The sequence below is a fragment of the Rhinolophus sinicus genome, chromosome 11 (genome assembly GCF_057876585.1).
Source record: "Rhinolophus sinicus isolate RSI-liver-muscle chromosome 11, RSI-T2T, whole genome shotgun sequence".
Taxonomy (NCBI): domain Eukaryota; kingdom Metazoa; phylum Chordata; class Mammalia; order Chiroptera; family Rhinolophidae; genus Rhinolophus; species Rhinolophus sinicus.
In genome coordinates, this window is record NC_142511.1 from 20,542,541 (window position 1) to 20,830,898 (window position 288,358).

A 288,358-nucleotide genomic window follows, 5' to 3' on the forward strand; every position below is an offset into this window, starting at 1 on the left:
TTTTTGTTGTTGTCTATTATTTCTGTGTGGTGGTATTCTATGATGTTTCCCTCTGTTTCTTCTTTTATTACAGTACATATTTGAGTTCTGGATTTTTTTTTGAGTGGTTACCCTTAAGTTTATGTAAAAGGAAGTTTGATATTTAGAGTATTCCATTTTCTTCAGCATGCCTACTTTCTCCATTCCCATATTCCGGTTCAGGCCTTTACTCTCCCCCCTTTTATGTTTTGGTTGCCACAAATTGTCCCTGTTGATGGTGGTCGAATAGCCTCCGTTAGTATTTCTTATAGTGCAGGTCATGTATTAGAAAATTCCCTCAGCTTCTGTATGTCTGGAAAGGTCTTTATTCCTCCTTCATATCTAAAGGATATCTTTGCTGGATATATTATTCTTGGCTCACAATTTCTCTCTTTCAATAGTTTGAATATTTGGTTCCACTGCCTCCTGGCTTGTAGAGTTTCTGCCGAAAAATCTGATGATAATCTAATGGGCTTTCCTTTGTAGGTTTCCGTCTTCTTTTCCCTGGCTGCCTTGAGGATTCTTTCTTTGTCGTTGATTTTAGACAGCTTCAATACAATGTGCCTTGGAGAAGGCCTGTTGGGATTGAGGTAATTAGGTGTTCTATTTGCTTCTTGGATTGCAGGATCCCGTTCTGTCCACAAGTTTGGGAAGTTCTCATCGACAATTTGTTTGAATATACTCTCTGTTCCCTTCTCTCTTTCTTCTCCTTCTTGTATGCCCATTATTTTTATATTGCTCTTTCTGATGGAGTCAGAAAGTTCTTGTAGAGTTCTTTCATTTCTTTTAAGTCTCAAGTCTCTTTCTTCTTCCATACGTGTAATTTCCAGATTTCTATCTTTGATGTCACTGATTCTTTCCTCCATCTGGTCAACTCTACTACCTAAGCTGGCTATTTCATTCTTAATTTCTTCTATTGAGTTCTTAATCTCCAGAAATTCCATTTGGTTCTTTTTTAAAATTTCAATCTCTTTCATAAAATGCTCATGTTGTTCTTTGATTGTGTTTCTGAGTTCATTTAACTGCCTTTCTGTGTTTTCTTGCATCTTACTAAGTTTTTTCAGAACTGCAATCTTGAATTCTCTATCATTTAAATCACATATTTCCATATCTTTAAGTTTCTTTTCTAGAGACTTTTCACTTCCTTTCTGAGCTGTCTTGTTGCCTTGGTTATTCATGGCAATTACTGATTTATTATTTCTCTTCCTAGACGTCTACAGGAGTGGCTTCTGCAACAGGTTGATAGGAAGAAGTCTTTCTTTTGTTTTCCAGTACTTGGTAGAATATTTTATTTTCTCTCCGACTGCAGCCTTTTTTTCTCTCTCACACGGTAGTGCTATGTTTTCTCTGCACTATTCCAGCTTTTCACACAATGGGGGGATTCCCTGGGAGACAGGCTTCTCCTCTGTTAATAGTTCTCCTGGGTTACAGGGCACAGTGTCCGTGTGGGTATGCGGAGAGCTTTTGAAGTTCCAAAGCTCTTCTTTCACCAGATTCGGAGCCCGTATGTTTTAGGAGTTCTGCTTACTCCTGCAGGGATCCACCCAGATAGGTGGGACCAGGGGTGGGGTGAGTTGTGAGAGGTGGCCCAGAGCAATGGCAGTGACCACCACCACAGCCGGTCCTGTTTCCACAGCTCCCTGCCCTTTGCTGGAACCAGTTGGGCTGCAAATCTGTGTCTGCAGACCACAGTTCTCAGAACTGCAAATATTCTTTTCTTTTGATCTGATACCGCCACTGTTCCGCTTCTAGCACCAGGCGAGTGCTGGGAGGGTAGGGAGGGGGCAGCTAGTCTCAGTGCCTAAGGCTTCCATTCTCTGCTCGGCAGTGAGGGCTTAAACCACCGTTTTCAGCCATTTCCCTCATTCTTTTTTCCAAGGTCTCTGCCATGAGCGTTGGGTTCAGCTGTGTTATATGCTGTCCCCTCAGCCCTGTGGGCCAGAAACGGAGCCGTAGCAGTCCAAGTTCTTCTCTCTCCCGCAGCTGTGGTAGTTCCGGGATGCAGCGAGCTCGGAGCACTGAGCTAGTCTGCATCCTGTGGCTCCGTCTCCACACTTCTCCTTTCCCTCCTCCCCCCTCACACAATTCGCCCACCTTTAGGTGAATTCAGTAGCAGGCCTCTTCGTCTTGCCTGTCTGCTGTGCAGGGAGTCCTTTGTGGAGTTATAGTTGTTCAATTAGTTGTAAATTCCACAGGAGATTTACAGAGGATCACCTCACACCACCATTTTGATGACATCAAATCAGACATTTCTTCAAGAAATCTTGTTTCCTTTTAAGAGAAAATGGTATTTAGAAAACATAATCTGGGAGCTAGGGGTGCTCTGTGCTACTAAACTTTTCATCAGTTTTAGGTTTTTTTTCCAATAGATAGAGCCAGTAAGCATGTATTTTTAAAAAGATAATGAGTTCATAATGATATTTCTAATACAAATGCAGAATTACAGGTTTTTCTTCACCTCATCGATCTCACATCTGTGTCTCTTTTCTACCATAATAAAAATCCCTGCTCTCAGTGGCATTGATATAATTACTCACATATAATACATACATATTACAAATCCTCAAATTACAAATGTCCTCAAATTACATCATTTCGTTGAACATCATTTTGTTATAACATTGATGAGATGTCATAAGAACTTAACTCTTGTTTATATCTATTAACCTACGGTAGAAATGGTTTCACTTTATGTCATGTCGCTTAAAGTTGCAGAACCTATCAATGACGTTAAGTGGGAGCTTACTGTACACTACAACTTCAGAATAACAATACCGAACTCCCATCAACAACATGATTGCTAAAAAATAGCTTAAGGTTTTGTTGCATTTTGCATTTCTTTTTGCTCTTTGATGTATCCCATTAGGAATATGAAAAATATATATTTATTTTTAAAATTACTTGAAATACTTTCTTGGTGTTGTTTTGCTCCAGCTGGATACTTCCTAATTTTTTAGGAATTGCTTTGTTGTATTTTGTTTTAAAATTACATAAAAATATTTACATAGTTCCAATGATAAATCTATAAAATGTGGTATATTCAAAGATGTCTGGTGTCTACACTAGTGTCTTCCACTCTATTCCCTCTCTCCTTTTGAAAGTAAACATGGTGTTTTTGTGATTTATCCTTCATTGGGTTATCCTTCTATAATTACAAAAATGTACCTGTACCCTCCTCATTCTTCAAGACTCAACTCCAGTATTACTCCTCTGAGTCCTCACCACCAAAAAAGAGTACTCACCAAATTACTGTATTGCCCCAAAAATAAGACCTAGCCAGACAATCAGCTCTAATGCATCTTTTGGAGCAAAAAATAATATCAGGCCTGGTATTATGTTGTATTGTATTACATTATATTACATTATATTATATAAGACCCAGTCTTATATTATAATAAAATAAGACTGGGTCTTATATTAATTTTTGCTTCAAAAGATGCATTAGAGCTGATGGTCTGGGTACGTCTTATTTTCGGGGAAATGGTACTTCCAGCCAGAAGTACATCCTTCTTGACAATGGTATACTGGTATGGTCACAGGAATTGTTTACAGCTAGCCTCCATTCTGATTATTCCTTCTCTGTTCTAATTGGTTGATGCTTAAGTTTTATGAGGTGTGATCAAACAATACTGTGAATGTTTAAATTTAAAAAAATTATTACAATACAAGACACATTGCCATTAATCCCCCTCAAAATACTCCTCCTCACTTTGAACACACTTATCCCATTGTTCTTGCCACGTCCTGAAGCAGTTCTGGAAGTCCTCTTTCATGACTATCTTTGGTTGCGCTATTGTGGCTGCCTCAGTGTCCTGAATCATTTTGACTTTGGGGAAGAGCCAGGAGTCACACGATGCCTGATCTGGTGAATAAGGTGAATGAGGACACACTGTAGTAATGTTTTTATTTGACAGAAATCGCCATATACCAGAAGAGATGTGTGACACGGAGCATTGTCATGATGGAAGATGATTTATGACATACTTTAAAACACACCTTCTCTCAACCGTAGCTCACACCTGACTGACTGCACTGAACAAGTTGAAACTTGTCACACACTGTTACTAAGGTTTGATGTGCCACTTCCCGTATTGAAGATCCCTGCCTTTCATTTGGATGGCACACGGCAGCAGCATTCACTGTATGTTTTGATCTTAACAGAAAGGCTCTGTGTCACACATCACTTCTGGTACGGCAATTTCTGTCAAATAAAAATATTATGGTGTGTCCTCATCACCTTATTCACCAGATCTGGCACCATGTGGCTTCTGGCTCTTCCCTGAAATCAAAATGACCATGAAAGGTAAATATTTTGAACTGATTCAGGACATCGAGGCAGCCACAACAGCACAACTAAAGACAGTCATGAAAGAAGACTTCCAGAACTGCTTCAGAAAGTGGCAAGAACAATGGGATAAGTGTGTACGAAGCGAGGGGACAGTATTTTGAGGGGGATTAATGGCAATGTGTTTTTTACTGTAATAAATTTTTTTTACTTAAACATTCACTATAACTTTTTATCACACCTCGTATCTGACTACAGTTCATTGCATTCCCATCTGACTCCCTCGGTAGCAAAAGTTGCTAGGATTTCCTAGAAAGCCAAGACCTGACTGGCCCTTACATGTTTTTATATTTCATACAGCTACAGCCTCAATGAAAATTTGCTGAATTGAGTGCCTCTTAGCCCTGGATAAGCATCCAAATTACCCATCCAAGCTTTCAGCTTTTTTGAACGTATAGGTTGCCAAATTCTAACCCAAAACCCACTGAATCAGAATCTCCAAAAGTGATCGCCAAGAAACTGAATTAAATAGTGAAGCATGATTCTCCTCTACAGTTTGAGAGCCACTGACCAACAGCCACTCTGTACAAAAGCCTAGGCAGAGTACAGACAACACTGCAATGGATGTTCCCCTCTGCCCTTTGGGACAGTGCAATTCTGTGCTGGCAAAGCCAAAAGGAAAACTTAGCTGGTCATATCATTTACCCTGATGGTTTTCTTCAGAGAAAACTTAAAGAACTGAGGAGGGGAGTTTAGGGCTTTGACAGAGAATTCGTTGCATATAAAGGTTAATTACTTTTTAAGGTCACACAGTTCGTCAACAACTAGGATGACACTGGCTTTGTGATCTTCTGGCCCAGAGTCTGTCACCACTAGCAAAACAGCTGTTTCCCTTTACCCTCCTGAAATTACCCAAAGGCAGAGATGACACAAATCTTTCCAACCCTCCAAGGGCACTTTCATCCCCAGGCAGGTAGGACTTGAGAGATAGAGGAGATCTTGGGGCTCTAATTCAATCCCTAAAGTGAGAAAACGTTTTGGTCTGGGTCAGAGAGGCAGGTAAAGTCAGTGCTAGGACTGGCATCCGAGGTTCATTCCCGGTGGATGAGGCTGTTTACTTCCCTTGCTGTACGTCTCACCTACGCTTGTGGCCATCACAACTAACGGTCAGTGCATGGAGCCTGGTGGTGTGAATGAAGCTCAGTTAGAGCTGTTGCCATCTAGTCTTGGCCTAATATCACATTTCTGCGACTGTGGTGAAGGCAAGAATCAGACCCTATTCCACTTACCTAAGCTTTAGTGACAAATGCCATTACCAGACCCTGAGTCCAGGAAGTTATACCCAATGTGAGCTGAGAGGAAGAGTGGGGAGGGGACTGAAAAAGGATTATCTCCTCCTCCTACAGTAACTTTAAATGAGCTCTCTCATTTGGTTTTCCTTGATCATCTAGCAGTGAAAAGAGACAATGGGACGGCTGGAGGTGGGGGGCCCACAGAACGAGCAGCACAATTGGTTTCCTCCAAGTCTGCTGTTTCATTTTTATCCCCAGAGCTCTACAGGCCAGAGATAGTCTAATTGGTGTCCTGGTGGAAAGAGATGGGGCTGAGCTCTATAGAAATTAGGCTTAGGTTTTTCTTCCATTATGCCAATCTATATAATCCCCGTTCCCCGCCCGCAGTTTGAACCAAAGGCGGAAACTGGAGGTGGTCCTCTTGATACATCTGGCTATTTTTGGAAAGCTCCAGCGCGGGAGCCATCATGGTAATCGAATGCATCAGTTAAACCCATCAGATCCTTTTCAGTCACAGGTAGCATGCACACACACACACACACACACACACACACACACACACACATCTAATTGCCTGTCTCAGTGTACTCTTCAGGGCTCACTCTGGCCTCCCTGGCTTTCATGGTGTGAGCCAAGGCCAAAAAAAAAAAAAAAAAAATCTATTCAGGCCTCAAGGCTGAGGTTATGGGGGGTGAAGGAAACCAGAGGGGGCGGGCAAGTATGCCATTGAACTTGAATGTGTTCCAGAGAAGGGGGGCAAAGGGCTTTGAAGGCAAAAATCCCAGAGGGATGCTAATCGTGAGTATTTTATTGTGTTAATTCTGGGTCTCTTTGTCTCACTAGGATGCACACAAAACTATGACATAGGATGGGAGTCTCCCAGATGCTCACAATATTGCCACTGACAAAGTTGTTAGTGGTAAAGCCTTCTGCTCAAGGCTTTCAGAGAAATCATTGCTTTCACTGGATTAAGGTTCAAAAGGAAAATTTAGGCTAGAAATAAAATCTTTCAGCCTAAAAGTGCTGTAAAACAGTAACAGATAGCAGGCGTATTCGTATTAGGTTGGTGCAAAGGTAATTGCAGTTTTTGCAATTATTTTCAACCTTTTAAACCGCAATTACTTTTGCTCCAATGTAATAACATATTCTAGGCCTCTTAAAAGTCATAAGGTGGTAAATGCCTTATCATTGGATGGATCCAAAGAGATAAAGAATAATGACTTACTGAATGAATATAAGAGATATTTTTATAGAGGGGGTAGTGGGGTTGAATTGTGTCCCCCAAAAAGATATGTTCAAGCTGTAACCTCTAGTGCATCTGAATGTGAGCTTATCTGGAAATAGGGTCTTTTCCAAAGTAATCAAGTTAACATGAGGTCATCTGGAATAGGGTAGGCCCAAATCCAATAACTGGCTTATAAGAAGGCCATGTGAACACACACACACACACACACACACACACACACACAGAGGGGAACAGAGGCCCACATGGAGGGATGCAATTACCAACAAAGAACGCCAAGGATTGTGGGTAACCAGAAGCTGGAAGAGGCAAGGAAGGATTCTTCCCTAGAGACTTCAGGGGGAGCATGATGACACCTTGACTTCTGACTTGTAGCCTCCAGCACTATGAGAGCATAAACTGTTGTTTTAAATCACCCAGTTCAGTGGTCCTTTGTTATGGAGAAACTAATACAGAGTAAGATTAAATGACCTGGAGAGTTTCTTCAAAGTGCAATAGGCTATAGTCCTAAATTTGCGGGGGTTTCTTTGTTGGGAGTTTATACAGAAAATCTTTCTGGACTGATTTTTACACAATCCTGTAACGAGAAGGAGGCATGGCTGTCAGTGAGACCCAGGGACTGTAAAAGCCATTGTAGGTCCTATAGAGAGAGCCACAACTGGGCTTTCCTGAGGAAGGGGTTGAATTTTGCCTCACTGCAATGTCCTCTCACACATGAGCTCCCTTCCTCCTCCTGCCATGAAAACCTACTGCATACTTTATATTCAATCCAGGGGACAGGAACCAGACCCCGGTCTCCGGGGATGTCAAGTGGGATTCCTGACTCTGGAGCGCCATTCAATCCCAAACAATTAATATAATCCAATCAACATTGCAGACAGCACACACTAATGCCATTAGATTCAAAATCTCCCAGGGCCGTGAGGGGAGGTGAAGGGGAGACAAAGCGCAGTGGGCTCAGTCTCAAGGTCACTGTGTTCTCTAGACTGGGTTACTTGAGACAGATGGTTCTGAAGTGATGCCAGCATTCTCAGGCGCAGACACCAGTGTCATCCTTCTAGGAAACTATGGCCAAAAGTAAAGATGGCATATGTCAAAAGACAAGAACTCATGCTTGTAGGAGCGCCCATGCACCTCCATGAACAGTGCATTGGGGCCAGACTCAGGAGCCCTTGTTTGGATCCCAGTTCTCCATTTCTCAGCTGCACCCCTTGGGCAGAGCTGTTACTCCCCTAAACCTCAGTCTCCTGGTTTGAAAACAGACACAACTACCCAAATTTCTATCTTTCTGTGTTGTTCTGAAGACCAAAATGTGTCAGGATCCAATGCTTCTCACTTTACAGAGGAGGAAAATGAGGTGACCTGACTTCCTCAAGGCCACACCACCAGTTAGTGACCAACAAGGGCTATCAGAGTAACTGCCCTGTAAGTAGCAGTTTTTCTTGTGCCAGCCACTGTGGTTTACGAGACTCTCATTTAATTCTCATAACAACTCTATGATGTCTGTGTTCTTTTCCTGTTCACCCACTGAAGAGACCGAAGTTTGTAAGAAGTTGAATAACTTTGCTAAGATCACGGAAGAATCAGTAACAGAGTCAGGAACCAAACCCACTCTGAAATCTATGGTCTTAGCAACTGCAATGAACCCAGCAATTTTCTTAATCTATATCTATCTGCTTCGAATGTACATGAAAACTTTGCCAATGGTAACCGGCCATACATGTTATTACATTAATTATTAATATCAACCGTTAAATGCTATTGCGTTAAAGAGTAGTGAGCGTTAGTTTAACTTTGAAGCTCATAAAAAACACAAAGGTGATTCATAGGTCCTGGGATGAGGTGGATATAAAAATTGCAAGCAATTTGGCACATTCTTGTGTCAAAGGGTCTTTTCTGAGCTCGTCAGTCAACAGAAAATAGAGGATGGTATTTTGTTTCAACAAGTACCAACAAGTAGATGTGCTGCTGGCTATCCCTGATGGTAGAACTGGTAGCAGTAAAATTGAAGGCGGCATCTCTAATGTCTCAAAGGAAGAGATGTGTGACCTCCTGACATTCCTTGTGTCATCATGCTCCTGTCTGAAAGAGAGTCAGGGCAGTGGAGCAGAGCTGGGCGGCTCCTGGTGTCACCGTTAGAGAGGCGCGTAGATCATGAGTGTTTGCCAATCCGGGTCCACAGGAGACCCCAGCATCAGCGCCCAGACCTTCCAAAGTTTGGCTCCATAATGTTTAGCCACTTTTACAGACTGGAGAAAAGTTGGGGTGAAGTGGTTACAAGACATTGATAAACAACTTTCACTTCCAGTGTAAGGTACAAGAGAAACATAAGGCACGGCCCCTGCCCATGAGGAATTCGCAATATAAACAATGAGTTGCTGAAGTTGGGCACCCTACTTTGGTAATAGGAGAGGTTAGAGGGGCTTGAAGTACACATATAGCACAGCGGAATGGAAAGGGCCCCGGACTTGGCGTTAACCTACCTGAGTTCCAGTATCTTCTCTGCTGCTTACTGGACCTGTGATCTACAAATTACTGAACTTCTCTGAATATCCTTTCCTTTATCATCTCTGAAATGGGTAAAAATTGGCAGATGCCACTAGTGAGAGTAATTCAGCAAAGATTTCTGAAGTGACATCTCGATGCCAAGCTTACCACGGACATGGACAGGAACAAGTTTACAAATTCTTAAACGCGGTGTGACTATCAAGTGCCCTTAGCACAGGTTGGAAAAGATATCGTAAAAGAGATGGCCCTTGAAAAGTTCCTAAAGGTGGTTCAGGCTGTGGGAAGTGAAGAAGGGGGATGACATGTTCCAGGAATGACATGGGGAGAAGTGCAGGCGGTACTGAGCTTAGCAATTTCAAAGGGCTGAGAGGGAACCTATGGCAGGGTTGGCGGGTAGGGGTTGTTAGATAGAAGACTGAGCACAGAGCGTGAGGCAAATGATGGAAAATCCTGAAAGATGGCCTTTAAGTCCTCTGACATTATAGTTATGTGATGTTATTTTTATTCAATGGAAGAAGAAAAGAAAAGCATGCTTCTCACCCAAACATCAGGACATTCTGTTCCTCTGATTGTGTTTCGTGAAAATGCTCGCCAGCAAAAAAGAAAAAGAATGATTAAGGGAAAAAAAAAATAACTGGAGCCACATTCATTTCAGCTCTACTGAAAGCACAGCAGGAGGAAGTAGCTGTGTTTGCCAAACTCCAGAAAGAGACACAATTGATGGGGGGTGGGAGAGGGGGAGGGCGGGGCTGGGGGGAGGAGGTGTCCAGTGTTGTTTTATTCTCCCAAGGAGATACTGTAAATAATGGCAAGACATAGCGTACAGAAGGGGAAATTACTCTGACAGGGCCCTTTTAGGGAGGAAAATGGAACTAAATACACGTTCCATTATTTCTGATCTTTCATTCAACTCTCCATTTACATGGGGGCTCCCCGGAGCTGATGTTTCCCCTTTGCTGTCATAAGTAGTCATTGACTGGAGCCGGTCATTTCAAAATAACGGCCTGCAACTCTTCCATTGTCGTGATTAACACAAGGTAATAATTATTAGCCACACTGAAAACTGCGGCGGAGAGGTACTGCTGCCAGGCAGCCCTGCTTTTCTGAAGTCAGGAAAGTTCCCCGTCATTCCACCAGGGGGGGTGATGTCCCCAAGAGACAACAGAAGCCTTTCTGCTCTTCACTTCTCCAGGAGGCCAGGAGCTAGAGCTCCCACACCCCGGCCAGTAGCCAGGGCCGGGACCTGCCATCATCCCAGGACCTTGTGGAATAAGACAAAATAGGAATTCCACCAGAAAGAGAGGAGGCTGGAGAGCGTGGTGGGTGGGGAAAGAACAGAAAAGGTAAATACACGGTATGCAATCATCCCAGACCCTTGGCCTTTGAAACATCAGGAAATATTGTCAGCTGAATGGATCGAAAGGGCTGGAGTCACCATGACTCAGAAAGATTCGTAACACTAGACCCCTGAACAGAAGAGTTTATCAGAGGCAGGCAGAGAGAGAAATCATCCAACTCGAGACAATTCAAAGGCAAAATCCTATTTCTCAGCTCTGTCCCTGAATTGCATTCCCGCGTCGATTTTTTAAAGCTCTTTTGTGTCCAGTGTCCTTCCTCAGTCTCCAAGGAGAGACTTGGAGTGATGACATTTCCACAGTGCTAGGGGAGGGGAGGATGCAGCCTAATTTCTACTTTTTACAGACGGGGACACCAGGGCTAAAAGAGGTGAGGGTGACTTTTGCCCGGCCAGGGAATAGCAGAGGCAAGATTAGAACCCAGTTCTCCTGACACCCAAGCTGGGGATAGGGGGTTCCAATCTCTGTGTTTTGATGAAAATAGCCGTTTTTTCATTCAAATGATTCCCAGTGAATAGAAGGCATTCCAGAAAAACCATGCTGTGTCCCCAATGAGAAAGAGGAGGAAAGAAAATCAGAAGAATAGAAACATAATTACTCTTGCTGATCTTTCCTTCCCATTTCATACACTACCCAGAACATCCATCAAGAGTGTAGTTCACAAGAGGAATAATAATGAACTTAACATTAAACTGACTATGAAGGGAAAGTGTGGACTTTTCTTTCTAGAGCTTTAAAATTTAGAATACAGAAACAACATGAAAGTGTGTGTGTGTGTGTGTGTGTGTGTGTGTGTGTGTGTGTGTAGGTTTTTTTGCCATCGCTATTAATGATGTTGGTGACAATGCAATTGATTTCTGCCAAGAGTTTGTGCCATTTCTGGGTTTTTCTTTTTAGACCTTAGTGGTTCATACCCTGCCCTAAATTACAGCACTGACACAGGCACTGAGGTTTGCACCTGGATGTCAGGGTATTTGATTTACTTAAAGCCTTGTGGTGTGCTTATTTGTTTTTGCATGGGGGGATGGACTCTACTTTCTGCCAGACTCCTCTCAAGACAAAGCCCCACCCATCCCTACCCCCACCCCCTAGGGCTGTGGACCAGCCACCAACTAGCTGACTTGAGGCCTCCAAGACTCCCCCCAGCCACTGCTCTGCACTGCCTCACAGCAGACTGGAGACAGGCCCCTGGGGCTGGTCTTGCTTTCCCAACCAGCCCCGCGTTCATCACTCTCATCTCACATCGGCTTGGGGCCCAGGGAGGGCCTGGCATTGCGGTAGGGACTCTAAACATCAGTCAGGAAAGAGGAGTCAGAGCTGGGAGCAGACAGAGGGGCTGCTTAATGTTCTGTCCCTGAAGAGCCTGCCCTCAGAGGCAGGGAGAAATTCTCCTGCTATCATCCTGTCTTCCTTTCTCCCCTAATTAGGAGGAGATGTAAGTTCAATTCTGTTGGGGTTTGTAGGGCACAGATGCAATCAAGAAGAAGGCAGACACTGGCGTTTTGCTCACCCTGCTCCCCATGGGCCCCCACAAAGACCAGCTGGCATGCTCTCTCTAAGGGGTGAGGGCAAGACACGTTGCACCCAATTATCCCATTATTTTGAAAGGCAGGTGTGGCCATGTATGTGGTCATGTGCAGGGCAGAGGTGACATAAGCTAGTGAGGATTTGCATGTGTTGGCAACTTCTTTCCAACTCTGGAAAGAACTCTGTTAAACACACACACCCCGCAAAATAGGGGAGAATTGAGCTCATTAGTATAATTGTTTACAATAATCATGACAACAATTGCAACATGCTCTCCTTTGTAAGAGAAAATGACACTCCGGACCCTCAGTAGAACAGAAGCTCAGGGAAGCTTTGCTGGACTCTGATGGATCTGGAGGAGCCCTCCTGCTGCAGGAGTCTGGGTCACCAGCTGGTTCCGTGCTAAGAAGAGGGATGAGACCCAGTGCCTCCCATTTCCTGGCATTTGAAGTACAGACTCCCCTCTTTTATCACTTTCTCCTCTTTAGTAGAGGACAAAACTGAAAAAAAGAAAAAAAATGGATGTTAGATAAACTTAAGTTCAAATTCCAACCATACCACATCCTACCAGGGTGACCTTAGACCCAATCACTTGACTTTCTGCTCATCAGTTTCTGCATCTGTAAAATGGGGTGATAATACTTGCTCTGTAAGATTAGACTGGTGAGGACCAGGCGTCGTATCAGTCTACCACCAAACCCTATGACTGAAACAGAGTGGACACCTAATTTTAGCACTTACCATTATATTATGATAATTATAAGCAAGTGAAGGGAAGATATCATTTTGTCTAAACGAAGAAACCTGGACAAAATGACCGCTTCCTATCAGTTCTGATCTGAAAGGAACAAACTTCTGGTTTTGTCCTGTTTTACTCCCATCCTACTAGGCCTTGGGTGGGCCTGCCCATGAGACACTGAATCCCGAGAAAGCCAGCAGCCCATCTCCAACTGAAGCTCTGAGCGCAACTGTCATCCAAACCTCGTCGAGCCATCGAAGCCAGGAACGTGCATATGAGGCTTCCTGGCTGGTGAGGGCTGCAGACAGGGAAGGATCCCAAAAGTGCATCTTTAAAACACATCTCAGGCAATGAGGGTCCATGCCATTCCAACTCCTGTCCAACTAAGCGTGTTCTCCGAGGCATCTCAGTCACTCTCCCTCTTCTCTGCCTGACTGGGAGGGTATGGGCGTGTGTGTGGATCGCCTCACAACGAATGCCAACTCCAGCATTGATGTGCTTTGTGATGCCATGTGGGAAGGTAACACACAGAATCTCTTGGGTCTGTAGCATTTTCCAGTGGAGGCATAGGAGAGAAACAGGGACCCCCAAGTGATGGGAAGATGATGCAGCCACCCCTTAAGCAAAGGGGTATTTCTAATGAGCCCAGAGATTTTTCTTTGAAAACTGAACTGGAGAATGAACTGAAGTTATAGCAGTCAAGAAGTGGGTCTGGCACTGGAAGGAACTTCTAGATTTTAAGACAACCTCTCCACGCATTTGTATAATGCTTTCCAATTCACAGCCGGTATCTTATTTGATTCTTGTGAAGCAGAGTCTGCAGGGCAAAGCATGTTATTTCCACTTTATAGATGAGGAAATTGAGGCACTGGGAGTCTTAACCAGGGATTACATGACCAAATGAGTAGTGTCTTCATTTTTGGAATCTTCTAGAAAAAGAAAATGAGGGAAGAAGGCCCTTTCCTATACCCTCAGTGCCAGGCCCAGAGCAGCAACAAAAGTCACCAGCCTTCACCAGCCCTCACTTTCCAGACCTGAAGCCCAGTTGCATCCAGGCTCCCTCCTTCCCCCCTGCAGTCTTCTCACCTTGCGCCTGCAGGATTCTTCCAAGTGTTCCAGGGGCCCATTTAAGTAGGTTTAGGGTTGTGGTTAGCTGAGCCTCACAGAGGATATTCTCCCTCCAGAGCAACGTTCTCGATTGATGAAGGGGTGGGGGGGCAGGGAAAGAGGGTGAAGTATACAAGGATATAAGCTCCACTTGTGGGAGGTTCAGTGAGATAGGAGTAAAATCCCGCCTTGTTTGATTTGGAGCCTTAACAGGCTTGCTACTGTTTCAAGTACACAGGAAAGTGGGATTTGTTAAGGGATGAGAAGGGAGGAGAGGGGAGGCACATCTTTATGAATGGCGCTGAGAACCCCGTAGCAGGTGCCCTGTGCTGTGCATGTCCTGGGCCCCTGGCCTCCTTGCCCAGGCTGATGCCCTCTACTCTGGCAGCCTCTCGCTTCCATTCATGGGACTTGGCCCACACACTCCTGTCTGGCCCATCAGACCCTCCCTTTGTTCCCAACAATGTGGGGGGTAGAGAAGACTGCCACTTCTGCACTGAGGTTGCCTAACAGTGTCTGCTGGGAGAAGGTGAGGTACAGAGTGAGAGAGAGACGGGCCCAGCCCCAAGGGAAACCCCAGGGTGAGGGCAAGTGAAAGATGACATGCATTTTAGGGCAGAGATAGATCAAGTTGGTGGCAGCATCTGTGGTCTCAGCTTTGAGAGCCAGATGTAAGCCCGCTGACAGAGCCTGCACTCCCCAAAGATCACGCACTGATGCTGGCCAGCCCACCTGCCTCCAGACCACAGGCCCAGGACATAGCCTCCCAAGCCCAGCCCCCATCCTGCTCCAGGCAGCTTAAATATATGCGTATACACACTCTCAGGCAGCATTCCCAAGCTAAGCACTGATGGCTTGCCACCCCCCACCTCTGAAAGCAAGCAAACTTAATGCTGAAAGCCTGCCAAAGTGTGGCTGGCTTCCAGCACCAAAAATACCTCCTGTGATTCTAGGGGCTACCATACTGGCATCTATTTGTGGCACTAGAGCTCTTGCTATAACAGAGAGAGGACTCCCCCTGGGGATCGGCTGGTTGCCCATTTGGGCCTATTCTCCCCAAAGTCTAAGCTCGCTTCCAAGGGCCTGAGGAGGCCTACTCAGCCAGACTTGCCTCTGCAGGAGAAATCTGTACTCATTTCTCCCAGGAAAAATTCAGCTCCATCCTAGAAGGCGTTTGCTGTCCTCGCATACTTCTCTTATCCTCTTCCCCACGTCGTCCATCTAGTGACAAGCAAAGGCCTGGGCCCCAAGATAACAATGCAACAGACACAGATGACTTTGCAAGGGTGAGGTTCCATGGGTACCATAACTGGTGGGGGTGGGGGTGGGGGGGAGAAGAACCCTGTTGAGTTTGTGAGGACTTTCCAAAGATGATGATTTAGTATAAGACAAACATGTCTCCATCCATCCATCCATCCATCCATCCATCCATCCATCCATTTAATATTTATTAAATACCCACTACTCACCCAGCACTGGACTGGGCTGTTTCCATCAGACCAGCCCTCCTGATGGAAATGAGGATGGACTGCAAAGTACTGGGATAGGTTTGGTGAGTCCCCAGGGGCTGTGGGTTTGACATCAGCTGGACAGGATGAATAAGAGGATATCAAAGGCCAGATAGATACCAGAAAAGTGGAGTCCCAGAAAGACATAGACAGGCCTATAGGTAGGGGACCTGTTGGATTATTAGCATGATTTCTTAAAATATGTGTGGAAGAGATAATTATGTACTATATATAATTCAATTCAAGTACAAAATTAGACTCTTTTAATAAATAATATTTGTGAAATAATTGAATGAATGAGTGAATACCCAATGATCAAAGGGATGAGGTTATCTGAACATCTTTAAAGACCAAAGCTCATGTATATATATAGTCATTGCCTTGGAGGATGTTATATCTAAATGCAAACCATGAACCTGAGTTGTTCTCTTTTTATTCCCAAGATACATTTGTAATGATGTGCTTAACTAAGAAGATCCATATTTTCTCTAGCCTATTAGGATTAAAAACATGAACAAATCTTTCCATTTAATGATATCATTAACTTTTCTAACATTTTAAATTATATCTATTTTAATTCCCTGTCGGAAGATTAAAGGTAGAAATTCCCATCTTACAGATGAACAAACTGAGGCCCAGAGATGTTAAGGCAATCATCCAGGGTAACTCCCAGTAAACCAGGTTAGTGTTCTTCCCTTATTATGCTGACTGCAGACACTCCCATAGTCTCACCAGACTCAAATCTCAGACACTGTTCAGTGGCAACGTGGAAACTGGGTGACATTGTGTCACACTGCCTGCAGTGTGTTCACCTGCCTGTCTTCTCTCTCTCTCTCTTTCTTCCTCTCTCTTTCTCTTCCTTTATTTAGGAAGTGAAGGGAAAGCTGGTGGTGAAAGATAGGGGGAATGGAGGAATCTGTCCCTCCTTGCTCGTCATTTAGGGTTTATTTCTGAGCCATGTGGGAAGGTGGTATTAGAAAATAATTTCAATTGTATTATAATCTTCCTAAGATGTGATTGAATTGAGGTGTGGGGAAGAGCTGTGACCTATACCAGGGTCACATAGCACTTGATTTAGAACCAAAAGCCCTAATTTTCAGCTTCCAGCTTTATCAATTAGAATTTCCAACCCTGCCACTGGCTGTCTTAGTTGTAGCTGGCTAGGCTGATGCTCTATGTATCAAACGAATGGGGGAGATGTTCCAAAATCTTCTAGTACCTTCTTCAAATCATCTTCCTTAATAAATTGTGGTTTCGATGTGGTCTACCCAGAGATAAGAGGGTAGACTAGACTGTCTGGATGGGGAGACAAGATCTACTTATAAAGAGAAATTAATAATAATATAGGATAACATGATAATTGCATGGAAGGGTGCCAACAATAAATGCCAAACCAGTTCAAAGAAAAGAACAAGTATGGATCAGAGAGTCAGCTTAGGCTCTTTGTGGCTGACACAACCAGGAATAACAGTGAAAGTCACAGGGAGACAAATTTCAGCTAATTACAACGAAGAAAGAATTTTTGAAGAATTTAGCTAACTTCTGTAGAGAAAGTAAAGACTAAATTTCCCCCACAAAATTTTCCACATCTTTTGCAAGATGATCAGTGGGTCTAAATTTCTTTTTCTAAGGCCCCTGCTGCTCTGAGAATTTCATGCAACTCCCATCAGGGTAAAAAAAAAAAAGAAAAGAAAAATTCTATTTTTACCACTGAAGACTGTGGCCACCAGAGGGCAGTCGAGGGAGCTTATCAGAATACTTGGACGTGTACAGTAAACTCGGGAGTGCTCTCTAATCGCCGGCAGGGACTACGCAGATCCTGCCAACTCGCTGGGGTCTGGCTTGCAGGCCCCTTTCGAGAAGCGGCGTTCAGGGGCTGCGGAGATACGAAGAACTCTTTAGGACGCGTAATCAATGGCGTCAGGGCACGGAGACGTGATCATCAGGAATCCAGAAATCTCTCACTTTAGGTTATTAAAATAAGTTATCTTACCGCCGCCTCTCTGATTCCCCCGCCAGGCAGCCTCCCTGGGTCTAGACATAGGAGGCTCCTCTCTAGTCTCCACCGCTTGCTAGAGGCCCAGGATCTCCAACAGAACTGGAAGCGTGAGATTCCGAGCAAGGCTCATCTCTGCATTATAAAAATAATAATTAATAAAACAACTTCAAACCTCATTTGACAGCTTGTTGGCTTTCTGAAATGCACCAGCAGAAGACATCTGCTCGCACCGGTTCTGAGACCCCCGTGTCGACCTCATCAGGCAAGGCGGTTTCATCCCCCACTCGCCTCACACTCAAATTAAAGATGAAGAGGGAGGTTGCAGGATGTACGCGGTGGCAGGTGATGCTAAGGGTGGGCGAGCCCACGTCCCCCCGCTGCCCTCGTCCCCCTCTGCGTGGGTCCTGAGCTCCCCGCCCCAGGTCTAAGCCCGCTGGGTGCCCAGGCCTCCACCTGAGTCCCGGCAAGGTTTTCGTAGCCCCCTTGCCACTTAAGGTGGCTGGTGGGACCGGGCTGAGCTGGGCGCAGGGTGGGCAGAGGGGCGGCCTCCGGATGCCAAACGTGCTTCTCCTTTGTTGACAGCTGAAGAAGGAGGAAGTCGGGGCGGGAGGGGGAGGGGTGGGGGCCCGGCGGCGGCGGGCGGTGCCAGCGGCGGGCGCGGCCCCAGCGCGGCGGGTGCGGCTGGCAGGGAGGGGGTTAAAGCGCGCGGCCTCTATGATAATGAGCTGCCTGATAATATAGGGAGGGAGGCCAGCGCCGAGAGCTTCGCCGCCGCCGCCGCCGCCGCGGGAGCCGAGCTGCGGGCTGAGGGCGTCCGCGCCGGGCTGGAGCGGCAGGGCGGCTGGGCGCAGTTGCTGGGGATTCTTCAGCCCGGAGGGCGAGCGATCACAAGGGAGCCCCTGAGAGCTGGGGAGCAGTGGGGAGCGCGAGCGCAGCAGACCTCCCAAGAGATCGCGAAAGCCGGTTCCCGGAGGAAATGGGACTGTGAGCAAACCCGGAGCGAGAAGGGAAGGAAACGCCGGGATTGCTGATGTCAGAGGAGCCCGGAAAGTCGAGCTGGAAAAATCTGAAGACAGCCAGGGCTCTGCTGCTTCCCCAGGAGAGACACCGCCAGCCACCCCCACACGCCCCCTCGGTGCCTCTCGGATCCCCCCCGTGACCCGGCGACAGCGCCCGGCGGGGCTGCTGCGGGGCGACAGGGGACGGAGGAACGCGCGGACCGGAGACCGAGTGGCCACTTCAGGAATACAGATAAGTAGCTGGTGGCTTGACGTGGATTTTAATGAATTTGGACTCCATGTGGATGTGGTCGTCCCCGTGATTTCGAGCTGCGGGCTACGAGCGAGGCAGCGCGCCGCCCTCGGCAGCCGGCGGCCGAGGCGGACCGACCAGGGACACAAGGACAGACGGACGTCGCCGAGCTGGGTAAGCGGCACTCGAGTCTCAGGCGCCCTCAGTCCCCTCCCCAGACGCGCGCACTCCCCGCGGCGGCTCCTCCCGCGCCCGCCTCTCCCGGGTCCAAACCCTTAGCTCCCGGGCTCGGCTGCGGCGGGCGAGTCCCCGCTCGGGCTCGGCCACTTTCGCGGCGGAACTCGGAGCCGCTGCCCGCCGGGGCTTCCCAGCCAGCCCCCGGCTTCGCATCCAGAGGCTGCTGGCTGCAGCGGCGCTCCGCGGCGCGCCTCCTCCAGGCACCTGCCGGCGCTCTGCGGCTTTGGGGAGCACCGGGGCGGCGGGCTGTCCGGAGAGCTGGAGCCCATCGCGGGCCTAGGTGGCACGAGCAAGAGAGCCCAAGGCCACTGTGACCAGCGCTCCATTTGGGGGCGTTCCCTTCGGTGCTGGAGTCCCCGGCGGCCTCTGGCAGTTCCTTCGGATCAGGGGACTTGGGAATGCTGCACGGGTTCCACAGGCTCTGGGAGCCAGTCCAAGGCGCTGAATGGGGAGAAGTGCTGCCATGCCCCCTCTGTGCGCCCTCGTGGTCCACCACCATCAGCACCTTCCCCTGCTTTAAGCAGCACGAGAGGGTTGGGTGCTGAAGTGAGAGCTTGCCCAGGGTCCCAGAGGTTTCTTCTGACCGTTTGAGAATACTTCGTCCATGGGCGCCTTCTTGACCCACCCCACAAGTGATGTAAGGAACTTAGAAAATTCTAGCCCTTTTGATCTATCTCACAGGCAGTCTCTATAAATGTTAATCGTGGGCTGGATGGCCAAAGAGTCGCCAGAAACTGTCCAGGTCCCAGAAAAATGTCCACTTGTTTGGCATGACCCTCGAGCTAGGAGGATACCTACTCAAAGTCAGGTCCAGAGAGATAGAAATAAGGGGGTGGGGCAGAGTTGGGTAAAAGACTTGGGGTTCTAGGTCAGTTAAACATCTAGAAATGAGAGCCCCCTGAAGTGGGCAATAAAAATATGGCCAGGTCTCAGTAGGGATCTGAGATCCTGGAATAACGGTGACACCAGCAGTGGGTAGGCAAGGGACCTAAGACAAGACCAGTCTGAGGGAGTGGAACTGCCAGCTGGAGCTGGAGGCAGTGGCTTAGCAGCTTGGAGGAACCTGCAGGAATTTGAAGACACGTTCTCTTCCTTCTGTTCTTGAGCACAGTGGGTGCGGTTTATGGAGTATCGGGGCTGGGCTGGACATTTTGGGAATAGAGTCGGTTTCAGCTCTTCCCCTCCCATAGCAGGCCTCTTTCTCAGATCTTGAAACTTCATGCTTCCCTCAGAGCCAGCTGTGTATTCTGGGGCCTTCAACAGAGCCACAGAGCCTGGGGAAGAGATGGCGCTGGCTGGAGGAATTCAGCTATTCCTAATTGAAATGCACAAGTTTCGTATACTCACCCCAGAAAGCTCCCGAAGTTGCTAGCACCAGCCTTCTTCTCTTCTGACCTCCTGGCTAGAAAAGAGAAGAATTCATTAACTTCCCCCCTCACCTCACAAAGAGACATTTGAACTAATTACCTGTGATCTCTCCTCCTTGGCCTGGGGGTTGTGCGTGGGGGGAGAGGAGACAGGGGAGAGTAGGAAAGAAATGGAGAAAGCATCTGTCATGATAATCTAGTGAGGTTGTTTTTCTTTTCCCTTCTTCCACCTGGCACCTCCGCCTGTCACCCTAACCCTAACCCTTCCTCATCCTGGAACTTACCCTCACTTGCTAGCATTACCTAAAAGAGTCCCTCCCCTCCATCCCTGAGCCAACCCTGTTCAGGGTCCCGCTGATAAAGGGAGGGCAGTACAGCCTGCCCTTTCTGCTCCCTCACTGTCCTCAGCAAATTGCATTTGTATGGGGCAGATTGGCTCGCAAAACAGCTAAATAGAAATGACATTTGGAGCCATGTGCGGTGGACAAGGTGCTGAGGAGCATAAGAGCCAACATGGTAAAGTACCGAAAGGTCTCCTCTGCCCAGGGACCCCAAGTCTGGCAAAGGAAAACCACTTGGCCCTTTCTTTGACTGGACATAAGGACCTGGGTCCCTTATAGCCTGGAGCAGGGTAGGGGGGCTGGTTGGCATTTCAGCCCAAGTGTGAGTGAAGAGTAAAAGGTGGTATCACATGTCCATCACCTGAAAGAGACCATGTCATTACAAGGTTGGTGGCCCCCTTTCAGAGCTGGCCTGAATACCTACCCCTGTCCCCAGAGCACCAGGGAACATTCACCCTCCAACCCTCTTGACCATCATGAGTTGCAGGTGTGGGAAATGTAAAAGTTCACCATCAGTTTTACCGGAGTCTGCACTTAAAATAAGGTTAAAAAGGAAAACCCTCAAAGAACAGCTACTTCTCTGTTAGGTCCATTTCCCATTTACAGACACTTCTGATCATTCTGTTAATCTTTATTTCAAGGGCATGTTACAAGAAAACACACATGAGCGGGAGGGAAACCAGTGACACAGTTAAATATATACTGGGCAGCAGCTGGCAGCAGCCAAACTCACCAGTTCAGGTAGTATGAAATATTTATGGTGCTGGAGTTGTCACTGTTTAGGGTTTTATAGTCTCTCTCACGACTCGTTTTCTAAGGCTGCCTCTCCAAGATATGGGGTTTGGTGTGGGGGAAAGCAATTCCTGTCTCCAGCAGCAGAACCCTCCCCGCCAGCTGTCTCTCTGCGTTGCCACACAGCTGTCTCCACACACACAGATTGGGGCCCAATATACTTCTGTCCATCAAGGCAAACCAGGGAGGCTATGAGGCCCCCATCCACCCCCATTCTGATCATAAAGAGACTGGAGCATTGTGTTATAGTCTGTTAACTACAAATAATTCAGGACTGTCCACAGGGAAACTGGCAGAAACAGGCTTTGAGGTGCTGTAGTTTTACAGCTCAAGTGCACACCCCCATTGCTACCACCTTTGCCCAGGGGCAGTCTGTAATCAATTCATTATATGGGAATATTCTGTTTCTCCCCTGCACATATGCTCAGTTCAAGCAATGATGAATGGAACCAATTCCCCTCTGGGAAGCAGTTTTTTTACTTAGTTACAAAGATTTCATGCCCAGTTAGAGTAAATAAGGGTGGGTATGTATCCACTTCTTTTTTGGTCATTTCTAAAGGTGAGCCCCGTGGAGACAGAGAAAGAGAGTTCTTCCAGGGGTCAGACAGCTGGTCCCAAGGGCCCAAGAGGGATGGAGGGTCAGAACAGCCCCCTCCCCCGTGGCTTAGCCCTCAGGCACTCAAGGGCCCCTTCCCTGGCATGGGGCATATGGAACTTCTTTATCTAGCTCCACACTGCTCCATCTGGAACTGAGGGCAGAAATAGAGGCGAGAAAGTTCTTTGTTGGGGAGCAGGGTGCCTACTGGGTAAGAGTGTAAAGCGAAGAGAGGAAGGGAGGGTGAGAGCTGAGAAAAAAGGCTTAAGCCTGAGCAGTGCACAACTCCCCTGCTCTCACAGTTGGTTAACCATTAACCCCTCGCCCTGCCCTGGCTGTGTCTCTCACTGGGTGAAAGGATTTATCTCAGTAACTCCAAGGACCAGCAGAATGTCCTCCTGTCGCCCCAGCAGACTTTTCTCTGTTTCCCCTCCCCTGCTTCTGCCCCAGGCTTAGTCCTGGCCCCCACTCACCCTTTTCTCTCCCTCTTCCCTGGCACCAGCACTCTCTTCCCACCTCCTGCCAGCTGTCCCTTCACCCTGGCTGTGCCCGTTGTTCGCATGGCAGGATGCGTGTCAGAGGCCGGGAAACAGGCAGGACGGTGGGGAGAATTGATTGAGGCAAAGGAGCTGCTTTCACACTGGACTCCAAAGCAAGAGCTCCAAGCTCAGGTTCTCAACCTCTTCAACCATCCATACAACCAGGGAGGCCCAGGTTTGCTTGGGGAATGAAGGTAGGGAAGGTAGTTGTTGCCAAAGTTCCATTCTCCTCCAGGAACACTCAGTTTTCCTAGTGCTTCTCACTGTGGGTGTGGCGTGTGGGTCCCTGTTTTAGCCCTCTGAGATGAAGCCATTTGATCCAAAGCCTTGTTGAAGCCTTTCCAGCTCATCAGATCCAGCATCCTGAACCTCAGAAAAAAACAGCAGATGGGCCAAAGATGCAAGATAGTAGAGCCCCACGCACATAGAAAGACCCAGGTCACCATGTAGAAACAGTCACAGATAAACAGAGAAAGGCAGGGTGACAGAAGAGGAAGATAAAGACAGAGAGACTAGAATGACAGTGTGCATGGGGCAGACATTGCTGAGAGCTAAAAGGAAAGCAAGTGGAAAAGACCCTTCCAGGCAGAGGGGGCATCTTCTCAGTCTTAAGACCCAGGCAAGAAGAGGTTCCTCTGGGCTGAACTAGCAGGTTATCTCCACTAGAGGGGGCTCTTGAAAGCCAAGCTAGGCCCTAAACAGTGGCTTTTGTGCTTTTTTTTTTAAGAGAAGAAAAAAATAGATGAGATATATTAGAAACTCTCAGCTGTCATTACGCAGAGACCACAACTGGTAGGGTCCTATTGCCAGTGGGACGTTTAGGCTCTGTCTGGTCACGGGGGAGCGGAAAGACGCCTGCAGCATTAAGCAGAAGGTGCCCCAGGGCTGTCGGTGAGCCGCTCAGGGAGAGGCCAGCCCACAGGATGCTTCTGGGGTGGGAGGCAGGGAGGGGGATGCCTTCTCAAGTTAGCAGGCAGTTATGTCGCCTGGCTGGCGGTCCAACAGGCTCTTGCCTTTATCAGCAGAAGTTTTTGGCCCATCCCCAAGGCGTTTTCACATGCCTTCCCTTCTTCCAGCTCCCTAAGTGTGGACTTTCGAAACACTGTCAGGTGGTGGCAAGACTGGTCGTGAGGAGGCTTTTGAAAAAAGACCTTTCAGGAACTGAAGGCATGTCAAGGTTGTATCTCTGATGTAATCTTTGTCTTCATTTTTTTCTGTGGGAGCCTGTCTCTGAATTATAATCCCCCCTTTCATTTCAGCAGAGGACAATATGGAGAGAAAGCAGAGTCCAGAGGCTTTTCTCATGTAAGGAGATAATAACTGTCTAAGAGGGGTATGGAAAATATTGAAGTTTTGAGATGGGCAGAGGGCCAAAAAGTAGCATCTCTTCAGATCTGATACCAACCCTTGATAGTTAATCTTGGCTTCCCTTTGGCTCAAATGTACCTGGGGTCAAGGGGGAAGGGAAAGGAGGAAAGAGAGAAGAAAAAAGAAAAAACAAGATAAATGTATCGTTATGAAAGTTTAATCCTGCTTTCCCTTGGCTAAAATTACTTTTGGTATGAGAGATAAAAGGCAGTCGCGTTGCCCTTGGAAAGTTCAACTTGTCTTTGAGAAGCAAGGGGGAGGGATCCTAGGGCTCAGAGTGAGTAGCCGGTGAGTGACCCTCTCTGGTCTGTGCCCCCCACTCTCCCTCCAACACACACTGTTCTCGCTGAAGCTCTGGGAGAGGAGGACAGAGGTTTCTGACAGAGGCACCTTCAGTGCTTCTGTGCACTGTCTGGGGAATTAAATTCCTAGGCGTTCTCTCTTTGTATTTCAACAGCATCCCTTCCTACCTTAGTTTCTTGTTTGGGGATGGAGGGTTAGAAGAACCAGGGGCAAGTAGGACAGTTGGGCATCCCCTCCAACTTGAATCTTCACATTTGAATTGTCACACCACACTTCTTGCCTTAGCAATGAACCAAATAAGAAGATGCTGAAAGCAGGAATCAGAATCCATTTCAGTTTAAACAAATAGAAATTGATCATTTATGTAGTGCTAGGAATGTAGTAGCACCTAGTACAAAGGTGGAAAAGTAATAAATCCTACCTTCAAGAAATTCACAGTCTCCTCGGGGGAGGGAGAACTTACAAGCCAAGTACCCTACCTAGAACTTTAGTATAGGTTTAGAATGGAGTTCACAGTGCACTGGGGAATCAGCAAGTGAGGTACAGAAGCTATTGGAAGATTTTGCTCTAGTCCAAGGAATGTGCCCTGAGGATGGGCCAGAAACTTCTGTGGCTAGTGAAGAAAGGCCAGGAGAGAGACTCAGTTGCGTGAGAATGTCACAGTTTCCTGTCAAGAATAACTATGTAATGCTCTCTCCTTCCTCGGCCTCTGAAAACTGCCCCTAAGCATTTTTTTTCTCTCTCATTCTGCTCCACGGATTTTAAACTGACAACACTTGGGTTGTTTTCTATTAGTCAACATCCTAGAGCAAGATCTCCAGCCCCCCACTCCCAGGGGTTTCACATTGTATTCTATGTAAATTGCATCCCTTTCCGGTCCCCTGGAGCTGGCAGTGTGGTTCATCAGGAAATGTTATTACTCATCTGTATTCAAATCTCAGTGTCCAGAATCCTGCTGTTAAGTCACCCTCTCTTATCTGAATGAACTCATTAAATGGACGAGACTGAGATTTTTTGGATTTTACCCCTACCCCTTAGCTGAGCCAGAGAGCTCACTCCAACAGCCATTTCTGCCGTAGTACTGTTTGCTACCTGGAGAAGGAACCAGCCTCTTAAAGTTTCTGTGCAGAAAAAAGGCAGAACAGGATCAATGGAGGGAGGTTAGGAGGAGGCAGACTTCAACTTTATTTTAAAATGGTCTGTAATCCTGCGATGTGATACAGATGAACAAATGGAAAGCAGTGTTCTTGCACCTTGAGAATCAAGTGTGGGGTGGGGGCGGCCCCTGTACTGGAATGGACAGAACTACGGGACATGCTTGGGTTTTACGAGGCCTTTCAAACCCTTGAAAGTTTGCTTTCAGGAAATATGTGGAGGTGACAGATAGATGAAAGATGATTGATAGATAGATAAATAGATAGACATCTGAAGAGAAGTTTATGTCCCCCCACCCCCACCCCCCAATGTTAAGAACCACTGCACTCTAGTCTCTAGGGCCTTTTCCTACCCTCAGTTTTTGCTTCCTACTCTGGTGGTGGAATGGGGGCTTTGGGTGAGGAACTCTAAACCCCAGAGCTTCTCCATAGCTACAGGGGTAGATGACACACTCTCCGAGTAAACTAGAAAAATCCAGGGCAGACTCAGAATGTCAGGGACACCCCGGGGTTGTCATTACTCTGCAACCATGGCCAAATTGTTGACCCTGTCTGAGCAGAAGGCAGGGCGGAGGGGGCACCTTCCTATAAGGGAGAGAGGCTGGAAGGTTCAGGAGGAGAGGAAGGGGTGGGTGAAACAGCCTGCCCTGCAAATGCAGGAGGGCAGGGCAGACAGAAGTGGCCAGAGGGGATGTTGCTGCTTTGAAGTGCTTTCCTGCTTTATGAAAGCGAAAGGCCTCTCTGGGCTGGATAAATATTACGTTGGCCTCTGACCTCCATCTCCCCTGACTGCTCCCCCAGCTTCCCGTTCTTTCTCCTGAGTAACAAAGACACCCCGAGGGAGCAGAGCCTGTTTTCTGAACTTGGGGATCCTGAGTGGGAGCCCAGTCCAAAGCCAGACAGGAAGACCACACTCCTTCCCTGTCCTCACATAGGAGAGCCCTGTTCTGGGTCAGCAAGCTCTGCCCGGTGGTCCCCTGGTCCACATTAGTGGGTGGTGGTGTTTGCAGGAGCGAGGCGGTTAGGATTTCACAGTCCCCTGACGAGACTGGCCCCCCACCCTCGCTCAGCTGCCTAGACCATCCTGACAAGTCCCTTGACTCTCTGGAATTAAAACCACACCACTAGGGTTTCTGTTAGGCAAACACCCCCCCTGAGGTTTACCCGGAAATTAAGAAAATTCGAGTCTGCCGCCCCACTCTGAGCTGTGAAACCAAGAAACCACACCCTCACCCTGGTACAGGAGGTTTGGGTCCTACTGAGAGGGCAGAACAGATGGTCAGGAAGAGTGTGGTGTCAGAATAGGGTCCTGACACAGGAGAACAAGAGGGCCTCCTTTCACACCTGAGCTCTTCTTCTTCCTAAAAGATTTCTCACCTGTCCACCCAGTGCTCAGCCTCCATTTGCTCCCTGGTCCCAGGAGGGGGACAAATGGCGCCACAAGACACCTGGGAGACCTGCGTCCTGCCCCTTCCCCAGCACCTCAGTTGCTTCATTTGCACAGTGGGAATGAATGTTTTTCAGGACTCCCCAAGTGCTCTCGCTTGCCTTTGTTCCTGGAGCCAGGCATGGCAAGATGGTTAGAGGATCTGGAAAAATGACAGTTTTTGCAAACGTGCAAAACTATTCTAAAATTTAGAGCAGGAATAAAGCCAAGCTAGGGATATTTTTCTTCTCTCTCTCTGAATTTGTTTGGAACTTTCTGAGAAAAACAGGATTTTATTTAAAGAAGAGCTGTGTGCTAAAGGTTTATATATAAAACTACATGAAGGTTGAGGACGCAGTGGAGACTGGAAACAGAGGGACGCCAGTGGTGATCTGGCAATGGGGCCCTGTGCTTGGCTCAAGGTTAGCATTTAACCAGTGGGGCTGGGATTGGAATTCTGAGTTTGCTACCCTTGTGGTTTTGGTGCCTTCAGGTTTCAGAGTAGAGATGAATGATACTGTCACAGAACTGGTAAAGTGGCATTTTTCTGGGAGTTAGCCTCCTGTGGCAGGGAAAGGGGCAGATTTCATGGGCCTCTGCCTGCCTGCCTGCAATGGGCTTACATCTCAGTGCACATGGGGCTCCTAGGAGCATGGATATGGATGGGGCAGACACAGAATGAAAGCGGAAGCTCGGTCCCAGAGCCCAGGCTGGGTCCCGAGGCTAAGGGATTAGATCCTCAGCCAATGCAGAACATAGCAGGCAGTCTGGGGAGACATTTCAGCTGTCTTCTCCTAACCCAAGAAGCTCCTCCATGGCCCTCCCAGCTGAAGCACAAGAGCTTTATCTCTTGTTGGAAGTACAGAGTGTGGGGAGGTGGCTCTCAGAGGAGAGAGTCCCGTGCACTCGAGAGCCAGCTGTGGAAAATGAGTGTGACAAGGGGCCTTCATTTTCTTTTCGGAAATATTCTTAAGAAAGCAGTTTGAATTACAAAGGAAATAGGTGTTCTATGTCCAGTATCTGGGGAAAATGTTTGAGTATTTGACAGTAGCTTTTCGCTAGGCCCACCTAATGTGAAACCCGAGTTCAAACTGGGGGAGGGATTTTCTGGAGTCACACAGCGAGTGGCCAGTCATTGCTCTCATTTGGAGGACGTTGGTTTGCTCCAGCCTTGGCGAGCACGCCCTCTTGATCTGACCATTGAGCCACCTCCTCTTCCTCTTCCCAGTCTCTCCTTCCCTGACCTTGTGCCCAGAGACATGTCCTGGGTTGGAGCAGTGAGCAGTGCTCTCCCCCAAAGCTGACCGATCCCTTTCTCTGCCTGTCTGTGGCCATTAGGACACACGGACTGCCGCTCTATGGCAAGGGGCAGTGTGGTGTGAGAAGCCCCCTCCCCCTATTAAATAGCTTCAACCAGCTTCCCTCCATCCACAAGGAGCCTCGCTGCTTGCACAGTGAATGATTCTGGCAAAGCCAAGCCTCCCCGCCCGCCCTGAGAGGCACTGTGGGCACTGTTTGTGTTTCTGTCTCTATAGACTCAGCATTCACAACTTGAAGTGGGTGAGACAATGACCCCGGCAGCTGCCGGCAGACTGCTGGCTGGGAGGCTGCCGGGGAGTGTCGGGCCACCAGGGTTTGCCTACCATGCACCTGGGAGCGTTCTCAGGCAGCCATGACCGACCCACAGGGAATGAGGGGGGAATTGGGATCCAGAGGACTGATTGGCTTCTGCCCACATTTCCCAGCTTCCTCGGCCAAACTTGCCACCAGCTGTGTTATCCCTGGGGGCCTGGGGGAAAGAGGAGGATTCTGGCTCCTGAGGAAGTGGCCATTTCTCCCTGAAGACAGGAAAAGACCGAACACTTGTCCAGGTAGAGAAAAACAGGAAGCTTCCACGAGGAGGCTGCCCAGGTAGAAGAAAGGCACAGTACTTGCAAGGAGATTGAACATCATTGTATGTGACTGAACAAATGTTTATTGAATATATTCTATGTGCCGAGTATCATGGGAGGGAGGCAAGTCACTCTGCTGGCTCTTGAGCTTACAATACGCCTTGGGAGGAAGGGCATGCACACAAATAATTGTGACACAAGTTAAATGTAAGTATTGCAAGACAGAAGAGAGAGATTAACCAGGTCCATCCAGCCATAGAGAGGGCCATCCAGGGAAGGAATGAGCTGCACATAATTTGGGAATTCAAGCAGAGGTTGGAAGATGTCCACCGGGTCTCAAGAAGGGCTTCTGTGTGGAGCAGAAAGGTTTAATAAGGGATGGCTGAGATCCCTGCCCACTTCCAAATCTTCTAAACTTGAGTCTCCCTGTTTGCTGCTCAGTAAATTCAATGGAGGAAAAGCTGAGAAGTGAAGTGAAATGAAGTGTCAGGTCCGCAGCTCCTGGCCTTAATTCCTTAGTAAATAGAGCTGGTTCTCACACTTTCACCCCCCACTCCAGATTCCCCTCAGTGCAGGGTGCCAGGAAGCCTAGGCTGGGGTAAGCCCCCATTTCCCCAGGAGCCAGAATGCTCCTCAACATGTTGAAATGATACTCCCTCTACAAGCAGGGGCACACCCCTCTGAACTGAGACTTGGTCAGCTCTCTTCACCGCTCTAACTTCTAATCATTGTCATAAACGGGTGGAAGCAGCTGCTCACTCCAGTCTATTATCAGCTTGGTTGGAGACAGAGAAATTTAAATGACAGTAAGATGCTTAGCAAAGAAACGAAAGTCGGTGTTAAAAATAAAGAAAACAAGACAGCTTGTTTCATCGAAATAGAAGGGTTATTAAACAGCCCTGAATTAATCAGTGATCTGTCAGGGTTGGAAATTGAAGAGCAGCATGGCCAGAGTAGCTGGGAGAAGCGTGGCGAGGGAAAGGTGGCAGCAGGTAGGAGCTGCTTGTGTTCTGGGGCTGGCTGCAGAGACTGTGGAAGAGTCATGGTCTTCAGAGGGCCAGTGGGCAGCTAGTTGTCTACCCTACACATATAAGCAGGTTAGGTAGGGAGGGGACTTTGACACCCCAGCCTCTCCCTGCAAAAGCCTTCTTCTGGACCCTTTCCATCTGCTACCACCTGCGCCACCGCTGGGGCCAACGTCAGTCCTCAGCCCCTCCCCTGCCCTCCTTCCCACCAGCCAGGGCTGGACGGGAGCCAGATGGTGTTCGGTGGATGGCCAGAAGCTCCCAGCCCCAGGCCTTACCTTCTTTCACAGGGGGTCCCCAAGAACTCAACCGAGTTGAGCTCCTTATACCCCACCCCCATTCCGAAAGAGTGGTAACAGTATATCCCTGAGCACGGCCAGCATCTCGCCTACCTGGAGGCAGAGAGTGATCACTGGAGTAAGTGAGCTCTCCTTGCAGGTGTCACGTCCTGGCACCTACAACTCCAGGCCGCAGAGAAGCAGGGTGACAAGTTTAACTCCAGAAGCTTCCACATCTGGTACCTTCACCAAAATATTTCACATCAAATATACCTGCATTTTTCACCCATAAAATGGTGATGCTGATGCTATTTTCTCCCTCACAGGCTTGCAGAGAGGGGTACGTGAATGGGGTAGTGTGGGAGAAATTCTTAGTAAACTGTAAAATCACTGCACAAATGCTAGTTTCTATTACAGTGAGGTCCCTGACCTCAGAACAAACCATCAGAAGAAAAATGTTGCAGAGGGCATAGAATGGGTCTGGGAGGAAGGGAGACTTGCTCCCCGACCTTGGCAGGGCTGGGGGAGGGGGCCAACACATCTGCGAGCACGTGAGCACCCATTTCACTGGGGTGTGCGACATGCTGGATCTTGAATCAATCATTCCAGGAGCATTTTCTTTGCTCTTTGACCTCAGCATTCTTTCTCCTCAGCCCTCCCTCCCTCCTGAGTCCCTCCTGGCTGTTTACCCTTTTCCAGACTCCTCTCTCACACCCCATTCATCATGGGGGCCAGATTCTCATTCAGGGAGTTCTTTTCATCTCACTGCCCCAGGTCCCCCCATGCTGCACTGGCCTGACTGCCTTCGCCTGGCTTTCCCTCCAGCACATTCTTCTTCCTTTGTCATCCACTCCGATAATTGCTCCCTTCACTTTCCCTAGCAGTGGGGCTGGGGTCCCCAACTGATAGGGCCTCAAGGGCCTGAAAAGTCTCTTCTCCCCTGCAGTCTCACCCAGGGGCTGATGCCACGCCAGGAGTTGAGGGTCTCCTGGCCAAGTGCACATGCATCTTGGCACAGAAAAGCGCCTTAAGTGGACAGACCTCTGCCAAGAATGCCAGCCACCCCACAGTTTCCACACGTCCTTTTTATCCAGCTCCACAGCACTTTCCCTACCCACATGTGTGACTGTGAGCTCTCCTGTTACTTAAGAGAGGCTGCCTGACAGCTCAGGATCTTTTCTGCAAGAGCTCAGAGTCTCAGACAAAGAGAAAAATAATAGAAACTGAAGGTGGGAAGGTACAGGGTGGGGACACAGCCTGCTTAAGAAGCTTCCTCATAAAAAGGAGTTACAGCGTTTTATTCAAAGGCTGGATGTTGGTTCAGAAAAGCACCAGAGAGAAGGAGAGGAGGGAGGGAAAGATGAGGGAAAGGAATGGCATTGACATGCTGGCCAAACCCAGTACTGGAAGAGCCGAAAGGAAGTGGAGCTCTAGCTTGCTGTTCTAGCATCTCCTCCCCCTCATACGGGGCAGCTTTGCTCTTCTGTCCTTTCCTCCCTCTTTCCTGCCAAGGATACCAGGATGAATCACCAAGAGCAGCAGAAGTGGCCCTTAAATCACCCTCAAGGCCGTGAGAGAAGCTGAGGGGGTGCGTAATCTGGACAGTGTGGGGCCGAGGGGTCTGGGGAGAATGGCTACTAGAGACCAGCAGCATCCAGTTCCTTCCAAGAAACCAGGGTTTGGGGAGCTGGGTGCTGGGTCACCACACTCTCCTGCACAAGAATCACCCCTCTCCTGGCTGAAACAGCCTTCAGCCTTCATTGCCATCATACAGGGCAGCCATCACTGCCAAGGAGATGATGCCCTGTTCAGCGTTTCTCCAAAAACAGAAATGAGAGTAACTGGTATTTATTCAGAGCTGTAGAGTTTACTAAAACACTTTCATATCCATTGTCTTATTGATTCACACCACAGCCCTGTAAAGTATTCTTTTACAGCTGAGGAAACTGAGGCTCTGAAAGGTTAAATACTATGTTCAAGTTCACCGAACAAGGAAGTGATAGAGCAAGACTTGAACCCAGGTCTGTATCGAACGCCATAGTCTTCTTTCTGCACCCGCTGCCTGGCTACGTGCACTACAGTGAGTCTGGCCTCCTTATGGAAGAGCCCTGTCCTGAAACTTTCCTAGGGACTCTCGCCCCACCCCACTCTGCTCTTGATCACTTCATGTTGTCAACTGACCATTTATTACTATATGCTTTTCATGTGGTCTATGATGTTATACGATCTGTGGCTTTGGAGCTGTCCTTCCAAGACCTCGCCTGCACAAGCCCTGTCTGCGTTTGAGCCCTTTTCAGAGGCAGAGCTGGTATCTTCCCGTTCCTCTTCATCCTCCTCCCCACCTCATCCACGAGCCAATGACATTTGTTCTTCACCGAGTGGGTTTCAAGATGAACAGTTGCCAGGATCCTTCCCAAACGCTTTACTCCCTTCTTCACTGCCGCCAAAAGATCAGTTATTGAGCCAAGTGTGGTAGTTCAAACCACTGTCTTAGGGCAGCTTAGCAGCTGAGTATCCCAGCTCCCCTCCTCTGCGTGCATGGTTCAGACTAAGCACAGACTGAATGTGAGGCCTTGGGCTAGCCCTGCAGGCCGTGCTGAAGAGCAGGAGGTATTGTCCCCGCCCTCCAAGAGCCCTGATACAATGGAGGGATAGGACATAGTCATATAACATAGGAGAGCCAGCACTGCAATGCAGTATGTGCTAAAAACAGCAGTTTCTAATTGACTTTGGAGGAGAAACGTGTGATTGGGGGCGGGGAAGTTCTAGAGGCTTCACGACGTTTGGAAAGACGGACAGGGTTTGGATAGGCAAAGAAGAAAGTGGAGATGGGCATTCGGGGGAGAGGGGACCACAGAGGTGAAACTGAGAAAGGTTTTCTGGGGCTCAACAGTTTGTTGGGAGTGGAGTCACTCGGGGAGAGATGGGAATGACGATGGAAGAGCCATGTTGGAAAGGACTTGAACCAGGGTCCTTAGCAGACAGGCTTTGAGTCTGTCTGGGCAACAGAAGGGGTTTCCACAGGTGGATGTCACACTCTGGCCATGTGCCTGGCAAAGTTAGACAAGGAATCTGAGGCACAAGACATGAAGCAGGCACAGCTACAGCTGAATCTTAGCTTCCAGGGACTTTTATTCAGGTCTGTCTCAGCCAGTAGTCTCTGTAACAGTCGTACATGCACCATTTTCAGGGAGGCAGCACCAGGTTTGCTGGTAAAGAGACCCACTCTTTTGAACTTTGGGGAAACCTGACTTCTAGAAATGAACAGTGTTAAAATATGCACCTTGATCTAGCACTAATGGCCACTTTTCCTGACGAGAGGATGAAGCAACAAGGATGGGGCATACTCCTTGTTTCTAGAGTGCTTCAGTGGGCGGTCCTGGGAGCCACTGGGGGCAGAAAGACAAGAGGGTGTGAAAAGAAAAAGGAAGTGCTCTCACCAGGGGACTTCTGGGGGATATTGAAAATTGTCTTCAAGAGAAGAAAGACGCATACAGCTTCCCAAAAAGTAAGTGGGGTTTGGGGCCAGTCCATTGCCTGAGCGCTGAGATGAACGCCTGGTGTTTTGTTTGAATTACCCCCACCTCATTTTTTCTCCCTTTCCCTCCCACTGCTGTGAATTGGAACTGTGTCATTATTCTTTGAAAACATTACGTGGTTAATGGCAGCATGATATGCCATTATGTGGAGTAACTGTAATTTATTTAACCATTTGCTTGGGCACTTTCTATCCTATGTCCTGCTTGCCTGCTATTTCTGCCTCAGAGTCTCTGGCTCTGCTGAGGATAATAAGGAGGGATGAGAAGGCAGGACGTACATTTCCAGTCTCCCTGGAAGGGTTGTTTGGAATTTCTCTGAAAGGTGACTGCCAGCTAGCGACCCTCCTGCCACAAAACACCCCTGGATTCCACCTTGTCACACATAACTCCACCTACACCAGCTCCACCCCCAGCCCTGTTCCATTACCAAAATGGGAGCCTCAAGTTTTGACCTTTAAAATAAAGTACTTGCCAAATCTAATTTAACATTCTGGTGAGTCTTTCCAGACCAGAGATAAGAGGGTTTGGTTGAAAAATAAATGCTCAATAGCTAAGGCAAGGTGGAACAGTAAGCACGGGCATCAGAAAGCTCTGCTTCCTAGTGGAAGCAGAACTAGTCTAGTTACAGACTAGTTGATACCTAGTCCAGTTATCGACCTTCCTGAGATTCTGTTTTCCATCTGTGAAATGGGGAGAATAATACTCATTTTGCAAGATAATCAAAAAATGTTTCATTGCATATGCACAGAATCTAGTACAGCATGCCGTGTAGCAGGTGGATGATTAATAATAATAGCTGCTCCTCTTTATTATTTTTGTTATAGAAACAAATGGGAGTTGCTCTTACCCTGTTTCCCCGAAAATAAGACCTAGCCAGACAATCAGCTATCATGTGTCTTTTGGAGCAAAAATTAATATAAGACCAGTCTTATTTTACTATAAGACCAAGTCTTTGATATGATATATGATATGATATGATATGATATGATATGATATGATATGATATGATACGATATGATATAATTTTTGCTCCAAAAGACATCTTAGAGCTGATTGTCCGGCTAGGTCTTATTTTCGGGGAAACACAATATTATGCTACTCATTGTCCTTAGGGTATGAAGTCTCCGAACATGAATTTAGACTCGACTTAGCAAAGCTGTATCCCCACTTTTATTCCTTTGCCTGCTTTTGGAAGGAACCTGAGAAATCATTTTCCTGTCCTTGAATTGCTTAATGCCTACCAGAACAGCAACCTCCCTGCTAGGATGGTTTAAGCAGGGTCCACTTAGACTCAGAGGAGAACTGGGGTGACTTTTCTGAGCCCCCATAGTGCCTAGGGCAGGCTCACTCCCAGGGTCTGCTGCTCCTAGCCTCAGAGCCCTGCTAACCCGCAAAAATTCTTTCTACCCCAGGGGTGAGGTGGCCAGGGCAAGGTGGCCTCCTCCCTGGCTGTCCCCAGAGGGGGTTGAAGAGGGCAGAGCCCACATGGGTGGGTGGGGGAAACAGAGTATGCGGGGAGGCAGCTTCTTGAAATTGATTGCTCTTGTACTTTAGTTTATACCATGGGCTTTCTCAGCATTGCCCGGGTAGCGACCTTTAGATAATAAAGGGAATTCTGGGAGATTTCTGACAGGGCCATGACATATGGGGCAGGTCTGCAGGGTCAGGCGTGTATCTCCCTGCTCCTGGCCCCAGGGTAATGAATCGTGTTTTGACTTTGCAAAGCCAGCCCAGACAGTGCCCCCTCCCCTTCGCAACCCCTCAAGTGAGTAAGTGTCTTTGGAACCCTTCATAATTCAGGGAGACAACTCCAAACTTTTACGGCCTGTGAGAGCAGAGGACAAACACTGGATGTTTTGCTAAGGCCCTGGGAGAGCTGATAGGGTTTCCAGGGTTCGATCAGAGCCCCCTGGGAGACCTGGGGGGAAAGCAGCAGAGAATCATCCCTAGTCTGAAAAGGCAGGGCTTCCCGGGACAGACAGGATTGGAGGCAGGTCACTCCCTGGGAGTCACAAAATATCCCATAAGGTTCTTCTTCGGGTGTGACAAGTGACACACTGACTCTTCTGGGCAGGAGCAGAAGAACTGGGTGGAGGGGGACAAAAGGAACCACTCTGCAGGAAAAGCCCAACATTAATCCCCTTGGGGATAAAGCTGGGCGAGACAGCAAGTGGATTCTCTGGGCTGAGGTGTGCTGCCTTCAGTCCTCACAGAGATATTAGAAGATCTACCTCTTCAAGCATGTTGGCCCCGGGATGGCTCATACCCACCCACCCCCTCGATACAAGCATGCGTGCTTGCACATGCAACACCCCTTTTCTCTAAGAGAACAATCCCTGAGCCAAGATGCTAGAGTACATTACTCCTCCCTGCTAGGTTAGTCTGCGAGGGCTGCTTGAACAAAGTACCACAGACTGAGTAGCTTAAATAACAGAAATGTATTGTCTCACAGTTCTGGAGGCTAGAAGTCAAGGTGTCGGCAGGTTGGTTCCTTCTGAGGGCCATGAAGGAAGGATCTGTCCCAGGTCTCTTTCCTTGGCTTGTAGATGCCCTCTTCTCCCTGTGTCTCTTCACATCATCTTCCATCTGTGCCTGTCTATCTCTGTGTCTAAATTTCCTAATGCAACATTCAGTTGCATTAGGGTTTTTCCTAATGACTTCATTTTAAGTTGATTACCTCTTTAAGACCCTATCTCCAAATACAGCCACATTCTGAGGTACTGGGGGTTAGGACTTCAACATATAAATTTTGGGGGACAATTCAATCCATAACACCTGCCATCCTTCCTTTCTTGCCAACATCTAGCCCCTGCACTTCACCCTGTCACCCTGTCTGCCTGCCATGCCATTTGGGAGGTAGAGTCCATGACTGTCATGCACTCACGTGAAATGCAAGGGCCTATTGCCAGACCACAGAGCCACACACAGCTCTGGTCACACAGCCTCTTACTGCCTCACCACCTGGAATATGGGTTCTTCCCTCACTGCTGAGTGGACTGTTAGAAACTTCCTGAGTTTTCTTCGCTTACTCGTTGGTCACTGGAGAGTGGATCTGGTTTATCCACTTGTGTGAAAGGAATTACATAGAAAGACAAGCGGGGGAGCTCTCTTCTCATGATGAGAGAAAGTGACTGGATAGAAATTGTCACCAAAAGTTCTGTTGACACACACTGGGGGCGAAATTGTCACCAAAAGTTCTGTTGACACACACTGGGGGCGGGGGACAGGGGAGCACAGTATCATCTGTTTCACCTTCTCAGGGAAGGATGCCAAGAGGGCATGTAGACAGATGCCTGTTTGTTTTCTTTCTCTGTCTCCCCTCACCTTCCTTCAATCTCGCTCTGGGGCGAGGTGTAGCCACTTAGCTTCACATAACAGCACAGAGTCTGGGGAAAAAATGACATTCGATTAATGAAGCAAATGCAGCTGGTATAGCAGTGACATCTAAATTGTTCCTTTGGTCCCGTTATTTTCTGTAAGAAATTCCCCCTCTCCCCACCCCACCCCCTTTTCCTTTTAAATCATGTGCATAAAATACGCTAATAACAATCTTTGGTGTCTGTGCATGAGTGACAGCTGAAATAAGAAAAAGACTAATCGTACCTCCCGCAGCCCTGTCACATGGAGATTAAATGAGTCTCTCTCCTCCTCCCTGCTCACCACCCCTCTCCCCTACTCTCTCCTCTCTCTCATGGTCTCTTCTCAATGAGAATCATGGGCATTTGAATAATAATATTATAGACACCATCAGGGTGACAGTGGGAAAAAATTCAGCTCAAACCCATGATTATTCCTTCAATCTAATAATTATTTAAATACCAGATAACTCCTTTCACTCTAATTGAGGCCTTTCAGCTGCCAGCATTCCCCAAGGCCTTTGCTTTCGCCCTCTCGCTCACCTTGTGCTACCAACGTGCCTGGACTACCTCTGAGGTCGGTGTTAGACAGTGACGCTTGGAATGTTTGCATGTACGACCGCGCAAATGACATTAAGTTGGCTCCTTCAGGGTCACTCCACCCACAGGGAACACGCTGGGCCCCACAATATCACATTTAGACATTTTATCCTCGTAGACTTTAAGTCATAGAAATCTTATGCCAAAAGGAGCCCTCTGAGGTCATTGGGACCAATCCCCTGCCTCTGGGTAAACTTTTTCCTGGACAGCTGTCAGGAAAATTCACTGTCAGAAATCGTCATAATCTCCTTGGCAGTATGCCCCAGGGATCATCTCTGGATAGGATGCCCCCCCCTCCACTTTAACATCTAACTTTGTCTATAACACCATGGCCCCAAGTCACAACGTAAGTGCCATACTTGTGTGTGACAACTACCTGGGCCTGCCTTGGGCCTGGAGAATGTCAGAGGTCATTCTCCCTAACACAGATGGAAGCCATTCTGAGCGTGCCTTTCTGCCTCCTGGAGTCTGCCTTGCAGACCACCTGTTTGTCCAGGCCCAGAGCCAGGCTCAGTTCTGCCCACCATGGGGCCACCTCCATCAAAACACCTTCTTTCCCAAAACAGGGCAACCTCAAGGCAGAACATAACTGACGCCCAGGACCTTTTCACCTACGACAGAGGAAACACTAGACTTTTTGCAGAGCTCTGATTGCAGCCTGTCCCTGACTCGTTTTGGGTGACCTTGGACAATTCATTTCCTTTCCACGGGTTTTGGTTTCTTCACCTAAATATAAGTCATAGATTGCAGTAATCGTATAGTCTTCATCGTTGGCCCTGAATTGCTGCTTTAAAGGTGCTGCTTATTGGAAAGGAGAGCTGGGGGAGAGGACGAACCTCCCTCCCTCCGCCATGCGGGAGGATGGAGGTGGGGTGAATTCCAAATGCGGCTGCTCACTCCTTCTCTGACTTCATAGCCCTTGTCGCCATGTTTCCTTTTTCTCTGTCACCATCTGGCTCCTTGGGATCCTGGCTGTGTAAGCCACCTAGTAGGTGCAGTGATAACAATAGGTACCTTCTACTGCTGTTATGAAAAATGTCATAGCCAGGATGGTGCTGGTGGCAGTACTGGTGATGACAGCGCAGGTGGTAATGAGGAAGGTGGTGACAGTGCTGACAGAAAGGGACAATGCTGATGGTGGAGCTATAGATGGGCCCAAGGCTGTTAGATCTACTATCATGAACTTTGAATCAATTTGGCAAAATCATATCCTGACTTGAATTCCTCTTCCTACCGGCTCCTTATGCAATAAGGGAGACGTAGTGGAAGCATAGAGGCTTGTGCACCCAGATCTCCTGGAAAAGGCAACAAAGCAGGTCAGCAGGGTGGAGAGAATCCTGCACTGAGCTGAACTGAATGTCATTTCTTCCCTGCTTTGCCACTGAGACTGCAGCAGCTGATCAGGAAGGTATCCATGCCTCCACTGGCTGTCACCAACACCTGCCTCCTGAATCCTGATCAGGGAGGCAGTGTCATCAGGTCCTCCAAATAAAATATTTATTGACACTTGCTTCCCAAAGAGGCAAGCATGGCCTCTGCTTGGCAGCAGGAGCACTCGGAGTAAGATGTCCTGGGAGGCTCCGCCAGTAGGGTGAGCGTCCCAGAGCCACGTGTCCTGGTTGGAGACTTGGGGTCGGGGACAGGGAAACTGGTAGGAGAACAAAGACTAGGCAAGTTTTGGCTCTTGAGAAGGCATGTGACAAAGTGACTTCATGAACTGAGACAGATAGTGGAAAAGTGACAGAAAGAAGATAGCATCATTAAGAGGAAACTCCTGAGGTTGACATTAGAAGAAAATTGGGGTGAGGAGGAAATGCTCTCTGTACAAAATCATAGGCATACGTTCTCTGGCTTCTACCAGAATGAGAATGGACAATCCATTCTAAAGTAAATCATGGAATGGATGGAGATAAAAAGTCGGAAATATTAAATAAATTACTACTACTAAAGATTAATGTATAATGAGCACTTAAAGTGGGCTGGGCATTGTTCTAAGTGCTTTATATGTATTAACCGACTTCATAATAATAATTTTATGAGGCAGAGGCTGGTAGTAATCCGTTTTATGTAGCTAGTGAGATAGTATCACAGAATGCCTAAGGACCTTGACCAAATTGACACAGCTATCAGCTCTGTTTGACTCCAAGCATCTAAGTTCAGAGTTCATGCATTTAACCATTGCACCACACAGCTTCTCACCAGAGATTAAAATGGGGTGTCCATCCCCCTTCTGAGCTCAAGTAGGAGACTTGATGCTTGCCAGCTGGGCCCTGCTTTGCAACAGCTACCTGGTTACATCAGCCTTGACGTGGAAAGACAGAAGCCCTCAACTTGCTCTTGAAGTCAGTTTTCCCTGTGAAACCACACTCCTAACGTAGAGTGTGAACCTTCCCTGCCACCCCTGCACTGCAGGAAACCAGGCTGCCTCTCGACTCCAGTCCTCCAGTTGCTGCTACTCCTAGATGGGTGATTCTTGTGCCCCATGGGATGAGTCCACTTGGCTCATCACCAGGAACAGTCTGACCCAGAATAGACGAGATTGAGGAGTAAGAGAAAAACAGCCCAACTATAGTGGTCTGCTGAGAAGTCCTGGCCTAACCAGCATTACCAGGTAGGATGGAAGGACCTCAGCTGCTCTCTCAATCGCAGATTCTAGAAACTGAAAGAAGCAAGCCTCAAGGTATTATTTCACCTGAAAGAAGAAATCTTACAAACTGGCTAATTTAAATACCCTTTATTTTAAGATCAAGAAATAGGCTCAAAGAGATGCTAGACCAATCTAAAGCCATGCAACTTATGGGTGACACTGGCAGGATTTGAGTCCAGGGGTCCCACGGCCCCCACTCTTCCTCTTGCTCCATGACTTCATGCTTTCTAACCTCCAGGCCAATTTTCCCATTTATAGTTCAACTCTTAGGATCCTGCACCTCCGCCAGCTTCCCTGGAGGCTGCAGAAAGGTTATGCTGGGACTTGTGCAGTAGTATGATAGAGACGGTCGCCTCTTTCCTGTGACACATTGAACCCCTTCTCCAGGTCGGGGAGAGCTGGCCATGAAAGGCCTACCCACAATGCTCATTCCCATGGGAAGAAAGAACATGAGCAAAGAGAGAAATTGGGAGCTTTGGCAGGATTCCTGAAGAGCTGCCTCTTGTGGAGGCTTCAGTGAAAATAACTAGAAGTTGAGCATTCACTGTGTGCCAGCCACCAGGCTAACAGGTGTCCCTGCGTTATCTCATTTACTCTCATGACAACTGAGAGGTAGGTACTGTAATTATCCCCATTCCACCAGTAAGAGAGATGAGACTTGAATTTGTCGCAAATTTGTCCCCAAACTCTGCGTAACAACAAATCCACTCATGATTCAAACTGTGTCTCAGGGGGATGCTGGGAAGGGAGGTGAGACGGTTGATCTTAATCTCACACTGTGCCCTTTGATGTTATCTCTGCTACCAGGACCTCCAGCCACAGGCTAAACATATATGTACATGTATGTTGTGGAGAAGGCAGGAGTGTGCTGTACACAAACTGAGTGCCAGATTATCTCAGAGAGCACTTGTAAAAAGGCAAAACGCTAAGCGCAGCATGGTGACAATTATAACCCTCCGTAGAGCTCCCGGTGGAAAGCACGGCCCCCAACCTGAGGCCAAAGGAGCTTTCTGACTCAGAGACAGGGGCAGGCCTCTTGCAGTTCCGTCTCCAGCTGGGGAATGTGAAATTCTGTTATTTCCTTTCCGCAGCTCCTCTTGAGGAATTCACGTCCTGCTACCGGCCCCAGGACATAGCTAAAAATAAACTCTGGTTTTCAAACTGAAAGCTGTCTGTCGGAGGCTTTGCTCTGTGCGCTTGGGGCCGGAAGGGCTGTGTCGGAGTCCCCTGAGGTCAGCCTGAGCCTCACGCTGCTGTTGCCTTCCTCTTTCCAAGGAAGCCTGGGGCCTCATGAGTCACCCCAGAGCCCCCGGTGGAGCCTGGTTGGAAGACAGCAGTCAGGTGGGGCCTGCCTCTGGCACCATGATGGCTATCAGGCCCAGGAGGCAGAGTTGAGGTGGAGGAAGGAGAGTTTCTAAAGACACAGAGCAAAAATGGTTCAAATTCCCAAGGTGGCATCTGTTCTGATTTTTTTTTATGCTTTTTTTTTAATTTATTGGGGTGACAATTGTTAGTGAAATTACATAGATTTCAGGTGTACAATTCTGTATTACATCATCTATAAATCCCCTTGTGTGTTCACCACCCAGAGTCAGTTCTCCTTCCATCACCATATATTTGATCCCCCTTACCCTCCTCTCCCACCCCCCACCCCCCTGACCCTCTGGGAACCACTGTTCTAATTTTAATCCAGTCCAGCCAGACGGGGGAATGGAAAGAGATGGGACTCCTAAGCCGCCTTGGAGCCAATTCTCCATCCTTGGTCTGGGTGTGTCCACTCGTGCTGCCTCACACACCCAGCGTTCTGTCTGGACTTGTCTGAGAAGGGTGCCGGGCAATCTGTCCATCGGGAGAAAAGGTTTCTCTGCTAGACGGGTCACTGCCTCCTCCTGCTGCCACTGTCCCTCTCCACACTAGTCAGGAGCAGTGCTTGTAGAGTGAAGGGACAGCTCCTCTCTCCCACCCCCCTGCCCAAAAGTCTCCAGAGGTTCACAGCACGAGCCCCACTTTGCCCATCGGAGCAGTTTCCTTGGAAAACAGAAAAGCTTTAGAGCCTGGTGGTCCAGAGGGAGGGGAAGGAGCAAAGGAGTCAGGGCGGGACCCTGACTAGGCTCTGGCAGGGCAGGCTGAGGCCCGGGGGTGACTCCTGGATCCGGAAACAGTCACAAGGCCCCAGCAGCACTGGAATGAGACTGACCCTCAACGTGACTCCCTTTGCTCCTCTCCACATTTTCCAAACCCAGAACTCTTGTCCGTGGGGCTAAAGCAGGACTCAGATGGCCAGTCCCCGTTAACAAAGAGGCTGACGTGTCCTGTGTCCTGCCTGCAGAGAAGCAGAAGTTGAAGTATTGTCCCCAGGACCTGGGAGGCAGTAGCTGGCATCTTCCTGTCCCAAAGAAGAGTGTGTGTGCGGTGGGGGGAGGGGGGGTGCAGTGTCTACTCAACTCCCTGGGGCTGTTCAGGCTTCTGAATGGCACACGTGGGAATCCCAGGCCTATTGGCCACAGCGCATTTTACTTTTCTAACAAATCTTAACAGCTAACATCAGGGGTTCTTCTTTCTAGAGAGGACAAGTCTGAGGGGCAGCGAGAAGCACAGTTTCCCTTGGAGGACAGAGCATGAGAAAGTCAGGAAACAGCCATGTGAGGGACTGGAAGTCTGAAATCAGGAATTTTATTTGTGATATCAGACTCTGGGAGTAGTTGGCCAGGAGAGGACCTCCCTAACAAGCATTTAAAAAAAAAAAAAAAAAAAGGGGAGATTTCCACCCACTGGGAGAGGTCAGACATGACACCTGGGTGGGGAAGACTGGCTTTTAGTCCCAACACGGGAATCGACTGGCTCAGTGAACTTAAACAGTCTTTTAATCTCTCGGAGAGATAAAAACGGTGTCTTAAGAGCACAGAAATAGAGATGCTTTGTAAAGTAAAAGAAAGGATTTTACAGCGTAAAGGCTGGAGACCAAAATAGATAATAGGATTCCCTGAACAACTCAAAGAGGGAGACAGTATGTTAAAAATAGAAAAACCGACATGCAGAAGGAAGAGACTCTCCGAGCTAGCCAGGGCTGGGACCCTGGGTCAAGCCATACGGGTCACTCGTCTCAGGACTTATTTTCCGTCTGACCACCCTGCCTTGTGTTTTCCAGAACCATGTGAGGGCCAACCCAGGAAGGTGGCGTTGAGCGCGCAGAAGATCTGCCTCCTCATCCTCGCCCCTCTCAGCATGGAACAGAGGAGGCACTGGCCACGGGCCACTGAGGTTGATAGCTGGTCTGTGGTCCTGCTCTCAGTGGTCTGGGTGCTGCTGGCACCCCCAGTAACCGGCATGCCTCAGTTCAGCACCTTCCACTCTGAAAACCGTGACTGGACCTTCAACCACTTGACCGTCCACCGAGGGACAGGGGCGGTGTACGTGGGGGCCATCAATCGAGTGTACAAGCTGACGGGCAACCTGACTATCCAAGTGGCTCACAAGACAGGCCCGGAAGAGGACAACAAGTCTTGTTACCCGCCCCTCATCGTGCAGCCCTGCAGCGAGGTGCTCACCCTCACCAACAACGTGAACAAGCTGCTCATCATTGACTATCCCGAGAACCGCCTGCTGGCCTGCGGGAGCCTCTACCAGGGGGTCTGCAAGCTGCTGCGGCTGGATGACCTCTTCATCCTAGTGGAACCGTCCCACAAGAAGGAACATTACCTGTCCAGTGTCAACAAGACAGGGACGATGTATGGGGTGATTGTGCGCTCCGAGGGGCAGGATGGCAAGCTCTTCATTGGCACCGCCGTGGATGGAAAGCAAGATTACTTCCCGACTCTGTCCAGTAGGAAGCTGCCCCGGGACCCTGAGTCTTCAGCCATGCTCGACTACGAGCTACACAGTGACTTTGTCTCTTCCCTCATCAAGATCCCCTCTGACACGCTGGCCCTGGTCTCCCACTTTGATATCTTCTACATTTATGGTTTCGCCAGTGGAGGCTTCGTCTACTTCCTCACCGTCCAACCTGAGACCCCGGAGGGTGTGGCCATCAACTCAGCTGGAGACCTCTTCTACACCTCCCGCATCGTGCGTCTCTGCAAGGACGACCCCAAGTTTCACTCGTATGTGTCCCTGCCCTTCGGCTGCACTCGCGCTGGGGTGGAATACCGTCTCCTGCAGGCTGCTTACCTGGCCAAGCCCGGAGACTCCCTGGCCCAGGCTTTCAATATCAGCAGCCAGGATGACGTGCTCTTTGCCATCTTCTCCAAAGGGCAGAAGCAGTATCACCATCCGCCCGATGACTCTGCACTCTGTGCCTTCCCCATCCGAGCCATCAACTTGCAGATAAAGGAGCGTCTGCAGTCCTGCTACCAGGGCGAAGGCAACCTGGAGCTCAACTGGCTGCTGGGGAAGGACGTCCAGTGCACCAAGGCGGTAAGGAGGGCTCACCCCACTCAACTCCTGATCCGGAGTCCAAGCTCCGGCTGTCCTCCCTGGGCCCCGGTGCACACCCTGCTCCTGGACCACCCGGGCTTGAAATGAGAGAGGTTTGCAGGTTCACCTTACCAGGTGGTGGCCAGTAACCAGAGTCTGACGTGTACCAGACACGCAGAGCATGTTTGCTGATGCAACCATTGAGCCATTCCGAATCCAGTGACCCTTGAACAACACGCATTAGGCGCGATGACAACCAGCACAGTCAAAAATCGGTGCATAACTTTTGACCCCCCCCAAATCTTAATTAATAGCCTACTGTTGACTGGAAGCCTTCTGATAACATAAACAGTCAATTAACATGTATTTTGTACGTTATATGTAGCATATACTGTATTCTTACAAGAAAGTAAGCTAGAGGAAAACAAATGTTATTAAGAAAATCATAAGGAAGAGAAAACATATTTACAGCATTTATTAAAATATATATATATGAGTAAGTATACCTGTGCAGTTCAAATCCATGTTGTTCCAGGGTCAACTGGTTAACTGTGTGTGTGTGTGTGTGCGCGTGTGTGTGTGTGTGTGTGTGTGTGTGTACCTCGAGTGCCTATCACACCAGGCACTGTTGTAGGCACTGTTTGCTTCAACGGTGAACCATACAGCAAAGCTCCCTGCACTCATGGAGCTTTCATTAGTGAGGCAAGACAAATAAATACATGAAACATGGAGTCTGTCAAATGGTGATAACTGCTCTAGGGAAAAATAAAGCAGGAAAAGGGAAGAGGCAGGACCCAACGGGATTGACTCATTGAAAAAGTCGTCTTTGAGCAAAGATTGAGGAAAGGAAGGAAGTGAGCCGTATGAGTATCTGGAGAAAAAATTCCAGAAAGAGGGAGCAGCAAGTGTAAAGAATTCAGAGCATGCCTGGAGTGTGTGAGGAATAGCAAGGAGACCACTGCTGCTGGATCAGCACATGTGGGAGAGAGAGTGGCCGGAGATTTGGCTGGTCAGAGGTCACAGAGACCAGACCATGCCCACGTAGGGCCTTGTGAAGCCAAGTGAAGGGGTTGAGTGGGCAGGGGGATCTGTGTCAGAGGCAAGGAAAGGAAGTTGAGCTCGACCGGTAGATTGAAAACTGGGGAAATATATCAGGTGTCTGGGCACAGGAAGAGCTCAGGATCCAGACTAGAGGACACCAGAGACAAGGAAGTCAGGACTGTCCTTTCAGAGGGTCAAGTTCCTACCATCTAAGTGGTCACCATGATCCACTCCTCCATCAATCCATCCATCCATCCATCCATCCATCCATCCATCCATCCATCCAGCCTTCCTTCCATCCATCCATCCATCCATCCTTCCATCCATTTACACTTCCCTCAATCCATCCATCACACATCCTTCCATCCATTTAAAAAAAGGGGAATTGAAGATATTCCAAGTGCCCAGCACTGTACCAGGCTCTAGGGATACAAACGTAAAAAGACACAATTATCCCTCTCACATATCTCATAAGGAGAAGCAGAGGGAGAGAGCAAGCGCGAGAGAGAGAGAGAAATAGCCAGCAATGTAATAAAATGGCTCGGAGTTTGGGGTGCAGAGCAAAGCCCACAGTTCAAATTCTATCTGTGCTGATTCTTGGCTTCAGAAGCAACTTAACATCCCTCTCTACGTTATCATCTGCTATCATCTGAGAAACGAGAATCATAATGCCTACGTCATGGGATGACCAGATGAAATAATACATGTCAAGACTAGCACCATGCCTAGCATGTTGGGCTTACCATTATTAGTTAACTGTTATGCCATGTGACAAGTGCTAAGATAGATTTCTGTGCAAAGTGCTGTGGACTCTGGATCTGCAGCTTGGGGGAAAATCTGAGACCAAAGGGCCCATATGGCTGCCTTCCAAGGACCCTAAATTGAAGGTGCCTGCCATTGGGACCAAAACCACTTCTTAAAGCAAGAAAACAGATTATTCCTGGTCTATACTTCTGTTCCCACCATCATTTGCTTGGTATGATAGGAGAGTGGTTAAAGTTAAGACAATAGGCTTTGAAGTCCAACAGATTTATATTTAAAAATCAGTTCTACCACTTAAAACTGTGTGACTTTGGACCTGCTCTGAGCTGTAATTTTTTCATCTTTAAATAGAGATAATAGTACCCTCTTTTATGGTTATTATGAAGATCAAATAGAAAATGTGTGTAAAATGCTTAGCACAATACCCGACACATAATAAGCATTCAATAAATGGCAGCTATAATTATTAATATTAGTCATAACAATAAAGAACCAGCTATTTGCTGTTATTTCACTTTTGTAATATTAGGAGGTTGAACTAATTATTTGGCGATAATCTTCAAATCTTTATGGCACTAAAATTCTATAACCTATGGCCCTAACCAGTCAGGAGAAGTGGCGAGGAAATGAAAGGGTTAACCCTCTTGCAGAGTCCTGCCTGGTTGCCCAGAGGGGGCCTTGTCAGGAGGAAACTGCTGATTCCTGCCTGCTCTGAACCAGGGAAGAGGAAGCCTACACCCTTCTCTGGCTCCAGTGGCTCGCAGAGAGACAAGCCTGGGCTAGTGACCAAAGAGCAGCAAAGGCACTGGGAGAGAGGTTACAGCAGGCAGGACCAGGGCCTCAGAGAAAGCGCCCCTCACCATCATCCCCCACCTTTATCCCAGGCTTCCAGCATCACTCTTCTGATGCAGCCTTTACAGCAGTAAGGACGGAGGCTGTAATAGGAGGGGCACGTTATAATCCAAGGAGCCCCAGACTTAGGGACCCAGAAACACTTGGTGGCTTTAGAGGGGGTTAGGATTAATGAGAGAAGCTGTAGTCCCAGGGCTTAATTTTAACATGATCTCTGGACTAACATGGAACTCTCAGATGAAGGGTAGAAGGTCTGTCCCCAGAAAAGGGAGGAGGAAGGGGACTATCATTCATTGAAAAGCAGCTCTGTATTAAAGGCTGTTCTGGGTAATTTAAGTTTTATCTCACTTAACCCTCAAAATGACCCTATGAAACAAGGATTATCATCCCCATTTGACAGATGGAAAAACAAAGTCTCACAAAGACTAAATTGTTTAAATCCACACAACTATTAAGGATAAAGCAAGGATTTGAATTCATTTCAGCCCATGTAACTTTTCCGTCCAAGGTATTTCTGTCTAGTCATGTCCGCTTTAAGGAAAGCCTTATTTCAAGATCTCACCATTTGAGCAAAAGAAAAAGAGCATCAGGTGTTTCGGAATTACGACAACTTAGGAAACAGAGAAATGCCAGCAATCCCAGGGGCTTGGGCTCAGAATAAACCATTTTCCGTATAGTCTAGAGTCTATAGTCAGGAGGGATGTTGAGAAATTCACAATCACCAGCAGATTCTGCTTCTGTCATTATTTCTCAGAAGCTTGCTTGGGTTATGCCTGTGCCTTTGTCTACAACCTTACCAGCCCCAGGAGAAAGTGGGAAAGTAACTGAAGCTGTGAAATCAAGGACTTTCAGAGCCGAAAGAGAGTTTAATGATTACCTGGCCCAGTCCTTTCACTTGAAAGATGAGAAAACAGAGGCTCAGTGAAGGTACATGAGCCATCAAGGTCACAGGGCTGGATAGTCATAAAGACAGAAGTAGATCTCTCCTGTGTCTTACCAGGGCACCTACTGCCTAAGGAGTAGGGATGAGAAAGACGAGCAGAAAATGCAACAAGTTGTAGCTGATTCCTCTGACCTGCCTTTCTAGGGAGCAAGAAATTTCCACATTGGCTTTAGGGATGAGCTGGTATGTATTAAACAACTGACTCTATGCAGGCAGTAGGGGTGGTGGGAGCCTTTATTAGAAGTGTTTGCCAATTCCCATGGTGTAAATACTCCCACCATAACTGATTTCAAGCTACCAATGTGATGTCACTGAGTGCAGAAGTGTATAGTCATTCCTCATGTCCTGACTTTACTCCCTTCCTAAGAAGCTTATCCCTTCTGCTAGGTGGGGCTCCATTTATTTATTCCAGAGTTTAAGGTCATCCTTAGCCTAAGAGTTAGTCCCCTTTCTTAAAATAGACACACACACACACACACACACACACACACACGGGCAGTACCACCATTTCTGCCGGTAGCAAGAGCATACAAAACACCAAGGAATCCCAAGATATGAGTCTCTGTTTCCTTTGGACCTTAGAAGGGAATGGAAGGGAAGTCCCTTATTTAACAACCACATGCCCTAGCTTATAAACCAATTGTTCCAAGAAAATGCGTCTGTCAGTGAGTGATGATCCAGGCTGTTCATCTCTGGTCAGGGTGAGAGGAGGAAGTGAAGGGAACAGGTTGTGAGTTCTCCCCAATGCTTCCCATGATAGTCATTTCCTTCCTCCTCTGGGATGCCTTCCCAGACCCAGAAGGAATAGTTTCCACAGGACTCAGGGCTCTTTCTGGCTCAAAGTCAGTCTGCAGCCTTTGCCCACCATCTTCCATGTCATGCAGTCAACTAGGGCATTTCAGAGGACCCTTCATGGGCCAGCCCCAGGATAGAAACTGTACAGAGAACACCAACCCTGTGGCAGCCCCTGTCCTCAGGAAGCATACAGTCTTTTCAATGTTTTTTTGTTGTTGTTTTGTTTTGTTTTGCTTTGTTTGGTTTTAAAGATTTTATTGGGGAAGGGGAACAGGACTTTATTGGGGAATAGTGTGTACTTCCAGGACTTATTTTTTTCCAAGTCAAGTTGTTGTCCTTTCAGTCTTAGTTCTGGAGGGCAGAGCTCAGCTCCAGGTCCAGTTGCCGTTGTTAGTTGCAGGGGGTGCAGCCCACCATTCCTTGCAGGAGTTGAACCGGCAACCTTGTGGTTGAGAGGACACGCTCCAACCAACTGAGCCATCTGGGAGGCAGCTCAGCTCGAGGTGCCGTGTTCAATCTTAGTTGCAGGAGGCGCTGCCCACCATCCCTTGTGGGACTCGAGGAATTGAACTGGCAACCTTGTGGTTGAGAGCCCACTGGCCCATGTGGGAATCAAACCAGCAGCCTTCAGAGTTAGGAGCATGGAGCTCCAACCACCTAAGCCACTGGGCCGGCCCTTTTTTTTTTCTTTTTTTTTTTTTTTTGACTGGATGAGATCTTAGAAATAATCAATTTAGCATTCTCTTTTAACATCTCCAAAGAGGATGTCATTGGCCCAAGTTTATACAACCACTTAGGTGTAGGGCAGAGGCTAAAATTCAGGTCTTCCTACTTTCTGTCCAGCTATTTTTTCATTTGTTTAAGGTGATCTTTCGAAGTTTCCCCAGTCTCTCCTGAAAGATCCCGCTTTACAGAGGTACATCACTACTCCTTTCAAAAATCTAGTAACAGGAAGGACATCACCTCCAGAATTTTCCTTCATTTATTTCTTCCTGAACATGTACAATAGTGGAAATCATTGCGCAACTTAAAACTCTTTTGCCTGCGTTGTTTCATTTGCTCCTCAATAATCCTTGCAGAAAGGTACCCAGGTAGTGGGACACATGGAGGTGTATGGAGGTTAAGTAACGGTTCTGTTCAATATTAGGATGAACCTTATCCTAATATTGAACAGAACCTTATATTTTGGGGGGATCAATTTATCCCCAGTATAGGATGTGGTGACTAGTTGACTGGCTTAAAATTCTTGAGGCCCCAAGGGAGGCCCAAAGGGAGTCCTTGCAGCCTAAGAAACAAATAAGAAACCTTCTCCAGGCCACTAGAAATCCTGGGATGTTACCTCTAGACTAATTCTCCACCGTCTAAATAGAAAGACCTACACAGAATGGCATGGTCCACAGGGACATTAAAATGACCAGAAAATTAGTTTAAGCAATCAGCTTTACAAATTACCCCTGGGCCTCTTGGCAAAGCAGCGAATAGGTGACCACAGGTGAATGAAACAGGCTGTGTGTTCCTCTCTCTGGTTTCACAGGAGTCATGGGATTCGTGGGTCAGTTGGTGAGGTATTGTTGTTGATAGCATGTGTAAAGACCTGGCTCCGCATAACTGTACCTCTCTGAAGCCTGCTGTTCTGGGGCTGGTGCTTGGGGGCGGGCTAGTGTAGAGTGACTGCCGTGTCTCTGCTGCTATTCACCCTCATTCCCTCCCTTTCCTTCAGCCGGTCCCCATAGATGACGACTTCTGCGGCCTGGACATCAACCAACCTCTTGGAGGCTCCACTCCAGTGGAGGGCCTGACCCTGTACACCACCAGCCGGGACCGCATGACCTCAGTGGCCTCGTACGTGTACAATGGCTACAGTGTGGTTTTTGTGGGGACTAAGAGTGGCAAGCTGAAAAAGGTAAGAGTCTGTGAGCCCACACAACCCAGTGCCATTCAGCTCCTCAGCGAGGAGCCCCTTCTGGAAGGTAGCTGTTTTGGGACATTTAACTACCGGCAACTCTTAGTTTTCTTGATGGAAGATGTCGGATAGGGGAGTAGATAAGGGTTCATATGTGCTTATCTTCTAGCAGCTTCCCCTAGCCGTTAGTTGACAAGTGTCTAGGGAATGCAAACATGTTTCAATGTTGCCCAAACTTCAAGGAATTAGGAAGGTGCATCTTCCTAAGGAAGAAGAATACTTCACTCTTCATCTCCAAGTCAAGTAGAACTGACAAATTCCTCCCCACGGCTTGGGGAGTTGATTATACTGGTCAAAGCCTTCGTTGAGTTGAAAGCAGCTGGATGAAACAGATTATGGGTCTCCATTCTAAGAACACAGGCAAATGGTGGGGCTGCTCTCTCATGGCACATGGTGCCTGGGTGAGATGCCATTCTCCTCTCTTTCCTTTTCCTGCAATCACAGACTCTTCCCTACCTCTCTACTCCCACCCTCCAAGACCTGAGCTGCCAGGAGGAAATAGACTACTTATCCTGTGCCTGCCCTGGGCACCTCTGCCCGCTGGATGGCACGGGCTGTGTAGGGCAGGCAGCACGGGCAGCCTCTTGTGTGGCAGGCTGAAGCCAGCAGCTTGTATCTGCTTGTCTAGTGCTTACAGTGTGGAGACGAGCACAGTCTGCTTCATTATGTGGGATTACAGCAGGCCACATTCTTTCCGGTCCCAGCTCATCCCCTTTTCCCAAGCTTACCCTCCTGCCACCTTCCCCCAGTCCCTCCATCTGTAGCTCAATGTACATGCACGGTCTTACCGCATCTCACCCCTGATGCTGACATCACCCCTGTAGCTCTTTCCTCCTAATCCACTTACAGCCTGGGAGAGATGTTGTTTGGGATGTGGACGGAGGGTGGCAGGGAGGGAGGCTGAGGAAGAATTTCCGTGTTCTGCTTGTTCTGAGCTGCTGCCAGGGGAGGTGAGAAAAACTGGTCTGGGTTTATGTGGAAGTGCTGTACCATCCAGATCTCTTCTGGTTCTCAGGAGACTAAGGCCCTTTAACCCTGTTCTCACTCTCTGGAGAGGTGCCTACCTGTTTCTGTCCTGTGCCCTCTACGCTGTCTGGGACTGGACCATGGCTGGGCTTGTACCCACTTGGCAGAAAGCATGAGTGTGGTCCCTGCATTTGCTTTCCCTAAATGGGGGAGGAAAGGAGCTGCCGTATGAGGTTCCACTAACATTTAAACGTGGCGTATTCCACCAGGACAGGGTTCAACTTGGAACCCTGAGGCTGGCTACTTCCCTGCTCAGCTGGCTTACCTGTACAGTTGGGTAGACTGTACCTGGCACAGAGACAATGGGCCAAGGGGCCTGTCGACGTTGAAATCTAGCCTCAGCTTTTCCTGTCAAGCCATGTACCCTCGGGTATACACATCCGCACAGAGGGGCTCCTCTTACGAACCTGTCTGCCCATAGAAACCACCTTTTTCTAAATCGCTCAAAGGCTTTCTAGGGCCAGTGGTATGATCTGGATCATTCATTTGACTCTGTCTCCCTTATTCTCTTGAAAGTTTTATTAAAGGCAGAGGTCATACTTATACTTTTTCCTTCTTCCTACCTAATCCTTTTACTGTGTGATCACACATGGGATGGGCCCCTATCGTGTTTTGAAAAATAAGACTATTCTCTAAGGAAACGTAGAGATCATCTGCCCAATACTCTAATTATTCAGCAGGGAAACTGAGGCCCAGGGAAGAAAAGTGACTTGTCCAAGCATAGACACTAGGACAAGTTGCTTCTTGCCCTGACACCCAACTTAGCACCATTTTTACTTAATGAAGCAGCCACAGAGCCCAGAAATGGAGGCTGAGAACAATTTTCGGGTCCAGGCATGCTGCAGAGTTCAGCCAGGGGCCGGTGCCTCAACTGTCTTTGGTCCCAGATCTGAGTTACGGCATTAATCTTTGCTAAATGGGTGGATGAGGACGGATTAAAGGAAGAACAGCCCAGCCAGATTCAAAGGGACCCTTGTCCTGACCGTCCCCATATCTCTGTGCATCTTGCACAGCACAGGGGGCTGCTTAGGGCATCTTTCCAAGCAAAGCTAAGTTCTCTGAACCCTGGCAGACAAGTCGCTGTGGAGGCAAGTCAGTGGGTTCAAGGTCAAGACCGGGGGCGAGCCTGTCTGCAGCTTGTTCCATCCTGCAAGTTGGCTATTCCTTCTCACTATTTGCTCCACCTTTTTTTGACCGTTTCTATGAGCTCATAGTACCCCTCCTTCTCCTCCATGCAACTCGCCCTTCCTTTCTGCCCACACTCTTCTGAGGCACCTGGTACTCACACCCCAGCTCCTTCTGGCCTCTTATTTATCCACCCATCACTATCCAGAGAAACGCCCATGAGGAATTTATGGAATGTCCCTAGGAAACCCTACCATGGTCCAGATCCCATAGCTCTTTCAACACAGGAAGGAAAATAAAGAAAAAAACAACAACTAAGAGTTGGGAGAGGGGAGGGAAGCAGGCTGTCAGAAGTCCCCACTTTTTCCCTGCCTGACCAGGCGTCTGTCAGACTGTCCAGCCCTCATCCACTGCAGCCCATCGGAACAGGATGTCCCTGAGTGGGACACTTAGAGGAAGCAGAGACTCATGAGTAGTGCTTGACCATGACGTGTGATTATGCTCTGTGTCACATACTTGCTCCTATACTCTTCCCAGCTAGACACGGGGAGAATATCACAGGTGAAGCCACTGCCTCTGAACCACAGACATGCAGAGGAACAGGCAGAGAGGGGCAGGACCTCAAAACCAAGATGTGAGATGTGTAATATTGGCATCGGCTAAGGGTCGGTGCATGACCAGTGATAAGAATACAGGCAAAGATTCACCATAGGGATGGAACAATCCCAGAGAAACCAGCTGCAGTAGAGCAATGCATCTGGAAGTCTTTATCAGGGAGGACGGTTACCAGGTACTGCTTAAAGGCTGAACGAGTCAGATAAATGGATGAGCTGAGGTGTGAGAGAAGGGCATTCTAGACCTTGGGTGCCACCCTGAGTAGATGTGAAGCATGTGCAAAGAGGTTCTAGAGTGCATGGAGGGGCCCGGAGGACCGGGTGCGGTAGAAGGTGGGGACAAAGTGCCATAAGGATCGAACGCTAAGAGGAGCAAGTGAGCAGGAGCTTGGGGGTTTCGCTCACTACAAGATTGTGTGATACAGCTCTAGCGAAGTTAGTTAGTCTTCACCACACTAACAGAAGGACAATTTCCAGGACGTGACAAGTGGCTCCCCATTGGAGACATTGTAAGAGGGCGTTAAGCCAAAACATGACATAAACAAGACCTGGAAGGATGTGGGAATCATGCTGCATGAAGAGTGTATTTAAAAGGCTGTTAAGCCAAGGTTAAAAGAGCAAAGGAGGAGACAAAACCGCTTTCTTCAGATAACTGTAATTTACCAAGCACTGTGTCAGGTGTTATTCTAAGAGTTTTATGTCTATTAACTCACTTAATCTTTATATAACTCCATGAGGTAGGTTCTATTATCACCTCCATTCTACAGGGGAAGGAAATAGAGGCCAAGAAAGATAGAGAAATGTGTCCAAGGCCACATGGCAGAGTCAGGATTTGAACCTTGACCGTCTGGTTTCACAATCTGCATGTTTAGCCTCTAAGCTGTGAAAGATGAATTAGATTTATTCAGTGTAGCCCCAGAGGGCTGAATAAAACCCATGGGTAGGAGTGACAGTAGATTAGCTTTCCACTTAATATAAGGAAGAAGTTTCTTGCAGTCAAACTGTCCCGTAATGGAAAGCCTTGACTCAAGAGGGAGTGAGCTCTCAGTCACTGGAAATACTCAAGCAGGGACAGGATGACCACAGGTCAGGGACGCTGTCGATGGGGCTGCTGCACTGACCACATGACATGTTCAGTTTTGCCGTTGTTCTTTCTCTGACTCCTTTGGTAGGAATGGGTGGTAAGGGAGGGCAGGCTGTGGCAGAGTGGAGAAGGGACAGGGAAGCCAGGGCACCCTGGGTATGGGCTTTGAGGGCATGCCTGCATTCCAGCTTGCCCTCAGAGTGTGGCGGAAGCCCCTCAGGGTCAAGGAGGAGGTGCGTGGCTCAGACAGGGCCAGGCTTGGCCAAGGTGATGAAGGCAGGCAAGCCTGGGGCAGGAGCTCGGGGAGGGACAGCAGGGTGTTCTGGGGCTGGGTTGACATGATGACATGCCTCCTGGCTCAGAGCAGCCTGTGGGAGTCCAGAGAAGAGATACCAAAGCAGATGGAGGAAGAGTAGTGGCAACAAGAACTGCAAACTCATTTATTTAATTCAACTTCCCATGTTGAAGGGAGGAGTTCAGGAGGCCATTCAAGTATAAGCCTCCTGGGGGCACAGGAGGGACAGGGCCAAGCTGAGAAGCCAGAAGCCACCAGGACATGAGAGGAAGGACTGTCTCAAGATTTTGGGCAACATCCCTCAGTTTCCTTCTCTCCATGTGCAGCTGCCAAAATTGCTGCCTCAGTCCTGGCTCCACGTCCCTGCGGCCTCCTCTGACCCCTCGGCTCTGGGGCCTTACACAGCAGCAGGAAGTGTTGGCTCTTCTTTCTCTGTCCCCATTGGAAACCTTGCCTGCTGCTCAAGGGCTGGTGACGTGTCCTTCACCCTGTGCCTTCAAGCACTGTGAGTAGTGCCTTCCTAAGACCCCTCATGGCATGTAGTTTTGCTGCTGACAAGGGAGCAGCTGCAAATGTGTCCACTTATCTTTAGATTGACAGATCCTGGAGGACAGGGACCCCCTTTTTCGTATTTATGTCACACATTAGGTGCTCATTAAAATGATCTCAAATGTGTTGGGTACCTTCTCTATGCCAGACACCCATTTGCACTGATTGGAATAGATCAGGCACCAAGAGTAACCCCTGTTGATGTGGCTGGTTTGCAAAGGAAGGAAGTTACGATGTGTTAGACAGGTTGGAGGGGGAGGAGGAGACAGGAGGGCTTGGGTGGTGGTGGGATGAGGCGTCAAGGAAACAAGAAAACTGCTGATAGGTGATGGGAAAAGAGTTTGTCTTCTGGTTAGCAACGTTTGGAAGCGGGTGGGTGGTAGTCTCAGAAATGCTGAATGGGGTGGGAGAGGGGGACTGCATTCACGCTGTTGCTTGGAGATCTAGAATGGCCTGGACAACTGTCTGCCTCACTGGGATCAGAGGCAGGCTTGTGTTCAGCAGGGAGGCAGGTACAAAGCCCAGGTAACCACTGCTCCCCTCTGTGCTGCCAGCCCTCTGTTTATGACTCCTGGACGTTTTTGCAAATGCACAGAGACAGCCCTTTTCATGTTCTGGGGACGGCCCTGGCCTCTTTTGGCACCACCTTTTTCCCCATTATTTAGTAGCCAGCCGCTGAAATACTTGTAAAGTTTCTGAGGAAAATTCTTTCTGCCTTTCCCGAAGGACATACGAACCCAAGGTCTCCAGTCCGCAACCCACAGGAAGCTCTGACATCCCAATTCTATTCTCTTTGCAATCTCACCAAGAGTTTACTAAGCAAAGCCAGGAAAGCTGGGAGCTTCTTGCAGTTGCAGCTTAGGCCCTGAAAAGAATCCCCGGAGAGCACAGCAGTAGTAAGTCTCCCAGGCCCCGGGGTTACTGCTCAGTTATTTGATAACACTGATTACTTACAAGACACCTTTCCATGGTCCTTTCCATCTTCCACAAATACTTCAACGAAGTGTGGTGATCACCTCTTGTGTCTCTGCCCTATTTTACAGATATGCAAAATTGAGCTACAGACATACTAAGTATCTTGCCCAAGGTTATATGACCCCTCCATTGGCAATGTTGGCATTGGCGATTATACTTCCTCCCAAAACACACACAGAAGTTCCTAACCTGTGACTTGTCTCCCTCATGGGGTGGAGTTGTCTTGGCGGACAGAAGGCTAAGTTGGATGAAATGCTGGGAAACATGCCTTTCTCTCTGTGCCAACCCTTCCAAACAATAGCCACTCATTTCTCTGAGTGGAAATGATTCACTGGTCTCAGTGTGAACCCTGGATTGAGTAAACAGCCAGGGCAGGGGGTCCAAGTCTAGGAGACCTCATGGCTCTTCTGGGAGCTGTGACTACTGATCCGATGCCCTGACTCCCCAGGCATCTCAGCAGTGCTGGGGCTGGGGGAGCAGGGAGCAGACACCCTCTTCCCCTTCCCTGGAGAGGATGGTGGTAGCTCAGAGCTCACCACTATCGCCCTAGGAATGAGTCTGGCTCCGCGCCCAGGTTCCTGCCGCCAAACTCACTATTTGTTTTGTTGTTTTATAGGCCTCTTGGGTCTGGAGAACTGGTCTTCTGAAAGCTGGGAAAGGCAGCATTTGGTTGGCACAGGGAAGGAGTCATATTTACAAAATGTCCCCAAGCTCAGGGCTTTCTCACAGGACGGGTAAAACATAGGGAACTGTGTTTCGGGGATGGGGTCGGAGAGAGGGGTAGAGCTCATAGAATCCAGGTTACCCAAATAGGCTGTGCAGAATTTCCAGGAGGCCAAGGTAGCCATGTTACAGATCTCCCATCTTTAGGAAAACACCAACCGTGTAGATGCATAGCATTTAGGCCTTTGAGCCTTGCCTGCCTGTGGATATGGAGCAGGGACATAGATCTCAGTGTTGGACAGGACCTCCAAAGACCAGCTGGTCTAGTCCTTTGCCTTCCGGTAGGAACAGATTTGTTTAATGAATAGTATATAAGCTTATGGGATGCCCTCCGGACTCCAGCCTACTCGCTGCGTGACCTCTGAGCCGCAGTTTCCTCAGGTGAAAATGAGGACCATGATCATACCTGCCGCATGAGATTGTAATGAGGATTAAATGAAATCATCCATTATCAAACAAAAATGTATTGAATACCTCCGATGGGCCATTTGCTGGGTATATTGTAGTGACCAAAACTGTCAAAATTGCCTGCCCTAATGAAGATTATATCTTAATGTGGGAAGACAGACAAAAACAAACAGACAGAATAAGTAAGCGCAATATGGTATATGTAGAATTAATTAGTGCTAATGGAAAAAGTAGCGCATACTGAAATAATTCAGGTAAAGCGTGGTACCAAGCTTTACATGAACTTAAATTTTACTATTTAAACATATATGCACTTAAATATTACTATTGCTACTTGACTTGTGAGCCTCAACGTTTTTCTTCTGTAGAGTGGGTAGTAATGAATACTTTGTGTGGAATTATAAGGACTAAGTGAAATCTAGCACTAAGTCTAGTGCTTGGCACAAAAGTGCTTCCATGATTATCACTAACATTTTTGAGGCTTCTCCCCCAAGCCCACTCCACTCTGGCTCTCTGGGGGAGGGGAACTGTCGCATCAGCCTCCTTTTTAGTGACATGTTTGCAAGGTCCGATGGAGGAAGAGAATCCTGCCCCCAGCCCTGAGTCATGGGACAAAATACTTAGAAGCCTAGACCAGCTGAGCTGAACTAATCTAATCCCGCTGGACATTGGCACCAGCTGCATTAGTCACCAGTGAGAGCTTTCCATGTCCCATATCACCAAACAATGTGTACTCACCCCTCCCCAGGGCGAGGCCGGGGAAGTGGTGGTTTGCTCTTGGAGCTTTGCAGAACTAAGTAAAACAAGGCCATCCTGTGCCCTGTGCATCCTCTGAAGTCAACGGTAATGTCTCAGTGCTGCACGCTCTGTGGCAGGTTAACTGTGTGACCTTGGGAGGACCTCAGTTTCCTCAACTGGTACACTAATGCTACCTTGAGAGATTGCTATGCGTGTAAGACACGGGGGATGTAAGGTACCTGATACAGAGCCTGATACATACTGTGTTTCCCCGAAAATAAGACCTGGCCGGACAATCAGCTCTCATGCGTCTTTTGGAGCAAAAATTAATTTAAGACCCGGTCTTATTTTACTGTAAGACCGGATCTTATATAATATGCTATGCTATGCTATGCTATGCTATGCTATGCTATGCTATGCTATGACATGACATGACATGACATGACATGACATGACATGACATAACACTGGGTCTTATATTAATTTTTGCTCCAAAAGACGCATGAGAGCTGATTGTCCGGCTAGGTCTTGTTTTCGGGGAAACATGGTAGTAGGTGCTTCATAAAAGGCAGCCATTGCTGTTATTACCCCTCTCACTACCACTGTGACTCTCACTAGTATTATCACTGGCCTTCCTGTGCTATTACCGTGCTTTTCTTCACGGGCCCAGAGTCCCTTGGTTTCTATTAGCTCATTAGTCCCATAACATTTCGAATCAACAGGAAGGGTTGGGGTAGTTCTGTGCTCTGTTGCATATGGTGATACTGAAATGCAGAGAGATTATAGACTTGCTCAGGGTCAGAGGGTACATCAAGGGAAGACGTGGGAATTGGAATTAGAGCTACAAATGTTTCAGGTGGAGACGGCTCAGCATGCACCTGGGTCGCTTGCATGGTCCCGAGGTGACGAAGCTAAAAGCCAGCAGCTGCTTGAACTCATCTTTCCTTCTCGTTATCCTGTGTTCTTGTCTCTAGGGGAGCAGGAGATAAATGGAATACAAGTGACGAAGGTCAACCGTGAGGTTTTGTCCTTCGGAGTCTCTTCCTGGGGTTCTATCCCTCTCCTGCTCTCAGCCTCCAGAAAGCTTTCTAGGCTCCAAGGTGGGGCAGAAGTTTCGGAGCGGGTGCCTCTGGGGTTGTCCCAGTCGGCCATCACTCTTTGATACCACAGTCTGGTTTTCTGTGTCAAAGGCTACTGCTACCAGCTGGATGCCCACCCCCACCCTCCCCCACCCTCAACCTGGAAAGGACCGTGGCATCAACAGACTTTAGTAACAAATCAGGAATTCTCATGCTTTACGGTTCAAGGTGGGTGAGAGAGCAGTCAAGCAACGCGGGGAGGCTGTGGAGTTGGGACTCTGCAGCGGGGCCAGGGCCCCTCAGAGAAAGGGTGGACTCCATCATGCAAGGTCAGGAATCTTCTCCTGATTTTATAGCTAGAAAGGACTTTAGAAAACTGGTCCAACCTACAGTCTTTGGGCAGTGGAGTTGTTTATTACTCTGTTTTATGTATAAGACAGCTGAAGCCTAGAAAGGTGACCTACACAAGATCACCCAGATTCTTAGCAACAGAGGCAAGACTAAAATCCAAGTTTTTAGATTCCATTTTGGGGGCCTTTCTCTCTGTATCAAATGGAAGAACAGTCCTTCTGCACAAAACATCAGACTAACCTCCACCTCTCCCCAGCATGCAAGCATTCCCTAAGCAAAATCTAAAATTGGTCTGGGGATCACTCTCCCTAGGGCAAGAGCCTACCTGAGCAAAAGACTGCTATCCCAGGCCAGACCATGCAGCCTTGTTCTGGGGTGACCAGCACCCCTGAGCCTTCACTCCACATGTCTTGGGGATCTTACTAGAAGGCTTATTTAAGCACAAAATTCTTGCCTTGGGGCTAAGAAGTTCTGACAAATTAGAATACTGAACTGAGAATCTTGAGTCTTAATGTAGTCCATTCTCTAGGTATGCCACTTTTGGGGGGTTGGAGGGCCATTATAAATTAAGTCCTCACTTTGTGCTAAGCCCTGAGCTAAGTGTTTTTTCAGTTAAGCCTCACAATATTCTTGTAAGCTAAGAATTAGTATTATGTTTGTTTTTTAGATGAGCAAACTGAGCTCAAAGTTAAGTAACTTGCCAGAGTCATATTACTAAGTGGAGAGCTGGGGTTTGAATCCCCATCTTTCTGACTCCAGACCTGTGCGTTGTTAACCATCGGCTTTCTCTAACTCGACTGGTCTTCTCTAACATTCTGTTTGTCCACCCATAACCCACCACCTGCCCTACAGAGAGCTACGAGAAAATGCATGAGAGGAGAGTGGAAGGGCTAATACTTTGCACTCTTTTGAGCAAAGATGCTCTGTGGACCCAGGACCTGGCAGCTGTCACCTCAGCACACGCTGCCTTGTGTCACTCACCTCAGGCCTCCTTCTCTTCGCAGGCCTCCTCCTCCCCCTCCCTGCCCATCTCAGCCCAGGCCAGAATGGATAGGATGGCAGCCTTTTGTGCTACACACAGTCCCCAGCTGACTCCTCTTTCTCTAGGCACCATTGTTTGCCTGAGCTTTCTGAAGGGGAGACAAAGGAGTGTTGCTGACGAGGCCAAGAGCTGCTATGTAAAGCGTGGGGCCTGGGCCCGTCACCCGTGCATCCCTTGGAGCCCCAGGGCTCTTCTTCAAAGACACTGTCTGGGATCTTTTGTGTGCCAGCCATACCCATTCAGAATAAAGGTTTCAAGGGGAGGAGGACACTGAGAAATGGAGTCATTTCCATCTGGCAAAATTGGAAGAGACATTAATGCAATAGTTAACAGCAAACCACGTCTGGGGGGAAGGGCCGGAATGCTTGTGCTCTGTTTATGGGGCTTATGCAATTCCATCAATATTGATGCCTGATGTCTTTGATTCTGACACTAATCATTGCTATGAATTAAATTTGCAGCCATATAATTAGGATCGCTATTAATAGGGCCCTGAGCTAAGCACTATGATGCGGCGTGTCTTTTTCTTGATAGAAAATGGCATCCTTGGAACTCTGCTAATGGGGCGCACCTGGGATTTGCCAAGAATGATGTGAAAATTATACATTCTATATTTGTATTGGGCCTTTACTGAAATACCAGCAAGCAAAGGTGAGGCTGGAGGGAAGGCTCTCTCCTGCCCAGTGCTGTGAGCCGCAATTAGGTGTCTCACGCTCTTTAAAGTCTTTGGAAAGAGTTTGCCAGAGCCAGAGTTGGTCACCCGTGGTCAAGCCTCAGACAGTTCACAGTCAGGAGGTCTTCCTATGTCTAACTTCATGCTTAGCCTAAGAAACTAGATACTATGGTGATTTCGTTTCTGAGACTTGAAGATGGCTACGAGCCAGCAAAGGGAAGCAGAATGTCTCATTATGCCCTAAACTGGGTTGAAAAGGTCTTAGCCAAACCTCTATTGATAGGCCCAGTGGGCCTCATGTCTGGGTAGATGACTGGGAAAGGCCCCCACTCACCACTGATTCCAAAGGCCCCCACCCAGAGAACTCACTGGACCACAGAGCGTTGGTTAACCTCACACATAGAAGAGCCCACTGCTGCACATGGTGGGAAAGGATGAGCTCCCTCTCACGACGGGATGCTTTTCCAGGTAAACTTGCAGCATATTTATTTACTGAGGAGCCCAGTCTTTTATTAGCATCTTTTATCATCACCAGTTCATTGTTGGAGACGGCCGATGCACCATTCACCCCAGTCTAGGTCCTCACGTGTCACTGCACACGAGGGTTCGCTAACCCTTTTCCAACAACAGCACGGGTAGTGATCCCCCCCCCCACTTTATCACTTGGAATAATAACATGTACCAGTTGGCGTAAGAGATGCCTTAGTCCCTGCTCTTTTGACCTTCAGACTAGAAATAAATTTTCCTCCAAATCATCATTAACTGATTTTTTTCTTTCACATTTTGAAGTCATTGTGAGAAGACAATGGTTTGAGTTCAAGTCCTAACTCTACCATTTGTTAGGAGTGGGACCCTGGCTAACTTACTTAACCTCTTGGAAACTTGGCGTTGAGAGTTCTCATCTTTAAAACACGGATAATAATATCTACTTCACAAGGCTTAGAATAAGGTTAAAGAAGTATCTGAATTGCTTATCGCAGGTCTTCTATACCTAATAAAACGCCCACCCTTCTTCTCTTTCTCCTCTCACATATACCCAGATACAGAAGACAAAGGCCTAGCTCTTGGGACCATATTTATTTTCCACCCATTCTCAGGGACAGCAACACCAAAAAATTAACTCCTTCAGAACAACTGGTAAATAGGCACATGAATTCCAAATGCCTTCAGGACTTATCTCACCATACACTGAGAGACTAGACAAGGGCTTCTTGATGGACAGTAGGCACCATAGTTCCTGCTGTTTCTCCTTATTTTCAAGTAGTCTTAGTGGACGGCATTCATACTTGTGTCCAGGGCCCACAACTGTTAGGCTCTGAGTGCTTCAGGGGGATGGAGACAGGGTCGAGAGCATCCTGGCATCATCCAGAACGGAGGCTCTTCTTATCCAGGGTTTTGATCCACTCTGCCTTCTGCCCTCACATACACTGTGCATTTACCCGTTCTTAAGGCAAACACCTGGGGAGGTAGCAGGTGGCCAATGGCCACCATTAACCAGCACATGCAGGTGCTTTGCTACATAAAACCCTAGAGAACAATGTGTGTGGTCGAGTCCTCAAGTGTGTGAATTTTTCATTAATCACCAAAAATTTTACTCTTGGACCCTGAAGTTGAGTGAGGTGCAGAGTCTTGTTGGGTCACTGTTAGTGATACTGCTGCTTTCATTTCCACTAAGCAGAGAACATAAATCCGTCCTTTCAGTGTTGGAAGTCAGCCTGACGCTGAGCAGGTACATAGGTACTGATACATGCATCCAAGCACACATGCATTCAGCACAATCCTCGCCCCGTTCTGGTCTCTTGTTCTTTGCAAGATCTTGTATAATACAAACAAAACCCCCAAACTGGCTCACTCTATGAGGCAATGTGATGCACCCACAAGCCCTCCAGTACCTTCAGTCTTTCCAAGAGTCTCACTGCTGTGGAAGCCATAAAACATTGAGTAACTTCAGTCTCAAGACAGATTGGTGGTATCCCCAGAGGCATGGCCATAGTCAGAGAAATAGAGGAAATAATATGCCCAACCTCCCCCCACCATCAAATTAAAGAAATAAAAAACCTGTCTCCTTGGTGTCTCCCCAGTATTTATGTCTGAGCTCAGCAGACACCCCTGGGCTGCAGTCAGTCTGTGTATTAGCATTAGTCCATTATGTTTTTTATGATGCATGTTACCCACCCTCCATCCCCCCTCCCAATGTAACATTTTATGACTGTCCTTTTCATTTCTGAAAAGAGCTTCACAGAATGGCAGATGCCTGCGTTTCCCCACTCTTTGGGGAGCTATTTGTAGGCAGCCTGTCCCAGGCCATAAACAAAGGGAGATAAACCACCACCACTGGCAATAAATACATCCACAGCCAAGGAGGTGCAAAGAGTACGGGGGGCTGGTGTAAGCATGGTGGTTTCCATATAAGCCCAGCGGCCGGTGGGTATGGGGTAGATGCTACTACCTACAGAAGGAGAGTCAAGGGGCTAGTACAGAAATGGATGCCACCCTCCCGGATTTCCCTGAAAGCTAGAGGAAAATTCTATCACTGTCTCATGCCCGGCTCCCCCACGGAAGCCACTTGTCCCTTAACTGCAATCAGAACAGGGGAACTTTCCAGTAAGGAGAGGATGGCTCCCTCTGACATTCCTTCCTCCTGCCAGCTCATGTGGCTACATCCAACACTGTGTACCACTCATTTCCCATTGATGCTTCAGGCCTTGGAAGAACTTCCTGAATGTTTCTTTGCCTTCTTGCACCCTGTCTCCCTGTGACACCCACCCCTACCTCTGTGACACCCACCCCAACCACCCACCCATTGATGCTTCAGGCCTTGGAAGAACTTCCTGAATGTTTCTTTGCCTTCTTGCACCATCTCCCTGTGACACCCACCCCAACCTCTGACTCCTCTCTCTCCAATACTGTTCCCCTCTGTCATGCCAAAGACCAAGCCTTCCCAATCAATCACCACTGCTTCTGGCTCATTAAAACTTTGGCCAGGGCTTTGGTGACCATGGCATTGATGTTTATTTATTTCTGCTTTTAAGCTGCACCCACAAGCAAGTCACTTGTGACACTGCAGGAGATGGCACCTGGAGCCAGCTTTGTTCCAAAAAGACACCCCTGGGAGAAGCAACCCAAATTCCGAATGAATATCGGTCTATTGGATATTTCAAATTCTTCCTACACATACAAACAGCAACTGAGAGTGGAGAAGAGAGCAAAAATCGGGGGTTGGGGGTGGGGTGGGAGGTGCAGGACAGCCAACAAGGCCCTGAATAATTAGTGCATTGAAGAATTTTCTTTCTCATCAATGCCATCTTGGTGATGGACATAGTCAGAGGGGAAGGTGAAGTGTTTTTTTTTTTCTCCTCCTTACTGGTTTCAGACTACATCAAAGGGAAACATGTAAGTGAAAGTGATGTGTATTTAAAATGTCTGTACACATCAGACTGCTGGAGATAGTAGTTATTATCCTGTGTGTATTTTTTTTTTTTTTTTTTTTTTTTTTTTTTTTTTCAGTAAGCTGCTAAATTATTTATTGGGCACTGGACTTTAATCTCATAAACCTGCCTGCAGGCCCGAGGCACCGGCAGCCTGAATGCTGCATAAAACACAAATGTAAGGTGGGCAGCATGGAACACTCTGGAGACTTTGGCAGTGATTGGTCATTTCCACTCGGTCTTTCCTCCAGATCAGCTCTTTAGACCCAATGAAGGACCTTCTTGTTTTCCCATCACTTCGAACTTGGAAGTTGATTGGCACTTTCATAGACAAGGGCCCTCATTTGAGTACAAAGGACCAAGGGAGCAGAGTGTGGCAAGAGGCTGCTCCCAGAGTCTCTTTCCTTGTCTGAGGGATGGAACGGAGCCTTAGACAGGGCAGCAGATGACTCAGGGCCACCGGATGTTGCTGGGGTTTTCCAGAGCTAAGTACCCTAAGCTATGAGGTCCCCACCATGCCCAGGATTTATCAATGGATGGCCCTGAACAAATCATTCTGTATCTTAGGCCTCAACTTGACCTTTGTAAGTAAAAGTGATCTCCATTCCCCTCCCTGGTTCCCAGTCCTGAAGGCAATTTCCTTGGTATAAATCTCCCAGCCACTCTCAGAATGCAGTGATCCCCTGCCTACTTTAGTGACCCCCCGCCATGATAATAACAACACTCTTAAACTTGTTTAGTGGTTTGAAGTATATGAGGAGCTTTCAGGTATACATTCCTCATGTGGAGCTCATCTAGTAATTCTAACAATGCCTTGGGCAGACCTTAGGGATGAGGACACTGACCCAGAGAGGCCAAGTGATTTGCCCCGTGTCACCCAAGAATGACACTGAGATTTGAACCTGGATGCCCATCCTCTGTCCATTCTAATCCTAGCCTAGATATGTGAGCATTAAGTTAGTGTGGAAACTGAGGCATAAATTATCTCTGCCACCCAAGCCCCCTAGGGCTGGCTGTGTGGGAGTAATGTTATACTAATGCCCTCGTCATGGAAATTTGAGCACAGGAAGGTTGAGCGTTCCAAACCCCAAGCCTCTGCTCTCTTTGCATAAACGACGTGATGCCAGGACTGTCTGGGTAGCTCCAGCCCTGAGCTGCAGCCATTAACGTCTTATATCTCTCCCTGCAAAGTCGGAGGGCAGGGAGATCCAGTAGGAGGAGATGGCAGGAGTTGAGGGCACAGGACTTTTAACCTGTGTTCCAGGACTCGGGGGAAGTCCACGATCTACCAAAGAAACCAGTTATGCAAACATTCTCATGGGTATAATTTTTTTGTAGAGAGCCCATTGCTTACGTCACATGCTCAAAGCTGTCTATGACCTTAAAATATTAAGACCCTTTTTCTAATGGTTTGTAGACAGGTTTTTAGACAGTGTTCTTTTGAGCTCCAATTCCTATTTGTGTGTGTTTACATATATATATCACGGTTATGAGTATGATTTTTTTGTTGTTTAAAAAGAAAGGGTCAAATGACTGCCTGCCTGACCATCACATGGTATGTTCCCCTTGGAGCAGGCATAAATACACCATCATCACCACCCGCTCCCCCTTCCCACACACACACAAACTCCCACCCCCAGCCCTGGTGTCAGCAGAACAATGCGAGGCTGAAAGAACCCAGATCAGGGCCAAGAGGTGAACCGAAGGGCTGTGGCCGAGAGAACGGATCATGCACGTGGGAGGAGGTCACATAGGTTGTCCAAGTCTGCACCTGTGGGAGACAGAGTGTAGGTCCCAGCCTTGGCTGTAAAGCCACACCAGACAGCACGGCTGGGAGAGGAGGCCACACTGGTTGAGTGAGTGCCCAGAGAAGCACACCAGGCTAGAAGGTAGGAGCTCTGTCAGCTGGCTGAGCCCTCACCAGCCTGGGTGAGGCGGTCCACCCGGAAAGCGTGAGAATTGCTCCCATGAACCTAAATGTGTCTCCATGCTCCTCACCTCAGGAGCATTGTTCTCTCAGACGAAGAACACTTCTTCCTCCCCCTCGCATAGCTATCACCTCATCTTCAAGATACTGTGGCATCACCTCCAAGAAGCCCCCTTTATTTGCTTCGTGGTGCCCGGTCACATGGCTCCGAGCAGAAGAGCATAATGGTTCAGAAGAGTCCAGGCCTAAGAGCCAAGGGCTCCACTCCTAAGCCTGCCCTTAAATCTGCGTGATGTAGTAAGAATCACTTCCTCTCTCTGTGCCTGTTTTCTCATCTGCAAACTGGAAATGATAGTTTCTGCCTCATGGGTTTGTTGTGAGCGACATGTAAAATGAGTTAGTACCTGTAAAGCACATAGGTCAATTTCCCAAATAGAATAAGAGCTCAGTAAAAGTTACCTGTGGTCATTGTACGTATTACAATTTCCCTTTTTCTGTGCCTCAGTACACTCAGCACGTTTAGGATAGGATGTTTGTGCCTATCATACCAACAGTTGTAGCAGACATTCAGTAAATGTTTAAGAAGAAAGAAAGGAGAGAGGGAAAGATGCAGTGGGAGGGGGAAGACATCCTAGGACAGGAGCCGCCAGCTTCTGGACGTGAGTCAAAGGGGCTTGCAGGTACGTGCTATGTCAAGTGAGGCAGGACTTCAGGGTTCCACACAGTGTCTCTGTCTGTCCGTGGACAACGTAGGAGGTTCTCTGGGGGAATGCACGTGGTTCTAGCAATCACATCTCATGCACTGAGATTCAAGCCATCAGTGCTGCAGGCAAATCCTTTGGGAGTGCCCTTTCCCAGAGGGAAGAATTTCTTCAGCCTCAGTTAACCCCCAGCCTCACTTATCAGTCAATGCTCTATCTACAGTTCCCAGCAGATGCCAGGTCTGCACCAAAAGGCAGCTGGCAGCAGAAACACCAACATGAGCCTGGTGCCCTTCCCAGTCCCCTCTGGTTCCATCAACCTTCTGGAGTCCACAGCATAGGAGACTGTACTCTTCCCACCACCAAGGGTTTGAAGAAGCAGAACTACACCTGTTATTACTTAGTCTATTCATTCAAACATTCACTCACTCATTCAAAAAAATGAATATTGCTATTAGTGCCTTCTATGTGCTTTCAAATAAATATATTACTTCTTGCCAATATCACCATTAATTACATTAATCCAGTATTTTGTAACGGCGGCAATTCTGTGGACATTTGGCAATGTCTGGAGACATTGTTGATTGTTAAGTCTGGGACAGGAGGTGCTACTGGCATCTAGTGGATAGAGACCAGGGATGCTATGAAACATCCTACAATATACAGAACAGCCCCCAACAACATAAAATTACCGTGTCCAAAATGGCAATAGTACTGAGGTTGAGAAACTGATCAAAGCCAGAAACATTTACTGAGCGTCAACTCAGTGCCCACCACCGTGCTAAGCACTTTACTTCATTTAATCCTCATAACAGCCCCGCAGCACAGGCGTTATGACTGTTTATCTTTCCAGATGAGGAAACTAAGGCTTAGAGGGGTTAAATCATTTCCCCATTCATTCATGTCACGTGTATTTATTGGACAACCCAGTAGGTGGTAAATATGGAGAGCAAATGAGATCTGCTGGCCGCAAAGTCTGAGCTCATCCACTAAACCATGCTAGTTCTCTGCACAGGTCAGGAAAGAGAAAACATGAAATAGGTAAGTGGGGGAGAAGCATATGTTTGGGGAGGAGAGCGTAGTTGATAAATGCCACTGGGTATGAAGAAAGATATTACTTTCCTGCCTCCTTTCCCTCTCCCCCACACATGCTCACATACTCACAGACACACATACATGGCAATTGAACAAAATCCTTGAGGCCCCTGTTTGCCTTTAGTTTATTTTGGTGTGGGTGGTGATTATAGTTTGAGATTGTACCTCCTTTCCCTCCCCCCAGAATGTTTCTCATCTACAAACACAGCCAACCCTTTGGCTGGGAGGAGGGTGGAGATATTTCTCCCACTCCTGAAATGTCTTGATAAAGATCTGCTCTCTGCCAGCCTCCAGCTTTTCCTTGTGCTGATTTAGTGCATGCTGTAGGTGTGGTATTTCATTTGTAGCTCCTGGCCGGTGGGCTGTTTGGACGGGGGCCACGTATGTCATGGGAAGAATATGGACTTTGAAATCAGACCATCCTAGTACAAATCCTATCTTTGCCACCTACTAGGTAGATGGCACTGGGGAAATTAGTTAACCTTATTGGGCTTTGGTCTCTTCATCTGTGAAATGAGAATGATGACACCTACCTTGTAGGGTGCGCTGAAAATTAAATGAGGTCAGGTATGTTCATCTTTGAGCACAGTTGCTTGGCAAAGAGTCAGTACTCAAGAAATGCTAGCCAGGATGTGCATGCTCCTGCCTCAGCCCCGGGTTGGCTCTTTCCCCGGGCTCAAGCACACAGGGAAACGTAGTCAGTCCACCCTTCTGGTGGGTCTGCTAAGCCTTGCTTTCCCACCTGCTCTGGGCCTCCTCTGGGGTCCTCGTGTACAGTCAGCCCAGGTTCCTGAATCAACCACCAGACAGCCATTTGCCCTGCCTCTGCCGTGAGTCAGGTGACTTAGACCACAGCCACCACATGTCCCCTGGCATCATCATGTGAGCAAGCGTCATCATATTCCCCCTCAACCCAGCAGAGACCCAAAGAATGGTACGGAAGAGCTAAGCTGTGGTACCAGTTGACTTTTAAAAGACGTATCCTGAAATCGTTTAAGACCCCGAGGCTTGGAGGGATCCTCAGGATGTCCTAATGATTGTCCTCACCACTGTCCTTTTGCCCTTCTCATGCTTCCCACAATAGAGGCGTTTTCTTAGAATGGATGGACATGGAGGTGAAGCCCATTCACTGAGAGACTGCCATGCACTAGAGCCTTTGTCACCCTGACGTAGCCCACCATCCCCTCCTGGGCACACTACACTCAACCCACCTGGAGCAGGAGCTCATGAACGTTCTCTAAGAACCTTCTGGAGAGGAGCTTCCTTATCTCTCTGCTGTCTTATCTTTTGTGACCTTCTGAACCCTCAGGGTCAGGAAGATCTAACTTTATGAATTACAGTTTGCAGTGTTTACATTTCTCATCTCATTTACTTCTGATAGCAGCTCTAGAGGTGGGTATTCTTATCTCCGTTTTGAAGATGGGGTAAACAGAAACCCCAATAGATTATTCAGTCAGTAAGCCCTGGAGCCTAGACATAAACCCTAGTTTTGTGGCTCAAAGTTCACAACCACCATGATGCCTGGCACTCTTGTGGCCTTCCTTATATTCTACCTCAAGTAGCCATTCAAACAATATTCTTGGAACCCCTATTACGTGTAAACACTAGGTTATAGGTCATGGGACATGTAAAGGACAATAAAAGGCCCCTTTCCTTGGGAACCTATAACGGATATATTTTCCTTCTTCTCATTTCTCCTGAAGACAGGACATATGCACCCTTTCACAGAGGTTCTGACTATGCAGCTGGAAAAGAAGCCCAGAATTCAAGTGGCCTGGGCTCCAGCCCTGACTCTACAGCCACTGACCTTGAGGTAGTCAGGCTTTTCCCTTATCTCTAAATGTGGTTCCTACTTTACAGGATGAAGGGCATATTTGGTGAAATAATATGAGAGAAAGCATTTGGAAAGCAAATGAAAGGGTCAGTGCTCTCCTTCTGTCCCCTCCCTCTCCCCATCTTGTTAGCAGCCTCAGACCATCAGTAGACATTTCTGTTGCTAATCACCATTGTCCCCTGACCATATGTCCTATGACCTGGACAATGACAGATTCATGCTTTAACTGCTGCCCGAATCTTATACCCTTCTCCCGTCAATTACAGATGTTACATGTGTGATGGTACGTTAAAATACAACCCTCCTCCAATTGAAAAAATAAGCACAGAATGAGCAGGAGCTGAGACAGAGGACCTAATATCTGCAGGTTACATCCCTGGTAGTGCCCTGCAGGTGGAGGAAACATATTCCAGGAACTTTCATAAGCTCTTGGTCATTGTCCCAACAGGAAGGGCAATAACAACAGTTCAGGGAGAGCAGGGTACCCTGAGAACGTCTTCCTGCAGCTCTGGCTTCCTTGGTCTCCCCAAGGAAGATTTTTGACTTGAGACATTTTCCGGTTTGCCTACATGGGGTCAGTTGTAGGGAACTAAGCCGTAAACGCAGAGCAGAAAAGAATTTCGGGTTCCTGGTGCTCCCAAGGGCTGCATTGTTGTGAAGGCTCTGTCACTGCTGCTCTACTCCCTTCCAAACCCAGCTTCCCTCAGCCTCCCTCACACACTGTAGAACTGAGATCAGCTAGGTAACAAAAAACATCTTTCTCTTGCTGGCCTGTGACATGCCCCTGCCAGTCTGGGAGCCATTACCTTTTCCAGATGTGGAATAATTACAGGGCTAATCACCCCTGGGTCTGCTGGCATCCCTCTGCAAGGGACTGCAAGGGACCGCAGGTCTTTTTATTTAATCCTCATGACAGTCACTAACAATAAAGGAAAAGTGGAGATGCTGAGTAGACAAGCTAAGATATTTGCCCAAAGACACAGTGAGCTGCTCTTAATTCCAGCTCAACATTCTTAGGTCTGCAAAACACTGAAATATGTCTCTGATCCCTCCCCCTTATTTCCTGCCGGAAAAATTTTGTACAAAATAACATTGCAATTCCCAGAGCAACGCTCCATTCCTTAGCTACCTCTCTGCAGATGTAGGGCCATCTACTCCTCCCCCCAGCCCATTTTCTCCATCACCACCTCCTGCCTCCAAGCCCACCTTCCTGAAAGACATTCTTGACACTGTCATTAAACAGCTGCCAGCAACACCTGCTGGCATTTCTCCGTTGTAAGGATAACAACCCAACTTTAAAAAGAAAGAATACTAAACAAAAAGCCCTATGGGAGGTATAGTTCTGGGGTTGAGACTTGTTTATTTTTGTTTTGTTTTGTTTTGTGCATTTTCTGCATTTCTCTGTTGATTCTCCTATTCCTTTGCATTTCCCACTCTCTGCTTATGAATCCCCTCTTCCAACCCCTACTTTGAAAATCAAGGAAAGAAAACCTGTTTGGGGATTCAATGTGGTATCTGTCAACATGGGGCTAGGATCTCAATAGCGCAGACCAAAGTAACAGGGGCTATCCCCACCCACCCAAGCCTTTAACAGTGGAGGGAAAAAACAAAAAGTGAACTAGCCAGTCTTTCCTTCCTGCCTTCCTGGGCCTCCTTCCAAGAAATGCTGATGCAGGGTGATGGAGATAGACTTCTCAGAACCTGTGCCTAATGATAATTCCCTCAGAAAGTCATTACCTGGGTGGCTTTTCCAGCTCTTGCTGGTACCCTGGGGTTTCTCCTGTTTATCCAAGGAACCATCATAAGCAGCCAAGCCACATCTTTGCTTATGGCCCAAGTGATTGCCAAACCTTGACAGATGCCTACTCAGCAGGCCCTCCATCCTGCCCACAGAGTTCTAACCCACTCAAAACCCATCAGCACCCCACCCTTACTCACACTGCCCCGAAGTGCCGTGGGACGCCTCTGCCGGCTCAGCTCCTCCTGCTGCCAGCTGAAGCTCAGACGCAAAGCCTATTTTTTAAAAAAATGATAGGTCAACAGCAATGGCTGTTTTTACTTACAGACAGAGGCCAATGAGGACATCTTTGGAAACTGAGCTGTATTTTGTGGTTGCCAGGGGGTTGGGGGCTGGTGAGGTCTGGAGGGGCTGAGTTACTGGAAGCAGGGTTCAAGGGAGCTTTGCAAAGGTCAACCCAAAGCTGCCTTTGTGGGAACGACCAAACTGATGACTCTGCTGCTTTTCTATTGTGTCATGGAAAAGGCTTCTAGGGAATCCGTGCCAAGTCTTTAGAAGAAAAGATATATATAGCTAAAGATGTGTATATTTATAGAGAGATATATGGGTATATCTCTGCCAGTCATGCCAGTTAGCTCTGCAGGGAGGAGGAGGGGTCTCTGGAAGGAGAGTGGAGCACCAGGATCTCCCTGCGGCTCCTTCAGGCCCTTGGGAGAAGGGAGTAGCATCTCGGAAGGTACCAGTGTCTTTGGCCTTAATCCTCCTAGGCCCCACCTCCTGGATTGAGAGAGGCTCCCAAGTGGAAGCCATGTCTCTCAGCCCAGAGTTTTCCTTTGAACTATTCAGGCGGGTCTCTGCGGTTTAGAGGACATCTTAGAAGGAAATCTTTCTGGGGGTCTGTGATCCCTGAGTAACCTAATCTTCAGAGCAGAGTGTGAGAGGCAAGTCCTCCATATGGGAAAGTGCAGGGGTGCTGAGGGGCAGGAGGGAGGCCTGCGGGCTTGAGGCCCCAAAGAAGGGAAGGAACGTGGTCTCCGAATGCGTGAATTCATTTGCTTTCCACCTGTGGGAACAAAGCTTGATTGGACTATTGGGCTTGGAGAGGCCCTGATGTTAGAGGTATTGGGAGGCTTGCCTGCTTAGCTGGGACCATCTGCTGGCCCCCTTGGAGCCGAAAGGAACAGCTGAGGCTTACTGAGAAACTGGGCAAAAGAGTCTTTCCAGAAATCTCCCTGGAACTACGTGGTGTAAAGGGTGCGTGTGTAGGTGGTTTGTATGTGCTGCATGCATGTGTGGTTTTGAGGGTGTACATGTGTGGGGGGTGGTATGTGTGTAGATATGTGTTTGAGTGGTGTGCGCGCGCATGTCTGTGTGTGTGTGTGTGTGTGTGTGTGTGTGTGTGTGCTCCTGCTGACGTCTCTCCACCCAGGGACCTCCCAGAGTGGGTCGAGCAGCCAGGCCTGTGAATTAGTTGAGTGGGAGGCGTAGCTGGGCACACTCAGTATCTAGCTCATCACCTCTCGTTCCAGCTCCATCATGTCAACAATTTTTAAAATTGACTGAAGCATAACAGCTTGCCTCATCCCCAGCCAGTGTCCCTGTCCCCATTCTTGCCTACGCCCGCCCCAATGGAGGCCAGGGGGTATGATGAGTAAGTCAGCTAATGACACTACACCCACCTTATCTAGGATTGCCCTGGTATACCTTCCTTGACATTTCTGAAGCATGGGGTGGGGAAGGGAGTTAGGATATTATTGCAAAACCCGTTTGGCTGTAGCTGCCGCCTGAATGCCTCCTCTGCTACAGACAGCCACCCTGTCTTCCCCAGGCAAATTGAATAGCTTAGGACTAACAAAGAGACTCCAGGTCAAAAGAAAGCATACAGGGTGCCAAAATGAACATAATTGTAGTGACATTCTTGCATCTCCCTTCCCTCCTCCCCAACTCACCCCACCCCATGCCCATCCTCAGGGCCAGTCATTCACCCTGAAGAAATTGAGAGTGAACATTAGGCTTAAGTAAGAACTTTCTAGAACAGTACCGTGCAAAATAACTTTCTGTGATGATGAAGACTTTTTATATATGTTTTGTCTAATACAGTAGCCACTAGTGGCTACTGAGAGATTGAAATATGTCATGGTACCCGAAGAACGGAATTTCTGAGTTTACTTCATTTTAATTAGTTTAAATTGAAATAGCTACATGTGACCAGTGGCTACTGTACTAGATGGTGCAGTTCTAGAATACAAAGTACAAACAACTTGGAAATTTAGGACAGCGTTGAAGTCTAAGGGAGCGCCCTGCATCTCTCAGTCTCAGTTGAAAAGGGACAGTTTCCTAAGATGCCCAAATAGAGCTGATTTTCAATCTGCCCCAAAGTGGACCAAATTCCCCCCTAAAGCTCCAGACAGCCCTCTTTCTATGGTCTGTTCCCCAGACAAAGCAGCTGAGGGATGGAGTAAGCCGGATGGGGCCCAGCCCTCCCCCCAGAACCATGCTGGCCTTCCACTGCACCTGGCTGCTCCCCATCCACAGCCCGGGACCCCAGGAGGGAGCAGGGGGTGGGGCATCATGCAGAGTGGTGCTGCAGCTGCACACATCTGCTCTCCCTCCGTCTCTGCCCCTTCATTTCTTTTCTGTCAGCAGCAGCTCTTGGCCCCTGATGGTCAGCAGAGTCAGAGAGGCCCTGCAGACCTCTTTTCCAGCTCCCTCAGCTCCCCATCCCCTGCTGAGGAAGGTTAAGGGGGAAAAGAGGAAGAGAGACAGGAAGGCAGAGTGAGGGTGAAATGAAATGTTAGTGACATTCAAGAAAGTGACATCATGGGCCTCTCACTGCCTTCCCTCTGGATTCAGGATGAACCTTGTCTGGTTTAGAAGCCATCGGTGACTTCGCCCGTCTGAGTCGTCAACCCCCGGTGCCCCCACCACAGCCCTCCCGTGCACACAAGAGCACATGTGCCTCTCCCACACCATGGCAGGTCCATCTGTGACCTTTATCCTTCTGACCTTACTCCTGGAGGGTGAGGGAGCCCCAGAAGAGCTTTCACTCCTGATCCCAGACTGAATAAATTCCACCGTCCTCCCTGACTTCAGCCTTCCCTGTTCCTCTGGGTACACAGGGGGACGAGAGGAAAACTCTCCTTCTGGGCCAGGAGGTTGCTGTGAAATCGGTAGCTATGGAATCACAGTGCAATCCTCTTGAGGTTTTTGGGTTCCAATTTCTCAGGGAAAAGAGGTGAGCTAGAGCCTCATCTCTGACCAAGTCTGACTCACTCACTGCCTCTCACGTTCTGTGCTTTGGAGCTGAGCTGCATGCTGAGCTAGACTGAACAGGCCATGGTGGAGAGGGAGGGCAGATATTAAGTAAATTAGCCCTTGTTTGTGGAGCAGCTGGAGCAGGGAGGAATTGAAGTGAGATCATAGAAAGAACTTCCTAAAGCAATGGAGTTCTCAGGGAAATGGAGCGTTTCCTTTCCTAGCAAAAGTTCCCAGTAAGAAAATTAGAGGGGTACATTTGCATCTTGAAAGGTATTTTTCAGAGCATGTTGAAGAATATCCATTCCCTGTCTATCTGTACACCACCACTTCCCACCCCCAGACCCACTCCCTCCCTTCCCAGGCCCACAGGGGTCTGGTCTACAGATGGTGGGAAGTCACGGGCTCTAGGAGGAGGGGTCCTGCCAGAGAGCAGGGGTGAAACCCCCCCCCAGACCCTCACTGACTTCTGACCTCTGCACCTTTCTTGCTAGTGATCCCTAAATTATTGAGCTGTCTGACCCTCTGTAGGGGGGAGGGAAGCAGTCAGGGCTGACAGGAGGGGGAGCAGAGAAAGGATGAGGTGGAGGTCAGGGGTCTTTTCACAGTATGTTTTGGCAAAGGAGGCCTGTGGAGCAGCCAGTGGGGGGATCTGACTTTCATCCTTCCAGAACTTCCCTAACTCAGAAAGCTGTCACTTGAGCCTAGATATGGAGCATGTGCTCTGGGGAACAGGGACTCCCCCCTCACGGTTCGGCTCCCTGGGGGAAGAATTAGATTACAGCCCCCACTCCTTGAGATGTCTGGCTGGGCTGCGTGAGCATGCAGGTGGATGGGAGGGTCCTCAGAGCCTCAGCCAGGCTGGGTACGCCTCAACATTGCCATGTTGCTCCAGAGAAATACACGTGCAAAGCCGTCTCCTGTGCAGGCAAATTAAGGTCAAAAGGAAGGGAGAGGTTGCAGGCTCAGGGCATGGAGGCTAGAGCTTTCCTGCTGAATGAATGCTGGGAAGCCTTGGAAGGCTGGGAGTTTGGGGCTCCAGAGGAGCCCCCATCATCCCTTCTCACACCTGGGCAGAAAGGGAGACACCAAAAGCTTGACCTGACCAAAGAATAGTTATTCTTTCCCCCGATGTCCCCGCTCCCCTCCCCACACCCCACAGCCCACGTGTCTTCTGCCCAGCTCCCCTTGGCTGCTTCGGGGTGTGGTCAGGAAACCATAAAGTGAGCTGGTCTTAGCTGGAGAAAAGTCTTCAAAGACCCAGGCCATGGTGTCACATAGCCTGTGTTTCCATGCTTTGTCCACCACTTGCTAGCTGTGTGACCCGGGGCAAGGTACGTAAGCACCGATTCTCAGTGTCCTCTTCTTTAGAATGGGGATGATAACAGTGCCTCCCGCGTGCCTGTGGATTCGCTGTGAAAGTGGTTGCAGAGTGCACAGCGCAGTGTGTGACACTTCGGAAGTGCTCTGTCAGTGCTAGTCGCTCTTTCTTGTTGCCCCGCTCTCTTCTCTTTAACACACCTGGGCACAGTCCATTCCCAGGCAGCTACAGCCAGTGTCATGGCCAAGTCCTGATGGCCAAGGGAGATGAACTTTTCTCTGCCTTCTCACCCTGTCCCAGCCATCCAGGCACAGAGGTGCCCGCTCAGGCCCCCGAGCCAGGCCCTCTCTCTCTCTGCCTGATGCAGAGGCGTTTCCTCAGTTGACAGCCTGAAGACAGGTCATTTTTCTTCTCTTCCCATATAATGAAATGGCCTTTACTCCCCTGCCCGCCACCCCCTTTTCAAGTCTTAATGACTTTAACATACACACAGTTCTTTAAAAAAAAAAAAAAAATACAAGCCCCCAGTGAGCTGCCCCAAACCTCTTATAGTAGAGGAGAAACACCCCAAACATATGTTCACAAGTCACTGCGTGCGATGACAGGGGGCCTTGTGCTAATTTCCTCCTGTGTTTGAAGCCCTAGTGAGCGTGGGGGTGGGGTGGCAGGCAGCAAGAAGCAAGAGATGGAGGGCTGGGTATTTGATTGCTCCCTTTGATCCTTGTAGAAACACTATAGCATTTAGGGAAATATTTCATCCTGGGAAATCTTGAAGAATGAGAAAGATGAGGTGGGTGGGTGGCGGGGGCTATTGTGAAAGGAGAATGCTACCGGCTGACCTTTTCTCTCCTTGAAATTCTGAATCTCTGCTCTGTCTTGTTTCTCTGGATAAGAGCAGGGAGGAGACAATCTCTAAGGGGAGACTCTAGCTCTAAGTATTGTGGGTTTGCCGAAGCCCCTTACCCCAGCATGCATGGTTTCTGCTTCCAGTGTCTCTTCGTGGCTTGTCTGAGAGACATGGAGGCCTGCAGAGCCCAGGGCCCTCGTCTTCTGAATGCAGGCAGCATCCAGGGTGAGCCTCTCCCATGCCTTCCCCTCCAGGGCTGGCGTCTAGTCTGCAAACTGAATATCCATGGGACCGTGCAGTGGGGGTGGAAGGCACTTACTGCCTATGTCTTGGCTGTCTCCCCAGCCCCTCACCTGCCCAGACAGGGCAGACCCCTGTGCCTAGAGGAGGAAGCTGACTGACTAGAGGGTGGTTCCAGCAGCAGGGAGGGAGGACAAAGGGCTGGAGTGCCTGCTGCACCCCCTGACATGGAAATGGAGCTGGCTGGGATTCAGGTTTTCTTCCAAATCAGAAGCAAATGCACGAAAACTCCAACTTCACCCCTTGACCAAAGACGGGAAAATGCCCGTCTGACCTCACGTTATTGATGCTATTATCATCATTACTGGTAATATCACCATCATCATCCTGTAATTTACCAGTTTCAATACTGAGGAGGCTCAGGTCTCCTCTGGGCTTTCATGTGAAGAAAAAATGAGTTGTGGCAGCCGCCCCGCCTCTCTTCTCCTCACTACCACCCACCGGGGCCTCTCCTGTCCTTTCACCAGGGACTCTCCCTGGCCCAGGCCCAACATGCCTTCATCCTGGGAGGGGGTGGCACTGTGTGACAGGGCTAGATGCCTGGACAAGGGGGAGGAGGCCCCTTTGCTGTGGGGTATCACATGTCCCTCTTCCAAACAAGAAAAAGACTTGAATCCATGCCCTACACCAGTGGGTCTCAAACCGGGGCATGCATCAGAATCTCCTGGAGAGCTTGTTAGAATTCAGATCACTGGGCCCCACCTCAGAAGTTTGGATTTAATGGAGATCACCTGGGGCCTGAGACTGTGCATTTCCAAGATGCTGATTTTGCAGGTTCCCAGATAAGGCTGGTGCTCTTGGTCTGGGGACAACACTTTGCAAACCACTGCTGTGAATCATGCTATATTGGGTTTACTTAGGGGTGACTCACTTGGACTCTCTTCCTCCTCCCATCTTCGTGGATACAGGTGTTAATATCGTGCCTCATTCAGTGCCCTCTAAAGGGGGTTTCCAGCCAGGGGGCCGAGGACCCAGGTGCAGTGTGAGGTAAGGGAGTGCTGCTAGCTCTCACACATATGGACCCCTTGGAGAGCAGGCAGAGGCAGGCATCCCCACCCCCTGAAGATTTATTCCTTCATTTGGCATTTCAGGCCTTCCTCAGGGGGAGGCTGCGACCAGCCTGACTCACTGTGTAAACTTTTGTGGGGAACGCTGGGCCCCAGCCAAGCTCTCCTCTCTCATTCTTCCCCACCTGCTCCTCTAGCTGAGCTTCAGGCTTAGCAGAGAATGACACGTCCCTGTGCACCCTGTCCCCACACCCATGAAAGAACGGGCACCCAGGGTGCACATTGTGAGCACTAATGCTCAAAGCAAGGCTCCCATAATTCTGTGCGGTAGCAGCCCCCTCCCCTCTGCTACATAGAGCTCAGGGACTCTACTCCAAAAGCAGTGCCCTGGGAGCATGGCTTTTTCTCTTTCATTCCTCTGCTACCACTTCTCTGCAGGAAAACGAGGAAAGAGCATAGGAATTGACACTTGGCAGAGACCACGCTAGAGTCACTGCACATCACCTCCTATCAGGAGCGTGTTTTCTCCCCAATATCTGCTCCAGTCATCAGGGCAGGCTCCAAACTTGTTTTGCAACAGCAGGTTTGAAATCTCACTATATATACCCAGGTAATGAGACATGGGCAAAGTCTTGCCCCGTGGTTCCCAAACTTGAGCATGCATCAGAGTCAGCTGAGAGCTTCTCAAAACACACACTGCTGGGCCCAGCCCCAGGGTTTCTGATTCAGGTTCCTGGGCTGGGGGAGGGACTGGGAATTTGCATTTCTAAGAAGTTCCCAGGTGGAGTTGATGCTGATGTCCAGGGACAACACTTTGAGAACCTACAGCCCATTGACCAGGCTTTGGCTGGCTGTAATTCCAGGTTGCACTTCATAGGAACTGTATCTCTACCCCTGCACCAGGTTACACTCTTTCTGAGTTCTTCTGAGGTCACTTAGGAAAAATGTGACCCAGCTTGCTAATTCCATGCTGCTTCTTCATTCGTTCATAAGATAATAATCATTACAGTAAACACGTATGTAGTTCTTACTAAGTGCTGTTGTCCTAGAGCTTTCATTTAGTAACCCTTTTAATCCTCAGTGACGCTGAGGTATCTGTAATTATTATCCCCATTTTATAAATGAGGCAACTAAGGCACAGAGAAGTGAAGGTAAATCAGAGGCAGAGCAGGGATTCAAGCGAGGCAGTCGGGTTCTGGAATCTGTACTGGTAACCAATCCCCAACTTGCTGAGTATCTGTGGTAAGTCAGGCATTATGTCGGACTCTGAATGGCAGGAGGAACACACAAGTGAGGAAGTCACATCTTGTCTTGTATTAACACATGGAAGTCACAGGGTAGTATCAGGATAGAAATATGTGCCCAGCGCTGACAGCCTGAAGCTGAGAGAATGAATGACTCAGCCTGGAGAAGAGATCAAAGAAGAGCGGGCATTGGCGCTCAGCTTACAAGCATAAGGCGTTTCCAGCTGGAGGAAAGGCTGAAGGCCACTCCTAGCAGCAGCCAGAACAGTGAGCAAAGACCCTCCGTGGGAGCACAGGACTGTAAGGGGCTCAGTGCTCAGGGCCAGGCTCCTGGAGGAAGGCAGTAGGCGGGGAGGGCGGCCAGCCCCGCTGCACAGGCAGGCTCAGGCCAGGTGTGCAGCCCAGCCGTCCTGAATGGCATGCTCAAGGTTTGGACTTTGGCAACCAAGGGGGAGCCATATAAGGCCTGTGAGTAAGTCAGGGACGTAATGTGTGACTGTGAAAGATAACTCCAGGTTTTAGCCTTTGATCCAGCGTGGGCTACATGCCAGACATACCTAGAGCTACACTGCCCCCGCTTCCTCAGTGACTTACATCCATCCCCCTGGATAAAAAAGCACTCTTTCCCTGGCACTTTCTATCTACCTGGACAACATCCCTTGACTGTCTCTTTCCCACTTTGGGCCTCTTTCTGGTTTATCTTTCCTAGTCTTCTCAAGGCTTTTAAGGGACCTGTATCCAGCTGCGACCTTGTCACTCATCATCTTGAGTCTTATTGTCCATGACCCCAAGTCATGCTGTCGGATAGCCTACCAGCCATGATCGGGTTGACCAAGGCGCCTGCCTGGCAGGGAGGGGGTGTGCTTGGATATTCATACCTGCAGGATATGAGAACTACAGGAGTCACAGCCCCCCTCCTACCCACACCTATGGAAATGGGTGGGTCCCAGAGTTAACTGCAGCTCATTAGGACCCCGTCTGCAGTACTCACCTCCACTGCATTTAACAGGCTTTGCCTGGTCTATCTAACTGGGTTCTCATCATCAACATCCTTCCCTCCCTTCCCTCACCTGTGAAATGGCAGTAAGTTCTCACCATTTATTCAACGGAGTTTGTGTAACCTTAAATCAACCTGACTTTGAAAGCGTTTTGTAAACTGTAAAGCACCAGACAAATATGAAATAGAGGAGGGTCCACAAGGCTGGTTATTCAGTCAGGAAGGGAATTAAGCCGTACATCAGTGTACTTCAAACAAAACCCCAAGATACCACGAAATGGGAGGCCGACCCATATCCAACCCTATAACCGCCCCAATGAGTCCCTAGGCACCTTTTAACTATCTTTTGAACTGTAGTCTTCCTTTTCCAGCTGTCAGGTTTTCTTAGGCACTCTCTTTGGAAGACTGTCTTTCTTATTCCCTTTCTCCAGCCTGATCTCTGCTCCACAACCACCACCCTGCCCCCAGGGCCTCAAGTTGCAGCTCCCAGGCCCCGTTGGGGCTGGGGATAACCGTCCCAGATTTCCAGCCCATTCCCCAGGGGAGCAGTTATTACTGGTATGGAGCCAGCTGGCCCCAGACCTCCCAGTAGAGGATAAAACAAAGCAGGACGATACAAGCCTCACAAGGCTGCCGAGAATTTTAAGGGATACGAGAAAGTTAGGCCTTGTCCACCATAATAGGATCTTTCAGACGCTATTTTTCTCTCACTGCCTTCAGGCCAGGTACCCTTATCCTTTCCTACTTGAATGCCGGAGCTCTTGTGTCTCCCGAATGGGAGGACCCCGGGGTAGCAGACGCGACAGCCCCTAGTGGATCCAGTGGAGGAGAAAAGAGGTAGCTCCTCTTGGAAGAAATGGTTCCACTTGCCCATCGATTGGCTATATCCCCTCTTGAATCCACACTGCACTGTCAGATGCTGAGCTAAGATGAGTGGGCCTGGGGGGCAGGTGCACACTTTGTTCCTGGCCGAGCACTCGCCCATCCTCCCCCACACTCACCCCTTAGCCTTCTTTCTCATCCTTCCTCAGTCTAATTCCTGAGTTCTCTTCAGGTACAGGGTCTCCAGGTGTTCTACTTCCTTAATATGCATGTCTTCCCAAAGATTTTTGCAGGACCAGCCAGTCTGCTCGCTGCTGGAAGGCCGGTGCATGTGCTGTTGAGTTCTATTTTCTAAAGGCCTGGGAGCTCCCACAGTGTTGCCAGTGTACAAAGTTCCAACCACAGCTGGCTCACAGCTGACCCAGTTCCCCCAAATATAGCAATTGGCTGGCCAGAGAGTCCTAGCACCAGGGAGGGGTCAGATCAGCAGGGACCAAATCTAATTTCCCTTGCTTCCCAGAGACACTGACGGAGACCAGGAAACACCAACTCATTTCCTCGAGGGGATTTCTCCCATGTCCACCACTGCTGCCTTGAGAATGTTGTCACTTTGAGGTAGTGAACTTGAGGTTTAAAGGAGGAGAGCAGGTGTAGGCTTAGTGCAGAGCAGGGATTGTACTGTGGAGCTCCAGTCGTGGTGGAAACATAAAGCAGAGGAACTAGGCAGAGCCACAGCAGGAGTGCCCGGCAGTCTCTGTGGTCCCCACGTAGTAACCAGCTTCCCAGGAGGCATGGGAATACCTCCCACTTCTCACTCAGATGGCATTGCTGCACCGGCTTATTTAGGTGAGCTGCCTTCTTTACCTGTCTCTGATGCCCTTCCCAGCCGTCTTCCCCTCGTTTTGTTCTCTTCTCCTCTCCCCCACTCCAGCCCATCTCCTCCATATGGTCTGCACATCTGGCTGATGACCATCCAGAGATGTTGACAATGCCTTCGTCCCTCCCTCAGCAGCCCTTACCTCCTCCCACCCCCACCCGCTGAGTCGCCTTATGACTCTACCTTCTGTGTTCCTCCCTCCCTCCCCCAGGTGCCCTGCAAGAATAGAACAAGGAAACAAGCTCTCTGAAGAACTATCCCTTCCCTCCCCATCCCCCAGCCCCACACAAAACCTTATCAAATCCCCACTCCCCTCCTTCCTACATTCAGAAGCCCCTCTGATGGACAGGAGCTGAGGCCATTCAGTGGGCAGGGTTCCTCCATCACCAGGCTGGCCCTAGACACATTTGCAGAGACCAGCCTCTGACCCTAATCCCCTCCTCAGCGCGGGCTTGGCATACGGGAGAAGACCCACACTTTCCACTAACATCTCTTCTTTCCAAGGCTCGGCAATGCCGGGCCCCTCATTCTGTCCCTGGTGTGAGTATGAGCCTGCATGTGTGTGAGGGTGTGTGGTCACACATCACGTCTTGGCCTCCTGGTGCTCAGGCAGCATTCCCAGGCAGGACAGAGGAAATGAAAGCGGACAGACTGTGGCAGCAGATGTTGCTGTGAGTTGTTCTTTGTGGCTCAGTGCTACCCATCCCTCTGTAGGTCAAGCCTGTAATGAAAGGATTAATTTTTAGCTCCCCTCAGTCTCAACCCCAATATGGCTGGCTAATGCTGGTTCAGCTGGTAGCATTTCCATTGGCAAATCCCCTACCCTCCCAGAGATGGGCTCAGCATATACATTTAGGCTCAAAAGTGGGACTGCCTGGAACCAGGGCATTGGCCCCAAATCTTGGCCAGATGTGACAGCTTGGTAACAAAGGACCAACGCTTTGTCCCAATGCAGACAGATCAGAGTGGAAAGAGGACTGGGCAGGGGCCGTGTGGGAATCCTGGCGTTGCCATGTGCCAGCTGTGTGACCTTGAGAACTTCATTCAAATGCCCTGAGCTTTGATTTTTCTCATTTCTTAATGAGTATAATAACACAGGACTCACAGGACTTGTTTAAGGATTAAATATGATAATATATTCACATGTAGTAAGCGCTCAGCTAATGCTAGTTAAGTCTGAATCTCAACGGTGCTCACAGGGCAGGGAACTAGAGCCATAGCCTTTTTAGAGCCCTTAAGAAGACTCACGAATCCAACCCCCTTAGTGCAGGAGCAGTGATGGCAGCACTACCAGTAAACACATCTAATGTTTCCTATGCCAGGTCATGTTCTCAGAGCTGTATATGTATTGCTCCATAATCCCGCACCAACCCATTTTTCAAATGAGGAAATTCTGCTCCTGGAGGCTAGTACCTCACCCAGGTCACGCGGCTCACCCGTGGTACAGCCAGGAGTCAAACCTAAGGAGAAGGGCTCCAGGCTCCCCTCTCAACACTGCCCTTGGCTGCCTTCAGATATGCTGGTGAGGCAGCTCCCGCCCACAGAGGGCGGGGACTTGCTCAGGGTCACCCAGATGTGAATCTCTCCCTCCTCAGCCAGGCCTCCTTCCGTGGCATGAGGCTGACTGTCCTCATTCTTTAGGAAAGGCTGGAGGGACCCATCTTCTGCATCCAGCCAGCCCCAGAGCGACTCAGTTACCCCTTTCTCCTCCACGGCTCAAGAAGTGTCCCCAGAACACAAAGGGCAGCTTTGTGCAGGCTCCTAAGGGGACTTGAGGTAAAGCTACGGGGGCCCGCCCAGCCCTCCCTTCTGCACAGACAGGCAGTGGGCTCCGTACTTTCTGAGGACAAGATGAGATCAGCTCAGTTTACCCTCCAGGATCTTTCAGAAACAGAAGACACTTCTCTGGGACACCTGCCACCCAAGAAGCCCTCAGAAGCCCAGCTCCCCAGTGGTGAGATAAGAGTCAGACCATGTGTTCTGCTCAACCCGCCCAGGCTGAGCTCAGACCCTGTGAGCCCCGGGTGTCACCGCAGCTGCAGGCAGTACTGCAGACATATCTAGCAGGCAGAAGCATCTGAAGTGGGAGAAAAGGGGGCACCAAGAAGTTCCAGGTTCTTAGGAGGTGTTTTGAAGGCAGTGGCGAAACAATGAGCTGGAAATAGAGGAAGCATAGAATATACCCTTTCACAAGGCAAAATCCAGGCATCTCAGGCCTTTTTCATAATATGATCCCACGTACCTTTCCAATTATACGTCCCTCAGCCAAAAATGTTACTCCGTGAGTTAACAGAGACCCCAAACACTGGCATTCATATAGGTCTCCAAACATAATGTGCATCTCTCCCCTCAGGATACTAATGCTACTATTTATTGAGCACCTACTATATGCCAGGCACTGTGCTAGTCTTACCGTGTGCTTTCTTGTTTAATCCTCACAACATGATCCTGTTAGGAGCTGTTACTATTATCATCTAATAGTTTAAGAATCAGAAGTTTATCGAGTAGATTAGGTAATTTAGATAAGTTTATTCAACTCAGTGCCTCAGTTTTCTCACCTCTAAAATGGGGAACTACATCATGATCTTGTTTTGAAGATTAAATGAGGTTGTACATACAAAACATTTAGAATAATGTTTGGCTCTAGTAAGCTTTCAGTAACAGCTATGATTACAATTGTAATTACCATTAAGTCTGCCTGAAGGCGCCCCACCCCATTCCCCCGGATGCTTAAATCTGACTAGTCCTTTAGGCTCAAGCAGTGGCAGTGACAATGCATGGAGACCTCCCCACTTCCACTGCCACCACCACTCTTCTTTGATATGGACAATTTGCCTTTTCCAAGTTTGTCAAGTGCTAAGCAAATTTACCTATCTACCTTTCATCTGTGTCCCCTTGTTTCATTTTGCAGTCAGGTTGCAGCCCTTCGTGAGATGATTCCACTCACCATATTCCCCTCCATGCAGGAAGCTTTTCCCCTTCAGCCCCAGCCGATCCCTGAATTCTTGGCACAACCATCATTATTATCAGGCATTTGCTCACTGGCCTTGTTCCCTGTCATTTTTCTTTCCCTGTTATGTCCTCTTCATTAGATCCTGGGATTCTTGAGAGCAAGGAGTACATGCTGCCAGGGTATTTATCACTCAGAAGGAGTTTAAGAACTTGGTTGGTGGATCGCCCAATCATGGTGAATTGTTCATTAAAAACAATACAGCTTATAGGGTAAAAGGCAATTTTCATTAGCATTAGGCCTATTCCAAAGGCCAAAATAAATTTGGGGTCACCAAATCCTGTCATGAAGCCTATTTGATTTTGTTCAATCTTCTCATGCTTAGCTGAACTATCCTCTTTAAGAGCACCCCCACAGATAGCTCTTGCCTACTAGCCAGTCCCTGACCCCTTCCTGGCAGGCATCCAACCTCACGGGCCTCCTGCTCCCCTGCCTCTGTGGGTGGCTGTGCCTCTCTTCCTGGCTGTGGTTCAGCTCACACCCACCACACTTCCCCTCAGCCTGTCAATCACTAGTCTCTGGAGATGGTCCCCCAAGGCCCATGGCAGTTCTCCCCAGCCTCTAATCATGAAATGACTGCTCCAAGGCAGGCTGGTCTTTGTTTAAGTTCCTTTCATTTGACTTTGGGCTAAAGAGGAAGGTAAATGACACTCTGTCTCTTTAAGGTAAGTAAGAAAGAGGCATTTAAAAGAAGACCTCTACTTTTTTGCCTTTTAAGAGAAAAAAAAATGTCTCCAAGTTATTAGGGAAAAGAAAATCATATGACTTAAGCTGCCTCTGGCAGTCTGGTGATGCTGAGACAATATACCTGTCAGCATCTATCAGGATTGGAAAACAAAGCCATCTGCATATGAGGAAATGAAGGGGGGCTGGGGAGTGAGAAGAGGTGGTGAATATCTAATGAGGGATGCACAGGGCACCCCACACCCAGCTGGAAAAGGCCTTGGAGATCCTGGTTTCCATGCTTGGCTGTGACCAGGAAAGTCCAGACATTTCGGTAGGGAGTAATAAGTCTGGAATTTTAGAATTTTTTAAAATAGTAAAGATTTTAGAGTTCATCTAGCTGAAGCCCTTCATTTTGGGGGGTAAAGAAACTCAAGACCATAAAAGGGAAGTGACTTGCTCAAAGCCACACTTGATTTGTGCCCAAACCAGGGCGAGAATCCAGTTTTCTTGGCATTGTGGGTGCTGTTCTGTCCTCTGCTGAGCGAAGTCCTCTTCCTACCTGTGGCTGATGCTCCTTCTGCTCTTCCTCCTCGCCCATCCCCCAGCCTGCCCCCCATCTGTCTCCCCTTGCTCTGGGCGTCTCTGCACTCTGCCCCTGCACACCCCAGTGTAACCTCCAAGTCCAAGTGTCTCCCATGCCTCTGTGCGCCAAGCCCCTTGCCCACTTGCCCACAAGGCTGGCGTCACTGGAGAGCACATTTTCTAGGAGAGGGGCTCTGGCTTATTTCCAGACAGGACCAGATGCACCCAAAATATACTTTTGCATGCAGCACCAATCTGCCCTGGGGCTGGGCTCTGCTGCATCCAGTCCCGTGGGAGGCAGAGCAATATTCATGATGAGTTCCACTAGCGTGCAAGGCTGGTGGTCCAAGCCTTGGCCCATCACGTGTAACCCTCTGAACTCTCCCTGTGTCTTGTCATCACTCCATTAATCTGCACTTGTTTATCAGTTTTTTTGTATGTGTCATGTCTGGATCTGGAGCGTGTGGCCTGTCACCCCAGTCTGCCCATGACTCCCAAAGGTCAGCCTCTTCTTTCCTCCGCCTCTCTCGGCAGCAAAAGAGGGAGCACAGTGCAGGGGCGTGGCGGCCTCCGTTCCAGCCAGGGCCGTTCCACGCCCAGTGACTTGGTCTGGGAGCATCTGCAGGCCTGAGTGAGGACAGCAGGACACTCTCTAGGGAGTTCACTCTAAAAGTGCAAGACGGGCTGATGACCAGCTCAGCGGAATAGAAAACCGCCGAAGGGGCATGGTATCTTTTGAAATGAATACGGAGGTGGAGTCTAGAGTCCACAATCCTGGAGGAGTTCAGGCTTCTGTTTCTCAGAAGTCCTGCCTCTTGTGCCTGCTGAGAACCCCTTTTTCCGTGGCCTCATCTCCTGGTTGACACTGGGACTTACTGGGATGCTGTAACCTGGCCACAGATGGGCAGTGAAGAACAGTGTCGGGGCTTATTAGCCTCGCAGAAGCAGTGTCTGCATTCTTAAAAACCACACATGCTTTATCTTTCCTCTGATCTTTTTGTCCCTTTTTCATAACATTCGAAACTCCTCATGCATTTAGAGCCTGCTGGAGGCACCAGAAAGGGCACTTGAGTCAGACACCTGAGTTTTTATCCCAGGCTAGCTATTGTGCCTTGGGCAAGGCATTCAACCTCTCTGAGCCTGTTTATTCTTCTGTGCAATGGCTCTCCCTCATGAGGTTATTATGAGGATTAAATAAGAGAAAATCATTCATTTATTTATTCCATAAGGATTTCCTGAGCACCGACTATGTGTTGGTCACTATTCTAGGGGGAATACATCCATGAACAAAACAGATACGAGCCTGTTGCATTCTAATGATGTTTTAACTTGAAAGGAGTGTGCTGTAAACTGAAATCTGAGTGTAAGGTATTGTTACACCCCTGTAGTCCCTTCCCTCTTGGACACTTACCTCCATTTGCCATCCAGACACAGCTATGTATGAAGAAGGGAAAGAGGAAAACAGAAGCACTAACATTTCTCATAAATTACCCCTTTTAATCCTCACCTGTCATGTAGGTGTTACTGTGCCCACTTTCCATGTAAGAAACCAAAGCCCCAAAGGTTTGGGTCACTTGCCCAGGGTTTCACAGCTGGCAAGCAGCAACACCAAAATTTGAACCCAGGCCTTGTGACTCTAAAGCTCTGCCCTTTCGGTTCCATCAAACTGAATTCATATAGCAAGTTCACTTTGTCACCTGTCTTACTATTAATAAAGCTGGGTCCCCAAAGCCAGAGAGTAATTCAGTGAGGGATGGAGGGGGCAAGTGGAGGAAGGGCAACACGCACGCGCTGCATTTGTGTCTGCCGAGTCTGTGTATGTGTGTGGGGTTTCAACGACGACGGGGATCACAGTAGGGAATTGGTATTTGGGCTGCTAAATAACGACAATTTGTATTAAGTAGAAACATAGTCATTATGCACCATGGGCAGGCTGCTGTGCCTGACTCGCCTTAGACCAACAGGAAGCCAATGGCACTTTGGCCTGTGGTCTGGTGAGAAGCTTCTGGGGGCAGGATGTGGGGAACAGGTGGTGGAGGAACCAGAAGAGAGGGGGATGGAGGTGGGGTGTGCACCTCCACTTTGAGGGGCGTGTGCTTCAGCCCTCCTGCCTCCACGGGCCTCTCATCAGTAGAGCCATTCCAGTTCTCATTAACACAAGTAAATACGCGTCCCAGCACAGGGCAGGGGACACATGTGTTGATATTTAATTATATAGTGTGCGCTGAGTATATTATGGCCCCTCCAGGGAATGGCAGCTGCAGACAATGAAGTGCAATAGAGCACATTCAAAACGCTACTTAATTAATGCACTAGTGGCTCACTTTTCTGTCGGGGGTGTGGGAGAGGAGGACACCAGATATTTTCCTGGTGTCCTTCTCTTTCCTTCCTGTTCTTCCTTTCCTCTGAGCCCTTTTCTTCCAAAAGCTCTATGAAATTCTCAGCAGTCAGGGCAGCCTCCATTAGGAGTTCTGGTCAAAGATTTAGTGAGCAAAGGGAGTTAAAACTCGGAGCCTACATAAGTAAGTGAAGCTTGGAAGTTACGAGTGGGTTTCCTTTGTCTTGTTGTTGCCAGTTCCCCAGGGACCTAGAGACTCAGGGAATCAGTGGAGTGACATTCCATCATAGCCCCAAGCTCTGTTCTCTATTTTAGGAACTCGCTCTCCTGTTGGTAGCCCCAGGTACAGACTCAGGTGCTGAGTTGCACAGAATCCCATTGGGCTGGGAACTGAGGGGCTTGGGGTGAGGAGGAAGGCGAGCTGTGAGTGAGCCAGGATAGGTGCCAGGAGCTGAAGCCAGACGTTACAAATTCATCCTCTCAGAAACAGAACCCGGAGAGCCCCTTTCTAAGTTTCTGCCCACATGTGCCCACCCCTCCCCTCCCAACACCAAGCCCCCTCCAGACTTGGGTGAATTATTATGTTCAGTGCATGAAGCCCCCACTTTGTGTTCTTTGCAAATCTCATTACTGGACTGCTTTGCACATGAGTTGATTTTCCTTTCCTCACCCCCTACCCTCTGAGAAACTTTCTCTCTCCTTATGTTGAACTTCCAGAGCGTTTTCCAAATCCCTGCATGAGCATTGTAACTAAGCCCGGAAGTAATCTGTGTCACTCCTTCCCAGTACAAGTGTCTCGGGGCAAGGTCCCGATCACAGCCAACTTTCTGTGCCGAGCATCGTGCTTTGCACAGTAGACATTCGAGTGATATTTGAAGTGATGCATTCTATCCTTCTTAGATCTTCAGGAAGCCCCCGCAGGTCAGGTCGGGATCACATCTTTGTCCTTTGGAGTCCCTGCTCCCACCTCAGTGGGCAGAGCTTGTCGACTGCTTGGCTTGCAACAGCCTAACATCAGCTCTTAGGGCACCTACCTAAGCCGACACCTTACCGAGGGACGGGCACTGGGAGTGGGACTCGGGTGACAACTGCTGGTGTTTCTGTGGGAGTTCCCAATCAGTTGATACTGCTTTCCTTTCTCTTCCAAAATCTTGCTATTCCAAAATACTGATTTCTTTCCACACCATGTGTTAAATGTGAGAAATGTAATGTGCCCTTACATGGGGTTGTGCGAATGGGTCCCTTTTCAGGGTCTTCTCTCCTTGGACCACTGGGGATGGGTCCTGCCCTCTCGTGGGAAATAATCCTCAGTTTACCTGCACAGAATACGTAGCTGCAACAGGAAATAACCCTTAGGGGGAAACTGAGCAGCAGGGAGGAGTATAGTAAGCATGGAATCACTTTGTCACTGAGAATTATAGAACATTTGTGCACTTAGGTCAAAAAATGAAAACTGCACCCCTGGCCCACACAGAGGATGGAGTGTCTCCCAGAAGCTTGGGGCTCCTCTCAGTGCAGCTCTGAGCTGAGGAAGGGACACCACAGCTGCAAGCTTCCCTCTGGGTCCTCAAGGAGAGACACAAATGGCCCCAAGACCAACCTAGGGCTAGGCCAGCCCTGGGCCTGGTAGAGGCAGCTGGGCCTGTGGGCTTTGAAGACAAATGAAATTAAATGAGGTTTGCCCTGGACCATTGGAGAGAACCCCATGGGTTTCACTCTAATAGGAACATTAAGGGAAGCAAAATAGAGGATGAATAGAATAGAGGGTGCAAGATGAGCCTGGGACAGGACATCAGAAAACCCTCATTCAAGTCCATGCTCTGCCACTTCCTAGATACGTGATCTTGGGCAAGTCTCATAAACTCTCAGAGCCTTGTTTCCCCATATATAAAATTGGGATAATAATTCTCACCTTATAGGCACGTTGTGATCCTGTAATGAGGTATTGAATGTGGAAATGCGTCAGAAGCAATAAAAACATTCTATAAATGTAGGGTATTATTATTCCCTCCCATCCAGGATCTGTTTCCTTATCCTGGGTACGAGAATGTTCCCTACAAAATGAATCAGAGCTTGGGTATCCATCACCCCAAGCAGAGAGGGCCAGGTGACTGCAGGTAATTCCACCCAATAAGTAGCTGTCCAGACCTTATAAGAGAAGCTAAATGAATCCTTCCATCTCCATGCTCCTTTGCAAATTCAAATTCAACATTGTGGCAAGTTCAAACTGGAGGCAAAAAAGGAGTCAAGCCAGCCAAAGGTCCAGCAGCTTGGGTCCCACTCCTGACTTCTTGTCCCAGAGGCCTCTCATCACTGCAATTCCCATAGCATGGCCCACACCTAAGCCTCTTTGCTAACAGAGAATTTTTAACCTGCCACCTCCTTCCGCTTTGCCGATCTGCAGACAAGGCTCTCCTTGAGATAACAGAATCCATTAGTGCCGCTAGCAGCAAGCAGTGCCTGCTAAGTACGTCCTGAGGAGGTCCCTCCCAGCACTCCCAGCAGAGCTGCTGCTGCATGGAGACACACTGAGGGTGAAGCAGGCCAGCTCTGGGGCCCGGTGAAGGAAGCTCCAGTGCAGCCCCCAAAGGAGTGTGCATTCCCTTCTTACGAGTTTTCAAGGATGGTCCCTGCCCGTGCTTGTTGAGGAACCATATCATCCCACTTCTGAGAGTGAGGATCAGATGTGCTGTCTTCCCTTTTCCTTCAAAATCCCACAGGGATTTGGGAAGAAAGCATTTCTTAGAAAGGGTCTGGAACTGGCCCTCAAAGGAAGACATCACGAATAAGAAACTGGTGGTGAACCCATCGGAGGGTGGGGAAGCCAACCCACTTGCACTCTGTTACCTTTTGAATGAGGGTGGGCAGGGGGATCAGGAACTCCAGAGTCCAAAAAGGATTCTGGGGAGTGGGAACAGACCTCTTGGCTCCTCCCTCTCACCCGTCCTCAGGTAGCTGCTGGTAGAAGGGTTTGGGGGAACAGAAGTTTGGGGGAGCACAGAAGGGGCAGAGGTGGGTCCTGGAAGGATAGTCAGAGATCTCTTCACCTGGAGCTTGCAGGGCTGAAGGTGTCCCCTCGCCACATGCTCTCTAATCGCTCATGCACCAGCCCCCCTCCGGCTACAGCCAATTTTAATGCTAAACTGTTCATTATTGCCACCCAGCAACACTGCACGGAAGTGTCAGAACCCATCAGTGTGGGGAGAATGGACAGGTGAACACATGAATACATCTCCTGCCCTGTGGTCTGCAGGGAGCCGCAGACTCTGGAAAATGGTGATGAGAAGCCACAATGCGGACGCCCAAGGATGGGAGAACGGCATCCAGCCTAGAGGCAGGGCTCAGTTCATTGAGCAAGTATTGAGTGAGCATTGGTGTGCCTGGTGCGGTGTTTGGCACTGGGGCACAGGACTGAACAAAGTGCAGGGCTAATGGGGAAAAGGACACCAGCGAGTACCTGCAGGAGTAACTGCTTGTCACAGTGGTGACCAGTGTTAAAGAAACATACAAGGTCCCACAAGCAAGTAAGAACCTGTAACCAGAGAACCAGAACTGTTGGGGGTAGGGGTGGGGGTTACTCAGAAAAGCTTCCCTGGATAAGTGATGTATAGGCTGAATTGTAAATGCCTCCTCAGCCTCTCTGTGCACCCCACCCCACACCCCTTAGGGTCACTGTCCACATTCCTCACCAGCCATTCCAGGCACATACACAGCTGTGCTCCCCTCAGCCTCCTTCCTGCCTCTTCCTCATGCCCCATGTTTTCTCCAGGTGTTCCCACCTGCCCTCCTTTCCCCCAGCTCTACTGAGACTTTTATCATATGTTCCTGTGTTGGCTCTTCCTCCCAGCCTCCACCCCCAAGTTAGCAGGGACATTCTTTAACCCTTTCATTGGCTCCCACAGCTTTTAGGATCTATCTCAGACTCCTGAGCAAGATGCAGGCATCCTGCCACCAGGAACACTTCTCTTCTTCCTGCATCCCTTCCCCACGCCACCTCTGCCACACTCATGCCCCTTTGTTCTAGTTTTGCTGGTCCCTCTCTCTTCCCTAAGTGTCCCTTCTAGTCCATGCTTTGGTTCAAGCTTTTGCCACCATGCCTCCCCACCCTTGACTCAGAGCTCACCTCCTCGGTGAAGCCTTCCCGGATTTGCCCATTCAGACTCAGTTGTTCCTTCTGTAAGTCCATGGTCCTTATCACTGGGACAGCGCTTAGCAGACTCTGCCTTGTACATGAGTTATTTACATTCCTTTCCCCCAAGGCGGTGTGCATACTTGTGAGTGTCACCGACTCTGGAATGGGACAATCTGGGTTCAAAACATGATCTGTCCATGTGCTAGCAGTGTGACTTTGGACAAGTTACTTAACCTCTTTGTGCCTTACTTTTCTCCTCAGCAATACGGGGATAATAATAGAACCTATTGCATCAGGCTGTTGAGGGCTTTAATCTTCTGGATAAAGCACACAGAATGGTGTCAGCTTGCTATGATTTTTATTTCATATGTTATTATTACCTGCTTTCTTTACTTGACTATAAACTCTTGGCGGTCAACAAGCTCACAGAATTCATCTTTGTATTCCCCCAAAGAGATTCTGCTTCTTCCCATAATCTCTCTTACTTTCTCCCAGAAGGAAGCACAAAAGCCTCAAGCTAGGAAGGCCCTCAGAGGTCATCTTGAGTGAACGATAGTTTTACAGATCAGTAACCTACAGCCCAGATGAGCTAAAGGAAGGCCTCGTTCAATTCACAGAGCTAGTCTGCACTCAAAACCTAGCAGTCAGGAACGGATACCTGGGTCTAACGCCCATCTTTCCTGCTCCAACACACATGCTATTTCTATCTCCTCCTTGGAGGACAGATGGTCGTTGTCATGTCCAGCCTTCTCCTGGCATATCACTGAGCCACACTTTCAAATCGCCTCTGTCTTCCACCCTCTCTTCCAATGATCTCAGTTGTCCTAAACCCTCTGGCCCTTCCTAATGAGGCAGGTTTTCCTACCTTCCAGTCGGGGTGCTGTGTGTTCTTTAAATAGGGAGGTGAGAGCCAGATTGAGGCTCGGCCTTAACTGAGACCCCAGGGGCAGAGAAAAGGGGGGACTAAGTCAACGCAGACACTGACTGGCCCTTGGTCCCCACCCCTTCTCAGTACCCACCCTGCCAGGCACCCAGACCACATTCAGACGCCTCCCTCCCTTCACTGTGGATTTGATACAATCTGGAAAACGCATTAAACATTACACAGAGTAGTTGACGCGTAATTAATAAAGTACAGATTTTGGCTGGAAGCCTCAACTTAAAATAGCACCATGACTGTGGGGAGAGGAAGGGGAGGGGCAGGAGACTCAGAAGCTGGCATGTGACAAGAACCAAGTCCGTTATCTCTGAGAATAGCAGGGCCACTTCTCTGAAATTAGGGAGAGGGGCGAAAGGTAACAATTTTCTTTTTTTATTAATAAGGGTGAAACTGGGGTTCAGAGAGGCTAAATGTCTTGTTCAAGGATGCTCTTGCACCACAGGACAGAGCCAGGGACCCTGTGCCTGGGCCAGTGCATTTGACACTTGTCAACACTCTCAGGTAGTGGAAGACCACCATTCATGTATCACTAAACCTCTCTCTCGAGAGGCTGCATATTCCAGGACTGTTTTTAATTTGAGAGATGTTTTAATGGCATTTTGAGACAGGCTGTTCCTTCACAGATTCTCCAGAGAGGCCAGAGGGAACTTCACATCTTCTTTGAAGCAAAAAAAAAGGTTGTTTTCGTCTGTAGGCATGTTCAGAGAGCCTTTGCAGTTAACCAGCCTTCTGGAGTGAGGGTAGAGGTGAGGAAGGGGCTTGAGGAAGTGCAAGGAAGGGAAGGAAAAGGCTTCCGTGGTTATTTCAGATGCTTGGCCTCAGGGGCATTCTCTACAGAAACGGGAGCCCTGCTGCATTTGGATCCCAAACTGGTTTTCTGAAGCAAAATGCAAATTTCAGCCCAACTAATCAACGTTGACAGGGCAGCATCAGCTCAAGCCTGCCAGTCACTAACAAACGACCCAGGGCAGACCTGAGAGAGGAGGAGTGCCAGCCCTGGGTGGAGGAGGCCTAGATGGAAGTTTCTAGAAACTTCAAAATCCAGTCATCGTTGAGCAAAACGTTGACGCCAAAAGGGAAACTGAGGCATGTTTCACCAGACAAAAAATTCTGATTGTGACCCCCTCACACCACTTGCAATACTTTCTTTTCTCTGTACAAGTCAGAAATGAACTTGCTCTTGTTGAGCCAGCAGTGAATGGCTGAGGATGTGTGAAAATTTATTGCATTATGAGACACGCAGGCCCTCCATGAGAAAAATTAATCTATTAATTATGTAGCGTAAGGAAAACAGCACTGGCTTCTATGGCATGATCCGTGTTGCATTTCTGTCTGTATCCCCAAAGCAAAAGCACTATCCTTAGCACGCAGTAGGTCTTTGAAAATGTTTGTGGCCAGACTCAGGAGACCAAAATCAAACCTTTGCTCTAATATCCCATCCTCCCACCACCCACTGTCAGAACCTCAGTATATTCATCTGTAGGATGACGTTAAAGAGAGCTGCCCTTCTCTCCCCGTCGGGTGGATTGAACGACCGCTGCTCCTAGTCTGGAAGCCACGCAGCGGTGCATCGCTGCAGTGAGGTCAGTATCTGGCTGCCTGGCTCTGCCGAGTCCTTGGTTTTTCTTTCTCTCCTCCCACGCCTGGGCCAAAGCCAGCTGGACAGACCTGGCAGTCAGAGGGACACATAGAGTTTCTGCCTTCCACCCCCACACTTCAGAACTTGAACCCAGAACCTTATACAGCTACTTGTCCCCAGGGGAAAATAGAGAGCCAAACCTGGGACCCGAGCCATCAGCCAAATCCCGGCTCTAACCCTTTCTACCTCGGGAAAGCGGGTGGAGGGGGTACCAATGAAGTACAGAGAAGAAATGCACTGTCTCCTGTGCAGAGGGAGTGAGGGGGAGGCTGGTGGCAGAGCCGGTGGGTATCACTGGCATTCCATAGTGGGCTTTGGCCAAGTGGCTGAATCAGAGCTGAGGGAGCTGCCGAGACCAGAGGAGCCTTGCAGTCCACTGTGGGCAAACCTGATAGCCCATTTGGAAAACATCCACAGCCTGCCTCCCTCCCCCATGCTCCGAGCTCATTGGAGGAGCCTCAGTAGGGAAGCAGGGCCAGGTGCCTCCACAGGCAGGCTGGGCAAATCCCCCAGGTGCCAGCCCACAGGCCCCTGCTGCTCCCTTCAGGATCTGATAGCACAGGTCCCCCACATACCAGCCCCTGGCTTCAGTCCCTACCCCTTCCCCTCAGAACTAGAGTGAGCTGATCTATGGCTCCAAGAACTGCAAGAGACAGGGGAAGGGGTCTCAGAGATCTGACCATCCCAAAATTATCCAGGGGGCCTGAGAAACCAGCCCCATTCCATGTCAGGAAGAGGCCCAGATGGACATTAAGGTAGCATTGGTACCAAAGTCTCACAACAGAAGGCTCTCAGGGCTGGAAGACATGAGACCGACCATGCACAGAGCAGGGTTGACCAGCTGCCTGGGGCCTTGCGCTATCCTCAGTTCTGCTTCAGGGTTTGCTTTGTGACTTTGAGGATGTCATTTGCTCTCTTAAGGACTCAGTTTCCTCCTCTATAACAGGATTCCTGCCCCTCGGGATGGTCATGAGGCCTATGCCAGAAAAAATTAGATGATAGAAACAAAAATCAGAATTACTACCAGAGCACACGCTCTGCAGAGCAGATGGCAATGCAATGCCAGTTACATCAACAGGTGCCAGCCTCGTCTCGAAGACCCTCAGTGTTACTCTACCACACTGAGGAGTCCTCCCCGAAGCCAGTAGGAAAGGGTTTTATTTTTCCATTTTCCTGGCATGTTTCCAACTCCGTGGGTCAGTAGGAGTCATGGGTTTTATTAACCCTTGACCAGCATCCATCCAGCATGTGAGGTGGACGTCTATGAGACACTCCCTCCCTCTTGTATGCAGACACCCACACTTTCCTCTCTGAGCAAGACAGAATACCGTCCCTGCAAGCCCCTCCGCCTGGTGCACTGGAGAGAGCGCCCACCACAGGGAGAGCCAGGGAGCCAGGGAGAGCCTGAGAGCCAGCTGAGAAAATTTACCCATTTGTTGGAGAACCTGACAGGGTCAGAGGCAGCTCAGACCACCTGGAGGGGGCCAGGCCCTTTGCCCACCACAAATCTCTTCTAACAACAAACTTTGAGAACAGCCTGTTTTCCCAGTGCAGCTTCCTGCATAGTGTTTGCCTAATCTGCCTGCCCCAAATCCCCTCCAAACATGAGGTTTCCTGCCCGGCACTGGCAATCAGAGAGCTCATTATCTGGGATTAGAGCTGGAATGGGGGTGTCCTTTTTAATTACAGGAAAAAAATTAGCCCAACTCATGTCAGCAAAGCCACTGGGATTAGAACGCAGTCAGGTCTGGACACAGGTCAGTGGGGAGGCGGGAGTGCCCCACGTTCTGGGCTGAGGTCTTCTGCTGTTGACTGTCTCTGGAGTCTGTGGGGTGAGGGTGGAAGGAAGGTTCTCAGAGCTTTTCTCTTGGGGATGGGGGAGAAGGGTGTGTGTGTGTGTGTGTGTGTGTGTGTGTGTGTGTGTGTGTGGTTAGAGAGAGAAGCAGAGAGACAGCACAGAGAGAGACAAAGAAAGATGTAAAAATGTCACAAACAGGACTTGACAGGAGAAGGACATGAAAGGAAGGAAGGAAGAAACTGGCAAATGGGAGTGAAAAGGAGATTGCTTGTGAAAACAGAGACAGACAAATGTTCAGAGACCTGCATTTCTGCATTTCTCTCCCCACAGTTCGTATCGGCCAGCATTTCTGTCGTTTTCCATTTCAAGGAGGGGACAACAGAAAGGCAGCAGAAGCAGGCCTCCCTCCTGCCTTCCTCCTTTCCCTCTTTCTACTCTTCTTCTAGTGTCACACACTGACCCAGTTTTGCCACACACAGTGCAGATGACCAAGGCTTTCAGTCTGGCGGGGGGACAGGGTGGGTGGGGAGCTTGGTCTCCACGGGGCTCTCAGTCATGTCAAGTCTCCTCTTTGGCCTGAAGATAGGGCTTTCTGCCAAGCAGTCCTTGCCTTCTCTTCTATGAGAAGAATGTCTTGGCTCAGAGAAGCGTTTATTCATTCATCCTTCCATTTCACAAATAGGTAGGGAGCATTATTATGGGCCAAACCCATAATTGGTCTACTGATTTTTATTAGCCCAATGGAAGGCAAATTGACCACTGGCTTTAAGTTTTGAGTGGTATCTCCTCACCCTTCCCCTCTCTTCTGACATATTGCATATCTACATATATCTATATCTATCTATCTATCTATCTATCTATCTATCTATCTATCTATCTATCTATCTATCTATCTATATACTTAAACCATCATGAGAGTAGCCAAGTCCTTCAGAAACACCCACTGGCTAACTCCTACCCACAGAGGCAAAGGATATGAGCACACAGTTCAAAGACCTGAGAATACGTCAAGGCAACATACAACAGAGTTCAAATACATTGGTACAAACAGAATATATTAGTGCATGAGTATAATTATTTGTATGTATTTCTATCTCACTTATTTCCAAATAAAGAAGTAGGTGACTTATAATACAAGATTCGGCAAACATATGTAATGAAAACTAGCATGGAACTAGGAAAATCCAAGCCACAAAAGGGAAGTGAAAGTATATATGCGAACAATAAAACCAATATAGGAACCATCATTAGCATCAGATTTGGCCTGAGCATCCTGGCAGCCAAATCAAAAAGGGAAATGGGATAAACTAGAAATCCTTCCTCGCCGATAGAAGTGTATCTTTTTTTCAGGATAGACAATTCCCAGACATTATATTCTATAAGTGATTTATCATGTAAGACCTTGTACAGAAACCAGGACAAAAGTTGAACATGAAAATCAGAAGCATCTTTTATATGGCAATTTCTTGTAATAACTCCTGCCAAAGTGCTAAGGCTGTGACATCTATGTAACAAAAAACATTCAATAATTACTCGCATGGAGGAACCAACAACAAAAAGCAAGTCGATGAGGCTGTTAAGCAAAGTGAAGTTTGGTGATTAAGCTTATGGTCCAAGTTTGTGATTTTCTGGAGCTCTAACTTGATTCAAGGATAGAATGAAACTTTTTAAACACCCCCTTTGTGCTTGGTACTCTGCTAAAAGTTGAATTCAATGAACCATGTAGATCCAGCTTCTCCATCTGGAATTTATAATTTTTGTTGGCACTTCCATAGGGGCTCACAAGAGCATTAAAATAATAGTAAGATGTTAACATCATACACAAGACAAAGGTTCAGGAGTCACGTGGCTTAAAATAAGATTGTGTAATCAAACTGACACAGGTTCAAATCTCTCTCTACCACTTACTACTGGCTATGTGACCTCAGGCAAGTTACCTAACCTCTCTGAGCCCGTTTCTCCATCAATGAAATGGTTTTTGGGAATTCAATATTTGGAATAAGGTGTGTGGTACCCTGTCCAACATATAATATGTGCTCAATTAGTGGTAACTATATGCCATTCCAGGATTGCTGAATAAGGCTAGATTCCTGGTATGGGGAGAGGAGCTGCGAGGAAGGGAAGGAGAAGCAGCTCTCTGATCCTTGCCAGGGTGGCTGGACACCCATTGCACCGTCGGAGAAATCCCCTCAAAGCCGTCAGCTTCCTAATGGTTGGGACTGTCCAGACAGAGCCAATTCTGCAGATGTTCCGACCTAGGTTGTCTCTCAGGAGGCCCCAGGATTCTCTCCCTCTTTGCTCTGTTTCTGCCACAGTTTGCCTGGGAAGTCCCTGTGCCTGCTTTCTCTCAGCTGTGTTCTTTCCTTTCCGGAAATGCCCAGGAGTTAGGTTTGGCTGCCCTGTAAGGTCATTGTTTAGGTCCCTCTGTCCTCGCCCAGCCCCCTAGTCTTCCCGTACTCAACCCTCAGGTGTCCCTCCTCTGCTTGTTGTGGGTAGGCTCAGGTGTCAGGTAGGGTGACAGGTATTCACTCCTGCTTCTCCTTAAGGCATCCTGTGTCCAGATTGGATGTCAGCCAGCCCCAGGCAACCTCCAGGCGACAGCAAAAGGGGGTGAGGACAGGAAGCCGGGTCATGTTCCCTGCCCATCCCACCACACCTCCCTGACAGCTGGGGACCCAAAACTCCCTTGAGCCACAGAGCTGGGCAGGAAGAGAGAGGCAGATCCAGAGCACCCAGGTGTTGGGCCAGGGGCCAGGCACACACCAGGCTGCTTCTTCAAACGCATCCCTTTTGCCCACCTTCTCACCCTCTCCTGCTTTGCAGTTTTTCTGGTACTTTCCAGCTTACTGCCAGATTGTCAAAAGCTATGAGAGGCAAAGTGCTGTTCAGTTAATGATTCTAGTCCCTGGAGAGGTGAAGCACTCTTTTAAAAGAAAAAAAATAGAGAGCGAGGAGAGGGGTGTGGGAGCGGCATAAGAGGGGGTGCTTTAGTACTTTACACAAAAGCTAAGCTGTAGCTCCTTCTAGCTCTTTTTAAGGAGCATATTAGAAGTGGATAGGTTTGCCCGGAGCAGCCTTCTCTCTGTGGGTAATAGGCTGGAGCCTCCCCCTCACTTTCTCTTTTGCACAAATTAAAAGGGTCTGAATCAGAACATTGCCATTCTTTTGGCCCCAGTGGCCTCAGCCCTCTGTGTCCCCAGCACAGGTCCAACAGAGACCCTCACCAAACTATTCCTTCTCACTCAGAGAGACAGTCTTCAAAAGCAGGCTGCGACTCCCACAATGCAAAGGGCTCCTGCTCCAAACTCTTGCTGCTGCTGCTCCTCCGCTCCCTTCTCTTCCTCCTCCCTCCCCTCTCAACCCCTCCCTGCCCTCCCCCTCCTCCCAACTCCCCTCCCCCTCCTCCTTCTCCGTCAGCGTGCCCCCTTGGAATGGACAGAAAGCAGGGGTGACCAACTGCCCCTATGGGCCCCTGAAGAATTGCCTCCCTGCCCAATTTTCCTCCTCAGTCTGGTCCCACCCAACTCTCTGGATTGACTGCAAATCAATCAAAAATGTTTTCCCTCCATGCAGCCCTTTCCAGTGTCCCAAATGCTTTCACATTCCTTATCTAATGTGTTCCTGCCGAAGCCTTGTCATAGGCAGTATTGTTTTTACCAGTTTTGCAGACGAGGAAAGTGAGAATTCACTCCCTTGGCTGCGTGGCCCTGGGTGGCCTCCGCCCCAGTGAGCTAAGACTGCGGCCCTGACTGGACAGCCAACACCTATCAGAAGGGAAGATTGAAGTGTGGGGTGTGGAACATCTAGAAAGGAAACTGAAAACCTTTGAAGAGGCTGCCGAGGCAGGCCTGTGTGCTCTTTAATTTCCATCGTCTCCAAGTGTGACCCGGCTTAATGGGGCATTTTTCTAGATTATTTTGTTCCACGTTGTCTTTAGACGAGTCCCCTGTGGCTTTGGTCATTGTCATCTGTTCATATCCTCATGCAGAGAATTGCATCGGCCGCAGAAATGCAGCCACTCCATGCGTGGCTGCCCAAGATCCAGGAGCACATGTGTCCTAGATAGTGGAAGCCCCTCAGGGGTCTGGAAGATGCGGGGGGGGCGGGGAGAACGGAGGCTGCACTTTGCCGACCTTTCAGCATACTGGCTATTCTACGAATACTCAGAGAAAAGGCAGTACAAAGTTTGTTCCTCACAAGGGTCCTGCTCCCTTCCTTCACCTTCCCCAATGAGATCCTGGCACCTGCTGTACTGTTGTACCCAGCCACCAGCAGGGTCTGCATGCTGGCATTATGCCCAGCAGCTGTGGACATCAGTGCAAGGAGAGGTGGGCATTGAGGAGAAGCAGATGTCCAGCCAAGAGAACAAGGTGACCAGGAAGGGTCTCGGAGCAGTGATGCCAGAAAGCAGTGGAGCTAGAGTCAATGGCACATCAAGCAGAGCCACAGTCCTTGCTCGCCACCCTTACCCCAGCTCACCTTGCTTAGAATGATCTGGCCCCAGAAGAATAGCAATGAATTAATTAGGGGTCTGTTGTCACGATGCAGCTCATTACTAAAGTCCTTCTCCAAGGAGGGGAGATGGGGAAAGGTGTGAAGAGGGCAGCTATTCAAACAGAATCTTTTAAAAGAACTAGACCCTCCGCAGTTGTCTGTCCTGCCCTTGGGCTCTGCCAGGAAGACAGACAGAGCAGAGGACACTGGCACCCTGAGCAGCCTGTGCTGGCTGCCAAGATCTCAGGATGTAAACTTTCTGACCTCACCTCTTTTCTCCTCCTCTGACACTGTCTGAGACCCCAGCTCTGACCCCAGCATCATGACCCTAGCCCATGCTTTCCACCTGCCTTTGAGCCAACACAGCTCCAGCTTAGTGGCTCTGGAGTTCTTCTCATAGCAGCTCCTTGAGTGTTGATAGCACTTTCCTCCTAAGAGCTCTTACTGGTCCAATGGGGAGGCAAAAAGATCATTTCAACAGAAGCAAATGTGTATAGCGTGTTTATGTGCCAGTTCCTGAAGGTTTGGTTGGAGAGACAGGGAAATGTGCAGAGCAAGATTCCCTCTTTCTCTACCCGTTCTTTCCCAGAGATGAGAAAACAGAGGCCCAGAAATGTAAAGGCCTAATGAAGCTGAGATTCTGGCTCTTGTGCCTACCAGCTGTGTGACCTTTCGGAATTACCTCACCCCATTGTGCCTCAGTTTCCGCATCTATAACATGAGAATGATAGAGCGCTTAGCACGATTTCTAACAGTAACAGGGGTTAAATAAATGTGAGCTGTGGCTAATGTTCTACTCCTGCAGTTTCAGCAGCAGGATTCATTCATTCCATCAGCATGTATTACTGAGGTCCTACTGTGTGCACAGTAGTACCACATGCAGTAGGGCATGCGAAGCTGTACAAATCATAGTGTCTGTTTTCTGGGAACTTACCGTCTTAGGAAAGATAACTGCATGTGTTCACAAGTAACTGTGCCAAGAGACACGCTAGGCACTATGGGAGTTCACAGAAAGGATCAGGACCGTCTTCATGCAGGAGGTGTCACTGAAGGATGGTTAGGATCTAGGAGTTAAAATAAATTGTCAAGCAAAGGCATAAAGACCCAAAACCTGGAGACATCGTTGGAAAATGGCTAGACCCCTGAATGACAAAGGAGGAACATGATCTTCTCTAAATTATCTTTGGGGGCAATTAAAGGTGTTTTGTGTGTGTGTGCGTGCCACAACTTACCTTTTTTCATATTCCAAAAGGAGTGTATGCTCATTATTTTTAAAAAATTAGGAGACTGAGATAAGCAAGAGAAAGAAAATTACAGACACCTGAAATTTAAGGATTTTGCATACAGAAAAGGCAGGATCAAATAAGTGTTTTAAGAAGATTAATCTGGCAGTGTTTGGGAGAACAGATTAGAGGAAGAATATGCTGGAGGCAGGGAGGTTTCTCAGGTTATTGCAGTAGCACAGATAAGAGGCAATAAAGACTCAGACCCAGCCTGTGAGCAATGGGGAGAGAAATACAGCGGCATGGATGCGGTTTCTGGTGGTTTTTTCAGTTACCTCGCATTTCCTGCACCGTGGTATACACATGTCTCATGTGTTTTTTAAATGACTTTTCCTTTGAAAATCTCAGGGAGTCCCCTGCATTCAGGCAGAAGCCCCGTGTCAGATGGCTGCGCACAAATCTCGACCCCCTTTCCCATCCTTATAGTCCCAAATGCCATCCTCAGTGTTAATGAAAGCAAGAGATGACTGTTCCAGATTATAAAATGCAGGGCAATTTTAGGCCATTGAAAAGAATGACTTAATTAAAGAGGCTAATAACCCTCTTAAACACCCACTCTTTGCTCTTTTTCCAGGCTGCAGGTGGCTGTCTTTGTCACACTGGAGGAGACAGCTATATGATCTATTTTGTTCCCCAGGACTTATCTCCAGGGGCTCCCAGCACTTTGGGGATGTAATTTTGAGTCCCAGTGCAGGCATTGTCCTCTTGTTTGACTTAGGGAAAACCGGGAAAACCGAGGCCCCAGAGGGAGGCAGGATGAAAGGGGCGGAGCCGGGCTTTGGAATCAGGGTGCCCAGCTTTGAGGTTGGCTGGGTCACTCACTAGCTGTGTGATTCTGCTCTGGACACTTAACGTTTCTCATTCTATGAACTGCGGAGGCCTAGCACATAAAGTTTTCAAGATTATTTATGTTGGTATCACCCATCTTTGGCACACTGGTGCCCATGCTCAATCGATGTTCAATAAAAATATTGAACTAAGTTGATAAAGGAAAATAAGCACTTTGAAAGCCTGTGTGGATCCAGTCCCAGGAAGGGCTGGGATCCTTTGCCTGCTCCCTCCCTGGGAGTGTGGTAGGGCCTTTCCGAGGTAGTTAACTTACATGTCAACATGCCTAATTCTCAGCATCCCAGCGCTTGGTAAGGAAAGCCTCACCGCCCTCTGCGTGAACCCTAAAGTGTGGTTCTAAATGGTTAGTTCAATCCTGAAACAGCCAGGGCATCCCCAGACAGGGAACCTGTGTGCAGTGCTTTCAATGGAGATTTCCAGAGCCCACATTGCCAGAGCTTTGAGTAAACAGAGATTCCAATTTGGCAGAAGTCGCTCATTATTCTTTGTGAATTCTTCCTCCCACCTTTCTATGCTCCCCCTCTCCCCAACGCGGTGGGCGCTCCCTGTGAATTATTGCTTTGCCGCTGCGTGATTTGATTTCATCTGAGGCTGCTTAATGCTTCGGCTGTCCCTCGCTGTGTTTATCTTATTGTTTCCCAGAACAATCAAGTGCTTCCTCTGCCCCTGGCAGCTTCATCCTGTTCCCAGCGCCTCCTGACCTGCCCAAGTCTTGAGCTAGAGTAACTCTGAAAGGTGGGGCTGGGCTGAGGCCAGAGCCCTGTGCTCTGTAATGGTCCCACGTAAGTCGCCTCCCTGTACACGCGCTTGCCCTTCCCTGGGCCTTGGAGCTTAAGCCTCTCCGACAGCGATAAACCCACAGATTGGATTCTTTTGCTTCTCGGTCTGGACGTCACTCTCCCCTGAATGCTAAAGGGAAAAGCCCCTGGGATAGGGGTGTTGGCGCTCTTGTGACGTGCTGTCACTAACCACAGGAAGGGGGGAAGCCAAGGCCGCTCCAATGGGCCCAAGAGACCAGTGATTCCTTGGCCATCCACCCCTGGCTGAGGAGGAGCAAAGAAGCCACGATTTACAGAACAAAACAAAACAAAACTTCCTACTCCAGCCAACGTCTCCAACCTAACTTCTGAACACTTCCTTTACTCATAGTAGATGCTCAATAAATATTCATGACATCTGCTACCCCCCATCTCTAGGAGCCAGGCTCTTAAATCTCCGACTAGCCCAAGATGCAGAAATCCAGAGAACCAGTGCTTCCTCTTTGGGAGCCCCTCCCCAAGTTCATGGAGAAAGCCCTCCATGGCCGGGCCTCCTGAATCCAGGAGCCTCTAGCCCCGTACACCCCTCTGCTAACCCATCACCCTTAGTTTAATATCTAGGGCAGATTCCGAGCATGGATAGAAATAGAAGTAATTGTACATGGAAATGTCAATCTCCGGTGTCAAAGCCCCAGTGATTGACCGACAACTCATTAGGGATCAGTGCTGGAAGCATCGGCCTGTGTAGGGAAGGGTGTGTGAGTATGTATGTGTGTCTGTGTGTGTGTGTTTGTGAGTGCTCACAAGGGTGGGGACAGCCAGAATTCTCCAAGTTTAGCACATTGTCGTGACCTCCTTCCTTTTCATGGACAGGCAGATCCTTGACCTTGTCTCCCCTCCTCCTCTTCTCTCTTGGGTAAGTGCAACACACAGGCCACGTTTTCCAGGGCCAGGCCTTTAGGGCCAGGCTTCCAGTGTCCTCTGGGGGAGCCTAGGCTGATGGGCTGTGATGCTGCATGGTTAGTAAAGTTTGCACAGCTCCGGGGGGTGGGGTTGAGCTAGAGGCACCCTGAAAGTCGCTGTGGCTGCTTCTGTGTATGTGTGCACGTGTTTGTGCAGGATAGAGGGAGGAAGAATCTCAGAGACTGAATTTACTAAAGGCCTCAATCTATAAATAATTCGGGTCATGAAGCTGTACAAAAATAAACTTCAGCGTGAAGCTTTTCTCTCACAGCACTGAACGCACTGCTGCAGACACACTCGCTCATTAACTTACTTCCGAGTTCAGTCTGAGCAGCACCAGGCCTCCTCCACCTTCCCCTCTTTAAAGGTCTGACTGTGCAAACACACATACACACACACACACACGTGCACACACATTCATATACCATATAAGCCCAGAGGCAGAAATAAAGTCAAGTCATAAAGGCCTCTTACAAAGTGAATTTTAGGACATCAGGTGACAAGACCTGCTGAAATTGTTGCCGAACCCTCATGTTAAAAACCTCATACTCTCCAAATGCTCAAGTCTGTGACACCAAGTTTCCAAGAAATCTGGGCTCAGACATAACAGTAACTCTTTCATATTTACATCACGTTTCAAATTTTCCAAAGAACGCACATTTCCATTCCTGCTTTTCAGTTTAGGTGTCACCTCTTCCAGGAAGCCTCCCCCTCAGGGCTCCCTCAGTGTAGGTGGGGTGCTGTCCTGCCCCCCTTGCCGGCCTCCCTGGGCTCCCCAGCAAACCTCCTCTCACAAGGGGTGGCCCATGTGTTTGGGTTGGATTGTCCATTTCCCTATTCCTTGGGCTTCCTAAGTAGACCCTTTGTCACAGTGTCCCCAGCTCAGCACAGGCCTGGCTCGCGGTAACCATGGACTAAATGCATATGGGACAATACTGAAATTCATAGCTAATAACTCATTCCCATCCTTCTGGAGCTAGGAAGGACAGGAGTTACCACCCTTGTGTGGCAGCTATGGAAACTATTACACAAACAAGTGAAGTGACTTGCCTGAAGTCACATAGTCAATTAATGAGAAAGTTGGGATTAGATCCCAGCCCTCCAGACACAAACCAGTGCCTCCTTCTGTGGGGATGCCTCTCAGACCAATCTATTTCCTACTGAGAGGCCCAAGAAGAGTCCCAATAAAAGGGCAATAAAAATTGCTCTTCAGCAGATCTTGCAAAAAAGAAAATACTCACTGCTGCTGCTATTACTACTACTACTACTAATAATAATAATAATAATAAAGTGATATTAGAGGGCCAAATACCAAGCAAGAGCACCATAATTTAGGACTGAATAGAGAAGAAATTCATGCACAAGAAAAAGAGTTTGGAGGGGCCTGCAGGTAAGCTAGTTAATTGGATATGCTGATTTGAGTTGCATGTTCAAGTAAAGAGGCTGTCATTAATTTCTACACAGCCCTATCTGTCATTTAAAAGAAAGTTACTAATAGGATTACTCTTCATTCTCATTTCAAAGAGACCCCTCCCTTCTGGAGGACCAGACAGTAAATCTCCCCTGGATTTCACCTGCCCTAAAGCCAGTCCTGAGAATCTGACCTTTAGCCCCCAATCAAGGTCCCCCTAAATTAGGTTCTGAGTTTATCACTGCCTCCAGGAAACAGATGGTTGTCCCACTTTGGCCTTGGGGTCTGAAGGAGAGAGTAGATAAGGAGAGAATTTGGACTTTCAATCTGCTTTGTTCTCAGCTGCAGTGAACAACTATATTCGCCCATTATCATCCTCTCTTAAGAGAGTCACAGAGTGGCTGAGAAATCAGGCTCTGTGTGGAAATCCCAGTTCTGCCGCCCTTTGGTTGTGTGATCTTGGGAAAGTCACCTAACTCTCCCATGCCTCAAATTTCCTCTCTGTAAAATGGGAATAATATTAGCATTTACCTCAGTGGTTCTTGTAAGGATTAAAGAGTTAATTTTTGCTAAGTTCTTTCAATAGCGCCTAGCATATTGTAAAAGTGATAGAAGTGGTAGCTCTTATAAAATAATTCAGGCAAATAGGGAGCTTTGAAAATTAAAGCTCCCTATTTGCCTGAATAGGGAAAACCAAGTCCATCCTACCACCTTCAGGCAGGGCCACATTTATCCATGAAGCCAAAGACAATATCCTGGGTTCTAAACCCTCCTGAGAAGGTGGTTCCAGCCTCCTGGGTCCCTTGTTCTATAGTCAGGGCTCCCCACAACAGGAATTCCTACCAGAGCTTGCCAAAATCTCTTTGTACAACAGTTTAGGCACATTTCATCTTTTTCTGGTCTCAGGAAAGACTGTCACCCTCCACTGTAGCACACTGTCCTTTTTATCCCACCTTCTGAGCTCTGTCTAAGCAAAATGGTGCAGGTGTCTTCTGCATGTCCACTGTGGCCCGGCACTCCCAGGAGAGGAGGAGGAATCCAACTGGAAAGACATGCTCAAGTGAGTCCCTTCCACTGTGTGTGTCACACCCCTCCTCTGCCCACCCCCTTGCTCCTCCCCTGCCTGGTTGGACCTGGAGGTCTGTGTAGTTTGGTCTGATAATGCCCTTATCTTGGACTGGATTCATGGCCCATTTCAGTTTATTGTTGTCCTTGTGGTCATTGAAACCTGGCTCTGGGGCCACAAGCTTAGAAGCTGAATAGAACTGTCACTTTGTCAGGCACCACAGAATAGACTCAATCAGTGGGATTTTAAAATCCCATTTTTGTTTGGGACTCCCTGATAGTCCCCTCACCACTGCCATTCTGTATCTGGCAAGAATAGGGGACAACTTTGAAACTCAAACCTTGCTTGCAAGACAGAACAATCTGGGGAATCGTGTGCTTCTCCCCAAGAGGACCTTCCTCCCTAGTCCCTGGTCTCCATCAGACATGCGCTTCCTTTGGACCACACCAGCTGGGAGCCAGTTTGAGCCAGTTCTACCACTGCCAGCCGTGTACCTGGAACCAAAGAGCTCAGATGAGATGAGCTCCAAAGCCCTTGCAGCTCCAGCAGTGTTTACAAGTCTGTGATTCTCCGTTGATAGGCACTGAGCACATTGCCTCTTCCTGTTGTTCAGATGGGAAAAGTGAGGCTCAGAGAGATAAAGGAACTGACCTCAAAGTGTGCCATTAGGCAGAAATCAAGCCAGGCAAGCACAGAGTCAGACCGGAAACCGGGGAACCCTGAATCCCAGACCAATAATCTACCCACTTTGGAGGGCCTATAGCCAGAGTGAACAAAAGGGAATTAGGGAGGGGAAAGAGCTCTGCTGCTCAGTTGGCCTCCCCTTGCCCTCTGCCTGCCAGCCCCTGTCCCCACCTCACTTTCTTTGACCTGCCCCTGCCCCGGCCTCCTGGCCCCATTTTCCATCTTCTCTGCCCTCCTATAGATTTCTTGGAGAGCTACACGAGCTGGATGCAGACAGCAGGGAGTAAGTGGACAGGCTCAGACTTCCTGGGCAGTACTGCTCTTCCCTCTGGGGACTTAGACTGAATGAAATAGGACAGCTTCGTTCAGGTTCAGTTCCAAGAAAATTTTCTGTTCTGGTTTAGTTTTATCTCTGACATTTGAGAGTTATGTAGATTTGATTCTGGCTTCAACCAGTTTATTAGAAGATTGGGGTTGCAGATGGAACAACAACAACAAAAACCTGCCTACGTCTCTGAGTCAGTAAAAAGGGAATGGCTGGGATGCACCAGAGGATGTGATGATGAGTTGTCTTTGGTCAGATTCCAGCTCCAACCTGGCCGTGGGTACCATCTAATCCCAGGGATCACAGCGGGACGGGCAGACTGTGGCATTCTGCCTTCTAACTTTGTGTCCAGGCTTTGCTGGGGATCCAGGCAAGTGCCCAGGCTCTTGGGGAGGAACGCTGCTCTGCCTGGCAGAGTTCACTGGCCAGCCCAGGCAGACACATCCTGGGCCAGGCCTGAAAGACGGGGCTGGTGCTATAACTCCTGGGGCTGAGCCAGCACCTTGAGGACACTAAAGTCTCACTAGAGATGAGCAGTTGTCACAGGGAGGGTGGTGAGAAGCACTGGGATATTGCACCCTCAGAGGAAGAAATGGTCCTGGACTTCCCATTTTATGGAGACAAAAAACTGAGGTTAAGCCAACCAGGAGTCATGACTGTCACATCTTCCCTGTATCTCCTGCAAAAGCACAAGAACTTTTGTGACTAAAAGCTACTACATTTCTGGAAGGAGCTCACGGGAATTTGGGATCTGTCCGTCTAAGAAAGACTGCTGCTTGGAATGTTAAGGGGAACCATCTTAATGGTGGGGGCGTTTTCCCAGATAAAGACTCTTGCTCTTCACTCTGCTTGAATCCATAATCAGAAGGTAGTAGCCTCACCCCATTGCATCATCACTGACCCCAGAGTCTTCCTCCGCCCTCTGAGAAAGAATTAAATGGCATCCTGACCCCTCCCCTGGAAGGAGGGGCTTTAGTGACAGTTGCCAAGGCAACAGCTTTGAACAACTGGAAGCTACTAGCTAGGCAGAAAAAAGGCAAAAGAGGAGCTTAGTGGAAGAAGAGAGTCCAAACCACAGAGGGAGTTACTGGGGTAGAAATGGCTGAAAGCAGAATTTCTTTGGTTCCATTGAGGTCACCTCCTCATTTTCAAGCTCAGAGCCCCCAAGTCAGCCTTCAAAGCAAAGGGAAAACAAGATCCCTGATTCCAGGCCTGCCCCACTCTTCTCACCCTCAGGGCTGGACACAGGGCTTCAGGCAGGAATGTGCTGTTTTTGCCACTAGGAGCCCTTGGGACACAGTTCCCCACCCACAATGGGCTGTGTCTGCCTCCCACCCACTCCGTTCCAGCCCAAGCCAACAGGTACAGACCATGCCCCAACTCAATCCCCTCAAGTATGAGCTAGGTAGAGAAAAAGGGATGGAAGCGTTAGTCCTGCCACCCCCACTCTGCTGTAAATAATGCTCTGGACACTTCTTACTCTGCTAATACAAACTGATAATGCTCCACTCATCAATTCTTACATGTTTACTGTGGCATCAGGCACCAGGCTTGGCCCTTGGGATGGATAAGCCAAGGTCATTGTGCTCAGGAGCTCTCCTCAGGGTGGGAGAAATGGGCAGAGGAAAGGAGATGGTTAGAAGCACAAGAAAGGAATCAAAGAGACTAGGACGGAGAAGCCTTAATCTTAAAATCTTCTAGAGAAAATGTCGTTTGACTTCATTTTGGACTAAACGGTCCAGAATAATTTATCAGTTGGTTCATAGTTCATGTCCTTTCAACAGGCATTTCTCAAGCATTCCCTTGTGTCCATCACCAACTGTGTTCCAAGCCCCATTCTGGTCCTCAGAGGTTATAAAGGAAATAGAAAATGCATTCCTGCCTTCAAAATGTTGACGGATGAACACACAAGGGAAGCAATTAGAGAACAATGTAAATAGGTGGTCAATACACGTTAGCTAGTACATATGCAATGAACAAATCAATTGATTATTATCCTACAGCAGAACATCTGGTAGGAAAAAAAGGCATCAGGGTGAGGTGCAATTAGTGTGGTGGACAGATTGGGGAAGGAGATTGGAAAAGGCTTCCTGGAGGAAGTGGGGCTTGAGCTAGAGGGGTTTCTATGCGTAGAAGACAAAGAAATGAGCCACCAGATACGGAATATTGGTCAACAGTCAGCCACTCTGGGGGAGGAGGGGGATAGGTCTCAGTCAAATCAAGGACTCTTAGCCACCAAGTTTTGGATGGCCTTAGGGACTTCTCCCACTGAATCTTAATATTCTGTACATATAGTGCTTAGACTAAATTAATGCTTTTCAAGCCCCAAGACCAGCAAAATGCACATAACCTTGGAGTTTGTTAGAAATGAAAATTCTTAGGACTCATTCCCACTGAATCAAATACTCTAGGGGTGGGCCCAGCAATACATTTTACCAAGCCGTCCCCACCCCCCGACCCCCAGTGATTCTCAGGGCGTGCTAGTTTGAGAATCACTGTATTACATCAGAGCTTCTAGACTCTGGCCACTCATTAGATTCACTTAGGGAGCTTTGAAACCCAAAAAAGATGCCTAGGCCCCACCCACAGAGATTCTGATGAATGGACCCAGCCCTGACATCCATATTTTATAAAACTCCCCAGATAATTCTAATGTGCAGCCCGGGTCAAGAAGCACTCGATTAGATGACAATATGCAAGCCCTTTCTGGCCTTGGATGGACTTACCCAGGATGGACTCTGAGAGACTGAGCTGGGATTCTCAGCTCACGGGATCTCACCAGGTGGATTTGCAGACGTTCAGGGAATATGTTTGGGGCCAGAGAGACATTCCTGAAATCCTAAAATCTTGAATCTCTGGATGACCAGCGTTTCGATGGTTTGTGTGATTGTCTTACCATCTCCCTTACCTACCTGAGACAGAAACACTCTATGCAGATGTTGATTTTTTCACTCCAAACACAAATGTGCACAAGCACACACTCACTTGCAGACACACCCATCACACAGTGCAATGAATATATGTAGACACACACAGAAGAAGAACCATGTAGCAATATTCAAAACCACACCTACGGGCATATAAATGCACACGCAAATAAACCCACTATCAGGAATCCCAGACTCAGCACTCAGACCACCTGAAAAATTCTTCTTCTTTTTTGGTGGGACGGGGCTGTTTGAATTAAGGTGCACCTCTGTCTTCTCTGCTGCCAGCGTGGTGCAGGGTAGCAATGGGTGGTGGGGTGGAACGATAATTTTCTATCAAGCTGTGTGCTCTAGGCTGAGGCAGGTAAACCACAGAGGCTTGCTGAGCACAGATACTGAGGAAGCTCTTGTTTCTTTCACAGATTCGAGCCGATGGTCCCCCCCATGGCGGGGTCCAGTATGAGATGATCTCTGTGCTCAAGGATGGGAGCCCCATCCTCCGGGACATGGCCTTCTCCATCGATCAGCGCTACCTGTACATCATGTCGGAGAGACAGGTAAGTTCCAGCACCGATCCTGGCTTTCCAAAGCCCAGGAGGAGCTGATAACCTGTGACTTCTGTTCAGGAGCTGTTCCATCTAACAAGGGACAGCCCTGGGCTTGCTGCTCAGGAGTCCTGGGAGAGGTAGAGACCATGGAGGCTCTTGCAGGGAGCCAGAGAAAAGCAATGGGGGGCAGCCACTTCCCGCAGGCTTCTCTCTAGTCTACAGCCCCTGTCTCAGCGCGTGATGAACAGCCCCGCAAGGATGGGCCAGACTTCACAGAGCAGCTTGGTGTGATTAGGAGGTAGATTTACTGCTCCCAGGCCCACAGAGTCTGCTGCTCAAGGGAGCCAAAGAGGTGTAAATAATCCAGGTCTCCAGGCTGGGCCCAATCCTGGGAGAGACAGACCCAAGAGAGTGCCCCTGAAGGAGATAAAAATCTTGGTCTGCATCTTAGACTGAGCAGGGTAGAAGCTGGCAGCTCTAGGATGCTGAAACTCTTTCTGCAGAGCTGGGGAGCTCTGAGAAATACTTATACCCTCTGCTTGGTAACAACTGACCAGGTTCCCCACCCTCTTGGATGGAGTGTTATCTCCCCAGATTGCATTTGTTCTGGCTATGTAAGGGTGCAGAGAGAAGGCAAATACAGGGAGAGCCATGGTGAAGGGCAAGACAAGCAGGGAAGACGGGGGATTCACCAAATCAATGGAGTTGCAGAAAGCAAAGCAAAGACCTTAGGAAAGTCTGGTTTTTTCCATTCATTCAGTAAGTGGGTCAGCAGTTGTTCAGCAGAAGTGGTGATCTTGGCATTGACCTCCAAACGGTAAGCCAGATAAAAGCCAAAGATGGAGAAAAAGGACTATCAGTCTCTCTTGGTACTGAGGGCAATGAGTTAGGCTAGGCAAGGAGGCTGGGCTGGAGGACCAGGGAGCTTTCACAAGGTGCCGCCCAGGTCATGTGTCCTTCTCAAAAAACTCTGCCGAGATTCCAGGTGACCTTGATCAGCGTCACCCTGCCCAGGGTTCTCTTTTCCTCCTTTCTTGTTGAATGTAAGAATTCTGAATTCAGGGATGATGGATGAGTGGAGGGAGGAAGGAAGAGGCGAATGGGCACATGACAGCATAAGGGAAGCAGTGATGCAGGTCTAACTTGAAAATTACTTCTTGAGAATAGATGACACAAATCATATGCTAATTGTATGCAAATTACATCCAGATCCTCTTGAACCCACCTGTCTTCTTACCTCCTTTCCTGTGGCCCCTGCAGTTGAGGCATAAACAGGTCCAGATGGGATCTTGATAAACCTGGAGGGGGCTTTGCCTAACCTAGCGTGGGAAAGACAGTCTTGGAAGTGAATACTGACCTATCATTCCAATAAAACAGTTGGTGCCTCCCCCCATCCCCAAAAAGCATTACTGGGAATATATTGGGAACAATGTACTGGGAAAACATCAAAATGAATGGGACTTGGTTGCTGCCCTGAAGTTGAAGTCTAGAAATACTCTGTCTTTTCTTCCTATTCTTTCTTATAGACAAAAGGTTATTTTTTAAATAAAAATGGTAGATGGCCACTATACAGATTCAACCAGTACATACGGAAAAGAAAATAACAACAAGTCCCCAAACCCTACTGCCCAAAATGTAACACGTTGTTAACGTTCAGTGAACACCATTCCAGACACGTCTGCAGGAATATGCAGGTAGAGGGATGGATAGATAGATGGCAACCTGGACAGGTGGGTAAAAGGATGGTCAGACGGATCAAACAGACCCACGTTATACATGACATTTTCAAAAGACATTGTATATGGCTGAGGACCAGGTGGCTAGAGCTCTTTCTTGGGTTCCTTGAGCCCAGCGAAGTGGAAAAACAGAAACAGCACACAGAAGGGACCGATGAGGCCTTAGTGAAACCAAGATGTCAAGACACGTATTTTTCGGTTGCTTGTCTTTTTCTCAAATGGGATGTTTTCTGAAATTGCGTTCAAAATGTGATCTAAAGGAGAGGGCCCGGGCCAGTGCTGGAGGCTGATGGGTGGACTTCGGGGACTGTAATGGCCTCTTGGGACCATAGCTGGCATCACCTCTGATATCATGAGCCCTGGCTAAACCAAGTGTCCACACAGCTTATTTCTAAACATCCTCTCCTTCATCCTCACCTTCTGCCTCAGCTGCCAATTCCTGTAACAACCTGCGCCAGACCGAGGGGTTCCACAGTAGCCGGTCACCCTGAGTAGATGTAGGAAGAGTTTGGCTTGAAAACTCTGGGGCCGTCTCTAGTCAGGAGAGATATTAATCCAGGGAGCTCCCTATGCAGGTGGAGCTGTGACAGTAGGCAAAGTCTAAGGGGCATGTGTGGTGGCGCTCTGAGGCCTGTCACCTGGAACTGTAAATCATGTAGCAATAGGTAGGCAGGTGACCAGCAGGGGCTCGGGCCAGGGATGAGGACCATGAATAGCTCAGGAGGCCCATCTGTCTGAATCTGAACAGGTCGGAATAGAGTGTCCGCAGACAGCTCCGAAGGGGAACTGTTTAATGTGTGAACAGAACAGTCCGTGAACGTGAAGTCAGATGCCTTGGGTTCCAGTGTGGTTTTCGCTATAACCAGAAGTGTGACACTCTCACGGCTCCAGTTTCCTCCCTTAGAAAATGAAGGAGTCTCTGAAGTCCAAAGCTTCGTATTGAGATCCACCTCAACGTTTTACAGCCAGGTGGCCTTAGACAAGTCACTGCACCTCAGTGTGTTTGACAAGGGTCAGGGTGGCCCGGCAGAGACGACAAATGGGAATTTGTTTTACACTGCCCCACGTGCCACACAAATAGCCGTGGTGAATGTTTTATATGGCTCCTTCCAGCTCTCGGGCTTTCCGATTCCATTACTCAGGAGAGTAGTGGCTGTGAGTGGAGAACGAAGTCAAGTGGCAGGTTGGTGCTTCCGGGAGGCCTCAGGCTGAGCCAGAAGGTTTATGTTCCAGGCCTGGTCCCACCTCTAACAAGCTGGGTGACCTGGACCTTTAACTACTCAGGGACTCAGTTTTCTCTCCTGAAAGATAGAATAAATCTCTCTCTCCAGTCTCTTTCAGATCTTAAAGAGGCTGTCTAAGGTCTTGGCATTGGGAAGACAACACCAGTAGGGAGGCTTGAGGTTAGACCACAAGAAGAACTTTTAGAATGAGAGTTTATGAGGCCATGTGTATTTATATGGATTTTTCCCCCAAAGGGTGAGCACTGCAGAGAGGGCAGAAATGCTGACTGGTTATGGATAAGTGTCCTGTTTGGAGGCAGTGACTTAAGACTTTGGAGTTGTCTAAAAGACCTAAGACTTTATAAGACATCACGGGAATGAGGCTTCTCGTCACTTCACTTTGTAATAATAAGTCTCAGGGCTGCCAACTCTAATTCCTACTTTCACCTGGTCCCCAACTCTTATCTCTCTGTTTCCCTTCCTCACCCCCCAAACATGGTACCTATTGTATTCGTGATGTCACCCATCATTTGAGAGTAAAACCAAGTCTCTGGTCTCAAGTTCTGCCTGGAGAAGTTTTCATCTTCCCACAGAGCTAGAACAATCCAGTCTAGCTCATGGACTACCCCCGCCTCTCTCTGTTAATTAAATGTAATTAAGAAATAGAATAGGATTAGCAAGAAGTGTTGGGTTGTTAGTGCCACTGCCTAACAAGTTGAGTTAATGGACTGTTAATAGAGCTAAGGTCATCCAGTCCCAGGGGAAAATTTGGGAACCGGTTCCCCTATGCTGTTAATCGTCCAGGTGCTCCACTGATAGGGTGCCCGCCTGCTCTTCCCTAGAAAGTCCACCCAGCTTCCTCAGCAGTGAATTGACAGATGTTACGGGAGTGAGTACAAGCCACTCCAGTGTCTGATGGAAGTCAGACAGCGAGTCCAGGGAAAGTCAGGCAGCGAGCCAAGTGAAAAACTGAGCGAGATGAAAAGAAACTCAATAGCCCCAGTTTCCACCCAACTTGTCAGGCTGGCCACTCCCAGAAAGGGAATCTAACTCCATACTCAGGGTGGATAGGAAAAGAGTACAGGGATGGAAGCAATTATTCTATTTTATACTTTAATTAGTTTGAATTAGCAGAGGGAATAGAGGCATAAAATGATCCAGCGAAGGGTGAAATGGAAAAAGGGAGTCACAGTGGAGAATGGATGTGTGCAGGCTAGAAAGGGCCTTGGGAACAGCAAAAGGCTGGTGGTGGGTGTGTGGGGGGTGGGTGGGGGCTTGGGAGCTGCTGTCTATTTCAAGGTCTGGAGAGGCAATATAGCACAATGGTTAAGATCTGGAGCATAGGAGTCAGACTGCTCTCCATTCAATCCATGATCACTTCCTAGGCGTGTGGCTTTGAGAAAGTTATTTCACGTCACTAAACCTCAGTTTCTTCATCTGTATAATGGGCCTACTAACGGAAAGTGTTGTGAGGATTGAAAGAACATACATAAATGACCTAACACCGTGTCTGACACACAGTCAGTGCTTTCAAATAGTCATAGTGGATTTCATCATCGTTGTTAATAGTAGTATTATTAGAAGTTCTCTGGAACCCCAAAGAGGGCAAGAAGCATTTCCACTTAAATTATGGCTGGGACAGAGTTCTCAGTCTTAGTCAAACACCTCCAACCTGCCGTTCCTGCAGCTGCCTCCCAAGGGACACCTCAGAAGCCTCTGGCCTGGCCGAATGACAGCATCAGGCCGAGTCGCTCATAATCTGCTATTTATTTTTAAAATCCAGGAATGTGCCCAGCAGACTAAACAGTCTCGCTCCCCTTGATACAAGCAGAGGCAGCCCTGGGCCCACATGTGAGGCTCAGGAGGCCAGCACTGCAGCATCTGTGGAGAGAAGGGAGGGGACCCTGAATCCTGGTCATCCCCCCACCCTCAGGGCCCTGTCTGGCTCTGTGTGTAGACACTAGGCCAGAAAGGGGCTGTCTACTCGGCTTTCCATTTTTGTCCTCTCCAGGTAAGCAAACCAGTCTCAAACTCATTGCAAAAGATGGTCTCCCATTCTCCAAGTAGTGGATACTGAGACCCCCATTCTGAAGGCCCTGAATTTGTCTGTAGTTGGCACACTCTTCTGGGCATTTATTGCTACATAACCAAACACTTCAAAATGTAGGGGCATAAAACAACCATTTATGAAGCTCACAGACAGGTCAGGAATTCAGATGCAGTGCACCAAAGAGCTTTCCTCTTCTCTACAACATGAGTAGCACGGGGTGCCTAGAATGAGTAGGGGCTAGAATCGTCTGGAAGCTACTCCTCTCACATGTCGGACAGCTGGGAACTTAGGTAAGGCCTCTCCCCGTGTCTTGGACTTCCTCTTGGTGGCCTCAAGATAGTCAGCTTTTGGGAGCATGGCAGCTCATGGCATACATGGCACCTCAGGGCTATAAGAGTTAGGTAGCAACTTTATTGCCTTTTTTATGACTTAGCCTTAGAAGTCACAGTTCTCTCTTCCACCCACCTCTTTACCTCTCTGCGGCCAGTCACCCCAGGTGATTGTGAGGCGTGAGGCCCACGGGCACACTTTGAGAAAGAAGGCTCGAGGCAGATAAATCCACGGTTTCCTGTGTTTCTCAGAGCTCCTGTGGCAGTTTTGCATCAGCCTACCCAGAAGGAGTCCTCCTGGGTGGTCCACCTTTGGTACGCAGGGCAGTGGACAATAGGAAACTTACCTGCGTGGATTACAGGAGACTGACTTTCTAACCACCCCACTTTAAGTCATTTAAGGGGCATGAAGAACTTTGGGCATTATTAGAAACAAAAATTATTTGAAAAGATTGTGAAGTTACCCTTCTCTGAAGGTCTCAAGTGCAGGACAGACTCCCCTCCCCTAGTTCCATGCGTTGGGTGAGGACCCTGTGCAGGGTGGGGAAGAATACACCAGACCCCTCCACGTGCCGTACCAGCAGTGTCCAGCCAGCTTCACCAGAGAATCGATTTTGGTTTCCTTGGTTTGGGGGTGGGCCTGTCAACTATAAACTTGGACCTAGGGTAAAAAATAAGAAGCATTTTCAAAGGGACTATTGTGATATGATAGTAGTAAGTCTCCTACCTGTGGCCAAAGCCACTGAATGGCCAAGCCCTAAAGACATGTGAAGACTTGAGGAAGGAGAGAAAAAATATGGGAACGATGCTTCCAGATGTCCCCTGCTCATTTATTTTGACAGCTCAGACTATTATTTTGATTGTGCACATTTGTTTAGTCCAGGCGATAAAGCTTCCCAGGGCGCAGGCCGAGTGTGCCAAGGTATATTTTTACAAGGCGGTGGAAGTCTCAGTAACAGGAGCCCTGCCTGCTGCCTGGGCTGGGAGGCCTGGGCTGAGCCACAGGGAGGAGAGAATGTGAGGGGGCAGGGGCTGGAGTGGAGCCTGAGGGACTTTGGGGAGAATTACAGAGTTTGCAGATTAGGAAAGTGAGGATAAGCGAATTTCTGCTGCACTTTTGTTTTCAAATGTGTCACTTTCAATCCAAGCCTTTGATGCACATGTGTTTCTGGTTAAGGACGCAGGACCCCAACGTGGGCCAGGAGCTGAGTGCACATCTCAGTGCCTTTCCCAAAAGAAGGGCGGAATCCTCCCTCCTGGGGGAGGGGGAACAGGGAACAGTGGCCACTCCAAGTCGGGGGTTTGGATTTTCCCTCTGTCTTTCCCCAGTTTCAAAGAGGCTGACAGGGAGCTGATTCCTTGGCTATTAATATTCTTATTGGAGCCTTTTTGATAAATATTTTCACACGAGGGAAAGGAAATGCAAACCCACCCTATTAATCAGACATTTGGCTTGTTGTATTTAAGAAAGAAAACTCCAGCTTCTTATTTTAAAATCCTTTGGTTTGGAAAGAAATGATTGAACACAATGCCCAGGCTGGGAGAACTGGTGCCAAAAACACTCATTTCTCTAAATGAGCAGGGGGGCTGGAGACTCTCTAAGCCTTGGCAAGGGATTTCATTTCTCTTTCTAGGTAGGTATTTCTGAATGCTGACACTCTGACTGCCCAGAATGATGTTCCCACGACTGAGAGATAGGAAATCATAGTGCCTCAATATCAGAAGGAACCCCAACACCCCCACACTTGTTTTATATTTATGTATTTCTATATTATTTATTTATGTATTTATTTATGTATTTATTTATTTTTCCTCCCACTATTTGAAGATGAGAAAACTGATGACCAGAGAGGGAAGGCCCTTGCCTAGGGCATCCTCTTAATTACCAGAAGAACCAGAATTAATCCTAAATAATGTCCAGCCCAGCATTTTTCCCCAATTTAACAATAGCTTCACTCAACACAGGCCAGAAAGAAAACTGGTTGTGTTAAAAGACTTTCAATTAAAAAATTAAAACAACCTGGGCTCCAGAGAGTCCCTGAAGATTGTCCCAAGGGTCAAATTAAAATAAGGAAAGATTTGCATACATTTGCATACATAGACTCATTCATTCAATAGACCTTTAAGTGTCTACCATGTATAATGCATAGAGCTGTCCACTGACAAGTCATTTGCATATGCAGATATAGGTTGGACAATCTTTCTAAGTAATAGGCTAGCAAATACCATTAAATAGGGATGCCCTGAAGATACCGTGTATCCCCAACAATAAGACTGGGTCTTATATTAATTTTTGCTCCAAAAGACGCATTAGGGCTTATGTTCAGGGGATGTCATCCTGAAAAATCATGCTAGGGCTTATTTTCCAGTTAGATTTTATTCTTGGGGAAACACGGTAGGTACCTTGTTGATTTCTTTCTGCTCTTTTCAATACAACACCCCATACTGGTAATTGTGCTTTTGTGTAGGGATAAATAAAATAGAATCCCTGCCTTCAGAGAGGTCACATTCAGGCAGGAAGAATGGTGTGTAGATATATTACAATATAAAGTCAGCACTGCCATAGCAGAGGTGTACCATGTGCTCAACGATTGAAGTGAGTCATACCAGACAGGAAGGTACCTGTCCTTGTCCCTCCTTTGGGGGTTCCCTCAGACAGAGGACTCACCTTTTCTTGGACTATAGCAATCCAGAGCTGGTTAAGCGTCAGAGATGATCTCATGAAGAGTAGCCCTTTATTGTATAGATGAAGACAGGAGACCTGAGGGAGAAGTGACTCTTGAGAAGGGAGGGTCTACCAAGCTAGACTATGAAGAAGCAGACAGTGATTGATGATGGGCAGCTTCCTGACCCCACGAGGAGCAGGGGCGCTAGACTCTGCCTGTCGGCCTGGGTTCAGTCCTGGCTCTAACATTGCTCTGACTGCTGTGTGACCTTGGGCAAGTTTCTTTATCTCTCTCTGTGCTTCGGTGTCCTCATCTGCAAAATAGGCATAATTATGAGATCTGCTTTAGGATTAAGTTAAATGAATAAGTACATAACAAGCACTCTGAAAAAGACCTGGCCCATGTTACCTGCATAATAAATGTTAGTTGTAGTAATTATATTTCTATGGCTGTGCCCCTACACATAATCACCAGGCCAAGCCCTACAGATCATGTTCTGCATATAGCTATACCTAAAAAAGAAAAATATTTTAACTATCCTGCCTTGCCTCTCAGCTCTACCTTCTTTAAGATGTGTTGAAATCAGCTAACTAACATTTAGGTCATGTTTCTCTTATTGTAGTTTACAAACATGGCCTCAGCTACTACAACAATCCTTAGGTTGAGATAAGTGGTATTGTCCTTGCTTTTTTTACGGATAAGAACACTGAAATTCAATCTGATTAAGTAATTTGCCCAGGGCCACCAAGCTGGCAAACGTCAGAGCTTGGACTCTACCCCACACTTCTGAAGCCAAATCCACACCTCGGTTTCCTGATAGGTGCCGTCTGGCGGCCTCATGGGAGCAGAGGGCACCTCTCCTCCTGCTCCCTCTCCACCCAGCTCCAAATTAAGAAGGGTCCAGAGGCGGCCTTCAAGGCTCCAGGAGACCAGCACTCACAACTCCTCACTTAACACCGGCACGGAAACTGGAGCAGTGCACTGTTTTGTTTAAATAACCAATAAAGGAAAGTGAACACTGCCCTGGGCCTTACATGAACAGTCACAGGAACTGTTTCTGATGGCCCGAGTGGAGTAGGAGAGAGAGCCGTGGCTGAAGTTGCTGCTGCTGTTTGTCCTATGCAGCAAGCCAGGCACTTCACGAGCATTATCTTGACTCAATACAACAACCTTGAAAGATAGGTATCATCACCCCCATTTGATACAAGAGGAAGACTCAGCAAGGTTAGGTGTCCTGAGTAAGGCCGCTCATATAACTCATAAGAGGCAGAGCCAGGTTGAGGTGCAAGTCTGTTTGATTGCAAAGCTCCTGCCCTGCCTGCCTTCCCCCAACACCAAGGAGACCCACTCAGGAACTTCAGTGGGTGCCGTCATGACGCCCCTGCACATCTCTACCCTTATGCACAGCTCAGCCTATCTGGCAAAGGCAAGCCTTTGCGAGGAGAGCAGATCAGAACACATGAGAGGCATTGCACCCAAGGCCCAATTCAGCCACTTGGGGGCAACTCCAGGTGTGAACCAGACAAACTGGGATTGGCTCAGAGGCTGGCGCCAACCACGGGTTCTTGGGTTCCAAAAAGCTTCTGTGCTTGCCGTCTTGAGTCTTACTTATCCAGTCCCAGGGCCCCATGGCGACACCCCAGAAGTTCTCAGCCTGGTTTTTAGCTCCAGAGTTCTCCCTCATGCTCCCTGTGTTGAGTTTCTGTAATTGAATGTGTTTTATTTAGCCCATAACATTTAGTGCCACTTTGGATTTCCAATTAGCCTTCAATCAGACATGAGTGTCTGATGCGTTTTGTTGTTTTGATCCACACAAAAGATGGCAACATCAGAGGAGCCGTCATGAAAAGTTATTTCCATCTGCTGATGACTAGGACGGTTACTGTGATGTGAAGACACAGCTTCAGAGGTGCCAAGACAGGCACCAGGCGTCAGGGGAGGGGGAGGGAGGAAAGAGGAAGTCAGTGAACCTTTGGAAAGAAGCAAGCACAGTGTGAAGTTTGAGGTGCATGGCCCAGCCCGTACTGCATGGTCCCCTCCAGAGAAAGAGGGAGTGTGGGTGGGTGTTAGGCATTAGATGACTTGAGGATCCTTTCTATGTGGGGCGGGGTCCTGGGTGCCCGGGTGGGAGGGGAAAGGAGTTGGTCTCTACTCCAGCTGGTTTCTCACACAAATGGCCTGGGTCTTTTATCCAGAAGAGGTTCCATGCACACAGGGTTCTGTGAGGTGGGAAGCTGAACATCGGTCAGTTTCTCCAGAGAAAAGCTTCTGAGCTCCTCAGCCAGAAGTGACCAGCTGTGCTGGTTTACAGAAATATTGGGGGGCTTTTCCTCACTGCCTGTGAGTTCTGGCCAGCCGCCCACATATGCTGTCTGTCGGACAAGGTTTCTCTCTGGGGCTGGTCCTAGAGATGAAATTTAGAATGTGACTGAGCTGTCAGGGAGTTGGCGGAGGGATGGCATAGGGGTGATGGGAGAGTGACAAGGGAGTGATCAGTTAGGATTCTGCCTTCGACTAATCATCAATGCGTCTCAACCACTGCAGCTGTGTTAATGCCAACTGGAACCTCAGTTTCCCCATCTATAAATTGTATTTGAATGCCCCCTGCAGCCAAGACACCTGGGACATTCTTTCTAGCCCTGAGTATGTTTCAAACAGTAGCTGTATGCACAACACTCAGAAGGTGACCCGGGTGCAGTGTGCATGCACTTGTGAGAGCAGGGGCGTGTGGGGATGAGTGAGATGGGGCAAGCTTGTGTGTTCGGGGGTGTCTCCACTAATATGGCTCTTTCCTACTAAAAGGCAGGGCTGTAGTCACTGGAGGAAAGCAGGTCCGTGTTCCTTCTCCTCAGGGCTTGCTCTGTTTTCAGAGCCCCACTTGGCTGCATTTTTCCAGCTGGCCCTTTGATGTTTCTGTAGCCCACTCAGCTCAGGGACCCAACGCCTCAGTCAGTCTTCATGTCATAGTTTGCATGCTACACAGATAAATTCTCCAAACTTTTGCCTCTTTGCACGAAGTAACCTTCCTCACTCCCCTCCTGTTATTCCCTCTCCTCATCTCTGCAAAGGTTAGGGTTTGAAATTTGCACCAGGTCAGAGGAGAACTGGCTGTGTCCTCAGCTGTCAGTGGCTTAGCAAGCACTCTGGGTTCAGCCGCTGTTCCTCAAGTAATGTTTAATGATGAGAAGAGAGAGATGGGAAGAGATGAGAGTCAGGCAGAAGGAAGATTGGAAAGAGAAAAATGGACAGAGCTGAGAACAATGTCTACTTAACCACTCAGCCACCGGAGTAATTCATCAAACAACCTTTGAGGACCTATTGGGCGCACAGAGCTTGTCTTCACAAAATCAGACGTACATGAGGAAAACAGAAAAGTCAGCCGTGAATGACAATACAGTATGCAGGGCGCAGGAAATGCATGAGAGGGTGCCACCCAACAGCTTGTTAGTCGAGGAAGGTGAATCATGAAAGAAATGTATTTCACCAAGTGGAATAAAACTCAAAGGAGCATTTCTCCAGTGAAGGGCAGCATGGAGGCACGAAAGAGTTCAGCATATTCAGAGCATATTCCCCAAATGTTGTCACTGTTGGAGCTAAAGGCAAGCATTAGGAGGCGTCAACCCTCACAGAATATTCGTAGCACACAGGCAAGCAGGCTTCAGGTGGACTTAACCCACTGACCCTTACTGAAATGAAAGCAGCCTCAGCCCAAAGATAGGGTGCGTCAGGGTCCTCATCCCCTGCTGTTGCAACATAGGACTTGGGAGAAAACAAGTACCCACCCAGCTCTCGGTGTTTCTCCTTCCCTGGCAGCGAGCCCACCAGCAGGCCCCCAGGACAGGCAATGGGTCTAAGGAAAAAGATGGCAGGGCTGGGGCCCTTTGTGGTCAGGCCAGTCCAGTCCCCCTCAGGACAGCCACGTCTCTGACTGCATGAAATCCTCTGCCCATCTCAGGTTCGTGGGATGAGGGAAAGAGAGTATGTACCATTTCTTACATTCGGTCATTTCAACAGCATTTATTGACGGCAGAAACCTTGCCTGTCTGGACTGCTTCTGTCTCCCCAGGAGACAGCACAATGTTTGGCCTCAATAGACACTTGTTGAAGGGTAATAAGAGAGGGAGGGGAAGAAGGGAAACAAGAAAAGAGAGAACTATGACAGGGTAGGGTAAAGCAGAGAGCTCATCTTTGGAGGCAGTTAGGTCTGTATTCAAATCTTGGCTCAGCCACTCTTTAGTAGGGCCTGGAGTATGCTCTCTCGGCCTCAGTTTTTTCTTCTGGAAAGTGGGGATAACGATAATACCTGCCCTCTAGGGTTGCAGAGAAGATTCAGTAGCTAATCCCTTGGACAGAGGAAGCGCCAAACCCGGAACCGGCCCCAGCTAAGCCCTGTTCCTTCCCCCTGGTTGACTCGTGAGCTCCCCATCTCACTGCCACTGAGCCCCTAACATGCTGCCCATTTTTCATCCTTCTGTCATCTGCCAGTTGCATCTGTTTCTAGCCTCTGTCTTATGAGACAAGAGTAAGGAAGGGAAACAGATAACTGAAGAGGCTCATTTGCCAATTGTCAGATCCTGCCGTCAGCAGAGCTCACTGTCTGCTTCTCCCTGGGAGCCTGGAAACATCACTGTGACCTTTTATTTACCGGTTGATCCAGTCAGCTCTTGGCTCCAGGTCTCTCTGCCCACCCCCCTCCAGCCCACACCCTCATCAGAGCAGCGTTGGCTTCCTGCCTCCCGTGCCCCATCAGCTACGCTGCTCCCTCTGGGCCGCCCTGTCTTCAGGATCATTTTCTTAAAAACCTGTGGGCACAAAGCGGAGGCGGAACCAGAATTATTGATCTTTCCTACGTGGTGCTCCCACCAGGGAGGATTTCTGCTCCTGATCCTCGTCCACAGACTCCTCCCATTCCTATTTCACTAGGGAGGTAAACTGCAGCCGGCAAGCGACCTGCCCCAGAGTTACTCAGCAAGTCAGCAGCATTGCCCTGAAGAGCAGACGTTTCTCCCAGCCCCTCATCCCAGATTTTGCCCTTGGAGCTTTTACCCCGTGTCTCCTCTTTTTCATCCATTTCCCCTCAACCTCTACCAGTCCTGCATCACCTCCTGGCTGGTTGGCCTGCTGCTTTTCTTTCTCCTTCCTCCCTGGGCCCAGCCAGCATCCACCTATGGCCCCTCAGCCCCAGGGGATGTGGGGTGGCAGTTGGGGGTGGTGACAAGGAGACACAGATGGTTAAAAAAATGGGTACTGACAGGAAGACATGCCACACAGGTCCCAGGAGGCCAGGAATGAGCCAGGCAAAGCGAAACTATCCGTGTCTTCATTGGCGGTAGGAGGGGTGTGCGTGTATGTGCATATATATGCATTGCCCCCAAATCAGCTCCTGATAAAAATGACCCCAGGTAGAGTGTGGCTTCTTCCTCCATCACCTTCAGGCCATCTGCCTTGGACTTCCCAAAGCCTTCATGGCCCGTCTCAGACTGGACCAGACTTGCAGTTCCCTCGAATATGGGGAAAGGAATTTTAAAAGCCTCTTGTGCCAGTCAGCCCTGCTTTCCAAGCTCTCTTCCTGGCCCACACTGTCAGCACCAATTTTCTGCAGGGAGTGATTTAACGTTCATTTATTCATTAATTCTTTGTTCCCCTTAACTTCATTAGGTAAGATTTATAAAGGTGCTGAGTTGGAAAGGTCACCTGTCCCCAGGCCCAGGACACAGTGTGCCTGCCTCTCTTCTCATAAGCTTCCTTCCAGGAGTGCTCTGGAGGTGGGGAGGGGAGGGAAGTAGCAGGGAGAGACCAAAAGCAGAGCGTCTGGCTCCCCAGGAAGGCAGGGCAGGCAAGGGGGAGCCACAGCCTTTGAACATGCTCCTGCTCTGCTCCTGCTCCACGTTACCTGCTGGCTGTTGGGAGGCCTACTTGCAAGGACAGGCTCTGTGATGAGCACGTCCAGAATCCTGGCTCTACCTCTTACTAAATTGACCTCCATTATATTATCTCATCTCGTCAGGCCCTCAGTCTCCTTCTAGAAAAACTGTTGATAATGATACACTCGATTTCATCAGGTTGTTGCAGGGGTTAAACAAGACGTTCTATGTAGAGCCCTGAGCCCAGTGCTGGGCACACAGCAAAAATTCAACAGCAGCAACTTTTTTGACAAGATCTGAAATTGTCCTGGCACGGACCTAGCCATGTCAGGCAGTGGTTAGCTCACTAACCACTAGAAACTGGTACACAGGAAGTCGGTTTTATTTCCCCAAGAAAAGGAAGCCCACATATTCCATATTCCATGATGGATCCCATCTCCAGAACCACAGGTAAAGCCTCAGCTCATGGAGGAGCCAGAAAGAGCCAAGCCACCACTTGGCGTCAAGATTGCTTCCCAAGGCCTAGCAGATTTCGGCAGGAAGTCAGGCTAAACTGGCATCCTGCTCTCTGCCTTGGGCTGGCCACACTCATGGTTTCAGGCCCACCCAGCAAATTACCCATAGTCCTGGGCTTTTCTCAAGTCTCTGAGGCCTGCTGGGCTCAGCCTTCAGCCATCTCATCTCAAGGAGCTCTGTCTTCCATTAACAACCTCCCTAGAAGGAGCGGGAACAGATTGTAGGCTAGAGAACCACGCAGGTATTTTGAACGAGTAGAAAGTCAAGAGTGTCTGCTTGCTACCGCCTCCGTGTGTCCTTGCCTCTTATACCCCAAAAGAACTCAGAACCATCTCACTTCACCCCAATCAGAATGAATTGTGCTCTCTGAGCTTCTTTAACTTAGGATAGAAACTACGTATCTGCCGAGGACGCCTTTGGTATCTCCCCTATTAGGCTCTAAGCTACTAGGAGATTCAGATGCTGTTTGGAAATACCTGTCCCCTCCTAACACTGATTGTATGGACAGAACTCAGTGCTTGAGAAAATAATTTTAATAGGAAAGCACAGAGGAAAGAGGGCAGGCAAACCTAGTCTGTGTGCCAAGCTGAGAATATTGGGTTTGAATATCATCACAGAGGATTATAAGAATTAATTTTATTTTATCTAATATTCTTCGAGTTCCAGCCTCTAGAACTCAACATGCAAATTTATGCTCATAGTGCAAATTGGAGCATGCCAGATTAATGGAGAAAATTCTAGTCACCGCACTTTTTCCAGAATCCTATTTCCCTCACCTGGGATCATCTATTTATTTGCCAAAGATACACTAAGGAGTAAATTGCAACAGAGAGAGGAACTGTAGGGCTGCGTGAATGTGCCCAACGCCTCCTCTGTGCTAGATGGAATGAGAGAAATGCTGAGCAGTGGACAGCAGCCCTCTGCAGAGCATGGGACTTCCGGGCAGTAGCCACAGGACACCTACACTGCTCCTCCGGTCCCAGGGCAGTCCTCACTGGTGGGCAAAGCACTTCACATGTTATGATAGTAGTTGATACTGTCCTCATGTGTCCAAATTCAATGAGATTCTTTGGGCATTGTTAAAAAACAATGCTTGGCCTTTTAAGTGTGGCAACATTATATCACTTTATTTCACGAAAGAGGGCCCTATAGGACAGGCTGTTTGGTATTGTTATTGTTCCATTTTCACATAGATTTAGCTCTAAAAATAAATTTGGTTCTGTGACTCTCACAGTATTCATTGAAATGACCAGAGAGATACTGGTCACTGGATGGGAAGTGACCAGCAATCATACCTGAACTTCATGGTCACTCCGCATTATCTGCATTCTTCCCTGGGTCTCTAGAATGGTTGCTACCACTGCCACCATGCCTGCATCTTAGGACGCTGGCGTTTTTAGTACTATCTTGGCCTGACTGTGGACAATTTTCTCTCCCTGTAATTCAAGCTAAATCCGTATTGCAACTTATAGGACATAAGGAAGACCTCACATAACCCTCTTCAGTCAGTTTTGCCTGAAGCATAAGTATTAGTCAGTGGTATGTGTGGTTCCATTTTGCACAAAGTTCAATTTCTTTACCTGTGGCCCTAGACTAACATCTAGCAGTCACAGGGTAGTGATGGTGGGCATTAATACAGAGAGTGCAGCTGCGCACACAGTTTAGTCTTTAAGAATTTTCTGTCTCTGGGGTCAACTGGATGGAATAGATGCCCGGTCGTTCCTGAAACTCTCATAATAGCTGCCCTAAGAGACACACCTCACGTCAGTTATAAAGCAAAGGTGACTGATACAAAGCCTAGTCCTTTTCAATCCAGATTATAAGCCATTCCTACTTCAGGAACTGCCTTTGGCCCAGGGGTGTTGCTTTCCTGCTTCATAATGCTACAGTCTTAACATAAAAAATTACTTTAAACATAAACAATGACAGATAACCATTAGAGGAGAGTCATCCTTTTATGTTGTAAAAGTAGAGTTGGGAATTGTCACTTTTAAGAGGTAAGAGAGAGACATATGGACAGAATACCGAGAGACTCTCATTTGTCTCTTAACATTAAATCTAAATCATAAAACCATAGACAAGAGACTCTTACACTTGGAGCCTATTTTGTTTTTCTTTCTTTGTGAGAAGCACATGGAGGGTACAAAAAGCACACAGTCGAAAAACATGTCATTTCACTGCGTTTTGGTTTCCCAGTGGCAAAAATGAAGACTCCAACAGCCTGGTCTCTAAGTCGATAACTTAGTGCCTGACCCGATTCAGTGAGATTTCTTATGGAGAACAATTGGACGGTTTCCATGATTTATGACATTGCTGATGTGTGAGTTTAATAAGCTCTGCTCCTTCACCTTCTTGGCTTTGAATTAAGAAATTTAAGAAGTCACTAACATATGCGACAACATCAGGAACATTGAAAACATAATATTAAGTGGAAGAAACCAGCCGCAAAAGATCACTTAGTGTATGATTCCGTTTACATGAAATGTCCAGAATAGGCAAATTCATAGCTGATTGGTGGTTGTCTAGGGCTGAAGCAGTTGGGGAGGGGAGTCGAGGGAGTGACTGCTAATGGATATGGAGTTTCTTTTGGGGGATGATAAAAATGTTCTAAAATTGATTGTGGTAATGGTTGCACAACTCTGTGAATATACTGAAAACCATTGACTCATACACTTTAAGGGGGTGAATTCTGTGGTATGTGAATTGAATTATGTCTCCATAAAGCTATTATTTAAAAAATCTTAGGAAGGCTGAGCCATAATTGTGTGGCTGCTCCAAAACCTTTCCTTCCTCCAGTAGCCCCCACCCAAGAAGGCATGGGCACTCAGGCCAGATGATGCCAGTCTATGACGGCCAAGGGCTCTGCCGCCCTCCTCATTTTCTCTGCCTTTCCCTTCTCCTGCCTCAGTCTCCTGCTTTCGACTGTGCCTTACATCTCCCTCCTCCTTTTCCTTCTCTCCCTAGTGATTGCACCAGCCAATGGGCTTTCCTTGACCCCAAAAAGCTGAAAGGGGAGGGGACAAGAGATAGTGAAAATTAATCATAACTGTGATAGCAAATTATTAGTATTACATATTATTATTAGAGTTGTCCAGGACTTAATTTAATCTTCATGGGGACATCCATTAGTGTGTATTTAGGGAATGATTATCCACATTTTATAGATGATGGAACTGAGACGCAAACAAGCCGCACAACATGCCCAAGTTTATCAGGGCAAAACCGGAGTCCACACCCAGGTCTGTCTGGCCTCACAGCCTATTCTGCGAAGCACGAAAGGACCTTAAATATGAGGCTGGATTTGGTTATTTACTGATAAATTATAACAGAAGTAATTCGATGGGGTTCAAAATTGCAGTATCTAAGATCTCATCGGTTGGTCTGATATTTATGGCCATTTATGGATGATATCTGTATGGCTGTTCTATTCATTATGGTTTTCATTAAGACTCTCTAATCCTGTTTAGAAGTCTGTTTGTCATTTTTGACTCCTCTGTTTAATCTTGGACAGCCCTAATCCTTCTTCACTACCAGGCAGAGGGAGACAGCTACCCATGGCTGTTTTCTTCTCACAATTGCGTGCAGGCTCTGGTGGGGAGGGGGGAGGGGCGATGAGTGTGGCAGGAACATGTGTGTGTTATGAGTGTATGTGACATGAATATGTGTGTGGGATATCAGTGTAAGCATGTGATGTGAGCACGTGTGAAGTGTGTGGTGGTGTCCGTGTGTTGCTGTGGCATGTGAGTGTACGGTATGAATGTGTGTTTGTGTTCATGAGTGTGTTTGTACAAGAGTGAGTGTGTGGAGTGGTGGTGAGTGTGTGTGTCAGGGGGCTATCATTCATAGATTCTTTTCTCAGAAGCCCAAGAATTTTTGAGTTGAGGCCTAACTAATTGTTTCCAAAGCACAGGGGCTGTTGCCCACCCCTGCGTTCCAGGCCCTCTCCCCAAGATGACCCTGGAGTTGGGGGGGGTGGCGCCTCTTGAGTTCACCTTCTCACTCATGGTGGATATTAGTCTTTGCTTAGAGTTCCCAGTGATGGAACGCTGCCTCCCTCCCGGAGTGGTCGGTTCATAGAAAATTTCTTCCATTGGGCTAGTTTTCCCTGAGGGTGGCCTAGAGTTGTTTTACTTTTAAAATTCTTGGTTAAAATGTCTACTCACAAGGAAGAAACAAAATCTAAATGGGGACATCCATTATTGTGTCCTTTGCTGTCCCCAGAGCACACTCCAAATCTCATTGTCTCTGTTTTGGCTTATGATGTTTCGCTGCCCAGGACACTTCACCCTGCCCCTCCTCAAGCCCCACCTCCTCCCTGGAGCCTTCCCTCTTCCTCAGCCCACCCTCGATTCCCACCTTATCTGAAATCCACATCCCCAAAAGAGCTTCTAAGAGTCACAATTTTTAACGCAAAAATTTTCTGTCTCTGGGTCAGCTAGAACTCTGGTCGGCCCACACCACACATTTTAACTCCTTATTTCCCTAAAGACTTGGGGCATCAGTGTTGCCAGATACGGCGGTTCAGGTTGTGGACTGCACAAAGGCGTATCTGGTTAAGGGGCAAGTGGGGGCGGAAACCAAGTGCTCACTCATCTTACCAAGCCATGCACTAGAGGAAGTGCCTGTTTCAAATTGCACAGAAGTGCTGTGTTGGTTGGAGGTGGCCAAGAAAGGGAGCCTCAGAGAGTCCAGTCCCATTGCTGGAAGGCCTCCAGTAGCAGCCAGAAGAATGCTTAATGAGAGACACAGCATGTGCTGCCTGCCTCCGGTTCCCTACACCTCAGCAGATGAAGTCTGGCCCCACAGTCCTCCTTCGGAAGGCCTTTACCCCGTCTCTGATTAATCCCATCAAACTCTGATCACCACTTAACTCCACATGCCCTTGTCTGGCTCCAGCTTAATTTTCGCTTCCCAATATCTGCCTTTTAAGTGCCCTAAATCTCTTTTTCACATCTTTGTTTTGTCCTTCCAACTAGTTAGCCAGCCCTAGGAGGTCAGACAGCATGTTTCCATTTACTTTGCTTTCGGCCACCCCTGTGAATCTATCCAAGGACTCTACCGCCACCCCGACCCCCACCCCCACGCCCAGGGGGGCCAAATCAGTGCTGCTGACACTGTGCCACCAACTGAAGGAGCAGAGAAATCACAGTCTGTGCTCATATCCAGGAACTGGGTGATGACACCCCCACCACCACCACCACCTAAATACCAGCTCACAGACATCTCAGGGGACACCCACATGTCCACTTGGCCTCCCTCCAGCTCTGGACCTAGCTGTGTCCCTAAGGATTAGAAAATTCTGGAAAAACGCAGCCTATCTCATGGTCTCTCTTTAGGGTAACACAAAGTACAGGACAGGAAAATTAAGAAGTGGCCTCAGCCCTTCACCAGATTAACCTTTAGTTATCACGTAGTGCCTGATCGATCCGATTTCTGATGTACAGTGACTTGGCAGGGACTAACACTGTCCCCTCCTAGATGTGTGTTTGGTTTGGATGAGGAGCGGGCCCAAGTGAAGGCAGAGCACCCTGACGCAGGGCCTTTGGCTGGCTCTGTGACATCATGGCTTTGTTGTTCCTCTGCAGAACAATGCATCTAGCAGGTCTAGCCTGCAGCAGCTGGACAAGTGTCTCCTGCCTTTTCTTCCTGAAGACGTCCCACCCCAGGGCCCCTGGCCGATTCCCTCCACTTCCAGCTCCCCTTTTCAGCATCCGTGCCCCTATGCCCCTCACCAGTCTCTCACACTCCAAAATGAAACATCTGGGCCGTCACCAAATAGCAGTATAGATGCCCCATCCCCGCAGGCCCTGCGATGGTAATGCATCACCCACGGTGCGTAGCCAGATTACGCTCAGGTGGTTAAAAGTCCAGGTCTAATTAGAGTTCCAGGGAATCGAGCCATTGTATTATTAATGATTCGCCGGCAATGTTCTGATTAAAACAGTAATTTTAATAAGCACAGCTCGATGCTAAGTGTTCACTGAGCACCTAATTACATCAGTTATAACTCCAAAATTATTTAAAATTCCCCTTTTTTTCCCACCAGACCCGGCATGCACCAAATAGAATAGGAATTCAGACAACTCGGTGATCATTTGCTCTAATTAATTTCCTAAGCACCTGTTTAAAAAAAAAAAAAAGGAAAAATCTTTTGTCCCTCTTCCATCTCTGTATGTCCCCCTCCACCCCTTTCTATCCCCTAGAGGCTCTGTGACATCAGGTACCTTGGAGTCCACCACTGAAGGAGGCCATGCATAGAAAGCAGTGAGGAAGGTAAAGATTTGAACAGTTCTTGTCACCGACCTCCAGGCCAGAAGAGGCTGCAAAGCTCTAGTCCCCGCTGAATGCTCAGGCAGGGCCACAATGAGCTAGGGGTGGCAGGAGCATCCCAGGGCTTCTGACCAAGAGCCAGCTCCTCACAGCACCCTGTTTTCATCAGACCAGCTTCGGATGTTGTTTCCGATGACTGTGCTTGCATCTCCTGGAAGGCAGAGGCAAATGAGCCAGCAGGCTCCCCAGTGGAGCAGTTCTCACCTTCTTTTGACCCATGAGCCACCTGGGTTGAAAAGAGACTTCATTCCCTGAAAGAACCCCAGGACTTTTTTTTTTTTTTTATAAGGCTGGCACAGCTCACGGTGGCCCATGCAGGGATCGAACCAGCAACCTTGGTGTTATTAGCACCATGCTCTAACCAACTGAACTAACCGGCCACCTGACCCCAGGATTTTAGAAAGAATGGTCTGCTGAACCATGTATCTGAGAGTTGACGCCCAGATTTTGTTGTTGTTGTTGTTTGTTTGTTTGTTTTTTAATTATGTGATCAAGAAGTTATCATTCGGTCCCCAGAAGCAACAACCATAACCCCCCCAGATCTGTGTGATAAGCCCGATCCTGAACCATGCAGAGTCATGGCCCTCACTTCATGTGACAACATGTGCATGTAAGAACAGCAGTCCTCAGCCTGGTCTGGCCCAACCAGTGTGCTGGGAGATAGAATCAAGGCGCCGCATTTTTTTTTTTGTCTGTCACTATGCTTTTTGCCTACGACGTCTCAGGCAGGCTGCATAGCTCAACAGCTCACGGTTGGATAATACAGAGACCCTTGAGTCTCAAACACAGTCTCAGTTCAGATGATAGTGCCCAGTTCCCAACCAGAAGTCAAACTCTGAACGTGGCTGAAGCACAGATCATTCTCCTTCCTCAGCCTGGGCGGGCTGCACACCCCACTTGCAGCAATGAGGGGTGGGAGGTGTGTTTCTTTTTCTCACTTCTCTTCCCCCACTCCATCCATCGTTGTTACTGACCCCTTCAGAGGAAGGGGAGACGAGGGGAAGGGTCAGAGACGTCCTTTCTCACCTGAACTGGAATTGTCACAAGATAGCCTCATGCTCTCTGAACTGGTTGATGATTCTGCTTTGTTTGAGGCTGGGTCCTTAGGAGCTACTTCCTGCCACTCTCCCCTCAGCCCTGATTTTCCAGCACTTCCCTCCTCATAGATGTTCACAGTAAGTCCCAATCCTACCTCCAGGGGGTCCTGTTGGACAGGTCTTAAATGATTCCAGGCCAGCTCAGCCTCTTGAGGTCCACATCTGGATCTGGTGCAAGGAAGCACTTCACATCCTCAGCCGACCCCCACCACGGTGAGGGGGAAGGGGGCGTTTCAGTGACTTCCCAAGGTCCTGCCTTCACTCTGCCTCCTAAGAACTCACCCACCACCCTCCGGATTTCCTGTCTTCTGGATTTTCCAGTCTACTCTGTCCCCTGCAGTCCAGGGCATGCATCTCAAGCTTTCCAAGTGGCCCTACTGAAAGGTGGCTTAGTTACAGCACTCCAGGAGCCTCCTTCAAACATCTCACGACATCCCCTCTTTGTTATTCCTGGACCCTTTTATTTCTTTGATCTGGCTCCGGAGACCCAGGATGAAGGGTAGAAGAATCATGAACCTGGATCTTGAGAATCTATTCTGAAAAATTGCCCGACAGTCTGCCACCTTACTTTAAGATGCAGCATTCATTTTCTCTCAGTACATTGGTGGATGCTTTAATTTTGAAATCCAATAGTAATTACAAATGTGGAAACTGAGGTTCAGCGCGGTTAAGTGTATTACCCAACACCCAAGTTGAGTACATGGTGAGGCTGAGCCAAGTTCTCTCTGACTTTAATAGTTGTGTCCTTTCCATGACACGATACACCTCTGCTGAGTTATAAAAACATTAAGTCCATTAAAAAAATAATAAAAGGCTTCGTGTCACCTAATGGATCCCAGCAGAATGCCGGGGCCTCAGCCACACCTAGAGAACCTTCATGTACTTCTTAGTACATTTACTTAAGGAGCTTAAAATAAAACCTGGATCACTGGGCAAGTGTGATTAGCTTCTCAGCAGGTATTTATAGACCTGTTTTATGTAAGAAACTGAAGTTGGAGCATACGGGGATATCTCATTTGAAGAAATAAAAAGCAGAGCTCTATGAGTAACCTAAGAAGACTTTAAAAGTGCATTTGAGTCCTGTCAACTGGGCAGGGAGTCAGATTCTAAATTCAGAGACAGAGAAGTTGCAGAGGTTGGTCATGGAAGGCTGCATGGAGGAGGGGGAGCCCAGGGTGATGGGCAGGAGAGGGGAGGACATTCTGACTGGCAGGGCTGTGTGAGCAAAGGAGGCAGGACTGTGCAGAGCATGAGAGGAGGCCAGCCTGCCAGGAGTTGGGGGTTGATGCTGACAGAAGGAGCCTCGAGTGGAATTGTCAGCCTGGGTGGGTTCAGAGGTTAAAAGGCTGAAATATCAGGCTAGAGTGTTTGGACTGGAAGCAATTTTTCTTGTTGTTTTTTATTTTTGTGTGTGGGGGGGCTGGGGGGTTATTATTGTGGTTTTCTTTTTTTTAGCTGAGGCCATTATTATAAAACACTGCCTCTTGGAAGGCTTCCCTGATTTGCCCTTGCTCTTTGCTCTTGTAGCTGTACCACATCTCAATTATAGTGCTAATATTTTATTACAATTTGGGGGTTTGTCTTCCTGACAAACTTTGTGTGCTTCAGGATCAGGGCCATGTCTGGTCATCTTTTGAACTTCCTACCTGCACGGAATATATAGCAGGTGCTTAATATGGATTTATCAATAATAACTAACAGCTATGTGCCAGACACTGGGCTAAGTGTTTTCTAACCTGTGCCTTTCTTCATGCTCAGAGGCAGTTTTGTGTAGAAGTTCAGAGCATGAGCTTTGCAGCCAGCCTGTGTAAGCTTGAACCCCAGCACTACAACTTACTAGCTACGTGACTTTAAATGAATTCACTGAGACCCCTTGTGTCTCTGTTTCTTTTTCATCCACAGACAGTAAGTCTTATGTAAGTATGTACTATTATTGTCATCATTTCACCAACCAACAAATGAGGCTGAAAGCTAAGTCACGGGCCCAAGGTCACACAGCTAATGAACAAAGGGACTGGGATGTGGACCCAGAGAGTCTGACTCTAGGACCCATGCTTTCACACATTACACATTTTTGAAGAAAAGGAAAAAATGAGGGTGTGCAGAACACAACTCATATGGATAGAATAGAAGGGAGACCAGTGAGGTCATCAGCCACCATCCCGCTGTGAGTATGGGGACCTGCAGCTGGGGCAGGGGGATGGAGGCTGCAGGAACACAACAGCAGGGACAGATATGGGACGCAGCATAGAAGAAGACACGCAAAACCTCTGGTTTTCTTCCTTTCTGTTTTGTTTCCATGCTCTACCCTCAGATTCCTTTTCTTAGCAGCAGCCATGCCCTAATACCTGCCCATTCCTGGAATTCTCCCCACATCTTCTCATAGGTGTTCTTTGCTGATGCCCTCCTCTCCTCATGGAATGTCTTTCCTCCTTTCCTGTTTATCAAAAGATCACCAAGTTTTCAAAACTGCCACAAACGATGACACCTCCCTAGTCCCTTCAGCCAAAAGTGCTCACTCCCAGCTTGGAAGCTCCTGTGTGACATCTTTTATGACGTCTTTTACTTCCTAACATACCCACCAGAGGCTGTGCTTCCTGAAGGCACTGTAAGCCCATGGCTAACTTTTATTTGTACCATCATAGTACGAGACTTGATACCTGGTCTGTTGAGTAAATGAATAGGTAAATAATGAAGGATTCACACCGCGATGGACTAATGAACGAGCGAGTGAGCGATAAGCAAATGGACAAGTTATACGTGCCAGGTGTATTTCAGCCACGTGTGGGTCTAGTCAGTTATAAAGCAAGTCGACATGAATGGAGATCCACAAGGCAGGCCAAGCAGCCCGTACTGACTGGTCCCCAAGTACAGAGCTCTGTGGCCCTGTGGTCGTTGCTGCCTCAGTGGAATGCTCTTCATCCAATTGACCAGCCTATACGGGTTCCCAAAGCAGCCCAGTGCCACAGGATCCAGCAAAGGATGGGATCCTGCCTGCCTTGCACATTACCTCCTTGCCAAGTTTTCATGAATGAGTGAATGGCATGAATGCATACATGAGCTCTAGACAGAAAGGAAATAAATTTTTTTAATGTAAATGTAGATTTTATTTTCCTTAGGCAGAGATTTATCCTGTACTCTTCTCTCTCTCGCTCTCTCTCTCTCTCGCTCTCTCGCTCTGACACACACACACACACACACACACACACACACACACACTCACCCACTCACCCACTCACCCACTCATCCATTCACCTACTTACTTGTCCTAGGAAGTTGTGACAGGAAACTGCTCTGTTCTTCCCAAGGGAGCTGGCCCCTTAGCATACTAAGAATGAGAGAGAATATTTTCAGGTCTGATGTGAAGCAGGACAAGAGGGCCATGTCTCAGATGGTTAGGAAGGAAAGTTGAGAGATGATTGAGAAGACGTGCTCCATGGGTCCACTGGAGAGCAGAATTCTGAATTACAACATGAGGCTCCAGTGACTGCTTGTCTACTCAGAATTATACAGCAGACAGCTTCGGAAGAGGGGTGTAGGCCTGCCTCAGAGCCAGGGCCTATGGATAGAGCTGAGCCGGCTGAGTTCTTTCTCATGTACACAGCTGTTGACTGGGGTGTACTAAAGAAGGGCCTGGGCAGTTGGGCTTGACCAAGTCCAATTCCATCACATATGCCATTTGGTAGGATTTTTCTCCCTACATCAAGATGACCTGAGAATTTCAACATGGAGTTCCTTCAGAATCTCAGAAGCAAATTCCAGGGAGGGTATCAAGCATGGAAACTTAGCACACAAAGAGTCTCTTAAGAACCTGCCAGCTTGTATCAATAACTGTGAGTGCCAACATCAGAGCCGGCAGTGCCGTTGAGCACCCAGAGGCAGAAACTGGAGCTTGGTTGGGAGGAACTCTGCCAAAGGGAGAGTTATGATCCCCTTCAAGAGTAGTGATGCCCTAACGCCCCACTTTGCCTCTTAGAGAAGGATTTCCTGAGTCCTCAACTCAAAGAACACAGAAGTTAGCCCCCGCCTGCTACCCAGGCCACAGCAAATGTGTTCTTACCCCAGATCTCTGACCAGCCTCTTCTTGGGCTCAATGATTTCCACTGCAAACCTCACCTTTCTAAGCATGTGGGCCCTAGATGTTTCACAGAGAATTTGGGATCAACTGGCACTCCAAACCCTCTTGTCTTGCTCTCCTGGTGACTGGAACGTGAGGGGTGGGGCCCAGAGGCCAGAGCCTATAAGACAGATGTTTAGCTCTTAGATAAAGTCAAGCTCTATGTGGTAAGGCTAGACTTGGGTTCTGTGCATCCAGGAGCCTCCCTGGAGTTGCCTGAGCAAATAGAAGTGTGGAATGAGTGAATGAGAATGGAGGGTAAAGGGACAGCACTGTCTTGTCACTTTGCCATCGTCACTTTTCCCCTCCTGGGGCAGATGAGTCGAAGTTGGCCTGTAGGGAGCTTTGTGGGACCTGGCTAATCCCAGACATGTGGTTTCCAGGTGAGAGATCTATTTCGGTTATTTCTTAGGCCCTATTTCCCAAATCCTTCTCATCTCCCATTTCCTACTCCACTTGCTCTCCCTAACTGAATAAATCCACTGTTGTCATGGAGACAACATAGTATCAGCATCTCTGCTTCTTCGTACATCCTTCCGAAACCAGAGCTAGAAAGAGTCCTACTCCTACCTCCCCAGTACTTCCGGCACAGGAGTCCTGCCTGAGAAAATACTGTATGATATTTAGAATATCTGCTTTGCCTGCTCAGTTTCCTCCCTCTTTGTACTTTTTCCTTGTCCGAGTTTTACCTTTTTTTCTTAGGAAAATAAGCTTCATTTGACTTCTTTCAGCCGGGGACCCTGAGTTTCAGTGCACTTTGGCCTCCTGTGGGAATTATGTCATCACTAAGGACAAGTTTGAGGGGCTGTGCTGCTCTTCATGCAAAGGGCAGATGTAATTCTCCAATAGATCAGCAGTTCCAGCCCGAAGCGCCTAGGTGGCTTGCTCAAGGTCACCCCACGCATGAGTGCAGAGCCTGGGTGGGGGCCCTCTGCAGCTTTCCTGTGCAAACACTGCCACCTTCAGTGGGGTCTGCATATAGAGACTGAGCATAACTACCACTGTTGAGCACCAACTGTGTGCAAGGTTCTTAGTGTACAGATATCACTTAAGCCTCAAAACAACATTGCAAAGTTGATATTGTTATTGTTACCACTTTAGAAAGGAGGAAACTGAGGCTCAGGAGGAAACTGAGGCTCAGGAGGTCATACAGCCGATAAGCATAGGAGCTGGATTTGAAACTGAACACTTGTCTCCTTCAAAGCCCATCTTCTCAACCAAAATGAAATTTGGCTTCCACCTAAAAAAAAAAAAAAAAAAAAATTTCAGGGGAGACCATTCCCTTAGCACTCATCAAAAGGATGAATTCCACGCTTTATCTTCTCCCCTTTGACTCCTGCATGGCCCTCTGCTATGTTTTGTGAATGAGGAGGGGAAAAATGCCATTGAAAAGTTCAGCCAACTTTGGATTCCACTCTCTGAGTGATAGCTTTAATTACTCCGAATTACTCAGCCACTCCACTCTTCTCCCCAAGTCATTAAAAATAGATTTTCTCTTTGAACTCTACTCTGCCTTCAGGTCTCCAGATAGTCCCGTGTTCTTAGGAGACAGCCCCAGGGTCAGCTTCTAGCCAGAGGTTGCATGTTGCTTTAGCTGCAGTCACAGGCTCCAGAACCTCCAGTTGGTTTTCTCAGGCAGGGCCTCCTTGTTCTTAATGATATTGGTCATGTGACTGTCACATCTCAGAGGACAGAAGGGGACTGGATTGGTGTTTACTTGATGGGGACTTAAGGGGATCTCACACATGACTATTGATTTTTAAAGAACTGGCTCTAACACTGGGAACACATAATAGTGAGTTCTTCACATTAATCACCGAGAGTTGATTTGTAAGAAAGACCAAAGCTGAACATGTGAGTTCAGAGGTGCTTTCTGCTCCCTGATGAGCAGCGGAGATGGGTGAGACGGGTATTGCTGTCTCCATTTTACATATGAGGAAAAGAAAGCCTGAAGAGAGTAACCAGCTCTCCCAAAGTCACACAGATAACAACTGGCAAACCAAGGCGGAAAGCCCCGCTACCTCCACTACCCCAGCTGTGCTCACTGTTTCTGTAACATCCCTACAAGGTTCAGGGCAAAAATGTACAGCCTGCTCAGAGCTGCCTCCTTTATTGTCCTGGTTCTGGCTGGCTTAAAAAAATATCTAGCAGGGGACCCTTCCATCCTTACCCACCTACCTCCCTCTTCCCCCTCTGGTATGACCCTTTCTGTTTTCTGGCTCAGGATCCAGCAGCTGAATCGTTGTGAGTAAAATGAGCTAAGAGGTATGCTGTGGTCGGGAGTGAACGTAGTTGCAGTGTCCAACAGCCTAGCACCCGATGTCTAGGAGGGAGAAAGGTGACCTGACAGCCAGCCCTCGGGGCAGCTCTGGTAGAGGGGCCTCCATCTCACTCCTCAGCCAGGGAGTCAGACATACCTGGACTCGAATTCTGTTTCTGCCACCCCCGAGGCACATGACCTTGGACAGGTTACTTAACCCAAGACTCAGATTGTTAGTAAGTCAAATGGGCCTAAGACTGCTTTCACTGCAAGGTTGGTATAAAGATGAAATGAGATAATACAGGTAAAGTGTGTGGCATGCAGCAGATGCTGGGTCAATGGCCACTATTAGTATTGTTCCTGCAGCTCCATTCTACTCAACAGCCTCAGTCAACTGCCCTGCTCAGAGCAAGGTGACACTCCAGCCAGGACCCTGCCAGCCATCAGCAGGAGACCTCAGTCCCCATCCCTTCCTGTCCCCCAGTCCCTGAAAGCAGATCCCAAGAGGGGATCTCATTGCTGCTCCAATGTCCCCCACCCCCCATTCCCAGCAGGGGAGATTCAGATTAAGATGCCACTTCAGGCACCCAGTAGGCAGCCTGCTCTTCCCCTGTAAAGGACCGGAAAGAAAACACGGGTATTTTTTCCGTGAAGTCTTGCTGAACCAAAGAGGATGTAGTACAAAGCATGTCGGGGAGCCTGACCTGTCCGCACAGGCTCCCCTTTGGCTTTGGTACCCAAGAGAATCCGGCAGGGGCCGGGGGCCAGGCTAGGCCTCCCTGACTGACCATCCGCCCATGTTCATTGCTGCCTCATCCGGTGTAAAGGGAAGGACAGAGCGCTAAGCTCTGGGCCTCTCACGCTGATTACCCCTATTCCCTTGGGGCTAACAAGATTTGGGGCAAGCCTCTCAAGAGAGACTCCACTCACCCATCCAATCCATCAAGTAACAACTGCTGGTGTCAGCAAGCTCAAAGCTGTGGAGTCAGAGAAGTGAAAGAAAGCCTCACCTGCCCTCGAATTGCTTCCCACCTCCGGTTCCCTCTCTGGCCTCCGCTTCTGTCTCCTGGAACTGACCCCTGAGCCTCCTCTTCCGCCTCACCCTCAAAAAGATCCCCTACTGTGTGTCACCTTCATGGGTATTGGAGGGCTGTCCCTTAGCTGGCAACTGTGCCATTCACTGTGAGACTGAGCCCTTTGCAGGCTGTTTCCTGGTGGCTCAAATGCAACATAACAATACCTAGCCTCTCTTCCTCCCTGGGGAGCTGTGCAGATCAAATGAGATAATATGTGTGAACGCGATTGGAAAACGCTAAACCCATCTGCTGGTACTGTTGTGATTGTGCTATGGCTCTCAGTCCACACACCAGCCCTGGTGGGCCTCTCTTCAGTCTGCCTTCAGCTGTGTATGTAAATGAGCCTCAGATCGTTTCTTAAAAACAGGTTGGATTGGGGAGAAGAGGGGAAAGTGGGTCTGAGACCCTACAAACTCAGAGAGAGGGTGGGCTGACAGAGAGAGACTGCCAAGAGAAGATACAAAGGAAAGGAAAGAACCAGTTGTGTTTCAGCTGCTGTGCGCTTTGCCCCAGGCTCTGGGGACCAGGAGGCTGTGGATCAGGCCAACTGCATGTTCCAACCAGGCTGTGTGTGTCACCTCCCACCCCTGCCACCTGGCTCTCGGCCACTGAGAAGGCCTCTGTTGCTTTCCTGTGTCAGGAGGCAGGGGACACGTGTGGGGACAGGTGTACCATCTGGCAGTGGGGGACCAGATTCCGGGGAAGCAGGGGGATTAAATGCTCAGTCCCCAAGGGGCCCCTCAGCCTAGGGAACAGCTTTCCCTTATTTCTTCCCCCTCTCCCCTTCTCTCTTCTGCATTGTTACAAAGGAATCGTGCAGGCCTGTTGAACACCAAGTGCTGTGCCAAAGCCCCCTGAGGCAAACCTGCACTCGCTGTCTTTTGATCCCCAACTGTGTCTTGATTATACCTCTGTTGTGGCATCTATCCCACTATACTGAGATGCCCTGTTTCCTTGGTTTTGTCCTCAACCAAACCATGGCTCCAAGGAGGGCAGAGAAGGTAGCACCATTGCCTAACAGAGAGCTTAACACACCATAAATGCTGAGTAAATGTTGAAGGACCGGATGGGACTCAGGCACAACCCATTGTCAGAATCTTATGTGTGGTTGTGCGTTTAACCCAAATGTTTTCCCATAGAGCCCCCCCAAGTTCTCAGATCTTCATAGCTCCTCATAGGCATCCACATAGGGGGGCCGAGGCGTAGCACTGATTCTCTGCCCCAGGTTCACTCACCAAAGGGCTCTGTTCCTCGCTCCACCATGGGAACTCTTCTCTCTGAAGAGTGATGGGCTTGTATCTGACAGTAGTGAGTGTGCAGGGCCTCTGCCCAGGATGGTAGTAACTACAGGGCCACAGAGGACTCACTCTGGATGCTCCAAACGCTACAGGTCTGCCGTGTTCTTCAAGAATGAAGCTGGTTCCCGCAGTTCCCTCAGGGACTTGTCCTCACAGCCGATGCTAATCCTCATTGTGTGTGTAGCAACCTCCCTGTGTTGCTACCCAATGTGCTGAAAAGGTGGGGGGGGGGGCACCTCAAACTCTGCACACCCCTATTGAGCCCTCCCCACATAGATCTCCAGCTCCTTTCACACAGGCCAAGGAAGGTACCAGAGATGCGGGGCCCCGGGGCCAAAGAAGCCAAGAACGCAGTATGAGTCACCTTAAATTGAGAGTATTTCTTAAGCAAATGACTTAATAGGACAGTTATATTCATTAGCGTCATAATTACAAGGCATAAGATCAAGCAGTGAAGCATGCGGAACATAAGGGTGGAGTCCAGTCGGAAGCAGCTCCATGATCCTTGGGAGAAGGCCGTGGAGGGGGCAGGAGGAGGGAGGGTGTCGGGGCGTCCTCTGACTGTGGATTTTGCCAACCCAGCCACCCTCTGATCCTAGCACTCAATGAAAGGGGTGGGGGAGCCTTAAGCATAATTAAAATGCAATTATAATAAACAAACACTAATTAAAGCATTACAGAGTGTCCCATTAACTCTGAGTCACCCCTGACAGAGTGCCACCTGACATGGTGGACACTCTCCAGGAGAAAGTTCCCTTCCCTTCTAGAGCTTCCAGAGAAAACTCTCATGCCCACCCCATGCCACCCAGCCCACCAGGTCCCAGAACGAGTGGCCGCCTGTCGCCTGAGATGCAGAGTGAAGTGCCCCCTGACTCTGGAAGCCTGAACTTGGTCCTTTAGGTCTTCTGTAGGCTCAATTGTGAGAACCAATTTCTCCCTGGGCATAAAGCAGTCTCCAGAGTACTCCTTCCCTGCCTTCCCTCACATCGGGCTAGTTCCTTCCCTAGCCCTGTGGCAGAGTTTTATTCCATTTCTTCCTAGCCCCAGGGGCCTGACATTTAAAAAGACTTCTCCAAGGTGTGAGCTCATCTACATTGGTGGTTCTCAAACTTAAGTATCCATAAGAATGAGCTGGAGAGCTTGTGAGACCCAGTTCTGGACACATCCCCAGAGTGCCTGATCCAGTGGATGCTGGCTTCCCCTGTCTCATAAGCTCATAGATAATGCCAAGGGTGCCGGCTCAAGACCCATGCGTTGAGAGCCATTGTTCTTTGAGAGCCACAGGGCCATCTCTTTTTGGACAATACTCTTTTGGCCAAAGAGTGACAAGCTGGAGACCTAAGAGACTGTGTATGTTCCGGCTCCATGGTCTTCTCGGTCCTTCCCAAGTTAACCCAAACCTGCCCTTCCAGATTCCTACCCATCGCTCCTGGCCCTCATGCCAGGTTTTCTGAAGACACTCTGTTCTCCTGTGTTTGCTCATGTGGTTCCTTCCACCTGGAACTCATCTGTATAAGCTTCATTCACCCTTCAAGACCCAGACACATGCCATGTCCCTCACAAAGGCTTCTTAGGACGCCCAGCAAGAGCAGCACTGTCCCATAGAAGTTAAAGGCGAGCCGCAAATGTGAGCTTCGTGTGTGATAGTAACTTTTCCAGCAGCCATATTTTAAAAAGAAGAAACAGTTGAAATTAATAATGGATTTTATTTAACCCAATATTTGCTAAATTTTTATCTTTTTAGGGTGTCAGTAAAAAATTATTAATGTGATATTTTACATTCTTTGTTTTCCTGTACTAAATCTTCAAAACCCAGTGTGTAGTGTGTCCCTGTGGCACATCTCAGTTTGGACCGGCCACATTTCAGATGTTCACAGCAACCCAGGCTAGCGGCTATTGCATTGGACAGTGCAGACATGGAAGTATTGCTCTTTGCTCTGAATTCCTTCAGTGCTCTTTCAGCACCTCTCTTAGAACCCACATCACTTTCTGGTTTTCATTGCGAATCTGTTTGCAACTTGAAGGTGATGGTCGTGTTTTAATGCTGCTGTTGTTTTTATTCCCCTGAAGTGCTTAGCGCTGGCCTGTATGTAGAACACGATCAATGAATATTGGCTGATGAATGATGAATGAATGTGGCGACACGTGAATATGGCAAAGACAGAGAGCGCATGGTAGCATCTGACTTTGAAGGTCTCCTCCCAGTCCCTGTGACATTTCTTTCCTCTGGTTTGTATATGGCTATTAGATCTTTGAGGAGAGAGTAATTCAAGTTTAAGAACTTCCCCCTCCCCAATAAGTTTCCTGTTTCACTTTGCTCTTCAACTCAGTGCATTTAAAAAAAAAAAAAATTCCCACCAGGAGGGCCCAGGAAACAGGAAAAATAGTTGTGCTATTGGTTTCATGTTTGGAGAAGAACAGGGTTCTCACTATCTCTGTGGCACTTGGCGTGAAAGTGGGCTTTGTTGCTGGAGACACTGCTCCCATTCAGGGCCTCCTTGCCCAGCTGCTGAGAGCTGGGCTGTGTTTTGACAGACGGGCCGAATGCAATGCAGACAGTTGTTTTAATTTCCAGCCAGATGCAGACATCACTCACACAGAGCCCGAAACCCAAGAAAGGAAGACCAGGCACTGGGCTGCTGCTCTCAGACCTCAGAGGGTGGGATGGAGGGGGCCGGCGGAAACCAAGCGGGTGGCTGGGGTCACAGATACCCAGAAGGGCTGAGAATCCCAGGCCCGGAGATGCACCCGAGGAGAGTATCCGGCGAGCACCTGTCAGAAAGGTGCTTCTGGGAGGAATCACAGGCCATGAGTCAGGGGTCAAAGGTTTCTCTTTAAGGCAATGTGATATCTGTGGCTGGTGGTGATGGCTGGATGTTATCTTTTAACTGTACAAGTTATACAGGGGGAAAAAATCATAAACAGTCTCAGGGAGGAGTTAGGTAAACTGTGGGAAACAGAATCCTGAATGTGAGAATTGGAAGGACTAGTGCAGCCTTCCTCTGAGGGCAGAAATCCTTTCACAGCCTCCCAGATGCATGTCATTTTGACTCTGCGTACACATCTCACTGATGGGAGTTCCTTCTGGAAGCGAGGTCGTTTGCCATATTGGATAACCTTGACTTACTTCTGTTGAGCTTTCCTGACACTTGTCACCCAGGAGTTTTATTGCAGCCACACTGCTGCCCTTCAAACCCTGGAAAACAGCATGCCCACCTTGAGACTCCACTTCTTGGAGCTCAGTAAACATCCTGGTTCATCATCTGTACCTCAGATGCCGCATATCGGTCCCACCCTATCATGACCTCCCTTCTGAGAATGATCTCTGGTTGAGCAACACGCTTCTTGGGGCACGTTATAGACCTGAGCAGGTTATACACCTGAGCAGGTTATACACCTGAGCAGGTTATACACCTGAGCAGGTTATAGACCCCAGTGTGGGCTGGTCCCTCTGGATCCTGACACTATGTCTCTAATCTGCAGCCCATGAGCAAATGAGCCCCTCCAGCTATTCCATCATCCTGTCAAGTCACGTTGGACATAGAGTCAACTCAAACCCTTGGCTCTTTTACACATGAGCGATATCACACCAGCTTCCCCCATCCTCCGCTTAAAGTATGAACTTTTAAAAACAAATTTAAAAGTTGTTTTTAAATTTATCCTTCCTGCATTTCATATTTTTATTACTAAGGGGAGGTTAGGGATATTTAAAGCTCATCACGTGACTTGCTCACAAAAAGGCCTTGAAATGCAGAATGTTAAGTGTTATGATGTGGTAAGAGTGAGGGAGACACCCAACAGAGAAAACCAAGGCTCCTGGGGCTGGTACCTAAGACCTTTGGTCATCTGCCATATTGGATAACCTTGACTTACTTCTGTTGAGCTTTCCTGAAACTTGTCACCCAGGAGTTGTATTGCAGCCACACTGCTGCCCTTCAAACACTTTGGTCATCGGGCTCCTGCTTACATCCCACCAGACTCATCTCTCACCCCACCCCACCCAGGTGCCCCCTACACTTGTTACACTGAACTTGTCCATGGTTACTTTTGCGCACGATAATCTCTCAGCTTGAAACGCCCTTCTAGGCTGACTTTTCCTCTGACTCACCCCTACACCCTTCTTCCCGACAGGATGTACCTAGGCACCCTTCCTCTAAGTTACAAAGGGTCCCAGGCACAATGGAGAACAGTTCTCGGTTTGTAATTACCAACTCCCCCTGGACTATGGGCTCTGCGAGGGCCAGATCTATGTGCTGTTTGCTGCTGTTTCTCTTTTGCATACCACCAGAGCCTCCACACGGTGACAGCTGATAAACATTTGCTGCATGAGCAGTGTTAGACTCCATCCTGAGCCTCTCAGGAGGACGCTGTGAAGGCGTCTCCATCAGATCGTTTGTCCCCCTGCCAGAGGCAGAACACTATGCTGCTGGACCACAGGTTGCATTTTCACTTGAGCTCACACATCAGTAGGTGGGGGACCTCTATGCCCTAACAAATGAGAAGCCATTCCCAGCCCAGCAAATGTTTTTGCAGCCCAGCAGCCTCCTGCCCCAGCCAACTGACGGCTACTGAGGACATATCAAGTGGAAGCCTTCAATCTCCTGACCCCCTTGCCCGGCCTTAATGTCACACATACTGGGCAGGAAGGGATGAGTGATGTCCAAACAGGCCCAGCTCAAGCCCTGCAGGGCCCCACCTGGAAGCCAGGAGGAGTGGGCAGGAGCCACCCCCTCTGGGGGGCAGGAGCTGGATCTGCAAATTCCCACTTTCTCCAGCAAGACAGAATCAGAGAGGCAGCTCTTCTCTGTGGATGTCCCCATTTAGTCAGACTTTTCAAAGGATGGGAGATTTACTAGAGAAACTGAATGTAGACATCAGAGAATGGGATAATTGGATCCAGGTGGTATGTTTGGTTGGCTGTAACGAGAGTGTGGCATACGATGAATATTATTTGATAGGAAAAGTTTCTCCTTCTCTCCCTCTTTAAATGTGTTCTGTGCAGGCAGGCTGTCTCAGCCCTAGCCCAGCTGAAAGCTCTTCAGAGACAAGTTGGTGGCACTCAATAGCCTTTTAACAGAGTTAACTAGTTTCAGCACTTGCCATGAGCAAACCCAGCTCTCATGAGGACTTGAGTTCAGGAGAATGACGCTGGAGGTTTTGCTTCCATGTCTGGGAAGGCAAGAATCCTTGACCTGCCACCTGAGAAGCACATTCTGCTTAGCTGTACCTGCCTGTGCCAGGCAAAAGATGAGAACCACGCGGCTACTGGTTTACCCCGACTGTCACCTGTTTAGGGGTGGTGACAGGGCAAGTGTGGGTAGATGATAGATGAGACACATCGGCAAGGCATCACTACCTGATCTAACCATGCCCTTTGCTCTCTTTACCAGATTACCAGGGTCCCTGTGGAATCGTGTGAACAGTATACAACTTGTGGGGAGTGCCTGAGCTCGGGGGACCCTCACTGTGGCTGGTGTGCCCTGCACAACATGTAAGTTTGGGACCGTTCTGGAAAGGGGCCTGGAATGCAGAGGACCATGTACTTAGCTGGGAGTTCAGATGAGGGATGTGACAGCAGTTTGCAGAGAGAGAGGAATTTCCCTCTTCTGAGCAGTAACTCTAATCGTGGTTGGAGCAGTAAGAGCAGCAAGAGGGAAAGAGGCCATGGGTGGTCTTCCTTCCAAATGCAGTGTCTTTGCCTCTGTCTTTCATTCCACGTCCAAATTCTGCCCTCCCAGCCGCTCTCAAATCTTGTCAGTGTGGGGAAGGGTAGTGGTGTTGGAAGAACTCACGAGGGAAGCTGTAGAATTTCTAGGTTCCCCAGGAACCTTCTGGGTGCAGCCTGAACTCGCTGTCTCCTGCCGCGAGCGTGCAGATGGCAGTGCACTGGAGTCGGGAGCTCTGGACGCCAGTGAGCTGCTGTGCGACCCTGCCTGGTCCACTGACTACTCTGGGCCCTCGTTTCTTCATCGCTCAATAGGGATAATGCCTACCTTGCAGGTAAATTGTGAGGATTAAATGAAATAATAAATGTTCTGGAAATAAGGAAGCCCAGAATAGACTACACAAATCAAAATAATTACTCTAAACCCTGAACTCTTGGGAGGACCCTTCTGGTCTCATCATTTCATGATTCCAAGAAGTCTGCATTTCACTCCAACTGGCCACACAGTGCAATTCAGACACATCGCCTGCCATTGAATACCAGCTCAATACAAATACAAAATTACATTTAAACTTCCTAATTTGAGGAGCCCCAGAAGGACAAAAAAGGGTGAGCTGGCTTGGATTCTGTTCCCCAATGGAGTTGGAAACTCCATGGCTCGATGCCAGCCAGTAAAGCATCTCTATGAAATGTGCCGGGTTTAAGCTTGGGGTGGAGGCAGCGGAGGAGGGCCAGAGTTCAGGGGCCGCACAATAGCTCTTGGCTTCCAGCCTCTGCAGCAGGTGTTGGGAGGACTGTGGAGGGAGGGAGGGAAGCAGGCGCCTCACAGTTGCAAAATCTGGACTGGATTCGAGCGCACAAATACTGGGTTCCCTGCTTGGGTTTGGAGAAAAGAGACTCCTCAAAAAGTTTTGCAAAAAATGCTCTCATCAGAACCCAGAGTGAGCCACCATTTAGGTCAGACAAATGGTAAAGATGCTGATGACGCCTCTGTTGTGCCCCAGGAATGGCAAAAGTGGCTAAAATTGAGTTCCTTTCAATGAGGCGAACCCGTGGCCATTGGACTCTCTCCTCAAGGGATTTCTTCCTCCACAGAACCTGACAGTTGCCTTTAGCTCCTTGCAAAGTGTCCTGGGCTACCAGCCCTCTCACCGGGCAGTGGCCATGTCCAGCTGTGACACCCACCCCCTGCTCCTCCCTGTCATGCCTGCCCAGGTTCCGTGTAGCTGGCATTTCTCCCATAGAGAACACACCAAAGTTATAGATGGGGGATTGTCATTTATTCAGCAGCAAGGACAGCCACGTTCCCCAACTTGTACTAGAGCCTACAAATTTATCCATGATGCCTGAATCTCCTGGTGGCCCCAGAGTACCCGTGACCCTCCAGGGTGAGTCAGATGTGGGTACCAGAATGACTGAGTCACAACATCACACTCTCAGGTTTCCTCTGTCCTCTGGATTCCTTGCCTGTCATCACACACTACCTCCTACCTACCAGGGCACACCTCTCCTTCCAGCAACTCTGCTTGCCAGAAGTATGTGGGGAACAAGCTTTTTCCTGTTTATACACAGAGGTTTCTCCTCTTCTGGTCACTTTTGTCTTCACCAGCCCCTCCTGCAGTGCCCTCCCACCTGCCACCACCAGCCTGCCTTGGTGAGGGGAATGAGGTGATGGGCCCAGCTCCAGCTCCCAGGCCCGCACACGGGACCTTAATGGAGGCAGAGGGCTGAGGGAGATTACTAAAGAGGCTTAGGGTCCAGGGGGTTTGAAACCTTCCTGTCTCTTCTGTGTGCCTTGCTCTGGCAAGTGTGTTATTGTCTCCAAGGCTATTTATCTCTGTTAGGGCTGTTGCCATAAATAGTATGATAAAAAAGAGCCATTTCAGTGAGTCAATGAGATAAAGGCCCCAGTCAAGAGCTCACTTTAGAGCTATCTTAAGGATTCACTTAAACCTCCATAATTCTTTTCTTTGACAGCATTCATATTTAGATCCATTATGTGCCTGGAAAGGAAGGGGGGAGGCAGTGGGGGGAGCTCGGGTGGGAATCACTGCCTGAGTGTGGAATCTGGTGGTGTCCGGTGGCTGTTGGTTTGGGGAAGCACCAGCATGTTCCCGTGTGACATAAGTGGCAACGAGGCACACGTGCGTGTAGGTGCCACCATGCCCACCTGCCACTGTGAGCACAGGAGCCCTGGAGGCAGATGAAGATGTTGGGAGAAGCAGCCACACAAGCTTTCTGACAGAGGCAGCCCTGGCTGCCACTCCTCGTCTGTCTCTGTCTCCAGGCATTATTTCACGCCACAAACATCTATTTAAAATACACCGTGTGACAGGTAGAATATCTCAGTGAATAAAGCATGGTCCCTGCCTTCAAAGAGCCATCAATCCAGCCATAAGATCACATACACACTCTCCCACACAGCTAAGACCCTGTCTGTATTTTTAAATATCCCTGAAGAATAATATTAATAATCATTAATATTATTATTATAAAGGCTAACAGGCCATTTTCTAAGCACTAATTCATTTACTCCTTACACCCTATGAGGCAAGTTGGGGAAACTGCGGCACAGAATGATTAAGTAATGTGCCCAAGGGGCCACAGCCAGTAGGCAATAGATCTTGGTTAGAACCCAGGTAGCCTGGCTCCAAAGTTTATATTCTTAGCCTCTTGTGTGCATCTTCTCACATTCCCCAAACTTCCCTCCCTTGATCATGGAGCAGCCTGTAAAGATTCTATCGATAGCTATACATCTAAACCACATCTCTCATGTTGGGGTTAATCCCACTTTCTGTCTAACTGCACTAGAGACCATCTGGGAGGCACCCAACCCTGTGGGATGAAAGTCCTAAAGAGAAGACCAGCCACAGGCCTCAGAGCAGCAAAACCCTCTTACTTACCCCAAGGGGGACAATGGAGCCTAACAGAAGGGTCTCAGAGGCCTGACCGCTTGTGAATCTGTGTCTGTGGCAGGTGCTCCCGTAGGGACAGGTGCCAACGGGCCTGGGAACCTAATCGATTTGCTGCCAGCATCAGCCAATGCATGAGTCTCGAGGTGCACCCTAGCAGCATCTCAGTGTCTGAGCACAGCCGGCGGGTAAGTAACCTACCAGAGGGACGGTGGGGACACGGAGCCCACACATGTGTGGGTGGGTTCCTTTAACACTCAAAAAAGTATCTGTAAATGGATCGTGCTTTAAATGCTCCAAGGAAATTATATTTATAGAAAACCTATGGCAACTCCTATCGTAAATGGCAAAGTCATCCTCCGGACTCCTTGCAAATTCATTATCTATTGATCTGTTTGTAAACCTAGATTTTGCATTTAGTAACAAAGATCTATGACATAATGCATTCCAACAGCAAGCAATACATTCTTCGGTACATGCTATATTTACAATTCTCCACTGCTGCAGTCTCACAGAAAGCTGAGTTGCGTGTGTGTGTGTGTGTGTGTGTGTGTGTGTGTGTAAGAGAGACTTAATTCACAGTCAGTGTGTGCTCAAAGAGAATATTAAAGGGAATAAAATAGTCCTCAACCACCTGTCGAAGTGCAACCCAAAATATTTCCTATCCTCAGGCCTTGCACAATTATTTCATTCTGAAGGTTTTATGAGCATTCACGAATGTTAATTAGTTAATGAACCTTCCAAAATTTCCATTCATTCATCCCCACAGGGAGGTTTTGGCTCCCGTGGAGCTGAGGGAACAAACAGCAGAGTTTGTACCTAAGTCTCTGGACCCCATGGAAACGAAATTGGGGCAGAGTTTCAGCAGCAAGCAAATGTATGGGAAGGTGGTGAGGTGACACCCACTGTGACCTCCAGGTGCTGGTAGGAAGACAAAAGGAGACCCACCTACATCATGGCTCCCAACTTGGGGGCCACAGGGCTATTGTCACCAGCGAACCCTTATGGGTACTCCCACTGCCAGAGGGATCCAGTCACATTCCTTACCTATTGTTTCAAATACCACTTAGATGTTATATTGTGGTAATTGAGTACAAACTCATTTCCAAGTGCACTGAATTCAGAGTGGCATCTTGCCATTAAATAATTTCTCAATCAACAGATTTTTTTGACAGTCTGGGATATTTTTACCATACAAAGGAGGATGTTCAAATTTGAAAAGGCTGGACGCTGCTGGCCTAGATCATTGGAACCTTTTATAGGTAACAGCTGACATCATCTGTGCCATTGGTGTCCACTTTCCTGCTTTCTGTCATCCCCCAAGTGCCTTGTGAAAAGACTGCCCTCCTTTAGGGGAGCTGTCAGCAAGCAGAGAGACCAGGAGGGACAGAGAAACAAATTCTAGCAAATCCACCACCTTTCATAAGCAGGCCCTAAGGACAGCCAGGGCGAGGAACTAGCTGTCTTCCACCAAGCTGGTGAACTCCTGCGGAGCCTACAAGCCAATGATACTTGCTCTCCCATGAGCCAAGGCTAAGGCTTATTGTAAAGAACTCAGCTCATGACTTGCTTTCAAGTTTGTGTGGTTTCATGTCAAAGTGATCTGGGTGTGAGATGGATTTTAGTACCTTTCCCCCTAGTGTCCTCCCTTTCCACCCCCCCAGTGCTTTCTGATGCTGGACAAGACTGAAAAATGAATTCATAATAATATTAATAAAGACCACTGACCCTGCACAGCCTGGCAGAGCTACTGTAATTGTTCAGTATCAAAGCCAGAAGATCACCTACCCCAACATCCTTCTTTATAAACGAGATCAGGGGAGATTAATTAGCCAGAGGCAATGGCAGGGCCAGGCCCAGGTCCCCGAGCCCCGAGGGCTCTCTCCCTGTGGCATCAGCCCTGTGCTCCTGAGCCTCTTTGCTCCTCCCACAGCTCAGCCTGGTTGTGAGTGATGCTCCAGATCTGTCTGTGGGCATCGCCTGTGCCTTTGGGAACCTGACAGAGGTGGAGGGACAGGTGTCCGGGAGCCAGGTCATCTGCATCTCACCCGGGCCCAAGGATGTCCCTGTCATCCCTCTGGATCAAGGTAAGAGTTGTCTGCCATGAGAGTCATGTGCTAGGGGCTGCCCTACCAGGGGGACCACGAGTAGAGGACGGGGGACAGGGGGTGGGCGGGAGTGAGAAGTACCAGCACAGCAGTTGCCTGACCAAGTCTCTTTATGCCCAACACCTGTTGGGCATATAAAACTCATTTGAGTTTGAAAACAAACTGTCATATCCCAAAGCAAAATTCAGAAAGAAGGAAATCCTTTGCTCCTGTTTGGGTTAAGGGTACACAGTATGTAAAGAGTGTTTGTCATGCAGGGTGGCAGGCAGGGTCTCCTGTCCCGCTCCCCACATAGTAACGCAGGACATGGTGAGGCCAAAAAGGAGCACCCATGGAGCCATAGACAGGGGAGTCATACCACTATATTCTCACTGGCGGCTGGGTTGGAGGCACAGGAAGCAGGCTCCACATGGTGCGCAATTCACCGTCTGCTTCTCTGCCAACCAACCAACCCCCTAGCATAGCCACTGCAGTTATATTAGTGGCTAATGGCTAACCAGTAACAGCTGATGGCCAACCAGCCACTGTGGACGGCCGTCCAATCATAGCTGATGGCCATCTACTGCCCGAGCCAGCACCGTTCCTCGTGAGACCAAGAGCCTGGAAACTGCTGTCTGGGATTCTGTCTTGGGAAATGATTCAGACAGGTTCCACCCGCCATGTGTGCCCCAAGAGCCCTGCAGTGGCTGAATGACTTACCCTCAGAATCTCCACTGGGCCCCCAGGTTTTCACTACCCTCTCCTTTTTTCTCCTTTTTTTCCAGACTGGTTTGGGCTAGAACTGCAGCTGAGATCCAAGGAGACAGGGAAGATATTTGTCAGCACCGAATTCAAGTTCTACAACTGCAGCGCCCACCAACTGTAAGTCCTTGTCAGAAAGAGTCTTGCCCTGGGGCTGGATATGGGCATGGGTTTCCTCTAACATCAAATCATGTCCTATTCACCTCACAGTCTGCCTCCGGGGCCTGGCACATTATCTGGAACAGAGTGAGCTCTCCATAAACGTTACTTTTCAGTTCTATTCAGTTACATTAAACTGAATGGCAATCACGCTCCACAGCCTCTGATCTCATTCAGTCTCCTCTGCCTGCGGCCCCAACACACGCTACCCCCAACTCTTAAGCTAAGACAGTAAAAAGAGGGTTTGAAGTAAAGACAAAGGTCATGGCCCAGGAACCATAAGAAAAGCTCTCCTTTTTTTACCAATTGGTGGTGGCTCTGAACAGAGAGATTGACAGTGAATAGAGGTTAGACGTGTCATCCATGACCAAATTAAGAGGGACTCAGATATAAGAGTCAGCTATACACACAGTTACCCGCAGAGGAGGGACGGGGGTGGGGCCATAGCCTCACTCAGCTCTCAGGAAGAAGACCTGCACTGGGAGAGGGAGGGGAAGCTTTAAACTCCACCGTGGTCCAAACCCAGCCTTCAACTTTTTAGAAAGGAAGGGAAAACCAGACCAAACCACCAGCCTCCAGGAGGGTTTGAGTACACCCCAGTTGACCTAACCAGCCATATCCAGCAGCAAAATGCCTACCAATGGGTGCCCACAAGTCTGTGAGATCTGAGAGCTGTGCAGGAAGCTGGGAGCTTTTCCTTAGTAAAAATCAGAGAAAGGAGTGGAGAGGATAGACCCATATTTAGTTTCTGCTGATCGTCTCTGGAAGAAAAACTGAGACTTCTTCCATACAATCTAACATTGGCCACGGGACCAATGACCTTGGACTTTCAGCAAGGAGAGAGATCAAACAGCTTTATACCAGAGGAATATTCTATGGACCCATCCTTCCCGTTGCCTGGCACAGGGAGAGCCTGAGGTCTGCAGAACGGGCAGAACTCCAAGGCATCAAGTCTTGGGCACAATGGCTCAGCTTCCACGTGGGCAGTCTGTTTGCAGCTAACCCCGAAGTGAATCTTTAGACCTTAAAATATACAAATGAGCCAGTCCTCCTTAGTTTCCCCTTCTCTGATCTTGATTTTCATGGTTAGAATCATCTGCTGGAATTCTGGGGCCTCCGTGGTAGTTAAGGAAGGAGACATGGATGAGCCCCATTGGGACAAATCAACAGAAATGCTGAGAAAGACAGGACAAGTTGTAAAAATGGCCTGGGGAAGGAGCCAGAGCAGGGCAGTAAGTGGCTGAAGTCAAAACAGACAAAATTGCCCACTAACCACTGCATTCCAATCCCACCTAGCCCTGTTTTGGGAAATGCAAGCATCTTGGAAAAAGAACTTCCCAACCTCCTCCTGAAACTCGAACACAGTGGTGACGGAATCCATCGTTTGTGAGAGAATCCTCATCTCCATGGCAGTACAGTGTGATGGCACCACTTTCAACCATGAACTGCTTTGGCAATAGAGATGCTGTCACGGGCAGCAACTTTTAGCAAAAAAAAAGCAGATCTCCCTGACAGCACAGATTTTATCATTTTATCGCCAAACACTATCTTACCATTTTGTACGCCTGGCATTCACAGTAAAAAGTCACAGAATCAAGTTCAATCTTCTCCTTTTAATGTAGTAAACTGAGGCCCGGAGAGGATCAGTGCTACAATGAAGGTCACAAAATTTGCCAGTGGAAGAACTAGGTTTAGAACCCCATCTCATCATCCTTGTTCCATTCTCATTACTTACTTGCTGAATCATAAGATGTTAACAAGAATCGGTCATCTGAACTAAGCCAGAAATGAAATAACTTTGGGCATATCCAGAAGGAGATAAAAATGATTGGCAGAGAGGAGATGAAGTGTAAATGTACTAATGCACCCAACACATGGTGGCATGATAGCCAATGACCCCCTGGATGGAGCCCCACCCACCCAAATGTAATGTGAGTGCCCACCAGGTGGCGCCAGATTGCAGACCAGGCTGTGACCCTTCCCTGTTGTCTAGTGAAAGACTAGACTAGGGGAGCTAGCAAGAAGCCAGAAGCCCAACCTCATCTACAAAATCCATTTCCATTGTAATGGACTGATCACACACAGAGAGCCAAAATAATACACGCAGCCTCCAGGTGAAACAGGAGGAAGGGAAATGCTCCTCTGGAAAGAAACTCAGGAGCCACACACGTAGCCTATTGCTACCTACCGTATGCCTGGCTACTTGGAGAATGGAACAGTTACCATTTAACAGTTTACCCCCGAAAGCCCAGTAACACAGGTGATCTGAACCAATTGTTAACACTCAAATGTGATTTAAAAGCTTAAAATAACAGGTAACTTAAGCACTTGCAAATAATACATTTAGCATTGTATTTTTCAAAACCATTTTCCTATACATTATCTGATTTGATGCTAAACAGCCCCGTGGAGTAGACAGGAAAGTTTGATTACAAACAGATGAAGAAATTTCCAATTCAGAAGGTGACGTGACTTACTCAGGGTTACCCCCGTGGCAGTGGCAGAGGCAAGACTGGCATCAGATCTGCCCAATTTCTACCCCTGTGCTCTTTCGGCTATTCTGTCTTATAAGTGGCGGTATGCTGATAAATGTTTAACCACCAGCAACCATGAAAAAAAAAAACCCTCATGCAGCACTTGCCAATTTCTATGGTGTAAATACTCCCTCTGTGACCGATTTCAAGCTATCAACATGATGTCAAGCCACTTGCAAAATTCTTGAAGATATACATAATTGTCTCTCATGAGCTGACACAGGCTGGCTCCAACACACCAGTGCTTTGAGGTTACATTAGTTCCATTCTGCACTCTTTTTTTTTCTTTTTTTTTTTTTTTTTTTTTTTTCTCAATTCTCTTGTCCTGTGAATATCTTTGAGGGAGAATCCACAACTCTCAGTGCTGGGGGATGCACCTGCAATCTACCCTCCTGAGAGTGAGACCAGGATAACAGACTTCCATCGGGACACTTGGGGTACCTGGCACCTTTGTCTTCCCTCTGCTCCCTTCTCTTTGCGTCTTACTGTCTCCGTCCTTGCAGGTGCCTGTCTTGTGTCAACAGCGCCTTCCGCTGCCATTGGTGCAAGTACCGCAACCTCTGCACTCATGACCCCACCACCTGCTCCTTCCAGGAGGGCCGGATCAATATTTCAGAGGTAAGCAGGGCTCACCTTGGTATGGGATCAACATTCCCAGTGAATCTGAGTGGCCCTCCCTTTCCAGGTGGTCAGTCCAATGGCTTGGCCGTCTCCTGGCCCATCTTCGTCTCCTTCCATGTTAGAAAGCCCTGTTATTATAAAGCTCAGAAAGTGCCAGGAAATACCCCAGAGGCAGAGAAGTGTTCTCATCTACTAGACTCCTAAGACTCTGCATTCAAAAGCTTGAGGGGAACTGAGGGTTAAGACTGAAAGCTTAGAGAAAACACGTCTAACCAAACAGACTCCATGGTCTAGAGGAGGATAGTGAATGGCATTTGTTCTTTGAGTCCAAGCCCTTTGCTTGGCTGCAGACATGCTCTAGTTCAATAGAATATTCACTCTCAATCATTCTTCTGCGTAACCTCTCTTCCAAATGTAAAATTCAATGATTGTTTGATGTATGACTGGGTAGGTGGCCTTATTGGAAGAGAGAGAAATTTAGCTGGTGAAAAGAACCAGACCATTTTATTATATAGTCAATGTTTCATCCCTAAGGCCTGACCCACCTTTGTTGGCAACGCAATGAAAACACAAACTGCTTATCTTTCCAATGAATATTCCACCCAATGATTATTCATTGACACTGACTTTCTTACATATTCACAGCATGTCTTAGGACAAGGAACCCTGCTTGGTCAGTGTCCTTTTCTTGTGTCTAATGTTTCTCACACCCCAGGGTGGTTGGTTGGTTGGTTGGGATTGAACAACAATAGGAACCTCGTGTACTCATGCAAATGCACATGTGTGTATACACACATCCCTTCTTAATTCTACCTTTTAGAAAATCCACAAATAAGTGACAGAGTAGCATTTGTAGCCATTCTCTGCACAGCTCCCTCTTGTACTAGACTACCAGCTTTTTAAAGGCAAAAGGCTCTATCTTATCTTTAAAGCCTCAGTACCTTCTTCAGTGGATCCTTGTAGAATGCATGCGTGAAAGAGTGGACAAACCAATGACCACTTTACCCAAAAGACATTGATAGGAAAGGGTTCCTTGGATCTACTTGTCTAAGAGTTTGAGAAATAGAGTCTCCTGTGTCTGCTAATCTTGACAGAAGTCCTGCTTCTTCCATGGATAAACATAAGAAAGTGGGCCTTGGTGTACAAATATTAAATCATCACGATGTACACCTTAAATAGCTTACAATTTTATTTGTCAATTATATCTCAATAAAGCTATTTAAAAAAAATAAAAGTAGGCCTTGAAAGGTTTCCCAAACATACACTCATGGCCCTGAACTCTTCTTAGTTTCTAAAGCAATATGTGTTATATTCAGCCAGAAAAATGGAATTCGCTTGTCTTGGAAGAGAGAAACAGAGATGGTGCCGACAGGTTGCATTTAAGGCAGACACATCCATAGGTACCTCAGCACGATGGAACCAGTTATCTAGTGCCCTGCAAACCTTTGAGAAAAGGGTTTTCTTCCAGCCAGTTGCTATGCTTTGACATAGCCGACCAGAAAGCAGCACACTGGTCTTAGTGGACCCTGGAAAATCATCCCAGTCCCAGGATTCCGCAAGAGTATGAAACTTCTTTCAGGCTTATCTTCTCACTCATAGGAAAGGGCCCAAGAGCTGAGGGCGTGGGGTGGGGATGGTTAACCCCTCTTGGGAGTTAATGGAAGAATGACAACGGGAGGCAAGGAGGGCCAGAAAGAGCAGAAGCCACAGGAAGAACTGCTCAGAGTAAAGGCCAGACAGGGAAGGACCAAGATAAACAGTCTCAGAGACTGACCTTCACATTGGCCACTACTAAACTTCGAAGTTACTTAATAAAATAAATCGAAGTGGACCACAAACACAGAGAGAGGGTGAAGTGCAGATCTGGACGAGAAAGAGCAGCTGCAGCATTTTCTCCCAGGGGCCCCCACCTCAGGCAAGAGAAACCCAAAGCCAGGCCTGAAAGCGCCTGCAGCTGGAGCGAGGGCCGGGGGAGGAGTGGCGCAGAGCAAGACAAATAAACTGCCTGGTGTGGAGGCCAGGAGGGCTGAGCCCCACAAGCTAATTGGAAACATGCCTGCCTCCCTCATGTCCTTTAGAAGTAAGTCACTGGAACACAGTTCCCGCTCAGCCACCAGGGTGAAATGCAGGCATTCCAGAGAGCTGGGCCTGAAAGATGTTATGCACCCCCCCACCCCATTCCACCCCCTAACCCCCTTCTGCAGCAGCTCAGGATTGAATTAATAAGGGAAGAGTCCTGGGGGTAAACCTGAGGCTTCCCATCACCTTTCAGCTTTTCTTTCTCTCCTTAATATCTTTCTCTGGGGTAGGAGAGGTGGTTTTGTCTCCCGTCACCTCCCACCTTCCAGGAGTGGGAATGGGGCAGACGGCCACTCTCTTTATGTAATAAGCACGGGCTCAGGCACATCTCTGGGTGGGATTGGCTCTCTGGAAGGTGGTGAGGGAAGCCCAGACCCCATCAGATCCTGATTTTTCCCCAGGGAAGGAAAGGGGGTGTAGGCTCCCAGTGAGGTTGCTAGGGCCATTCTCTCACCTTCCTCCGAATACTGCGTTAGCTCTCGGCCACTCACATATCCCTTCCCAGCACATAGCTCCCAAGCCCTGCTTTCTGTCCAGAGTTCTGCCTTTGGGGAGTCCCATTCCTGAAAATGTGGGGAACCACAAAGGTGCACGTGTCCAGTTTAGGTGAAGTTCCCCTGACTCTATTAGGTGTCCTACCTGATGGCTTCAGGTTCTTCTGGGGACTAGAAATCCTTTAGGTGTTTTTTTGTGGTTCCTAGAATATCATTTACTCTTTCAGTAAGAACCCCCCCCCCACCCTGGAATCAAAATTTTATGTCTCTCTACTTCCTAGAAACAACATATAACTGATTAGCTCCATGGATTTACATAGCAACATTAATAATATGTCACACATTTTTAATTCTCTACACATGTGACAGGAGTTCTCAGAGTGTACGTGGGGGTGGGGGACCAGCAGCAGCAGCATCACATGGGAACTTGTTCGAAATTCAAATTCTTGGGCCCCATCCCAGGTTAACCTGAAGATTGAGAACCGCTGACATACAGCATCTCATTTGATTCTCGCAACAGACCTGCAGTTTCACATAATTCACATTTGACACATACAGTAACAAAGATGCTAAAAATTTAGTTTTTTTTTGCTCAAGGCTAAAGAGATCTCAGGTATCCAAAAAAAGCTGAGTGCCATATGCTTTCTACAGAAAATCAGGGCCAGGTAGCTTGTTTGTCTGCGTAGCCATAGCCGCCCTTGAGAACCTGGCGTCGAGCTGGCCGTGGTCTGTTGATGATGAGGGTTCAGGGTATGGAGGGACCAGCACAAATCCATCTCCACGGAGGGAGAGCCTGCCCATGGCAGATGATACAGTGGCACTTCCAGATACAGAGACAACCCACTTCCATCCAGAGGGCTGGGGGACCAATGTCATGCTTAGGCCCGATAGCAAAGAACCACTGTGCTAGAGTGAATGCAATTCAAAAATAAGAGCACTAGTGAACGTTTATTGAGTGCTCGTTTATATGCAACATTTTCAGATATATGTAAAAATCGCATTTAATGTACTCTATGAAATGGACCCTGTTATAGATGAATACACTGAGATTTAGGTGTACACACATGAGAAATATGCAGTAATCATATTAACATTGTTAATCCCATTTATTACCATTTACAACATACTTTCATATTCCTTTTTCAAGAAATCTAGTGTTATCAGATTTTATTGGCCCCATTTTCTAGATGAGGAAACTGGATTTCAGTTGAACTGTCTCTTGAGTTCTTTTAAGGTCATGAACTAAATTTTTCCACTGCTCAGCGCACAGCAGATTTCTGATGGGGCCCCCAAAATCTCTGCCTCCCTGGGCTGGATCAAACTGTGACATGGTGTTAGCAAGCAGTGTGCAGGGAAGTATGTCTGCCTTTCAGCTTTAAAAGCTCGTCTCCCTCCTTGGCTAAACCAGGCCTAGTGAGATGTAGATACATAAATATGTTCTTTATGCCCTGTCCCAGGGGAAAGATAGAACCAAATAAATCCGATTAGCTTCCCAGGATGCTGGCTGCTTTCTCTCTTTGAAGTCCAGTGGGTGAAGATAATGCCAATTTCCCATGGGAGAAGTCGCTTCCGAGGGCTGAAGGGTCCCCAGCACTGAAAGCTGGTAATGCACAGCTAAACAGGGTGGGCGAGGCAGCCCTAAGACCTTAGGGTCCTGCCCTCCTGATGGCCGTGTCTCCTCCTTTCAGCCTCCCTCCCCCCACCCCCTGGGATATTCCCAAATAGAACATCTGTTCATCTTGATGGAAAGTCAGATGGCTGCTGTGGAGGTGATGCTGCTGCCAGTTGGCCTAGAGACAGAGAGAAGAGTAAGGTGACCTAGAGGGACCGTTCAGAGCGCTGAGGGGATCAGCAGTCACAATGGGTACTTTAGCAATGTGAGCAACAGTACTTGTGTTCTGCAGAAGAAGCGTAGCATGGTTATTTGCTCTCGTGTTCTGAGGACAGGAACTGTGTGTGTGTGCGCGCGTATGCCTTTGTGTGTGTGTGTGTGTGTGTGTGTGTGTGTGTGTGTGTGTGTGTGTGTTCGCACGCACTCACTGAAGCAACCAGGTTGAAAGTGGCCTCACTGTAGCTGATGAAACCTGTCACCTTCCTCAGGCCCCAGAGATATCGAAGTTCCAACAACTTGGCAGTTTTCTGGGCTGCCTGCTGTGCTGTGCCCGCCACAGCTCTCACCACTGCATTTCCACCCAAGATCTATTGCTTCCTTCTTGCTGTATCCACCAGAACCATCTCACAGTCCAAAGGGTCTATGTCTTCCCTATTTCCAAGAAAAAGAGTGTGGACCTGGGCACCAACTACTTCTTTCTTTTGTGCCAGAAACTAGAAGGATGAATCTTACTCTCTCTGGTCTGAGAGAAAAAGCCAAGGGCACAAGCAAAGCATAAGACATCCTTGTCTACTGGGGCAAAATTGGAGCATAGACAGGCATATGGGAAGCCACCAACCATTGTCTTTAAATTTAGTCCAAAAAGGTCTGAAACAGCAGACTATGGGAAATTTTTGTAAAATTTTAGAATCTCTTAGAAAAAAAAATAGACCCCTAAGAGTCCTCGTGAAGTCTCTTCTTATGATTCTTCAACATCCAGGCTGAACCAGACTTAGTCCAAAGAGAGGAGAGTGTGCACACGTGTGTATATAATATCACATATAAATATACATAATAAAATGTGTGTGTGTCTCTGTGTGTGTGTGTTTCTGTGTGTGTCAAAGGATTCTTCAGTCCTGTTGAGTAACCCAAGACATACTTCCAAAAGCACATCTTTAAGACTACTGAAATTTGAATTTGTTCTCTGGGCTCATTAGAGATGAAAAACAACTGGTCATCATTTATAATGTGTCAACTGGTTCTGAATCTGAAAATCTAGTCTCTCTCTCTCTCTCTCTCACCTCACACACACACACACACACACACACACACACACACACACACAGTCTCATTATACCTCAGCCATATTTCTAGTCTAAATTAAAATTCTAATTTATTAGATGCAATGGAGACTTTTTTAGCCACTAATAGGAATTAGTATGTCTCCTTGTACATGAGATGCCTGGTGGTGGGTTTTTTTTTCTTCTTACCTATAAATATATTAAAGACTCTGTCAAGAGTATCTATGGAGAATGAAAGAAAACGTGAGCTAAAGAGAAAGTTTATGAGTTGGCGACCAGAGTAATTGGCTTCTGAACAGGGACACATCTGTTGTGGGGTTGCCTTATGATCCTGTCTCTTGTGGAAAGCTTGCCTGCCTGGTGTCTTCAAATGGAGTTGTCCTGCAGGCGAGGGACAGCATCAGTGTCCCTGGAGGTTCATTCAGGTCCCCCTAGATAGCTTTCTATTTGAAGTTTTCCCTGGATTTCACTTTTCATAAATCCTTAGATTCCTTAATAGATACGGGCACACCAATTTGGTGATCATGTGACTCCAGAAACAATGACCATTTCCAACCCCAGCTTTGGGAATCAAACTCGTTCTCAAGTCTCTTGCCCAGAAGGCAGAGCTTTCCCCTCCTATGTAAAGAATCTAGAGAGTTGGATCTAGAAAGAAAGTTAGAGGTCTTTTTGTCTATTGCTTTATTTTCTTATTTTCCATCTACCCTCCCATAAGCAATCACCAGGTGTCCACTACATGCCAGGAACTGGGATAATGACTGGGGACAGAGAGGTGAATATGGTGCAGCCTGATCCTCGAGGCTCACAGACCAGTGAGGAAGACAAGCCAACAAGAAGCTGCAATTCTGAGGGTTAAATGTGATCACGGGAGAATGTCCATAACCACCCTGAGGGCCAGAGCAGGTCAAGGCTCAGAGACAGCTTCCCAAAGGAGATGCTGCGTTTGTAGATGAATGAAGAAGTAATCAGCTAAAGAGGGGCCTAGGTTGGGGCCAGGAGGAAGACGGAGAGTGTGTAGGAGTGAGTGTTTCCAGTAGAGAGGAAAGCGTCTTCTAAGGACCGGAGGTGGGTGAGTAAGGGTGGCCCCTCAGAACCAATCTTAAGCTCAGTGTGGCTGGACCTTGCTGCACAAGAACCATAGGGTAAGAGGTAGGCAGGGGCAAGCGAGGTTGTGAAGGGCTTGCACCCAAGGCCCAGAGAAAAGAAGTGACTGCCTAAGCCCACACTGAGGCAGAGGCCCAGTTCTACCGGTTTCCTTCGAAGGCTGTCCATTGCTCAACATTGCCTGTGTTTCTTAAGGCTTCTTACCAGGAATCACCTCCAGCATTAGGTGAGGGACAATTTATTGTTGGAGGCAGCACCTCACCTTGCAGGAAGTTGAACAATCCTGCCCCCTCCTTCCCTCCCAGGACACTTAATGCCAGTAGCACCCTCTGCAGGGAAACAACAGCAACCCCACACACTCCCAAATGCTCCCTCTGAGAACCACCACACGAGGGGGATGGGGGGAAGAGGCATCTTGCAGAATTTCCCTAGTTGATCCCTGGAGACAGGAAATAATTGCATTTGGAGGTGGCTGCCCTGTCCTCTCTTCCTTAGGGAGGAAGAAAACAGGCAGGGGATTGGAGCTGTGGGGAGGTGGTAATTTGACCTCCGACAGAGAAGCGACATTTAGGAATAGAACTGAGAATAGAACTGAGGAAAATCAATCTCTCTCTCTCTCTCTCTCTCTCTCTCTCTCTCTCTCTCTCTCTCTCTCTCCTCTCTCTCTTTCTCCTTTCCACCGCCCCTCCCCACCAACACTTTCCTTTTTCGGTTTTGTTTTCCAAAGCACATGGCATTCATGCAGGGCCTGGTAATGAAATGAGATAAAAAGCCAGAGCAAGTGTTTGCAGCATTGCTGGGAGGGATGGATCCACCTCCTGGAAAGGCCGCTCAGTGGGAACTGGGAGCTGAAGCAGCTGATAACAGAAGCCTCAGGGCAGGGACAGTGTGAGGGGGAGCTGGGGAACAGATGAATGAAACTGGGAGGAGGGGATTCCAGGCTGGGGCCAGGGACACACGGAGCCCCCTTTATCCTGTGTCTCAGGAGATAAAATCCACAGCCTGCCACAACCGCGTCTGAAAATTAATTCCTAAATTGTAACACGCACACCAGATCCAGGACAACTTGTGGGATGGGGACGACAGTATCAAAGGCTGTGGTGCTAAGAGATAGATTTCATTTTCCCTGCTGACTCCACGTGCCCCTTAAATCAGGTACATCCTTCTCCTGGGCAGGCCGCCTGGGTACCGGAGGGTCTGGGCTGGCTCAAGTGACTTGGAAGGTATGAGCCAGGACAGATGGAGCCTCTCTGCTTGCTCCCCAGGACTGTCCACAGCTGGTGCCCACAGAGGAGATCCTGATACCTGTTGGGGAGGTAAAGCCAATCACCCTTAAGGCTCGAAACCTGCCCCAGCCTCAGTCTGGCCAGCGAGGCTATGAGTGCGTCCTCAGCATCCAGGGGGCCATCCACCGAGTCCCCGCCCTGCGCTTCAACAGCTCCAGTGTCCAGTGCCAGAACAGCTCGGTAAGAGGACTCGGGCTTGGGCCCTACCAGGTGCAGGGCTTTCTCTCACACCCCTGCCAAGGCATGCCCAGGCTTCTGGAACCTTCCAAGTCCCCAGGCTGACCTCACATGCCCAGGGACAGAGGAGCGGGCATGCACTCCAGGTCGCTTAGCCAGGGCAGAGCAGATTGATGGTATCAGAGGAGATGGAGTGCTGTGAGGACCCCAATAGCATAAGTTGAGAGTGTTGTGCCCTTGCTGAATTTAAAGAGCATCTCTTGGCCTTCAGTGAAACTTCAGCCAAAGCCAATCAACTCCACTGCACACCCTTTCCCCGTTCAGGGAGTGAATAAACTGGAAGTTGCCACACAGGAGGAAAGCTGCAGGAAAGACAAGCAGGAAGCAGAGTGGCATGAGAGGAGGTGGGTGGGGAGGAAATGGAAGCAGTGAATTTCAAGAGCAGCAAGGGTTCAACCAATTCCGAATGCCAGACAGAAAACATGAGGTGTTTAATTATAATACTAGCCCAGAGAAGATCTATTTATCTGCCAACTCCCTGTCTCTGACTGTGGGGGGTCAGCTGGAGATGGGGGTGACGTGACAAAGGTGTTGAGGGAAGCTAATTCGCCTGGGAGAGATAAAGAGAATCTGGGCCTCTTATCAGGGAGCTGTCAGATTGCCGGGTCACAGGCGCGTGATAGAATTTGTAATCGGTGGAGGGCCGCCAATCTCAAGGGGAAGGTGGGATGAGAAAGAAATGGAAAACAACAAAGGGAGGAAGGCAGCTGGAAGGGCTAGGGGCAGGAGGGCTGACAGGGACATGCCCTGAGAGCTAAGTGGCCAGGGCTGGGGTAGTCCCCATAGATGGGATTCCCAGAGCTCCCCTTCACAGAGGCACAGGGCCTGCGCCACCGAGAAGGGCTATTTCTGAAGTGTGTGAAGGGCTTAAAAGTCCTCCATGGGATCAGCATGGGAGAGAGTCGACTCTGGCCACAGGTGAGGCCTTTCATGGTAGGGCCAATCAGATCTGTGCCCAGAAAGCTCTGGGCACTTTCCCTAGTGAATTCTTGACCGAAGTAAAGCTCACATGCAGAAAGAAAGGACCACCACAGGGCCTGGCCAACCGTTTGTCATTCACATGCTTTGCTCAAAGCTCTGTGGGGTTTACGGAGCAGTACATAGACCTTCTGGAGAGACTAGACTTGTACATGAAAAGGTGCAGAGCAGCTCCTAGGAAATGCCAGGTTAAACATAGAAATTGGCGACACCAGGTGCCAAGGGCTGGCTGGGATGTCAGAGAAGACCTGTGGAAGGTAAGTCTGAGCTGGACTAGAAAGATAAAGATAGGTTTAAGGGCAGAGGCTGTAGGGAAAGGGAGGCATTCCTTCTAGATGTGAATTAACAGAGGCACAGAGCGGGGTTTGGGTGGGTGTTTGGAGACAGGTGGATTCGGAGATTTCCGTAAGAGAGCAGTGGAGGGGAAGGTTGGAGAAGAAATTTGGATATGGAAGGCACTGAATCCCAAGCAAAGCAGCTTGGCCTGGGTCCTGTGGACATTAGTGACTGGGAGTCAGGGGCAGGGGGGTCACAGGGATATTTGAGCAGCACGTGGGGTTCCTCTGCTTCTTCCTCTGCTGCTTTCTTAGCCCAGGGGGAAGCAGAGTCCCTGGTTGCTTTCCTGCTATAGTCTGGCTCCTCTGAGATGCCAGTAGCATCCCTAACCCCCTGTGGGAGAGCGCCTCCTGAGGCCTGTGCCTCTGCCCTCTCCCTGCAGTACCAGTACGATGGAATGGACATCAGTAACCTGGCAGTGGACTTCGCCGTGGTCTGGAATGGCAATTTCATCATTGACAACCCTCAGGACCTCAAAGGTAAGCTGCTGCTTTCCGGTAATTTTGATTTGTTCGTGACCCTGGGAAAGACTGGGGCTGGAGGGATCAGAGCCCACTGGCCGCTGTGCCATGAATAATACACTCTCTCTGTCAGCGGAACTCTTCAGAGGATCCAAAAGCAACGTTCGGAGCCATCAAAGGAGTCCTGTTGGGAACCCTGTTTTATTACAACCAGAGCATCCGCTGGCAGCTGCCGGCTCATCGCGTTTTCTTAGGCTCCCAGAGACTTTGAAGTGTCTGTGGAACCTGACCTAGGAGAGCAGCAGGCAGGAAGGTCCTGCCAGTTTCCCTGGAAATGAAGATATTGTTTCCAGTCAGATTCTGGTTCCCTGTCCTTGGCCTGGCCTTTGCACAAAGAAGGTTTTCAAGGCAGCTCCCCTGGTCCTGAGGTGGGGGGGAGGGACCAGTATGTGGACTCAAGTGCACAGCTGCTGCCAGGAAGTTCAGGAAGGAGCTGAGCTGACACTGGGGATGCTCCTTGGGGGCCACGCTCATTCATCATCCTACAAAAACATGTGCAGCTCCTACAAGCGAGGTAGGCACTACCCTTGATACAGCAACATTCCACCCTGCTCTCAAGAATGACAAAAGTGCCTCCAATCTGATGAGTACTCACTGTGGGTAGGCGCTCACTACCGTGTTTCCCTGGAAATAAGACCTAACCGGACCATCAGCTGTAATGCGTCTTTTGGAGCAAAAGTTAATACAAGACTGGGTCTTATATTATATTATACCCAGTATTATATCATATTACATTACATTGCATTATATTATATAAGACCCGGTCTTATATTATAGTAAAATAAGACCAGGTCTTATATTAATTTTTGTTCCAAAAGACACATTAGAGCTGATTGTCCGGCTAGGTCTTATTTTTGGGGAAACACTGTAAGTTATTTACTTAAGGTTATCTTCCTTAATCATCACAACAACCCTGATAGATATGTATTAACATGATTCTCATTTTATAGATAAGGAAACTGAGACCCAAAGAGGTTAAGTAACAGACCAAGAGTGCTTACTTCAGCAGGACCTATACCAAAATTGACATGATACAGAGTTAGCATGGCCCCTGCCCAAAAGGTGATACACAAATTCTTGAAGTGTTTCATATTTTTAAGACATACTGCATGGTATCACGTATATGTGGAATCTTTTAAAAAAAAAGTCAAACTCATAGAAACAGAAAGTAGAAAAGGGCTGGGGATGGGGAAAATAAACAAAGATTGGTAAAGGGATACAGACTTTAAGCTATAAGATCAATGAAGTCTGAGGATCTAATATAAAACATGGGGACTATAGTTGATAACACGGTATGTTACCATTGAAATTTGCTAAAAGACTAGAACGTAAATGTTCTCAGTATATATGTATACAGATATGATGTGTATAGTAATAACTGGATGGGAGGAGTCTTCATTATGTGTCCATATATCAAATCATCATGATGTTCGCTTTAAACATCGTACAATTTATCTGTCAATTATACCTCAGTGAAGCTGAAAAGAAGAAAAAGAAAGAAATGGACCAAGAGTCAGATAGTAAGAGCCAGTATCTGAACCAAGACAATCTAATTTCAGCGCTCACATGCTTAGCCATGTCACTGTCCTCTCAGTGACTCAGCCCACCATGGGATGTGAAGTCTCCTCCCTCCAGATCCCTGTCACCCCCACCACGAGCCCATGTCTCACCACAGTTCAACTACCTAGGGGTCCCACAAGTCTCTCCCTCAGCCTGAAGGTCACCCCGAGGGCAGAGACACGGAGACCAAGGCTACAGTAGGGCCTGAAAGTGCTTCACCATCTATGGGGCTGCAGCTCACTGTCCCAGACGCAGCCATGAAAATCCATGCTGCTTAGGCTGGAAGAAAGAAACGGAACCAGGGAGATTTTTTTTTTTCTTCCTTCTCCTCATACCCAGGCCAAGTTTTCTCAGCGCTAAGAGATAGACATTTCCCCTGCTGAGAATCTGGGCTTAGTTCCCAGAGGTTGCCTTTGCACCTGGAGCTTAGGGAAAAATGGCCACATCCAAGCTGTCGCATCAGAACCCTCCCCTGTGGCACTCCTCAAAGTTCCTGGGTAGCGCCATCCTCACATTCGTCACCCTCCCAGAGCCGAGTGTTCCTGGAGACTGCTCACTGTGTTGGGTGGAGAAGGCCACCATGTTTAAGAACTCCGGATCTTGAACCTAACAAACCAGGGTACAAATTCTGCCTCTATCACTTAGAGTTACGTGAAGTCAGAGTAATTACTGTTCTTCTCTATATCCCAGTTTCCTCATCTGTGAAAGGGGCGAAAGGATGCCCCCCTCTTGGGGCCATCATGAGGCTCAAATGATGTGTTCTGTAGATGTGGACTATTTTTGCATAGTAACAAATGCTCAGTGTGTACTTGCTCATTTTAAGATTCCCGTTTCCTGCCCTCTACCATAAGAAACCATAGGCAGGAGGATGGTCAAACCCTCTGCAGCTGGGACTGAGCGATGATTGACAGCAGAGAACAGGGTGAGGGCCTATGGGAGAATAACAATATACACCTCCCCTGGGACAAGTACCTGACCTCCAGTGGAGGCACACCTCCCAGCCCTGAATGTCTGCTTGACCAGAAGAGGTGAAAAATGACTTTCTGCTTCTGGACTCTGAGTTCTACTTGGGACAATTCTACTTGGGACTCTGAGTTCGAAACACGGGCAAGCAACAACAAAGCTCCAGGTTCACAAAACACAGTCCTGTGGACAGGCCTGCTGAAGGGCTTCTCAGTCAGGAAGAGCCAAGATTCAAAATCAATGGATTTGCACACTGCAAACGTGACCTGTTTAGTGGCTGCTTTGTCTTCTCTGGAGACAATCCTCTCCATCCACAGGGGTCCGTTCCTTGTCAGTTTTGCTTCTGCTTCCAGCCACCTGGGCTTTCTTAAAGCCCAAGCTAACCCCGCTCCCAGACCCACCAGTTCCCTCTGAGCCAGGCAAGTTGCCTCTCCCCTCTCAGGACGGACAGTCTAGCAGCACAGCTAGTTGGAATTTCAGGATCCCAAATGGAGTACAAACCTTAGTAAGCTCCAGGAGTCATTACTTCTCATTTTTGAGCTTCACTTTTATGTGAAATGGAAAATTAATCCTTACCTCTTACCATGAGGGCCACATGTGAGAGTAAGAGAGGCAGCAGTATAAGCATGTAGTTTGTGTTCAAAGAAAAGATAATAAGCACGTGTAGAACATCAGATATGTTGCAGGAACTGTGACAAGTGCTTAATATACAACGTCTCATTCAAATCCCACAAAAAACAATGATTAAGTAAACAAGGTTCTAGGAGGTCAAATTCTTTGTCACATTGCTAAGAAGTGCTGAAGCCACAATTAAAGCCCTGATCTGATTTAGTCTAGAACGAGAACTTTTAAATAATAATATTCTTTCTGTAGTGCTTTTAAACAACTGCTAAGAGGCTCAATTTCTTATTAATTCTTCATCAATTATTCTTGCAATGATACTGATGATTATCCGTGTCATCGGTTGTTGGGGACAGTTTCTGTCACTCCTGCAAGAAATAGGTAACTTGTGAGAGGTCCAGTCAAACCCCATCTGTGACCGTCCCTCTGTCTTTGCAGTCCATCTCTACAAGTGTGCAGCCCAGCGGGAGAGCTGCGGACTCTGCCTAAAGGCCGACCGGAAGTTTGAGTGTGGTTGGTGCAGCGGCGAGCGCAGATGCACCCTCCACCAGCACTGCACCAGCCCTTCCAACCCCTGGCTGGACTGGTCCAGCCACAATGTTAAATGCTCCAACCCCCAGATCACCGAGGTGAGTCCCCTGAATTCCAGAGTGGACGAGGATGGCCAGGCGCCAACCCCAGGGCAGTGGGAGGCGGGTGCAATTGGACCACTTGTGGAAGAATTCTTGGCGTAGGGTGCGTTTAATGTAGGGATATATAAAGCCTCTCGTGGGTGTCTCAAAGGCCCGTGTCCAGGCATAAGTGACAAGTGTATAGAAGTGTGTCCTCGTGCCTGTGCAAAGGAAGACAGAGCCAGCTCAGCCTCCCTGCCAGGCCGCTGGCCAGGGATGTGGGGAAGAAACTGGCTGCATGGTGGGTGAACATTTCAGAAACCAGGTTTCACTTTTCTCAGCAGAAATGTGAGTTTAGAAGCTGAGATTAGCTCAGAGTTGCGAAGTTGAAAACAGAAGAAGAAAAGAAAGGCAGGCATTGCATTAGCCACGGTGCCATTTCCCAGGGTTTACTCTCTGTCCCAATTTGTTTGTGCATCTTAATAGAAAGACATAGGTAATTAATTATCCTCAAAAAAGTGATGTTTCCCAAATAGCAAATTGCAAAGGGAAATGAATAGATGATGTGAATGAAAATGCCGCTGCTGGGGTTTTGAATGGCCTGGGAGAGGAATCGTTGTATTTACTTGGCTGGCGTTATGTCCTCATCACTCCTCACTGTTCCCTGTTCACGGACTTCACTTGTACTTTGGAACTAATTGCACGTTCCTTCTGGTGACTAGGAATAAGGCCTGGGCAGGTCCCTGTGGTCTGTTTAAGAAAGCAGGGAGGGGCCGCCCCTCTTCTTCCTCTTTCTTGAGCAGACACACTATCCCTTCCCATGCCTCATGTTCCCTGCTGGCCAAAGAGAGCAACTGGCTCTTACCGGTGTCTCCGAGTATTGGGGAACTTCTGGAGCACCCTTATGGTCATAGCAAAGCTTCAGATCAGTAAAACAAAAACGCTCCGGATCAAATGAGAGTCGTTAACCGATAGATGGAATATTTGAAGAGGGAGCACATATTTCTTTCCTGGGCTTGCTTGGCAGTGTCTCGTTTAATCCTCACAACCACCGTGGGAAGGAAGTAAATATTCTCACCTCCATTTTACAGAGAAAAGGAGGCTCAGAGGACTGAGTTGCCCAAGTTCACTTAGCTGTTAAGTGGCAAGGCCAGAATTTTAGCTCAGATTTTTTTTAATTATAAAAACATTTTTAAAGTCCCTACAATTTGCCAATGTTACATAAAACAAGAAGTGCTGCCTCCCTTCCTTTATATCCGGCCTTTCTAGCTGGTGAGATCAGATAGCCGCCATCCGTCCATATGGCCACGTGTCTCAGGGCAGCACAGTGCTGAGGGAGTGGCTTCTGCAACAAGCCCTCACGCACCCCAGGATTAAGGTGTTATGGGAGTGGAGACACTGCCTCTCGAGACTGGGCTTCTCCAGCCCCATTTCACTCCTTCTCCTGTGTGCTTCTGTCCGGGAAAGAATGCTTGCAGGGTTGCTGGCGATGCCCCAGCCTCCGCCCTTAGACAGCTGGCTCCCTGAGCTGCTCAGGGCTCCGTGCCTTCGCCCCGATTGTAGTGATTTCCAGCGACTGTTGGCCTGAGAACTTGCTCTGTTCTGTAATTCTTCTTGTTGATGCGTCTCTGCGTCTCTATGCCTGTGGCATTGGGGCACTTAAATTAGGCCTGGACTCGCTTCCAGCAGCACCTCCCACCTCCGCCAACCCCAGCTGCTGCCCCAGCCCTGTCTATTCCCCAACTGGCAGGGGCCCCTTCCCAGCCCAAAGGCAGGCTTCTTCCTGGGAACCTCTGCCTCAGCCACGCCCCCCTCACTGACCAGGGACTGACAGTCTGCTGTGTTCACAGAGGACACCCAAGCTACACAATTCTAATTAACCCCCTGAGGTAATAAGGCTCGTAATTGATTTTCCCAGTGAACATAGCAGCGGGAGCTAGAGGCCCCAAGTAGTGGGGTCTCCTGTTGGTTTTTCAAGCAGAGTCTGTGGAGAAATCAAAGAGCATCTTTGGAGAGAGACATATCCATGTCATTGCTGTGTCCCAAGCCACTCTGTGGACATCATTCTGGACAGGACATGTGGGATCCTGGGTCCTTCATCCAGGCCTAGACTGTTTTATCCACTATTATCAGGAATATTTTCATTCATTTTGCATATCCTGCTCTCCCTATAAAAGTCATTTTTCAATTTTTTTAAGTTTTAATTTTTGAAATAATTTCAGATTTAATAAAAGGTACAAAAATAGTACAAAGAACTTTTATATACCCTTCACCCAATTCTCCAAAATTAACATCTTAACGTAACCACAGTACAATTAACAAAATCAGGAAATTAACATTGATAAAATTTTGCCATCTGATATATATATATGCCTTATTCACAATTTGCCAATTGTCCTCCTGATGCCAAGGGTCCAATTCAGGGCCACATGTGACATTCCATTGTCATGTCTCCTTCATGCTCTAATCCTCCATCTTTCTTTGTCTTTCATGACCTTGATACTGTTGAAGAGCACAGGCCCGTCATCTTGTAGGACGTCCATCAATTTGGACTTGTCTGATGTTTCTTCATGATTAAATTCAAGTTATAGATTTTTGGCAATGAGTACTAAAAAGAATGTAGAGTACATGTCAAAAAGGCACAGGAGCCACTTGATTTGGCCCCAGGGCCAAAATCTGGGACAATTTGAGCAAGAAAATAAATAATGATACCAATGAACTATAAGCAACAGAGTAAAATAAGAACTATGGTCCTTATTGATATAAACAAATAATTCACGGAGGAGAGAGAAATCTCTGTTTTATACTGGAATTTCAACTCATATATATAGAAGGACTTATGGAAATAGGAAAGTACCATTTGGCAAAATTCACAGTAATATTGTTTGAGGCAAGAATGGCCAATGAGTGCTAAAATCGGAGGATGAATGTATGATGAGAAATTGGATATTTACATAGTTTCAACTATCTCCCCACAAAATACTTATTAATTACAACTTTACTGTGAAAAAAACTTGACACACATTACCTTCACCAAGTGGTCAAAGTTAACATCACGGGGAATGGGAAAAATCAACCTCATGTGTCTCTCAATAGGGTGCACTGAGAAGAGCACAACTTCATTTCGATGGCATTTTGCCCAAAATGTGTAATTTGTTAAGAGTGATTTTTAAGAAGAATCAACTCACTTTCTTTCCCCCAGCTTTCTTTGCTAATTCCTTGACATTAACACAGATCTTTTTTCTTAATAATCGGACATCTATGAGATCTATGCCCTTTTATACATACCTCCCCCTTGTCTCTGGCCCTGATGTGTTTCCCCCCTCAGTGCAAGCCCACATGCAAACAGAAGCCATTTCCTACAAAGATCCTGTGTGAGGCGTGAAAAGAGGATTCCATGAAAGCCCGTGAAGGCTGCTGGGGCAGTAGAATTTCCAATGCTGGAAACAAATGGGGGCTGGAATAGGCGCTGTCCTGCCTGGGGCAGGGAAACCGATGAGATGCCCTTGAATGAGTTCTACTTTAGGAAGAGGAGTGGGCTGAAGCTTAGTGAGATGAACAGCTGTTCTTCCTTAAATCCCTCCTTACCCCACTGTCTCCATGACAACGAGGCCCACCCCTAGAGACCCATCTCTTATGGCAGCTTCATCATGTAGGACAAGTCTTACAGCCTATCGAATTTCCCAGTTTGCATAAACTTCAGGTTAGGGCCCCCTCAGGACTCACCGTCTGTTCTGTCTCAGCCAGCCCGTGTTGTGATAATGACGCTGTCCCCTGTGGGAGGCATCCCAGGCTGCTTCCACTCCAGCTGTCATCCCGGGCGTCTGTGCACGTGTCACCTGTTCAATCCCAGGAACAGGAGACATGCAGAGGATTGGAAAGCCTGTGAGATGCCTGGCCCATCACGTTTCTGTTCTTCCCAGCGTGTGCTTCAAGACCTGCTGGGACCTCAGAGAGGAGGATGTTACAAGCCACCCGCTAGAAAGGAAGGCTCAGAGAAAACGTTTTCCAAGAGTGGGCAGTCTCCAGCACAAAGGGAGATGGAATATGTTCTTGGAAAGAGAAATTTAGGAAGGACAAAGGGCTTTGGTGCTTTGTGACAGAGGTGTCTTCTCTCAGAATCCATTAATTTCCTATGGCTGCAGTTACAAAGCACACAAACTGGGGGGCTTAAACAACAGAAATTTCTTTTCTCATAGTTCTGGAGGCTAGAAGTCCAAGATCAAGGTGTTGGCAGGGTCGGTTCCTTCTGAGGCTGTGAGGAGAGTCTGTTCCATGCCGCTCCCCTAGCTTCTGGTGGTTGGTGGCCATCATTGGCGTTCCCTGGCTTACAGAAGCATCACCCCAATCTCAGTCTCTGCCTCCATTCCACATGGTGTTCTCCTGTGTGTGTGTGTCTGGCTCCAACCTTTTTTTATTTTTTAAATAAGGAGCCCCTGTCATGTTGGATTAGGGACCACACTAATTTTACCTCATTTTAACTTGATTACCTCTGAAAAGACCATATCTTCAAATAAGGTCTCATTCTGACATCATGGGAGTTAGTGCTTCAACATAGGAATTTGAGAGATGGTAAGAACTAACTCATAACAGAGCATTCTGAGGAAAAAAAGTGATGCCACAGTTCCAAGGAAATTAATTCACTCATTAAATATTCATTTCATAACTGACCACTGTATACCATGCACTATACTAGGCTTAGAGGTTATCGCATGGATAAATTAGTCCTGGGTGGGGAGGCAGGGAGATGCAGCCTTTCCTTGCAGGGCCCCAGCCTATCTCTGCTCATTGGCCACTTGGAAGAGGCTTAAAACGGCTTGCCCTGCAGGCCACTGGGCTTCCTCCAAAGGGCCTGGGATAGAACCGTCTAATCTGCACCCTTTGCAGTTGTCTCCTGATTCGAAAAAGGACCACAGCAGGGTCCTAGGTCTTCACAGCTAACAAGGACACAAACCTCAGGCCAGGGAAGTGAACAGATAAGCCACATCCCCATTCTGGGCCTCTTAATAATAATACCTTTTCTTTACAAGACTGCTGTATGCCAGTACCTGTGTACTTTGCATATCTAAGAATCTCCTCCTAAGAATCCTGTGAGATAGCTACAATTATCTTCATTCAAGAGTTGGGGAAACAGTGCTTAGGGAAGTAAATAATTTCCTGAAAAGTCACACATCTGGTTGGTGGCAGAACAAGCTCAAAACCAGGGCCTCTGACTCCAGGTTGCAGACTCTCCCACCACGTCATGTGACCTCTCTTGGTCAGAGGGCTAGAAGGGTGCTCCCTAGCTCTACACCTCACCCCACCCCAAGTGTACCAGAAATACCTGCATTCAGGATCAGACTCCCCTTGGAAGATCCCAGGAGATGCCAGACAACCTGGAAACATTGGCTGCGCTTTGTATGGAGCCTTAAAACAGCCTTCACCTGTCTTTCTAACATAATTAGGTCCACGCATAGTCCTGTGAGTGGAGGGGAAAACAGGAAGAGCATTTCCGGGTGCATTTAAGCTTAGGGCGATCACTTCTTCCCAGTCCAGGGTAGATGTAACTTTAATTACATGTGTTTCTTAAAACTACCAGACTCAGTTTGGTTGGTTTCTGGTTGTGTCTATCAACGGGACGATGGTTAAGGTGAAAGTTGGAAATTCCCTTGGCTGGTTGGTAGCTGTGACCTCTCAGCATCTCAGTCTGATGGGGGGGGGGGGGCCTGGAGGATGGGGCCCAGGTGGTCCACACCTGCAGGTGAGACCAGAGATCAGGGTGAAGTAATGGCAAAGTGGCCTTAACTATAAAGGAGGAGTCCCCAGGGCCGGGGTCCTCGGGAAGTGACCAGGAACCTACCACCGTTTGGGTGCCATAGAATGTTCCTGTGTGTTCCTGAAGCTACCTGCCTCATTACCCAGTCAGGAAGGGCACACTCATGCCCGGCTGCATGGGTACTGCTTCTGCAGTTGTCTCTCCATTGACCACCTTGTAGTTTTTATTTCAGACATGTTTAAACTTCAGTAACTACCCCAATGCCTCACTAGTTGTAATTGGGTAAGAAAAACCCATTCTAGAAAACTATGTATACTGCCCTCCAAAACCAAGCCTAAATAATTGTTGATTCAATTGTCGTTTGAGCTGACTCATCACTCTTGCTTTCTCCTGCTCTCCATTTGCCCAAATAACGTAAAGCAGATTTTCCCCCCTAGATTCAGTCAGATGCAAATGCATTTGTGAAACTGTTTGGGGAGCTGGACATTTGCAAGTATTTATCTGTAAGACTGCACCAAATCTCTGCAAGAAAGGCCAAATCCACCTGCCCAGGGCCAGAGTAACTTGCTACAAAGTTCCCTACAAATAAGTAAATAAGTCAGCCAGCTTTCCTGAAAAACAAGTCTGCACTCTGCTCTTCGTTCATTTATTTGCAGGCCTCATTAATATAACATCGGTGCAACAAACAGCTAACGGGGGATGGTGTCAAGATGAATAATGGAGTCACTCTGCTGAGATAACAATTAGGCTTTGAATGTACTATCAGCCAAGACAGAGCCAGAGAGGATTCACGTTGGGTAGGAGAGCTGGCACCGCAGATGCCATAGATTCCTACAGAGCTGTCAGCTGGGCTCTAGCCTCCCGTGAAGGGTGTGCATACCCATGTGTGCACACGTGCTGCCACACACACACACACACACACACACACACCCCAAGCTGGAAAAGGATGTGACAGTTTGCCATCTCGGATCAGTGTGCAGGAGTCTTTGAGATCAGAACGGGATCGCATTTACAGGCACAAAGCTGGCATCACAGCTCTCTAGAGTCAGGGAAATGCCAAGCAACAGGAAAGGAATAAATAGATTAGTCAGGAGAAGATTAGCTGTCTACACATCCCAGACTTGTCCTCACTGGCTTGTCATGACTAGGGGACTGCCCCAGGCAGTCCCCTCCTGATCCCAGTCTCAGACACAGGGGCTTTAGCATGAAGCCCATCAGCTGGGGATGCTGCATCCTGGAGTGGCTTCTTTGGGAGCCCCTCCCTTGGCTGCTCTGAGAGGTGATGACGTCAGTCTCTCCTATCTCCTCTTAAGAACCAGTCTAGGGAGCTGACAGCCTGCTGGGAACATGGCAAGAGCTGCACAGGCCCATCAGAGGCCGCTGACACCATGCTGGGCAGTCTCCACACCAGCCACTTCTCCGCAAGTCAGGCTGTCTGCCCCTCCCCTCAGTCCCCACCAAGAATAGTACCTAGAGGCTCCCCCTGCATAAGATGCTTGGAAAAATGAAGCCGCTTTCCCTGTGGACCTCAGGTAGCCTGGCTTCTGTCCAGATTCTTAATTCATAAAATGATAAGGACAAAAATAATAGCGAACGGTCACAGAATGCTTACCTGGCACCTAGCACTGCCCTTTGCACCCTAGGTATGTTATCTCATTTAGACCGTACAGCAAGTTTTATGAGGTAGAAGCTATTATTATCACCAGTCCTATTTTACAGATAAGGAAAGCAAGGCTCTGAAGTGTAATAACGTCCTTGTAGTCACTCTGCTAGTAAGTTTTAGAACTAGGAGCTAACCCTCAGTTAATTGACTCTAGAGCCCCACCTTTTAGCAGTAGACCATCCTTACTATCTTCCCTGGGCTCACTTAGACAAATGGAACTCTCAGCACACAGGGCTGGAGGAGGGAACGATGCTGCTGCAGAGATGGGAAGAAAGCCGGTGGTCCCCACACCCAGCATCATTTGGGGAGATTGGACATACACAGGGAGAGATGACAAAGGAGCAAGGACAATGGGGGGTGGGGTGGACACTCACAGGGACGGGGCAGAGAGGAAGGAGGGGGGAAGCTGAGAAGGTTAGAGAGACAGTGGTGACAGCAACGCCAACTCCAGAGCTTCTTGGAAAGCAGCAAGTATGTCCTTAGCCAAGGGAGAAGAACGGGGACCTAAGCAGAGGGCACCCATGAGCAGACTGGCATGAGCTCTCATGGTCGATGACCTGGGGGCCTCTGCTGGGCAGAAGATCAGCTCAGGCAGTATTGTGTGGAGGCTGAACGCACAGGTTGGATAGAGCTGGCTGGGCTCTGGCACTCACTGTGTAACTTAAGGAAGCAAGTTACTTCTCCGGGACACTATTCCCCATCTATGCAATGGGAATAACAACAGTACATCCCTCACAGCTTGTTTTGAGCCCATAGTGGGATAAAATATATAAAGCCCTTCACATAATTCCTGGCTCATGATAAGTACTTAATAAGTGAAAACCGTGTTTAGCTCTCATTATCAGAATCTTCAATTCTGGAACCTGTGTCCCTTTTCTGTCTTCTCTCCCATGTGTTTGTCAGACAGGTGATGTAAAAGAGGAAAACAGGGGCTCTGGGATGGTAGCTGGGCTTTGTGAGGCTGCCACCAGGTCCTCCTCTGACCCCTTAAGCCCCTGCCCTGGAGGAGGCCCCCCCTCGGCCCCTCCAAGGCTCCCCGAGTCCCAGGAGTGGCACACCCGCACTCCTCGGGCTGCAGAGCCCCTGGGCCTTCTTCAGCTCCCACTCTGCTCCCTGGTGCAGCCCTCGGAGCTCCCCAGCTGTAATTAATCGACTGCATCTGCGCTCCCCCTTGGGCGGCTTTGTGGCACAGTTCCCTCCGAACTGTTCAATTAGTGGCTCTAAGAATCAGGGCGAGAGCATCATCATGGCAGCGGTTTTCCAGGTCATGGCACCCATGGTGGAAAACAAACATGACACAGTCGGCAGGAATACAGAATTGGCTGGGGTGCTCGGGTGCTGGTCAGACCTTGGTTGGGCTATGCTGCTGGCAGGTGGGGAAGTGACCCTCCAAACCAGAGGCTCCAGGAGACTTTGAGAGGACTCATCAGGAGACAGCAGGCTCCTAGGTAGTCTCCTACCATTAGCACATGCCAGTCTCACCTCACATCCTCTGGCCTGTTCATCTTGGCCTAAGATGCGCAGATAAGGAAATCCTTGGTCAAGACTTGGACTAGCCCCCTATATACCCGGGCATGGTCAGTGACTGCATATAGGACAGAGTTTAGGGTTGCTGGACTGAGCCCTCTGCCCTAACATGTTTCCCACAGTTTCCTCCTGAATCCTGAAAATACACAAATATTTTATTTTACAACCAGTTAAAAAGCCAGTACTCCTAAGGCAAGATAATAACACGACTTAATGTCCCATCAAGATGCAAGTAAAGGTTTCCTTAGGGAGGAGAGAGGTGCCTAAAATGGGAGAAGGAACCCTAGGCAATCAAAAAAGAACATGAGAAAGATACGAAGGGTTTACCCTCCCTCTCAGATTTGCCCAGGGCCACCCTGGTAACCGTAGGTGACAAGGGAAGGGAAGGGATGTCATCTGAAAGCCCTTCTTAACTGCACGTCGGGCAGGCCTTGGCTCAAGCCACAAGCCTACCTGGGGTCACTACACTCTCAGAGGATGGATGGAAATCTGAGGTCCAAACAACAGCATCTGAAATGATCAAAGAGTTTGGAAAATAGTGTCTTCCAACAGAATTGCAGAAGCACAGGGCAGGAGTGATTTAATTGCCACCTTCAGTATCTGAAAGATGTGTGATGGGGAGGGCGCTATTCAGTCCTCCATTTGATGATAAATCACACCAGAAATTGGCTTAAATGAAAGTAAGGGGGATTGTATGTAGCAAGAGCCTCTTGATGATTCCGATGTTAAAAGACTGCATCACTCCCTAGAAACACACGGGCACCTCCATGCTTCCAGCCATCATGAAAGAACACCATTTGTTCTAGAAAGCCTCACTGAGGAGGCATCATGTAGCAGAGCCTTGCAAGAGGGGTAGGCATTTGTCAGTTGACATGTTTGGCGAGCATGTCAAATGCACATGGGCTTTAGGCCCTCTAGCCGTGGGGACACTTAGCTGTCCCTGGGAGCACACGTGGTACACAAGAGAGCTAAATGGAAGCACAGGGGCGGAGTGCCCAGCAGGAGCCCACACAGAACCTAGGGGGACCCTCACTGTCCCCTTCACTCCAACTCAGCAATCGCAGCTGCATCTGGGCTCTTCTCTCCCTCATCCCCGACTGCTGGCTCCCACAGAGGAGAATTTGGATAGATTTTTGGTCCACAGTATAATACGTGTTGCAAAGCATGGGGCTGAAATTAGTCAATATCTAAGGATCTTCCCAGCTGACGTTACAGGTTTTCAGCTTCCTTCTCTCGCTCTCTCCACACCCACACCCACACACACCCCAAACTGTCGAACCACTTGTTTGTGTGCGTGTCCCATTCAGAAATACTTCCTTGAAAGAATTTATTGACTTCACTGTGACCTGCTGTGCCTACCCCAGAATGGCTAATAGCCAAGGGAACACAAAGTGGCGAGAAGGGAGGGAGGAAAGGATAAAGACCATTTTAGAAAGGACCAGTGTCCTCCCAAATTTATTCTGGGAAAAAGGGTGATATCTGGCTCAGAATATGTTTCTGTGAAGGGCCCAGAATCCACCAAAACCCAGGCCCCGCCCTCGGCAGCACAGCCACTCCCTGCCCAAGCGCAGGCTGCAGGACACCTCCCGGGCTTTCTCCAGTCAGCCCATGAGCAGCTCTCTCCCCGGGTCACCCCAGCAGCTAAGTTATAAGTTCCCTGGTCCATGTGTCCTCCTTCCAGACCAATAGGAAGATCCCCATCGTCTCTAAGCTCCCAGCCACCACCATCATCCCATGTTTTCGTGGTCTAGGAAGACACAGGTGTGGGAGAACACAAGGAAGGAAATTGCCACTTATCAAGACCTGTTCTCCAAACCACCATCTCATTTGGGACTTTCCAAATGTTGTCTCACTTAACCTTCACAACATCCCCACATCTGTTTTCTGATAAGGACACTGAGATTGAAGTTCACGTAGCCCATAGGTGTCAGAGCTGGAATTCAAATTCCAGTCTATCTCACTCCAGAGGCTACTCTCTTCCTGGTGCAGACACTGCCTGAGCATCAGGTGACCTCCACCCTACCCCAGAGTAGCCAACAGCCCGAAGACCACCTGAAACTGGAAGCTGAGACCCGTGGATCTGGCTACCATCCCGGCCACATCTCCTTCCCTCTGTCAATGAGGGAATCTGTATAACTCCTCCCTGCCCTCTCACCCTCATCTCTGTCAGCAGTTAGCTCTCCCTTTCTCTGTAGCCCCACAACTGCTTCCAGATCTGGAAGGCCTTCCTTGGAATTCTGCAAGCAGTAGGTGCGACTCCAACTTGCCTCTTTATAGACCCATGTGGGGTGGCCAGACTTGGCTCCTGAGAGAACCAAGCTTTGTGGGTGCTGCACTGGGTGCCCTGAATCTAATGCTGCCGTTAAGAAGAGTCTTCAGTGTGGGCGTGGGACTCTGCAGCTGCCCGTTCTGAGGTGGTCCCAAAGGGATCCTGTAAACTTCCTCTCTGAAGAATGGATCCTTTTTAATCAAGCTTTCCCTCTGTAGCCTCTCCCCAACCCTCGGTCCCAGGAGAAAATGAGAAAAACAGGAGGCCTGGGTTCTTAGCACCCAGGCCACCATGCGGATATCAACGCCCTTGTACTCATCCCCATCTGAAAGCCCTCAGGTGGCAGAGGATATGCCCTACGGTACACTTTCCCTGGTTTCTTTGCGCTTTGAGCCCAGCTCTCCACCTTGACTCTCTCTGATATGCAAGCTGGGGGAGAGCAAATGGCATGTGCAAAGTCACATTTAAAGTGCATTATGTGTATAAGAACTGCTGGTATCTGGGGAGAACATGGTGCAGGATGGCAGATGTGGCTGAGAAGTAACAAAGATCAGAACTAGGAGGACAAGTGCCTGGCCAGGCATTCGGGACTTTGCCTTGACGATGGTTAGAGCCACTGAAGGTTTTTAGAGCAGGCAACTACCGTGTTTCCCCGAAAACAAGACCGGGTCTTATATTAATTCTTGCTCCAAAAGACGCATTAGGGCTTATGTTCAGGGGACGTCCTCCTGAAAAATCACGCTAGGGCTTATTCTGCAGTTAGGTCTTATTTTCGGGGAAACACGGTAGTAACCTGATCAAGTGTGTGTTCATGAAGGTCACCCTGGCGGGATGAGGAGTTAGAGCATTAGACCGTGGAGGAACATGGGGTCCTTGTCATTAGTGTGGGTGAGAGGTGATGGAGCCCTGCTCATCACCTGCTCTGGAATACAGAGCAGGGCACAGATTCAGAAGACACCTGGGAATAAGAATGATAGTGCCTACTGACCAGATTTATTACACAAGGTAGGCGAGGGAAGGGAAACAGATGAAGATGGCTTGCACGTTGCTTGGCTGGGTGCACAGTGATTCCATTAACCTTGAAAGAGAATCTGGGAGGATAATCAGGTTAGAGATGGAAGGAAGAAAAATTAAGAGTTCATTTTTAGACATGGTGAAATTTGAGGTGCCTGAGGGACATACCTGCGGAAATGGAGATATCCAGTAGCAATTGGATATATGGATATGGAGCTCAAGAGAGAGGACTGAGCCAACAATATAGATTTGGAAGTCATCAGTAATGGAGGCCTTGGGAATTCTCTTGCAAGTTAAATACTCACCGCCTCATCTGTGTTTGGGAAATCCAGACTTTTACACATCAGTTTCATTTTAAGCAAGGAAGATATAAGCTATGTCCCTTTTAAGCCCCAGGGCATGATGGCTGCTGAGTGCCTTGACCTCCAAACTCCTTCGCCACCTACCCCAGGTGCTAGCAGCATCATAGCACGTAGCATGTGCCATGTGGGAAAGAAGACCCGCATGGACCCAGCATTCCCCAGGTGCTGTCTGATTCTCCAGGTTTGGATATCAGCTGGTTGCTGCGTTAGAAGGGATCAGGCTTTTGTCTCCACACCCCAAACTACCTATGTCTTTGACATGTGTTTTCATGCCAAGATGATAACTCTTGCTAATAATTTGTTTAAAAGACCTCCTATGCTTCTCAGCAGCTCAGTGGCCATGACCATGTCTCTCACCCCGACCCCTGAATGTGCGAAGGAGACACTGCAATTCCTTATCAGTGAGAGGAAGCTGCCCTGTGGAACCTGCCAGCACCACTGCATATCCACAATACAATCCCCACGTGCTACCTGCAAGACGGAAATATTTTTAGGCTTTCCAGAAAAAATTCATTTCACAGTTTTTCTGAAAGGTTGTAATTAACTGCAGTGAACAAAAGAATGTAGCTTTAAAAATAAAAGTGGGGGGAGGAGAGCAAACCCATCACCACAGTTTTGTCAGTCCCTTTTGGTAGGTGGGTTCCTGCCATCCAGGTGGCTGGGGGAGGGGAGAGAGGGGCCCCCTGAGCTCATTCCAAGTGGATCAAAGGAGAAGCCAGTGCTCAAGTTTGCTCAAAGCAAATTCTTTCCTACTGATGCTCTCCTACAGGTGCCCAGAAGCGGCCCCTTCCCTGTTCCTCATTAACAAGTGTCCATCTTGCAGAGCCCAGGAGGCCCAGGTACCTGAGGAAACTGTGCCAGGGGAAAGTGGAACAACCAAGATTGTGTACTGGTTATTTTTAGAATCTCCAGGGACAGAAAAGCTGTGGGCTACCGGTTCCTCATGCCAGCTCCTTTCTCTCCAAATTCTCCTGCCTTTCCCCCACACTCACACAGAGATGCTGCTGAGCCTGTCCACTGTCCCCGCCTCGATTTATTTCGTGAATCTTGTTGATTTTTATTCATAGGGTGGGGTATTTTATTCCCAGAAAAGGGAGTCAGAGCCATAGACAAGATGACTTGGGGCAAATGAGTCCTGGGATGAGAGTGTTCAGGGCCTGGGCTGGCAAGAAAGGAAGGAGGCCACACTGTATAAGGCCTGCAGAAGAGGATGGGCAGTCAGGAGTTCGAGTTCTGGCTGTGCAGCCAACTTACTGAGAGCCCAGGAGTGAGCTGGCAGTGTGGCAGGGGGCCTGTCCTGGTCCTCATTCCCGTCATCTCTTTTCTGTCCACTATCGCCTGGAGATCCGCGGCCAAGTTGGTGGCAGAACTCATGGTGTCCACATCACAGGAAGAGAACGGGGTCCCTTTGCGGGAGGAAGGAGGTAGGAAGAGTTTCCAGTGCCTTCGACAGCATTTTCACCTGTACTCACCTACCATCTGTGCCCTGGGGTACACTGACTCCTCTGCTCACTGGACATTCCACCAGCACATACAGGGATACGGGGACACTCCCGAGAGGAGCCCAAGGACAGAGGGCCCCAGGCTGCATCTCTCTGTCCAGAGGCTCCATCTGGGAGAGACTGGAAGACACTTGGCCTTAACCAGCCCCCCTTCCCGCCCTCCCTCCTTGCCTCCTTGTCTTGCCTTTCTTATGGGGCAGTGAAAAGAGCCCTGGACTTTCTTACAATTGTGTTTATAGGTTGTAGGAGTATCGTAAAATAAGACACCCTGGATCCCTCCTAGTTCTAAAATTCTGCGTTCCTGCTTAGCATTGAGTTCCCATCTAATTTCCTTCTACTTTGGATAACTATGGACCACAAAGTGTGAACTTACCCACTGGGATCTGTTAGATCTCAAAGAGCTGCATTTTTCCTAAATCCCAACCTATTCCCAGACAGTTCACACCCTGGTAGAGCCTGATTCTGTCGTTCATTTTCCTGTTGGGTTAGAGCAAAATGAGACAATCATCATTTGGTGACAGAATTAAGAAATGAATTAATAAATGATCTTTGCTAACAGGGAGCCAGAAAAATTTGGAGAATCCTCAATTCATTTCTTCTTGAGCCTAGCGTGCTTCGTGGGAATTTTTCCAGAACAACGTCAAACACACTTTCCATTTTTGATCATCCCTCTGCTCACTACCTAATCGCCGGCTCCTCTGGGCTCCCACAGGTTTCCCACGGAATCCACCTTCTTCTTGAGTACCGGCATCAGCATTATTTACGGCCTCCTTTATCTCCTCTTGACCATAAGTTCCTTGAGGACAAATTTCTGTGTATTCATCACTGTATCCTCTACAGAGTCTAGCAAGCACACAGGAGTGGCAATAATAGCACCTCAGAATTGCAAAGCCCTCTCTGGTTTATAGAATTCTCCCGAACACCCTCTGTTTGGTACAATGGAGCCCCAGGGGGCGAGGCTGGTAGAGATGACGATCTCCCTTTCACAACTAAGAAGGACTGAGGTTCAGGAAGATTACGTGACTCCATCACAATCAGGCAACTGGTGAATTAGAGACACGTCTCAAACAATGATTTTCTGCCTTGAGTCCAGTACTTTCTCATTTCTTTTTAATAAATGGATGAATGACTAAGTTAATTACCTAAAGAACCAAGGAAGTAGTGTAAAACAAGATGGGTCGGGAATGCTAGAGAAGCTCAAAAGTGGAGAAAACACTCTCCATTCACCCAGGTTCCAGGTATCCATCCAAGTCCCTAAGCCCTCCTGGGAGAGGGTTAAGATGCTGTAATCTCCACTCCTGTGCCCAGACAGGGTCGCTGATCCCATTTCCCTCCAACAGATTTTGACGGTATCTGGACCACCTGAAGGAGGGACTCGAGTGACCATCCATGGCGTGAACCTGGGTCTGGACTTCTCGGAGATCGCACAGCACGTGAGGGTCGCTGGGGTGCCCTGCACGCCCCTGCCAGGGGACTACATCATCGCTGAGCAGTGAGTCGTCAGCTCTGGCCTGCCCTTTCCCATGGAAGCTTCCGGGCAGGCACCCTTTCCCCTCCCTTCTCTGGGACTCCTCCGGGATTCACCTCCCATCTCCCATTCCCCGTGGACCCTGCCCCTAGAAGCTGGCCCAGGGCCCTGTCCGTTCCCACCTCCACTCTCAGAGAGTTGTATTCTGTTCCAGTCTCTGTCCCTTGCCTCCTCTGGCATCAGGGCTCCCAGTGCGACGCTGCCCCTCGTTCAGTCCTCACCTGCCCACGGGCATGACTGAATCAGTTTCCGAACCAGCCCAGGCTCCTCCTCTTCCTCCCTGGTCCTCCCCTGCCAGACCCCATTGGAATGCACCCCGCATGGTGGGCTGTGGGCAACAATTTGTTTGGCTCCTGGGGCTCTGACAGCAGCTTAATCCGAGCAGGGCCTCCGCCGGAGCAAATTCATTTATTTCACTAAGGGAAATGTCAGCTGGAAATTAGAAAATAGGCATGTAGTGGCGGACAGGCGAAAAGGGGCTCCAGAAGTGACATATGTTCCAATTTGGGGTGTTCATTTAGCAGTGGCGGCCTCTGTGGAGTTAGTGGGCAGGAGGTGGGCACGAAGCTGGGGTGGGAGGATAGAAGGTGGAGTGCTTCCCTTCCAAAGGAGAAAGGGCGGGGAGCAGCCAGATCACTCTGCATGACTTGTCCTGTAAAGTCAGGTCAAGTCACCCTGGTTCCACTGAGAACACAGCTCTGCAAGGAGTTCTAGGAGCTTGGCCAAGAGCACGGCTTGGGGGAGGGGCTTCTCTCCCTAAGCTCCACCCCCTGCAGCCTCAGGGGGGTGGAGCTTAGAGAGACCGCCTTCTAATCTCTCCAGAGGCAGCCTTTAGTAGCAACCATAAAAATGACATCACTTTGTCTTTTCGTAACACTTGCCCTTTCTCATCCATTATCTCATTTTTAATTGATAAGGACTCTGAGAGCTACATATTGTTATCGTCATTTTACAAAGCAAAAGAGAGAAGTGAAATGACTTTCCCAGTTCATTCAAAGCGTAAGTGGCCAAGGCACAGTTGGAACTCGAGGCTCCTGACTCATACTCCAGGCCTCTTTCCCTTCCTTACCAGTGATGGGGCAAGACGCCTGGGTAAGAGTGGCCTAGAAATTCCATGGTTCTTTAGCATGTGGCTTCCGTGTCAGGGGCCATGATTCCAGTGTGGCCCAGTGCAGGGTCAGAGTCAGAGGGGTGAATTCCCAGACTGTGAGGCCGAGTGTGACCGCTGCCAGCCCCAGCCGGGGAGGAAAGGGAGCTGATCTGATGCTCCAGACCTTCAGATCCTTCAGAAATGATCCTTCACTGACAACCTTATCGCTGCAAGGAATGCTTCTCAGAGGAAAGGCTGGCAGGGTCTACAAGAAAGAGATGAGGAAGGGGGAGAGGACATGACATAAGTAGCGCTTCTGAGCCAGAAGAGGAGATGAAAGCTGTTGGTGCAGAGCCAGGGCAGCCTGCAGAGGTCCTCACAGTCCGAGGTCTTCACAGAGCCCAGCACCCTGCCAGACTGGGCTAGACACTGGGCTTTATTGACCCAAGTGCACTGTGGCCTCCAGGACCTTCCTTGGGCCCTTGGACACAGGCTAAGTCTCCAACTTGATGAGATGCAACAGGACTCCAAAGGAAATGGTTTTGGGGGAGCATTGGTAAGGCTTTGAGCAAACTCTTGGGCAACTGGACATGGACGTGTCATGAGATTTGGAATTCAAATATAGTGTAAATCCTGGCTCCTCCACTGGCCAGCCCTGAAGCCTTAGCAAACTGTTCAGTCTCTCTGACCTTCATCGGCCTAATGGAAAGCATGATTCCTGCAGCACAGGCTTTGAGGAAAATTCAATAAGATTAGAAAATAGAGACTGTAACATGCCATACAAATGTAAGGAAATAGAGTTTTATCTATGAAATCCAGTGTTCTGTGCTCACCTGAGACCATGGGAAAGAAAGTGCCAAGAGAAACTGGAAGAGAGGATATGAAAGGAGCCTAGAAAGATAAATGGTCACCAGGGACCCCTGACAAGGCTGGTGGTCACCCTAGAACACTGCCACTGCTGTTAGGGCAAGGGAAGGGCAGAGGTGGCAAACACACTAGGTCCCTCGACTGGATGCAGCACTGATTTCCAGCTGTGCCAGGCTCATTACTGCTCTCGAGGTTTCAGAGTTTGTTAACATCATTAAAGCCACCATCCTGGGCAAGGAGCAGCAGGCATGATCGTTACAAATGTCTGGGAGAGATGAATTTGGCTCAGTGGGCACGGTGCAGAGTCCCGGGCACAGACAGGACTAGCGGGCATGGTAATGACTCACCATATGTTTGTGCGTGCCATCGATCACTCAGCAATTAGGTGAATGTTGGTTAAAGGGCCCTGCTTAGTCCTGCAATCAGCACCTCCAGGACTATGGAAGGCCAGATGATTCCATCACAGGATGTTTTCCGGGCAGTGGAACGCAAGTTGAGGCTGCAGCCTAGCCCCTCCTGGGACAGGGGCTCTGTGTGATATGGACTCAGTTCCAGGCCTCAGACCCCCTCCCATCATCTGTGGCACCTGTGAACTCAGCCATGACTGGATGGAGGTTAGATGTGTGTGCTCCCCACCCCAGGATGCCCGCTTGTGAGGAGAAAGGCACCGTGTATGCCAGTCCATGGGAGGTGGTGTGGTGTAGGGGGTGAGAGCACTGGCTGGGTGCCAAGAGCTCAGCTATTGATGGTTAGGTGACTTCGGGCAAGTGACTTTGCTCCCTGATCCTCAAATGTCTCACCTGGAAAATGGGTATGTAGAAATAGACGAACTCGGGTGGCCGGTTAGCTCAGTTGGTTGGTGCGTAGTGCTGATAACACCAAGGTTGCCAGTTCGAGCCTCGCATGGGCCACTGTGAGCTGTGCCCTCCTTAAAAAAAAAAACACAAAAAAAAACCTTCTGAATTAAAAAAAAAAAATTATGAAAAAAAAAGAAGAGAAAGAAATAGATGACCTCTACAATCTCTCCCATAGTCCTTAGGATATCAGATGCAGTAAACGATATGCCCCATGGGATCTGCACCTCCCACCATTAGAAAGTTTATTGGTGGCACTAATGTGTCTCCAGAAGCCCCCTGTCAACCAGGAAGAGTCAAGCCTTCAAATGTTGAAGGTAAATAGCTGTTGGACAGCTATTTAGTCCAACTGCTCAATTTATAAGAAGAAAACATCCCCAACACTTGTCTCCTAATAATAAGCCTGTAGCCACCATGCCACCAGGGAGGCCAGGAAGAGGCAGGGAAGGCAGAAGGCCCCAAAAATCAAGCCACAGGAACTTTGCCAACTTGTAAGGCCTGAAGGAGGAAGTGGTGCACACACCACTGCCTGTGGTCATCTACAACCAGGAAAGTAGAGGGCACAGGTGGTTAGCTCTCAGGGCCGTAGGAACGAGCAGGTTTCCCCCCCGCCGCCACCACCACCCCCTCCCCCTGCCAACAACCTCAGCTCCACCCCAGCATTGCTGCCATGTCCACCCTGCCCCCTCCCCACAAGACATACCAATCATTCCATTAATTCTAGAGGCCATAGAGTGGAATGGTCAAAGGCATGAACTGTGGAGTCAGGCTGATGAGGATTTGAATCACGGCTCTGCCACTTGTCAAAACTGTGGCTGTAACGAGTCCCTGAGCATCTCTGAGCCTTAGTTTCATTGTCTGTAGAATGGAGAGCATAAGACCCACCCTCTAGGAGAGCCTGGGGATGACACGAGATCCTCTTACGCAGCAGTAAATTGTGACTCTTATTTGTATTAAGATACAGACTCTGCTTTCGCTTGACCCTCATTCCTCAGTATAACCCTCTCCACTCCCTGTAGCTGCCCTTGCTTCTTCCTTTAACTCTCTAGTCTCCCTGAGCTCAGAGAACAAATGCCTACAACAAATACACTCGTGGATACCTGTCCACCTTCACTGCGAGCACTGGGTCCCAGGAGTAAAAAGGAAGAAGAGTTAGAGGACATTCGGGTTCTGCCAGAGCACCACCTGCTTCCTTAGGACTCTCACCCAGTTCTTAGACCTACCAACCCACACCCTTTTCTACAGCCCATTGCCCCAGTTCCCACTCACTTGATGCAGTTGAACCTCACGCCATGGGTGGGGATAGGGGTCAGCTGCAGTGCTGATGAAGGGAAACCATGGTCCAGCTCTGGGCCCCCCACTGCATCACACCCTTCCAGGCAGGGCATTGGGCAGCCACTCAGCCCTGGACACTGGGCAGTGCCCATCTGCTATCCAGCCCCCTTTTCCTAGATGATTGACATGAAAGGCTTATCTCTTGGGACATGAACTGTGAGCCAAAAAAAATGTTCTAGAAAAGACAGTGTACAAAGAGACCCCAGTCTGTTGTTAACTCCCCACAGGGACAGCTAAACAGGCCATTGTAGGCCTCTTCTCTTGGGCCCCAGGGTGACCCAAAGAGGAACATATATGCCCATGACCTTCACATGTTCTCATATTTCCTCTTTCCATGACTTCAAGCCTGCCGTGATTTCTTCTTTTCTAGAATCACTCCAGCACAGATTGAGAGACAGGGTGGGTGAGGGACAAAAAAGCCCTGAATGAAGAGAGGGAAAGAGACTTATCTGCACCTCTTCTGTACCCCATCTTCCCCCACTGCCCACAATACATAGCTGATTCTCCTCTGGACGTCCTTGAGAGCACAGAGCATGGTTTACAGGATGGTAGGGACCCCAAACAGCGTCACGCGCTAGGACCCAGGAGACAGGATAACAGTTGTAACTCCAAGCAGGTAACAGCATGGAGATCACCACACACAGTACCTTAAATTAGGCTTCTCAAATGCTCCCCTAATGAAGTTTAAGGAGACAGTTATGTGTAAAATGCTAATTGGTCATCACTATCATCCTTACTCTGGGTTCATGATTAATTTATTCATTCATAGAGAAAGGGACGGGAGTGTATCCTTCCTCGTGCATTCAGTACTTTCTTGTTCAGTCTAATACGCTAAACATAATAAGACAGTTATTGCATGTTAAGTAAATATTCACCAGAAGTGAAAGTGCTTATTTGGGATTAACTGTTATGAAGAAGATGGAGATCAGTGCATGCCGTGTGTGCAAGCGTGCGGTGTATTTCTTTAATGCAAGTTTTATTACATCGAAATGAAATCTCTGTTTAGTTACCTTCCTTCCTAGAGAAGCTGTTGAGATAAGCATCGCTCAGTTAAACACGGATCTCCCCCACAGTGCCAGGATAATGCTGGGGATTAGTGCACAGGGGGTCTGTTTTGTTGACTCCCCACTAAGCAAACCTGCCGGAGGCGCCAGGCTGCTCTGAACTCTTCACATGGTGTCAGGGGGAAAGGAAAATCCTTCCCTCTGCCCCTGGGTTCCTTTTTGCTGAGCCTGACGGGGCCTGTTCGCACCCACCCCAGGCCTTATAAGTCCAGGCAAGAGGTACCCCCAACAACCTGATTTCTTCAATCCCTCTCACATCTTTCAGCTGCCCACGCTTTCTAGAAGGCTGCTATGGCCAAGGCAGCCAGTCTCCAGATGTGCTTGTTGTAACTTATCTCAGGCACCAGGGAAGTCATCACTGGGGGTGTTGATCTGCACTTCATGAGAGAGAATGCTGCACCCCCTATTCCCTCCAGCTCTCCTGCTAATATGAGACATGCCTTCCAACCCCAGGGCTGGTTCACTGCCTCACCCGCCAGCTTGGTGTGCTCAGCCCTTGATTAAGTGAGAGCCTAGTGTCCACTGCTGTCCTAATGAACTCATCCACCTCCCAGCCCTTCACCTCCGGACACAGGACTCCACTGCTCCATTGTGCTCCAGGTTGGGGCTCTCACTATCTCACCAGGTTATCTACTCTCTCTTTAAAACTCACTCAGGAAACAAGCCCAGTTGAATCAATTTGGCAAGTAGGCCCTCACTGCCTCTTTTAGGGAGAGTTGCAGTGTTGGCTTATCACATAGGAAACAACATTAAATTACTGCCCCTACATCTCTCTGTTGGGCATGAGGTTTATCCCACAAATACTGGGTAGCCAGCCAGTGCTAACCACTGCACTGGACAGTAGGACTATGGGCTTTTCAGAGAATTAGGCAGCATAGCATTTTGGAGGCACACAGGGCTTTAGAGATGATCTCATCCAACTTCTCACTGCACTGCTGAGAGACTGAAGTCCAGAGAGGGAAAGCACTTTACCCAAGGTCACACAGCTAGATGGGTGAGCAAGTTGTCTTGTTCCAGCACTATCGCCAGACTGTGACGAGTCATTCACTGTGATGGGTGAGCAGGTGGGGGCAGGGATGCCAGCTCTTGCCAAGTCTCTCACAGGAGGGTTTGCTGTCTCCTCAGGATCGTCTGTGAGATGGGCCACACCCTCGTGGGAAACACCTCTGGACCCGTGAGCCTGTGCATTGGCGAGTGTAAACCAGAGTTCATGACCAAGTCCCATCAACAATATACCTTCGTGGTGAGTATTGGGTCTAGTGCAGGGCTACCGCTCCCAGCAAGGGCACACTTCCTTCCAGATTTCTCCCAGGAAGATCTCACTCACCCCCTCCCAAGCCAGGCACCTCCAGGAGACCAGAAAAGGGAACATCCAGCCTCACTTTGCAAGCCTGTTTTTTCAGGTGGGATAGGTGTGTGACTAACAATGCTATGGAGACTTTGGAGTCCAACAGAGCCACAGGTCAGAGTTCTAAATAAGGCAAAATCAGGCCTTTCTTAGAAATCAGATCTTAGAAAGCACTTCCCAGGGTGGGCAGGGGCTGTCCTTTGTCACGGCCAATGTGATATCTTCGTCTAATTCCAGCCTAATGAGGACAGAGTGCCTGTGGGTCCTAATTAAAAAGGTCTGTATTTATCAGCAAGCTATGTTTTCTGCCAAGGTTATTGCAAGTAGGAATTTAGAGGGGTCGCTGGAAATCCTGCAATGATGTCTGTAGGATCAGGGGAGTAGGGTGAACAAGTGAGTTGTTCTATGTGTTGTTGTGGTTATATACACATGCACACATTCACACCTGAAAACATCTCTTCACACTCAGTCAACAGGTAGTAGAATCACAAAGGCTTTCTTTAAAGCTGGCACTGTATTCCTACTGAATCAATAACTTGCTTCTGAAGCCCTGGAGTCTGCTGGGGCAATATTCTTATTGAATCAATAACTTGCTTCTGGGGCCTTCAAGTTCCTTTTCTGACACTTACCTACATTGCCACATTGAGTTCTTCATTAAAAAATGTTAACACCAGTGGGCGGGGTCAAACCAGCCTTGCTAAGAGTTTTGAAAAATCATTAGACCACAAAATTCTATTCTCTGAAGCATTTTATGGCTTGTGGTAGGTTTTCCAGTCTCTGCCTCCTTATCCCAGCATCTGTACCTTTTTCTTGCACTCTCCTCTCTCAGATTGGAGAGAACCACAGCTTACCTAACCTACTCCATCTCCTCCATGGACAGATAGCATCTTGTGTGAGAAGCAAACACAGAAACACTAGATGGACTGAGAACTGTAGAATGTCAGCGCAAGGAGGATCTTTAGACATAATTTAGCTCACCCTGCTCTCTTGACAGAGGAGCAAACAAGCCCAGGACAATCTAGGAACTTGCTTCAGGGCCCATCGCCAGTGAGTGGCTAATGCAGACTACATTAGGCCTGTATAATTGCTCAGTTAAATAAACCTCCAAGTCCACTCCACTGCCCAACAGGCAAAAGCAATTCCTTTATGACTTAGATCAGCTGCCTGATGTATTTTAGGCTAAGTGACATTTCTTTTAAGCTTCAGGCTTAATTTTACAACTTAATGAGCTTTCTAGAAAGTCCCCGCCAACCATGGGCATCCTCCCGGTGCAGGTTGGGGAAGCCATGCCTAAGTTTACTGACAGCTCTGTGCACCAGGCACCCTGCCATGCCCCTCGCATGCTTAGGGAAGGACATGTGCATAGACCATTAATGGAGGAATTTAGCCTCTTGGTGGCACAATCCAGGCAGGGAAGCTTTATTTAGCCCTATCGATTTTGTGCCAAAAAAATCAGTACAGGCTCTAGATAGAGAAGCATTTTCAAATTGTTCTCAATTTGTAAACTAATTGATAGATTAGTCAGTGTCACTTCTGCCTTCCCTTCAGTGTTATGAGCGTGAGACTCCCTGGGGGGTTAATTAATTCTAAAATGTGACCTTTCTGTCTTCCCTGGACATGCCCAGAGCTTCTTCTTAGAAAGGATCTCAGGTCCAGGGTAGACAGAGAATCTTTGGGATTCGAAAAGGCCAGAAAAGACTTTCACTTCAAGCACGGACACAGTCCCTCGTTCTGTCCTTAAGTTTAGCCTGGGTCCATCCCTTTGGGCAAATCCTGAGCTGTGATCATATCTCTGCTTCCTCCTAAAGAACCCTTCTGTGATGTCACTCAACCCGATCCGAGGGCCAGAGTCAGGAGGCACCATGGTGACCATCACGGGCCATTACCTAGGGTCTGGGAGCAGTGTGGCCGTATACCTGGGCAACCAGACCTGCGAGTTCTATGGGTAAGATGGGCCTGAAGGAGCATGAGGACACTGTCCTTGTGTGGCCTGAGCACACACATTCCTGTGCATGTTCACCCATTTACCTGCCCATCAGCTCCAAGTTGTGTGCTAAGTCCTGGACCCAAATACCGTTCCAGTCACTGTGAGAAATATATTCCACTAGGTAATGGCTATCTCACGTGTCACGGGGTGGATACTTCTAAAAGCAATTAGAAGTAAGGGCCATGAGAACTGCTGATGAGAGAGGCTCCCAGGAGCTCTCCAGTCACCCGGGACCACACATTCCTTAGGTCCCCACTATTGTTACTCGAGAAACATGGACATTGCATGGCCTCGGTCCTCAGCAAGCACACAGACTCATGCTCAGGGCATCTCTTCGGCCTGAAACAAATTGAACACCTACCATTTGTCAGATCTATCCAACGGATTGTAGAGAACCCTGAGAGAATTCTGAAACTATGGATGAGAACCCAGTTGGCCCAGTATTACCTGTGAAGCTCCTCCTTGGACCATAACCTCCCTGAGGGCGAGGATTGTGTGTTCACTTCTCTGCATATCGGTGCTCAATGAATATTTATTAACTGACTGACTAGGCTCTAAGCACCAGCTAAGTCATATTCTAGAAAAATCCAGAAAAGGGGAGTCCCCCCAAAGCCCATGAAGTCCTGCCTCTGCCCCACATTCTCTATTTGCTCCCTCTGAGTCCAGAGTTGGATCTCAAGTTAAAAGAGGCACTAATATCCACTGAAAAGGGATACGTTCCATAGTGTACAGTGTAACAGGACAGAGGACGCCAGACGCTTCCTGGTCATACCCTCAGGCTGAGGAAAACCCCTGTTCAAGCCAGAGGGCACCCCCTATTGCCCACGCCTTCCTTCACAACCCTCCTGCTGTCTCCCTGTCAGGCGGTCAATGAATGAGATCGTGTGTGTCTCACCCCCATCGTCCAACGGACTGGGCCCAGTCCCTGTTTCCGTGAATGTCGACCGAGCCCGTGTGGACAACAACCTGCAGTTCGAGTACATAGATGACCCCCGGGTGCAACGCATCGAGCCTGAGTGGAGCATTGCCAGGTGAGGCAGAGGGTGGAGGATGTATCCGGTGCCACGTGGCGCCATCCCTTTGGCCCAAGTGTGGCTTGTGAGAGATCTCAGGGATTGGACTGGTGGCAGCTCGAGAGGGTTTTTACCTAACTTAGCCTCTGCTTGTTCCCAGTGGCCACACACCCCTGACCATCACAGGCTTCAACCTGGATGTCATTCAGGAGCCAAGGATCCGAGTCAAGTTTAATGGCAAAGAATCTGTCAATGTGAGTAACCACAGGCCCGCCCAGCCCTCAGCAAACACAACTGCGTGTCTGTGTTCTGCATCGAGCTCTGTGTTGGGCACTGGAGTATCTGACAACAGGAGAAGAAAGTTGGCTCAAGACACTGAGCCCAGAATCATGGCTTCAAACACCATGCCTGACAATAAATTGTATAATTACAGTATAATCGTTTCATGTCAGAAGGTGATATAATAAGTATATAAATGCAGTGCCTTCTGAGTTTAAAATACAGCACTAAAGGGTCCCTGTTCTATGTCATGTTCACTTTGAGGTCCGATAAGAAGCAGTGTGAGATGCTGAAGAAATTCACTGCGAGCAAATAGTCCCACCCAGGTTGCTCACATGATCAGGCTGAACATTTTCCTTTCCTTCTCTGTGCAGAGCCATGTCATTCTTTTTTTTTTTTTTTTCACTATGGATTTTTGTGATTTTAAAGAAGTTTTCTATCATAAGAGCAGAATGTCTGATAGGTTATAATTTTTTTAGGTTCTACTGGCTCCATGTCACTCTTCTTAGCCAATATTTTCTGAAACATTATTGCATTCCTAATTATAGTCCAGGAGATGCTGGCATTATAAATTATGACCATTATTTTTCATATAAATTGCTATTATTATTGCTTCGACCTTCGGGGGATTGACTAGGCTGAGATGGAGATGGGGAGGATTGTTTTATATATACCCTCTTATCCCTGACACATTCCCAGCAAACTTGAGGCTTCCTTAGGAAACAGAATTACACAAAATGACAGGAAGCTAGAAGGCTAGATCTGGAAAGGTCTCAGGGATCATCTGGTCCAACCTCCCCATTGTAGAGCTGAGGAAACTAAGGCCAGAAAGGAGTATGTCTTGCCCCCCAGTCATGAAGGTGGCTGGTGGTAGGGCCAAGCTAGATTCCAAAAGTCTGGCCTCTTCATAACTAGCCTACATGAGATGCTCCCAGGCTGGGCATTCCATCGTGCCAGAACTGTGAGGACACCTGTATCACAGCTTCAGGACCCACTGTAGTCACAGCTCTTTGGGCGAGGAGAGTACACGCCTCCGTATCCCAGGTGTGGAGCTTGATCCATAGGTAAAGGAGTCTATGCCCCCACTCCACTTCCAGACTGAGGTCAAGTGTCCCCAGTAGCTCACAGACCCCTCTGTCTATCCAACTCCAGGGCCTAAGTGGAAGCGCAGAGGGTGAGGGGTAGGAATGGGAATGGTGAGTTCACACTCAGAGAGGATGAAACGCCAAAACAAATTAGGTGCATTTGTTTTTAATTTAGGTTTTGTTATTATTCAGGTATGGCAAGGCCAACAGACCAGGAGATCCCAAGAGAAGGAGGCCGTGCCACCGTGGTAGGGGGTGGGGGGCACCACAGGGAAATCTCAGCGTAGTTTAAAAAGCAGAAAGAGAAAGGGAACCTGGGGCAAGAGCCTTTATTGTGGTTTCCACAGGAAGTAATTAGCAAGGCTAAGGGAGCAAGTTTATGATGGCACTTTGGATCATTTTAGTGGGCTCTGGGGCAGGACAGAGGCACTGTCCCAAGTTGTCTGGTACCTAGCCCTAGTGTGGTTAGGGAAGGTGGGTAGCTACCCACAGTGTGAAAGGAGGTGGTTGGGGTGTGGGCTGTGGATGTTGCTTGTTTGCATTCGAAAAGCATGCTCTAGCAGGCAGTAGATTGTTTACTATCCCTAGGAATTGGTGAGCCTGGTGAGTGGCTGTCCCTCCAGGGTCAGCAAGGCCCCAGATGTTAAAATATCAGCACACAGAAAATAAAAGACATGGTTAAGATAGTACAGAGGGAATTTTCAAGAATGAGTAATGTGACTGGTAGTCGACCTCCAAAGCCTGCAGCATGAGCCCCGATGAAGTCATCTGAAGAGGAGACTGGACTGAGGAGGCCTTCGCCATACCCACCGTCATCTAAGAAGGCTCAGTCCTGGGTGTCCCCTCCCCTCCCTGGAGGCCTTACCAGCCCTGGGCAGGAATCTCCCCAGCGGTTCCCCCAGCCCACCCACCATGACCTCAGTGCTTCAAGGAGTTAAGAAGTAGTTCCCAATTCCTCCTTCTTGAGAGTTGGGGACCCCCAGCTTCAGTAGTGACCTGCGTGGGGTCTGCAGGCTTTGCAGGCCTGGAGTTTGCAGTTTTCCACCAAGCCCGGCTCCGCAATGGGAAGCTCGTGAACTCTGCCCTGTGCCTTCTCTTTCAGGAGTGGTGGAAGGGAAGGACTTGGCTCTTCAGCCTTACTTGGGCCCCATGGCAGCCGTGGCCCACTGGACCTCCCCTTGCCTTTGGTCATGAAGCAGCCTCAGTGAGAAGTGAGAAGGGCTAAAGGGAAGGCCGCAAAACCCAAAGGAATGTTTGGCCAACAAAGTGCCGATGCAGCACAGGGCAGGAAGCAAACAGAGGCCGCTTGTTTGGAAGTGATTTGCTTATTCATAGAGGAGTCCAGGCTGGGGGAACTGGAATGAGCGGGGATGAAGAGGGAGTGGGGAGTGCAGACACACTCAGGCTGTGTGTCTGTCCCGCGGAGCCCAGAGTTGGAGACTCCCTGACGCACTTTTACCTGTTTAACTGTACCCCCCATTTTCCCCATGCCAGAGTGTCCCCAACTGGAACATGAAAGGGACATTAGGCTTGTAAGGAGCTGCTGAAGTGTGAGCTGAAAAGGACAGGGATGGGAACTGACCCCCAACATACCGTGAAGCCCTCAGTGAGCTGTGGTTTAAACTCCGACTCCCTCTGCACAGGGAGGGTTAACACTTGGCCTTGGAGCTCTGACGTAATGTTTGTGCAAGTGTCAGCTCTTCTGTGCTTTCACACGCGGTCTTGTTTTCTGGACATGAGGTCCGAGTAAGTGTATGTTGGCCAGACACACATGTGCAGACCTGCCAGGATGGCATGTACTTGAGCAGGCTGAGTTCTCACAGATGCCCTTGGCTGTTACTGGGACACTGTGGCTCCCAAAGCTGAAACCAAGCCATGGGAGTAGGAGTCCAGCTTTTATTCCCAAGCCCCACGTGGGTCCTGTCATGGTTTCTTCAGTCCGGCTGCTGCCTTGGGCAACCCCAGAGCTAAACCAGATGAGACTATGGCACAGTTCATACTGAGCAGGGGCCAGCCCAGCTAGGGTTTTAGTTGTGAGACTAAGATCCACCAAGAAAGAAAGGACATTATGAAGTCAGTGTCAGTACTAAAGTTACAACCTAGGCAGAGTTAGGGAGAGGAGAGGGACCCTAAGCAGAACATTTAAAGAGTTGAAGTCTCCTTTTCGTTCATCAATGTAGTCAATAAACGTTAAATGAACACCTACTATATGCTGGCAAAGTGCTCATCGCACACTATGTCCTGCTCACCCCCACCCCCCGCCTCCTCACACACACACACACACACTCACATTCATACCCTGCACTGCTTCTGCCCTAATTTTCCCCCAAACCTCCCATGCTCCCTCATCCCTGGGCCTTTGCCGCTGTTCCCTCTGCCTGGGACTTGTTCCCCTCCCCCTCCCTCTCCTTGTCTAGGTAAGTCCTACTCATTGTTCACGTGAAATTTCATTCATTTCTCCCAAGGGAAAGCTTCACCCTGTCTGCACAGTCAGACACACACACACACACACACACACACACGATCACGGCCACACACAGACATTCCCACAGTACCTGTCTGCACAGTCACACACACACACACGATCACGGCCACACACAGACATTCCCACAGTACCTGTCTGCACAGTCTCACACACACACACACACACACACACACACAATCACGGCCACACACAGACATTCCCACAGTACCTGTCTGCACAGTCTCACACACACACACACACACACACACACACACACACGATCACGGCCACACACAGACATTCCCATAGTACCTGTCTGCACAGTCACACACACACACACGATCACGGCCACACACAGACATTCCCACAGTACCTGTCTGCACAGTCTCACACACACACACACACACACACACACACGATCACGGCCACACACAGACATTCCCACAGTACCCAGGGCTACCCCACCAGGGCTCTCCTCACATCCCTTCATGCATTTCACATGCTTGTGCCCCTACTGTGTCCCCAGCCCTCTTGACAGGAATATGTTACACTTACTGAATCCTTTGTCTCTCCCCACTAGACTGTGACTATTTCACTAGATGGCCCCAACTCCTAGCACAGTACCTGACACAAAGTAGGCACTCAGTGTTGGTGAATGAATGAGGTTAAATAAAATTCACCAACCCAAAACAATCAATTTTATAGCCCTTTTCCTCAACGGGTTCACCATCTAATGAAGAGAAGCAAGCCACCCAGTGGTGATGGTGACAGCCAAAACAAGCAGAGGGAGGGAGGGGCGGCAGCGGGACCCCAACGTCACTCACTCAGTGTTTGAATGCTACACTCTGGGCCTCTTAGGTGTGTAAAGTTGTGAACACCACCACCCTCACCTGCCTGGCACCCTCTCTGACCACTGACTACCGGCCAGGCCTGGACACTGTGGAACGGCCAGATGAATTTGGATTTGTCTTTAACAACGTCCAGTCCTTGCTCATTTACAACGATACCAAGTTCATCTACTACCCCAACCCAACCTTTGAGCTGCTCAGCCCCACTGGAGTCTTGGATCAGAAGCCAGGATCCCCCATCATTCTGAAGGTAGGAATGTGAGGAGGGCAGGGATGGTAGTGAGCACCGCTTTCCCCTGGCCTTTCTTGTGCTCCTTCTGCACATATGCGCTCACACAGCTGTCATCTGTCTGTAAAGGGAGCTTGTTTATAGATATTGACCCACCGAGCGATATATCTTGCACCTGGGATTTCCAAAATTCACTAGAATAGCTCTTTGTTCTTGTGAGCTTTGAGACCCAACTTCTACAGTAAGTTGGAAGTAACGACTGCCTTTATTGGCCACTTCCATGGTCACTGTAAGCTGCACACATATTTCAGGAGGTCACGGCTCCCTGGTAGAAGTGTTTCACTGCTCCACCACTTTCATTATGTCCCAGGTGTCCTCCCCGCAAGTTTCACTTGTGTAGTGTTCTGTCTCCCCTTTCTCTCTCCCACTCTCTTCTCTTCCTGTCTTTAATTCTCTCCTCCCTTCATTTCTCTCCAAATCGTGGCGTTTGGAGTCCCTCTACAAGAACTTAACCATGGAGTCCTCTATTGGTTATTGCACTGCTGCCCTTTCCTCCTTAATCTCTCTCTGTAAGCTTTTTTTAAAATAGGCATGTGTGCATGTGTCAATTATTCCTGCTATCTACAGGGCAAAAACCTCTGCCCTCCTGCCTCTGGAGGTGCCAAGCTCAACTACACGGTGCTGATTGGAGAGACCCCGTGTGCTGTCACCGTGTCTGAGACACAGCTCCTCTGCGAGCCCCCCAACCTCACGGGGCAACACAAGGTCATGGTGAGTGAGCACGCTTTATGATTTTCTCCCTTCCTCTCCATACATACGTAATCCGTCCTAAAGACGGGCTCTCTCTTCCACCTTTCCCATACCTTATTTCCAAGTCCTATGTCAAAATGGGTAGAAGTCAAGAACACCAGGAAAGGAAGGCGGGTAATCAGCAAGAAGTTGTTTTCTGTCCAAATCTGCACTGTACGGTCGTGGTCTCTCATGTGCCTTCTGAAACGATAAGGATTCAACGGCAGGCCAGGGCTCTACAGCGTGTGTGTGTGTGCGATGCGCAGGTTCACGTGGGCGGGATGGTGTTCTCTCCGGGCTCGGTGAGTGTCGTCTCAGACAGCTTGCTGACCCTGCCAGCCATCGTCAGCATCGCGGCGGGCGGCAGCCTCCTCCTCATCATCGTCATCATCGTGCTCATCGCCTACAAGCGCAAGTCTCGGGAAAACGACCTCACTCTGAAGAGGCTGCAGATGCAGATGGACAACCTGGAATCCCGGGTGGCGCTGGAGTGTAAGGAAGGTACGTCAGGCTCTCCCTTGCGTCCTGGAGCCCTTTTTCTTCAGCAGCCTTATTACCTCCCTCCTTATCAACAATGCTCATCTTTACTTAGCCCCCTCCCACCCCAAGCCATTGCACTCCACTTTGACCTGTTTCCCATAAACTTCCTTTGCCCGCAAGGTCGAGAAGTCCTACTAAGAATACCCACAGTGAGGCCCCAGGCCTGATGACATTGTTCTGTCCCCTGTGCCCTGACTCATCCGGCAACCTGGCCGCCTTCTTTCCCTCTCAGGGCCTCAGTCTCCCCACAGTCAGAATCTCAGCCCCTAGATGCCCCACGTGAGAGGGTCCCACTCCTTTTGCATAACACCCTGGAGTATGGAAGCAGCAGCAGCAGGGAAGCCAGGGGGCACCTCACTTGCTTCCCACCCCACCCCGGTCCCCAGAGTTTATTTTCTGTCTGTGCAGCAGGCTGAGCCTCTGTAGCACACGTGTTGGCATCTTTGGCCGTGGACATGTGTGGGAGTGGAGATTGTGTTTTCTTCCATCTCCCACTCAACCACAGCTACAAGGTGACAGGTGTACCTGGCGTCCCCTCAGGCTGAGAACCCAGTGGGCGCTCTAGGTAAACATTTCAATTAGAAATCAAAACACTTCTCCTTTTGCTGCGAATGTCAGGATCAGAAACAAGCCCTCTGCTAGATGAAAAGAGCTGGGCTGGGGAAGATGGGGAAGGGCTTCTCCTGGTGCCAGGTCTGAGGAGTAGGGACCAGGAATTCACGAGGACACAGGCCACCAAGGAGAGGATCCCCTTCAGGCTCATGGCCAGGGTGCCCCAAGGCTGGGTTTGGTTTTGTTCTCAGTTTCCTCTGTGTGTGTGTGTGTGTGTGTGTGTGTGTGTGTTAAAATATACATAACATAAAATTTACTATTTTAACTTTCATTGTCTCTACACCCAGTGCTCTGCCCTCCTCCAGTTCTGTGGCATTAAGTACATTCACATTCTTGTGCAGCCATCACCACTATCCATCTCCATAACTTTCCCATCTTCCCCAACTAAAACATTATATTCAGTAACCAATAACCCCCACCCCCCTCAATACCCCCTTCCCTCAGCCCTTGGCAACTACCATGCTACCTTCTGTCTCTATGAGTTTGACAACTCCAGGTACCTCACATAAGTGGAATCATACAGTAGGTGTCCTTTTGTGTCTGGTTTCTTTCACTTAGCATAATGTCCTCAAGATTTATGTATGTTTTCACGCGTGTCAGAACTTCCTTCCTTTATAAGGCTGAATAGCATTCCATTGACTGTGTAGACCACATTTTGATTATCCATTCATCTTTCACATTTGGGTGGTTTTCACCTTTTTGTATTATGAATAGTGCTGCTGTGCACATGACTGTACACATATCTGTACAAATTCCTGCTTCCAGTTCTTTGGGGTAGATACCTAGGAGTGGACTTGCTGGGTCACATAGTAATTCTGTTTAACTTTTTAAGGAGCCACCAAATTGTTTTCCAGAGCAGCTGCACCAATTTACATCCCCACCATCAATGCATGAGGGTTCCAGTTTTTCCACATCCTCGCCAACATTTGTCATTTCCTATTTTTTGGTAATAGCCACCTCAGTGTGTATGAAGTGGTATCTCATGGTAGTTTTGATTTTCATTGTCCTCCAAGATTTTGCATCTTGATTTATTCTTCTGCTTGGAAAAGGAGAGTAAAGCTGCCTGTTTGGTCTTTGCTTGATCCCCTTGGCCACTGTCTCTCCCCTGCTTCCAGCACCTACAGCCCCTGCATGACCCAGGTCATGGTGTCCTTCCTTTTCCTTTGTTTTAACTCCACTTGTAATACATAGAGAGGAAATCCAAAATCATAGATACGTACAGAGGAAGAAATACTATAGAAATCACTCATCACCTAAGAAACGCAGCCTGGAGATAGCTCATCCCCTCTGGAGATGCATCCCTACATCCCTCCCTGTTGATACCCCCCCAGGCCCTCCATTTCTCCTTCACAAACTCCTCCTGCCTTCCCCTACCCTGCCCGGGTTCCCTTCCTAAGCCTCTCTGTCTCCACTGCACTTTTGTAGCTTTTGCTGAGCTCCAGACAGACATTAATGAGCTGACCAGCGACCTGGACCGCTCAGGAATCCCCTACCTGGACTATCGCACCTATGCCATGCGAGTCCTGTTCCCCGGCATCGAGGACCATCCTGTTCTCCGGGAGCTGGAGGTAACACCTGTCTCCCTGGCCCAGCTGTGCAGTAAGGACTCAGGGCCTGGGTGTCCTAGGCTAGGCCGATGGGGCTCAGCAGCTCAGGTCAGGAATGAGGAGGATAAATTGCTCGTAAGAGCATCACTGCAACAGGGGTGTTTCTGATCAGGAAGATCGTGGCCAGGGGGGCACCCTGGCTTTGTGGGATGGTTCCAGGGCAAGGCTCGTTGTCATTTTTAAACTAATGACTAAATTAACTACAATGCTGCCTCATTCTCAAATGGATTTAAGGTATCTTAACGAAAGATGCATGATTCTGTAAGGTTTGTTTGTTCATTTGTTAGTTTGTTTTACTAAAGATGATAAACCAGGACAGAGATGATGAAGGGGAGACTAGTAAGCCGAGTGGGTCTGATCAGGTATTTCCTATGGGGTCTCCTTGGGCAAATCAAAGAGACAACATCCCCACTGAGGGCCCAGCCTGGAGCCCACCCCTCCCAACCCAGGGGAAGGTCAGAGCAGACTATAGGGTTCAGAGACTGGCCATTCCTACATCATTCTGGGTGGGGTGGTTATGAGTGTTATGGAGAGGGTCCTACAGCTGCTATCATTACCAGCAAAGACCCTCAGTGAGAGTCGGGCTAGGAGGCTTGGAGCTGCCCTCTGAAGGTGCGCCCATCACGCCCCCCCCCCCGCACCCCCTCCCCACCAGGTGCAGGGGAATGGGCAGCAGCACGTGGAGAAGGCCCTGAAGCTCTTCGCCCAGCTCATCAACAACAAGGTCTTCCTGCTGACCTTCATCCGCACCCTGGAGCTGCAACGCAGCTTCTCCATGCGCGACCGTGGCAATGTGGCATCACTCATCATGACTGGCCTGCAGGGCCGCCTGGAATATGCCACCGACGTCCTCAAGCAGCTGCTGTCCGACCTCATCGATAAGAACCTGGAGAACAAGAACCACCCCAAGCTGCTTCTCCGGAGGTTTGAGCCGCAGCCAGGGCCTGGAGGGTGGCAGGGGTCTTAGCAGGGACCCCGGGCCCATGAGAGCGGGTCCCCTAAACAGCATGAGTGGGTTCTGCTCCCCAGAAAGGCCTGTGCCTGCACAGACCTTCCTTCGGCCAGGCGGCTGTAGGGAGCCTGCAGCTGCTAAACATGATGGAGGAGCACAGGCCTCAGCTCAGATCTCGACTTGAAACCCAGCTCTGCCACCTGCTAGTTGTGTGAACTTGGGCCAGTGACATGGCCTCCCAGCCATTTAGTTTGGTCATGCACAAAATGACATGAAGCACGCCTGTCTCGGAGTCTCTCTCCCTCCCTGTGCATCTAGAACTGTGCTGTCCAACAGGGGAGCCACATGTGACTATTCATTAAAATGAAATAAAACGTAAAATTCATCTCCTCCATTGCCCTAGCCACATTCCACCAATACCACCACATATTGGCCACCATATTGGACAGTGCACATAGAGAACATTCTAGCACAAGGTTCTGTTGGACGGCACCGAGCTAGAGGTTTAGTGCAACCCGTACCTCCGGGGCCCAGCTTCCTGGACCTGAATCATGGCACATCCATCCCGTGTCCCCTCCCCACTTGCCCTTTTCCTGGTGGAGGATAGGGTTGGACACTTTGGCATCCATCCCCTCGCTGACGCTCTCTGGAGGCCCCAGCGAGCCAAGCGCAGCTGTGGAATAAACCACCTGTATTTCACTGGCTTCCCTTTAGCCTTCTCCTAGCAAGGTCTCAGGCTTCCAGGCCCCACGTGGGGTGAGGAGGGAGGAAGAATGGCTTTGTCTTAGGAGAACTGAGCCCCTATCCTGCCAATCTGAACATTAGAAACTCTCATTAAGACCTGTTGTACTTAAATTAGAGCTAATCTCAGACACAATGCGAGGAGAAGGTGCTGGGAGGGGCCCGGGGAGAAAGCTACAATTTCTTCTACATTGTCACTCTCTCCCAGAGCCAGATCGCTGAGCAGCCCTGGCAAATGCCTGGGATTTACTGCAACCAGAGGGTGTAATTTCCACCACGCGCAGGGAGGTGAAATACCCCCCAGGCATCCCCATCACTGTGGATCTGTCACAGCTGGTCTGTTCCTTCCTGAGTCCCCAGATCCAAAGCCCAGGAATGGGGGTGGGGGAAGGGTGGTGCTTGCAGAAGCAGATCCCGTCAGCTAAACACTTAACACACTGCTCTCCCTATCTAAGGGGCTGGGATCCATACCCCACATGACAGCAACCATGACAGCTATTGGATACTAGGTGTTATTCTTAGCACTTTACATATATTAACTCATTCAACCCTGACAACAACCCTATGGGACAGATATCATCATCATCATCATCATCATTATAATCATCCCCATTTAGAGATGGGGAAACTGAACCCTGAGAGATGAAATCACTTGCCCAAGGTCACACAGCCAATAAGTACATGGCAGAGCCAGGATTTGAACTCAGGCAGTCTGATTCCGAGTGTTTGGAAAAGTAGGCACCAGGCACCCTCTGGACACACCAAATAGAGTATAGTACTCAGGCATGCAAGAAATCCCAGAGGGACAAGCAAACTGTTTATCACCCTGAGGCCAGACGGGAATAGAGCGCACTGGTTCTTTATAGCCCTGTGGGATGTGGTACTGGGCAGCTTTACCTGCAGCTTGGAGTACCACTCCTTTTTCACAGGAAATTGGGGCCCAGAAAGAAGAAACCTCGGGCGCAGGCTACACTTGTCGTTACTGGTAGAGTTGGGCTCGGACCCAGGTGTCCTGGCTTCCAGCCCTGTGTCCTTCTGTGCCTGTTGTCCTGTTGGGCTATGGCCCACACAACAAAGCAGGCCCCTGCTCTGAGACCACCTCATAAAGGACTGCCCCTTGTCCCTTCTCCCTCTCCAGGACAGAATCTGTGGCTGAGAAGATGCTGACCAATTGGTTTGCCTTCCTCCTGCACAAGTTCCTGAAGGTGAGAGTGGGCATGAGACGGGGGGGGGGGGGGGGGGGGGGGGGGGGGGGGGGGGGCCCGCAGTGGAGAGCAAGAGCAAGTTGGGGGGCTGCTCCTCTGAGCCTGGCCGTCAGGACGAGACAGGGACCCCTTCACGCTCAGGGACCTGCCTGGCCAGGTGCTGCAGAGCCAAGGGGCCTGGGGTGTGGGCAGGAGAGGCGGGCAGGAGGCTGACGCCCCCACGTGCCGTCCCCGTGTGCGCCCCAGGAGTGTGCGGGGGAGCCGCTCTTCATGCTGTACTGCGCCATCAAGCAACAGATGGAGAAGGGGCCCATCGACGCCATCACGGGCGAGGCGCGCTACTCCCTGAGCGAGGACAAGCTCATCCGGCAGCAAATCGAGTACAAGACCCTGGTGAGGAAGCCGGCGCTGCGGAGACAGCTTGGACCTCCTACCTCTGATTCCTCCTTTACCCTCTGGCCACAAAGCCAGTCTGAGGGGTCCAGAAAGAGGCTTGAAGCCTGACCAGTCTGGGGCAAGTCCAAGTGTACCAAGGACAGGCAGACCCATCCACCCGGCCCCCCTCCCATCTCACTTGTTGGGCCCCTGGAGCTCTCACCTCAGTTTACCGGAGATAATGTTGGGTGGAGAAAAAAGATCCCCTGCCATTAGCAATGAGGAAATGAGCATCGTGGGACAGAATGTGAGTGTGGATTCCTAATAGAGAGGCGTCAGGGAAGCAGAGGCCGGCCCTTGGTACAGCTGGAGCCGTCCCGGAAGCCCAGGACGCCTTGTTCCAGGGTTACAGCTCCCGCAGCCATCCAGGAGCTAAAAGTCGAGTCCCAGTTCTCTGAGAGAGAAGAGGGGGGCAGAATGTCTCAGGCCATCACTGGCGGATGGCAGGGAGGTGACAGAAAGTGAGGAACAGACAGAGAGGCACCATTTCTCCTGGGGAGGGGGGCGAGGAAAGAAGATTTCCTTCGGAGTCCTCACTCTCCCTCAACTGCTCCCTCAACTCCCTCCTGCCCCCCTTTCTTGCCACTTGTAGATCCTGAACTGCGTCAACCCCGACAACGAGAATAGTCCAGAGATCCCAGTGAAGGTGTTAAACTGCGACACCATCACACAGGTCAAGGAGAAGATCCTCGACGCCATCTACAAGAACGTGCCCTACTCCCAGCGGCCGAGGGCCGTTGACATGGACTTGGGTAGGAGGCCTGGCTTGGCGTGTGGGTCCAAGGGGGCACAGGTGGCTTCCAAAAGGGCATTCGGCTGTGGGAAGGGATGGGAGCCCTGCCCTGCACAGGGCCCCTCCTAGGGGCGTGACTGGGTCCTGCCCAGGTGAGGGACCACCTGAAATACTACTCCCAGAGCATTTCCTGCTTAGATGTGGCGCCTCTGGTGAGGCCCACGCTTCTGCCCAGCTGTCTGGACCCCATGGAACCCTAGACATAAAGTGCTATCACTGCACCAGCTTGAGGGGGCCGGGATTGCCAGGTCCCTAGAGGAGGTAGGACTGGGTGGATCTGGCTGCAGACCCCACCCCCTCACGGTGATGGGCACCACCCCTCCACCCAGAGTGGCGTCAAGGCCGGATTGCCCGGGTTGTGCTGCAAGACGAGGACATCACCACCAAGATCGAGGGTGACTGGAAGCGGCTCAACACACTGATGCACTATCAGGTGAGGGTGGCGCCTCTCGGTTTGGGAAGCGGCTTTGCTCCAGGACCATTGTCCCAACTCTCTTCTTCCCTCTAAGGTGTGCTCCTAGGACCTCGAAAGCCTGAAAGGGTTTTTTTTTTTTTAATTTATTGGGGTCACAATTGTTAGTAAAATTACATAGATTTCAGGTGTATAATTCTGTATTACATTATCTATAAATCCCATTGTGTGTTCACCACCCAGAGTCAGTTCTCCTTCCATCACCATATATTTGATCCCCTTTACCCTCATCTACCACCCCCCACCCCCTTACCCTCTGGTAACCACTAAACTATTGTCTGTGTCTATGAGTTTCTGTTTCTTATTTGTTTGTCTTGTTCTTTTGTTGTTTTTGGTTTATATACCACATATCAGTGAAATCATATGGTTCTCTGCTTTTTCTGTCTGACTTATTTCGCTTAGCATCATACTCTCAAGATCCATCCATGTTGTCACAAATGTTCCTATATCATCTTTTCTTACCGCCGAATAGTATTCCGTTGTGTATATATACCACAACTTCTTTATCCATTCATCTATCGAAGGACATTTTGGTTGTTTCCATCTCTTGGCCACTGTAAACAAAGCTGCAATGAACACTGGAGCACACGTGTCTTTATGGATAAATGTTTTCAGATTTCTTGGGTAGATACCCAGGAGAGGGATTGCTGGGTCATATGGCAATTCTATTCGTAATTCTTTGAGAAACCTCCACACTGCCTTCCATAACGGCTGCACCAGTCTGCATTCCCACCAACAGTGTATGAGGGTTCCTTTTTCTCCACAGCCTCTCCAACACTTGTTACTATTTGTCTTGTTGATGATAGCCATTCTGACTGGGGTAAGATGATATCTCATTGTGGTTTTTATTTGCATTTCTCTGATGATTAGTGATGTTGAGCATTTTTTCATATGTCTATTTGCCGTTTGTATGTCCTCTTTGGAGAAATGTCTCTGCAGGTCGTCTGCCCATTTTTCAATTGGGTTGTTTGTTTTTTTGTTGTTCAGTTTCATGAGTTCCTTGTATATTTTGGATATTAGCCCCTTATCGGAGGCACTGTTTGCAAAAATCTTCTCCCATTCAGTTGGTGGCCTCTTTATTTTGTCGATGGTTTCTTTTGCTGTGCAGAAGCTTTTAAGTTTCATATAGTCCCATTCGTTTATTTTAGCTTTTACTTCCATTGCCTTTGGAGTCAAATTCATAAAATGCTCTTTGAACCCAAGGTCCATAAGTTTAGTACCTATGTTTTCTTCTGTGCAGTTTATTGTTTCAGGTCTTATGCTTAAGTCTTTTATCCATTTTGAATTAATTTTGGTACATGGTGACAGATAGCAGTCCAGTTTCATTCCTTTGCACATGGCTATCCAATTCTTCCAGCATCATTTATTGAAGACGCTGTCTTTCCTCCATTCTATGTTTTTAGCTTCTTTGTCAAAAATTATCTGTCCATATTTATGTGGTTTTATTTCTGGGTTCTCAGTTCTATTCCATTGGTCTACGTGTCTGTTTTTCTGCCAATACCATGCTGTTTTGATTATTGTAGCCCTGTAATACAAGCTAAAGTCAGGGAGTGTGATACCTCCAGTATTGTTCTTTTTTCTTAAGATTGCTTTGGCTATTCGGGGTCTTTTGTGGTTCCAAACAAATCTGATGATTTTTTGTTCTATATCTTTAAAAAATGTCATTGGGATTTTGATGGGATTGCATTAAATCTGTATATTGCTTTGGGTGATATGGCCATTTTAACTATGTTGATTCTTCCAATCCATGAGCATGGAATGTCTTTCTATTTCTTTGTGTCTTCTTCAATTTCTTTCAAAAAAGTCGTATAGTTTTCAGCATATAGGTCTTTCACATCCCTGGTTAAGTTTATTCCTAGGTATTTTATTCTTTTTGTTGCAATTGCAAAAGGAATTGCTTTTTGTATTTCTTTTTCTGAGATTTCATTGTTGGTATATAGGAAAACAATGGACTTTTGTACATTGATTTTGTAGCCAGCAACTTTACTGTATTCGTTGATTGTTTCTAATAGCTTTTTGGTGGAGTCTTTAGGGTTTTCTATATATAGCATCATGTCATCTGCAAAGAGTGACAATTTAACTTCTTCATTCCCAATTTGGATGCCTTTTATTTCTTTCTCTTGCCTGATTGCTCTGGCGAGGACACCAGATTTTCTTAATCTTTTCTTTCCTCCTCCTCCCTGAGCCTCCGGCAGTGATTCTTAGCCCTCGCTGCCCATTAGAATTACTTGGGGAAACTTGTCAAAAATGAGTGCCACACCCACCCCGAGAAACTGACCTAACTGGTGTAGATAAGACTAGGCATTGCCATCCTGTTAGCTCCAGGTCTGCAGAAAAATTCCTATTGTGAAGTCCTCCAAAAGGACAACCACCATGGGCGTACACGGCTCACTTGCAACGCACCAGGAAATTGGATAAACTTGTCTTCATGTTTTTCATCCTGCCACTTGCTAGCTGGTGTCCTTGGGTAAATTACTTAATCTCTCATCCTTTTTATCTGTAAAATGGGATTAATGGTGATCCCTGCCCTGTAAAGTAGTGTGGAATAGATTAAATATAGTAGGTAAAGTGTTGGGCACATTGGCAGACACACTGAATGAACAGTCCAAAAAAAAAAAAAATCCCAGCAGAATAACGAAAGATCCAGTTGTAATGCATCCTGTAGAACAATTGTATTGACTCCCCCATTCCCTCCCACAATAAGCACTCTCAGCCAGGGGTCTCTGTAAGAGTAAGCACAGGGAGGCAGGTGGGAACTCAGGAAAAATAATAAAATAGAAGCTGAAAGTGAGAGACACCAAGAGAAATTAACCAGAGGAAGTGCCTGAGGCTGCAAGACCCAATGGAACTGTCTGATTCCTAACATCCTGTGTCTGTGCCTCCTGTGGGAGGGTGTAGAGGGCTGGGGGGCTGGGCTCTGAGGCACTGAATTGCCGAAGGCCAGGAAGCTGGGCCCTAACAGCCAACAAGAGCTGGCTGGGAGCCTCCCCAGCACTAGAGGGCACTGGGGAAACCCCGAAACCCTCCTCTCCAGCCTCCATCTCCCTTCCTGGCCTGCATTGTCCACCCCAGATGGAGGGAGTATGATGCAGTGGGAAGAGAGAAAGGACTTTTTGAGCTGTATTTAAACCCAAGCTTCCCCACTCACTGGCGGTATGACTTTAATCCCTCGGAACTGGGCTCCTTATCTGTAAAATGGAAATAGCAGCCTTACCTGTGAAGGCAGTTGGAAGGATTAGAAACAACAGGTGAGGTTCCCCAGATGTATGCAGACATCCTTGGGAGCCACACGTATTTCATGTTGACCCCACCCCTACTTCAAGGTGCTTCATGCATCCTGTAGAACAGTTGTAATGAACCAATTAGAGCTGGAGAAGAAGGTGCAAAATAGAATAGCATTATGCCCCTAAATTAATAGTTTCTCTAGGGCGGGAGTGGGGTCTTTCTTCTCTGTCTGTGATACCCTAGTTCTGTTGCTTGGCTGTCCTTCCGATGGCTCCCAGTCAGAAGAAAGGAATATACTGTTCTTACCGTGCTCATCATACAAAGCACTTTCAATTCCCTGATGTCATTTATCATTCATGTATTCAATCATTCCTCAAATATTTACTGAGCTTTACTGAGTGCAAAGCATTTCCCACACACTGGCCCTGAGTGACGGGGGACCACAGGGATTATTCCTCCCTTTGGGAGACGATGATGGTGATGATGCTCGTAGGAGCAGCACTAATACCACACTTAGGAGGGCTCCCTGGGCACCAGGCCCTCCCCGCAGCCTTGCGTGTCCTAACTCCTTTAATCCTCACAAAAACCCAGACAAGGTTATTATTGCCTTTGACAAGTGCGACAACTGAGGTGCAGAGCAGGTAAGTGACTTTCCCCAAGTCGTGTAGCCGGGAAGTAGCACAGTCAAGGTCAGACCCAGTCAGGCATCTTGACCTCGGATTTGTACTGCCTGTTGGTTAAGAGAAAGAAAGACTGGGGACAAGAGAGAGTTAGTGACCAGACCTGGAACGGAGTTTAACTGTGGTCATTCGAGTCATCTTGTGAATCTTCCTTTAGGTGACAACAAACCATAAAAATGGTAACGTAATCTGTTCTTCCTGGGAGTGTAAACCTCTGCCCCTGCCAGCTTTTCAAAGTATCATTTCTAGGCTGTCAGTTGCAAGGAGAGTTCCTGAAAAGATAGAGGTGGAAAGGTCCCCCACAGTTGCAGACCTAGTGTTTACGGTGCAAACTGCTGGCTCCCAGGAGCTGGCCCAGCTGGGAAATCATGGAGCACCGGCACCTTTCAGGAGCTGTGAAGAGGGCAGGACCCCCAAGCTTTGGGCCATTATGTCAAAACACTGTCCTCTTGTTACCCTCCCTGGAGTCAAAGGTCCTTGGAGCTCCTGCAGAAGAAAATCTGCATAATCTTAATTAACAAAGAGATGTTAAAAAATTTCCCAGGCTCCCGCAGATTTATAGGGAGGGTAAAATTAAACACCACTACTAAAACCAGCTATCAGGGAATCTCGTTAGCACTAATGTTCATTTATAGTTCGACTTCCCAACATTTAATTCTTTTTTGGTGGGAGAGCGGGACTGAGAATTTAAGACCCAGAAAGATGGTTTTATGACTGGTGCAGCTACAAATCAAACTTATAAAGTTCATAAAAATTGTTAAAATAAAAAATGGTTTAATAGGAATGTTTTATGGCCCATAACATTATTATAGCTGTTTTATTCCCTGGCGTTAGGGGTTTAATTGGATCGCTACAATTCTGGGGATTCACCGTTTTTATTGGATAGAGGGTAATCTTAAATCCTAATGGCCCCCAAATGTCTTCAATATGGCTCCTCATTTATCATCCCTTGCCCTCTAGGCTGGGTGCTGAGCCTGGACACCCTCACAGAGAATGGGGCAAGACACCATCTTTCTTTCTGACTCCCCAAGAACAGTTGTTCTGTTGGGAAAACTCCTCAAGGTGGTCCAGGCATTATAGGACCCAGTCCAGAAAAAAATCAGACCGAAAGGGAAGAGGGACTTCAGACCAGTGTGACTTGCAATAAAATCCCAATGAGAACATGCTTTGGAGCCTGATAGACCTGGCTACAGATAGTGGCTGCACCAGGTATTAACTGTGTAACCTCCAAGATGTCCGTTAACCTCGATGTTCTCATCTGTTAAATGGGATTAATTGTATGTAACTCACAAGGTTGAAGAGAGGCCAGGTCTAGCCCAGCACTACCCGATAGAAATGTAATACAAGCCACATGTGTAATTTTAAATTTTCACTAGCCACATTTGAAAAGTAAAAATATACCGATGAAATGAATGTCAGCAATATATATTATTTAACCCAACTGATCTAAAATAATTATCATTTCAACATGCAATAAATATAAAACTTATGAGATAGTTTGTATTATTTCCCTCATGCTAAGGCATTGAAACCCAGTATGTATTGTGCATTTGCAGCACATTTCCGTTCAGACACTTCCAGTGCATCTCAGTTGGGACTAACTAAATTTCAAGTGCTCAGTAGCCACGGTGCTAAGTAGCTATGTTGGAGAGCAGGAATTGTTTCTAGTGTGCCTGAACTTTTTGCACTCTATCCCACATCTATTCCATAACCTTCTAGAAGTCCTTGACTATTCAGTTCCCCAAGACACCGACATTCACCCGCACTGTACCTTTCATACTCTTCCCAGGTGTCAGACAGATCGGTGGTGGCTCTGGTCCCCAAACAGACCTCCTCCTACAACATCCCTGCCTCTGCCAGCATCTCCCGGACGTCCATCAGCAGATATGGTGAGAACCAGGAAGGCAGCCTGGGCAGCTCAGAGGGGAGGCTTCTGCGACCGACCAGGGACCACTCACTGTCCCCTTCTGATAGCAGGAAGCCCTTGCCGCTGCCAACCTCCAGTCAGAGGCCTTTGCTCACTTGTTTCCTTCCTCCCTAGTCCAGTCATTCGCAGAGCAGCCTGTCTCCTCAGAGCTGTGGGACCAGGTGGCACCATGTGCCCCTCTTTCAATAGCGCAGGCCTGGTGATGAGTTCCAGGGGCCCAGAACAAGGGAGGCAGCAGGATGGGAAGTGTTTATGTCCCAGTCTGTGCCTATTGTCCTGGCTGAATTATTAATAGTGTCCCCTTTTACTCCCAAATGTGTCCCAGTCTGGGCAATAAATTGGCCGCCTTAGCCTGTACACGGTGGATTGCTAGGGCCCCCTGTGGCCTCTGGGGAATGAGGTTACGGTACTTCACTCTCTCTTATTCTGTTTTCTCTGGTTTCACATATGCACTGAGGCTGTGGGCTGCCCACATAAAGGACACCACATTACTGAGGCCAACGGCTCCAAAAAGGCCTTGGCAGTTCCATGTTCTGGGCCTCAAGTAAAAAGGACCCCATTGACTCCCAAGAGGGAGCATTATACCTCACAGCTCCCTGGGACCCAAGTTTTTATCAAAGCCTCTTTGAAAATGTCCATTTGACATTTTACCTATTGATTATTCTTTGCTGGAAGCATCAGGGGAGGGAGACTCCCAAATTCCCAACGGTCTCTCCAGCTACAGAATTTCTAAATCGTCTTTTAAAAAAAGGTTTCAGGCTGTCTTCATGCCAACCAAGGATCCCTAAAATCACCCATCCAGCTGAGCTCCCAAGGGTCCCCTTCCAAATGAAACGGGTTTATTCTGAGTGAGTGTAGCAGGGGGCAGGGCTCCTAGAAGGATTCTTCAAGCGAGGATGATGAAATCAGCTGCTCACAGGCCTCTACTGCCCCCTTCCCCTCAGACTCGTCCTTCAGGTACACGGGCAGTCCTGACAGCCTACGGTCCCGCGCCCCCATGATCACGCCAGACCTGGAGAGCGGGGTCAAGGTGTGGCATCTGGTGAAGAACCATGACCACGGGGACCAGAAAGAGGGTGACCGGGGCAGCAAGATGGTGTCCGAGATCTACCTGACCCGGCTACTAGCCACCAAGGTAACTCCTGCTCTGCCCAGCCCAGGGAGGACATCATGGAGTCTGTCCTTCCAGGGGACCCATACAGATGAGCAAGCCCAGGTCTCCGGGTGGGCTTTCCAGGGGATCAGCCACTGCTGTTCTCTACCCTTTGGCAAAACCACGATATCATTGCTCCTAGCCCACTCTTCAAGACCACCATTACTCTTCAGAGGAGTGGCTCCCCATGTCTGGACCTGTACCCCTTAGGAAGATATTGTGGTTTTCTTATTGGTGGTACCCAGACACATATGCCAGCCTTCACCATCGTCACCTTTTCTATCCGCTCTCTGGCCACAACGGGAGGGAAAGCATGAAGGCCTGGTCCTGCCAATAATCTGAGAGAAAGCTCCCCATCCTGCCCCATTCCAGCTACCCCCCAATGTTGATGGAAGTGAAGCATGGCCGTGCTGGAAGCTGTGATCTAAAGCTGTCTTTCAGCTTCCCTTGCAGAGAAATAATATGCCTATAAGTATGGCAATCATATGGCCCAGCAAGGACAGGCTGGGCTGGATTTCAAATACTCTCCTCAACTGACCCCACCAAATTGCTGCTGAAATTCTAATATAGTGGCATACAGATTACAGCTCACAGACTTGCTCCTAGAAGTGGCACAGAAATATACCAGCAGACCACATGCCTCAAATTTTGCTTCACCTAATAGGCTAGTAAGAAACCAACAAAGAGATATCAGAAAAGGTTAGACATTTTCCTGACCTTCAGAAGTGTTCCTTGAACCTGTAAGCTGTGGGACCCAGACCCACTCTTGTCCCGGCCCCCAGAGACCTTCCAAGGCTCTGTGGGTCAGGGCTATGCCTGAGTGTTCCTGAATCTGGACCTTTCACCTACAGTTCCCACTCCAGACACCACTTACCACAGGCCACTAATATCGTAAGCCTCTTCACACCTTCCTAACTTTCAGACCCTCTGAGGTCCTGCCACGTTCCTGCCAGAAGGCTGCCAGTCCTCCAGCTGGTTCTTCAGATGCCCTCTCGTACCAGCCTTTGACCTCCTATCCCCATGGGAAGCCTGGACTCAGAGCACTCACAGTCTTCCTATCAGACACCCGCCCCTGGGGCAGACATGAGCATAAACGTGGCATGTGGCTAAAATCAGAGGAGATCTTCCCAGGAATCTGCAGCCCATTTAGTCCCCCCCACCCCACCCCCCAATACCCTAACAGCTCCCTGCCCAACCCCACAACACTGTCCGCTCAGCCTGACTCCGCAGACAAGTTTCCAAGGCAGGATTGGCCCAGGCACCATCTGGTCTGCACACCTGCTGCCTGTTGCCTCCCTCCACCGCCCTCCACCTCATACTGTCCCACTGCCCCTCCCCCAGGGCACCCTGCAGAAGTTCGTGGATGACTTGTTTGAGACCTTGTTCAGCACTGTGCACCGGGGCAGCGCTCTTCCCCTGGCCATCAAGTACATGTTTGATTTCCTGGATGAGCAGGCAGACAGACATAGCATCCACGACACAGATGTGCGGCACACCTGGAAAAGCAACTGGTAACCCCTAGGGAGCCCAGGGGGAGGTGCGGCCTGAGGAGGCTGCAAGCTGTGTGGGGTGGGGACCAGCGGGGACCAGGAAGATGGGGGGAGCCTGTTCGCTGTGGCTGGTAATCCCAGGCTCCTCGGACAAATAGCGCACACATGCTCTGCAGAGCCACCATGGTCCCCAGGCTGCCTCCTAGTGGGGCCTGCCTGGCTTAGGGCCTGGCACCAGGACACACATTTGAGCTCTGCCATTTCAGGTTGAGACCGTTCTCCAGGAAGTGCCTCCTCCCTGACTCAGATCTCTGATTTTCAGGTTTAGGGGGCTAGGGGAACCTACACAGAGAGGCCCATTTGAGACCTAGAAGCAGAGCTTCAAAGCCAAGGCAGTGCCGGGCATTCTGAGCAGGGCAGAATCTAAGGCACTTCCTGAGACCCGGAAAGCGCGAGTTAAACTGAGGAAAGTGGCCAGCACTCAGGAGAGAGCTCACACCTGCTGCAGACTCGAGCCCATGGAGTGGGATGTCATTGCAGACTTGATCCCTTAAGGCCAAGTTGTTACCCCATGGCTATCAGGAAGCAGCAGGCAGATATCCTGTTGGCATGGCTCTTCCCTGAAGCAGCGCGGGCAGCAGCTCCTGCAGACTGCTGGCATAAGACTTTTCTTTCTTGGGTTTGAACCTGGACCATGGACCTAGCTAATGTCTGGCTTTCAGGTCAGACAGGGCCCGGCCAAGACACGGAGTCAAACCTCTTCTTCAGGGAAAGAGCACAGAGAGTGGAGAAAGGAGTCCCAGGCATTTGGGTTGGGCAAGCAGCCCACACAGCTGTCTGGAGTCAGTGATCTCAGAAAACAGAGCTGACACAGATGGGCCCAGGCTGTTATTTGGGAATCAAAAGTCCTAGCAACCAGCAAAACACTTTGAAAATATCCAACCCCAATCCCGTATATTCCTTCCTTCTCTGAGGTGCTGTGGTTGCTGAGCCCTGCAAAGTCTGCAGCTTTGATCACAGTGGAATGAAATGGGGAGACTCGGGTGGTGGTGGTGATGGGGTGGGGAGCCATGGTGCATTTCACCAGGACAGGACTTTTATCTACGTCTCTGGGGCTGGGTTATGGTTGTCTCCTTTGCTTTGGAGGATCCCAGCCCAGCACTGGGAGTAGGCAATTTCAGGGAAAGCAAGAGAAAATTCTGGATTATCCCCATCTCTGTGCCTTCTGTTGCTGGCCAGGCCCAAGTCATAGAAATGCCCTACCCTGGTGTTATGGTGGGGAGAGTCGCCTTATCCAGACTTCAAGTAGCTCATGTCCATGGTAAGAAAGTCAGAAGTTCCCCAAAGCTACTGGAGGAAGGGAAGAGTGGAAGAGACGAGTCACCCGCAACTGAGACAGCTCCTCCCCGGTGATAGGAAAGTACGCGATCCCCTCGCATTTTGAAAGATAAGCAGAAATCTTAATGAAAGGGCTTGGAGTGGGCAAAGCTGATCTTTTCCGAGACTTGGCAGGACTGAGATATTTGGGAAAGTTTGGGGTCCATGAGCATCAAGAAAAGATGAAGAACGGGAGAGGAGCGGTAGCACATAGGCTGGATTGCTGCAACATCACCTCAGGCCAGAAGGACAAGCCCGGGGACCGAGCTCACTCCACAGAGGAGCCAAAAGAGTTAAGGTCCCAAAGGCAGCTGGAGGAGAAGGCAAAGTTAGAAAAGGCAGGAGAAACAGCAGCTGTTCTGGATTTGAAGGGGAATAAATGGGCTTACCCGCCTTCTGCCCTAACAAGCAGAGAAAATGCATTCTGCTCTGATTATAAATTCCCACTTTGCAGAAGGAGCTCTCCTAAGCACTGATCAGTTCCTTTTGGGGTGGGAAAAACTCTGAGCTACAGTGAGTCATTTCCAGCGTGCCAACAATGGCCTGCTCCTTTCCGTCAGCCCCTGCCCACATACGGAAAGCCCTGGGGAGAGTCCTGAAAGAGCTGGCCCCAGGGGACCCCTTCCATGGCCCAATGGGCTGGGCCAGAGCCCTGGGAAGCGGCTCTGGGGGCTGGGCTCTGGGGGCTGGGCTGGGCGGAGAGCACAGGTGGTGCCCTTTATGCCCACACTGAGGCCATGCCCGGGGGCTGCTGGCTGCATCCTTCCTGACAATGGCCATGGCCAAGGGCACTGTGAAGGGACTCTAGGAGCCTGGTGGCTTTGTTGGAAGCTTTGAGAAAATTGTGCAGTTCTCTGTACTTGGGCTGCCCTGGAGGCACAGAGGCCTTTGGAAAAAGCTGCCAGGAGGGAACAGAACCACCCCCCACACCCACCCCTCAGTTGTTAGAGAGCAGGGTCAGCGCCCCCGTTAGAGCACAGCGGCGCCTCTCCTTTCCTCCTAGAGTCAGGAAGAGCTTAAGCGAAATTAGCAGCCCTGGCTGAACTAGTTTTCTGTGACTTCATTTCCTTGCCCTTTGGAGAGAGGATTTTGCATTTCGGGGTGAGGGGGAACATTAGCGGACAGCTTCAGGGGTGAGGCCAAGCAACAGCCCTCAGGGTCTGCTCTGCTTTTCCCTCCAGCCTCCCTCTGCGCTTCTGGGTGAACGTGATCAAGAACCCCCAGTTTGTGTTTGACATTCACAAGGGCAGCATCACCGACGCCTGCCTCTCCGTGGTGGCCCAGACCTTCATGGACTCTTGTTCAACGTCAGAGCACCGGCTGGGCAAGGACTCCCCCTCCAACAAGCTGCTCTATGCTAAGGACATCCCCAGCTACAAGAGCTGGGTGGAGAGGTCAGTGGTACCCTCAGGACAGGCCCATGCCCCTGTGTGCCTGCTCCATTCCCTGCCGTGGGCTTTGCTGACCCAGGACTCACAACTGTGTTTGCGGTACCTTAGGGACCTCACACCCCCATCCTTTCTCTTGTCCACACTTCCTGCCTGAGGAAGGAAGGGAAGCTTTGTGCCCTTGGAAGTCAGATCATTGTCATTCAAATTACCATTTACTGGCACATGCCAGGCACCCAGCACTGTCATAAAGCTGTGTACGTATCATCTCATTAAAACACCCAACAGAGTTGTGAAGTACGTAGGTGTTATTATCATCCCCATTTTACTGATGAAGAAACTGAGACACAGAGAGGTTAAGTAATCTGTCCAAGGTTATACAGTTAGCAGGTAGCAGAGCGGAGATGTGAATACAAAGAGTCTGGCCAGAGTCTGGGCGGTTAACCGCTCTGGGGCCACTGCAGCCAGGAGCTCACAGCTAGATGGAACCTCGCCTCAGGGAAGACCAGTCACCAGGTCTCAACCTCAGCTTGAGGCAAGAGGACAGAGGAAAGTACATCGGAAGAGAAATTTGTTGGCAGGAACAACTGGGGACACCTCGTGCTCCCTGGCAAGGGGCCTGGGGTCAGGGTCGGTGTAGGCAAACGTTTGCTGAGTCCCCCTGAAGGAGCCTGTCCTCCCTTCGGCAGATACTACGCAGACATCGCCAAGCTGCCTGCCATCAGTGACCAGGACATGAACGCCTACCTCGCTGAGCAGTCCCGCCTGCACGCTGTGGAGTTCAACATGCTGAGCGCCCTCAACGAGATCTACTCCTACGTCAGCAAGTACAGCGAAGAGGTAAGACAGCGCCCCCCAGGGGCAGAAACCAACCCGCAGCGAACGAGGCGGTTAAACGCAACGCCGGCCCCGTCCTTAGGTAACATCATCAGCGGGGAATTTAGAGAACACACTCACGGAGTCCAAAACCTCTGAGCTCAGAAATCATTCCCACTCCCTCAGAAGGCAGCCTAACCTCTCCTGATTCATTGAGCTCATCATTACACATTCCTTTGTCTTTCACTCATTGTTAACTCAATAAATAACACTCTTAATAATGTCATTGTTTTTCAGTTAAAATGTTGTATGACTAATTTCATTCTTTCTGTAACAATAAATCAGACTCCTCTTTGCATTTGGGCAGGTCCTGTCAGTTACGTTTCAGACAGACACATGGGCCCTAACGTGAATAGAGGTCGAATAGGACGGCTTCAGAGAATTCACAAGTCACACATTAGCGTTGTACCTGAAAGTGATATTAGTAGTAATAATAATAATAATAATAATAATGATAGCTAAAGCATAGCACTTTCTCTATGCCAAACATTATCTTAAACACCTTAGATATAATATACACACACATACAGATACACGCTCTACATACATACACACATATGCATACACACTCACACACACATATTCAGTTAAGCATATACATTCTTTAAGTTATGTTCATCAGGGCAGAATGGAAAGGCAGATAGAAGGATTCCGAAAACGGCATCTTCTCTGCTGAGTCCTGAGGTCTTCCCCACCTTGTGTCTGTTCCTCAGCTCATCGGGGCACTAGAACAGGACGAGCAGGCCCGGCGCCAGCGGCTGTCGTACAAGGTGGAACAGCTCATAAATGCCATGTCCATTGAGAGCTGAGAGATGGAGCCTCCCGTTCCTGGGACGAGGGCGACCTGTGAAAGTCGTCACACTGGGAGTCTCAGCAGGAAGGACGAGTGAAGGGGACCAGACTCCAGAATTTGCTGTCCTCTGAGACCCCATCCCGGGGCAAGGGAAGGGCCCCTCTCCCGACGCCAGCCAAGTCTCATCACAGGCAGTTCCTGCAGGGAGACACCATGGGCGCCATCCATCCCCGGGGACAAGAGAGAGAAGCAGGGCCGTGAAAAAGGTGGCTCTTCAAGCTGAGAGGCAGGGCCTGGGCATGGTGCTGCCTCTGTGACTGCTGCTTTGCATGAAAACTCATTTGATGTATATGGGGGAAATAATGAGAACTTTATTTAATTTTTTTTAAGAAAAAGGAAAACCAGAAATAAAACGAAACAAAAAGCCTCCCTGTTAATCCCGTCCAACTTTTGTTGAATTCTGGTTTCTATCCCACTTCCTTCTTTTGCCCCCATTCTTCCATCCTTGTTTAACTCCTGTTTTCAAAAGCCAGAAAAAGAGATGCTGAGAGAAATCGGAAGGAAAATGATTGTTTCCTTTCCCTTGAAATTGAAAAATAAGAAGAATGAGCACAAGTTTGCACCAAACACTTTGCAAAAACAGAGGCCAGTAAAACCTGGAATTATCCTGGCAGCTGGAAGGGCATGGGAACTGCAGAAAATTGCAAAGCCACCAAGCAGCTCAGCCTGGCTGACTGGAAATTGAGCTTTACCAACCTCACACCTGTATATTCTCATCTCTTGAGAGGAGATATGTGTCTGTAGAGTACCAATGCTTTTTGCTACTGTTCTTTTGTTTGTTTTTGTTTTATTTAATCCTAAACCTCGACACACGAGGAGCTGAGCTTTGGTACTTTTCCTTTTGGCTTCCCTAACGTCACTATCAGAAGTTGGGGAGAGGGGGACCTCTCCCACACCAGCTGCCTGGTCTCCCTGAGGACATTGGGCAGCTCTGCCTTACATCAGTCACTGTCGTAAGCCAGGCACCCTGGGGAAAGGGCCTGGAGGCATGTGGGCCAGGCCTCCAGGAGGTTCCGCGTGGGAGCTGATGTGGGGACATGGTGTTTGGCTTTGGATTCCACTTCAATCCCCTAGTGGTTTCTACAATTAAAGAGAAAACAAAAATCAAACACTGTTTACACAAGCAATACTTGAAGAGCATAGTTTAAAGGAGCTGCAGTATTTATTGTTACGCTTTTTTCTTTTATTCTCTCGTGCCTGGAGAGGGGAGACAACCCTTCGCTCATATGTAGAAGCTCCTGATCCTGATGGTTGAGCATTGGCCTCAGGAGAAATGCCCAGCATCCCCACCTGACTGTCTTCCTCTGCCTCTCTTTCTGCCTCTCATGTCCTTATGTGTTTGGAGGACAAGTGGGTGGCTTCTCACTGAGCTTTTCCTTCTCTCTCCCGCTGACGCCTAAAACCATGATGACCAACTCTCCCGAGTGTAGTTTCCAAACAAAGAGACCAAAGCTTTGTCCTGGTCCAGCGGACCCATGGATGCCAGTGGAAGTCATTAAGCGGAAGGTGGCTCTGTTGGTGGCAGGACCTTGTTGACCAGGACAGGCATCAGAGGTTCCAGGCCTTCCACGTTGGCATGGATCCAAGCAGCGAGCTCCAACTTCTCCATACGCAGCAGTGGAGTGAGGGAGGAGAACAACAGGAAGGCAAAGAGATGGGAAGTGGGGAGGTAGAGGAGAAGCAACCTCTACCTTCTACCTTCTACTTGTCAAGGGGCTGCAATGCTGGGAAACTGGACCAGCCACCTCCAGAGAGACCAGACCAGGGTCATTTCCTCTGTAATTAACTCTGGGCCCCAGCTCACTGTGCCCTGATTTACCTCCGAACAATTCCAGTTTCCAGAGGCTCTGCTGACCACATTGGATTCCCAGGAAAGGGCTGGAGGAGGGGGAGCCCTGAGGGCTGGCTTCCATCCCTGGCGTGTGGCTTTGGATCACTGAGCTAACCACACAGCAGACATCGCCTGGTTGCCTCAGCTCCAGTTTCTTGCCTGAATGCAGCTGACAAATGGGAAGAGAAAAGCATTCAGCAAAATACTCAGGAAACTCGCTTGTTTTCATTATAATTCACAACCAGCCATGCCAAGGCCACTTTCTTCTGATAATCCACTTCTGTTAAAGTTTCTCTGGGCCCTATTAATAGCCTGAAAGAAATACTAATGCCTGGCCTGCACTAAGCCAAAGTGTTTACTCTTCACAGCACCCAAAGCTTATCAGCTCAGAGCCCATGATGTACGGCGATGAAAAGAGAGGAGATACGGGCAAGAGGAACGTGAGTGGGGGACTTTGTGCTAGCCACAAAAAAATCCAGTCCACCCTCATTTTACTTCTGAGCTCTGAATGAAGGTTTTCTGATCACAGCACTGATCACCTGCCATCTAAAGTGCTCCACCAAGAAGTAAAAGGAAGTTAGACATCTCAGTTGTATCTTAACCGACCCTGATATCCATGCATCCACCCAGGTATCTCCCAGCAGCTACTTTGGTGACCATTCTTCCTTGAAAGTTTTTGGGGGTGTAGCGAATAACGGAGGTAGAAGGCAGATTCAGAGAGGAGAGAGGGGAGAAGCCAGAGCTGGCAAGAGTGGCTTGGCCCCATTACAGGATTCCATGAGAAAGTTGGGGAAGTTGGGTTGGCAAAGGAAGTGGCCAGGGGGCATCCCTGAGGAAGGAACTAAGAGAAAGGAAAAGTCATTTGGACTCAAGTCAGATCATGAGGGTAAAATGTTGTAGAGCCTCGCCATCTGTCTAGCTTCCCACCTATCCTTCCTCCACCAGCTCTTGGCTTTGGGTCACCAAGAACCAGTGGAATCCATGCCCTGTGGAATAGAGAGGAGAGGGATTTGGTTGGCCTCTTCCTCAATATTATCCAATTTGAAAATAGTTTGACCTTGCGTGAGAAATAAGTATTAAAGTCACAGCCCCATCCCCACATGAAGCCATCCATTTTGAAGGGAGGCCGAGAGGGAAGTCTCTCTTGAAAGCCAGTCCAGTTTCATTTTGTTTTATTGATCTGCATATGAGACAATTCTCTGGAAGAGGAAAAGGACCCCAGAAATGTGTTTGGCAAGACAGAGAGTACTAATGTGTAAGATGGAGATGGACAAGATGTCCATCTCGGTGGAGCAAGTCCCTCCAGCTGGCCTGCTGCTGCTTCCTGTCCTTGGCGTGGCGTCAGGTACTTCAGTGGCAGTCCCCAAACCTCTCCCTACAGCACATCTCTCAGAACCATTTCCAATCCACCACTGGCAGAGAGCACCCCCTCCTCCTAGAGTTCAGTCATTAATGCATGGATTAGCTATTAACCTCAATCAAGCAAGGGAACTGCTTCTTACACACATTCACTCATTCATTCATTCAGAGAAACTTCATGAGCTGCAACTATTTCCTAGGCCCTGCTATACGTGCCGAGAAATAGCAACAAATAAGACCAAGAAGAGTCTTCTTCTAGTAAATTTATGTTCTTCAAGCTCCTGGTTCCTACCAACTTAGCAGGCACAGTTCTTCTCCACCTGCAGAGGGCAAGAGTTTTGTAGAAACGGAGTCAGAAGAAGGAAGAAAGCCGATCAACCCAGCTGCCTTACGTTATTCTGGGGATCTTACTCCGGCAATGAGAGCTTTCCTTGTTTCCACTGCCTCTCTCTCTTCTGTTGGCGCTTCCCCTGCTGCTTGAGCTCCTGATTTTCCTTCATTTCCACCAAATGAGGACAAGAGATAGTAGTCGAGGCCCCTGGCCCTGCTGCATGTGAAGCAGAAGTAATGGATGGGTGTGCTAGACTGAAAATGTCCTGGGCAGAACATATAGAGAATGCTTGAAAGCCTCTGGCTGATAAATCTCCAGGTGTATCCCTATTGCCACACCTGCCCCCATTAACCTGCAGCAGGTAAATACTGAGCCAGCAGCTGCTCTACAGGAGGCCATCTTTTCCCATCCACACCAAGCCAGCCCTGCCTGAGGTTCCTGGGGCCTGGCCACAAGGAAATAACTGAGGCTGGGGTGGGGGTGGGGCCTCCGGGGGTGAGAAAATGCACAGCAGCCTCATAGACACTGGGCTGTGGGAGTGGATCCCACAGGGAGACTTGGGAGATGAAGTTCAGGACCTTCTGCTGCCGGCTCAGGAACAAGCTTTGAGAAAATGGCGGCATCCTCTTCATAACTCCAAAGTCTCTCTGCCCTATCTCTTTCCTTTCTCCTGGTTTCCCCCAGAGTGAAGTTTTGGCAGCTAGGGCTCAGTGATGCCACACATGGAAGATAAAGTTTCACTCTTGGAATTAGGTAAATCCTGGGAAAGGATCGAGTCCACCGCTTATCACACAGGGCGTCAGCCCAACAAGCAAACTGGTGATGCTCAGCTTCTTGCGCACGCCCTCATCTGGTTCTCTCCTCACTTTAAAGAAGCTCCGCCTTCAGACCAGGCTCTCCCTTTTCTGCGGTGCATCCTGCTCCTCCTGTCCTAGCCTCAAGGGAGACAGGCAGCAGCCATGGATTTCAGTCAAGGCCCTGACTTGTTTGCCCTCCCTATTGGCACCACAGCTGGAGAGCAAAATGGAAAATAATCCCCCCCCCCCTACAGAACAGACGTTCTCAAGAATGTCAGGGAGGAAGGGACAAGCTACTTATGCTATGAGGCTAGGAACCTGAGCTCACCTGCCTCTCCTCCCAACTTCTCCTACTCAAACCCACTCTTCTTGACACACTGGAATCTGTATTATATATATTTTTAAGAAAATACAATGATAGTTGTCTGGTTTTGTTGTTTTTACAGGTGTTGTGGAATAAAAACTGTAAGAAAATTAAGTATTTAAAATGTTCCAATAAAATGGGGTTTTTTGTTATTCTAATATATTATTGTGTACCTATTGTAAATATGAAACACTCCTATTTTGCAAGCCAAGGACACAATTTGTACTGTTGTTATATATAAATAAAGTTTACTGGATAAAAAAAACATCTTCAAATGAACCTGGTTGTTCAGCAGGGTGTATACAGAGTATTTCACGGCATATTTAGGAAGCAGGGTACTCACTGGAAGATGAGCTAAGTTGTTTTGAGGAACTTCTAGAATTCTCTCTGGAGGCAGAGCTTACTAACGTCCAGTCATCGTCTCACACACACACACACACACACACTTCCCTAAGAGACTGGAGACATGCAAATGCTGCTCCTGAGGGTGAGAACAATGCACACACAACACCCTGAAGAGCCAGGGGAAGAGCACGCTGCTGAGGCCTCTGTGTAATTAGTACATTTGTTTCAATTGCATGGAGGGCCATTTTACTAACATCCCTCCACTTCTCTTTTAAATGCAGACCTAGAGCACTGGACGCACTCTGTGTTCCAACACAGTGAAAAAGGTGTGATCATTTCTCAGCAAAGCCCCAGTGTGGCCCTGGTGAGCTCCTGCTTAGCACACTCTTAAGTGTGGTTAGAGGAGATGGGCCTGTCAGAACCTGACGGGACCCTGGAGTCAGCTGGACACAGACGGAATGAAGGATGCCATTTCTCTGTGTGGGGTCCTTGCGCCTCAGTTTCCCCTATCTTCCTGCTGCTCGCCGTCTTCCCTCAGCAACTTGGACTTGGAGTACCTCTATTATTAAGTATCTGCTGCAGGAAGGGAGTGAGGAAGAGGAATCAGCCAGGTGCCTGCCTGTCCTGTTCACTGTTTTAGTCCCAGGACAGAGCACAGTGAGTGCTAGACGCACAGCACATACCTAATTAGAAGGTTCCAAATGAATGAATGAATGATTCAACAAATGAATTTTGCGAACCACTTGCCATATTCCAGGCACTGGAACATTCTCTCTTTGAGGCCTCTCAATTTCATGCGATAGGAGTGTTCCATTTTTATAGTCTGAGGCTCAGAGAAGTTAAGGGATTTGCTTAAGGTCACACAGCTACTAAGTGGTAGAGCCACAGAGGTCTGATTCCAGAGTTCAGATTGCGTGCTCCTTGTACTGCATGAATCTGCCCTTCATTAGCTCTAGAACCATTTAATCCTTGGAAGTCTGCCCCAGAAATGGATCCATCACAGGTGCAATAGGACCACTCTTCAGCATTCATTAATATTCATATTTGTTCAACACAATCACTACTGATTCACCACTTGCAGTGAGCATGACTCTAGACTAGGCACCGTTAGATATAGAAAGGGGGGAAAGCTAAGTCTTAAAGTTGCAGCTTTCTCAGAATTTACAATCCAGTGTCAACCCCAAATCATTATTCAAAGAGAGAAAGATTCAGCCCTTTTCCTAGTGGGAATTACATATCATTTTTACTACAAGTGCAGAATAATTTTGCCAAACTTCATCAATAGGCATCTCAGAGCACTGGGCTCCTCTATTCGCCCCCACTGTGTTAATTTGGGGCTCACTGGTAGCACATGTACAGGACTTCTGCTACATATTAATACACTATATTATTAGCTAATATAATATATATTAACTAATAATATGTAATATATAATTGCTAATAATATTCCTCTTATTCTTGGCTTTGCTTTATGTCTCTGCCTCATTTATCTTTATTCCTCGCTCCCCACTCCTTTCTAATTGCTAAGGTTCATGGATCCCTCACTAAGAGCACAGGCCTTGTATTTAAATTGCCTGTGGTTGAATTCCAGCCCCAAGCTAAGTGGTCTGGGGCAAGTTTCATCACCTCTGTGTGCATCAATTTTCAAATCGATGAAATGGGGATACTGTATATTAAATATGGCTTTTGGTTAAGATAATGTATATAATGGGCTCCATAGATATTACAAAAGGTAAATGAGAGAAAGAATTAATCATACATCCTTCTTTTAGAGACAGTTCAGCAAGACCTAAAAGCAGGATGAGATGAGGGTCTCTACCTGGCTGTGGGAAAAAGCTGAATTAATGCTCATAGGTTTCAGAAGTCAAAGTTGGTACCTGATAGTTAAGCCCTTAGGGGACTAGGCATGGATGCTGATTAAGGAAAACAGGAGACGAATCAAGGATTTACACAAAGGCAGGACCAGACATGAACTAGTCGGTAAATATGCTACAGGTAAATGGAACATAGCAGAGAGAAGTGGATCAAGACAGATCTCGATGTGCTAAGCTACAGACAGAGTCCAGGTGGCCAGAAAATCAGTAAATGGCTTCCCGAAAGCCTCACCAGGACCAGGGTCCAAAAAGTGTTCAGGGCCTCGTAGGAAATGTACCCCTTCACTTGGAGAGCCAGTGAGCAGGTCAGGCCCACAGGCTCAGGGCAGGGGCAACAGAAAAGGACAAGTGGGCTGGAGGCAGAGGGCACAGACCCGAGGGGGGCCGATTCCCAGAGAAGCCAGGAAAGCAGAGTAGGATTGCCAATGGAGCATTCATGAGACCTGGGAGTCGCTCCTCACCTGTCTCCCCTCTGGGAGAAGTCTGGGCGCTTCCATCTCCGACTGGTTTCATGTGAGTGTATTAGTCAGACCAATAGAATGTGTGTGTGTGTGAGTGTGTGAGTGTGTGTGTGTGTGTGTGTGTGTGTGTGTGTGTGTGTAGGGGGTAGATAGAGAAAGGCAGACACAGATTTTATGGAATTTATGCAACTGGCTCACACGAATATGGAGGTTGCCAAGTCTGAAATCTGCAGGGCAAACTGGCTGGCTAGCAACTGCAGCAGCACTGCTTCAGTCTTGTGTCCAAAGGCAGCCTGAAAGCAGAATTTCTTCTTTGGGAAACCTCACTTTTGCTCTTAAGGCCTTCAACTGCCAGATGAGGCCCCACCCATATTACGGCAGGTAATCTGCTTTGCTTAAAGTCTACTGATTTTAAATGCTAATCACATCTAAACAACAGCTTTACAGCAACCTCTAGACTGATGTTTGACTAAACTGCTGAGCATCACGGCCTAGCTAAGATGACAGGAAACAACTAACCATCACAGTGAAGACCAGTCGACCTGCTCTCAAATACTGAAGCTGAAGTCGCTGTGTGATCTGTAACTCCATTCGCTTTGATGCTTTTTTAATTGCGGTAAAATATACATAACATAAAATTTACCATCTTAACTATTTTTAAGTGTACAGCTTAGTGGTATTAAATACATTCACATTGTTGTGCTACCATCCCCACCACCCTCATAACTCTTTTCATCTTGTAAAACTGAAACTCTATACCCATTAAACGATAACTTCCCATTCTCCCCTCGTATCAGCCCCTGGCAACCCCCAGGAAACCCTTAGTTTCCTAGTCGAAATGCTTTATTAAAATCCCTAGCTCACAAAAGGAGAAAATGGACAGACTTCAACAAGACGTGAAGTGCCCTGGAGGCCATGAATGATGGACAGACAGGGAGGGCTCCAGCTCCAGCTCAGGAAGAGGGGCTCATCACGGGGACTAAAAGGGAGTGGAGGAAACTGGAAACCACCTCCTTCTCAGCTTTTTCTTCTGAATTCGTAAATGTCTGTCTAATCCTAGCTCACTTTAAGAGCCCCGCCCAAGAAGTATACACCAGAAACTGGTAAAACAAACAAATAGAAAACATGTTTAGCTGTTTAGTCTCCAAGAATCATGCAGAATTCTAATCTTACGATTCTCCAAGAATCATAAGAATGCATCTCCCCAGTCTCATCTCGCCTTGGTTCTCCCATCTTCACTTGGCTCCACGTCTCAGTTCCTGATTGTCACCTCCAGTGCCCCTAACTCTGACGTTGCATTTTAGACGAGCTGCCCCTGGAATTCTGCCACAGCAGCCAAAGTGCCCCCCGGCCACATCAGAGAAGAGCCTGAAGTGTCCGACACAGGAGGGTGGGAAGGGAGTTCCCTATCCTCACAGTGCCTCATCCGCCTCGCCCTGAGAAGACCCTCAGTGACTTCAAAGGCCACAAGATCATGGTCAGAGCTAAGCCCTGGGTGATGGCAGTGAGCCTGGAGCTTTGAGGGCTATAGGAACCCATCTCTCGTCCCTGCATTACAGCAGTCCTTGGTTTTCATTTCCACTCAGTTTCCCTGTTAGAAGAGTAAGGACGTTGAGGGAAAACAGAAACATATATTGTCGGTTCTCTTGGCCATTTCCCCTAAAATGGTGGGGTCTTAAATTCTTCTTCAACCTTAGGGAGTGAGGTAGAACGTGGGGCAGGTGTGCAGACATGAGAGACCTGTGTGGGGATTTGCTCTAGGACAAGTCTGTCCTTGCTCATTTGTTTATTTAATCAAGTATTTATTTAGAGCCATATGTATGCTCTGCTCTGTGCTAAACACAGGGAAAGGTCCAGGACCTGGCTCCTGAGATCCTAATACTACACAGTTCCCTGGATGTCATGTTCCTCTGGCAACAATGATTTTGTGTGTCTATTGTACACTTATTGTCATTAGTGTTGCACATACATGATCTGATTGATTCCTATAAATGCCTGAGAAAGTGACTATTATTTACTCCCATTTTAGAGACGAGAAAACTGAGGCTCAGAAAGATTATATAGCAAATCAAAAATTGCACAGCAGTTAGTGACAGCATTGGATTTGATCACAGGTCTTCACCATCTGTGGCATCAGTGGCCACAGAGAAAGGCGTTGCTCTTTGGGGTTCAGGGAAGGGGCCACACCTATTTCAGACACAGTGCTCAGATCAGAAGGGGTGGATGGCCCTCATGCTCAGAGCCAGCCTGCGACAGCAGCACTCAAGCTTACTGGGCGCTCAGGCCTCCCCTAGCCAGAACTAGGCAAGACATAGAAATCCACAAGACTCTTAGAGAGGTGGGTCATTGTGGGGACAGAGCCCCAGAAAGCAGTTTCTAGGCTCTCGGCCTCACATAGAAAGCTGCTGGCTCAGGTAGTAAATGGCCATCAACTGTGATTGCATGGCCAGCAGCTGTGGCTAGTTGGCCGTCAGCTGTAACCAGTGAGCCATTGGCCACAAATATAACTGCTGTGGCTACGCTAGCAAGAAAATGGGGGCTAGCAAGAAGATGGTGGCTGAGCTAGCAAGAGCGGATTGCAGAGAGGCGGATGCTGCCAGCGAGAATATAGTGGTATGACTCCCCCATCTATGGCTCCGTGGGTGTTCCTTTTTGGCCTCACCATGTCCTGCGTTCTTATGTGGGGGACAGGACCAGAGAACCCGCAGGCCGCCCCACACGACAGTCATGCTACTGGGACAAAGTCCTCAAAGTCTGCCAGCATCCATTGGTCCTGTCTTCTCCTAAAGCCCTAGTCTGCCACTAAACCACTTGGGTAGCCTTGTCAAATCCTTTCTCTTTGTTTAGTCTCAGCTTTCTCTTTTATAAACTGAAGGGGCTTAAACAAGATAAGTAGTTTTCAATTTGTTATCAAAGAAGGCTCAGAGAGAATCCAGATCCAAGTGAAGTTGCTCTGGTAGAGACAGAGACAGGAAGCCAAGACCCAACACTCTCTACTTCCCCTCCTTGCCCCAAGTGTCCCCTCACCACTACCACCCCGTGTTGTAGCCTGAAGCATCTCTGAGCACCCTCAGAACTCCATGGAACACTAGCGGTCTCACAAGGTCCCACCTCGGGGCCACCCTCCCTATCAGATAACACTGCCTCTGCTCCACAGCTGCAGGGTAGACCAGGTAGAGAAAAGCGCCAAGGGTCAACTGGAATCCAAGTTCAAAACTCAGCCTCAGATCCAAGGAACTAAGAGGAGAGCAAGGGCCAAATATGGGGGCAACATAAGCATTGTGACATCAGAAAGGGTAAAGCTGGAGTAGCAAAGAGGCAACAGCAGAAGTGGCCTCGAGAAATTCCAGAGCTGAGAGTGAAGGGTGTAGCTTTTTAGAGAGCTCCCGCCCTACAGGAGGCGCATTCTGGGTTCCTTTAAGGAGCCACTGCAGGAAGTATCCACTCCCCCAGACCCAGCCTTAGCTCCTTTCTCTAAAGCCTCCGTTCTGTTCCCGTATCAGAACATGATCTACAGAACACAGGGGCAGAGAGTTTCTTAAGCATTCCTGAGGAACATAACAAAAGTTACCGAGTCTTAAGGTACATAATTGTCCACTACAAAGGACCAACAAGAGTTCTGCTGGACTAGGCGGCTGAGAAGAAGAGAGGCCTGGAGGCGGGACTGGGTGCAGAGGGAGCCCTCATCCTTAGGATAAAGGAGTGATGGAATGCGTGGAAGAGATCCTTAGGGGGGAGGAGAAGAGGGGAACATGAGGTTATTGAACCCAATCCATTTATCCCTGACTGAAGACCAGGATTTCCCAGTGCTGTGGCTTTGAGATTTATTTAGCCTTTGCCAGCTCCGGGCTTTTTTATATTGTACACTCTGTTTTGATGTGGTGAAGAGTTGAGAGGATCTTAAAAATGAAAAGGAAGAGTGCTGGCCTAAGAACCAGGCTCCTATTTCAGAGCTGACCTAGAGGCAGGACCGCTGATGAGAAGACAGACAGGTAGGCCAACTCCCTACTCTAAAACCAGGAGAGAAAGGACAGGGAAAAACACACAGGACCGTTTTGGGATGGCAAGTGGACATAGCTAAATTTGGCCCTTTTCGTATTCTTTTTACCCCTTCCAATTGTCTGCCCACCCAGGCCATGGAAAAACTTCCAGGGCAATGACTCCACTTCACCATCTCAGGAAGCTCTGCACCGGAGGGGCTCAGACCTGGGCCTAGACGGTGGCCATTAGGGAGGCTGACGGCCAGCCCTTAGCCACCAGCCCACCTGCCCATCCACCACTGATCCCTCCCTATTCCTAGGAGCTCATCACCGTTTCTTCTCCTTCCGTGTATCTTTGCACTGAATTAAAATGTTATTTCATCACAGACACAAGTAAGAACCAGAGAGACACTGGGCAAAGTGCACACCCAGAGAGCCCTGGTCCAAAACATCACTTTTGAGAAATCAGTCTCCCTCTGATGTCTCTGATCTTAGTCTTTAGAAAATTCAGAACTTGGAAAACCATGGTGTGATTCTCTCTTCCCTCCGTGCTGCACCTCTACTCACCCCCAGCGTGCCCACTTTTCCTCTCAGGGTCCCTTCCTTTGGTCACTGCAGGGGACAGGAAAGGACATGAACCCACATACCACAGACAGCCCTACATCCCCCCTCCTGACCCTTGAGCGCGTCTCATCCTTTTCTGGATCAGCTCCATCTCTGCATCAATGACATGGCTGACTCGTTTCTCTTTTATGACAGTGTTAAGTGGACAAAACTTGCTCCTGGAGTCTCATTCCTGTCCTGACTACACAGCCAGTTTCCCCAGCAGAGGTTTCTTTGGAAACTGAGACTTCCCAGCTGTGGACCCTCAATCAGACCAGAGTTCCTGGGGTTCAAAGCCCCACCCTGCCCCTGTTATCCTAGCCTCCTGTGTCTGTTCACTTTGAGCTTTTTGTGAACTGAGACAGAAATATTGCAAGATGGTGAGATAATTATGACGAGCCAAACAGTTCACAGACTGCCAGGGCAGAATAGCAATGTTGTGACTGGTTTAGCCTGCTCCACGAGCAACTTGAAGGACAGCTCAGCTCATGAAGATGGAAAAGGTAGAAGACGTGATACAGGGGTCTTCAGGGAAAACAGGACAGCCTCAGGGTTCAGGTGGGAGCCTGGTGGCCCTTTCTATAAAGGCTGGTCAAGTCAGGCCTACTGGGCATCCAGAACGAGAGTCGGAAGGAGGCACATGCCAACAACTTACACATAGACAGAAAAACGCTCAGAAGGTGGAAAGCTGGGCTGCCGTGGGCATAAGGATGGGTTTCACTAAGGCTTTCTTCAAGGGCGTGCCAACCCCTCCATCTCTGCTGTGATTCCCAGAACCACGGAGCTGGTGGAGGAGACATGTCAAGGCAAGAGCTGACTTTGCCGCCTTGGGCAAGTGTCTTGACCTCCGGGGCTCATTTTTTTCTCATCTGTAAAATAAGAGGATTAGATGAAGTCATCTCTCATGCCCTCCACCTCTGTGGTTTCATGATATCTATGACTACCAGAGCAGAACAAGGAAAAGCTGAGAAGCAGAGTAAGGAAGTATCTTTCAAAGACTCACAAAGGAAATAAAAGGAAAAGCCAACATCAGAACGCAGGTGCCTAGATTCTCAGCCCAGGGCTCTCCCTGCATCACAGGAAGGTCTAATGAATAATAATTTGCATTATTGCATTTCCTATGCCCCCCCCCAAAAGCAAAATCTACCTCCCAAAGCAAATGTGCTTTATCTTCCCAGATCCTTTGCTATCAGACTATATCATGCATTGCCCCTTCCAAACAGCATTCAAAATATGTGTTGTTTTTTTAAATTATGGATTATTGAGATGATGGAATGCTATAGGCCAGGAACACCTAAATGTAGGAACTACATCTATACATGGACATGAATGTATGGATGAACCTCTAGTGGAAAAGAGGTGGCTCCGTGGGGACAGGTATGCACTGATTACGCAGGTGGGAAGGTGACTGTGTGCTCATTGCTTCGCTCACTGACCAAGATTAGAGGGAAATTTAAATTATATTCACTACTAGAGATTCAATACATGAATGCTTATTATTTTAAAATTCTGGCTATTTTAGGCATCTCAGCCACTGTTTTGGACAGAACGTGACCAGGACTAAAGAATCCTTTTTTAAGCAATGGGCTTCCCCTTTCCTCCCTTCCCACAACACACACACACCCTACTCTCTGCTTCTCACCCTCACTGGACACACAGGCTCTCTCCCCCCACATACTCCAGCTAAAAAAGGCCAACTTGCCTAACTGGCTGGAAGGAGGGGCTACAGCAGGCAGGGGAGACGGAAGGAGAGGGTGGCAGAACTTGTAGGCAGAGCTTCCCCAGGGCTGAGGATGGTAGATGCTAACATGACCCCACTAGTGTGGGTGGTGAGCTGACAACTGAGCCCTGATTCAGGGGAACAGCTTCAAACACCTAGAACTCACATCACCAAGATTCTATTACTATGGGAGCTGCAGTTAGAGACACTTTAAAGCTCAAGGAACCTCAGACATTCTCTCCAGATGATCAATTTCCCAGTCAGAAGAGTTTGGGGTGGCGGGGCCGGGGGGAGAGAGATACTGCTGGATCAACCACAGCACAGCAGTAAGAATCAGAGGATTTGGAATTAGACACAACCGCGGTGAAAACTAGGCTCTGCCACTTAATAGCTGGGTGATATTAGGTGTTTCTTACTCTCTCTGAGCCAGTCTTCTAATGTGTAAAATGTGGTATTAGCTCAGGTGACTGGTAAAAATTAGACTAATGAATGTAAAGTCATTGGCACAGGCCTGGCACACAGCAGGCCCTTGGGGAACAAGGTTTCCAGTGCAGCATTGTTATTACCTTACAGCACCTTCCTGCAATAGTCAGACCACACATTCTCCCTCATTCTTCCCTGGGGGAGTCTGCAGACTGGAGCCCCCCATAGCCAGCGTATAGCTATGCTGAACTGAGAGAAGGGCAGGAGCAGGGGCAGACCTCAGTCCCCACCAACCTTGGTGTTTGCTGAACTAGAGACCAAAACCTGGCATGAAACTGCTCCGTCAGAGTCCCTTGGGACTCTGAAAACCTTCTGCCCAGAGGCTCTGATCAAGGGGTTGACTCTGTATTCAGTACATGAATCCTAGTTTGGGAGAAGCAGGCAGTGACTCCAGGAGCCATCTGGAGAGGGTGGCATTTCCATGGAGTGCTGGGAAAGACCAGACAATAATCACAACACTGTGGCATTAGCACAAGAATAGACAGATCACTGGGATTAGACAGCCTGGAAACAGACCCTAATACATACATAAGGACTTAATAAATGATAATAGAAGCATTGTAAATCACTGGGGAAGGCAGGAGTTGCACAAAAACTGGGATCTGGAAAAATTGGCTATTTGAAAAGGAATCAATTTTCATCCGCATCTCACAGTATTCACTAAAATTTCACTTAGACCAAAGAGTTAAACCTGCAAAAACAAAGGAAAGGAATAAAGAGCCAGAACATGTCATTTTCCCGAATGGTAAGACTGCATAGTATAAAGATGCAAATGGTTCATGAATTAAGATATATGTTGAATCCAATTCCTTTCAAAGTCCCAAATGGGATTTTTTTTTTCCTGTAGCTAGACGGCATGATTCTAAAATTCATCTGAAAAATGAGCAGAAACAGCCAATTAAGAAAAAAAGAAAGAGAAATTGTGGAAGATTTGTTCTACCAGATAATAAAATGCTACATTCCGTATACAAAAGTGTCATATTTTAAAATATGTGAATGTATAAAGATACAATAATTAAAACAGTGTGATTATAACAGAACCAACTGAACAGAATAAGACAATTCAGAATAGTCCAGTGTATATATAGAAAAATTAGCACGTGACAAAGGTGCCATCCAAGCCAATGGGAAAGGAAAACATTCTTTATCACATGATGCTGGGACAAATGGTTACCTATTTAAATCCTTATCACATAACATAGAACAAAATAAATTTCAGATGAATTAAAGAGTTAAATTTTTTTAAAAAATGAAATCTTAAAATACTTACAATAAAATATAGATTACAATTTCCAGCTCAGTAGTGGTGATGGAATTTCCAAGCATAAATACAATTGGGGAAATCACAAAGAAAAATAGATACATTTGGCTGCATAAAAATTTAAACCATCTCTACAAAAAATGTCATGGAAAGTGAAAATAAACAGCAAATCAACCTGAGAAAAATGCCTGCAACTAAAACATCAAAAAATTAATGTTCTTAAAATATAACATAGTATTTACACATACCAAAACCCAGTAACCCAAAATAAAAATGTCCAAGGAACAAGAATAGGCCATTTGCAGAAGAAATACAAATAATGGTTTAAACAAAGAAAGAAATGTTGAACCTCACTAGCAATCAATATATGTGAAAAAAACACAATAATGAAATACATTTGTTGGACTTTAGAATTAGCAAATATTTGTAAAAGTCAATACAAGGTATTGATGAAGGTATGGTATAACGATGGGCCCGCTCACACATTGCCAGCACAACAGAAATATGCACAATATTTCTCGAATGTGATATGGCAATAAGCCTCAAGAGTCTTTAAAATATTCATTCTCTTTGTTGCAATAATTCCACTTTGATTTTGAGCAAGTAAAAATAAGAATAAACGTATAGGTTTGTATCATTTATTTATAACAAGTAGAAACAAATTAAATATCCACCATGTTTTAGGATATCCATGAAGTTTTGGAAAGTTAAATAAATGATAGTATATCCACGAGATGTAGTATTATATTATTATTTAAAATTGTGCCCACAAAGAATTTTTAATGATTTGGAAAACTGTTCACAATATGTTACAGTTTGAGCTGAACAAGGCAGTGGGATCATGGGTGAATTTTATTTTATTTCTTACTTATTATTTTCCACTTTCTCATACCCCAAATTTCTACAGTGTAATGATGATTGTATTCCCCCCTCCTTTTTTTTTTTTTTGAGAAAAATCCTTGTACTGCTGAGCTCCTGTCCTTCCACAATCACCCTTGTGGCGTAGCCAAAGTACTCTCCCATGACCTCATCTCAGCAGACCCTCTTCTCCCAGGTCCGAACCTAAACTGCACGGGTTAGTGACCTCTTCTCCTCCTCTGAGGTTGCCCAGTTGGGAAGGTAGATAGATGACCCTCACATTGCGTGCTTTGTAGCGGGCCATGCCACCCACAGAACCTGACACCCAGAAGACAAAGCAATTTCCCAGACTTTGGCACTGGTAGAACCTCCCTGGGTCCATATCTTAGTTCTGCTACCTGATAAGTGCTAGCTGATGACCTTGGGCAAGTCTCTCCACCTGAGCCAAAAAGTATGCTCCAGGAGGGCAGGCTCTTTCTTGCCTGCTATTGTGTCTCCCAAGGGGATTCAACAACTATTAAGTATACAATGCTTCTTCTGTGAAATGGGTGAAATAAGCCCATTTGACAGAGAGGCTGTGAGAACCAAATGCAGTTATATATACGGTCAGGCCCACGCTCAATCCTCAGTAAAGGCTCACACCTGGCTGACCATGGACAGGGCCTTCGACTCCACGCTGTCCTACAGTGAGACAGCCTTGCCGAAGGTACAAATGGTTCAGCCTTGTCTCTTTGAGTTTTCCCAGATGGTCTGAAGCACGTGGCTGTTTTCTTCTTCTTCCTCTTCTTTTCCTTTTGGTTTCCTCTGAATCGATTCTGCCACTGGTGAAGGGCAGTAAATTAATAACTAGATTTCCCCCCACGACAATAAGCTCAACAACTAATTGGCTCGATAACTCCCGGTTACTGTATCACTTTGGGATTTTCTGGGTGAGATATAAATAAGCCAATTCTATTAATAAGCCATTTGGCCAAGGGAAGAAAATACACTTCTGAGATCCCGAGGGGCCTGGGGAAGCCGCTCAGTGGCCCGTGGAGCAAAAGACGTGATTACAGAACTGAAGCATTCCACCTCTGTGCCTTCCTCCTCACACATCGACACTCCCGGCAGAGTCCTCTCAGCCCTGGGGGCGGGGAAGGGAAGCTGTGTGAAGTTTAAAAATTATAATTTAGATAAATCTGTGCATTCATTGGCCTGAGTGTGTCTCTGGAAAATAATAGTTAGCAGGGTAGAACCTGCCGCATTTCAGGGGCTTTATTGTCTCCTTGTAATTAAGTCCCACACAGAAATCCAATTACCAATGTTCTCAATCGCCCTCCAGCTAAGTGCTAACAGAAGAGGGGAGGAAGGTTCTTGGACTTAAATAACTGGATAAAAATTAATATCGTGGCCATGTTGGCTAATTAAAAGTGCCGCCTCTATTAGCGAGCCTTTATATTAATAAATGAGACTATTATTATCATATCCGACAACCTGGGCCCTGCTCTGCCAGCCTTGCTCTTGAAAGCCCAAGTTCATTGCCCTGGACATAGGTCTCTGTGGGAGCAGAGGGGACGACTCCATCCCAGCCAGTCATTTGCATAGATAGGCACCTTAGCATACACCACCTTGCTTTCTCCACACACCAACTCTGTCTGGCGTGTACTATGGTTCCTGCTTCATAGTTGAGCCGGCTGAGGCTTAGATGTTTAGTAACTTCCCCTAATAAGAGGCAAAGCTGGGATTCAAACCTGCAGTGTCAGGACCCTGAGTCTAACACTCATTGCATAATACCAGCTAATTTTCTTTGTTGGATGGGTTAGGTGAGTAGAGGTTTTTACTACGTATTGGTACCCAGAAGGTGAAAAACTTTTCCTCAGTAGATTTGGCACATTCTTTTGTTGCCCGATGACCTATTTACTAATCCCCTCCTGCGGGCCAGGCACTGGACACATAACTGTCCCTGCTTTCAAAGGTGCCAGCAGGTATTTACAATGGCAGAGCAAGTGTAGGGTTCTCTAGCAACACACCAGGAAACAGCCAACACAGACTTGGGGGCAGGGAAGATTTCTCAGGGGAGGTAGCATCCAAGGTGAGTTTCGAAGGACAAAGAGGAGAAACCCAGGCCATGTGGTGAGCCGGGGGAGGAGGTTCCCCAGGTAAGGAAATCCTCTGTACAAGGTATGAGAGAGTAGCTGTAAGGCATCCACTGTGCCCGAAATATAAAATTGAAGGTGTGCTATGAAAGGGATAAGGCTACACAAGAAAGCAGCACCAGATCAGGTCATGCAGGGCCTTTCTGCCTGTGCTCACAGCTTGGGCAGTTCACCCAAAGGTGATAAAAAGTCTTTGACTGGTTGTAAGTAGGGAGTGACATGAACAGAACTGCATGTTGTGCTCATCATTCTGGCAGGAATGTGGGTATGAACTGGCCACAGGCCACCCTGGAAGCACAGGGCCAGTTGGGAGTAACGCAGGAGGGACATGGGGGTGACAATGGAGAGGAACAGAAGTGGCCCCATTTGAGAGACATGCAAGAGAGAGAATCAACCGAATTCAGGGACTGACCACCAGTACAGTGTGAGGGAGGAGGAGGAGTCAGATCTGACCCCAGTTCTCTGGCTTGAGCAAAGTAGAGAGATGCCAGAAGAGGGCACAGGGAGGTTAAGGAGCTCCTTTGGGTTAAAGATAATAAGTTTAATTTCGGACATGAAGAGCTTTCAGTTCCGAGGGACACTGAAGGGCAGTCACCTAGTGAAGTGCTAAACACCTGGGTCTGGAGCTCAGGAGAGAGAATGGCCTGGAGATAAGGGTTTTGGAATTATTAGGTCATAGATGATGACTGCAGTACGATCGTAGATGAAATCAGCCAGGGAGAGCAGGTGGAGTGGCCAGACCAGGCCTCAGTGGGGCTTAATACTCCATGTTCATCATTTCAGCAAACATTTCCTGTGCATCGCCTGTAAGCAAGGCCGTCGTCTCTTGTTACCAAGCATTTCCATCTATTAGTACATCATTTCCTTGGCGACAAGAGATGAGGAACGTCATGTCCAGTTTCTAACCTGGGCTAGATTCCTCCTAACCCACCCAGAAACATAGAATTTAATTTGAGTCATCTGTATCTGCTGGCAATCCGGTGAACATGAATCAAATTCGGCTTTATGCCAACCTTGGGTTGGCCTCTGATTTATGCCAAGGCCTGAACTATTATGAGAACAGGGTGACTGAGAAAAAGTAGCCAAGTCCTCGCTCAGTCTCAGAGATTATTTACTCTAAGTCACCAGAGCCCCATAATGGGACCCAGACCCGATCACTTCAATGTCTAAATTCCAAAAATAATGATAATAATGAAGGGAATACTGACTTAAAGAATAAAAGCTTTTAAGTGAGACAGGGTGTGAGGAAGAGGGAGGAAAGAAAAATATCCAAAAACAACATCTTGTTTTTACAAAGTAATGAGCCAACCATTTGCCATCCATCAGCTAACAAATGCAGGAAAGTCCAGATTGATAGGAACACTAAGAGAATGGGGTGAAGGGTTACAATGAAAAGGATTTTCTCATGATAAGGAGACTATTTCAGCTTTCACTGAAAACCTTTCCAGAGTTTCTGGTTAAATTTTCCTGCTCTAGTAAATCAGCCACTTTTTTGATCCTGCTTCTGGGTCAGACCTGGGGCAGGTGAGAGACAAGACTGCCAGGGTAGAGTTCAGGTGGTTGTTTCTTATACAAGATTATGAAGTGTGTCAAAAGGCAGACCCCCAACATCGTGAGAAGAGTATCAAGGTCAAAGTCACATGATAAGATCTAAGACATGACCATCAACCCAAGCAGCTAGAGAAGAAACTAAAGATATGGAGTCAAAACAAGAGGTGAGGGGGTGGGGAGATAGAGTCAAGAAGCCAAACAACAGTAAGTAGGAACAGTGGTGAATGGACGAAGTCTAAAGGAATCCCAGAAATCAAGAACTGGTGATATCTGAGTGTATTAGTTATCTTGCTGTGTAACGAATCATCCCAAAATTTAGTGGCCGAAAACAACAAATATTTACTATCTCACAGTTTCCACAGATCAGGAATCTAAGCATGTCTTAGTTGGAGGTCTCTTGTTCAAAGTCTCTCCTGAGGTTGAAGTCAAGCTGAAGACCAGAGCTGTGGCTTCCTATAAAGGCTTGACTGGGGAGTTGGGCAGGAGGGAGGGTCCACATGTAAGCTCACTCACGTGGTTGCTGGCAGACCTCAATTCCTCATCTCATGGGCCTTTCCATAGGCTGCCTGAAGGTTCTCACAACATGGTAGCTAGTGGTTGGGGAAAGAGAGAGAGAGAGAGAGAGAGAGAGAGAGAGAGAGAGAGAGAGAGAGAGAGAGAGAGAGAGAAAAGAAAGTGAGAGAGAAATAGAGAGAGCAAGCACCCAAGATGGAAACCACAGTCTTTTTATAACCTAATCTTGGAAGTGACATGTCACTGTTTCTGTCATATTTTACTCATTAGAGGAAAATGAGTAAGTCCAGCCCACACCGAAGGAGAAGGGATTACACAAGTAGGAACCTACCACACTGGGGTTGTTTTTTTAGTGCCAAAGGTGGGACTGCATGTGTGGACAAACCAGGTTCATTTAAGACCCATTACAGGCTGGGCACCAGTAAGTGGGATAAACTATTTTGATGGGTGAGAATCTTACAGAATTTCTGGCTCATTCATTATCCACATTGTTTACGATTTTCCATGGCTATAGATGTTGAGATAGAAGGTATAGGCAGGTAGGATAACGATATACTGATTTTTGGACACTCTCTAGAAGTTAACTTTTTAACCAAATCACTGAAGGCATCCTATATTTGTCCCCTCATCCCACTGATCACTCCTTCTTAGTAACTCCTGTGTAATTATTTTCTGTTCTATAAATTAGTTTCCTATTTAACCTCTAATTTTCTGTACTTTCTCACAATACCACCTGGATTGAGAAACCTTCTGGGAGCAGAGCTCCAATATCTAGTCAGTCACATGAGGAAAATAAAGGTTATTTCCCATGATGGTGTGTGAAAGCCTTCCCCTCCTTGAAAAGAATGTCAGTCATCAGCAGGTCGATGAGAACCTGGGGTAAGATGTGTGGTCAGAGTTACAAGATCACGTTAAATTCTGGGCCTGCTCAGCCTGCCTGGATGAAGTCTGACTCAGTGCTTTCAGAATATCTCAGAGAATGGCAGGTGGAATCAGAAAGGTCAAAGAAACAAGTGCACAGCAGGACCAAGCCTGTATATTTTCATACTGGGACTGGGCCTTTGGGAAGCATCCTATAAAGGCATCTGCCTGGATGGTTAAGAACAACCGGGGATCTGGCCAGGTCTGTGGAGAGGAAATGGAGAAAACGAGAAAAGGTAAAATGACAGCAGTAGAATATGAAGAAGGGAGGGGAAATGAGAAGAGAAAGAAACTAGATGGAAGAACCCACAGTAGAAATGGTAGGAAGCCACCATGGTCAGCTCTGGGCTCTGCAGTGATAACTTTCTCATGGGGAAATTCATTTAACCAACTTTACTGGGTTCCTACTACGTTCTAGGCCCAGCGATTACAACGATGAACAGAACAGACGTCAGTGTTGTTCAATCAGCTTTCCCTGTAGAGGAGGGAACAGAAACGGAGCCAGCGTGCTGAGGCTCACCGGAGAGATGTCAGGTCGTTAGGACGATGGCCAAAGATGTTGAGGTCACCCCACCAGCACAGCAGAGTCTACGTCCTTATGGCTTTCAACCCACCTGCAGGAGACCCAGCCTGAAGGAAATGCTTCTCCAAATCTTCACCCCAAACCTTAGCCCAGGCTTTGGGCTACAGCCCAAGAGACCAGTGTTCACCTCTCATACTCACTTCTCTCTTGGTCTCGCTGCATTGGCCATCTCTCAAGATCTGAGTGTTTTTATCCTTTTCCTGCATCTTTCTCTGTCCATTCAGCCTCTTTGGGAAAGGCAATTGCAAGAGAAAAGCCAATGGCTGCCCCTTGCCATGGGTTTGGAAGAGAGCACATCCTCCAGTCTTGATGACAGGAAAAAAAAGGAAATATGCCCAATGGGACTCTACATGGGAGAGGCAGAGGGGCATCTGGCCTAAAATAGGCAGAGGCCCAGAGGCCATTCTTATCCTCCTCATCTCTCAGTGGCATTATGCTCCCTTGTGGCACAAAGATGGCTGACTCTCTGGGCATTACTACAAGGTAGACAATTTAACTACAGAAGAAAATGGTAGTTGGTGAGTCTATAGTTCCCAGGTGTGTATCTGGCCTTAAATCTACTCAGAGAACCCTCAATGTCTCTGTTCGGCAGACTCCTCCCCCACTTCCAGAGAGGTCAGCTATCAGTTCGACCCCATTTGACTGTCTAGCCTGTTGTGAAAACCCTCAATCATTATTTTCTGCCCCTCACCTATTTTTATGAGTAAGAGTTTCCTCTTGATGTCTGCCCTAAATCCTTCCTGTTATTATTTCCTCCCACAATTAAAAGGAAAGAACTAGAGTCAGCAAAATGTCAGATTCTGGACACAGAGAAGTCGAGTGCCTGACGGCACTCACTGTTCACACTGGTAAGCTGAGGACAGGGTATCTCAAGTAGGGCTTGAGAGGCACAGCAGGAAAGCCAGGGTAGCCCCAGAGCCCCCATTAAAGCTGTGGGATGCACACCCTGTGTACATCTCTCCAGCTCATAGCTCCAGTAACAGGCCTCAAATGTGCTTCAGATGGAAGTGCTGAGCTCCACCTGGCAAGATGCCCCTCAACCCCGTCCCTGTGCATGGCTGACACGAAGCCCTTTCAGTGGGCCCAGTGCCCCTCACCTCTCTGACTCTTGCCCCCCTTCTCCCACCCAGAGCTTCTTTTAATATAATTTTCTGGTTGGCTTGACCAACGGCAGATGCTGTCCACAGAGCTCTGGGCCCACGTACAGCTCCGTTCGCACATGGCTGCAATGCTCCTCTGTCTTCTGTCCCTGCTCAGCGAGCCCCAGACCCCCGCCTCTCCATCAAGTGAACTTCTATGCCATTCAGAGGCTGTGCACCCATTCTCCTCTGCCCCCTAATCCCAGAGTGCTGTTCATCCCTAACCTTCACCCAGACTCAGCAAAGGGGTGGCTCCACAGGCCAAAAGGGGAGGGAGACGGAGCAGGAGGAGAGGCTGGGAAGTCAAAGCCCAGTCCCTCTACATCCGCTGCTGCAATCACACCCCACCCCCAAAGCTGACTAAAGTCCTTTTTAGAGCCAATTGCTCTGGTGCTGGCCAAGCCCCCTTGGAGCAATGACAGCTATGTGCCACATGTGCCCAATTCTGCAGCTGGGCTAATTACTGTAGTTCCCAAGCTTGGGGTCCAGCCCTAAACTAAACAAATTAGGACAAAAACCACAGCCTTCCTCATTCTTCTCATTCCCAGCCAGCAATTGCTGAAGGACCCCTATAATTGATAACAATGCAATAAAAGCCCACCACCTGTCCCTAATCCTAAGGACTTGGGAGCCCAGCCAACAGCTCAGCCCACATGGAGTTTAGCAACACTGCATCTCCAAGTTCCAGCATCACCCCAAAAACAACCTGGGACCTGTCATGTCCCAGGACCTCGTCGAGCCTGGAAGAAAGAGTACAGCTGGGTCGGCTATTGGAGGGAGGACTTGGGACCAGGACTGTCCAATGGGATGGGCTCAGCCCCTTGAGGATTAGTGCTGGTGCTGGTGCGGACACAGAGGTACATGGAGGGAATGGCAGTCCTCAGGATGCACTGAGGGTGGAAGTCACATATGCACATCTCAGCAGCTAAGCATCACTCCCATCAGGCCATATTCAGAAAATCAGGAAGCAGGAGGAAGGGATCAGTAAAGTCTAGCAATCAGTAGGAGGGCCCTGGCTCCAGCATCCATAGTCAGGAACAGAACTTAAAACAAGGATCCAGTTATGCACCAGACCCGAGTGCTAGGGGAGCAGAGCAAAGCACAGTTAAGGCACGCCTTCACCGCCAGTTAGGGAACGGGACCAAGAGCACATGGCTGGGCGTCCTAACCAGAAATAGAGGAGCCCTGATCAGAGACAGAGAACCAGCTGTGACACTCAGTGACGGGACCTATTCTGCCACCTCCAGTGTGAGCCTGACTGAGAGGCAGCAGGGGCCTCTGCTGAGCTCTGGCCTGGGAGTGACAGGCACCCATCTGCCAACAATGGGGGCTGAGCAACAGCCCAAGGCAGTGTAACATCAGGACTCAAGGCTCAGCCACATCCAGAGGGAAGGAGACAGAGAACACGTTGGAACTGGGTCCAAAGCGAAGGTCCTACCATAGCCAGAAGAGCAGCTTCCAGAAGAGAAAGTGCCCAGAGGAGTTCACAGTGGTTCCAGGACCAGCAGCAGCAGCATCACCTGGGAACTAATCAGAAATGCAGATTCTGCAGCCTCACCTCAGGCCCCCTGTGTCAAAAACTCTGCAGGTGGGGCCAACAGTCTGTATTTTTCTAAGCACAGGTGATTCTGATTTTACAGCTTGGAAAAAACTCAAAGCCACAGTTCTCAGGGGAGGCATTCTTGTATTCACAGTTGTTGTTCTCAAACTCTGCATCAGAATTGCCTCGAAGGCTTGTGAAAACAGACAGCTGCAGTCCTTGATTCAGGAGGTCCAGGTGGGGCCTGAGAGTTTGCATTTCTGACCGGTTCCCTGCGAAGCTGAAGTTGCTGGTTCAAGGACCACACTTTGAGAGCCATTGACTTAAATATCTGGGGACAAAATATAATCCTCAGGCTGAAAGTGAGCCTTTGTCAGACTGCATCTCGGGGGCAATCCCAGAGGCCAAGAGGAAGCACCATTACTAGGAAGGAGTGTTGTGGACTGAATGTGCCCCCATTCATATGTTGAAGCCCTAACCCCCAGAACTGTATTTGGACCTAAAGTCTTAAGGAGGTTGTGGGGACAGAGCCAGGAATGCAGTTTCCAGGCTCTCGGCCTCACATGGAAAGGTGCTGGCTCAGGTAGTAAATGGCCATCAACTGTGATTGGATGGCCATCAGCTGTAGCTAGTTGGCCGTCAGCTGTAATCAGTGAGCCACTGGCCACTATATAACTGCAGTGGCTGTGCTAGCAGCAAACAGGGGGCTGGCAAGAAGATGGTGGCTGCCAAGCGCGATTGCAGTTAGTGCGTCAGGTTGCAGATTGCAGAGAAGTGGACGGCAGGTAGCGGAAAGTGTGGCTCCTGCTTTCTGTGTCTCCAACCCAGCCGCCAGCAAGAATATAGTGGTATGACTCCCCTATCTATGGCTCCGTGGATGTTCCTTTTTGGCCTCACCAAATCCTGTGTTCTTTTTTGCAGGGAGCAGGACACCCCGGTGTGACAGAGGTGAAAAAGGTTTTCAAAAGGGTGGGGCCCTAATCTGATGGGGCTGGTGCCCTCATAAGAGAGAGTGAGTTTTCTCTCCCTCCTTCTCTCCCTCCCCCACACTGCCCCCCTCTCTCTCTCACCAGAAACCAAATCAGCCAGCACCTTAACCTTGGACTTTCAGCCTCCAGAACCATGAGAAATAAATTTCTGTTGTTTATAAGTCACCCAGTTTGTGGTGTTTTGTTACAGCAACCCGAGGAGATTAATATACACAACCTCAGGGACCAAAGAACCTGAGTAAATACGGAGATTTTTTTTTTAAAGAGAGAAAGGTCTCCATATATAGCCCCTCAGCTGGCAGCACAGATGAACCCCATCTATGGCTTTCTGCTCTTTCAAACCCATTCTCACCAGAAAGGTCTAATTGACTCTTCTCCTTGGCCTTCAGGCCCAAACAATCCTGAAGAAACTGACTTGAAAATCTCTTTCTGGTCCCTGCTCCTCTCTCCATCTCCCCACCACAGCCCCAGCCCAGCCCCCTTGATCACAGGGCTGCATCCCTGGGTCAAGGTCACCTGCAGACCCTTGGAGCTGCCCTCTCTCTCTCTTTGCCTCAGTGTCCTTTCACCTCTGCCCTCGCCCTGGCCCAGATCAATCACCCTAAAGCACAGTTAGGAGAAGCAGGGGTCAGTCGAGCAGATGAGGACCAGGCCAGCCGGTGAGTCACTACAGAGACAGAAGCCACAGGTCAGGGAGGCCTGAGGAAGATTTACTGGCCACTGAACTTGGCCAGAGGGGGTGGGGCAAGAAGGCAGAATGTAGTCAAAGTGATGCTTTGTGTTGCTCCATCTCAGCAAAATAATTGTTCCTCTGGAACATCGTTACATGATCATTTTTCTACTCCTGTGCCACTTACAAGGAAATAGAATCTCACTTTCTTCTTCATAATAAGCTGCAATTTCAATAACTCAAAAAGCTTTTCCTGAGATGGAGCCATTCCTCCATCCCCACCCCATCCTCTGATGACGTGAGGGAAGACACACACCTCCTCCAGACTCCCAGGCTGGGGAAAGGCTCAACTAGCTCCTGAGAACACCGTCCTTTCTTCCTGATGCTTGTGTCACCTGTCACTCAGGTGACCAACTGCCCCAATTTGCTGGGAACTCAGGGTTTCCCAAGACGCTGAACTTTCTGTGCTAAAACCAGGTCAGAACGGGGCAAACCAGAACAGTTGGTCACCGTATCTGCCACCACCAAGAGACAAGAGAACAGGAGTGTGCATTTAACAATTATTTGCTAAGTACCTGTGATGTGCCTGGCACTTTTTCAGATTATTGAGAAATCGGCAGTGTACAAAGCAGAGAAAACTTGCCCTCGGGGTGCTTACATTCTAGTGGGGGAGACACAATAAACATACTAAATAACTATGTTAATAACATACTAGGAAATGTTAAGTGGAAAAAATCAAACAGGGAAGGAAAATTGAAGATGAGGTGTGGGGGGTGTCGTAATTGTAAATAGGGTGCTCACGGTAGACCTCACTAAGAAGGTGGCATCAGAGAAGTTTGAAGGCGGTAAGGGAGCATGTTTTGAGGATATCTGGGAGAAGGGTATTCCAGACAGAGGGATCAGCCAGTCCAAATGCTCAGCGGCAGAGCTTCACTTGCACCTTCAAAGAATTCTAGGGAATCTCATGGGACTGGAGCAAAGTGAGCAAATATTAAGGAAAGGGAAGAGAAGTGACAAATGTGGGCAGAGAAGCCAAATTTTGTAGGGTTCTATAGATTATTGTGAGACCATTGGCTTTTTCCTGGAATGAGAGGGAGGAAGGGACACAATCCGACTTACATTCTAATAACCTCTTTCTGACTACTGTGTTTAGAAAGACAGTGTGGAGACAGAGGGAGAGAGTAGAAGCAGGAAGACCAGTGAAGAGGCTGGTGCAAGAACACATATAAGCGATGAAGTGCCTGAGACCAAGGTGGTAATAGTGGAGGTGGTAGACAGAAGCTGGATTCTGGATGTATTTTGAAGGTAGGTCTGGCAGATTTTCCTGATAGGAAATGGGTGCTAGGTGTGAGAGAAAAAGAAGAATTATCATAGCTTCTAGTATTTGAATGCACAGGGGCCACAGCTAGATCTTAGAATAAATAATACAAATTTCAAAGACCTACTCTACCCAAAGGACGTGTGCTTGAGACACGGCTGGATTTAAATTAGAGCTTAAGATGCAATTCCAAATAAAATCATTAAGACTGGAGTATGGTCTTTAACTGCAGACTAGATTTGCATTTATAATGGGCCGTCCAAAATCAGCTCTCTAGCCTGCTAACTCAGTATAGTCCAGTGGTTAAGAGGATGGATCTGGACTGAAACTCTTTGAGGCTTGGTTTTCTCATCCAATTGTTGTGAGAATTAAATAAGAGCACAGTCATAAAGCACTTAGCACGGGGTCTAGACCTTGGAAAGAACTTCATTCCTGGTGGAGATATTAACACATTCTGAATATGTGGTGTTGAAATTCTGACAGCCACCGGCAGAGGGCACCACTAGCAGAAGACGGTGGAGCCGCACTGCAAGGGAGACTAGCTTATCTGCCCTGGATCCACTAACCTGGATTAAAAATACACTCACTCAGCTAACTAGCTTCACACAAATAATAGGTTGGGATTTATGTTTTTCCTCTCTCCTCTTCCCACGCCTATCTACCAAGTTTCACATTTCTCCCGGATACTCCCCATCACTGCAGAGACCCCCTGCTGTGCAAAATGGATCTTTTGTCTTGGGGTTTCCCTTGATCAAAACATTCCCAAACTCCTGGCATTGGAAGGGAATACTGTAGCGGTCTCCATCATCCATCAGTTCTTAACTCCTCCCCAGAGCCCTGTAGGCTACCCAGAGACCGGCTGACTCTTTCAGTATCCTGGGCATGGGGCGGATGGAGGCAAGGAAAGATAAGGTTTGTCCAATTTGTTCTGGTCCCTGGAAATTCTGCTTCTTATCTCCTCTCCCATTGCTGCATCACGTTGCCAAAATTACCTTGATAATATATATTTTTAATTTAAGAATTCATTTTCACTTCAAGAAAGAGGAACACTGCAGCCAGATAAGAAACTCCATCTGTCTTTAAGAAAAAGGTTTGTGGATTTGGGTGTCACGAATCCTGTAATGTCTTAAATTAAGGTGCCACTTCTGAATGCTTTCTTCGTTTTTATGAAATGATTATTCTACAGAGGTGCGTTTAATATTGTTAAAATAATGATTGTGCATGCTTAATACATCAATTTAAGTTATTATCGCCCGTGCTATAAAATGCAGGATAATTTCATAAATAATTATAAAGCATTTACAAATGGTGCCTTAATGCAAAGCATTCTTGCTAATCCTTTATCTTTCACAAACACAGAAATAACAATTAGATTCCTGGAATGAGAAAAGGAGGTTATATTCTAGAATGTGTCACCTCCTTACTGAATGCAAATAAGGAGGCAAGGGAAAAAAATAAAAGACCTGGGTAGAACCAGTGCACTTTCCCCTTCTTGACAGATGGCAGATGTCTGTATGTGGCATCGTCATTCTAGGTACCAGGCCCTTTCTCTGCATGAACTGGGGGGTGGGTGTTGCCTCAGCATAGGGGGGACTCTTTGAACCCCCTTGAGGAAGAGTAATTCTGCCTCCTGCTAATTCATTTTGGGAAATTGAGAAGCTACAGTACAGAAGCCTAACCGTAGGGTTAGAATAAGAGGCACTTTTCCCCACCCACCCCACTCCTGCACCCACATACACACAGGAGAATGGACAGGATGACCCTACTTTCCTGGAACTTTGATCCAGGTCTTCAACCCTTTTCAGAGGATGAATTGAGTTACAAGTCACTGGGGACCATATAAGAAAAAAAAAAAAACCTTCAATTTTCATCCTTCCATCCATCTATCAATAATACAGACTTAGGGAGGCAGGAGATCCCCCCCAAGGAGCTTACACTCTAGAGGGGGTGTCTGAATGTTCACATTTGAAACTACTCAGTGACACAAACAGTGTAGAACTGAGGCTAAATTAGCTGCATTGAAATTGGGTTGAGGTCAAGTTAATCCAAGAAGGCTTTTTGGAAGAGGTGAGATGGAGCCAGATCACAGATGGATGGAATCAAATAAATCAAAGATAGGCTGAAGATGCTGAAAGACACAATGCGTAGTCCACTTAATGCGTGTGCATGAGAGGTGAAAACTAGTATCTAAAGAAAACAAATGATTCAAACCAAGATATCAGGAGCCAGGCTTGGTCAGTCCTGGGAGATATTTTGGGATATTGCCCATTGAATCAGTCCATCTGTCTGGTCAGTGTCAGAGATGACTGAATAAAGGAGAAAGGAGGTCCTGACCAGCCTATGGGACACCCTACAGCCAATCCAAACCCCAACTCGGCAGGAAAAACAGCTCCCTAATTCAGGCACCTGTCTAGAAACCTGAGATGTGGAAGAAAAAATAGAAGGAGCAAAATGTGAGGGCCCTCACACTGGGACATGAGTTCCTCTCGTGGTGCATTTCTGTGACTTGCATAGCAGCAGAGCTGTTCATTGATCCCCCAAACCTGGAGAGGAGGTGGGGCAAGGAGGTTGATCAAGAACAGACCACAGTCCATGGACCGTCATCTGGGCTATCTCAGGCTGCAGCCCTACAGAGGAGGCTGCCAACAGCTCCCGAGTGCACTGGGAAGCAGGCTCCCATCACTGCCGAGAAGACCATCTTCCCCAGGGCCAAGTGGGGAAGGCTGGGGGACAAGAATCCTTACAGCTGACTAACTTCCTGAGCCCTCTCCTGCAGAAGATGGCCAAGAATTTATCACTAGGAACCCCTACTAGTTGCATCTTCCTCCTCAGTACCTACACCCCACCACTTCTGCCACCACTGTGACCCCCTGAGTGCCCCTGGCCAGCTTCTCAACACTCAACCAGACCCAGCTCTGGCAACAAGTTAATGGAATACTGGCCATAGGCGAAAAATGAACTTCTTAAAAAAATAAATAAATAAAAAATGAACTTCTCTGTCTCTCACACAAAAATCTCTAGTCCTCGGGACCCCAGAACCCTTGTCCTGTGTCTCTATCTCCCTCCTAAATGTGTCCTCTGTCTTATAGTTACAGCAAACCCATTTACCCAATAATGAACCCATCAAAATAGGATATTTGCATAGCTCCAAAGCATCTCCCCCCAAATATGTATTATTACTTGGTGGTTTTCACATATCTCCATAAACTCTTTGTTACTCTTTCGTCCAGAAGGTGGAGCGTAATTTCCATCTCCGAGTGTGGGCTGGACTGAGTGACTTGCCTCCAATAAATAAAGTATGTAGTTGCCAGAGGGTAACGGGGGCGGGGGGTGGGGGGTGGGAGATGAGGGTAAGGGGGATCGAATATATGGTGATGGAAGGAGAACTGACTCTGGGTGATGAACACAATGGGATTTATAGATGATGTAATACAGAATTGTACACCTGAAATCTATGTAATTTTACTAACAATTGTCACCCCAATAAATTTAATTTAAAAAAATAAAATAAAATAAATAAATAAAAATTAAAAAAAAAATAAATAAAGTATGTAAAGGGAAAAACAGTGAATTTTCAATAAAGAATCCTGATGAGCAATTACTCACAGGGGGTAAAGTGCCACTTCTCCAGAGTAGGAAAGCTTTTCTAGTTCATCTGGACAATAAGGAACTTGTGAACAGGAATGCGAAATTATTTTTGAAAATTAGGCTGCATCTACCCTTGGAGAGGGCCTTGAACTGCTCACTGGCCCAGTAATAAGTCATGTTGCCTCCTGAGATAGTCTGATGAGAAAAGCACTTCACCTCTGTGGTATTCTTCCTAAAAACCCATAAGCTCACTCAAATCATGAGAACATTTGAGACAAGTCCAAGGTGAGGGACCATCTACAAAATACCTGACTGGTCCTCCTCAGAACTGTCAAGATCATGAAACATAAAAGAAGGCTGAAATATTGTTTCAGACTGGAGGGGATAAAGGACGGCTAATTGAAATATGTATCCTGAATGGGATCCTGGAAGAGAAAAATGAGCATTACTTGGAAAACTGGTGAAATTAGAATAAAGCCTGTAGTTTACTTACCAGTACTATTGTATTGATATTAATTTCTTAATTTTGGTAAATGTACCATGATTATGTAAGATGTTAACATTAGGGGAAGCTGGGTGAAGAGTCCATGGAAATCTGAAAAGAGTCCATGGAGTTCTGAAAATCTGAAATTATTTCAAAATAAAAAGCTTTTATTTTTTTAAAAAAGAATATTGTCTCACTCCTCTCCCCACCCTGAAAGAAAACTCTCCATCCTAACATCCCATTTATGTTGCTTTATTTCTCAAAGTCAAGACCTCGTAGTTACTTCCCTTCCCCAAACACACTCGGCTCCTCTTGCCACAGAAACGTTGCTCACACTGTGGCCAGGGAGCCTGCGCCCTGCCTTCCTGCTGGTCCCACCTCGCCCGCCTTTAAAGGCCAGCCCCAGGCTCACCTCCCACTGTTCACACTCCCTTCTTTGGATGTTAGGGCATTTGTAGACTGCATCACTCTTGGATCTTTATAACCAGAGCGTGCCTTTGCAGGAATGACTCCAGACTTGGAAAAATCCATCTCTCCCTCCCTTCCGCTTTCCCCACCAACTCCTCCAAGACTGCCCACCCCCGGTTCTCGGCCAGAACAAGACAGCAGCGCCTCCTGGTGGCTTGTGTGAGGAACTGCTAACGAGGCAGCTCTCCACATTCCCCACACGCCCACCATGCCTGGGCGTGGGCTCCACCCTGCCTTCCTTCTCCTTCATCATCCTTCTGGGTTCAATGGATTTCACCTCAGCCACTCTCATTCCCACACTGACGTACACCTTTTATCAGTTCTGTGCTGGTCTCTCTCTCTCTCTCTCTCCCCCCCCCCCCCCAGGATTCCTTTACTCCCATTTTGTTACATTTGTGAACAAACTAATGACCTTAATTGAGGCCAATAAAAATTGACCTCATTATAAAACAATCTTTATAATGCATTATAATGTGGGGGAGGAACAACCCTGGGCTTTGCGCAGAAATTTGATCAAACAAATTCTTGTTCTCATTGACTTCGAAAACCCTTGAAAAGATTCAGAAATTCCATTCAGATTTTCCATAAGTCTCTCTCCACTAGCTCATCCATTTTCCTTAAACTCCAGTATTCAAAATTTAAAAAAAAATACCTATTTTTATTCAATGTTATCACATTTCAGTTTTAATTACTAGCCTTGCAAGAGTATTGTTTTCTACTATTTTTCATGGCAAATGCACAGTACTTAATCTATACTGTGGGTTAAATAGGTTTTTGGCAGCCAGCCCAGGAACCTTGCCAGCTCTGATATCCTTGTTGTTATGGCAAAAAGCTTCAGACAACTAACTCAAATGAATTTTTGGAACTCAATCCATTTGTAAGTCAGGAACTGTCTGTGATGCCTGGGATGGTTATTTGATTGGTTTCAGGGATATAGGTCTTTCTTGTTTCCCAAATAACTCATTCAATCGGTAACAAATACATATTAAGGCCTATCACAGTCAGGGCCTATGCTGGGCCCAGGGAATGTTACAGGACCTGCTTTAGTTTCTGCCCTCACACTGATGAAGAGGATGAGCAGAAGCTGGCAGGCAAATCCACGCCCAGGTCGCAGTCAAGGGTTGCAAAGGTGTATATGTTAATCAGGGCGTTGGGACAGAGCCAGGAGTGCAGTTTCCAGGCTCTCAGCCTCACGCGGAAAGGTGCTGGCTCAGGTAGTAAATGGCCATCGACTGTGATTGGCTGGCCATCAGCTGTGGCTAGTTGGCTGTCAGCTATAACCAATGAGCTATTGGCCACTAATATAACTGTCATGGCTACACTAGCAGCAAATGGCAGCTAGCAAGAAGATGGTGGCTGGGCTGGCAAGAGCGAATTGCAGTTAGCAAGTGGGGTTGGTTGGTTGGCAGAGAAGCGGGCAGCAGGTTGCAGATCGTGTGAATCTTGCTTCCTGTGTCTCCAACCCAGCCGCCAGCGAGAATATAGTGGTATGACTCCCCTGTCTATGGCTCCGTGGGTGTTCCTTTTTGCCTCACCATATCCTGCGTTCTTATGTGGGGAGCGGAACTAGAGATCCCAGAAGAGACTCCGCATGGCATCCCGGCATGATAAATGGCACAGCGAGCAGAGTACGGTGCCGGCCAAAGCTCTCCGAAAGGCGGTGGAGCAGTTTGTGCGTATGAACACTCAGTCTCAGGAAGACCAGGAGGAGCAGCTGCAGGAGAGATGGTCCCCCACGGAGGGGTGGAAAGACATGGATGGTTCTCCAACCAGCATAGGCTGGAGAAAGTGAAGGTCCTTGCTGCCCTGTGGGCTGGGAAGTTCTTCCTGTGGCAGCCCAGATGCAGGACTTGTAGTCCCAGGAGGAAACGCTTGCTGAGTCCTCCATGAGAGATGAGGGTGAGGTTAAGGTTGTCACTCACCCCCAGGACAGCTCTGGCGAATGACTATGGACTATGGGGAATTGCCTTCCATCCCTAATTTAATGGACCACTTGACTGTTTGCTTGGGAACATACCACCATGTAGTGGAACTGGTGGATGTTTGCTTTTGTGTCTCGACTGGCCGCCATCGAGAATATGTAAGTACCTTGACTGTGAGTCGCTGTTGTTCCAGCAGGGTACCCTGAGAGGCACAGAGAGAGTGGCAGTGCCCTGAGAGCCCTGGCTGTGCCCAGGAAGTCGGGCTGTTCCCAGAGAGAGTGGCAGTGCCCTGGGAACCCTGGCTGAGCCCAGGAAGTCTGGCTGTGCCCAGAGAGAATGGCAGTGCCCTGAGAGGCTCTGGCTGTGCCCGGGGAGACTGGTGGTACCCTAAGAAGGCCAAGAAGCCTGGCTGTGCCCAGAAGTACTGGTGGTGCCCTGAGAAACCCTGGCTGTGTCCGGGGAGACTGGTGGTACCCTAAGAAGCCCAGGAAGTCTGGCCATGCCCAGAAGGACTGGTGGTGCCCTGAGAAACCCTGGCTGTGTCCAGGATATTGCATTCACCTCCAGGCTCCTCGCACAGAGCCCCTTGCGGAAGACGCTTGTCACGTAGATTGTGAGGCGAGACCCTGTAAAGGTGGAGTGTGGGGACAGAGCCAGAAGTACAGTTTCCAGGCTCTCAGCCTCACTTGGAAAGGTGCTCGCTCAGGTAGTAAATGGCCATCAACTGTGATTGGATGGCCATCAGCTGTGGCTAGTTGGCCGTCAGCTATAACCAGTGAGCCATTGGCCACTAATATAACTGCTGTGGCTATGCTAGCAGAAAATGGGAACTAGCAAGAAGATGGTGGCTGGCAAGTGCGGATTGCAGTTAGCACAGTGGATTGCAGTTAGCAAGGGGTTTGTTTGTTGGCAGAGAAGCAGACGGCTGGTTTTGGATCGTGTGGCTCCTGCTTCCTGTGTCTCCAACCCAGCTGCCAGTGAGAGACTATAGTGGTATGACTCCCCTATCTATGGCTCCGTGGGTGTTCCGTTTTGGCCTCACCATATCCTGCGTTCTTATGTGGAGAGCGGGAGCTGAGACCCCGCCTGCCACCCTGCGTGACACAGGGTTCACCAGAGAAACAGAGCCAATAGGAGATATCTAGCTATATCCACATCTTTAGACCGGTCTACTTACCTATCCATAGATAGATTTAAGGAACTTGCTCATATAGTTGTGGGGGCTGGCAAATCTGAAATCTGTAGGGCGGGCCATCAGGCCGGGAAATAAGGTAAAAGTTGATGTAGTCGTAAGTATGAAATCTGTAGGGCAGCTAGAAGGTGAGAACCTCCGGGAAGAGTTCTATGTTGCAGTCTTGAGGCAGAATTTCTGCTCGTTTGCGAAACCGCTGTCTTTGCTCTTCAGGCCTTCAACTGATTGTGTGAGGCCCACCCGCATATTAGAGGTTGATCTGCTTCTCTCCAAGTCTACTGGTTGTAAATATTAATCACATTTAAAGAATACCTTTGCAGCAACATCTAGACTGGTGTTTGAGCAGACAACTGGGCAGCATAGCATAGCCGAACTGACACATAAAATGAATGATCTCACAGTAGAAGCTATAGGTGAGCCATGGAGCCCAGAGGTGGGGCTCCAATCTGGGTCTAAGGGAATGAGGTACAGCTGAGACCTGAAATAGGCCTTAACTAAGTGAGCAATGGCAGAGACAATTAGCGCATCCTTCTATATCCCCTGGGTGGCCTATTCCATGAGGGGCTCATAGAGTATTACACTATAGTATAGACTCAATTCCACTCTCCAGCATGAAAATGCTCCCCCACGTCCTCAAGACCCTAGGAGTCACTGCAAACCACCTGTGCACTCTGATTGCTAACGGCCAGTACAATCTTGACCCACTGGGCATTGGCTTAAAACCGAGAGCCCAGACCAGACAGGCAGGGGGGTCTCCCCTTCCCCTCCCTTCCAGTGCAGCTTGAACTCCTTCCTGGCAACCACTTGACATTCACGTTCAAGGATGTGACTCTCTCCATGTGACCCCCACGGACCCAGCCCAGACAGGGCCATGCCCACGTCTGCCTAGTCCTGTGGACCCCTCCCCACCTCTTGTGAGGAAGGGGGTGTGTGAGCATCTGGTGCTGCCGCCTGAGCAGTCCATCAGCCTTCACACCGCTGTCACCATGAGACGTGGCGGAACGAAAACAAAAGACGTGACAAATTTGTCCTTTTCTCTTTCATAATTAACCAAAATATCTCAGCATGTAGCAAAGCTCAGTTCCTAATTAACAGACAGGCGAGAGGCGATTAAGAAAAAAAGCCGCAGCTCCCTCTCAACACCCCTCCCACACACACTCCAGCCCTACCTTGCAGCCCCCTCCCTCTACCCCTCCACCCGGTAATTATATTTGCAGGAGAGAATGATATTCTGGTCAGACACGACAGACAGAAAGAGACCAGTCCCCAGTGAGGCAATTAATATTTCACACCTGCCAAAGCAAAGTGGCCAGGAGAGGGGGAGGTGCCAGAAAGGCGACTGCATTGTCACAGGCCAGAGTGTGCAAAAGCCAAGGGGGGACAGTCCTTCTGTTGGGCTGCGGGAATGGGAGGGCAAGCTGGCACAGAAAACAACTGTTTAGGGTGGTATGGAGTGGGGTAGGGAATTGTTCCACAGAACAAAGAGTCTGCAGTTGCATATGCTCCTTGGTGCTCTGCTACTCTGCTCCCCAACTCCCAGCTCACTTGTGTACCCCGCACACATTCCCACCCTACCGAGAAAGAAGCGTGGAGAACCGTAAGGGGTTAGGGGCAAGCAAATACAGAAAAAGAGGGCACAAATCATTCACCTGCACCCCACCACCCAGTCCCACAGATTTATATGTTGTCAGCAGGGGTGATATTTATGTGCCAACCCTGCGTCCCACAAACACACAGCTTCTCACTCTCTCTGGTGCTCCCCAGTGAGCCCATGTGCATGCGCGCGCGCACACACACACACACACACACACACACTCACACATACAACCATCTCCAACTCAAACAATCAGCAAAGAGTTAGTGACCATTTATTATGTTCAACTTCCTGCCTCCTAAGATTCTAGCATGAGTTATGGAGATAGAGCTACTGTAAATTTAAAAATTAACAAAAAAAGTAACTAAAACTACAGAGTAACACTGGTAAGTGACACTTGTGTGACATGCGAAGCTTCACAGCGTGCACTGAACACTTACTAGTATGTTTGCCATCCAACCACTACACGTTTCTCATTCCCTTCATTGACTGTAAAAATCCTGAAAGACACATAAAACCATTGCATTTTACATATAAGAAATCTGAGACTCCTGGAGGTTAGATATCTTACCCATGTTAGAAAGTTAACAAAGCTGGGAAGTAAGATTTAAACTCTTCTGTCTTTTGCAAAAATTATGTTGCTTATTCGTGATACCAAAAGATAGAAGCAATCCAAGTATACGGATGAATAAACATAATGAAATATATATAAAATGAAATATGACTCAGCCTTACAAAGAAAGGAAATTCTGACGCATGCTACAGTATACCACAGATGAACCTTGAGGAAATTATGCTGAGTGAAATAAGTCAGTCACAAATGGACAAATACTGTATGATTCTTACATCAGACTAGAGTAGTCAAATTCATAGAGACAAAAAAATGGAGTGGTGGTTGCAGGGGGTTGAGAATAGAGAGTAAGTGTTTAATGGGGACAGAATTTCCATTTCAGATGATGAAAATGTCCTGGAGATGGATGGTGGTGATGGTGGCACAATAATGTGAATGTACTTAATGCCACTGAGCTGTACACTTAAAACTGGTTAAGATAGTAAATTTTATGTTTTGTGTATTTACCACAATTAAAACAAACAAACAACGTGCATTGTTAACTACCACACCAAAGAAGTAGAGAAGGAAGAAAGTTCTGTATGGGCTTGGTGGCCAGAGCAAGCTGCATGGAGCCCTGAGATCTGAATGGGGTCTTGAAGGGAGGGGAAAACTTAAACGGGAGGAGTTAGGGTGCAGGAGTGGGCAAGACACCCAACAAAACACACAGGAGAAATTGGGGCCTTCTTGGAGGGGGGACCTGTAGAGGCCATTTCAATCCAGAGGAAACCATTGTATTAGAAATGATTCCAGAAGGGATACCCGAATTGAGTGAGAGGTTGGATTAGATGTAATTCAGGTCTTTTCCAGAGTGCAGATGTTAAGATTTCCCAGGAAAACAAAGCCCCTTTTGAAGACAGAAGTGAGTAAATGGTCTGGATGAATCGTACGGGCCTGAGGAGGAAAGAGGCCACTAAGGCCAGAGAGGTGATCAGGATGGGGGTGGGGGCCCGAGGCCAAGCTGAAGAGTTTGAACATCCACAGGCCATGGGGAGCCCTGGTCAGGCTGAGCAGGAAGTGGCACATGGCACGGGGATCCTGTGACTTGAAGAGACTGCTCCTTCAGAGATGGAGGCGGAGATGGTGGGGAGCAGAAGAAGAACCGAATGAGAAGGAGGGAGAGACCACACACAGGAAGAAGCAACCACTTTTGGAGAAGACACTGGATGAGAGAACAAATAGGAGAACAATAGGTAACTTCAGGGCTTTACTGATGGAAAAGCAGGAATGTGGCAGCATCAGGGACACTAATACCTGGAAACAGAGGTGACAGCTGTGTGGGAAGGAAAGCAAATGGTGGAAAGGGGCGTTTCAACCTGGCCTGCAGTGCAAATGAGAATAATTAACTATCCCGTATGTTGGTGAGGCTTGTTGATTCTGCCCCCAGTAGGTATCTAGGTCCCGTTTGCTTCTCCCCAACTCCATCGCCACCTCCCCAGCCAAGGCATAGCCCTCTGCTTTCCTGTGGCTTTGCTCAGTGGTAGATCAGTGCGTTAGCATCCTCAGTGTGCCGATAAGGAAATGAGGGTCTGAGGAATTACTTGTTTAAAGTATAAGGAAGAGTGAAGGATCCACTTCAGGGCGCTGAGTCTCTCCTAGCTCACAATCAGGGCAGTTCTCGGATGCAGGGACCTAGGAGAATGTCTGCCACGATTCTCTTCTCCAAGGAGTTTACAATCCACTTAGGCTGATCAAAAATAAACATAGGCACATATCTGACACTAGTATGAAATGAGGCGGGTGGGGGAACGCAAGCTTTAGTGAGCCACACACATGGCCAGAGCCACTTCCCATTGTGAGATCGTGGTGAGATCACGGGCACCTTATTTGACAAGCCTCAATATCTTCATCTGTAAACGGCTATCATTGCTTCATTTATTCATTCCTTCCATCCATTTATTAATTCAAAAGCAAATATCGAACAGATAGTATGAGTCAGGCAGAATGCTAGGCATTGGAGAGAGAGTGCTGGACAGACAGGCAAGGTCTGCCCTCAAGGAGCGTATATTCTAGTGGGGTGGGGGCTGGGAGGGAGACTCATGCAGGCAGGAGACAACAATGCCTTGGATTTGGGCAGCGTTGTGGAGATGGAAGGGAATGGAGGCAAGTTATGTACCAGAGGCAGAGTCACCAGAACCTGCTGATTCATTAGGTGTTAGAAACAAAGGAAGGGCAGGGGGAAGAGTGACTCCTATTGTGAGAATGAAAAATAACATATAACACATATAAGATACTCAATATAGTACCTAATACATACAAAGATGGTAGCTTTACATGTCATGAGCACTAAGGGAACTGGAAATGAATCAGAGTGAGGTTTCTCCAGAAGAGGGCAGCAGTAACGAAGAAAGACTTCTGCAGGAGGTGAATTTTGAGCCAAGTTTAAAGCAGAGACGGGAAGTGCATTGACATAGGGTGGAGGAGGAAGGTGTCAGGAATTTCTGGTGGGAGGCAGGAAGGAATGGACCGAACAGGTTTGGAGGTGGGAACTGTGAGTCATGAGATTTAAGAATCAATTAGGGTTGCACATATGAGAATGCTGCTTAGTACACAAGTCAGCTGTCTGCAGATTTTAAATTTAAATGGAACCAAATCTAGATCCTCAAAACAAATTCCTGACTCCTCTTGGAGGTGTGAGCCTAGATTGGGAGATTTTTTTCCTCCATTTGCAGATTCTCCCCTTCTATGCACCTAAAGGAGGAAAAACTTTGAGCCTATAAAGGCTCCAAGAGGCAGCGGGGTGAAGGACTGGGCAGGCAGGCAGGGACCAGTGCCGGAGCCAGGCCATCTGAGCAGCCCTACAGCCAGTTGTCTCCTTGGAGTGTGTTCTGAAAAGGCCGCCCACCTCAACGCCCTTGGGCTTCCTCTTTTGGCAATTGCTGCCCAAGCAATTTCTGCTAAATTTTCAATCCCCACTCTCCTCTGAGACTGTCTTCTCATCTGGAAAAGCTACATAAGCTTCAGATTGGGGTGGCCCTCCCCTGGCACATACACCACCCCCACGTCAGACATCCTCCCATAACCCTAGATAGTCTGTGTGTTCAGCAAAGGCCCAGCACCTTTGAAGGGAGTGGGGAAATGGCTGGAAGCCGTGCTTCCAACAGGTGAAGCCTTCCCAGTCCTGATCACTACCTATTCCTGATTCTCTAGCTCAGCACTTCTCAAAGTGTGGTCCACCATGGGGTTTCCTGAGACATTTTCAGGGGTCTACAAGGTCAAAATATTTTTATAGTAATATTATGACATTATTTGTCTTTTTCACTGTGTTGTCATTTGTACTGATGGTGCAAACGCCGTGGTGGATAAAAGTGCTGACACCCGCAGGAACCAAAGTAATAACACCAATTGAACTAATAGTCGTTTTATTTCCTCACCACACACAGAGTTTGGGGGAAAAAGCCACTTTTACTTATGAATGTTCTTTATGAAGCAGTATAAATCATTAATTTTATTAAATCTCAACACTTGAGTACGTATCTCTTTAATATTCTGTGGGACTGAGAAGTACACAAAGCATTTCTGCTGCATACAGAAACACAATCCGCATCTCAAGTAAAAAGCACATGTGCGATTGAGTTTTGAAGCGAATTAGTTACTCCTTTCATGGGATGCCATTTTCATTTGAAAGAACTGGCAAGCTATGGTCATTCAGACTTGTGTTTGGGGTAGACATTTTCTTGAAAATGAACAAAGTACGCCTGTTACTTTCCTCACCACCATGAACTTGATAGCGTCCCAGTACTTGAAATCTTTCCTGATGAGGTCAGTGGTGACAGTAACAAATCTGGGATTTTTTTTTCATCTTGCATAATGAAATGTGTCAACATTTGGAAGATACCTCAGTGAAATAATATTTTTCAAATGTCCAATGCATGATTCAGAAGACCATGCATGGATGAAAGAGCCATTGGAAGAGGAAGAATCACCAATGTATTTTCATAAATACATGCAACAGAGTATACAAGCTTCACTGAGATGGTTTCCAGTTCCATATTGCAAGTACGCTTTAAGGAACTACCATTGCTCGAGTCTTAGCATCAAGGATGAACAGCCACAAGTATCTGGAGACAGTACTGAAAACTTCTACCTTTTCCAACTACGTGTATAAATGAGGTTGGATTTACTTCACATATTTCAACCAAAACAACAGATCCCAACAGATTGATTGCAGACACAGATGGGATCCAGTCAGACATTAAAGAGATGTGCAAAAATATAAAACATTGCCACTCTTCTCACAACTTTTTGTTTTGTTTCTGGAACTATTTTTCATAAAAATGCTATATATATTAATACATAATATCCCTATTGCTGTTATTTTTAAATAAACTGAAAATAAGTATTTAAATTTTTTCATTGTAATTTCTAATACAGGAAGCGTTGTTTTAGAAATACAACCCACATAAACAAATTTGTATGAGTATAAAAGACCCCCGAGACCAAACAGTTTGAGAATCCCTCTGTAGCTCACTGACCACCATCACCACTGTCTCCTCTCCTTGAGCCTGGAGCCCTAGTGTTCCACCTGCATCCAAGCCCCAGGGTTTAGTTCCTCCCCTGGAATGCCAGCCCCAGACTTCCCTGGCCCCTTCCAAGGGTCCCATTTCAGGGTGGTCTGTGAAGGCTCCGGCTTGGTATGTGCCTCTGTCCTCACCACCTACCCCTACACACACACACACACACACACACACACACACACACACACACACACACAGACAATCAAAACAGTAAAGACCCGAGTCTTCTTTGGAGTGGCTTTTGATTCTGGAAAAGTCAACCTCTCAAGGCCTTATTTTCCTCAAAAATAATACAAAGATGTTCATAGTTAAAATCATCCTAATAGGCTGTTGTGAGGATTAAATGAGATGATGGGTGTATATTGGATATTCCGCAGCTGAAGACCCACTCTCCACCTTTCCACTCCCTGCTCTGTGGCCCTGGAGGCTTCCAGTTGGGTTTGACCAATAGGAGGCACTGGTGGGAGAATCGAGAGGGCAGGAGGAGAAACAGTTTGAAGGGCTTTTCACCCTCCTACATATATACCCATGTACACACACGTGTCTACACTCAGAGTCTGGCAGGGCCCCTGTTAGGCAGCCCCTTCACACAGGGCATCTCCTCCTGCCTTTGTCCTTCAGGCCTCAGGATTGGATTTTGTCGGTCCCAAGGTGCCAACAAAACACCCCTTGTTGATTGTCTTTAACAGCCCACATTTTTGTGAATAGTTCTTCCCTTCAATTCTCCTCAGTCACATTGCCTGAATGTGCCATTTATTTCCTGCAAGGACCTTGGCCGATTGATATAGGGTGTGAAACACTAATCTTAAACACCTCTGTACCAAAAAAAGATCTTTTTCTTTCTAACCTAAAATTTTCTGTGACCAATGGGCATTCCCACCTCCTGGCCCATCTTCCTAGGAAGCAGGAGGAGACAGATTTTATTCCACTCAATGCAGTTTACTCTCAACACCACTTATGTCCAAGGCATTACACAGGTGCTTACAAAGATGCTGAAGAAAAGGAACAAATACCCTGCACTTCCTTCTCTTTATTCCTTTGCCCCTAATGTTTTCTGCACCTTGAGTGTTCTCTTCCTATCTCTCAAAACCCTCAGCTGGTACCTTCTTAAGAAAACTTTCCATATCCCCCAAACACAAATAATGTCTTTCTCCTCCAAACACCTCTTTTAAAGCACTTACCTCTTTTTCACTTGTGTTATTCAATTTGATTCAACGCACATTTATCCAATGTTTGCTTTCTGCCAAGCCCTAAGCCAGACACTGAACAGGCAAGGAAAATTTAGACAGTACCTGTCCTAGGGGAGCCCACACTCTATCTGGGGAGACAGAAACATAAATATGATGCAAAAGGAAAGTGGTAATAACAGAAGTTTATACAAAATTCTACAGGTCTGGTCAAGGGGGACATCTATTAGGTGGGTGCAAAAGTAATGGCAGTTTTTGCAATTATTTTTAACCTTTTAAACCACAATTACTTTTGTACCACTCTAATAGATAGATGTGGGAGATCAAGAATATTAGAAGGATGGCAGTACCCCCTCCAGGGAGTAGGTTACAGAAGCCTCAGTATAAGAAAAGCCCAGCACATAGGCAGCCAACATGGCACAGAGCACAAGAGCAGCCATTCTGAAGGCTGCTTGCTATATCAATGAGCCTGAGGCCATGCCCTTGGCTTTCTGCTATGTCTGCTGATGGTCCGTGAGGATGACATAGGACCTCCTGGTACCGTGGCAAAGAAACTCAGAGCTGCCTGTTGGGCTAGTGGACCTGCAGAAGCTTGAGGCCTGATGGAAAGGCTGCAGGTGTTTCCCAGCCAGAGTCACAGAACTGGGCCATAGACTCTAACAGTGAGAGCCAGCATGATGCTACAAACAGCCAGGCAGGACTTCAGGGGCTGCCGGCCCAGGCACCTGCACACAACAGCCATTCTGCATGAGAGACCAGGCAATCTGAAATGATGTTGTGTGGATCCAAGACAGCTTTCTCCTCACAACAGCACAACATCTTTTAAACCCTCTACTGCAATGAAGGGGACCAGGGAAAGGGACAAGATATCTCCAAGACTGAGTATTTACCCAAAAAGAATGAGTCACCAGTTTCTGCCAAGATGGCAAACTAGCATAAGCTGCTGATTTCCTCCCCCAGTTTCAATCTTGGAGAAACTACAGCACAGAAAATAGTCATGGATCTGAAGTCCTAAACATAAAACTGTGAAATCCCTGGGAGAGAGAAGCCTCCCCAAAACTGAGAACAGTTATGTGTGTGGAGGGAAAGGATGGGTGGATGGATGGAGACAGAGGGAGAGAAGCCCCAGTGAAAGATTAGGTTGGTTCTACAGCTCTGGTCTTGTACTGCCCTCTCTTATTCTCACACACATATACACAAAATGACCATTGTCTACTTAGAACAACCAGCATTACAGCCCAGACTTCCAAGATTCCAAGAGCATTATTAGAGAAATCCTAAAACCCTGCTGGGATAAGAGCTAATGGAACCAGAGATGTGCTTCCAGCTGCCCTTGGGTGCTCACTCATCCATCGAACATTCCCCATCCAACTCTGAATGTGGGTGGATCTATTAAGGATACGATCACCTCCCAACTCAGCTTCTTTTAAAGGAGAATGCCAGACAAAGCTGTTACACAGTAAGGGAAGAGCATCTAATTGAGAAGATGGTAGCAGGACAAATCAAGAGGGTTTCTGCAGAAACAGGGGTTCTCTGCCTTAGAGTGTGTGCCCTCTGCTTACCTTTAACTTCTCTAGGAGGTGAAAAACTAGGATTTCAGACCTTCCCCCATTACACATCACTGATAGAATAAATGTACACCCAAGAGAACATAGGTTGACCTGAAAGAATAAAACCATTTTAAAAGAAAGATAAACTGAACAGTATGCATCCCATAAAGCAGAATAACTGGAACATAAATATTTTAAACAAAAGAAACAATACTGAAATATGAAGTAAGTAGAGTAAATCATAAAATATATTAATGGAAATATTTATATGAATAATAATTGAAATAAGTAGTATGGATGAGTAGCTGGATGGATATCCTTAAAGACAAAAATTTTTTTTTTCTTTTTCTTTTTTTTTTTTTTTTTAAATTTTATTTTATTAAATTTATTGGGGTGACAATTGTCAGCAAAACTACATAGATTTCAGGCGTACAATTCTGTATTACATCATCTATAAATCCCATTGTGTGTTCATCACCCAGAGTCAGTTCTCCTTCCATCACCATATATTCAATCCCCCTTACCCTCATCTCCCACCCCCCCACTCCCCACCCCCCTTACCCTCTGGCAACCACTAAACTATTGTAAAGACAAAATTTTTAAGCTGGAAGATCATGTTGAAGAATTCTCCTGGAAAGCAGCAACAGAAGATAAAAAGATAGAAAATATTAAAGAAAAGTTAAGACACATTGTAGATAAATACAGGTACTTATATCCAAATAATATATCCAAGAAAGTGAGAAAAAAGCAGAGGGGAGAAAATATTTGAAGACATAAGAATAAAAGATGAAAGCCTTCAGATTGAAAGGATTTATAGAGTGCCAAGTGGGACAGATTAAAAAACAAAAACAAAAAAACAACTAGACATTTTAGTGAAATTTAAAAAATCAAAGATACAGTAACTTCTAAAAAACTTCCAGAAAGACAAACAAGTCATCTAAAAAGATAAAGACTCAGATTTTATCAGATTTCTTAAGAGTACATGCACTGGATCATGGAAAACACAGAGATATATTTTCAAAGTATTAAATGAAAAGAACATTGAACGTAGAATTTTATATCCAGCCAAATTGTCATTTACATATAAGAGTGCCTTTAAGATATATTTAGGCATTTGTGGCTTCAGAAGATTTATTACACAAAATCCCATTTTGATAACTCTCGTGAAAGATCACTCAAATAAAAAGAGAAATAAGTACAGGAAAGTGCTGCAAGAAAAATTCAATGAAAGAATGATCAAATTTCTTGGTAAGCTTATTGTCTGAAAAAGCAAGCATTAAAAAAATAAGAGAAAGAAAAAGCATGTTTTCATAAAAGGAATGCCAATTAAAACTACACTAATATTTTGCAACTACAAGATGGGGAAATTTTCAAAAGCTTCATCAAGCATTCTTTTGACAAGGATATGGGGAAATAGAAAATGAAGGTAGGAATGCAAAATGGCACAACCCCACAGTAGGGATCTGGCAATATCTATCATAACTACATATTCATTTAACCTTCCACCCAGTAATCCTACTTATAATAATTTACTTTGAAGATCCATCTCCAAAAATAGGAAACAAAATATGCACAAAGTTATTCATTTTAGTATTATTTATAACAACAAAATATTAGGAACAATCTATATGTACACATGCATAACAGATTGGTAAAATAAATATTGTATATTTATTACATATACATATGTAATATACACTGGCATAATATGCAGCTATAAAAATGAGAAATATGTATAAATTGATGTGATATCCAGGATATTTTAAAGTAAAGAATATAGGTAGTATGTTATATTTTTGTAAGAAAGAAGGTGAAATAAGAATATGTGCTTATTTTTGCAAAATAAACAGAGGAAAGATAAATTAGAAGCCAGTGAAACTGGTTACCTGCAGGGAGTAAGTTGAAACAAGGAAGAAATGCTAAGAAATGGAGAGAAAATTCTCTAACTGTACTTTGGTATAGATTTGATTTTTGACCCATGTAAATATTACACAAAAATAAAATTAAATCATCAAACATGCAGGAAAGACCCTAAAACTGAATATAAACAAAAACAAATTCACCCATATATGTATAAAATTAATAAATATACAGAAGAAAACAATCAATCTGATTAATCTGGGGGCATAGTATTGGGCTGTACATCCTCCATGAGACAGATTCTCAAAATAAGAACTGCGAAGAAATTTTGACCTTTAACAGTATTGTTTTGGTAATCATATGGATATAACAATTCCAAAACTATTTTGTATGTATTATGGCAATGAGTAAATGAATAAATATATTGATGTTTTTGAGAACCAAGGAAGTTGAGAACCTGTTGAAAAGAATCCTTGTGGAAGAATGAGATACAAATTTAAAGGGGGGTGAGGGGGAGGAAAGGAGAGGAAGAATTTGTAGAATTGGACTGGAATTATATGTGTTAGTACGTGACATTTTAAAATCATTCATTTTTGTCGAACCTCATTGAATTATAATTGAAATACACTAAGTCACAGATATTTAAAGTGTGCAATTTATTCAGTATTGATAAAAGTACATTCAAATAAAACCATCACTGAAATAAAGGTAATAAACATTTCAATCACTTCCAAAAGTTTTGTCGTGCTCCTCAACATCCATCCCTTTCTCCACTCCATCTCCAAAAAACCACTGATTTGTTTTCTGTCATGATAGACTAGTGTGTTTTCTAGAATTTTATATAAATAGAATTATATAGTATGTATTTATATTGCCTGGCTTCTTTCACTGCGTATAATGATTTGAGATTCATCCGTGTTGTGTATTAAAGTTCATTCCTTTTTATTGTTTTTATTCCTAAAATTAGTTCTGTTATTAGGGTCATATAAGTTTATAACTGTTATCTTCCTGACGAATTGTCCTCTCTTTGTCTTTAGAGATACTTTTTATCTTGAAGCCTTTTTTATCTGATTTTAAAATAGTCATTCTACCCTCTTATGCTTATTATTTGCATGGTATCTATTTACTTTAGATCTATCTGTGTCTTCACATTTAAAGTGTGTCACTTGAAGACATGAATACAGGTTTTGCACTCCAAATTCACCCTTTTGCAAATCAAATTCGCCCTTTTACAAATTAAATTCACCCTTTAGCAAACCAAATTCAATTTTTGCAGATCAAATTTTTCCACAACACTGTTTTCTTAATCTTTGTAATAAAAATAAATCCAATGTTAAGTTATTGTTAAAATTAAACATTTTATTGGATGTATTTAATAATAAACATAAAATACTTATTTAACATCAGAAATACTTGTTTACTTATAACTTCATTTATAATGGTTCTCCTGCCGCTGCTTGTGGTAATTTCATATACATATTCATAAAATAATTATGACAATCTGTAGGAGTAATAGTTGCAACGGAATGATTAATAACATCTACTAAATGTTCATGGCTTGATGGATCAGCCAAAATATTTCTTGCACAGAACTTAATTTTTGAAAAACGAAGCCACAATCAAAAGTTAATATGTACACCAGCTCGTGTGACCGTGCCAATGGATAGAGGACAAAATGTTTCTCTAGTTACAGCAATAAATATTCAGGGAATGGTGTGGCATGAAGTAATTGCACATTCTACAGTTACTTCAAATATATTTTGTGACTTTCTTCAGAGATTATTGCAGAAATTGGATGAAGATAATCTGGAGAAAGTGTGGTTTGTTTTGGACAATGTGAGCCTCCACCAAACCCAGGAAGTACGTGATCTTGTTGGTCAGACAAGGCACACTTTATTATTTCTACCACCATACTCCAATGATGAACTGTATTGAAACAATTTTTTCAAAAATTAAGTTCTACACAAGTAAAATTTTAGCTGATCCATCAAACGGTGAACATTTAGTAGATATTATTAATCATTCCGTTGCAACTATTACTCCTACAGATTGTCATAATTATTTTATGAATATGTGTATGAAATTACCACAAGCAGCGGCAGGAGAACCATTATATGAATGAAGCTATAAGTAAGTAAGTATTTCTGATGTTAAATAAGTATTTTATGTTTATTATTAAATACAGGCAATAAACTGTTTAATTTTAACAATAACTTAACATTGGAATTACTTTTATTACAAAGATTAAGAGAACATGTTTGTGGAAACATTTGATCTGCAATAGGATGAATTTGATTTGCAAAAGGGTGAGTTTGGAGTACAAAACCTGTAGAGACTTTCTTTGTAATCCCCTCTGCCAATCTTTGCCTTTTAACTGACTGGTTTAAACAATTAGCATTTAATGTAATTACATTTATTGTTGGATTTAGTTCTACGATTTTACTATTTGTTTTCTATTTTTCCCTTCTATTTTTGTACCTCTATCCCTCTTTCCAACCTTCTTTGAGATTATTTGTACTATTGTATTATCATTGAAATACAATTTGTACTATTGTATTATCATTGAAATTTTGGCTAAATCTCTTTGCATTAGTTTGTCGTGTTTGCTCTAAGGGATTCAAATATATATACTTTCACGTTCAAGTAAAATGTAGAAACTTTGAAACCATATGAACTCCTTTACTATTCCATGGAACTGACCATTATGTTATCATTGTCATTTGTATTATCTCCTCATACATTGAAAATTCCACCAAATAATAATTTTTGCTTTCAATAGTCATATGTGTTTTAAAGAACTTAAAAGAAAAAAAGACTCATATTTACCCAGATAGTCACAATTTATGTTGCTCTTCCTTCATTCTTGAAGACCTGACTTTCTTTTGTTATCATTTTCCTTCAGTCTGATGAATTTTCTTCAACAATTCTTACATAACAGGTATTCTAGTGACAAATTCTCTTAGTTTTCCTTCATCTGGGATTAGCTTACTTTTGACTTCATACCGGAAGGACATTTTTTTCTGGATATAGAATTCTGGGTTGACAGTTCTTTTCTCTTACCACTTTAAAGATGTTGTTTCACTGTCTTCTGACTTTAAGGGTTTCTAATGAGAAATCTCCAGTTATTAGAACTTCTGTTCCCCTGTATATGTAGTTTTTTTGTTTTGTTTTGTTTTTTGGTTTGTTTGTTTGTTTTCCTCTAGCTGCTTCCAAAGGTTATTTTTGGTTTGATTTTTTTCTTTGTTTGTTTGCTTTGATTTTCACCGTTTTGATTATGATGTGTCTAGGTGTGTTTTTCTTTGAATTTATCCTGTTTGGGGTTCATTGAGCTTCTTGACTCTTGAATCTGTTAACATGGAATAAAATTAAAATTCAATGAGATATTAATAGATGTATGGAGCAGATACAGGGAGGGCCCAGAAAAGAAGGAGTCAATTCTACCAAATTGGTGAAGGGAAAGAGATTCCAGGAATGGACTTCAGCAGGTATATGGAGTGCGGGAGAGGCAGTCTAGGCACAGGGGCAAGTGTGCACAAAGCAATGAAACATGACACATATAGAACCCAGCCCTTCATTCTCCAGTGCTTTTTCACTTCACATCAGTGTTAAAAATAAAAACAAAAACACCTGGCTTTGTTTCCTGAGGTCCTTAATGACATCTTCAAAAGGGACATGTTTTGTCACTCTGTATTGTCTTTTTAAGGGCAGGAATAGCATTCCCCCCCACCCCCGCCCCCAACCCTTTCCCTGTATCTTCTATGGATGTCTATTACAGGGCATTTAACATTAAAACAAACAAGCAAACAACAACCTTGATCTTTGAACAGCACATGGGGGACTGATTCTGGTTTGTCATTTTATGACAGAAAGAAGGAATTCAGTTTTCCCTATTTTTCAATATGTTTTATTTTTCAATTACAGTTGACATACAATATTATATTAGTTCCAAGTATACAACATAGTGATTAGACATTTATACAACTTACAAGGTGATCACCCCGATAAATCTAGTACCCACCTGAGACCATACGGTTATTACTATATTATTGACTAGATGCTATAATTTACACCCCCATCACTATTTTGTAACTACCAGTTTGTACTTCTTAATCCCTTCCCCTTTTTCACCCATGCCCCTAGTACCTCTCCCATCTGGCAATTCTCAAAATGTTCTGTATCTATGAGTTTGTTTCTGTTTTGTTTGTTTATTTATTTTGTTCTTTAGATTCCACATATAAGTGAAATTATATGGTATTTTTCTTTCTCTGTCTGACTTACTCCACTCAGCATTATACCCTCTAGGTCCACCCATGGTGTTGCAGATGGCAGGATCTTTTTATGTCTGAGTAATATTCCATTGTATATATGTTCCACCTCTTCTTTAGTCATTCATCCATTGATGGACATCCATGTTGCCACCATATCTTGGTTATTGTAAACAATGCTGCAATGAACATATGGGTGCACATGTCCATTTAAAATAGTGTTTTTGGGTTTCTTTGGATAAATATTCAGAAGTGAGATTACTGGGTCCTTCTTTGTCTCTCGTTATAAACTTTATTTTAAAGTCTAATTTGTCTGGTTTAACTATTGCTACCCCAGTTTTCTTTTCTTTTTTCATTTTCATTTTCATGAAATATCTTCTTTCATCCTTTTACTTTCAGTCTCTGTGTATCTTTTTATCTGAAGTGAGTCTCTTGTAAGCATCATATGTAAGGGTCTTGTTTTCTTATCCATTCAGCCACCCTTCTTTTGATTGGAGCATTTAATCAATTTACATTTAAAGTAATTGTTGATAGGTATGGAATTATTGCCATTTTATTATTCATATTTTTTATCTTTTTTTTCTTCTTCTTAAAGAAATCTCTTTAACATTTTGTGTAATACTGCTTTGGTGGTAATGAATTCCTTTAGCTTTGTCTTGTCTGGGAAGGTATTTATCTGTCCTTCAATTCTAAATGATAGCTTTGCTGGATAGAGTAATCCTGGCTGTAGGTCCTCGTTTTTCATCACTTTGAATATCTCTTGCCAATCCCTCTGGCCTGTAAAGTTTCTGTTGAGAAATTAGCTGACAGTCTTATGGGAGCTCCCTTGTAGGTAACTAACCTCTTTTCTTTTACTGCTTTTAAGATTCTCTTTGTGTCTTTAACCTGCAGCATTGTAATTATGACGTCTATTGATGTGGGCCTCTTTGGGGTCATCTTGTTTGGAATTTTCTGCACTTCCTTAGCTTGTGTGTCTATTTCCTTCACCAGGATAGGGAAGTTTTCAGTCATTATTTCTTCAGGTAGGTTTTTAATTTCTTGCTCTCTCTCTTCTACTTCTGGTGCGCCTATGATGTGAACATTGCTGCACTTTATGTTGTCCCAGATGCCCCTTAAACTGTACTCATTTTTTTAATTCTTTTTTTTTTTCTTTTTGCTGTTCTGATTGGGGTTTTCTGGTACCTTATCTTCTAAATTGCTGGTTTGATCTTCTGCTTCATCTAATGTACTGTTGATTCCCACTAATGTATTCTTCACTTCAGTCATTGTAGTCTTCATTCTGACTGATTTTTTGTGTGTGTTTTCTATCTCCATTTTTATGTTTCCTATCTCTTTGTGAAGTTCTCACTGAGATCATTGCGCATCCTTATAATCAGTGTTTTGAACTCTGCATCTGGTGGATTAATTGTCTCCATTTTGTTTAGTTCTTTTTCTGGAGCTTTGTTCTGTTCTTTCACTTGGTTACATGTTTGCGCCTCCATTTTGGCTGCCTCCCTGTGTTTGTTTCTACGTACTAAGTAGAGCTGCTGTGTCTCCCCATCTTAGTATAGTGGCCTTATGTAGTATGTGTCCTATAGGGCCCAGTGGCCACAGACTTCCTGGTCACCTGAGCCAGGTGCCACAGATGTGTCCCTTGCATGGTTTGTGTGTTTACTCCTGTTGTAGTTGAGTCTCAGTTGCTGTTTGCATGTCAGTAGGAAGGATTGACCCTTGGGCTGATTGGTTGTGAGCACTGGCCATGACTACAGTGGAGGAGCTGGTGTGCAAGGCCTGACCCTATGAAGTAGGATTCACTTTAGCAGGGCTCTGGTGACTACCCAGTATGCTCTTTGGGTATGTCATTCACAGAGGTAGCCAGGTGGTACTCCAGCTCAGTGCAAAGCTGGCCAATGGGCATGTAGGCCCAGGGCCTCCTGAGAGGGCCCCCCACCACAGGCCAAGTTCAGCTGTAGCATATGCCCTGTCCAGGGCCACCTGACACGAGCCAAAAAGCAATCTGCAGATGGCTGCTACTCAGGGCTTGGAGGTGCCTGGGAGAAGCTAAGCTGTGAAGTGAGGCTGGCTTCTGCTAGTGCCAGACTTGGGACTGCTTAGCAAGAGGTACAGGGCATGCCACGACCAGATGCTGATTGTTTGGAATTTGTGAACCTTTGAGAATTTTAGGAAAGTCTGAAGCATGAGCCAAAGCAGGCTGTTTGTATGGAAAAGCCACTGGAAGCAGTTTGGGTGTGTCTGCAAGTTGGGTGAGGCGGAATCTCAGGGAATCACCAGGAAAGGGTGAATGGTGTTAGCCAGGTTGATGGAAAATTTGATGTGATAGCAACCTGTGTTTGCATGCTGGGAGGGGCAGGGCTGAACAAAGGAATAATAACTTCTGCCAGCACTTTTATCTGGGAGAAAGCTACCCCTCCAGCCCTCACCCTGAAGCCTTCAGTTCCTCCCCACATATCACTGGCAACTTTAGAGCTGCTGCCCCAGCACAGGAGCTCCAAACAAGTGAGTCCATCAATGAGTAAGTCCATGAGCAGGCCCTTTAAGAGGAACGCCTGGGACTCCAGCAGCCCTCCATCTCCCTCAGCCACAATCTCCTTGGTTTTCACAGGCAGAAGTTCAACTCTCCCTGGCACTGGAACTCTGTGCTGGGAAGCCTGGTGTGGGGCTGGGACCCCTTGCTCCTCTGGGGGTATCTCTGCAGCCTAGATATCTTTCCTGATTTGTAACCACTACATGAGGGTGTGGGACCAGCCTTCTGAGTCTCTGTTCCTACTACCAGTCTCAATGTGGCTTCTTCTGTATGTCCTTAATTATAGGACCTTTGTTCAGTTAGACTTTAGGTGATCTCAATGATGTTTAGTAGAACATTTTTATGTGTTCATGACAGGATACAAGCACAGCATTTACCTAATCTTCCATCTTGACCAGAAATCCAGCTGTCCCTATTAAAAAGGCACAAAATCTGCCTTTTTAAACAGTAAGAAGTTAATTGTTTGGAGCACTTTGAGACTCTTAGAAACAGAATAAGTAAAAAAATATATATATATATCTTATCACCCAAACTTATACCTATTAAAACTAACCCTTCAAACCTTAGATATTCATCCAGCATTAATCACTACATTTAAGGGGCTAAAATTAAGTGCTTTGTTGGGTTCTCTAGATAATTTACATATCATTACTTTACAATTCATGTTTCAATGATTTTTATTAAAATTAGTAAATGAAAATGGAATGATATTACCTCCAAGCTTTCAGGACCGTAGGGTCAGAGTCACTAATTTTCTCTTCCTTTAAAATTATAATTGTCAATTTGAAAAAAACATATATGTAGAACTTAATCATTTCTTTAAAAAAGAAAAGCATGAAACCAAAATGAGTTAGTATTTACAATTTCACTGGGATTGTATCAAACCCACAATCAATGCTTTATGATATAGAAGGCAAAAAGAAAACACAGAAAGAAGCCTAGGAAAATTATCCAGAGTAGAGAAAAGAGGGAAAGCAAATAATACTAAAAGTAAAACAGAGGAAATGACGTCATTTAACTTTGTTAGTCCAGCATCTTCCAAATGTACTTAACTGGGGCACCCAAAGAACAGCTCAAGCACCATTAGTGTCCCCAGGGACTCAGTCTGGGAAATCCTGGTAATAGCCACCCTCAAAATCCATCCAGGAGCAGCATGTGTCATTTGTGCAAAGAGCTTAGAGTCCAAAGGCAAAGACTGGAACACTTGGGAGAACTTCTGTGTCCACGAATCCCCAGCAGAGAGAAGTGGCCCTGAGCAACCACAGTTCAGTCTGTGGCGCTCCCTCCCACAGTCCAGCCAAAGGTAGTCTGCAGCCTGGGGCCAGGGGGTTGGGGGTAGGGTAGGGGAGGTATGAAGTGTATGTGAAGCAAATATACCCATGAGAGGTTTTTGTGATTCATTCAGATTCTGGGCACCTAATGTGCCTCCACACAGAGTCAGAGTGGGGGGGGGGGCACACTAGGAATGTACCCACTTGTCTGGAGGCCAGCACTTTTACTGTGCCCCAGCAAAGCAGTGAAGCAGAAGCTAAGGGAACAGAGATTCCCAGACCATAAATGATGCCCACCCACCCTGAAGGCAGGAATTACAAGCTCTTGCCACAGACTTTTCTTTTTCTCCTTTATTCTATCTTCCCTTTGTCCTGGTCCCTCATCGTTTTCTGGTCATCCTCTGCCTATCTCCCTCCCCATCCTCATTTTTATCTCTCTTATTCAAGTTTCTATTGGCCAACAGTGTCTTTTTGGCCAAAGTGGGATCTGCCGGGATTTTCCCTGGACCCTCTCTCCCACTCTAGATAAATCTACCCATCTGCCATGGTCCCTCCATCCCCACCTCAAGCCATCCCAGGAACAGTGACAGAAGGAGCCTGCCCTAAGTTATTTAAATGGTGGTGGGGGGTGGGGGAGTGGTAAGGGTGGGGGTGTTTGTTGTCCATAGCTGACCCTTGTCTCTGAGTTGGGAGGGGGACAGTTGTTTCTGGAGCAGAGTCTCCTCAGAAACCTTCCCTCCACCCTCGTGCCTCTGCAGAGAGAGGATTTGGCCAGTGTGACATTTCCTGACAGCTCTGACAGGCCTCAAGGAGGCAATTAATGCCTCACAGCTGCTTCTACCAGGGAAGGTGCTGCAAGAGGAGAAAAGGGGGTGGGAGAGGGAAGCGTGTACATTTGCAAAAAGTTTTAAAGCACAAGTAGAGAGCAGGGAGGGAATTGAATCAAAATCTTATTGTACAAATTCTTCTTGGAATCCCCTTAAGAGCCAGTCAGTGGACACCTGAGGCAAATTTATGGAATCACCACAGTGAGGCTAATAGATGTCTCAATTGTCAGAGCTTCTGGAAAGAGGAAAGTTAGTGGCAGATCCTACACCCTTCGCCTTGAATCCTGAAATGTTTGACTTTGAACCCTGCCTTTCTCCTGGACAAGGATGGGGGTATCTAAATGTGTAGGTGCCCAGCTTCTGAGACCAGGGAGAGGGAGTAGGAGGGAAGCCCCTGGGAAAGTGGTTTCTGATGAAAAGGCAGGCAGACAGACGGAAAGATAGACGGGTCTCCTTCCTTCCCAGACATCACCATGTCTGCCTAGGCAGACAGATGGGCCTTTCCTCCGGGCTTTATAGATTAATGCATCCTTCTTATCAATTATGGAGACAAGAAAGTGTAATTTTCTCCCCATGTTTATACTGTTCAGGATTAATCTGCCTATAAATGGATAATCTGTCAGCTTTCTGAGACACTGAGTGGGGAGGGTGTGGGGCAGGAAATGGGGAAGAGATTTACCAGTGGGTAATGCCATCTGCTTTATTAGGTTGTTTTATAAACCTGACATTCAATTTGTTCTGGAGGACTTGGTGACAGATTATTCTGTAAATTCCCAAATAATTACGATAACCAGAGAAAGGGAAAAAAAGGAGCGAGTGCGGTGAATTTCAGGAGGGGGCAGTTGCCAGCACTGTTGTGAGTAATGGTTCCAGGGGACAGCAGCCATCCCCAGCCCCCTCTGAGGGTGGATGGAGAAAGGCTAGGCCTTAGAGGTGAAGGTTTGACAAAAAGGACCAGATAGCCCTTCAACTCTGAATCTCATCCATGATCCCCCCATTTTCAAACCTTTGGACTTTCTGCTTTCCCCAACAAGATGGTGGGTTCAAGTGAATGGGGACTGCGTTATCAATGTGTATATTATAGTCTTTGTCCCGTCAACTGGGTCCAAATCCTGTCTTCTTACTAGCTATGCGAACTTGGGTAAGTTACTTAGAGTGCGTGCCTCAGTCTCTTTCTCTGTAAAACCTGGAGAGTAGTAGTACTTACCTCCTAGGTTGTTGCCAGAATTAAATTAGTTCCTATATGGAAAGCACTTACAATAGAGCTTGGCACATACTTAGTGCTATACAAACTATTTGCTGCATTGTTACTAGTTATTTGTGTTTTTATCCCGCAGTTCTGAGCCCGGTGCTGATGATATAGGATGCTCTCCATTGATACCTATTGGTTTTATCTGAAGAAGCAAAATGGTAGAATTAGAATCTGGGCACTGATAGGCTGATTAGCAATCCCAGGGTTTACCCCTTACCTCCATCCTCTACTTGAACACTGCCGGGGACAATGAGTTCCCTACTTAACACCTGGACAGTACATCAGACTGTACCAAGGAGTCCCCACATAAAGCCAAAATCTGGCTTCCCCTAGCAGAGCCTCCCAAAGGGTTAAAGCTGCTGGGTTTGCACAGAGAGGCAGGAGGTAGCCCCTCGGGTAAAGCATAGTCTTCATGATGAACTCTGAGAGCTCGTTTTTCAGCAGAATGCTATTCAATTACCCTTTGCCCGTTTATCTTTTAAATTTCCGAATGCTGCTTTCTGAGGCTTCTGTAATCTTATTTGCAGTTTGTGCTGGGGTGGGAGTGAGTGGGGGAAAGAAGGCCACACAGTGCGTGTCCTCAAGGCCCATGTACCTGATGTCCATCCTTGTGTTCTGAATACAAGCATGTGGTCATGGGGTCCCAGGCAAGGAGAAAGGAGAGGTGGAATTGCAATCCTTTTTTGCTCTTTCTGTCCATCTCTATGTCTTTGTTTTCCAAACTCAGCTCTCTGCTACCTCAGTTGGTTACCAAGATAATGAGATTCAGGGAGTGGAGTCATTCCTCTGTGGTTTCTTACCCTGATGCTAATTAGGTTAAACAATTTGCTTCATGCAGATGTGCAGTCAGGGTATGGACTGTATTGTGGGATGCCATTTTGTTGCCTATCTGGAATCAACCTCCCCACTTCTTCTGGTAAAATAACCCTCTTTTCTGTGGAAAATCCACTCTAAGTGGTTTGGATGGGGCTGTCACTGTCCTTCAGGGGTGCGCAGAAGAGCCTGGTCCGGCAAGTCAGAATACCTGTGCTCTTGGCCACAGTAATTGAATCAGGGAAGGTCATGTGACCCCAAAACAGCCAATGAGGTCAATCCATAGGACTCTGCTGCCAAAGTTATTGGGAAAGAAAATTTATTTTTCCTGGAGTTGCTAATCTATCCTTAGGCTACTGGTATTTACCATGCTAACCATGAGGAGAACACCTGCCAATAATACGTATAGACAAAACCCTGATGACATTACAGAAGACTTAAACCCAGCCATGCCTGAAGCAGGCATACCTTCCAGACCTTTTAGTTACATGAGTCAAAATATTCCCTTTTTTCTTGGTACTGTCCTACAAAACCTCATTAACATATGCCTGATTAGCACCTCCTCCCCATCTTCAAACTTTAAATTCAAGGTGTTTGTCAAGGTAGGATTGGGAGCCGAGTGATTTGCATCTCAACAGGAGCTGGGTTGTATAGCTTTGTGGGGGCCCTTCCAGACTGGATGGCTTAAAACAACAGAAATTTGTTCTCTCGCAGTTAGCGATCTAGAAGTCCAAAACCAAGGTGTTGCAGGGCTGTGCTCCCTTCAAAGTTGCTAGAGAAGGATCCTTCCTGGCCTCTTCCAGCTTCTGGGAACCCCAGACGCTCCTTGGCTTGTGGCAGCATCCCTCCGATTTCTGCTCCATCTTCACGTGGCTGTCTTCTCTCTGTGTCTGTCTGTGTCCAAACTGTCTTCTTCACATAATGGCACCAGTCACATTGGATTGGGGCCCACCTTACTCTAGTATGACATCACCTTAATCTGTTTTTATCTTCAGAGACCCTATTTCCAAATAAGGTCACATTCATAGGTACCAGGGATTAGGACTTAAGCATATCTTTTTGGGGGCACATTGAACCCGTAACACTGAGTCTGTGCCCTACACTGAATGTACAGTAGTACCTTGGTTTTTGAATGTCTCCATTGACAAACATTTTGGTTTATGAACGTCATAAATTTTATGGATATATGGTATCATTAGATAGTAAAATTCATGCTAAATTTGCAGTTTTAGGGGTTGGTTTTAAAAGTCTGGAACAGATTAATCCATTTTGCATTACTTTCTATGGGGAAACCATGCCTCGGTTTTCGAACATTTCAGAACTCAAACGGTCTTCCGGAATGGATTATTTTCGAAAACCTTGGTACCACGGTATCTATAAGGATGTTGAGTGTCCGTGTGTGTCCAGGCATGCCATCACACCGGTCTGTGTGGGGCCCGTGTAAGGCTGTGCATGTGGGGGCACAGCTGCATGCTCTGTCTGGGTGACCCCTGCACTGGGTTCTGTGTGTGAGTCCTGGGTTTATAGCAAACATAGGGGTTTCTTCTTTAGTAATAGTCTGGTTTTCTCCCCACTCTGTTCTGAGATTCCTTACCTGCTTGCAGGCCTCTGTGCTCACACAAAAAAGGATGGGTTTTCAATGACTTACTACTAGTAAAATGAGTTATTTCCTGACTGACACATTTCTTCCTCTAATAAAACGCTTATCTCCTCCATTGGCTCACTGAGGAGAAAACACAAAAGGCCCAAGGTTTAAGCTGACTCGGGACACACGCACACACACACTTTCACAAGGTTGCAGTCAGGGTACGGTTCTCAAAGGTGTTAAGGATGCTGGGGCTCCTTTGGACTGAGATGAACATCTGTAACCCTGCTCAGAGCAGCTCTTATCACCAGGGTCTTGTACTCCAGAACTGCATGTGTCTAAAGGTACAGACATTAATATTAGCATCTCGAAATATTCTTCTAAGATAAAAATCCGAATAATGCGTCCAAAAAAAAATTACTCTAAGGCTGCTGCTAGCTTCCCCACTGGCAAGTGGGAACAGGCGGGTGAGAGACCTGCCTGTCTTCCTACTGGATCCCCCCCGAAAAATGGGGGTTCGCAGATTGTGTTTGAGGGCAGGCCCAAGACAGCTATGAGAATCACTCGGCTTATCCTAGAAGTAACTGGACAGAGATCCTGAGCAATAAATCCTCTCTGCCTCTTTTTAGAGAAATAGTTTATGAAAGAGGGAAGAAAGTTCTAGACCATTTCAGCTTCCTCATTTTACAGAAGGGGAAACTAAGGCCTCAGTTCCATGTCTCTTTTCTCCTGGTGCAATATCTTTTCCCTCCCTTCCTGCCTCTCCCACCCATCTCTTTAGACTCTGGGGGTGAGGTGATGGAGAGGGAGGATGGAGGGAAGAGTCCCCCAGCCAGGGAGGGTATAGAAGGAGCCATGGGCGAGCATGTGTAAAGCACAGAAATTCTCTCTCCAGCTGAAGGCTCCTCCACAGCCCAGATTTCCCTTCCAGAAAGTCCGTGGCGTCCACCGCCTGCTCTGGTGATGTGTTTAATCCAGAGACATTCTTGCTCCTGTTCTTTGATCCTGCAGGCACCAGCAGCTTTTGTTCTATTATTCACGGCAGGGTGGATGCTGGGCTGTCTCTCCTTATTACAGGCCAGGATCTGGGGCCGCCCACTGCCTCCCCAAGGCCACTGGACTATGTCCATCAATAAGTCAGTAGCAGTGACTGGATTTGAGATGCCTTTGGGGGAAGAGATGTGCCCCATTTCAGAATCCGAGTTTCCTACAAGCCTCCTTTTTGGAAGAGATCAGGAGAGGAAAGCAACGAGCATGCCCAGACATACATCTAAAAGTGATGCTAAGAGGCATGTCTTGCCTGCCCACTTGAGTGGCAAGCTTTTAAAGGCAGGTCCTGCTCTTACATGTGTGTATCTCATGTAGGACCCAACACACAGTGAGGCATCACTGACATTTATTTAATGAGTGAATACAGGAGTTAGCGTCTCCTCCCAAGCGTCAAACCCTTCCCTCCAAAAGCAAAGGAACCGGAGCATAGAGCTCATAGCACTTCTAAATACATGGCATTGTGGGATGTTTGTTTTATTTCTTTATCCACAGTCTCACCAGATACACATAGAGCATATAAGGTCTATGCAGGCACTTGGTTTTGTTCACAGCTCTGTCCCCAGCACCTAACACAGCACCTGGCAGACAACAGGTCCTCAAGAAATGTTTGCAATAAATGAATGAACTGCATGTCAGGAGATCTAATTCTGGCTTGGCCACCAGTTTGCTGAATGACCTGGGCCAGTCACTTCCCCTCTCTGGGACTCAATCTGTCCCTATGTGTGACGAGGGCTTTATCTCAGATCTCCAATGAGGTCACCCAGTCTAGACATTTCTTGAAGAACATGCAACATGGTGTCACCATACAGAGTCCACACCCTGAGCCTTCCAGACCCATGTTCTGACATCTTTTCCCACAGCAAATCCTTACAGTAACCTCCATCACGAACTGCTTTGCTAACCTATGCAGAACAGGTGTGGTTGGGTTACACAGTAAAACCCCAGTATCTGCAGCGAGGGTGAATGTTCAGAGGCTAGAGAAAGGACATATTCTCCAACGACTTCTGCAAAAGTGGCAAGACCTTTGTCAGTTCATACCTTCATTCCTGAAGTTGCTCTCCTCCCAGGAAAAACCAGGCACTAAAAGCCACTCTGGTGGCACTGGATGACACTGGGAGAGCCTGAAAAGGGGCGGACATCCTAAAGAAGTCATTCTCCAGCAGCAGCCCTGGAAACAGGTGGAATTGCACAGGGGCAGAGGCCAGTGCCGATGTTCATGACTCATCCTTATATCTCAGAGGAGGGGAAACATTCCAAAGTGGCTGCTTGAGATAAGAACAGTGTGGGACCCAAGAACAAGGGCAACTCAGAATCAGGAATGCGGGGAGGATTCAACACGCCCAGCGAGTGAGGATGAATTTAAAGAGAACTGTATGTGGTGTGCTTCCCTAATCTAGGGCTCTGTGGGGTCCACTCTCCTCAGCTAAATCTTCCATCATTGGGGTTGCCCTTAAGACATTGTTATGACTGGGTGGGTCCTCAGCGACCCTTCCACCCTCACCCCTGCCTTGCTGGGAGCTCTCCTCTCTGGAGGTGTTACTAGCCAATTAATACTATGCCTTTTGGGGTGGCCACAGGAGTTGGTGATGTTTAGAGACCCTGGGGGTGGCATTTGTGAGCTGGGCCAGGCTAGCTCGTACTTCCAAGTCTTGACTCCCCCAACCGCCTCCTCCCCTGTCCTGAACAGCAGAGCTGTTTGGCCTGCAAAGCCTTGCTCAAGGTCAGGGAGCAGCCAAGGCCAGGAGGAGGGGACGGTGATTCCCAGCAGTGCTATCACCTGACATTTACTTTACAGTCTGTTGACTCCCAAACAATACAGTACATGCCGATGTGCAGGATACCTTCCGTCTAATTTTCCAGTAATCCATTCCACCAATAAACATGCAGAGTTCCCCTGGCCCTGCGCGGACCTGGAAAAACACAGAGCTTGGCGGGGCTCCCGGGGTTGTGTTTGCCAGTCCCCTCCCCGCAAGCCCCCGCGGGCGGCTGGGTGGAAGCGGCCGTACCATGGCGCCCGACTCCCACGAGAGGGCGCCCGCGGGCCGCAGAAGCCTCGACTGCGCGGGTCTTCCCCGCAAGCTCGTCCCACGACTGCGCAGACCTGAAACACAGACGCGGCCCCTGGCCCGGCGTCCGGCCCCCACTTCCGGCGGCTGGGGCGGCGGGGGCATTGTCGGCCGCCATCCCGGAGCGCTGTTGCTGTCCCCGGAGGGAACAATGGGCGGATTTCGGCCATCCGGGCCGGGCAGCCTTCCCCTGAGCCCCCAGAGACGCGATAAGCATGAGCTGCGGTTGTCGCGGGGGGTTGGACAAAGGTTCCCGGCCCGGAGGCAGCGCAGTGGCCGCGCTCCGGGCGCTTCGATCCCGCGCGCATTCCTGGGCCGCCGGTGTCCCCCCCCGTTCTCACCGCCCCAAGGCCCCACCTCTGGGCCACCCTTCGTCAGGCTCCGCTTGGAGCAAGGTCGCTTCGACCTCTTACTCTCAGAAGTCGCGCTGACCAGAGGCCAGGGCGTGGGAAGGGCCCTGAGAAGGCCCATTTTACAGAGCGCCCCACTAATGGGCCGGGGTCCACAGGCTCTCACTGCTGAAAGGGTTTCAGGGTCAGCGCAGGAAACGACTGCAGGGATCAGTCACTCAGGCACTGATGAGCAAACAGGCAATGTACGTTGACTAAGGTCAGGAGCTTGCCAGCGAGGAGCACAGCAGACCCGTCAGTGCCCCACTTAGGACCCTGTGATTGCTTCCCTGGCCCTGGGGAGGAAGTCAGCGCCTTCAAATGACCGAGTCCCGCGTCCCAGCATCATCTGCCCCTGCGTACTGTCCAACATGCCCGCCTCTCTACTCTGGCTCTTCCCCATCTCTCTGCTTTGCACATTTGGTTCCATGATCCCAGCCGGCCCCAGCCCCAACCTCTGTCGGCTAACTTCCGCTTTTAGGGCTTGGCTTACACACCGTTTCCTCTGGAAAGCGTTCCAGGCCTCCCCTGTGCCCCTGACACAGAGCCCTATCCAACACGGTGTACCAAGCAGCCCAGGCAGAACCTCCCTGATTGTTCGCTCGTCTAGTCTCCTCACCCAGACTGTGAAAGGCACATTCTAGGTCCTGGTTAATATGTCCCCAGCATCTAAACTAGTCCTGGGGCCCCATAGAGGCTCCATAAATATATGATGGATGGATGGGTGGGTGGATGGATGGATGGATGGATGGATGGATGGATGGATGGATGGATGGATGGATGGCTCAGAGCCAACCCATCAGCTCCAATATCTGGGCCTATGTAATTTTCACCATCTTGCCCACTGGCCCTTTTATAACTAAATTAAGCAGATTTATGGCAGAGAAGAGCCTATGCTATATGGCAGAGGTAGGGAAACCAAGTCTCAAAATGAGAGCCAGTTCTTGGAAGAAAATTCTGTTCCTTGCTTCTGCAGCAGGAAAATAATTTACAACATGGTGTTCTCCCTATTTCTGCACTCTGAATGGTAATCTCTAGCTTTAGTTATTATTTTACTCAGAAATAACCTCACAAAACAGAGATTTCAAAACATGTTCCTAGAACTTGACAGAAGTGCTTGAGGGGCTCCATGTGCCCACTTCAATCAGAGCAACGCCATTTTTTATTTTTCATTTAGGTTATTTCTCGTGGCAAAGGAGCCAAGGTTCTAGTAATGCTTTAAGAATGTTTTGAAGTCTATAGCGCCAAACGATTGTAGAGTAGAGCAGCTGAAGAGCTGTGAACAATTATTAACAGCTAATCATTTCAAAGGGCTGTAGCCTACATTCCCACTGAAGCACATATTACAACCTGCCAACATACTGAGCCTTTCTCCCTTCCTTTTATGTGGATTCTGTTGTTACTCACTGTTTCTTCTTCCCTGACAGCAGGGAGCCTGTTGTTTAATGGATATAAGCATAGTAAGAAACCCAGAGGTATTTTTTCAGAACTTGTTACATTTACAGAAAAAGTTGCTGTTACTTCTTAATTGAAGAGGGAGAGTTGAACATTTTCTATTTCTCTTTAAAACATTTCTCTAAAAATTGAGACTAGATTTTTTTTCTCTCTAAGTGTCCCCAACCTGGAACCGATGTATATGTCACCTTACATGGCAAGAGGAACTTCACAGATGAGATGATGTTATGGATTTTAAGATAAAGAAATGATCCTGGGCCCGATGTAATCCAAAGGGTCCTTATAAGTGGAAAATAAGGGGGTCAGAGTCAGAGAAGATGTGTCAGTGGCAGAAGAGGTTGGAGTGATGCAATGTGAGAACACTAATAGCTTTAAAGATGGAAGGGACCATAAACCAAGGAATGCAGGTATCCTCCTCAAGGTAGAAAAGGCAAAGAAACAGATTCTCCCTTAGAGCCTTCAGAAGGAAGACAATTCTGCTGATTCCTTAATATTAGTCCAGGGAGACACATTTTGGACTTCTGGCCTCCAGA

The 288,358-nt window shown here is 47.9% G+C and overlaps 1 protein-coding gene, 1 long non-coding RNA gene and 1 other non-coding gene across 4 annotated transcripts; 2 read left to right on the forward strand and 1 right to left on the reverse strand.

Moving 5' to 3' along the window:
• Positions 1-11,834: 11,834 nt before the first annotated feature.
• On the reverse strand, positions 11,835-18,191 carry LOC141569384 (uncharacterized). 2 transcript variants are annotated; one of them, XR_012492978.2, is made up of 5 exons: positions 18,035-18,191; positions 17,576-17,713; positions 17,291-17,458; positions 15,544-15,659; positions 11,835-12,728 (listed from the first exon to the last, which is right to left on the reverse strand). It is a non-coding gene; the product is annotated as an uncharacterized LOC141569384 (long non-coding RNA). The 2 variants fall into 2 exon arrangements; XR_012492979.2 differs by lacking the exon at positions 15,544-15,659 and having other exon boundaries at positions 18,035-18,190.
• Positions 18,192-18,352: 161 nt separating this feature from the next.
• Positions 18,353-224,097, forward strand: PLXNA2 (plexin A2). The gene is made up of 32 exons (XM_019713816.3): positions 18,353-19,006; positions 43,440-44,704; positions 50,818-51,000; positions 113,423-113,557; positions 149,501-149,601; positions 152,752-152,875; positions 154,621-154,774; positions 155,560-155,656; positions 158,733-158,847; positions 166,685-166,885; positions 168,639-168,735; positions 172,360-172,550; positions 187,965-188,116; positions 194,488-194,605; positions 196,519-196,655; positions 197,561-197,728; positions 197,871-197,964; positions 202,397-202,636; positions 203,243-203,386; positions 203,671-203,905; positions 205,982-206,124; positions 206,819-207,087; positions 208,995-209,061; positions 209,308-209,454; positions 210,089-210,248; positions 210,619-210,722; positions 216,456-216,555; positions 217,538-217,728; positions 219,088-219,257; positions 221,795-222,007; positions 222,691-222,841; positions 223,591-224,097. The coding sequence occupies exons 2-32, from the start codon at positions 43,517-43,519 to the stop codon at positions 223,684-223,686; spliced, it is 5,685 nt and encodes a 1,894-aa protein (XP_019569375.3). The 5' UTR covers positions 18,353-19,006; positions 43,440-43,516; the 3' UTR covers positions 223,687-224,097.
• LOC141569410 (U6 spliceosomal RNA) lies at positions 169,771-169,874 on the forward strand. The gene has a single exon (XR_012493022.2). It is a non-coding gene; the product is annotated as a U6 spliceosomal RNA (small nuclear RNA).
• Positions 224,098-288,358: the final 64,261 nt, after the last annotated feature.

Excerpts from the sequence above, each read along its gene's own strand:
- PLXNA2 (XM_019713816.3), top strand. The coding sequence starts at position 43,517 with ATGGAACAGAGGAGGCACTGGCCACGGGCCACTGAGGTTGATAGCTGG. Across the intron at positions 155,657-158,732 it reads AACTGCAGCGCCCACCAACT|GTGCCTGTCTTGTGTCAACA; the intron begins GTAAGTCCTTGT and ends CCGTCCTTGCAG. Across the intron at positions 222,842-223,590 it reads TCAGCAAGTACAGCGAAGAG|CTCATCGGGGCACTAGAACA; the intron begins GTAAGACAGCGC and ends TCTGTTCCTCAG.